A 243,793-nucleotide genomic window follows, 5' to 3' on the forward strand; every position below is an offset into this window, starting at 1 on the left:
TTTCTGAGCCTCAGTTTCCTCACCTGTAAAAAGAGATCTTAAAAAAATCTCTGTATGGATCATTTTATATTTATCTACCTACCTACCTGCCTACCTATTTAAAGAGAGAGAAACAAGCACATATAGTAGGCACCCAAAATTATATGCTTGTGATTTTTTTTTTTTTTGCCTGAATTAATATAATAGCTTCCTAACTGGGCCCCTGATTGCAGTGACCCATGGATAAAATCCATTGCTTGCTCTGCCACCAGTGCTCTCTATAAAATACAATTATAATCCCACCTACAACTTTTCTTTTAATGCCAATGCCTCTCAAATAAAATCACATTTTGTTTGGGTTTTTGACTTAGCCTAGAAGGCAGTTCACACCTCGGCCCTGGTTGCCCTCTGCTTGCTCCTCCCCTGAGACATGCCCTCGTTTCCAATATAGAAATGTGTGCAGTCCCCCAAATGAGACACGCCTGACCCCACAGCCTAGACTTGCACATGCTGGTCTAGCTGCTTCTAACCTTCCCCACGTCCACCTCCATCCTGGCCCCCATTGCTTGCTACATCCACTAACCCTTCATTGTGTAAGACACAACTCACCATCACCAACTCTGAGAGGCCTCCCAGACACCTCCAGGCTGATTTAGGGGGCCTCCTCGGTATGCCACTAGTTCCCAGCACGCAGCTTTACCCAAGCACTTATCACATGCTATTTTCACAATGACCGAACCTGGCTGCCCTCCTCACTGGACACTAGGTCCTTATCCTATTTGATATTGTGTCCTTCATGCCTATCACTGGCCCTACAATGTAATAGGTAGGTCGTTTTTATTGGATAAATGAATAAATGAATGAATAAATGACTCATCTCCCCCCAACACTCTATGTGTATGTATATATATAGAGAGAGAAATACACATATATAGATAGTATGCTGATCACAGACCAAGTTAGCTCTGACTCATTCTTATATTTCGTCTAACATGTCGGTTACTCTTACACTAAATAGGTTCTCAATAAACATTTGGTTGCTTAAGGAGCAGCAAGGAGGACAGTGTGCTGCGAGCATAGTGAGCAGAGGGGCGAATAGGTGCCTTAGATCATGGTAGGGAGTTTGAGCTTTGTTGCAAGTTTAATTGGACACTCTCAGGGAGATTTCAATAATGAGCATGATCACGTTTATGTTCAAAAAGAAGCCAGACACACAAATAAGTTCATTAACTACCCCCCCAAACCCCATCAATGAGGGACATGACTCCCAGGGGAATGAATCTCCCTGGTGATGTGGGATATGACTCCCAGGAATGAGCCTGTCCCTGGCAGTGAGGGATTGAAAATGTCTACTTGACCAAAAGGGGGAAAAAGAAAGGTAATAAGCTGAGGTCACAGCGGCTGAGAGATCCCAAATAGAGTTGAGAGGCTATCCTGGAGGTTTCTGTTATGCAAGCTCCAGCTAGACATCCCGAAGGGCCACAGTACACCATGCCCTTCCCAAAAATAGTCCCCCAATACCCAAGTCCTTACCTGAGATTCTATACAAGATGCACTTACTAAGTTTTCTCTCTCAGAAACTTAAATCCACTCAAGTGTTCCTATGCCAGACAAGTCCTAAAACCCAGAGGCAACAGCCTCTTTAAGAACAACAATCAGATGTGGCCCCCTTCCCCATACTGTTGCCACCCCTTTTCCATATGAACAAGTTAGGGTGCTCACTGCCTAGACATCCCTGAAGATGGAGAAAGAGATTAAGTGAGAGGAAGGGGTAGCAACAAACAAGATAAGAATTAACAAGGTCTATGAATACTGAAACTTTATATATTTTTTTAGATGCTGGGGTGTTGGAATAGCTGGAAGGAGGTAGATGACATGGTATAACTGTACCCTATAACATCCTCTGAAATTTGCTCTATAGCTACTAGTTGAATTGTGCTTTGAAAGTCTTCACCTTTCTGTATATACCCTACATTGCATAGTAAGGAAAGAACTGAAATTGTGGAACTGCAACCCATAACAATTTTTGAAATTACCTATGTAACTGCTTGTTGAGCTGTACATTGAAAGTTAACACCTTTCTGTATGTATGTTATATTTTACAATGATGGAAATAGCTGAAGTTGTGGAACTGTGACCCATGACATTCTTTTAAATTTGTTCTCTACTTGTTATTTTGCACTTTGAAAGTTATCACTGTTATGTATATATGTTCAAGTTCACAATTAAAAAAATTTTTTTTTAAAGCCAGACACAAAGGACACAGATTGTATGGTTTCATTTATATGATATACTGATTGTGCTCAGAAGTCTACCCAGGGAACTTTGCTCCCCAGCTGGCCTCGAAAGCCACGTTTGTCTCCATGTTTTTGGATTCCTCATTGATGAAAATTATTGTTACACAGGCTAAAAGAATAGGACCTGTTATAGCAAACTTGGAGAAGGTAAATACAGCCTTTCCACTTCACTGGCAGGGAGACAGATTGGGAATAGCTCTGCAGCGGGACCCTGGAGGTTTCAGTTCTTCCCCTGGTTTGAGCATTTATCACTGGAATGACCTTGGGAAGGTAATTAAATTCTCTAGATTTCTGTTGTTACATTTCTAAAATATGGAAGGTCTAGCAGGCAGCTTCTATGGTCCTTTGCATAGAACATTTGTGTTCTAATTCATCTTCACTTTCTGAAGACAATCTAGTTCAGTCTTGGAATACAATCTATTCACTAACGCTATAGATCCTAGGAATTTTAATAAAATTAATGTCATTGAGGTTTGCTGTTAAAAAAAAAAACCGAGGGAAGTACATGGACACCATCCACATATTAAAAAGAAGTGGTACCCAGAAATGTTGCTATATTAGGTTATTTTCTTGGGGTAGAGTAGGAACATGTTGGACTCCCTTGTTATGGTTTGTTTGAAATGTTTTTTTTACTGTATGTTTTTATTTTTATTTTTATTTTTTGTATAGTTGATTTAAAAAAAAGAGAATAAAAAAATGAGAAAAATATGCAGAGCCCCCTTGAGGAGCTGGTGGAGAATTCAGGGGTGTTGGGCTCCCCCACCTCAATGGTTGCTGAAGTGCTCACAGACATAGAGGACTGGTGGTTTGATGGGCTGAGCCCTCTACCACAGGACTTGGCCTTGGGAAGACGGTTGCTGCAAAGGAGAGGCTAGGCCTCCCTATAATTGTGCCTAAGAGCCTCCTCCCGAATGCCTCTTTGTTGCTCAGATGTGGCCTCTCTCTCTAGCTAACCCAACTTGGCAGGTGAAATCACTGCCCTCCCCCCTACATGGGATCAGACACCCAGGGGAGTGAATCTCCCTGGCAACGTGGAATATGACTCCCGGGGAGGAATGTAGACCCGGCATCGTGGGACGGAGAACATCTTCTTGACCAAAAGGGGGATGTGAAAGGAAATGAAATAAGCTTCAGTGGCAGAGAGATTCCAAAAGGAGCCGAGAGATCACTCTGGTGGGCACTCTTACGCATAATATAGACAACCCTTTTTAGGTTCTAATGAATTGGAATAGCTAGCAGTAAATACCTGAAACTATCAACTACAACTCAGAACCCATGAATCTTGAAGATGATTGTATAAAAATGTAGCTTATGAGGGGTGACAATGTGATTGGGAAAGCCATATGGACCACACTCCCCTTTGTCTCATTTATGGATGGATGAGTAGAAAAATGGGGGAAGAAAAAAAAATAAAAAGGCACCCAGTGTTCTTTTTTATTTTAATGGTTCTTTTTCACTTTAATTTTTATTCTTATTATTCGTGTGTATGTGGTAATGAAAATGTCAAAAATTAATTTTGGTGATGAATGCACAACTATATAATGGTACTGTAAACAACTGAATGTACGCTTTGTTTTGTATGACTGCATGGTATGTGAATATATCTCAATAAATATGAATTAAAAAAAAAGAAGTGGTACCACACCATTGCAAGATGTTAATGACAGAGGGCTATTTGGTAACTCTGTATTTGATGCATGATTGTTCTGTAAACAACTTCTCTAACAAAAACAAAAAAAGGAATGTGGTAGATTTACACATCCTGACATGGAAGATGTCTGTGAGTGTTGTTAAGTTAAAAAAAAAAAAAAAGTTGCAGACAATATGTACAGCGTGATCTCATTTTTGCTAAAAAAAATAATGTGTGTAAATGCATGTAAGTGCCCAAACCTGTTCCTCACTCAGTGTTTCCCATCTCAGTAAATGGCACCACAATGCACGAAGCAAAAACACAAGTCCATCATGCTTGGTTCTTTCCTTTCCTTCACACCTAGCCTCTCTCTCTTTATAGGAGATGGGCGGGGAATCACATGAATCTTGCCCTCAGGAAGTTTTAGGATCTGGAGAAACAAAGACAGTACACAAACAGGATTCAAGGATAAAGTGAAATAAATATAGTAGAGGTGGAGAGCCGTGGTGCCTGGGGTGGTCAGAGAGGAAGCAAAAAGGCAGTTGATTGGACTTGAGGAATGGGGAGTAATTTAGATGATGGCAGGTAGTAGAGAGGATGGGCAGAGGCAGGAGAGGCTACTGTGGAGGCAGCTGGTCTCATGTGCCCATCCAGGGCCTGATGTATGGAGATGGTTGGTAAATGCTGGGAAATGGGGTGGGTGGGTAGATGTATAGATGAATGGATGGGTGGGTGGATGGATGGGTGGATGGGTGAGTGGGTGGATGGATGGGTGGATGGATGGATGGATGGATGGATGGATGGATGGTTGGGTGGATGGATGGGTGGGTGGATGGATGGGTGGATGGATGGATGGGTGGGTGGACAGATGGGTGGATGGGTGGGTGGGTGAATGGACGGGTGGATGGCTGGGTGGATGGATGGATGCATGCATACATGAATGAATGAAATGGTATTTGTTCTTTTAGGATGCAGCAGGAAGTTCATGGGACATTTAAAGTACACAAGATCATGGAGAGTCATGAGCCCTGGAGGGAGAACCAAGACTTTGGGCTATGAGATAGTCATAAGCAAAGGAAGGACATGAGACTGACATCTTTGCAGGCATTAGATTGGTGTTGGTTTGCCCTGTGGTTTGGACCAGAGGTGAGCCTGGGGGCAGGAAGATCAGAGGAGAGGCTATTTCAGAAATTCCTGGTTTGGGGTGAGAAGGGCCTTGAGTGGGTGGTGGCCACATAATAAAAGCAGGAGACAGATGGGTGTGTCCAGTGTCGTCCCAAATGCCTGCACCCCACTGGTGTGTCTGTGAGAGCCATACTCCACCTTCACCTTGAGAACAATGAGTCCTCTAGAAACTGGAGAGGCCACGATTCCCAAAGCCGTGGAAGATGAGCTCATAAGGCTTGGGACACCAAAGATTCCAGACAACTCATTCTGATTCAAGGCCCACTCAACTTGGCCCCACCCTGGCTCTCCAGCTTAGTCCTCTCTCCTCTCCAATATGAGCAGGTTACACTACAACTGAGATTCTTACTGGTTCACAGAGTCATAAACTCACTCCCACAGGTCTTGGATTTTGGATTTTGGTGTCGTCCTCCTGCATTATACTACTCACAACTACTAGGATACCTCCTTCCTTTTCCCTACCTCTGGAAACCCTACCCAGCTCTCAAGGCCTGGTTTATGTGCTGCCTCCTCCATGCAGTCCTCCCTGACTACTGCAGCTCACATGGCACTCTTTCACAGCTGAACCCCAATTACACAGATTAGCTACACCACAAAGCATGGCATGATACTAAATACCATATCATGCCCATGTTTGGATGTTTGGAACTTCATATGACACACAAACTCCCTCATAAGACCCCTAAGCTCCTTGAGGTTATGAATTTGAGTTTCCTTGTGTATTTGTTACACTGCCTAACCCAGCACATATTAGATGCTCAACAAATTTGTCCTGAGACAACCGCCAACACCCCAAAGTTCCTTGTAGTACTTTTCTCCTTGGCCCAGCAAATGGGGTTAGCTGGCAAAAAGGGCAGAGATAGAGTATAAGCATATAACATCCACTCTCAATTGGTAGAATGGCCCCTGAAGTCCCAACCCCACAAGCTCTCCCCTTACCCTCTTATTACAGCTCATAGAAAAGGATTAGCTCCACACCGGGCGATTCATCCTAGACCTTCAGAAGGAACTTCGTTTTTGGGAACTGAAAGTTGATGTAGCTTCTTGTGCACGATGTAGATAAGGGTTGAGGGGACCAGGCTGTTGAGAGTCTGCATCCAAGGAGGTGATTAGCTTGTCCCCGGAGGCAGGTGGGATCAAGAGCCGGGATAAGTATCAGGCACGGACCGAGGGCAGCTGGCGCCAGGGAGCCTTTGAGGAGAAAGGCAGCTGTTCAGATGCTCATTGTGAGAAAAGAGCAAAGGAAACTTGACTTGGCAGATGCAAAGAAGAGAAGCCAGGAGCAATGTAGCTACGGCACTCTTCAGAATAGGTAGTTATTGGGGCCGTGGGGGGTGATGGCCATCGTCCCCTTAATATGAAGATGTTTGATTTTGGACACCAAAATATGCCTAAATGGACAAAAATCACAGGCAGGGAGGATTAGCTCCAGGGAACATGGGAGTAGCAAGATTCCCTCTTGGAGTTAGGAGGCTGAGCCAAGACTTTCTGCACCCCCACTCCAACCCCAGGATGCCAAGATAATGACTTGAAGCCTGCTTTCTACACCAAAGTTTTCTGACTCGGGTGGTACTTACATCCTCTGCCATGTCAAAGCTTCAGTCTGTTAAATAAAAATGAAACTTCCACCTGCATGGGGAGTTTCCAGGGATGGGCCCCCTTCTGAGACATGGTGGAAACTTTTTTAAAGACACAAACTGACAGAGATGGGACTTTCTAAGGGAGTGGAGCAGTCCTAACAGTTGCAAGTTTTGTAGCATTTAGGGATTAGCTGGTTTCTGTCTGGCAAGGCCAAAAAAAAACGGACCCTCCCCCCCCCCAAAAAAAGGACAAGTGTGCTATACTAACCAATATATATCTGCTCCCCACTTTATAAGACCCCCCTATATAAATCGGAAATATAATGTCACCCAATCAAAACGTTTCCTCACTTGCTTCTGCATTTACCTTATATATGCAACACTTTTTACCTCCTCAAGGGAGCTCTTGTTTTACTTCCTAGATGGGATGCAGTTCTAATCATAAATCACTCAATAAAACCATAAAATCCTAAACTTTGCATAAAAAAGTTTTTCTTTTATCAAGTCCCATATGAAATAAGGGACAATTATTTTTAAAATGACCTCAACTAACAGATGCCTGGAAGCTTGCTCAACTAGAACTTCCACCTGTCTTCTGTAGAAAATTAAGGGCGCCATAGCTTGCATAGCCCTTTTGATTTACATGTCAGAATAAAACTGATATGTCAGCTGGTAGGAATGTAAAATGGTGCAGCTGCTATGGAAAACAGTTTGGTGGTTCTTCAAAAAGTTAAGCACAGTATTACCATATGACCCAGCAATTTCATTCCTAGGTATATCCCCAAAGGAATTAAAACTATGGACTCAATCAGATACTTCTACACCAATGTTTATAGCAGCATTATTCACAAAAGCCAAAAGGTGGAAACAGCCCAAGTGCCCATCAACAGATGAATGGATAAACAAAATGTATATCCATACGAAAGAATATTATTCAGCCTTCAAAAGGAATGAAGTTCTGATACATGCCACAATATGGATGAACCTAGAAAACATTCTGTTGAGTGAAGAGAAGGTAGGCAAAAAAGGTCTCAGATTGTATGATTCCACTTATATGAAATATCCAGAATAGGTAAATCCCTTGAAACAGAACACAGATTGGTGGTTGCCAGGGACTGGGGGGGGAAATGATGAATGGGGAGAAACTGCTTAAAGGATCCAGGGCTTCCTTTTGGAGTGATGAAATGTTTTGGAACTAGATAGAAGTGACATTTGCACAACATTGTGAGTGTACTAAATGCCATTGAATTGTTGACTTTAAAAAGAACCAGTCCGTCTCCAAATGCCAACCCCCGGCTTCCCCACACTGTAGCATGGCTGTGGGTCTTTCAGCTGGCTTACTCACTCGTTTCAGAATGCAGACTCCCGTTTTCACCAAGTGTATGGCTGCTGTGGTTCTAGCAGACCTTGTCCAGCTGGTGTATTGCTGAAACCAGTATTCTGGGTTACCTTCTGGTTTTTATCTAGTATTTTTCACAAAGGTGTTATTTTGCCCTGTCTCACCTAGCCGCCATCTTAGGTTCTCTTGAATTGTTGACTTCAAAATTGTTAATTTTGTGTTATGCGAATTTCATCTCAATTAAAAAAGTCTTTTACAAAAACTGATGTGTCTGCTAGGGGTGTAAATCTCCCGGGCAACCCAGGAAATGACTCCCGACAATGAATCTGGCCCTGACATCATGGGATTGAGAACACCTTCTTGACCAAAGGGAGGAAACAAAATGAAGCAAAATAAAGTTTCTGTGGCTGAAAGATTTCAAATAGAGTCAAGAGGTCACTCTGGTGGACATTCTTATGCACTATATAGATAACACTTTTTAGATTTTAGTGTATTGGAATAGCTGGAAGTAAACACCTAAACTATCAAACTCCAACCCAGTAGCCTGGACTCTTGAAGACAATTGTATAGCAATGTAGCTTACAAGGGGTGCCACTGTGATTCTGAAAACCATGTGGATCACACTCCCTTTATCCTATGTATGGATGGATGAGTAGAAAAATGGGGACAAACAATAAATGAAAAATAGGGTGGGGAGGGATGATTTGGGTGTTCTTTTTTACTTTTATTTTTTATTCTTATTTTTATTCTTTCCAGTATAAGGAAAATGTTCAAAAATTTATTGTGGTGCTGAATGCACAGCTATAGGATGGTACTGTGAACAGTTGATTGTACACCATAGATGATTGTATGGTATATGAATATATCTCAATAAAACCAAATTAAAAAAAAAAACTGATGTGTCAGTTTCCTATTCTGGGGCACTAGGAATTCTGTTCTCTTAAGAGAAAACTACAAGTCACCCTCCCTTCTAATATGGACTTCGCTTTAAACCCTCCTCCTAGGATGTTTGGGGATTCACCCACTGCACCAAATCGGTGCCAACCCTCCAAGCCCTCTCCACACCATCCAGGGCACAGGCTCCCGAGTGCTGCGACATTTAGGACAGCTCTCCAGAGATCATGTAGACATAGTGCTTGGTACATGGCGTCCCAAGCAAGTTGGTCGAAAAACAGAAAATCCCAATTCCCTATCAGAAGGAGAAAGGAGCATGAGGAGGTGATTGTGAGGCAGGAAAAAATACATCCATGGAATACTAATGAAGCACTGAGTTTAATTCTCAAACAGGGACAACTTAAAAAGAGAAAACCTATGGTCCTTATTTATTCAAATCTCTTCGAATATCTCTACTATTTCATTTGGATGATTTCAAACCTTCCATTGGATCTGGAATTGACTTTCAAGAATATCCATTATTTAAGGGTGAGCTGCCTGCAACTCCTCTAATATTTCAACCTCCTAAATGAAAATGGGCCTCCTGAAAAGCACAAATAAAAGTGTAACTAATACACCATACTGGTTAAAAATTAAAAGGGGCCTTAAAATAGATATATGTTTCTATATAAGTGAAATTTTGGGGGATTTGAAATGATGGCTTGTTTCTTGGTTTTGCTTTATTTTGGTTGTTTTTTTCTGTTTAAATTGTACCGGGTAGATAAGCCACACAGCTGACTCTAAATAGTAATTGCTAAGAGACGGCTCTTGCAGGGAAGTAGATTCAATTAGCATCACATCTGTAATTACACAACATATTATATACTTCACACATGTAATTATTTATTTTATGGCATCATGCCATCCTATAGATAAACAGAGACTTTGAGAAAATTTACTAGCTTTTTTGGGAGTGTCCCCATGAGGGTATAATTTTCATTCTAACCAATAACTAAGATGGATATAATCCTGTAAGTGTAGTGCCAAACAGCTGGGATACAACAAGATCAGAAATTGCTCATGAACATTTTCCTTCTAAAGTAAAATTGCAGAAACATTTATCACACTCACATGTCTGAGGAACTGTGATGGTGCTGGAAATACAAATATAAATGATAAAGAGATTTTGTAGTCAAGGAACTCACAATCAAGCAAGGGAGACAGATACAAAAATAAATAATTAAAGCAGTCTGATAAAGACTCAAGACATAAATAGATAATTAAAACAGTCTGATAAGGGCACAAATGGTAGGACAAAAAGAAGTGATTAGTGGTGGAAAATAGCCAAGGGAAAGATTCATGGGTTAGGTAAAGATTAAGGTAAATTTTGAAGAATGAATTGGAACTTTCAAGGGATACAAAAGTCGGGAAGACTTTCCAGGAAGAATGCACAGCTTATGCAAAGGTCCAAAGGCAAGAAGAGTAGTGGGTTTGGGACAACCCCTTGCAGATCCATGTTGCTGTGAATTAGTGGAATTAATGAAGTGAATTAGTGGAGGTGAGACTGGGAATATAGGACCCAAAGGCAGATTCGGACCCGGGATATCTGTATGTTGTGCTCCTCAATGTGTCATCATGGAAGCCACTGCACAGTGAGTTCAGCTTCGTCCTAAAACACGCAACATAAATTGGTTATTGGGTTGTAAAATATGATTGAGGTCATATGAGCCACATCAGGAGATATCTAACCAAGAATCTTAAAACTCATACTCTCCAGAAAAACAGGAGTATCAAAATCAAGAGCAACCCCCACATCCCCAAGTCAATTAAAAAAAAATTATTCAATTGTTTGCAAGCAAGGCCAGCAGAACAAGGACGATCCGAAGTGGGTCCCCTTGGAGCGGTTCCCAGATGGGCAGCGGGTGACCCCAGCACCCTGCCGGTGGTGTCCTGGTATCCCTGGTCCAGAGTGAGAAGGCATGAAATAAGGGGTACAGCAAGGTAAAATGTGATTGTGAGGGATAGCGGTCTGCAGAACTGATGGAGATTTTTTTGTTGTTGACAATTTTTAATCTTTTAATAAATTGTTTATTTGTAAATCAATAAATATGAATACTAAGCCTAAAATTTTAGACGTTTAGAATGAGAATCCATTTGCACAGATGAGTTTTGTAAACAGCATAATCAATGCATACATATGCTCTGAATGTTCACTAAATTATCTTATACTAACTCTCCTTAGAAAGGATATATTTTGCTTAGTTCTAGTTGAAATATCATAAATGCCAAATTAATTAGCTTTACTGTATTTGAGAATAGCTCTGGCTCAAGTATTGATACCTTCAGCCATTTGTTTCCTACTTATATATGTATACATAGGTAAGTTGTGTGTGCATGTTGTTTTTCTGAAGTCTGTCTATAACAATCTACTGCTAGTAACAGACACACAAAGTTGCTGTGTAAAATTATCCCTCGGTTTTATTCTAAACTCATAGTTCAGTTGATTTTATGGTTCTCAACTGTCATACCTAGGAGAAAAACACTGGGACCTTAAATCAAAACTCAATTCCACTTGTTTAAGGTTCGGTTAGCCATACGATTTTGCTCTGAAGTCTTGTATGTGAATATAAATCAACAAGTTAATCTACACAGTTTGAGAGATGTTTTAGACTCCTATGATCCTGCCATTCTTTTTTTTTTTTTTTTTTTTTTTTTTTTTGAGGCCCGGTCACTTTTATTATCAAAACAATGTCAATAACTGCACTTTCAATTGAAAAGACTAGAAAGAATTTGACATTGCTGTTTTTAAGGTAAGGCTTGGGAGCTGTGGAAGTGGATCACCTCTAAGACTGACTTTCACAGGTTATAGAGAAAAAGATCATGACTAGTCCATTGGAATCTGCTTTTGCTACATTCCATTCACAATCCCAAACAGAAATTATATTTCAATCCAAGACCAGATGTTTGGCCCATTATTCCAGCTACTCTTTTGTTAGGAAGGTTTATCCTGCTACAAAGAAAACAAGACTTCATGTAGCATTGCTTATAAAATCCTGTATGTGAGAAACTTTCATTTTCTTGGGTATTGGCAGTGCTAGGACTTGGTAAGTTGTCAGGAAACTTTGAAGGGCTTTCCGGCATAAGTGCTTCAGTGACAATACGACCCTAGGAGCTGTCCAGAACTGGACGTGCGACCCTGACATTCTTGAAGGATACCGGTCTGCAGAGCTGATGGAGTTTTTGAGACAATGGAGTCAACCTCCTGCAAAGGGAAGGGTGTCCCCATTCTGTAAGGAAGCTGCTGCTGGCCGTTCTCCTTCCACACATGGTGCTTCTCTTCCCTCTAGGCTCTCTTCTCTTCTCTTCTAATGTCTTCCAGCTTCATAATGTTTCAGCTACTTGAGCCCTAGGAGTGGCAGCTCCACACAAAGCTGCCCGGTGTTCATCATGGGCCATGTGGGGGGCTCTACTTTTCATTCCCTATTCCCACTCCCCTCCTTCCCTAAAAAAAGGATTAGAAATTCCCTGGAATCAAGACATGGCCAAGTTCAATTGTACAGTCAACAATTGACATTCCTCTTGTAAAGTAAATAATATTTTATTATGCTATCACAGCATCTAATTGAGGAAGTGGATGAGGAGTGAAGATAATATTAACGGAGTGCTCGAGATACACATTATCTCCTTTAACCCTCTCAGCACGCCTTTGAAGAAGGCATACTTAAGCCCATTTTACAGATTTGGATATAATCACAAACTCTACATTATTGGAAACTAGCCATTATTCTCACCCAGTCCAGTTTTGAGCTCAGTTGTCTGGAGAAGTGTCTACACAGGAGCAGTGGATAAATGATGGATGGGGCAGGCTGGGTCTTTGTCCTGGATTAAGAGGACAAAGTTTTATCTAATTTTGTCTGCCCTCTTGCCCCTAGCCAGTCATCAGGTCTTATTTCACCAATAGGAACCTATATTGATGGAGAACAGGATGTTCTGTGCACTATATTAGACTCTAGAGGGGGAAAGTCAAAACTTTATATGCATTTATATATACCCTAATTTTTTCACGCAGGAGATTTGAAGTGATTTAACACAAAAATACATTGAATAACATGGCTAAGTAAAAATAAAAATAAAACAATCAAACCTTGGATAACATAAATAAAATAAAAAGTTAAGAAAAGAAGCAGGACAGAAAAAAAAACATACATATACAAACTAGAAGAACTTATATAGTTGCTGCAATTTAGCTTCAAGTCCTACTTTTTGCCTACTAGCAGACAAACTGAAAAGGAAAAAGTGGTCATTATATAGTTCTAATTGTTAGAAAAATAAACTGTTCCTCAGGGGAAGTTTAGCTTTTCTCAGAACTTAGTTCTAAAATATATGCCTCATGCAGTTTCATATTAGCTTCCACCCTCCCCCAACTAGCAATAAAGTGGACAATATCCTGATCATACATGCCTGTAGCAAAAGCAGTAAGGTAAAACTCTCCAATAAAGGTTAATACCATGGTTTTCAAGCTGGAATGCGTGTTTGTATCAGTTAGCTATTGCTGTGTAACAACCGAGAATTTAGAGGCTTAAAACATTCACCATTTTATTTCCTCATGATTCTAAGGACCAGTAAATTAGACTGGCCAAGAGTGCCCAGGCCTCAATCCCAGAGATTCTGATTTCATTGACCTGGGCAGTGGTTAAATAGCTCCCCAGAACTGACAGCTTGACATGCTGAGCCCTTTGTCTTGGGGCTTGCCCTTATGAAGCTTGTTACTGCAACAGAGAGGCTAAATCTGCTTATAATTGTGCCTAAGAGTCTCCCCCTGAGTGCCTCTTTGTTGCTCAGATGTGGCCCTCTCTGTCTCTCTAACTAAGCCACCTTGGCAGGTGATCTCACTGCCCTCCCCCCTATGTGGGATCTGACACCCAGGGGTGTAAATCTCCCTGGCAACAAAGGATATGACTCCCGGGAATGAATCTGGACCCGGCATCATGGGATTGAGAACATCTTTTTACCAAAAAGGGGATGCAAAATGAAACAAAATAAAGCTTCAGTGGCTGAGAGATTTCAAATGGAGTTGAGAGGTCACTCTGGTGGACATTCTTATACACTATATAGACAACCCTTTTTAGGTTTTAATGTATTGGAATAGCTAGAAGTAAATACCTGAAACTACCAAATTCCAACCCAGTAGCCTTGACTCTTGAAGACAATTGTATAATAATGTAGATTACAAGGGGTGACAGTGTGATTGTGAAAACCTTGTGGATCGCACTCCCTTTATCCAGTGTATGGATGGATGAGTAGAAAATTGAGGACAAAAAATAAATGAAAAATAGGGTAGGATGGGGGGGGTGATTTGGGTGTTCTTTTTTATTTTTATTTTTTATTCTTATTCTGATTCTTTGTGGTATAAGGAAAATGTTCAAAAACTTATTGAGGTGATGAATGCACAACTATATGATGGTACGGTGAACAGTTGATTGTGCACCATGGATGACTGTATGGTATGTGAATATATCTTAATAAAACTGAATTAAAAAAAGAAAAAACTCCCCAGACAATTTGTATGCATTGTCAAGACCAAGACCAAGTACCGCTGGCCTAGTGCATAACTCTAAACAACAACTCAGTGAAGGCAATTATTTCCAAGTGAAGAAAAGGTAAAAAGGGCATTAGGAAATAGGAGCCAAAAGATACTGAAAAAGAAGAACAAAGCTGGAAAACTCACACTCTCCAATTGCAAATTTTACTTCAAAGCCACAGTCATCAAAATAGTGTGGTACTAGAATAACGAAGATCAATGGAACAGAACTGAGAGTCCATAAATAAACCTTCACATTTATGGCCAACTGATTTTCCACAGGCACACTGTGTTAGGGTTCTCCAGGGAAAGAGAACTGACAGGAGATTATATATATATAATATACATATACATACATACACACAAATGCATATATACATGTATGTATTTATATATATGTAGATATCAAATGATTTTTTTAACAGGAATTGGCTCCTGCAACCGTGGGGATTAGCAGGTCCAAATTCCATAGGGCAGGCTGCAAGTTGGAAACTCCAATGAAGGTGAGGTTAAATTCCCCAGGAGAAGGTGGCTGGCTGAAAAGAGGCAGAATTCTTCTTTCTGACTTCTGAAATTCTCAGTTCTAGTTTGAAGATCTCCACCTGATTAGATGAGGAACTCCCCTCATTGCTGAAGGCCATCTCCTTTGTCCATGGTAGAAACAAATAGCTATAGATGCAATCAACTGACAACAGACGCTAACCCGTCTACAGAAATCCCTCACAGTAACAATCAGGTCAAAGCTTGTCTGACCAAACAACTGAACACCATATCTAGCCAAGCTGACAGATGAAATTATCATCTCAACTGCCAAGACCATTCAATGGGGAAAAAATAATCTTCCCAACAAATGATGCTGGGATAACTGGATATCCATGTGGGAAAGAATGAAGTTACATCCCTACCTTACACCACAGACAAAAAGTAACTCAAAATGGATCATAGACCTAAACGTAAGAGCTAAAACTGTAAAACTGTTAGGAAAAAACATAGGAGCAAATCTGCAAAACCTTGGTTAGGTTATGGCTTCTTAGATACAACACAAACCACAGATGACAAAAGAAAAAATAGAAAAATTGTATTTCATCCAAATTTAAAAACTTCTATATTTCAAAGGACTCTATCAAGAAAGTTAACAGACAACCCACAGAAAGAGGGAAAATGTTTTCAAATTATATATCTGATAAGGGTCTAGTATCCAGAATACATAGACAACTCTACAACAAAACAATAAAAAGGCAAAGTGCCCAAATAAATAATGAGCGAAGGATCTGAATAGCATCTGAATGAATTTTTCCAAAGAAGATATACCAATGGCAGTGAATATCATTAATCGTTAGGGAACTGTAAATCCAAACCACAGTGACATTCCACTTCACACTACTAAAACAGCTATAATTAAAAAAAAAAAAAGACAATAACACGTGTTGGCTAAGATGTAGAGCTATTAGAACCATCATACATTGCTGGTGGGAATGTAAAATCATGCAGACACTTTGGAAAACAGTTCAGTGGTTTCTCAAAAAGTTAAATATGGAATTACCATACCACCCAACAATTACACTTTAGTATATACCCAAGAGAAACAAAAACATATGTCCACATAAAAACTTGTACACAAATGTTGATAGCAGCATTATTTACAGTAGCCAAAAAGTGGAATCAACTGGTGAATGGATAAACAAAATGTGGTAAACCTATACAATGGAACATTATTCAGCAGTAAAAAGAAATGATGTACTGATACATGGTACAACATGGATGAACCTTGAAAACAGTATGCTAGGTGAAAAAAGCCGAATGCAAAAGGCCACATATTGTATGATTCTATTTATATGAACTATTCAGAATAGGCAAGTCTATGGCAGCAGAAAGTAGATTAGTGATTGCCTAGGGATGGGGGAGGTGGGGAGTAACTGCTAATGGGTACAGGCTTTTAGGGGAAACAAAGATGTTCTAAAATTAGATTGTAGCAATGGTTGTACAACTCTGTGAATATATTAAAAACCACCGAATATTACACTTTGGGTCAAATGCATGGTATGTGAATTCTATCTCAATAAAGCTGTTAAAAAAAGAAATATGAGCCATGATCCCTGCCACAGGCAGTTTGGAACCTATCCACCCCTGAGTACTTTCGATGAGATAATATCTGTGAAATCACACAATATATTGCCTAGCACATAGCTGGTGTTTCAGCTACTAATTTAATTATCCACTTTGCAATAAAGAACAGCAAGCAATAAAAGACTACAAGTGATTAATTTCTAAACTGTGTGATGTCAAACGGTATATGCTTTAGGGCTTTGGATGGGGGGAGGGCCACCAAGGGCTAGCTTTGGAAGGGAAGCTTTGGGGAAGGAAGCAGATCCTGAGTGATGCTTTGAAAGACAGGTGGGATTTTCTATGCAAAGAGAAAGAGAAGCCAGCGCAGGTGACGGGAACAAGGTGATCAAAGACATAGGCCAGAATGGGTGGGAAACACAATTTCAACCCAGTAGATTAGCACAGCACAGTGTCTGACAGGTCCTGAGCGTGAATAGTAGCCCCAGCTAGGCTGAGTGGTAGCACGTGAACATCCACCTGGCAGATTTTTTAGCCACATGCAGCTGTTGTTGTTCTTGGGAATTTTAATGTGTGTGAGAATCACTTGTGGATCTTGTTGAAATGCAGATTCTGACTCAGCAGGTTTGGGGTGGGGCCAGGGAGTGGACATTTCTAAACAAGCTCCCGATGTTTCTGATTTGTACTTTACTAGCTTTGCTTGAGGGTGCAAAGGGCTGGAGCTAGGACCACTGTGCAAAAGTGACATAAGAGGAAGAACTTGCTAAGTAACCCAAGATGGAAGACTTGGCCATCTGCAGAACTTCTGAGCTCCCCACCACCGAAACATTCAAACAGTGACTGATCAGATTTCCTTATTTTATTGCATAGCTCAGGGATTGCAAATTCAAATGTCTTCAGGGATTTAGGATGTAACATTAATGAGTGAAGGGGTCTGGGGGTAAGTAAAATATGGCATGGGGCGGGGATTGTGGTGGCTAGACCCGGCTTTCCCAGTCTATAGGAGACGGATGCTCATCAGATCCAGCCGATTGTTCCGTTTAGGAATGTAGGCCTAGTGTTTCCACATCCTCTAGATTTTTCATAGGAAGCTGAACATCTAAATTTCATTGTGAAATCTTCTAGTTTTTGAATACGGCTTCAAATTTTATAAGATACGTGCTGGCCAAACAAAGCATGTCTAAAATCCACCAGTTTGCAAATGAAGACACAAAGCTGACCCTGATCATAAGATCCCTTTCCTCCCCAGCCATGGGCAAGAGCAGTGGGGGGATAGGGGGGATGGGGGAGATACAGGGTGCACCCACGTTAGCCTCAGGCTTTTGGATTCCCTCCTCTTTTCCTGCCTTGCTCATCTGGACAGATAAAATTAACTTCTGTTACATTTCTACCACCTTATTCACAAAAAAATCACTTCCTGATTAGTGTTTCCTAAATTCCTTCCATTCTCTTTCTTCTCTCTCTCCATGCCAGTATATAGAATTCCATGTGGCCTGGCGATCCTACTACTAAGTATAGTAAACACTTTTAATGAATATGTATAGAAACAAATTTAAAAGAAAAAACATAGAACCATACAACACAATGAACCCTATTGTAAACAATGGACTACAGTTAACAGTAGAATTATAAACATACTCTTTCATGAATTATAACAAATGTACCTCACTAATGCAAGGTGTTAATAATAGGGTGGAACTCTGTATTTTATATATTTTATGCATGATATTTTTGTAAACCTACGACTTCTGTAACTAAAAATTATTAATAATAAAAAATCAATTGCATTGCTATACACTTTTAATGAATATATATAGAAACAAATTTAAAATATAGTATTATTTAAACTCTCTCCAAACAAAATGAAATGCTTACATATAAACCTAACAAAGCAAGTCCAGGATTTGTATGCCAAGTGTTGCAAAATACTGATGAAAGAAATCAAACAAAACCTACATAAATGGAGAGACACACCATTTTCATAGACTAAAACATTCAGCATAGTAAAGATGTCAAATCTCCATAAGTTAACTTATAAACTTAGTGCAATTACTATCAAAATCATAGCAAGGTACTCAGCTGACACATACAAGCTTATTCTCAAGTTTCTATGGAAAAATACAGGCCCTAGAATAGCTAGAACAATCTCAAAAATGAATACAGTGGGAGGAATCACTCCATCTGATGTAAGGCTTACTACAGAGTAATCAAAACAGCATTGTACTGGTGAAGGGATAGCACATGGATCAATGGAACAGAAAAGAGAACCCAGAAATAGAGCACACAAATATCTCAACTGATTTGCTGATTTGTGACAAAAGTGCAAAAGCAATGCAATGGGGGAAAGACTGCCTTTACAGCAAATGGTGCCGTAGCAAATGGATATCTATAGACCAAAAAAAAAAAAAAAAAAAAAAACCAAAAAAGAGCCTGACCAAAATTCAACCTTATACAAATATTGACTCAAAATGGATCATGGCCTTCAATGTAAAAGGCAAAACTATAATTTTTTTTTAGAAAAAAATATTGGTGAAAATCTTTAGGACCTAGGGGTAGGCAAAGAGCTTTTGAACTTGACACTAATAGCACAATCCATAAAAGGAAAAGAGTTTTGGTTTTCATAACTGGGGGAGAGGGGAAAGTAAGTGTTCTTGGCATCTAGTGGGCAGAGGCCAGGAATGCTGCTATACATCCTATATTGCACAGGACAGCTACTACAAAAAGAATTAACCAGCCCAGAATGCCAATAGTGCAGAGGTTGAGAAATCCTGGCCTAGGGCAATCACGAAAAAAAATAAATCAAAAATATAGTTTTAAAAAATCAACATGGGAGTTGAAACTGTACACTAAAAATAATCAACACAAAAGAGAGTAGGAAAGTGTCCTCCCCCCTACGTCGGACCTGACTCCTGGGGATGAGCCTGGACCCAGCATCGTGGGATTGAGAAAGTCTTCTTGACCAAAAAGGGGGAAGAGAAATGACACAAAATAAAGTTTCAGTGGCTGAGAGATTCCAAATAGAGTTGAGAGGTCACTCTAGAGGGCATTCTTATATGCTACATAGAACTGCAACCCAATAGCCTTGATTTTTAAAGAAGAATGTATAACTGAATAGCTTACATGGTGTAACTGTGTGATTGTGAAAACCCTATGGCTCACACTCCCTTTATCCAGTGTATGGACTGATGAGTAGAAAAATGGGGACAAAAACTAAGTGAAAAATAGGGTGGGATGGGGGGGGATGGAATGTTTTGGGTATTCTTTTCTTACTTTTATTTTTATTTATTTTTTTGGAGTAAGGAAAATGTTCAAAAATTGATACTGGTGATGAATGTACAACTATATGATGGTACTTGAATCAGTGATTGTACATTGTGGATGATTGTAGGGTATGTGAATATATCTCAATAAAACTGTATTAAAAATGTATGGGATGCAGTTAATGCAGTGCTTAGAGGGAAAGTTGTAGCTTGAATTGCTTCTATTTGAAAGGCAGAAAGAACAGTGCAACAGAATAGAGTGTCCAGAAATAAGTCACATTTTTGATCAATTGATTTTCAACAAAGATGCCAAGATGAAAATAAAAGAGCACAGACACTTAAAATATACACAGAAATTAACTCATAGACTTAAATGTGAGAGCTAAAACTATAGAACAAATAATTATTGTATATTTACACTAATGCCAAAAATCTACAAAATAATACCCAACTAAATGATCCTTTTGTTTTGCCCTTTGCATATGCCTTGAATGGCCTTGACTGTTAATTACGACCCCTTTACCTTTACATGGTATTTTTCTCACCATGACTAGGTTTATCAGGCTCTGAGTCCCTTGGAAGAAACTTTGCATCACGTTACCCTGATGGACATTTTAATTGGAAAGAGAGGCAGTGGAATTTTTAAGTTGGCCCCAGAGGGTACTGAAAAATCCTAGATGGGTTCTGAATTCAGCCTTTGTTTTATAGAAGAATATTTTGTTTTCCTTCTAGAGAATTTAATTGAAAGCTATACCAATGCTTTCTCAAAGTTAGCTGTGATCATTCACCCTAATTTAATTTGGAGACATCACAAAGAAAGCAAGACCTTCCCAGAGGCTTTCACTGTTGGCTCTCTTTGACTTTTAAGGGCTGAGAGTCTACAAAATCCTAGGTCAGCAGCTGTGTTTTTTGGGCTTTACCCTACCAGGGTGCCCAGGTGTGGGTCTACCTGGACGACCTGGTGCATCGCTGATCAGGACTAAACAAAATGTGTCCAAGGCAAGTCACCTTTCATTGAATCTTCTCAAGGCTTCAGTAGACCCAGAAACAAATGGCTTGGGCTCACTCTCAAGGGAGAAACTGTGAGCTTATTCATCTCTTCTGGATTCCTTCCAGCTTCTGGGTAGGTTTTCTTTCTCACAATTCAGGAATGGGTGTGGAAAGCAGGCCAACTTCTCTTCCCTACCAGTGGCTGCATATTTCACTGAATTGCCAGCACAAGCCCCAACTTGCAGGATGAATATTTTTCTTTTTCTGTTTAGAGATTTGGTACAAAGAAAAGCAGACACACTTCCTATGGGCTTAATAAAAGGGAATTGTATTTAAAAACAAGACTATATAACTGAAACATGATTATATAACTGAAACACAATTATATATATCTAAAACACGATCTCCATCTATCTCCCGACCCATAAATTGAATTTAAGAATAGCCAAGCATGTCTTTTAAGAGATTAACTTCCCTCCTAACAAATGAATTCAACTTATAAACTCTATTTCAGTTAGTAGTGGTCCTTAATTTATTTTAGAAGCATACTCTTATCAGAGAGGTATCAAGTCTTTTTCTTTTCTGGGATAACAATGTCATCAATTAAGAATTATAACTCTCAATATTGATTTGCCCTGGTGTTTCACTTTTTACCTGAGAATTTCAATACTTCACAAAATTACACATTATATAATAGAATAAAAGTAGATCATAACTATGCTGGGCAGGGTTCTCCAGAGAAATAGAACTGACAGGATATATATAATAAATATTAAGAGATTTATTATGGGAACTGGCTCACCAGACAGTGGGGATTGGCAAGTCAAAATTCCCTGGGGCAGGCTGCCATTTGGAAACTGAGGAAGGTGAACTTGAATTCCCTGGGAGAAACTGGCTGCTTGAAGTAGAGGCAGGAATTCTTCTTTCCAATGTCTGAAATTCTCAGTTTTGTCCTTAGGATCTGCAACTGATTGGATGAGAAGACTCCCCTCTATGCTGAGGGCAATTTCCTTTGTTGATTGTAGATGCAATTAACTGACTGTAGATGCAAATCCCTCTATGAAATACCTTCACAGTCTTTTGCTTGGCCAAACAACTGGATACCATAATCTAGGCATAGTGGTACATGAAATTAACCATCAATAACTGTGCAAGCCTGGGCAAGTTTTTTTTCCCTTTCTAGAGGAAATGTTGGCAGGGGTTGGCACACAATTAATAATAGGGTTTCTTTCAGATCTAATATTCCTTGAATTTATGATAGATTAACGAAAATGCTTAGGACTTTCCCTAGTTTGAGACAAGATTAGTTAAGCATGGCTCAGGATTTCTAGTTCCACATCATTATTTTTGAATATTTTTCCTACATATACTCAATCTTCCACCATTGTTTTTTCTTTAAATAAAGCAATTTCTTGTCATTACGCCTCTTCCTTTTTTTTTTTTTTTTTTTGAGGGGGGGTTGTTTGTTTTTTTTAATTTTATTTTGAAATACATTCAAACTTACAAGAACAGTTGCAAAAACAATACAAAACCCATACACAGAACTCCATCATACCCTGACCCCCTCCCCAGATACCCTGATCCACCAACTTTAACATCCTGTCACACCACCATTTCTTTCTTTCCCTCCCTCCCTCCCTCCCTATCATTCATCCATCATCTATTGCTCTGTCTTCTGAACATATGAGAGCAAACTGCACACATCCTTGAACAAGCAATGTAATTCACATATACATTTCCCATGAACAAGAACATTCTTTTATGCAATCCCATTAAGCGCAGCTAAGAAGTTCAAGAAATTCAACATTGATACAAAGCTTACATTCTGTATTTCCTTTTTTTCGTTTGTTTCTTATGTCTCAACTGTGTCCTTTTGAGCCTCCTCTCCTCCATCCTTATGCCTCTTTCTTTAACATTTAAAAAATAACATCTTCCCTTTTTCTGATTATAAAATTAGTACTTGATATTAAAAACAATTTTAATATGAAAATTTATTAAAAAGAAAATGAAATCACCCTTAATCACTCCACCAAGGGGTAATCATGGTTAACATTTTGGTGTATTGCCCCTGAGTATTTTTAATGGATGATCACTTTTTTTCCCCCCAAAAAGCTACATAGTAAATAAATCCAAAACAATTTTCCCACTATTAATCTATATCCATTTGGGATAAGTTTCCACTTAAATTTGGTCTTGAGTGTGCCCCAACATTCCCACCACTCCTGGGCCTTCTGACCCCTGCCTTGTGCTCTCTCTCCCTATCCACTGTGACCCCAAGCCCCTCTTCCCCCGCTCCACTCACACAGGACTCCACTTTTGGGTTTTTACACTTTGCCTTTGCTTTCTGTTTGACCTCTTGGACCTTGGGAATGTGAATTATAAAGGCAAAACTTCACATAACTAGTTTTTTCTCTGTATCCAGTAAAACAAAAATCAAGTGAGACTTTATTAAAATCTACATTTTAAAATTGATTTTGAGGCTTTGGAAATTAATCTAGAGTTTTGCTCTGCTTTCAAGTGGAAGTATTTCAAAAGACATGGGAGGTTTGAGAGCAGGTCCTTGGCCTGATTTATATTTGCATCCCCAGTACATGGCCCATAGCAAGTGCTCAAGTGTTCATTGAATGCTTAAATAACGTTTACAGTCCTCTTACTTCCTGGGCCTCACCAGCCTGGAGGAATATAATCAAGGTTTGAGGTTAATAATCACAACGGATAATGTGGTCCATGGTTGTGCATCCTTTACCAGCCAGAATCTCTGTTCTTCAATCCCTTAAACCATTCTGTTCCTCTAGCCAGCTCTCATTCTTCTTGACTACTAGTGCTCTCCTTTGATAGTTGATCAAGGCCATTGATAATGCCCTTTGGTCCCCTTCTGATGGATTTAATCTGCCTTTGTGCTTCTACCTACCCTTCCCTGGTTGACTTGGACTTTATTCCACCATCAGAGATAGCATTGGCCTCTTCCCTTTCATTGACACCTAGTCCCTCCTCTTCACCCTCTACGCAGTCTTGCATCTACCCCATCTCTCTACTGAAATCATTCTATGATGACTTCTCTGTGACTTTTCTTTAAATTTTTTAAAATTTTAAAATTTCTTGCTTTATTAGAGAAGTGGTGGGCTTACAGAACAATGATGCATAAGATGCAAGATTCCTGTATACTACCTGTTCCGCTTTGCTAATGCTGCCGGAATGCAAAATACCAGAAATGGACTAGCTTTTACAAAGGGGGTTTATTTGATCACACAGTTATAGTCTTAAGGCCATAAAGTGTCCATCAACAAAGGGTACCTTCACTGGAGAAAGGCCATTGGCATCCAGAAAACCTCTGTTAGCTGGGAAGTCATGTGGCTGGCATCTGCTTGCTCCCAGGTTGTGTCTCAAAATGGTGTTCTCCAAAATGTCTGCATCAGCTTCCAATGGCCATCGTCAAAATGTCTGTCTCAGCTACAGCTCCTCTCTCAGCTCCTGTGTGTTCTTTTAAGTGTCCCTCTTGGCTGTAGCAAGCTCGCTCCTTCTATCTGAGCTTTTATAGAGCTCCAGTGAATTAATCAAGGCCCACACTGAATGGGCAGGGCCACACCTCCATGGAAATACTGAACCAATAAGTTCCAACCCAATCCACACTAATACATCTGCCCCCACAAGATTGCATTAAAGAATACGGCTTTTACTGGGGGACATAATATATACAAACCGGCACATCACCCTATTATCAACACCTTACATTGTGTGGAATATTTGTTACAATTAACGACAGCGCATTTTGATAATTGTACTATTAACTATCGTTCATCGTTTAACTTAGGGTTCAGAGTGTTGTGTGGTTCCATGGATTTTTTAAAAAATAATTTTTATTCTGTTACCATATATATAATCTAATGTTTCCCTTTTAACCACATTCAGATATATATTTCAGTGCTGGTAATTACGTTCACAATGTTGTGCTACCATCACCACCATCTATTACCAAAACATTTCCATCATTCCAAACAGGAACCCATTCATTTTAAACCTTAACCATCCATTCCCTAGTCCCACCTCATCCACTGATAACCTATAATCTAAATTCTGACTCTATGAGCTTCTTATTCTAATTATTTCCTATCAGTGAGATCATACAGTATTTGTCCTTTTGTGTCTGGCTTGTTGCACTCAACATAATGTCTTCAAGGTTCATCCATGCTGTCTCAAGTATCAGAACTTCATTCCTTTGTACAACTCAATAATTTGCCATTGTGTGTATATACCATATTTTATTTATCCATTTATCAGTTGACGGGCACTTGGGTTGCTTCCATCTTTTGGCAATTTTGAATAATGCCACTGTGAACATTGGTGTGCAAATGTCTGTTTGGGTCCCTGCTTTCAATTCTTTTGGGTATATACCTAGAAGTGGATTGCCAGGTCATATGGTAATTCTATACTTAGCTTTCTGAAGAACCACCAAATTGTCTTCCAGAGCAGCTGCACCATTTTACATTGCCATCAGCAATGAATGAGTGTTCCTATTCCTCCACATCCTCTCCCACACTTGTTATTTTCAATTTTTTAATAGCAGCCACACTAGTGGGTGTGAAATGTTATCTCATTGTGGTTTTTGATTTGCATTTCCCTGAAGGCCAGTGTTCTGGTTTGCTAATGCTGCCATTATGCAAAATACCAGAAATGGATTAGCTTTTATAAAGGAGGTTTATCTGATTACAAAGTTGTAGCCCAAAGGCCATGAAAATGTCCAAATTAAGGCATCAACACAAGAATACTTTCACCAAGGCAAGGCCAACGGTGTCCAGAAAACCTCTGTTAGCTGGGAAGGCACGTGGCTGGCGTCTGCCTGCTCCCAGGTTGCATTTCAAAATAGTGTTCTCCAAAATGTCAGCGTCAGCTTTCAACAGTGTTCTAGTTTGCTAATGTTGTCCCTTATGCAAAATACCAGAAATGGATCAGCTTTTATAAAGGGGGTTTACTTGGTTACAAAGTTACAGTGTTAAGGCCATAAAGTGTCCAAGGTAAGTCATCAAAAATTTGGTACTTTCACTGGAGGATGGCCAATGGCTTCTGGAAAACCTCTGTTAGCTGGGAAGTCACGTGGCTGGCATCTGTTCCTGAGTTCTGGTTTCAAAATGGCTTTCTCTCAGGATATTCCTCTCTCGGCTCCTGTGCGTTCTTCAAAGTGTCCCTCTTGGCTGTAGCAAGCGCGCTCCCTTCTGTCTGAGCTTATACAGTGCTCTAGTAAACTAATCAAGGCCCATGCTGGATGGGTGCGGCCACACCTCCATGGGAATTAACCAATCAGAGTTATCACCTATAGTTGGGTAGGGTGCATCTCCATGGAAACACTCAAAGAATTACAATCTAATCAACAATAATACATCTGCCCCCACAAGATGGTATCAAAGAATATGGCTTTTTATGGGTATCAAAGAAAATGTATTTATTTAATACATTCAAACCGGCACAAAGGTCCATCTTCAAAATGTCTCTCTAAGCTGCAGCCAACATCAGGGGTCCACAACTCTAAGCACCTCTGAGCTAATCCAGCTAGTTTCTGGGTCTGTGCCAGCATTGTTAAAGGACTCCAGTGATTAAATCAAGACCCATGCTGGATGGGCAGGGCCACGCCTCCATGGAAATAATTCAATCAGGTTATCACCTACAGTTGGGTGGGTCACATCTCCATGGAAGCAATCCAAATATTCCAACCTAATCAACACTAATATGTCTGCCCTCACAAGGCTGCATCAAAGAACAGGCATTTTGGAGGACATAATACATCCAAACCGGCATAGCTAGTGATGTTGAGCACCATTTCATGTGCTTTCGGGCCATTCATATATCTTCTTCGGAGAGATGTCTGTTCAATTCTTTTACCCATTTTTCAATTGAGTTGATTGTCTTTTTTGTTAAGTTGAAGGATTCCTTAATATGTTCTGGATATTAAACCTGTATTGGATATGTGGTTTCCAAATATTTGTAGTTTTACTTTCATGATAAAGTCTTTTGAGGCACAAAAGTTTTTAATTTCAGTGAGGTCCCATTTATCCATTTTTTTGTTGTTGTTTGTGCTTTGGGTGTAAAGTCTAAGAAACTATTGCTCAACACAAGTTCCTGAAGATGTTTCCCTATGTTTTCTTCTAGGAGTTAGATAGTTCTAGCTCTTATACTTAGGTCTTTGATCCATTTCTATTACCATTTTTCAATCTTTGTCTTACCTAATTTCCCTAAGGCATTTGGCACACTCAATCTGTCTTTGGAGAACATTATCCCTTTCTCTGAGTTTTCCTCGTACCTCTGGCTGATCCTTCCCAGCCTCTTCCACAGAGACCTCCTCCTCTGCCCTGGAAGTCCCCACGTTTTCAGCCTCAGCTCTCTTGTTTTTTCACCCTTTATACTTACCTATCTGCTCTCACATGCTCCTACATCCTACATGCCAATGACTCCTGCTCCAACTGTGAATGGACTATCCAACCGCCTGCTGCCTATTGCCCCTTCAATGTCTCTCAAAATCAACATGTCCAAAGGTGACTTCAATTTTCCTTGAAATGCATCAAAAATAAGATAGATGGATGCTTAAAGGGATAAAGATGTGATAAAGCGGAATGTTAATGGTGGAATCTAAGTGGTGGGCCTATGGGTATTCTTTGTACAATTCTTTCAATTTTTCTAAGTGTTTAAATATTCTCATAACAATATGAGGGGGAAAAAAATCAACATGGCCAAAATGGAACTTGTTTCTTCCTTCCCAAACCTGCCTTCCCTTATTGTTTCAGGGTACCCAAGTCAAAAACCTGGGGGTATCCTTGTCTCTGTACCCTCCTGCTAAGCCCAGATCTAGTGATTTACCAGGTCCTGTTTATTCTTTTTACTATTTTTCCAAATTATCCTCCAGAATGTGATTTTTTCCAAGATGTTTTTCTGGTCTTCTGCACAATAACTTCCTGGTCTTCTTGGAGAAATAAAGTCCAGCCACCTTCATGAGGTTTACAAGGCCCTTTGTGATTGTATCCCTGATCCCTTGCTAGCCTCATTTCTGAATCATCCCTGTGGTCCAGACACACTGAACTCTTTTTAATTAATTTAGAAAGCACTGATCTCTCTCATCTCTTGGTAGGTGCATCTACTATTCCATCTCCTGCTACTTCTTAAGTTTTAGCTTAGATCGCACTTTTAGAAAAATCCTTCAAGAAGTCTTTCTGAGACTCCAAGCCTTCTGAAATATGCTCCTGGCATATGTGCTTCCAAAATCCCTTGTATATCTTAGTACTTATACACTAGTTATGGTTGCCTTTGAAGTTACCTGGTTGTGTAAAGAGAGTGTAAGCACCAGGAGGGCAGGCACCATGTTTATCTTGTTTACCTCTGTATGCCCACCACCTGCAACATTGCAATGCTTAGCACATAGTAGGTGCTCAGCAAAAATGTTGACTGAATGACTGAATGGACAAATGAATATTGGTACCTTTGTTGCCAATGTCATTTCCATCTTTTGCCAGGAGGAAACAGTTTCCAAACAATTTCCACATTCCTCTCCCATTCATTTCCCACATTTGGATCAGAATGATCATTCTAAAGAGGAAATCTAATCATATCATGCCAGGTTTAAAACCAAGATGGCGGTGCATTTCCCACAAGATAAAGAGCAGACTTTCAGCATGGCTTTAAGGTGCTTCTTCATTTCTCTCCTGCTCACCCTCCCTCCCCAGACAAAGCACCAAATCCAGCCCCTCTGAACTACTTTTGGTTCCTCCTAGAAGGCGAGCTCTCTTGGCGCTGGGCCTTTGCACGTACTAATCCTGCCTGGAATCAATCACTTCCCTTTCCCCTTGATCTCCAGGGCCCCTCCTACCAGTCACTTTTTCCAGGAAGCCTCTTCTGAGGCTGGCAGTTCCCTGGCAAGTAGAATCAGGGGCCTTTCTCTGGCTCCCATTGCCCCTATCCAGCCTTCAATCAGCCCCCTCGGTGGGCACCCACCACGCAGATGCAAAGCCTGTGGTCTCCATCCCGTGTCCTCCCTGCCTGACACAGAGGCCCGAGTGAGGAGAATCACAGACGAGCAGTGACATATATTGTAGGCCAGACATTCAGGAAGAGCAATTTCCAAAGGGATTTGAGGATAATTGTCACCTCCCGGTGATGAGAACCCTGTGTTTCTATCTCAGAGAAATGCGTTCCAGCGAATGCGCAGTGGGGAGGGCGTAATAGGTGGGAAGGGTGGGATCTGGAAAGAAGGAGGGAGTATTTAAGGGAAGGGATCCCAGCCAGGAGCGGAGGCGAATAATTAACTCCCTCCACCTTCTGCTGCTTCGGATTGCCATTCTGTAGTCACCCCGAGCCAGGACAGGCTTTGGGTGGATGGATACGGGGACCCCTCCAGTTCGCATCGCAGAAGGGACGCAAGCGCCTCTTGCTTTCCTCGGCCCTGGGTGAAATCACCCGCTCCGCTCGGCTGGGAGGGACGGGGCTCATAGATCTGCCAACCACAACTGGCTTGCTCTGACTCATCCAAAAAGGACGCCGATTTACCTCCTGCGTCCCCCTCGTTCCCTCCGTATAAGCACTCGGAAGACGGGCTGAGGTGTAAGTGGACGCCCTGCGTTCTGGAGCAGCCTGGCCTCAGTGACGCTCTGTGCCCCGCCAAGCCCTGCGGCCGAGGAACTCATCGACTGGGGGCCACGGGGCTATTTCAAAGTCGGGAGACCAAGGCACAACGGGGAGCAAACAAGCCAATGGTCCAACTCAACCTCAGAGCCTTCATGGCCCTGTTGACCCCCTCCTCCTCCACCTTCTTGCACCTGTTTACAGAATCCAGCTCCTATGTCCATTGGATGGGGAAAATGGGACGATTTTGTAAAAGTCCAGTTACTTCATTTGGGAGAGACTGGAGAATCTATGTCTGAGTGGCTTTTAGAAAAGCTTTTCTTCCTTACTAAGCCTCTCCCTGGAGTGTTTTTCCTTTCTAAAGACTTTATTTCACTAGATGTGCCAAATGACCACAATATGATAAGCCCAAGTCAACAGTGGTCCTGAAAACCTTAAAGAATATCCAAATCCCTATCTGGGACTCTATAAAAGTTTCACTTGCTAAATTTATTCTTCAAAGACTTATGACACTGGAACAGAGAGATGACAACAGAAGGGTACACGGGAAAAATCTACACATTGTGTACTAGGGACTATAATTGATAGAAGTACCATACTCCATAAAAGTTTCACTCATTAAGTTTATTCATCAGAAAATTAAATCCTTCAAAGGGCCCCCATGCCAACTAAGTCCCAAAACCCAGAGGCAATAGCCTCTTCAAGAACATCAACTAGACGTTGTCCCCTTTGCTCATAAAGTTGACACCCCTTTTCAACATGAATAAGTTAGGGTGGTCACTGCCTAGACATCCCTGAAGATCGGGAAGGTGATTAAACTAGAGGAAGGGGTAGCAACAGACAAGATGGAATTTAACAAAGGATTAAGAACACTGAATCTTTATACAATTTTCTTTTTCTTAGTTGCTAGGGTACTAGAATAGCTAGAAGGAAAGAATTGAAATGGTGGAACTGTAACACATAGCATCCTTTGAAATTTGTCCTATAGCTACTTGTTAAATTGTAATTTGAAAGCTATACCTTTTTGTATGTTTGTTATATTTCACAATAAGGAAATAACTGAAACTATGGTACTATAACTCATAACAACTTTGGAAATTTCCTATATAGCTACTTGTTAAATTATACTTTGAAAGATATTACTTTTTTGTATATATGTTATATTTCATAATAAGGAAATCACTGAAACTGTGGAATTGTAGCCTATGACTTTTTTTGAAATTTGCTCTCTTACTGCTTGGTAAATTGCACTAGGAAAGTTATCACTTCTATGTTATATATGTTATATTCGACAATTTTAAAAATATGATTATTAAAAAAAAGATGATTATTTCAGATCTTGCCGGCATCTTTTTAGAAGACAGTGGCCTCAGGTTATACGAGTCAGTGTTTCCCAAACTTTAATTTTCATAAAAATCACCTGGGGAATCTTGAAAATGCAGGTCTGGGGTGGGGGGTGGGGGGCTGAGAATCTGCATTTCTAACAGGCTCCCTGCTGAGTCCCAAACTGCTGCTCCTCAAGCCACTCTTTGAGTAAGAAGGAGCCAGACAGGCCAAGCCAGCAGTAGTCAATTTCCCTCTTGAAAAATAATACCTGGAGCCTATCCTTTCCTTCCCTCACCACCAGCAATCTGGGAGCTTAATTATTATGAATCTAATTGGCAAACCACACCAGCACTACACAGAAAAGGCAAGAAAAGTTGTGGTTGTTTAACAGCCTATACAAAGCAAGGAAACTGTATTAGCTCTGCTTATACTTAACCTAGTTAATAGACATGCTCCTTTAACGAGTAATACCAGGTAGAATTGTTTGCTAAGCAACATTCCAAAGCAATCCACTGAAAAAAATAAAGAATAGAATTAAGAGAAGGTCATTTGGAGTGAAAAGAAAAATTACCTTCCAAACCAACCATCCACTATAGATCTGAGGTAGTCCAGGGACATAGGAGATTTCAACACAGACATTTATTAGTGTCTGACATGACCTTTCACCTCCTGCATGGTTGTCTCAGCAACGCTGATAAGTGGCTGCTGCTTCTCAGCTCTGGAATGTCAGGGTCATCAGACTCATTTTTTTAAGCCTTCCAGCCTGTCATCCAATCGACTAAGAGGCAGATGAGGCTTTGCGGCTCAATTTCTACATAATAAAGTCTATTGCAAAGTCTGGGTATCTTCCCAGGAGCAGGAGACAATCCTTGCGGGAATAGTTTTGGGGGGCTCCTCTGGCCCAAATGTCAACTGCGTGGCCAACAGGATAGGGACAGAGTTTGCATCTGTTGCATGTCACTGCCCACCAGCACCAACTCTGAGGCATCTGAGGGGGGAGGTTGGTGGAAACAAGCTCTAAGTGAATCCACCAAGCTTTCACCCCGGGAGGTGGGGGGGGAGGGGAGGAGGAGGAGGAGTATGGAGTAAGAGATGGGGGAGGGGGAAGGAGCAGCTCTCCCCCCACCCGGCTTAAAGCTACACAGCAGACCTTCACTCTCGTCGCAAATTCCTATCGACTTCACAACACACAAGGAGAAAGCACCATTTCTTCTTCTTTCTTTAATATTGGAAAAATTTCAAATGTACAGAAAAATGCAGGTGATGATATTGCAAAAATATATATATATATATATACACACACCAGCTTTATCCAGCCTGAACATTTTGCCATATTTGCCTCAGATATTTTTTTAAAAGAAGCAAACCCATACAGATATAGCTGAAGTTCTTTGTGTAATCCTCCCTGGTTCTCTTTTCTTCTTTCCTCTTACTTTGCTATTTGTCATTCCCATGCAAATTTTACATTCTGACCCCATAAACGCCTATTCATAAAAATATGTTATTATTTTGCATGTCTTTATAAAAATGGTGTCATACTGTATGCATCCTCTGGTAAACGATTTTTTTCACTCACATTATGCTTTTGAGATGTATCCATGTTGATAAACGTAATGCTAGCTCACTCCTTTCCATTCGCTGTATAGCATACCATTATATGGATAAAAACAATTTACTTATCCATTCTAAAAGTTCATGGGCATTTAGGTTGCTTACAGTTTTTCACTTGTACAAATAAAGTTGCCACAAACATATTAGTAAAATGTCTTCCTATGCACATGTACCAGGTTCTTTGCCTAGAAATGGAATTGTTGGGACACAGAAGAGGTGTATCTTTAACTTTACTAGATACTGCCAATTGCTCTTCCAGTGTGTGTGACCCTCCACTTCCACCAGCAGTGGGGGAAGCTCCTGTCTCTCCACATCTTCACCAACACTTAGAAGTCAGACTTTTTTTACTTTCTGGCAATCTGGGGAGAAGAAAACGGTATCTTTTAATGTAACAGCCTTATTGAGATATAATTCACATACCACACAATTCTCCTATTTTACAGTGGTCATTTCAATGGCTTTTAGTATATTCATGAAGTTGTGCATCCATCACCACAATCAATTTTAGAATCTTTTCAACACCCCAAAAAGAAATCCTGCTCTGCTTAGCTGCCACCTCCCAAACCCCCCATATTTCCTGGCCTTAGACAACCACTAATCTACTTCCTGTCTCTACAGATTTGCCTGCTCCAGGTGTTTCATATAAATGGAATCATCCGATATGTGGTTAGTATCCCATTTTAATTTGAACTCCCCTAACTACTAAAAGTCTGACAAATTTTGCACATGCTTATTGGTCATCTGGAGTCCCTCTTTTATCTATAAATCACCAAGTCACATTCTTATACCCATTATTAAAAAGGATTGCTTCTTTGCAAGAGTTTATTCTGTGAATTGATGCTTTTTTAGGTTATACACGTTGCAGACCTGTGCCTGGATCCCCAATGTTCCTGCACTCTCCAGTCCTTCCAATCCAGGAGAGTCCATCTGCTACAAAGATGGGAAATGCTTTCTTTTTTTCCCACAGCCCTTTTCTCTTCCTATTCTAAAGATAATAAACCCGGAACCATTTTGCTTACATTCCAAAGGTCCATAAAGACCCAGGGACCTTCCTCTCGTCTCCAGGGTGCGGTTGTTTATTTTGGAGGACACAGGTCTCCCTCTCCATCTCCAAAGTGCAAGGGACAGCCAGGTGCCACCAGCATCCACAGGTCCCTGAGATTCTTGACCTTGGAGTCCTTCACCTGCGGTGGCAATCCCGGCATGTGCAGGGGGCACCTGGCTCCCATGGGGGCGGAAAGGGGCACAGGGAATGGCAATAAGACTGAATGAGAGTAAATAACTGGTCTGTTCTCTGATCCAGAAACCTCTGTTTCCCCTCAGGATAAATACTTAAATGTAAAATGTAAAAATTTAGATATCTTCTGCTAGTCTGTGACTTCTTTTATACTGCCTTTTTTTTTTTTTAATCATTTTATTGAGATATATTCACATACCACGCAGTCATACAAAACAAATCGTACTTTCGATTGTTTACAGTACCATTACATAGTTGTACATTCATCACCTAAATCAATCCCTGACACCTTCATTAGCACACACACAAAAATAACAAGAATAATAATTAGAGTGAAAAAGAGCAATTGAAGTAAAAAAGAACACTGGGTACCTTTGTCTGTTTGTTTCCTTCCCCTATTTTTCTACTCATCCATCCATAAACTAGACAAAGTGGAGTGTGGTCCTTATGGCTTTCCCAATCCCCTTGTCACCCCTCATAAGCTACATTTTTATACATCTGTCTTCGAGATTCATGGGTTCTGGGTTGTAGTTTGATAGTTTCAGGTATCCACCACCAGCTACCCCAATTCTTTAGAACCTAAAAAGGGTTGTCTAAAGTGTGCGTAAGAGTGCCCACCAGAGTGACCTCTCGGCTCGTTTTGGAATCTCTCTGCCACTGAAGCTTATTTCATTTCCTTTCACATCCCCCTTTTGGTCAAGAAGATGTTCTCCTTCCCACGATGCCAGGTCTACCTTCCTGGGAGTCATATTCCACGTTGCCAGGGAGATTCACTCCCCTGGGTGTCTGATCCCACGTAGGGGGGAGGGCATATACTGCCTTTTGATGAAAAAAAAAATTTGACACTTTCATCTGTGATCTATGCTTTTTATGTCCTGATAAACATCTTTTGTGGTTTTTTTAATTTGTCAGTCTTACTGTGATGACCTGCTTAGAGTCAGGTTCCCACTGCCCTGTAAATTGTAATGCTGAGGCTACTTTCCCCCGTCTCGGGCTCTGGACCAAACCTGCCCGAGTCAGGGCAAACCCGAACTCATGTCCTGGGTCCCACCCAAACCTCATGTCCTGGGTCTAGTAACCAGGCTCCTCTGTCACTCTTTTTGGCGCCCCATGCTGGGTTGGTCACTCCATCAACATTCTGGTTCCTTATGGCCGAGTCCTGTCTTGCTCGCACTGGCTCTCCTAATGAATGAAGTCTCATCCCCGAATTCGATCCCAAGGTCGGGGACCTTGCTGTGCCTTGTGCCTGGGCCCCCACCCCCAACCCAGTTCATCCTATTGCCTGTGTCCTACTCGCCCACCATGACGTCCTCCAGCCACTTGTTCCAGGGATCTTTGCTCTCCCCCTTACCCAGGTCAGCGAGTCTTTGAAGGCCTGAGTCTTGGAGTCACTGCCTCGTCCCCAGCACTGTTCAGATTACAACCAGAGGTGCCTAGCTCTTCATGCAAGCAAGCTAATCATTATTCATTCTACTTTTTTTTTTAAACCTCCTACTATGTGCCAAGCACTGTTTGGATACAAATGGACAAGACCCATGGCTTCATGGGTCTAGGAGCAGACAATAAATAAGTAAAGTTATAAACAAATGAAGCATGAGGCTCTAAGGTTAAAACCAGAGTGTTATGCTAGAGAGTAACTTGGCGATGATGCTACTGCTTCTGCAGTGGTTGGGCAAGACCTCTCTGAGGAGGAGATACTTGATCTGAGACGAGACCTAAGGGACCCATATTAATTTGCCAGGCAGAGGCTTCTGCAACTGCAAAACCTTTAGAGGCCAGCAAGGGTCAACCATTTGCTGCCCTGCATGGAGAGACACTTGTAGGATTCCATGCCTGGGACCGTAACTGGAGAAAAAGCACAAGGGAAAAGCTCCAGGAAAATGCACTCAGCTGTGTTAAAGAAACTTCCAGTGAGGGATCCTCAGGGAATCCCCCAAAATCTCATGAAAGCCTTTCAAGGGACAGAATCAGCTATAAATAATTGCTAAGCCCATGCAGCTCTGATGCTAACTTAAGGTAAGACTATTCAAGGAAGACTTCTCTTGTCCCTGTTGCACCCTTACCTTTCCTGCCCACTATCTCCTCCCCTGCCCTGCTTTGATCCTGGAGGGGTCAGAAACTATGGGCTTACAAGCTATAGGGAGATGGTTGAACCTCCAGGTGGAGAAGTAGTGAAGATGTCAACCCTTCTCTCTTTCCCACTAGTGGCCCCAGCCTAAAGCAAGTCAGAGCTGGGAAGAGGGGAGACAAAGCTTTCATTTGAAATGAGGTTCAGATGTTTTGAGTATTGACTGTTACACAAAACTGGACATTTCAATTATAAAACAGGACCACACATGTCATAAGACTTCCTCTAAATTTCATCAAAGAAGTGGGGAAGAAAGAGCCCAAAGAACAGGTTTGTACAGGCTGGGAAGAGGTGGGAGAGTAGAATAGATTTGTTTCTGTGCCAATAGCAGTGGTCAGTGTAGCATGAGAGCGACAAGCCAGCATGCCTTGATGGACTGCAGAGCTCCATTATATGTTTGCAAAACTGACTGCTGCCCCCTACGCCAAATCCAAAAGGGAATAATGGGGAGGAGGAAAAGTTTAGGAAAATACTTCTACTCCCAACTAATCAATTATATGGCATTCTTCAAAGAGGATACAGAAATGGCTACAAAGCACATGAAAAGGTGCTCAACGTCACTAGCTATTAGGGAGATGCAAATCAAAGCCACAATGAGATACCATGTCATTACCACTAGAATGGCTACTATTAAAAAATAACAGAAAACTGCAAGTGTTGGAGAGGATGTGGAGAAACAGGAACACTCATTCATTGCTGGTGGGATTGTGAAATGGTGTAGCCACTGTGGAAAACAGTTTGGCAGTTCCTCAGAAAGCTAAGTATAGAATTACCACATATCCTGGCAATCCCACTACTATGGATATACCCAAAAGAATTGAAAGCAGGGATTCAAACAGATCCATGCACACCAGTGTCCAGAGTGGCATTATTCATGACTGCCAAAAGATGGGAGCAGCCAAAGTGTCCATCAACTTATGAATGGATAAACAAAATGTTTTTTATACATACAATGGAATATTACTCAGTCTTAAAAGGAATGAAGTTCTGATTCATGTGACAAAATGGATGAACCTTGATAACATCATGTTAAGTGAAATAAGCCAGACAAAAAAGGAAAATGTTGTGTTATCTCACTAATGCAAGTTACCAGGGGCTGGGTTGAGTGTAGGGACTGGGGAGTAATGCTTAAATTATACAGAATTGCTATCGGGGTTGATTGTAAAATTTTGGTAATGAATGGTGGTGATGGTGGCACAACATTGTGAAATACAATTAACAACACTGAATTATATATATGTGAATGTGGTTAAAAGGGGAAATTTTAAATCACATATATGTTACTAGAGTAAAAATTAAAAGAAAAATTGTAGAACTGTACAACACAATGAACCCTATTATAAACGAGGGACTATAGTTAATAGTACAATTATTTAAATATTCTTTCGTGAATTATAACAAATGTATCTCACTAATTTACAGTGTTAATAATAGGATGGTATATGGGAACTCTGTATTTTATATATTTTATGCATGATATTTCTGTAAACCTGCAACTTTTATAGCAAAATATATATATAGTGAAAGTTTGGTGATTTTTTAATAGTATGATGCTGGTTCTTGAATAGACAGAAAACAGAACACAAAGTAAAATTCACAAAAAAGATCCAATAACCACTGGATCTTTTAATAGATTGTAAAGGTGAGATTTCATAGTGATGGAGAAAAGCTGTAATATTCAACAGATGGTGTTGGGAAAACTGGAGACCTAGCTGGAAAAAAATAAAGTTGGATCACACCAAAATGAGTATCTCATGGATTGAAGATTTGAATTTAAATACTAAAACCATCAATGCACCATCTAATAACAAGAAGAAAACATGAGATAAACATTTTATTATCTTGAAATAGTTTCTAAGCATGACTTCTAGAAACCACAGAAGAAAAGATAAATTAATTCAACTTCATTTTTTTTTAAATGACATTTTTGTATAGTACAACAATAAACTATATACCTGGAAAAAATATTTCTGTCATACCACAGATGAAGATGTAGATAAGAGCTCCTGGGAATGATTAAGAAATAAAGATTAATAAAAAAATTGGCAAAGACAGCTCATAGAAAAGGTACTTTACATATGAAAAATGTGTCAACCTCTCTCATAATAAGAAAAACTTAAGTTAAACCTTACAGTGATACCTTTATTCACCATTTAGTTTGGCAAGATCAAAAAGTTTAGTAGCTTAGCAAAATGAACAATAGTAGAAAATCTGCCACACCACCTGGAAGTTGAAAATAATGCAATCATCACATTTTGCAGACATCTCTAGGGAAGGCTTCTTTGTAAATTTTCTGTCAAATACTGCTTAGGATTGGAGTTTAACAAAAAAATCCCAAAGGAAAGTGACAAGTTGTAGCACAGGTAGTCATAGAAACAGTGCAGGCTGTTAGAGCAACTATAAAGATGCTCAGTGCTAAAACACAACGAGCTCAAAATGGATTTTGAATTGGAGTCACACGGTGACTAAGATCCTGGCCATGTAAAGGATGACTGCAAACCAAGTTCACCTATAGTTACTCGCTTGATTCACCTCGATAGGGAGACAGGGTAAACAGCTAGTCAAGCAGTGGTTTTGGTAAAGATTTTTTAATTTTAATGAAAAGATTACTACAAGCCACTTATAACTGTAGTTCAGGATTTGTCAAAAATAGGATTTTATTTCATGCAGAGAAGGAATGATGAAGACTTCTGAGAGTGTTTGCAGTGACATTGATAACATTTTCTGAGAATTGTGGATGGAAAAATTAACACATTAAGATTTTCAGGACTTGGTTTTTAGATAAATGGCATGACTTTTCTCACTCATTTCACTCGATCTTGACTTCCTTATTCAGGAATGTTTTGCTTCATAGGAGTTCGAGGCATTTTACCTGATAAGAGATTATAACTGTCAGTTTCTAATGTTGGATCTTTGGTTTTCTTTATGTCACTTGAGTTTCTTCTGTATTGATCAGGTACTCCAACAGCAAATAAAAATAAATTGGTGGGAAACAACTTTACATGTTGATAGGAAATGAAATATAATTTCCTATACTAATTTAGGTAACACGTGAATTAAAAATTGTTTTGCATCAGCTTGTTAATGGGACTGTAAGAACTTCCTCATCTTTATATCACCTAGATATCTTGTAGACATGTTCAGTATGTATATATGGAATTGAATTGATTTCCATTTAAATGTTAAGCAGAAAAGACTCCTAATTTAATTCTCCTTCTTATTTTTGATAATCAGATATTTCACACATATTTTTGGTTGATGTTGTAAGAATATTAATTCTCCTTCTTATTTTTGATAATCAGATATTTCACACATATTTTTGGTTGATGTTGTAAGAATATTATGATCTGGCAATGAAATTAAATGTTGTATTCCTCCATGTTTATATTCTCCCATGGATATCAATTTTGATCAATTTATTTTTTATTTTGTATCCCATAAAAGTGTAATAGTCATGACACCATGAGAATTATGTAATAATAAAGATCTTGAGATTATGTGTCATATAATAAGAAAATACAAGGTCATGATGATTGTTAAAAAAAAAAAGTTTAGTAATAATATGTTGACAAGGATGTGGGGACAGATACATTCATATATTGTTGTTGGAAGTGTAAATTGATGCCCAGATCTGTAGAGGAATATTTGAAGTACTTATAAAAATTACAAATGCACGTACCCCTTGACCTTAGCAACTCCACTTCTTAAGAACTTCATCTACAGGTATCCTCATATGTGTGTGAAATCACATATGAAGGAGATTATTCATTAAAGCTTTGTTTATAATAGCAAAAGATTGGTGTGGTGGTTTGATGCTGTTATGTACCCCAGAAAAGGCCGTGTTCTTTAAATCCATTCTTGTGAGTGTAGACCTATTGCTGGTGGGACCTTTTGATTAGGTTATTTCAGTTTTTGGTCTGACCCAGGACAGGTCTTGATCCTCTTGCTGGAGTCTTTTATAAGAGGATAAAACACATACTGAAGCTAAGAGGTGAAATTAAGATAAGCTTACAAAACAAGCCCCACAGAAATTGAGAGGGAGCCAGTGAAGCCAGAAGCTGAAAGCAATGAAACCCAGGAGAGAAGGACCAGCAAACACCAGCCATGTGCTTTCCCATGTGACAGCAGCCTGTCTTCAGAGAAGGTATCATCCTGTTGATGTCTTGAGTTTGGACATTTTCACAGTCTAAGCACTGTAACTTTTAAGTTAATAAATCCCCATTGTAAAAACCAACCCATTTCTGGTATATTGCATTCTGACAGCTTTAACAAACCAAAACAATTGGAAAGAACCAAAAGGCCATAGTAGACTAAACACAGGACATGTGTAATATTGTGCAGATGTTTAGAAGAATGACTCAGATTGCTGTGTGATGATAGGGGAAAGATTTCAACCTGATATGTTGTCTGGGAATCAAGCAAGTTGCCAAATAGTGAGAATGTCATTATTTGTTGAAAAGATGGAAGGGCCACAAATATAATTATCTATTTGCTTTATATACACAAAATCTATAAAAGTCATATAAGAAACTGATAATATTGCTTACTTTTGGAGAGGGGAACTGGGTAGCTGGGGTTGGAGGAAAGTGAGAGACTTTTTGCTTTGTATCCTTTATACCTTTTGGATTTGAACCATGAGAGGGTAATACTATTTCCAGAAAAAAAAAAATAGTTCAAATAAAACCAAATCAAAGCAAAATGAGTAGGCCCAAAGATGAGATGTGAAGTCATGGAAATGCAAATTTATTTCTTTTTTCTTTTTTTTATTGAGATATAATTCATATACCATAAAATTCACCTTCTTGAAAATATAAAATTCGGTGATTTTTAGTATATTCACAAGGTTGTGCAACCATCACCACTATTTAATTCTAGAACACTTTCGTCACCCCAAACAGAAAAAAACACTGACCTATCAGCAATCACTCCTCATTTTCTCCTTTTCCCAGTTCCTGGCAACTACTAATCTATATTCTGTGTCTGTGGATCTGCCTTTATAGAAAGTCTCTATTCTGGATCTTTCATACAAATAGAATCATACAATATGTGGTCTTTAGTGTCTGACTTCTCTCACTTGGCATAAACTCTTCAAGTTTCATCCACCTTTTCACATGTATCAGAACTCCATTCCTTTTTATGACTGAATAATATTCCATTCATGGTTGGTGGACATTTGGGTTGTTTCCACTTTTTGGCTATTATGAACAGTGCTGAGGAAATGCAAATATTTGATCCTCGCTGATTCAGAGATAAACAAGAATTGGGGCAGCACATGTTGTCATGTGATGGATATTTTCTGCATAGATGTTTAAAGCACATTTTAAATGCATTTATAAGAATATGTGAAATTTTGGTCCACCTAGGAAAAAGTCAAAATTTCACATAAGTCTTTCCCTTTTCGTGCACTTGTCACTGACGCTCCTTCTTTCTTCCCCAGCATCCCTTCTCCATTTGCTCCAACAGTGAGGTGCCCTTCCCCTTTCCCCACATACAGCTAGCCTTCCCCTTTCCACACACATTGCCATCCTCTCCCTTCCCTCCCGCATAACACGTTTCTGCTTTTTATGCTCTTCCTTTCATTACCCCTCTTTGTACCAAGAAAAACCACTGCCATTGCCAGATTAATTCATCCTGGAAAAACCTGCAAAGCTGGCAAACCTGAACTGTATTTGAACAGTCATTTTTCCATTAGTTCCTTTGCCTGCAAGGCCAAGAGATTTGTTAAAACCTGCCCTGCTCCTCTCTGTTAAATGTGAAGCTTTGCTATTTTCCAAGCCCAGATTTATTGGTCTCCAAGAGACTCTCCTAATATAGATTAGGATCAGCAGCCACTGGACAATGTTTAGGTCCAGATAAGATCTGCAGACACAGAAGGGAGGTCTCTGGCTTGCTCTTTCTCTCTGTGTCTCTCAGGTACACACACACAAACACACATGCCCTCCAAAGAAACTGCCTCAGCTGAAAGTCAGAAAAAAAAAAAAAAAATGAAATCATTAAAATAAAAGATAAGAGCTCTGACTCTCCAGCACCCATCTACTTCCAGACCCCTGAGTAGAGTACCCCCAAATATGGAGAACAGGCTTTATTTATTTATTTGCCAGCCCTAGGAGTTAAGGAGCAGACTTTCCTGTCAATTCTTGCTCAAACTCTGAGGGCATTCTGTTCGAGCTGGAAGGAAGCTTGTTTGGATTTTTTAATTATAAAAATCATTTTGTCATAGCCATCGCTAAGGAGACTGATGCTCTTTAATGGACTCTCTCTCGTTCTGTACTTTTTAAACTCCGTCTTTTCCTTACATTTCCACTTTGGGAGTGGCCGGTCATCTGTCACCTGAGCTACTGTACCAGCACCTCATTGCTGTCTCTCCCCCCGACCTCTTGCCCCTGTCCCACCCATTCTGCACACTGACCCCAGGTTGATCTTCTATAAACATGTCCATGTCAGTCCCTGCTCTACAAACTACTCCATGTCTCCATGATATCAAAGGACAAAGCCCCGATTCTTAGCCTGGCTTATGGACCTATAAGATGGGCCACAATTCAAACCCCATCCACCTTCCCACTGTTCTCCCACACACACCCTCCTGACAGGTGACTCACTTTCTCCCGGATGCCCCAAGCGCAATCCAAGCCTCACGCTTCTGCTCATGCTCTACTCTCTACTCTCCGCCTCAAATGCTCTTTATTTTTTTACTCAGTAAATATTTATCAAGTCCTACTATGTGCCAAGAGACAGGAATCCATAGTCCTAGTGAGGGAGGTGGGAGATGAAGCAAGTGGGAGAAGGGGTGTGGCGGAGAACTTGAGCTACACTTCCTGAGGGCTTGATGACACCTGATTAGGTAGGTATAATCATCCCCATTTTAGACATAAGGACACTGACAGCCAGCAAATGACAGAGGCCGATGCACCACACTCCCAGGTCCTCCTCCCCCACAAAACCTTCCAAACGGCCGCAGACCTCTGCATTCTCGTAGCAACAGTGGAGCCCGACCTTGGTCTTTGCAGTGTTTTTCAACCTTATGTGCGAGTTGCATCTAGTCTTCCCAGCTAGATATGCTCCCGTGGGCAGGACACGGTTTCATACATACTATTTTGTTCAGAGTAGGCAGTCAATAAATACCTGCGGAATGAATAAATGAATGGATGCACTCAGAGCAACTGGTGATCTGTCCAAAAAAAAAAGTCTCTACAAAACAGAGGTAATTGTGCTTTCCTACCTCACAGGGCTGTTGAATAGGGTAATTCATCTGTGTCCACAACGAGATTTGATATCTTCTGAAGAAAAGCACTAACTCTTCCAGGCTGAAAATGGGAAGGCTTATAAAATACATTTTACCTGGTAATAGGGGCCTCATGGATTGCCTTCCTGTAACGTATGCAAAATGTCTCACTTAAGCTCAAATTAAAATACAAATGATGGAGAGCATAGAATGAGGGAGAAAAACTTATTTATCCTCTTTACATGTCTATTTTTTTTTTTTTTTTTTTTTTTTTGCTGTGTCTACAATGATTTCTGAGCGTGGGGCGTATGCTGTTTAAGGCATAGACAAAGAAATACACAGCTCGGAGTTGGTCTCTTCCTGAAGGGTGGGGCCACCCAGCTTCCCCAACGAGATCTCCAAGACTCCAAAGCTCTGGGGGAGATTCACACTCAGCAATTAAGGCTGTCGGAGCTACACCCATGCCCGGAGCAGCCTGCAGCTTTTGTCTCTGGGAGTAGATGCTGTGGAGTGCTGACGAAATGGGCAGGGAGATTAAAAATAATTGAGGGAGAGCCACAGCTTTGCTGGCCTCGCCTTTCCCTGGGGGGACTCAGCTGACAGCTCCCAGGAGGCCCCAGTGGGAATGGGAGGTGGCCTTCGGGGGAGGCGTTTGGTGCCATTGGCCACGCCCTTCTTTTTTTTTCTTCAATTCATTTTATTGAGATATATTCACATACCACGCAGTCATACAGAACAAATTGTACATTCGATTGTTCACAGTACCATTACATAGTTGTGCATTCATCACCTAAATCAATCCCTGACACCTTCATTAGCACACAAAAATAACAAGAATAATAATTAAAGTGAAAAAGAGCAATTAAAGTTAAAAAGAACACTGGGTGCCTTTGTTTGTTTGTTTGTTTTCTTCCCCTATTTTTCTACTCATCCATCCATAAACTAGACAAAGTGGAGTGTGGTCCTTATGGCTTTCCCAATCCCATTGTCACCCCTCATAAGCTACATTTTTATACAACTGTCTTCGAGATTCATGGGTTCTGGGTTGTAGTTTGATAGTTTCAGGTATCCACCACCAGCTACCCCAATTCTTTAGAACCTAAAAAGGGTTGTCTAAAGTGTGCATAAGAGTGCCCACCAGAGTGACCGCTTGGCTCCTTTTGGAATCTCTCTGCCACTGAAGCTTATTTCATTTCCTTTCACATCCTCCTTTTGGTCAAGATGTTCTCCATCCCACGATGCCGGGTCTACATTCCTCCCCGGGAGTCATATTCCACGTTGCCAGGGAGATTCACTCCCCTGGGTGTCTGATCCCACGTAGGGGGGAGGCACACCCTTCTTTAAGGTTGTCCTCCTTCTTCTGCTTGGGGGTGACACTGCTTTTCATTTTCCTTTTTCCAGCTTTCCTGACTCCTCCACCTTCTCCCACCTCCATGCTCACTGCCCTACATGCCTTAAATGTTGGAAGCAATTTTCTCTTTCCTTCTCTACTCTTCACCATTTGTCTAGGTGATCTAATGCCCATGGTGTCAAGCATTCCCCTTCCCCCAAGTGGTGTGGAATAAAAGAACAACAAAACGAGTAGAAGCAAAGATTATTTCTTCAGGGAGACTGGCCATTGGCAGAGACTTAAAGGCAGGCAGAGGAGTGGGAAAGTTTTATGGTGGAAAAAAGGGAAAAGTTCTAGTGTGTCCTGACTGAAGGCTGTTAGCATGGGGAGGCTGCAGGTGGGTTAACTAGAAGTGGAGTGCCTTATGGGATTGGTTAGGGGAGCATATTTGGCTTTCTCCAGTTCGTCCTAAATTGGAAGCAGGGAAGAAAATCAGAGAAACTGGCCACGACTTATCAATTCCTGGATAGTCAGGGTTGATTGTCACAGGGATTGTGGTTTGGCTTCCTGTACTGATCGCTACAGGTAGGAGGCCCGAGTTCTATTTTTATATGTCGCCATTGTCCATTTGTATATTCAATCCCTCAGGGGTGGCTCCCAAATCTTCACATCCATTTATGCACTTGCCCTTGAAGAACTCAAATTCATTATGCTTCCGTGTTATCTCGTAATCTGCCCTCTCCTGAGCTCCCATTGTGATGGATTGTGCCAGTGTCTATCCTGTCACCATCCAAGCCAGAAACGTGGGAATCGTCTTAGACTTCTGCATCCCCCTTACTCCCTACAGCTGGCAGTCAGTGTGTGCTCTCGCCTCCATCCTTTCCAGCCCTACAACCATTGTCTTAGTGCATGGTTCCATTTTCTCTCATCCTCCTCCAGCAGCTTCCCTGTGTCCAATCTCTTTCCCAATCCAACTTCCCCATTTTGGCCAAAGGGGTATTGCTATAATGCTAATCTGATTGTGTTTGCTCCCTACTTAAATTCTTTCATTGGACTTTCACTGCCTAAAGCAGTGGTTTACAAACCTGGTTATACACATGGGGAGCTTTTCAAAAATCAAGATTCTGAGGACCCAAGAACTGTTGAATCTGGGGGCTCTTGTGGTTAGCCCTGCCATAGTTCCATCATAACCACACCAGGCCGTGGGGTCCCACGGGGTGGGGGGCAGGAGCAGTCAGCTCCCCATGGAGATAATAAGGGGTGGCTAAGTCTGTAGAGATTTTAAAACAAGAAGAAAACCATTAAACTCTCTCTGCTTTTTATTACCACCATGTGCTGGCAGGTCTAGACAATGTCAGTGATAAAATCCTACTAGTCCCTCTGCCTACCAAGTAACTCTCCTCTTGTGAATATTTTTCAATGTCATAAGTGAGGATCAGTAGGCTCTTTAAAGCTTTATCAATTAGAGAGAGATTCCAGAAAAAGCTACCAATGATTTAATACTACCTTCTCTTTCTCTCCTTTACTTACCATTGTTGGGCCGTTTGATCAGGTTCTTTTCTTGAAAGAATACAGAGATTAAAAAAATTAGACATCATCTAAATATAATACTTTCGATTTCCTTTCACTTAAGAGCACACACCAATGGAATAAAAGTTTTCTAGGCTGTTTCCTCAGTGTTTGTATATCCTAAAGTATAGTAAACAATTTTGTTAGAATATGCAATGCAGTGCTGGGTAAAGATAGGTGCTAATCACATACATCCAATTTTACCCCCTTCTGAAACTCTTAAAACACCCCCCCCCACACACACACACACAGGGACAGGGAGAATGTGGAAGGAGAGAGAGAGAAAAAAAACCTTAGAAGGTGGAAAACAGATGGAGCAGTGGTAATTGGCTTAGCAGACCTGAAAAAGCTGAATGCTAAATAGATAGGGAAAGCTGAAAACAACTTAAGTTACATCAGAGAATCTTCAAAAGACTCGGGAAATGGCAACACCAGGCATCTCCGGAATTAGGGATAAAGGAGGTATGACTTTCACCCTGGGGAGGACTAGGGTGAAAGCTGTTCAAGAAGCAGTTAAATCCACAGATCTCTCCTGACTCCACACTGTGGGGGGACTACCCTTCCCTCAGGAGAAGACTGGAGATTTATTCTCAGGGAGGGGTAACAGAGAGGTTCTCTGGTCTGGGGGACACCAGGCAAAGCTGGGGGTCAGGAAACTCTACTGAAACAGGAGGATGGTGTGCATGTTTACAAACTGAATACTTAGACAGGAAAACCTCTCTTTGCACTGGGCTCCCAGACACTGGCAGCCAGGCTTAACCTCCTCTGTGTGTGTGTGTGTGCAGTCTAACCAGCCCAAAAGAAAGGCATAAAGATACTGACTTAAAGGGTCCCCCTCAAACAGCCTGCCCAGATCAACCTACAATGAAGCCCTCCATCAACAAGTCCCATCCACACTCTCAGAAGTTCCAATCAGGTGCTTGGTGCCTTATACGTGAGCAGGTGAACAAGGGGTTGACAGACATTTGAGGAAAGCCTCTAGCATAAAAGATTGAGGTCAACACAAACAAAAAAAAGGGGGGGTGGGCAAATTGGACAAATAGGAAAACTTCAGGAAAAGATAAATTCCAGAGCCCCATCTTGCATTGATATCCCTCAAGGTATAGAGAGAAAACACAAATATTGAGGACTGACAATTTGGTGGGCCGAGCCCTCGATCTTGGGACTTGCCTTTGTGAAGCTTGTTAATGCAAAGCAGAAGCTAAGCCTTCTTGTAACTGTGCCTAGGAGTCTCCCCCTGAGTTCCTCTTTGTTGCTCAGATGTGGCCTCTCTCTCTAAGCCCACATGGCAGGTGAACTCACTGCCCTCCATCCTACGTGGAACATGACTCCCAGGGGAGTAAATCTCCCTGGCAACATGGGATATGACTCCTGGAGATAAGCCTGGACCCAGTACTGTGGGATTGAGAAAGTCTCCTGAGAAAAAGGGGGAAGAGAAATGAAACAAAATAAAGTTTCAGTGGCTGAGAGATTTCAAATGGAGTCAACAGGTCACTCTGGAGGGCATTCTTATGCACTATATAGAAATCCCTTTTTAGTTTTTGGTGTATTGGAATAGCTAGAAGGAAATACCTGAACTGTCAAACTGAACCCAGCAGCCTTGATTCTCGAAGACAATTGCATAACTATGTAGCTTTACATGGTGTGCTCGTGTGATTGTGAAAACCTTGTGGCTCACACTCCCTTTATCTGTGTTATAGACAGATGAGTAGAAAAATGGGAAAAAAAACTGAATGAAAAATAGGGTGAGATGGGGGGGATGGAATGCTTTGGGTGTTCTCTGGTGGGATGGGGGATTTTTATTCTTATTTTTATTCTTTCTGGAGTAATGAAAATGTTCAAAAATTGATTGGGGTGATGAAAGTACAACAATATGATGGTACTGTGAACAGTTGATTGTGCACCGTGGATGACTCTACAGTAAGTGAATATATCTCAATAAAACCGAATTACAAAAAAAAAAAAAAAAAAAGAAACAGAGAGGAAAGAATGTACTCATGAAAGAAGAACAGGATGGTTTAAAAAAAGTAGCATGCAGAGAACAACAACAACAAAAAAGAGCTATTGAAAATTACAAAAATAGCAGGAATGAAAAATTCAAGATAAAACTGAAAGTCTTCCAGAGCAAAAAGACAAAGAGATCAAAGAGATGAGAAGAAAGTCAGGGAAGTGGAGATTCAATGTAGGAGAGAAGCAAATGGAATCCCCCATATGAGGTGGGGGAGATCCAGGATGTCAGCTGCACCAGCCGATAGGCAGCCAGCCCATCAAGTTCTCATGAAGATGAACTTGATAGGCTCTCTTCTGGAAACAAACATATTGAGAGGGGATTCAGACAATCAGCAGAGGGTTTGGAGTCTAAATAGTCATAACCATACAGAAAAGTAAGCAAATTTTTAAAAAATGTATTCATTTTTGGGAAACTAATATCCAAGTGGAAAAGAAGAAGGAATTGGGTTATACTCCAAGACTCTGCACTGAAGGGCAGGTGAAGTCACATGAGCATAAATACTGAAAACTGGTAAAAATTATAACTGTACTGGGAGGATGTATACATATTTGGATGGAGGCTAGAGAAGGAACAACAGCTAAATCCTCATCTCTCATAGAAGAAGGAAAATAACAAATGCCTTATGCTGAAAAATAAACAGCAATACGAGCAAGTTACATAGAGACGCAGAGCTAAAAAAAACCCATAATTTCTACTTGGAAGGTGAAATGGTGGTGTGGATGGAAGAAAAGGTCTAGAACCTTTTTTTAACTTGATGATTTAGTTGACTTTTATAAGTAAGTACATACACAAGTTCAACAAAAAGTAAAACAAAGAAATATGGGATTTATTTGCAAGAAGAAAAAAATGTTTCTCCTAAACCAAAGAAATGTGAGATCCCCAGCTAACGCTACTTCAGGCTAATATTAAAATGAATAATATTCCTCACTTTTATTTATTTATTTATTTTTTTAATCATCATTTTATTGAGATACATTCACATACCACGCAGTCATACAAAACAAATTGTACTTTCGATTGTTTACAGTACCATTACATAGTTGTACATTCATCACCTAAATCAATCCCTGACACCTTCATTAGCACACACACAAAAATAACAAGAATAATAATTAGAGTGAAAAAGAGCAATTGAAGTAAAAAAGAACACTAGGTACCTTTGTCTGTTTGTTTGCTTCCCCTACTTTTCTACACATCGATCCATAAACTAGACAAAGTGGAGTTTGGTCCTTATGGCATTCCCAATCCCACTGTCACCCCTCATAAGCTACATTTTTATACAACTGTCTTCGAGATTCATGGGTTCTGGGTTGTAGTTTAATAGTTTCAGGTATCCACCACCAGCTACCCCAATTCTTTAGAACCTAAAAAAGGTTGTCTAAAGTGTGCGTAAGAGTGCCCACCAGAGTGATCTCTCGGCTCATTTTGGAATCTCTCTGCCACTGAAGCTTATTTCATTTCCTTTCACATCCCCCTTTTGGTCAAGAAGATGTTCTCCATCCCACGATGCCGGGTCTACATTCCTCCCCGGGAGTCATATTCCACGTTGCCAGGGAGATTCACTTCCCTGGGTGTCTGATCCCACGTAGGGGGGAGGGCAGTGATTTCACCTTTCAAGTTGGCTTAGCCAGAGAGAGAGGGCCACATCTGAGCAACAAAGAGGCATTCAGGAGGAGACTCTTAGGCACAAATACAGGGAGGCCTAGCCTCTCCTTTGCAGCAACCGTCTTCCCAAGGGTAAAACTTATGGTAGAGGGCTCAACCCATCAAACCACCAGTCCCCTATGTCTGTGGTCATGTTAGCAACCATGGAGGTGGGGTAGGCGAATACCCCTGCATTCTCCACAGGCTCCTCAAGGGGGCACTACATCGTTTTTTTTTTTTTTTTTTTTTTTTCCTTTTTTGTCTTTTTTCTTTTTTTTTTTTTTAACTTTCCCTTCTTTTTTCAAATCAACTGTATGAAAAAAAAGTTAAAAAGAAAACAAACATACAATAAAAGAACATTTCAAAGAGACCATAGCAAGGGAGTAAGAAAAAGACAACTAACCTAAGATAACTGCTTAACTTCCAACATGTTCCTACTTTACCCCAAGAAAGTTACATACTATAGCAACATTTCAGTGAACTTGTTCCTACTACATCCATCAGAAATTAACAGACCATAGTCATTTCTGGGCATCCCCAGAACGTTAAATAGCTTATCTGTTCTTCTTGGATTATTGTTCCCCCTTCCTTAATTGCTCTCTACTGCTAGTTCCCCTACATTCTACATTATAAACCATTTGTTTTACATTTTTCAAAGTTCACATTAGTGGTAGCATATAATATTTCTCTTTTTGTGCCTGGCTTATTTCGCTCAGCATTATGTCTTCAAGGTTCATCCATGTTGTCATATGTTTCACCAGATCGTTCCTTCTTACTGCCGCGTAGTATTCCATCGTGTGTATATACCACATTTTATTTGTCCACTCATCTGTTGATGGACATTTGGGTTGTTTCCATCTCTTGGCAATTGTGAATAATGCTGCTATGAACATTGGCGTGCAGATATCTGTTCGTGTCACTGCTTTCCGATCTTCCGGGTATATCCCGAGAAGTGCAATCGCTGGATCGAATGGTAGCTCTATCTCTAGTTTTCTAAGGAACTGCCAGACTGACTTCCAGAGTGGCTGAACCATTATACAGTCCCACCAACAATGAATAAGAGTTCCAATTTCTCCACATCCCCTCCAGCATTTGTAGTTTCCTGTTTGTTTAATGGCAGCCATTCTAACCGGTGTTAGATGGTATCTCATTGTGGTCTTAATTTGCATCTCTCTAATAGCTAGTGAAGCTGAACATTTTTTCATGTGTTTCTTGGCCATTTGTATTTCCTCTTCAGAGAACTGTCTTTCATATCTTTTGCCCATTTTATAATTGGGCTGTCTGTACTATTGTCATTGAGTTGTAGGATTTCTTTGTATATGCAAGATATCAGTCTTTTGTCAGATACATGGTTTCCAAAAATTTTTTCCCATTGAGTTGGCTGCCTCTTTACCTTTTTGAGAAATTCCTTTGAGGTGCAGAAACTTCTAAGCTTGAGGAGTTCCCATTTATCTATTTTCTCTTTTGTTGCTTGTGCTTTGGGTGTAAAGTCTAGGAAGTGGCCTCCTAATACAAGGTCTTGAAGATGTTTTCCTACATTATCTTCTAGGAGTTTAATGGTACTTTCTTTATATTGAGATCTTTGGTCCATTTTGAGTTAATTTTTGTGTAGGGGGTGAGGTAGGGGTCCTCTTTCATTCTTTTGGATATGGATATCCAACTCTCCCAGCCCCATTTGTTGAAAAGACCATTATGGCTCAGTTCGGTGACTTTGGGGGCCTTATCAAAGATCAGTCGGCCATAGATCTGAGGGTCTATCTCTGAATTCTCAATTCGATTCCATTGATCTATATGTCTATCTTTGTGCCAGTACCATGCTGTTTTGGCAACTGTGGCTTTATAATAAGCTTCAAAGTCAGGGAGTGTAAGTCCTCCCACTTCGTTTTTCTTTTTTAAAGTGTCTTTAGCAATTCGAGGCATCTTCCCTTTCCAAATAAATTTGATAACTAGCTTTTCCAAGTCTGCAAAGTAGGTTGTTGGAATTTTGATTGGGATTGCATTGAATCTGTAGATGAGTTTGGGTAGAATTGACATCTTAATGACATTTAGCCTTCCTATCCATGAACATGGAATATTTTTCCATCTTTTAAGGTCCCCTTCTATTTCTTTTAGTAGAGTTATGTAGTTTTCTTTGTATAGGTCTTTTACATCTTTGGTTAAGTTTATTCCTAGGTACTTGATTTTTTTAGTTGCTATTGAAAATGGTATCTTTTTCTTGAGTGTCTCTTCAGTTTGTTCATTTCTAGCATATAGAAACATTACTGACTTATGTGCATTAATCTTGTATCCCGCTACTTTGCTAAATTTGTTTATTAGCTCTAGTAGGTGTATCGTTGATTTCTCAGGGTTTTCTAGATATAAGATCATATCATCTGCAAACAATGACAGTTTTACTTCTTCTTTTCCAATTTGGATGCCTTTTATTTCTTTGTCTTGCCGGATTGCCCTGGCTAGCACTTCCAGCACAATGTTGAATAACAGTGGTGACAGCGGGCATCCTTGTCTTGTTCCTGATCTTAGAGGGAAGGCTTTCAGTCTCTCACCATTGAGTACTATGCTGGCTGTGGGTTTTTCATATATGCTCTTTATCATGTTGAGGAAGTTTCCTTCAATTCCTACCTTTTGAAGTGTTTTTATCAAAAACGGATGTTGGATTTTGTCAAATGCTTTTTCAGCATCTATTGAGATGATCAATTGATTTTTCCCTTTCGAGTTTTTAATGTGTTGTAATACATTGATTGTTTTTCTTATGTTGAACCATCCTTGCATGCCTGGAATGAACCCCACTTGGTCATGGTGTATGATTTTTTTAATGTGTCTTTGGATTCGATTTGCAAGTATTTTGTGGAGGATTTTTGCATCTATATTCATTAGGGAGATTGGCCGGTAGTTTTCCTTTTTTGTAGCATCTTTGCCTGGTTTTGGTATTAGATTGATGTTAGCTTCATAAAATGAATTAGGTAGTGTTCCATTTTTTTCAATGTTTTGAAAGAGTTTGAGTAAGATTGGTGTCAGTTCTTTCTGGAAAGTTTGGTAGAATTCCCCTGTGAAGCCATCTGGCCCTGGGCATTTATTTGTGGGAAGATTTTTGATGACTGATTGGATCTCTTTGCTTGTGATGGGTTGGTTGAGGTCTTCTATTTCTTCTCTGGTCAGTCTAGGTTGTTCATATGTTTCCAGGAAATTGTCCATTTCTTCTACATTATCCAGTTTGTTGCCATACAGTTGTTCATAATATCCTCTTATAATTTTTTAATTTCTTCAGGATCTGCAGTTATGTCACCTTTTTCATTCATTATTTTGTTTATATGGGTCTTCTCTCTTTTTGATTTTGTCAGTCTAGCTAGGGGCTTGTCAATCTTGTTGATCTTCTCAAAGAACCAACTTTTGGTGATATTTATCCTTTCTATTGTTTTTTTGTTCTCTATGTCATTTATTTCTGCTTTAATCCTTGTTATTTCTTTTCTTGTACTTGGTTTAGGATTGGTTTGCTGTTCATTTTCTAGCTTCTTCAGTTGATCCATTAGTTCTTTGATTTTGGCTCTTTCTTCCTTTTTAATATATGCGTTTAGTGCTATAAATTTCCCCCTTAGCACTGCTTTTGCTGCATCCCATAGGTTTTGGTATGTTGTGTTCTCATTTTCATTCGTCTCTATATATTTAGCAATTTCTCTTGCTATTTCTTCTTTAACCCACTGATTGTTTAGGAGTGTGTTGTTTAACCTCCAGGTATTTGTGAATTTTCTAAGTCTCTGATGGTTATTGACTTCTAATTGTATTCCATTGTGGTCAGAGAATGTGCTTTGAATAATTTCAATCTTTTTAAATTTATTGAGGCTTGTTTTATGTCCCAGCATATGATCTATTCTGGAGAAAGTTCCGTGAGCACTAGAAAAGTATGTGTATCCTGTTGATTTGGGATGTAATGTCCTGTAGATGTCTGTTAAATCTAATTCATTTATCAGATTGTTTAGGTTTTCAATTTCCTTATTGGTCTTCTGTCTGGTTGATCTATCTATAGGAGAGAGTGATGTGTTGAAGTCTCCCACAATTATTGTGGAAACATCAATTGCTTCCTTTAGTTTTGCCAATGTTTCTCTCATGTATTTTGTGGCACCTTGATTGGGTGCATAGACATTTACGATTGTTATTTCTTCTTGCTGAATTGCCCCTTTTATTAGTATGTAGTGGCCTTCTTTGTCTCTCAAAACATCCCTGCATTTGAAGTCTATTTTATCTGAGATTAATATTGCTACACCTGCTTTCTTTTGGCTGTAGCTTGCATGAAATATTTTTTTCCATCCTTTCACTTTCAGTTTCTTTGTGTCCCTGTGTCTAAGATGAGTCTCTTGTATGCAACATATTGATGGTTCATTTTTTTTTGATCCATTCTGCGAATCTATATCTTTTAATTGGGTAGTTTAATCCATTTACATTCAACGTTAAAACCGTGAAGGCATTTCTTGAATCGGCCATCTTATCCTTTGGATTATGTTTGCCATATTTTTCCCTCTCTCTATTAATATCCTTTATTGTACCCATACCGAATCTCTTTAGTACTGAACCTTTCTCCAAGTCTCTCTGTCCTGTCTTTGTTTCTCTGTCTGTAGGGCTCCCTTTAGTATCTCCAGTAGGGCAGGTCTCTTGTTAGCAAATTCTCTCAGCATTTCTTTGTCTGTGAAAAATTTAAGCTCTCCCTCAAATTTGAAGGAGAGCTTTGCTGGGTAAAGTATTCTTGGCTGGAAATTCCTCTCACTCAGAATTTTAAATATATCGTGCCACTGCCTTCTCGCCTCCATGGTGGCTGCTGAGTAGTCACTACTTAGTCTTATGCTGTTTCCTTTGTATGTGGTGAATTGCTTTTCTCTTGCTGCTTTCAGAACTTGCTCCTTCTCTTCTATGTTTGACAGTGTGATCAGTATATGTCTCGGAGTGGGTTTTTTTGGATTTATTCTATTTGGAGTTCGCTGAGCATTTATGATTTGTGTATTTATGTTGTTTAGAAGATTTGGGAAGTTTTCCCCAACAATTTCTTTGAATACTCTTCCTAGACCTTTACCCTTTTCTTCCCCTTCTGGGACACCAATGAGTCTTATATTCGGACGTTTCATATTATCTATCATATCCCTGAGGTCCATTTCGAGTTTTTCAATTTTTTTCCCCATTCTTTCTTTTATGTTTTCATTTTTCCATTCTGTCATCTTCCAGGTCACTGATTCGTTGTTCAACTTCCTCTAGTCTTGTACTATGAGTGTCCAGAATCTTTTTAATTTGGTCAACAGTTTCTTTAATTTCCATAAGATCATCCATTTTTTTATTTAGTCTTGCAATGTCTTCTTTATGCTCTTCTAGGGTCTTCTTGATTTCCTTCATATCCCGTACTAGGGTCTCATTGTTCATCTTTAGTTCTTTGAGTAGCTGCTCTAGGTGTGTCTCTTCTGGTCTTTTGATTTGGGTGCTTGGGCTTGGGTTATCCATATCGTCTGGTTTTTTCATATGCTTTATAATTTTCTGTTGTTTTTGGCCTCGTGGCATTTGCTGACCTTGATAGGGTTCTTTTAGGGTTTGTAGACCAGTTGAAGTCCTTATCTCTAATTTATCAGATCTACAGCTTTGTGGAGTACACTTTCTCTAACTAACCAGCAGGTGGCGTCCACGAGCCACCTGTTCTCCACAAGCCAGATCTCCCCTGCTTAGCCTTTTTGGTGAGTGGGGGAGTGAGTCTTGTGGGGCCCAATTGGTGTCCCAAGCTTGCGTGTGTAGTTGGTGTTGCCTGCCCTGTATGTGGGGCGTGTTTCTGGGCAGTCGGGGAGGGGGGGTGGCCCTAACAATCAAATCTCCCTGATGATCCTAGAGTTTTAAAGCTACTGCAATAGTCTAATCCTTCAGTTCAGTCCTGCCACAGTTTGTCTCTGCCACTGACCCACAAGTCTTTGGTATTGGCGTATGGCTCCTGAGACTTGCAAGTGGGCCCCTCTTCCAGGCTGTGCACCCCGGGTCCTCTGTTGAGGGATGACTGTGCTATGTCGCAGGTGGGTGCCGTCCCCCCAGGGCAGTTCTGGGCTGCTGGGCTGTGTTGGGAGGCTCCCAGTCTGCTCAAATGATGGCTGAATGGGGCTCTGTTAATTCACACTGCTCCCCCTTCCCAGCTCTGGGACATTCAGCTGAGGTTGCAGGGAAGGCTAATGTCCACGCCCAGTTTTGTGGTGTGTGCCTGTTATTTGAAGCACTTCCGTCACACTGGGTTGTCTGGGGCAGCTCTGGGCTATGGGGCTGGCGATGGGCAGGAGTGTTTCCTGTCCACCAGGATGGTGGCTGTGAGCGGACACCCCCCTTTTCTTGGGAAGTTGTGTTGTTTAGTGAATTTTCTCAGCCACTGGATTATTGCCTTTTGTCTCAGAGCTCTCTTAGTTCTGCTCTTGACTTGACGTGCCCAAATTTCAATTCTTTGAAGCTTTCTGTATTGAGCTTCTTAGAGTAATTGTTTTAGAAAAAGCAAAAAGGATTTAAAAAAAAAAAAAAAACGGCCCTCCTCAGAGATCTAATGGGTTATTGAAATGCTAATAGACAAAGCAACCAGGGCCATTAAGGAAAAGTGCCCAGGGCAGAGAGATCAGCCTTGCTTCGGGATTTGCATATGCGCCTCAAGGCCTGATCTCCGCCCTTCCCCTTTCTGTGTTCACCAGAACTCCAAAAATCCTCTGCTTTTATTTTGGAGTTTTTCGTGTTGTTTTTTTTCTATGCCTGTCTCCTCTCTGCTGGGCTGGCTGCTCTCAGAGTCTCTGGTGTCTGGCCTCAGTCTATCTATGGTTGGAGTTTGAATCAGTAGAATGAGTTTCCGGTAAGAGCAGCCACTGCAATTCTCCCTTCTCCTTCCTGGAGCTGACAGCCCCTCCTCCCCCGGGACTGAGCCTGGCAGGGAGGGGCGCGGGTCCCCTGGCCACAAAAACTTACAGATTTCGCTGATCTCAGTAGTTCCACGTTTTCATGAGTGTTGTATGAAGTATGCCCAAAGACAGATTGCTCTGTGGTGTCCAGTCCACGCAGTTCCTGGCTTTTTACCTACTTTCCTGGAGGAGTAACTAAAACATACAGCTCACCAGTCTGCCATCTTGCCCCGCCTCTCCTATTCCTCACTTTTAACAGGTGGAATTACCCAATTTCTGTAAGAGGTTCATGACACACTTTTGAAAGCACAATAATAATGTGACATATTCATAGAAATGTAAGTTATATAAAGGAAGCATACTCTCTACCAATGTTTTTTCTAGAACTAAAAATCACCTTAGAAAAGATGGGTTTTCCATTTTTCAATTGAGACATAAAATTAAAATGGTCCTCAGAAGTTCTCAACTTTGTAAAAAAACTTCTCCCCTACACCCCCCAAATCTTCTTGTCCTGATCAAGGTAAAAATACATTTTCAGAATCAAAGAAGTAGAAGGGCCAGCCTCTGTGATTTATGAGAAACTTCCAGACGGATTTGGGGCATATCTATCAGTTTTGATCAGGCTGTTTTTGTAGAACCCCATGGTGAGTTTTTCAGACAAACAGCATATGGAACTAATGCTTTTTTTTTTTTTTTTTTCCCTTTAGATGAAGAGATTTTGCTTAAGATTTATGTGGCACAAACTGGGATTTGGATTTATTGCCTCCGCTCCTCACTCCTCACCACTCTTCTAAGTTCAGAGATCTGGCCAAAATCTCCCTTACTCAGCCATGTTCCACTGCTTCCTGTTTCTTTATACTTTAGTCTCTCTCCTCTGAATGGCCGGCTTTCCTCCTTCCGGTCCCCGACCCCATCCATTCTGCTTCCCACCCCCACATCCCACAGACACACATCTTGTACCTCAAGGCCATTTCTCAGAGATGTTGCTTCCAGTCCAAGATCGAAAAGCCCTGTAGAACAGTCACCTTCATTCTCCCCCAATCCACAGTCTGACTCCAGAATTGTAAGATCCCCAGATGCTCTCATACGGTGCTGGTTTGGGGGTTCATTTCCCTTCTTCCATCCAGATTTGGTAAATCTCTATTTAAAAAAATTTTTTTAATTGTGGTAACATAAATGCAACATAACATTTCCTATTTTAACCACTTTCAGTGGTGCTGATGACATTGACAATGTTGTGCTACCATCACCACCGTCCATTTCCAAAATTTTCCATCACTCCAAACAAACTCTGTGCCCATTAAGCAATAACTCCCTGTTTCCCACCTCCACCCTGCCCCTGGTACCCTGTCATCTACTTGCTGTCTCTATGAATTTGCATGTACTAATCAATTCATATCAGTGAAATCACAAAATATTTGTCATTTTTTGTCTGACTATAGCTCATTCAACATGATGTCTTCAAGGTCCATCCATGTTGTAGCATGGAGCAGAACTTCATTCCCTTTTATGGCTGAATAATATCCCACTGTATACTAGAAATTGTATACTTGAAAGTAGTAAAGATGGGAAATTTGATGTTGCATATGTTTTACCACAATAAAAAAATTTTAAAGCAGAAAACCTAGACAGCCCCAAGAAATGGAGGCAGGGCAGCAAAATCACGTTTGCACCTGCTTGGAGGTTTCTTAGCAAGGCTGAGCCAAGTGTTACCAACACTACCCAAAGCTTCTCCTTCACAAAGCTAACAAGTCACTCTGGATTTTGGTCTAGGCAAGTGTGCTGGTTTGGATAAATTATGTACCCCCTAAATGCCATGTTCCTCAATGCAATCTTGTGGGGTCAGAGTATTAGTGTTGATTAGGTTGGAAACTTTGGATGAGGTTGTTTCCATGGATATGTGACCCACCCAACTGTGGGTAATAGCTTTGATTAGATTATTTCCATGGAGGTGTGGCCCTGCCCATTCAGCACGGTCTTGATTTAATCACTGGAGCCCTATATAAGAGTCTACAGACAGAAGAAGCTTGCAGCTGCAGCCAAGAGAGACATTTTGAAGATAGCCATTGAAAGTAGACTTTTGCTACTCCAGAGTTTGCCTGGGAAAAACTAAGAGAATACCCTCAGATGCCTAGAGAGAACCATCCCGGGAGAAAGCCATTTTGAAACACAACCTGGGAGCAAAGGAAGAAGATGGCAGCCACGTGCCTTCCCAGGCAACAGAGGTGTTCTGGATGCCATTGGCCATTCTTCTGTGAAGGTACCCTATTGTTGACGCCTTAGCTTGGACACTTCATGGCCTTAAGACTGTAACTTTGTAACCAAATAACCCCCCTTTAAAAAGTCAATCCATTTCTGGTATTTTGCATAACAGCAATATTAGCAAACCAGTAAAACAATATATCAGGTCAACTTAGCACCATGGTTTAAAAGTCTAGTTTTTGACATCCATACATTTTAGGTCATGGCTTCAAAAATCTGGAACAACAAACCTACCAAGAACAGGGTACACTTGATCCATCTTACTGTTTTCCTTCTCAGTAGTCTAAAAGAACAGAAATATTTTCTTCATTAAACCATTGGCATAGGTCTCTATGAAGACTAAATTGAAAGGGACAAGTATCCTAGCATTATCACAATGTTTGAGATAATGACTTCCTTGCTTCTCTTTTCTATTTTGCCACCTTATACTGAAAAACATGGTAGAGTTTTACATGATTTTGAACTTCATATGAACAGAATCATCACCTGATGATCAGTCTATATATATTTCCTAGTGCCTTGTTTCTTTGGCTCATTCTTACACAGGTGAGATTCACCCGCTTTATTGCAGGAACATCTCTTTGCTCATTTTCATTTGCAGAGTATTTCATTATATGAATAACCCACAATTTATTTCTCCCTTCTACTGCTGATGGGCACTTAAGTTGTGTCCATTCTTGGGCTATTACAAGCAATGCAGCTATGAGCATTCTTGTACAATTATCCCTTCCACATTGTGACTTTCCCCATCACAGTTTTGAAATATTGCAGGTCAGGATAGGAAATTAAATGGGAATTTTGGGGGAGTTTTGCAGAAGCCACAGATGATACATGAAAGCCAGCAGAGGAAACACAAAGGCTTGAAATGTGAAGGATTGTTATTTTTAAAAAGGCATTCTGATAGACTCTGGCATCATACAAGAAAGGTCTAAGTCCTTACATGCTATGCTAAAGGAAAGTGAAGCTGAAGGGTCTATCCCTATGGATTTTCAGGCCAGCAAAAGTTGGTTGGAAAATTTTTAAAAAACGTTTAGCCAATACAATGTAAAAGTAATGGAGGAGGCAGCTTCTGCCAATCAAGAGGCAGCTAGGGAGTTTCCTGAAACCCTGAAACAAAATTTTACATGGATTTTCCAGATCATGGAGCTTCCAAACCCCTAATGCTGTGATGCGGAAGGGATAACTGTGTATGATTCCTGGTGCCAGGTGCACAGTTTCCTCCAGGTGGCGCTGTCCAGTAGAATTTTCTGCAATGATGGGAACGCTCCGCTTCTGTTGTGAACCATTCAATAACCACCAACCACATGTGGCTATTGGCCATGTGAAATTTGGCCAATGGAGAAACTTTTTATTCTACTTAGTTTTACTTCATTCGGATTTTAATAGGTGCATGTGACTAGAGGCTACCATATCGGATGGCACAAGTCGGAGGGATGCACAAAATAGTGGGATTGGTGAGTCATAGAGACATAGTTTTGATAGCTAGATCAGTAGAAAAAATACTCAATTTTAAAAAAGTTTATTAAGATCACTTCACTCAGGTAAGAATGTGTGGGCCATAAAGTCCTGCAACCTCATCATGGAGTATATACTTGGAAGATCTGAGAGCAGGGACAGGAATGGACACTGGCACAATGGTGTTTATGGTGGCAGTATTCATGATTTCCAATGGTTGGAGGTGGCCAAAGGGTGAACTGTGGTGCATGCATACTATAGAATATTGAGTGGCTGCAAGAAGGAATGAAGCTGTGAGGCATGCAACTAGATGAATGGATCTTGAGGACAGCATTTTGAGTTAAATGCACCAGAAACGAAAAGACAAACATTATAACACCTCACTAATATGGACTAACTACAATGTGTAAACTCTGAGAATTGAATCTTAGAGCACAGCTTATCAGGCAAACGCTTAGTGTAACGGTCCCTAGATTGTAAGCTCTTACAGCAGTCACATCTATTCCTGAGTTGTAATGGTTATCTCCAAATTCTGAGATGCTGAGCTTTTTGTGTATAACCTGATTGGTCTCTGGAACTTTAGGTATTGGTTTGACACCTGAAACTCAGAGTTAGAGTTTGGCAGCTATGAATGTCGGTATCAGCACATATAGTAACTGTTTAAAAAGCTGAAAAAGAGTTCATACTTCAATTAGAGATATGACTGAAGCAGATCTGGTTAGAACTTAAGGCAAATCAGGCCAAAGGGTAAAGAATGTTATTGAGTATGTTTTAAAACTTCAACTTCTGTGTGAGACCAAAGGAAGAGATGTTTATTTGGTGCAGGATCTATATTTTCTGCAGCACACTAAATAATTAAACTTGTACAGTCAGTTTATTCAAACACCATAATTACATGGAACTTTGAATAGGAAGTAGGTAGGTTTATACAGGTTAGTGTGAAATAGCAATCCATCCCAAAGTAATTTGGGCAGAGAATAAAAATACATTTGCAGGGCTCCCCTGAGGAAATGGGGTAAAATGTGGAAATGTTTGGACTTCCTCATCTGGGTTATTACTGATATTCTCACAAATATTGAGCACTAAAAATTTAGTGGGATGAGCCCTCCATCTTGGGCCTTGCCCTTACAAAGCTTGTTACTGCAAAGGAGAAGCTAAGCCTACTTATAATTGTGCCCAAGAGTCTCCCCCAGAGAACCTCTTTGTTGCTCAGATGTGGCCCTCTCTCTCTAAGCCCACTCAGCAGGTGAACTCACTGCCCTCTTCCCTACGTGGGACATGACTCTGAGGGGTGGAAATCTCCCTGGTAATGTGGGACATGACTCCCAGGGAGGAGACTGGACCTGGCATCATGGGATTGAGAAAATCTTTTTGACCAAAAGGGAGAAGTGAAATGAAACAAAATAAAGTTTCAGTGGCTGAGAAATTTCAAATGGAGTCGAGAGGTCACTCTGGAGGGCATTCTTAAGTGCTATATAGATAGCTCTTTTTAGTTTTTAGTGTATTGGAATAGCTAGAAGGAAATACCTGTAACTGTGGAAATACAACCCAATAACCTTGATTCTTGAAGAAGATTGCATAACTATGTAGTGTACATGGTGTGACTGTGTGATTATGAAAACCTTGTGGCTCACACTCCCTTTATCCAGGGTATGGACAGATGAGTAGAAAAACAGGAGAAAAAAACTAAATGAAAAATAGGGTGGGATGGGGGGTTGGAATGCTTTGGGTTTTTTTTACTTTTATTTTTATTTATTTATTTATTTATTTATTTATTGAAGTAAGGCAAATGTTCAAAAATTGTGGTGATGAATGCACAACTATATGATGGTACTGTGAACAGCTGATTGCACACTGTGGATGATTGTATGTTATGTGAATATATCTCAATAAAACTGAATTTAAAATAAAAAACTCATATATATATATATATATATATATATATATATATATATATATATAATCACTCAAGGAGCCTTGAGTTATCCTAAGCATAAATAGTCCTTGTTTAAATAACTTGCTGTTGCTCTAATCTCAACAACAACAAAAAACTGCTCTCTGTTCCCAGAAACTCTCCCAGGAACCTTGCAGGAGGATGCAAGGGATATCACTGTATGGTCTGATATCTAGTGCCTTCTACTCCTTGAAAAACAAGCCTGAATGAGGGGAGGACTTCAAGATAATAGGAGATGTTGACCAAACAGCTTTTTCTCTTCTATTTTTTTTCCCCTTCTGCTTTCTTCTGGATCCTGGCCATTTCTTTGTCTGTTTGGGATTATAAAGGCCCAAATCACTCTTCTCATTCTGAACTAGTCTTGGAAAGTTTTTTCTTCTTTTCCTTCAGTTCCTCATTAACGCATCTTCAATAAACTTACCTTCTCACCAAAGCAAAGAGACTTGTTTCCCTGTTTGATGTGGTATCAGGCGGACCTACTTTTTAGGACTGTATTTTCTGACAGCAACAGTTTCCCAGCTGCTAAAATAAATACCATGCAATGGGCTAGCTTAACAGGAATTTATTGGCTCATGGGTTCAGAGGCTAAAGTCCAAAATTAAGGCATCAGGAAGGCAAATAGTCTCTCCCTGAAGACCGTGGCATTCTGGGGCTGGCTGCCAGCCATCTTTGGAGTTCCTTGGCTTTTCCATCACATGGCAAAGCACATGGCAGCATCTTCTCCTTTCTTTTCCAGGTTCTGTTGACTTCCAGCTTCTGGCTGCTCCCCATGGCTTATTCCCTTCCATGTCCAATTCCCTCTGCTTATAAGGATTTCAGTTGTATTGGATCAAGCCCATCTGCCTTCAGTTTGGGCACAGCTTAACTAATAACATCTTCAAAGCTCCTATTTACAAATGGGATCACACCCTCAGAACCAGGGTTGGGACCTGACCATGCCTTTTCTGGGGGTCATGATTCAATCCCCTCACTTGATAATGCCAAACTGCTTTCCAAAATCCTTGGCCCGCACTATTCATGTGCTTATATGCATAAGAAACTTTGTAACTTTGCCAAGCACTGACTTCTTAGGAGAAACCAGATTGGAGTCCTCAGGAAATTCAAGCAATATGCTAATTTTAGTTTATGAATATCATGTTTTAGTAACATTTACTAACTCCCTTAGCAGGTTACAAGTAAGTAGCCGTAACCATATTTAACTATAAAAATCACTGAGAACCAAAGACAGGATTAAGTCTTTTGGATCAGAAAGATGTTTGAGAGTGATCTGAGAATCAGTGACATAGTAGAAGGAAAATAAACATTGGGATCCAAAAGTCCTAACTTGGAAATCTAACACAGCCTCTTGGCAGTCATGTGACTAACAAGTCATGTAACGTCCGAGGCCTAGTTTATACTTTAATTCTACAAATATTCACAGGTATCTTGTTGGATGCTTGAGGTACAAAGACAAGGCATGTCTCGTGTATCTCATTGAGTGTTTGACAGTATAGCCATAGGAATAAACAGACAATTTCAGTAATGGGAATAAAAATATCTGTCTTAGTTTCCCAGGGCTGTTGTAACAAAGAAATTGGGTGGCTGAGAACAAGAAGAATTTATTGTCCCAGGGTTCTGGAGGATAGAAGTCTGAGAACCATAACGGAGCTTGCCTTTTCCTAGCTTCTGGTGGTTTACCAGCAATCTTTGGGCTTCATTGTCAGCCTCAGCTGTCACATGCCCTTCTCCCCGGTGTCTCCTGCTGTGTCCAATTCTCTCCTTCTATAAGGACACCTGTGTTACGAGCACATCCCAATCCAATATGACTTCATTTTACCTAATAAGACTCTATTTCCAAATAAGGTCACATTCACAGCTCAAGGGGGATAGGACCTGAACCTGTCTCTTAGGGGGATACCATTCAACCCCTAACACTGTTCCACAGGATTCTTTGAGAATGACTTAAATGGTGAAGTTCTTCGCACGTAAAACGTGCTCAAAATTTTATTTCATGTTGATCCATCTTTATCACCTCACAGCCACGTTATTCCCAGGGCTTCTTAACTGGTCTCCATGCCATCTGTCAGTCTCTCTCCTTTCCAATCTATTCCACGCAACGCTGAAAAGAAAATGTCCCTTCCATTACATCACCCACCCCTTACTCTGGGTACTTACTGCTGTGTGTCCTCGTGCAAGGTACATAACCTCTCTGATCCATTGTTTCAGGGTTTTTCAAGAATTCAATTTTATGAGAACATTACTAGAGCAAAAATCGATTCTATTAAAGTCCAGGCTGCTAAGCCCAGGACACCAAGATGGACCACGACAGAAGGTGCCTGGATGTGCCGACCTTCCTCAGCCAGGTTAGCGGAGGCGATCTGAAAGAGGGGAGGGCAGAGGCTGAGGCCAGACCCCCGAACCTGGGAGCTGGCTGAGGTTCCTCAAGCTCTACAGCGCGCCCCAGCCCTGGGGACCACCGTGGCTGGGAGAGCGAGCCTCTGGGTCAGCTTGCACTTGCTACGAGCCGCGGGGTTCCCAGGGAACCTGCGCCCACCCCCGCTCGCAGACAGAAGCCTGGGGCAGCCCGTTCCTTATCCTTTATTGTCTGGAGACACGTTTTCCTTTGCACAGAGGCAGGGGTGGGAGTGGGGAAGGGTGGGGTGGGAAGGGGAGAGCTGGCTCAAGGCTACCGGGGCTCAGCCCGCCCTGCTCCAGCCCCGCCCCTACCCAGATGCCACCAGCAACACCCAAAGTGTCCCCTCATGTCCCAATTCTGATCCCTCTCCCCCTCCTCAAAAACACACGGTTCTGGAAAACACTTATGGGTTTGCTGGAATCCCCCGCCGGCTGGCACACTGCCCACTTACAGGGGCAAGGGCCTGGGTGGGGTTGGTGGGACAACCAGAGAAATCCCACCCAGGGCGCATGGGGCCATCCCCCGGCTTTGAAGTTAGCAGCAGCTGAAATGTCAAGCCCCAAATACAACCAGTCAGCAATCTTTCCTGAACTTGCCTTCTGGTAGGGGCTTGTTCTTTGTTACAAAAATATTTTCCCATCATTAAGCTCTCTGAGGGACTTTTTCCCCTCCCCAGGACTGACTGCCTTCTCTGCAGTCAAGAGAGCTGGCCTTTCATCTTTGGGACACCTTTGGAAACTTGGCCTCACAGTGGAGAGCCGTCCCTGTAGCGTGTGCTCTTTATTCCCATCCCCAGCCTCCAGGGAAAGGAGCAAGTAAGACCACCGTGGGCCAACCCAGGGGGACTCAGAACCTCTCCCCAAGAGCATCTAGAAAGATGCTGGGGGAGCAAAGCCAGCTTGGCCCATGACATCTCCCCTTCTTTTGGGAGGAAGAAACTTTCTTCCTGGGTTCATACAGCCTAAAAGTACCATGTGGTGTACTCTTGGCTAAACTGCAAAAGATGCAGGGAAGCTATTGCAGGAGGGAAGGGAAAACCCTAACCAGAACTGGGCTTGCCAGACAAAGGAAGGGCAGCCAGCTCGTTAAATTATACTAAACTGGACAACTAGAAGCTCCACGAACCTAAGACAAACACAAGAAGACAAAACAGAAAGAACCCCCAAACAAAAATCCTCCTGGTATGACTCCAGAATCTTAATTAGATCTTGGCCCACACGCCCAGGGGAACCCTGGAGTCCCCAGGTGGGGCACAGTCTAGGGCTCGGCCACTTTCCCAGGCTCTGCCCCCTGCCCTGCCCTTTGGCATAAAGCACGCTTGCTCCACCTAACTGGGGAGGCTGCTTCTTTAACTCCGAGGTGTGGGCAGCCAAGTACCTGTCCAGCTCTGCCTATCCCACCAGCTGCACACTGAGCTGCCAGGCCCCAAATAGGGAGTGGTTTCCTAACCAGAGAAGGCTCTGGAAGCTAACCAACTCCTCCTACTGCTGTGAGCCAGGGCAGGGCCGGCCCAAGAAGAACTGTGAAGTCAGCAAGTTTGGCTTTTGGGCCTCTCCACCCTTTCCTTTCTGCAGCTCTCTCAGATTCCCATCTTATCCCTTTGGGCACTCCTTTGTCCTCCACCAGATCAAGATTTCCTCAACAGGGATTGACCATTTACCATTTAGTGTGAATTTATATCCAACTGAAACAAAACTCCTCGTAAAAACATATCTGCAGTGTTGGTGGCGAAGGTCATTTTCGTAATGACCCTCTCCACTACTTCCCCAAGGGCTGTGATTTAAAGACCTCCTTTTTCTAGAGTCCTCTGTTTTAAGTTCCAAATGATCCTCTGTGAAAATATATATATATATATATTTATTTATTTTGGAAGAGAGTAATGGAAAGAAAGTGATGCCAGAAGTAAACTCCTATTAGAATCTTAGGATTTTTAGGTGAAACCAATGTTTGAGTACTTTCTAAGAGCCAAGTTTTGAACTTTTGCTGACATCATATTGGACTTTTATAATATCCTCCTTTCAGATGAAGGAACAAATTCAGAAACTTATTTGCCAGAGTTCAGTTACTGGAAATGGAATTTGGGCCCAGGCTGTCCAATTTGCAAATTCAGTGCTTAGAAATGGAAGAGGATGGAGAAATCACCTGTGGAACCTCCTCATTATGGAGATGAGGAAACAAAGGTTAGGAAATGTCAGGTGATACCTCCAAACTTACTCATCCTTTGCCTCAGAACTCAGGAAATCTTCCAGGCAACAACTAGAGTAGCCTATAGATTTTTGCTCTAGTAATCTTCTCCCTTCCTCTAAATGGCTTTGATCTTTTTATCGAGAGTACTGAATATGCTGTTTACTGAGAAACACTTAAAAATTCTTAATTGGCAGAGTCTATTTATTCATATGATAAATAAAACAAAAAGGAGTTAGCAGATCTTGGACTAGAATTCAGATTTTCTTCATTCAAATTGGAGATGTTTTCAATTGTAGCAGATGGCCTCCTACTAACACCTGCATAAATATTAATTAAACTGTAAATGAAATGGGTATCCTATACATAATCTCGATGCAAGGTTAGAACTTAAAATATGCTTCCCTGACATGTTCAATGTTGTCCAAGTCTAAGATACAATCCTCTAAACCCAACCTTCTTTTATATGGAACGGCACCTATTAGAAGCCACCTGAAATAATAACCTCTACTTATTCTTTTACAAACATTTATTGCATGCTAAATGACTTATCTGCATTATATCTCATTTAATCCTAACTGCGAGATCATAAAATAGATAGTATTATCCTCCAATTTACAAACAAACAAACCAAAAAAACCCTGTCCCATTATACTGACTAGTGACTAGTGCCAAACCTTAAATACAATTATGATAGTCTTGGTCCCCCACGGGGTTCAGGAAACCACAGGTTAAACATGGGCACACCTTTTGGAGCATCAAATTTACTTGATGGTAATTTAAAACTCCAAAAAAAATTTTTTTTTCAACAAGAATTTTGAAGTGGAATGAAAAATTCACATGGATTTTTTTTTTTTTTTTTTAAGCTAAAACAAACCATTTGGAAGAAATGTCATGGCTGGAGGTGGACTGGAAGGTCACTTAGGCCTTGCAGTTTTGCCCTAGGGAGGACCTTTACTCTTCAGAGTAAACAAGCAAACTAACCGAATAGTCTTATTGGGGAAAATTCCAAGTATTTAGGACCCCCTTTCTTTGATTTCTTCTTAAGAAAGCCCCATTTTCCCTCATATATTTGATATACTGTCTGTATTTAAACCAAATGGAATGGCAATATTACCTTTTTGTTGCATTTCATCTTCAGGAATAATACACAAAAATTACGACATAAAAGAAATCTTAGAGAAGATTGGCTTAGACGGATTTCGGGGAACAGTTTGCTCCTTTTGTCCTTTGTATGTTGTTCTATTCCATGCAAGAGACACAAAGAGAACGAAAGGAAGAAAGGAGGGGAGCAAAGGCATAAAATTCTTGTAGGCATTCCCTCGAATAATGCTTTTCTAACTCCCACAGGACCACGTACTCTCTAACAGCCCCATTCAAGATAAAGCCAATGCCAGCCACAAATGCAAGCCACGTATGTAATTTAAAATTGTCTACAACCCACAGGAAAGTAAAACTAGGAGAAATTAATTGGAATATTTTACTTGACTCAATCTATGCAAAATATTATTTTAACATGTAATCAATATTTTAAAAATTAGAGATAATTTACATTCTTTGTTTTTTCATACCATCTTCAAAATTCAGTGTGTACTTTACACTTACAATGCACTAGCCACATTTCAAGTGCTCAAATGTCACATGAGGCAAGTGGCCACCATATTGAACAGTGAAGCTCTAGAATAATCAGAAACTTTATCTATGGGTCCAACATCTTTTTTTGATAGATAAGGAAACCCGAGTCCGAGAAAGATGAAGTGAGTCTCACAGCAAGTTAATGCAATGGCAGACCCCGGTTCATGTTCCTTTAGAAGTCTATATACTTTTCTGTTATTCTTTTTTTGAAGTATGTTTACTATTTTAAAGTAAAACAGTAACTCCCAATTATATGACCTACAGCTTCTGGAAAACGTTACTGAGGAGCTCCTCAGAAATTCACCCGGGTGAGTTATTTTAATTATTGTTTAAGAAGAACTTGTCTATTCCTGACATGCTGTGCAGTCTTAACACTTGTGGTAATCAACAGCCCACCCACCATTTATGCTGCTTGCAGGACATGTTTATAATTAGAACTCAAGAATGCATCTCCTTCTAGAGGAGCAAAAATTATTGCAAGGATTCCCATCAAAAACAAAATAGCAGACCCTTTTAAGAGATTATTATTCTAACCTGGTCCCTTGGAGTTTGGGAATCTGAATGGTCTATCCTTAATCATTGATTGAATACTGTTTTGTTAACTTTTTATTTTGGAATAATTTTAAACTTATAGGACAGTTACAATAATAATACAAACCCCATACAGAGAACTCCAACATACCCCTATCCCCCAGATACCCAGATGCACCAATTTTAACGTTTTGCCACATTTGCCATATCATTCTATCTATCCACCCATCAGTCTAACAATCCATCTATTTATCTAGCCCTCTATCCATCTATCAATCCATTTGATGAACACTTGAGTGTAGGTGATATATATCATGCTCCTTGAACACTTAATACTGCCATGTACATTTCCTAAGAATAAGAATATTCACTTATGTATCTACCTTAAGTGCAGTACTCAAGTTTAAGAAATTTATGTTGAAATAAAGCTTACAGTCTCTATTCCAAATTTTCTCTATGTCCCAATAATGTCCTTTTGAGTCTTCTCTATTTGTTAGATCCCATCCAGAATCATTGTCATTGTCATTGTCCCTTTAGTTTTTTTTTTTTTAAGTAGTGGGAACAGATACATAACATAAACTATCCCATCTCAATCATTCCCAAGCATACCATTCAGTGGGATTAATCACATTCAGAATGTTGTAGTACACTCACCACCTTCCATTACTAAAACTTTTTCATCTCCCCAAAGAGAAACCCTACACCCATTTTGCATTATCCCTCATACCCCCTGCTCCCTGCCCCTGGCAACCTGTACTCTAATTTCTGTCCCAATGAGCTGGCATGTTCTCTGATATTTTCTTTGTAGTTACTATGGGGTTTAAATTTAACATCCTAAATATGTGATAATTTTGCTTGCTTTGATACCAACTTAAATTTGGTAGTATATACAAACTACTTGATCCCCCACCTTTAGTTCTTGTCAAAAATTGCAAACCAACTGATTTCCCAAATTATGAGTCCCAAACCACTGATTTCTCATTACATTTTATGTATTTTCCTTTTAGATCCTGTAGGATGTAAAAAGTGAGTTACAAACCAAAAATTCAACAGTATTTACCTATGTCTTCAACCTTACCAGAGATCTTTATTTCTTCAGGCAGCTTTGATCTATTGTTGATTGCCCTTTCCTTTCAACCTGCAGAACTCTCTTTAGCATCTTTTTGGAGGGCTGGTCTAATGGTGACAAACTCCCTCAGCTTTTGTTTATTTGGGAATGTCTTAATCTCTTCATGTCTGAAAGAAAGTTTTGATGGATATGGAATTCATGGCAGGCGTTTTTTTGCTTTCAGCACCTTAAACATGTCATTCCACTGCCCTTGTGTCTCTGTGGCATGATAAGAAATTGGCACTTAATCTTATTCAGAATCCCTTGTGTACTACATGTTGCTTCTCTCTTGCAGCTTTCAGAATTCTCTCCTTGTTTTTGGCATATGACAGTTTGATTACAATATGCTGTGTTGTGGGTCTGTTTGGGTTTATTCTGTTTGGTGTTCATTGAGCATCTTGGATGTGTATATTCATGTATTTTACTAAATTTGGGAAGCGTTCAGCCATTATTTCTTTGTCTTATTTTCTCTTCCCCTATCTACCTTCTCCTTGTGGAACTCCTACAATGCATATATTAGTACACTTGATGGTGCTCCACAGGTCCCTCAGGCTCTCACCTTTACTCTTTCTTCCTTCTGATCCTCAGACTAAACAATTCCAATTGTCCTAGCTCCCAGTTCTCTGGTTCTTTCTTCTGCCAGCTCTAACCTGCTGTTGAATCCCTCTAGGGAATTTTTTATTTCTACTACTGTTGTTTTCAGCTCTGGTTAATTTCTTTTCATAATTTCCATATCTCTATTGATAGTCTCTTTGTGTTCATCTATTGTTTTTCCTGATTCCCTTTAGTTCTTTGTCCACATTTTCCTTTAGCTCTTTGAGCATACTTAGGACATTTTTTTTTTTTTTTAAACATCTTTGTTTGGAATGTCTCAGGGGTTTCTAATGCCTCAATCATCTCCTTTGTCTGGGGCATTATTTCCCATTTCTTTGTATGTTTGGTAATCTTTTATTGAAAGCTGGACATTTTGATATTTAATGTTATTGCTGGAATTTAGACTCTGAGGCCTCTGCTCCTTAAGCTTGTATCCAGCTAGTCTTATAACAGAACTTTCTTTGAATGTCAGGAGCTAACAACAAAAATGAAACGCTTTTCTGTCTTTGCAGATTGACCTATGCAGGAGTTCTCCTTCAGGGCTTACCCAAACAATGAGTTTAGAAAACAGCTCCAAGCCAAAGTGTAGGGGGCCTCCCTGATCCTTTCAGTGCCTTCCTTCCTCCCATCTTGGGCACTGCACTGTGTATGCTACAGACAGCAATCCCTTGACCTGGGCAGCCACTTGACTTGTTCCCCCTCAGTGTTCTCAATGAGTTCTGGGACAAGCTAGGCAAGTTCTGAGACAGCGAGTCCTTCTGGCTACAACAGACAGGCTGGGCCAGAGATACATGCTCCCAGTATGTGCATGAGTTTTACTCTGCTTCTTCTAGACCAGCTCCACACCAAGCCAGGGAGGGGTTGGAGAGGGCCGGTCTTGGAGTCATGAAGTCCTACCACTTTTAAGCAGGCTTTTCTCAATTTGACATGCACCCTGTTAATGAAGTCCTTTGTTTTCTGGAGTTTTGAGAAAGAGGTTTCTGCCAGTTGTTGCTGGTTGTTCGTATCTTCTGTGGGGTGACGGAGCCTTGAAGTGTCTCACTCTACCATCTTGGTTGGGGTGGGGCTCTAATCTGATGCATTGGTTAGAGCAACAGAATTTTAAAGAAGAAACTTTATGACTATCTGGTCCAATTCCCTCAATTCACAGATGAGGAATTTCCCCCCCAAAAGAAAGCGGGCTTACCCAGTCCCACAGCTGTATAGCAGCAATAACCAAGGGTGGGATCTGGGGCTACAGTTGGTTCCCCCATGCCCCTTGTGTGAGCCTTGTCAAGGTTTATATGAGGAGGCAGGAGGAAATAATCTCCCATCATTATTGCCAAATATTGGTATCATTCAATGAAAAACTATATGGGCCAGCAGAGCAAATACCTACTAACAATCACACTGATCCCCTAGGGCTGGAGTATTATTTTAAGGATCATGATGGTGTTGCACTGTAGAAACTTGTTGGCTTCTCAAGCAGAGGTTTTACTTAAACTCAGGGCCATCTCTTGAAATCATCAATATATATTGAAATTTTTCAGTCCTTAACATTTGGAAAGAGATGAAGCCTTAAGCCTTGGTTTTGAAATGCCTCCCATGTTCTCATACTGATTGTGGGGATTTGGGATTCAATAAGTCATGAGTTAATCCACTTTTTAAGCACTTTAGATAATGTTCAGTCAAATGGTCTCACCTGGTCACTAAGTTATATTACTCAATCTTAACCTAGTTTAAAATGTATCTGTTCTGATTTCTCTCAGGTATGCAAAGGTAGTTCATCATAAAAAATTTAATGTAATATACCACATTCACAGAAAGAAGGGAAAAAAAACCACATGATCAACTCAACTGAATCAAAAAAAGGCATCTGACAAATTCTAGCACTCCTTCTCAATAAAAACACTTAGAAAACTAGGAATAGAAGGGAACTTTCCTAACAAAGGCATATATGAAAAACACACAGCCTACAACATACTCAGTGGTGAAAGACTGAAAGCTCTCCCCCTAAGATCAGGAAAAAGACAAGGATGCCTGCTATTGCCACTGTTATTCAACATTATACTGGAAGTTCTAGCCAGAACAATTGGGCAAGAAAAAGAAATAAAAGGCATTGAAATTGGAAAAGAAGTAAAACTTTCCCAATTTGCATATGGCATGATCCTTATAGAGAAAATACTGAAAAATCTACAAAAAAAAAACACTAGAACTAATAAACAAATTCAGCAAAGTGGCAGGGTGCAAGATCAAATGCCAAAATCAGTAGTTTCTAAACAGTAGTAATAAACAATTTGAGGGGGAAATCAAGAAAAAAAATTCCATCTACAATAGCAACCAAAAGATTCAAATATCTAGGAATAAACTTAACCAAGGATTTAAAGGACTTGTACACAGAAAAACTGCAAAGCATTGCTGAAAGAAATCAAAGACCTAAATAAATGGAAGGACATTCCATGTTCACGGCTTGGAAGACTGTTCTAGTTTGCTAATGCTTCTGGAATGCAAAACACCAGAAATGGATTGGCTTTTATAAAAGTGGGTTTATTTGGTTACACAGTTACCATCTTAAGGCCATAAAGTGTCCAAGGTAATGGCATCAAGAATCCAGTACCTTCACTGGAGGATGGCCAATGGCATCCGGAAAACTTCTGTTAGCTGGGAAGGCATGTGGCTGGTATCTGCTCCAGAGTTCTGGTTTCAAAATGACTTTCTCCTGGGACATTCCTCTCTAGGCTTCAGCTTCTCCCCAAAATGTCACTCTCAGTTGCTCTTGGGGCGTTTTTCCTCTCTTAGCTTCTCTGGAGCAAAAGTCTGATTTCAACGGGTATCTCCAAAATGTTTCTGTAAGCTTCAGCTCCTCTCAGCTTACGTGAATTCTTCATCCTTCTTGGCTGTAGCAAGCTCACTCCTGTCTGAGCTTATATCATGCTCCAGTGAACTAATCAAGGCCATGTTGAATGGGTGGGGCCATGCCTCCATGGAATTTATCCAATTTGAGTTATCACCTACAGTTGGGTGGGTCACATCTCCATGGAAACACTCAAAGACTGACAATCTAATCAACACATAGCATCTTCCCCCACAAGATTACATCAAAGAACATGGCATTTTGGGGGACATAATACATCCAAACCAGAACAAAGACTAAACATAGTTAAGATGGTCAACTCCACCCAACATGATTTACAGATTCAACACAACCCCGATAAAAATTCCAAAAGATTTCTTTAGCAGCAATGGAAAGGCCAATAATCAAATTTATGTGGAAGGGTAAGGAGCCCCATATAGCCAAAACCATTTGAAAAGCAAGAACAAAGTTGGAGTACTCATACATTCAGATTTTAATACTTATTACAAAGCCATAGTATACAAAAGAGTGTGGTATGGGCACAAGGACAGACATAGAGACCATTGGAATTGAATTGAGATTTCCAAAATAGCCTTTCACATCTATGGCCAACTGATTTTTGACAAGAGTGCCAGCTCCATTCAATGGAGAATACTCTCAACGAACAGTGCTGGGGAAACCGGATGCACATAAGAAAAAGATGAAAGTGGACCCCTACTTCATACCATATACAAAAATTAAATCAAAATGGATCAAAGACCTAACCATAAGAACCAAAACTACAAAACTCCCAGAAGAAAACACAGGGAAGCATCTTCAGGTTCTTGTATTAGGCAATAGTTTCTTAGACTTTACGCCAAAAGAAGCACAAGCAACAAAAGAAAGAAAAAAAAAAAAAAGATGAAAAAGATAAATGGAAATTCATCAAAATGAAAAACTTTTGTGTTATCAATGGATTTCCTCATGAAAGTAAAAAGACAACCTACAGAAAGGGAGAAAGTTTTTGGAAACCACACATCCGATAAGCACTTAATTTCCAGAATAAAGAAATCCTGATTCAACAATAAAAAGATAAGCTACTCAACTGAAAAATGGGCAAAAGACATGAATAGACATGTCTCTAATGAAGGTATACAAATGGCCAATAAGCACATGAAAAGACGCTCAACATCATTAGCTATAAGGGAAATGTAAATCAAAACCATGAGATACCATTTCACACCCACTGGAACGGCTACTATTTAAAAATTGGAGAATAACAAGTGTTGGAGAGCATGTGGAGAAATGGGAACCCTTGTTCATTGTTGGTGGGAATGGAAAGTGGTGCAGCTGCTGAAGAAAACACTTTGGCAATTCCTTAGAAAGTTAAGTACAGAGTTACCATTATGACCCAGCACAAACCCAATTCTATGTACATACCTAAAAGATCTGAAGGCAGGGTCTTGAACAGATATTTGCACACTAATGTTCCTAGCAGCATTACTCACAACTGCCAAAAGTTGGAAGGAACCCAAGAGTCCATCAACAGTTGAATGGGTAAGAAAAATGTGGTATATACATACAATGGAATTTTCTTCAGCCATAAAAAGGAATTAAGTGCTGATACATGTGACATGAACCTTGAAGACATCATGTTGAGTGAAATAAGCCAGACACGAAAGGACAAATATTGTATGACCTCACTTACATGAAATAAGAGTATGCAGACTCCCTTGGGAAGACTGTTGCTGCAAAGGAGAGGCTAGGCCTCCCTATAACTGTGCCTAAGAGTCTCCTCCTGAATGCCTCATTGTTGCTCAGATGTGGCCCTCTCTCTCTAGCTAAGCCAACTTGGCAGGTGAAATCACTGCCCTCCCCTCTATATGGGATCAGACACCCAGGGGAGTGAATCTCCCTGGCAATGTGGAATATGACTCCCAGGGAGGAAGGTAGACCTGGCATCATGGGAAGGAGAACATCTTCTTGACCAAAAGGGGGATGTGAATGGAAATGAAATAAACTTCAGTGGCAGAGAGATTCCAAAAGGAGCCGAGAGGTCACTCTGGTGGGCACTCTTACGCACAATTTAGACAACCCTTTTTAGGTTCTAATGAATTGGGGTAGCTGGTGGTAGATACCTGAAACTATCAAACTACAACCCAGAGCCCAGGAATCTTGAAGACAATTGTATAAAAATGTAGCTCATGAGGGGTGACAATGGGATTGGAAAAGCCATAAGGACCACACTCCCCTTTGTCTAGTTTATGGATGGATGTGTAGAAAAATAGGGGAAGGAAAGAAACAAACAGACAAAGGCACCCAGTGTTTTTTACTTTAATTGCTCTTTTTCACTTTATTATTTTTGTTATTTGTGTGTGTGTGGTAATGAAGGTGTCAGGGACTGATTTTGGTGATGAATGTACAACTATGTAATGGTACTGTGAACAATCGAATGTACAATTTGTTTTGTATGACTGCGTGGTATGTGACTATATCTCAATAAAATGAATATTTAAAAAAAAGAGTATGCAGACTCACAGTCAGAAATAAGAATACAGGCTCTCAGGGGCTGGGGTGAGGGTAGGGATCAATGCTCAATTGGTATAGTCTCTATTTGGAGTGACAGAAAAGTTTTGGTAATGGTTGGTGGTAATGGTAGCACAATACTGTGAATCTAATTAACATCACTTAATTGTATATTTGAATGTGGTTAATTTTAGGTTGTATATATGTTACCAGAATAAAAATTTATATTAAAAAATAACACACAGAACTGTACAACATAGTGAACCAAAAGGTAAACTATGGACTATAGTTAATAGTATAATAGTATATTTCAACAATTGTTACTTAGGTACCACACTAATGCAAATTGTTAATAGGGAAAATGTGTGTGTTTGTGTGTGTGGGTGGGCATATGGGAGTTCTGTACTTTCTGCATGAGTTTTCTATACACCTATAACTTCTCTAATTAAACATTTTTTTAATGCATCTGTTCCACTGGCTTGAGTGCTGGATGAATGTAAAGGGGCTGATGACAAAACTGACTTGGGTGCAGGGGGCATCCCTTTGCCTGACAGCCATTATGCAGGCTGAACATTGCAGAAGGGGTGGGACCACAGGGTGCAAGAAATCCACATCAACTAATTTTCAGTTGTATGCATACATGGGGGGTGTAGCCAATTGATGTAATAGACTCGTTGATGTTTAAGAGAAACAGCACACTATTCATTCAAGTGTTTATTGAGCACCTACTTTGTTTCAGGCACCATTGTAGGTGCTGGGATACAAAATAAAGACAAAACCCCTGCTCTTCCGGAGCTTACATTCTAGTAAGAGGTTAGGGGGTGAGGGAAAACACATAGGTATGAGTAAAGTCAGTATACACGTAGATTGCTAGAAGAGTAAGGGCAGAAAGGTGTGTGGGGGGTGGTGGGGAAGGGGGCAGACCGCAATGTCACATAAAAGTGGTCAGGAGAGGTCTCACCGAGAAGGTGACATATTTTAAAACAAGCACCAGATTTGGCAAACTGAAAGTTCTACTGGCATTTGTTCATAAATGCCAATTCTCTAACTGCATCTACTAGTAGAATCTGAATTTCAGCACCAAAGGGCATTTCAAGGGACACTGAGCCAGGCCAGCCCCAGCAGACACTACCATGCTGCCTCGACCCATCTCTTTGGTCCACAAGAAGTCAGACACTCAAATAATCTGGTCCTGTGTGTGAGAAGTCCTGCTTTAAATGCTTACTTTACCTTAGCTCATGTTTTCAAAACCTTTTCTTGTAGAAATTTTTATACACGGAAATAGAAAGAATAGCATAATGTACCCATTACTCAGCTTTAACAATTATCAACATTCTGCTATCCTCGTTTCACCTACCACCACTACTTTCCTTTAAGGATAGGGATGGAATATTTTAAAGCAATTCCAGGCATTCTATTTCACCCACAAAAACTTCAGGCCATCCTCTGAGAGAACCAAGTTTTAAAAAATATTAATGATACCAGTATCACATCCCATAAAATTAACATCTCCTTAATATCATCTAATATTTATTCCATTTAAAATTTTCTACATTTGTCTAAAAGAAACCCATCTTTTTACAATTAGCTTGATCTAGTTAAGATCCAAATGAAGCCCACTGCATCAGGAGATATGTCTCTTGCTTGGAACTCTTTTAAAACTTTCCTCATTGCCTCCCTGCCCCCCTTTCCTTATTCTGGAATTTCCCTTATTCTGGGTTTGGCTGATTGTATCCCCCTGGTATCGCTGAGATTGTTCCTGTGTCCTGCTTTTTCTGTAAACTACTGGTTACATCTAGAGGCTACATAGCTTCAATACTCCTGGGGAAAGACAAGACACTTTATGGTTCTGTGTATTCCCTTTTGTGTCACATCAGAACACACAAGTGTCTGGCTTTCCTGCTCGTAAAGCCTGACTGGTAGATTTCTGACCAGCCTAATCCATCCACTAGACACGTCCCTATCAGCTCTATGAGGTGGGTACTGCTTTAAGCTCCACAGCTATTACAGCATTTTCCTACTTAAAGGCACCAGGATCTGAGAAACCAGTGGGGCCAGCACCTGGGGGCAAGTTGAAGAGGAGACCGGCTACTTCCATCTCTCTGATTCCTGAAACCCTTCCATGGTACCCTCTAGAATTCATGGTCAGACACTAGCAAAAAAAACAAAACCCTTATATCCTCAACTCCTCCTCTGAAGGTTCTTTTCCTTACTCCACCTAATTCTGGCTCTCCTCTGAGGACACTGCTTTGCCCCACCTCATCTTCTTCATTTTCTTCATTAACACCATCAGATACCACTCACTTCCCTTCTTTGTGCTATCCGCAGCTCCCTGAACTTGCTTCCCCTCACTCCCTTTAAGCACGTGTCTCACCGACACTCTAAAACCATGCCTGTCATAATTCTTGCTGATTCAGACATCCATGCAGAGGACCCTTCCGAAAACTTGGCTTCGGTTCCTTGACTCCCTAGCAGCCTTCAATGCTTGTCTGCTACCCTACTGCAGCCATTCACACCAACACTCTGCTCTAGACATTGCCCGCAAGTGCAAACATCCATAACTGCTAAAGAGCCCATTCTCTGACCTCCTCCCTCTCCGGCTCACTCACTCTAGCATTCTGACTCCAACAATTCTTTGGCCCCAAAGAACCACTTTTTCACTGCCAAATTATATGACCCCATAACAGCTGTGTCCCAAATTCACAAAAGCCAAAAATTCAACTGAAAAAGAGTTCAACAGCCTTTAAGTGAAACTATTAAGTAGCGCCAGTACAAGACATGGAAACCTAACTCAAGATCTGAGATAGCTCTGCTCCTACATTAGAAGACATCCTTACCATTTGGAAAAAACATTAGACAGTGTGGCAGTGCGGCCTCTCGGGCTCTAAGGGGCCTAGCTCCCCTTCAAGACCTTGATCTGCAGGCAATCAAGGCAGAGTGATGTTGGAGAACTCAGACAATGAAGGAAGAAGCAGAAAACCAAAGTCAAAAGTTCTTCAAACACAAGTCCAGATTCTCTTGAATCCAAATCCAGAAGCTTCCACAACACCAACAACTGGGAATAAGATCTCTGGAGAACGACGACAGGAAGCAGTCATCTTTTTTGGAATCTGCTTAAATGATTTGAGACCTGAAATTATGATTTCATCCCCAGGGCATTTATAAAAGCTTTTTATGTCCAAGGCAAAACAACCCCAAAGAATGTGGAAGTTAACACCTAAAATCAGGAAGTTGGGTTTGTGATACGTTAATCCAAGATACAGAATTTGGAGAGCTCTCGCTTATTTATTAGCCATCCCCAGTGGTTGAAAACCTTCACCATTCCATGTGGTCACAAAAAAATCTTCATGGGAAACTATACCTGAGGAGTAGAATTTGTTCAAGCTGCTGAACCTGGCAACACTTTCACCATCAAAAGATAAATCATAGAAATCAAACTAAAGCTCTCAATGTCCAAGATCTTCATTTACTATGTGCATAAAGGAAAAATTAGAGAAACTGTCAAGCTTTGAAAATGAAAGATTTTTTAGAAATGTCATTATTCAGAGCCCATGACATCTGATATCCTTAAAATGAATTTCACCAGCTTCTAGACTAATTTTATTTGGCTGCTTCTTTCATTTTCTGAGTCATAAGCTTAAAGAAATCACAACCACAAAACAGGACAGCCCCACAGCCAAGAAGCATCAATCTATTTGCATGGAATTAAATAGAGTAATCTTGAGAAGTGGAGAGCTTCTCAATCTCTTAGTACCAAACTATAAAAATTTTCATCTTTGAGTTCATTTTCCTCAAGTTCATCTTAAGCTCATCCTTATCAAGTTACAGATAATGCTGAAGATAATTTGATGTCAGTCAAGAACCTGGGATTAATATTTGATCATATCTAGGCAAACAGCTGCCAGAGTTCCTTTCTCGTCAAACACTGTGTTCAAATGGTGGCTCCCTGGGCTCCTCCTCAGGCTCATGGAAGTTCTGTTCCTAAACTGCTTTATCAAAGGAAGCAAGAGAACCACCCCCCAGCATAGCAAATAAACTATGATTTGTGCCTAAAAAAAAAGTATCCAGATTTCTCACAATAAACGTCTAGAAACAACTGCATTATTTGGAGGGGTTAGAAAATCAACAAAATACGGAAGTCAGATACATCTATAAAAGTATGTCTCTGGCTTTGGGCCAAGAAAACTTCCCTCTCCAAATGGAAAATAACTGTCCAGCCAATACTAATAATCCCTCACCACTAATATCTGCCAAGCAAGCAAAGTTCAACTGCAATCAAAAGCAGTGAGTCGCCCTGGGACTCCACCTGAGAAGAGACCACATCTTCTGGGGCTTCTGGATGAAAAAGGTAGAGACAAGGGAAAGAGGAATTCAGAAAAGTTTGGCAAGAAAACAACCCGAGGTTGTCCTCAGCCACAGCCTCCCAGCCCACGATCCACGCAGGGAAACAGTCAGATCAGCAAGAGTAGTAGCAGAAGAATGCCCCTCAGACAAGAACCATTCTACAGCCCCATCCCTTGACGTTTTACAGGCTACTTTCTCTCAACAGCAATGTGTAAGAGAATGAATTGTCCCTAAGTCCTGCTGACTTTTACATGTTTTTGTTCTCTGGCAATTGCATTGGATTCACCAAGAGAGCTCTGAGAAGCTTTAAGCCATAAGACCAAAACAAATACAAGAATTTAGATCCTGAAGATAAAACCCCCAAAACTGTATAGGATTACAAACTGTGCTTTTGCTTTTTGTTTTGTTGTGCTACTGCAAGATATTTTGAATGGGCCTACTTTTGTGTTTCATTGAAATTATATTTTGCATTTTTAACTTCTGTAAAGTCAGAGAAGGAGGTTATTACAAATGTAATAAAATTTAACATAATTTTAAAAGTCCAGTTGATTCCCCCCATTATCCCAATAACTCTCAAACTGACAGGTGCAAGCTTCAGTTTAAGTGGAAAGTCAGGGCTTACTTATAGAAATCATTTCTGAATGCAATGGCTAAAATAACCAGTTCCAGTATAAAGTATAGGGTAAAAAAATAAATGGATAATTTCTTTCAACAATGTGTTTTGTCACAAAAGAAGCTTTCTTTTATCTCACCCCCCATCCCCAAACCTGTTCCATCCACATTCCTTCCCAATCAAAAAATGGTAACTCTATCCCTTCGGTTGCTCAGGACATAGACCTTGAAGTCATCCATCCCTCTTTCTGTCATACGTCTCATATATCCCCTTAACATATCCAGTCATTCATTCTATCTTTGGGCTGTATCCAGAATCCCACCACTTCTCTCTGCCTCCACTGCTACCATCCTAGACCAAGCCATCATCATCTCTCACTTGGATTACTACAATAAACATCCCTCTGGTCTTCCACCCTTGCTCCCTTGCCAATTCTCTAAAGAGGCCAGAGAGATCCTTTTAAAACAGAAGTCAGCTCATATTCCTGGGCTCAGACCCTCCAACAGCTCCCCATCTCACTGACAGACCTAACAGATCCTAGGCTACCAGAACTCAACAACTATTTCCTCCCTTAATTATCATGCTCCAGGCCCTGATTCTGGAACATGGCAAATACTTCTCTGCCTCCGGGCCTTTGCACTTGCTGTTTACTCTGCCTGGAATGCTCTTTCCCTCCTGCTATGCACGTGGCTCACCTCCTTCAAGCTTTTGCTCAAACATCACCTTCTCAGTGTGGCCTTCCTGAGAATCCTTTTTAAATCTGCAAGCCCCCACCTCTCCAGGCACTCTTCTCTGCATTATTTCTCTCCATAGAATTTATGGCCTGTCGATACAATGTTTACTTATTTTGTTCAATGCCTATTAAGATGCAAACCACCTGAAGGCAGTAATTTTTGTTGTTTACTGCTGTATCCCCAGCACCTAAAACACTCAAATATTAGAGAAAGGAATGAACATGTCAAATGGTTCTAAAAAACCATACTGAAATGGGAAATAGCTTATGAACTGGGAAGTCCTAGCTCAAAAGAATATTACAGACGAAGAGTAAGTGTATTACAAATGATCATCAATGATAAATTTTCAGCAAAAGATTACATCAATAGCCAATGGAAGTCTCTTGTAAGCGAAACTCCCTTTCATATAAACTACAGTCTTATAATCAATTGATTTCAGGTGGGTCTTGGGCATGTACAAACCAAACCAAACCAATTTTCCCAAGTGTGTCCAAAGTGCCTTTTACATTTAAATAAAGGTTATGGATATTCACTACATTTAAATATATATGATGCAAGACAAAAAATATAAAAATAAAAATGTACAAAGTTCTTCTTTAAAACAGTATCTTGAATAAACCCCTCCTTAACACAAGACAGAGCCAGAGACTGGACCCAGTCAATAGAGCTTAAAGCTTTTTACGTAATTACATGAAAATACTTAAAATCAAGTCTTCAAAAGACACTGTCACAACAACAAGTTGGTTAAAATCAGTAACTGGTCCTCCAGGTGCAACTCAAAGTTCGGGTAAGGAAAGTAAGTGATGGAAAATGACTATACATAGTACAGTTCTTATTTATTTGCCTTTTTTCATCTTGGCTGTCTTCTCCTTTCTTTTTTTCACATGTTTAGGAATTTTGCCTTTTCTTTTCTCTCTCTGGGCTTCCTTGACCATCTTTTTCCTTTCCTGTAAAAGCACAAATTTCATTTACAAAGAATTCACATATTTTATTACAATTAAATACAAATATATTCATTAAAGGATTAAAAGGGAGTATAATACAAAAAAAAATGAAAATAAGTATGGCTTGGTGATAGAATTTGGGGTGAAAATAGTCTTTAACAGAAATTTGGAGACAACCAAAAATAAATACCCTGTAGTATGTTATTAAATGGCTTACAACTATTCTTTATTAGTTCTACATTCTAACTGAATTAAAGGCCGGAAAGAAACAATATATTTCCAGTAGCTACAGAAAATGTATTAGTGAGCTGCGTTTGTCCCTCAGAAGTCTCAGGACCCACACTGTATAAGGATTAAAGGGTAAAACTAAGATGAAAGGATAATAGTTACACAGTAGTTAGGTCATCTGCTGAATTGAATTGGCAGAGTCCCTTACTTCTACGGCTAGGGGTTGCACAGATACAGGTTGCTTTTTTTTTTTATTCCAGAACACTTGGCTATAAATCTTCACTGAAATGGCTCTTTAGTATGTCACCATGGTCAACTCCGGTATCATTCTGAATTCATGTGACTGATATCCATTTCTAATCAATGTACTGAATTTAATGTGTTCTCTCTCTATGCAGGGTTCAAAGAGCTCCTAACAGAAGCCCAATCTCTAGATAATTACCAAAAAGTAGGTTCACATTTGCCAGCTGAAACTAAGATTGGGGGCACTTACAATGTTTACAGCCATCATAATCTAGCTAGACACCTAAGCAAAAGGGAATTAAGAATGGCATACTACCACGTGGAAGAAAAAGGAATTTAAGTTTTCAGCTAACCTTTTTATCAATTACAGGGTCAGGGGTGTGTGTCCCAGAGCAGGCATGGTCTCCTTGCCCTTCCAAGTCTGTGTCAGAGCTTCCATCACCTTCTGAATCAGAAATCTTTTCCTTCATCTGATTTTCAAGGAGTGCAGGGATCTTGAAAATAGTACAGAATCATGTTATTCTAAAACAGTTATCTTCAGATTTTTGTCTTGCATACATACTTCAAAAAATAACATCCCTGTACTGAACCATCAAAACAATAGAATCTGCATTTATAAAAATGGAGATAGCATGACCTCATCAACATTGTGATGTAAGACATCCCCTAGAAAAGTCTCCCCCCAGAATAAGCTATAAAAGGACATATCCCACTTGCTTAGAGCCTTGGAGGATAAGAGAAAGTGCAGAAGGACTCCATGAAAACTGAATCAAAGAAAAACAAAAATAATTTACAGAAGCAGGTAGGAAATTTCCACCCTGGACCTGCTGGTCCCTGCCTCCTCACCTGTTCCCACATGTCTCATGGAGGCGGTGTAGCCCGAGTCCCTTCTGCTATGGCCACAGACTATAAAGCCACTCACAGCAGCAAGATAGAATCCTATGCATACCCAGGAATAGGGACCCAACCTCTAGGTTGAGACCACAGTAGATCTGTTGAAAGAGGTGTGCTTACTAAACCCAGTTTCTGTTGACTGGACCAACTAAATGCAAAACAGACATTTCTGGAATGATCTACCTTTTCTGGATTGAACACCATCTGCCTCCCCAGGGCAGGATGCCTAGCAGGGAAGAAACCGGAGGCAGAAAAACCTCACAGGAAAAAGAAAGGGGTGTTTTAACTGAACTGCTGTAAGACAGGAGGTTCCCAGAACCGAAAATTGTAAGGAAAAGGGAGCACTGAGTGAAGGGGAGAATTTAAACAAATCCTAGGAGCTGGGAAGAAAATTCTTCACAAAAACAAACAGAACAGATAAAGATTCCCAGACAAGGAAGAGAAGAAAGGAAGTTCTCTCTTGCAGGTGAAACAATTGCACAAAAAGTACAATCTTAAAAATTGTACCACACATTCAAGGCAAGAATCAAATGAAGAGGAGCTGACAACATCTGAACAGTAAAATACAGGCTACTGTAAGATCCTGAATTAGTTGGAACAAGTGTCAAAGAAGAGCCTTAACACAAAGCAAATTAACAATAAAACCCTAGACAAGAGGGAGAAGCTGACCTTCAGAGATAACTCATCAAGATAATCAGATACTCAGACATCAGCAAAAAATTACAAGCCATACTAAAAAACAGGAAGATATGGCTCAGTCAAGGAAAAAATGAAAACTTCAGAGACACAGAATTTGGAACAACTAATCAAAGAAGTTCAAATAAATCTAAATCAAAAAAAAGGAAACGAAGGAAAGTATGCATAAAGAGCTAAAGAATATTAAGAAGACAATGTGTGTGCATAAAGAAGAATTTGAAAGTTTAAAAAGAAACATATTATAGTGACTCAAAGAATCAGCTATCTAGAATAAATTTAACCAAGGATATAAAGGACCTGTATTCAGAAAACTATAAAACACTGCTAAAAGAAATCAAAGGAGACCTAAATAAATGGAAGAACATTCCATGTTCATGGACTGGAAGATTAAACATAGTTAAGATGTCAATTCTACCCAGACTGACTTATAGATTCAACACAATCCCAACCAAAATTCCAACAGCAGACTTTGAAGAAACAGAAAAAATAGAAAAGCCAATAATCAAATTTATTTGGAAGGGCAGGGGGCACAAAATAGACAAAAAGCAAAACAAACAAACAAAAAACAACAAGAAAAAGAATGACACTGGAGGACTCACACTGCCTGACTTTAAAGCATATTACGAAGTGGTCAAAACAGCATGGTCCTGGCATAAAGACAGATATGTTCATCAATAGAACTGAATTGAAAATTCAGAAATAGACCCGCACACCTATGGTCAATTGATTTTCAACATGGCAGCCGAGTCCACTCAATTGGGACAGAACAGTCTCTTCAACAAACGGTGCTGGGAGAACTGGATATCCATATCCAAAAGAATGAAAAAGAATCCCTATATCTCATACTCCACACAAAAATTAACTCAAAATGGATTGAAGACCTAAACTGTAAGAGACAAGACCATAAAACTTCTAGAAGAAAAGGTAAGGAAGCACTGTCAAGATATTGTGGTAGGCAGTGGTTTCTTAGATCTTATACTCAAAGCACAAGCAACGAAAGAAAAAAATAGATAAATGGGACCTCATTAAAATTAAAAACTTTTGTGGCTCAAAGGAATATATCATGAAAGTAAAACAAAAACACTTCACAATGGGAGAAATTATTTGGAAACAACATATACAATAAGGATTTAATATCCAGAATATATTTAAAAAAAAATCCTAGAACTCAACAATAAAAGACAAACAACCCAATTAAAAAATGGGCAAAAGACACTTTTCCAAAGGGAAATACAAATGGGTAAAAAGCACATGAAATGATGTTCCACATCACTAGCTATTAGGAAAATGCAAATCAAAACTACAAGATATCATTTCACACCCACTAGAATGGTTACTGTTAAAAAAAAAAACAAAAAAAAAAAACAGAAAACTACAATTGTTGGAAACGATGTAGAGAAATAGAACACTTATTCATTTCTGGTGGGAATATAAAATGGTACAGCCACTGTGGAAAACAGTTTGGTGGTTCCTGAGAAAGCTAAGTACAGAAATGCCATATGAACCAGCAATCCCACTACTAGGTATATACTCAGAAGAACTGAAAGCAAGGATGCGAACAGACATTTGTACTGCATTATTCACAACTGTCAAAAGATGGAAGCAATCCAAGTGTCCATCAACTGATGAATAGATAAACAAACTGTGTTATATACATACAGTAAAAAGGAATGAAGCCTTGAAGCACATGACAATTTGGATGAACCTTGAAAACATTATGTTGAGTGAAATAAGTCAAACGCAAAAGGACAAATATGGTATGATCTCACTAAAATGAATTATAATACGTAAAGCTCATAGATGTAAAATCTAGAACATGGGTTACCAGGAGACAGAATGAGGGTAGGGAATGAGGAGCAGAGTTTTAACTAGGTTGAATTTAAATGTCTGGAAGTGGCTAGAGGTGATGGTAGCACATTATGGTGAGTGTAATTAGCAGCACTAAATTATGGGTGTAATTGTGGTTGAAAGGGGAAGTTTAGGGTTGTGTGTATCGCTAGAAGGAAAGCTAGAGGATAAAACATGGGACTGTATGACATAGTGAACCCTATGGTAGATGATGACTGTGATCAGCAGTACAAATATAATAATGTTCTTTCATGAACCAGAACAAATATACATTACTATCACAAAAAGTTAATGATAGAGTGGTATATGGGGAAAAAATGTACCTATTACAAACTATGGACTATAGTTAGCAGTAATATTTTAACATTCCTTCATCAACAGTAACAAATGCCACGCCAATGCTAACGGTTAATAATGGAGGGGGATAAGGCGTATGGGATTTTTTTTTTTTTTTTTGAGTAATGAAAATGTTCTAAAATTGATTGTGGTGGTGAAAGCACAACTAAGAGATGTTACTGTGAATCACTGATTGTACACTTTGGATGGATTATATAGTGTGTGAATATACCTCAATAAAACTGCTTAAAAATAAAGCATAACAGAAACTAAGGGAATGACAGGCACAATAATGGAGATTAAAAATACACTAGAGGTATACAACAGTAGAATTGAACAGGTAGAAGAAACAATCAGTGAACTACAAGACAGGGCAATCGAAATCATACATTCAGAAGAACAGATAGAGAAAAGAATAGAAAGAATTGAGCAGTGTCTCGGGGATTTGAGTGACAGCATGATATGTGCAAACATATGCTTCATGAGTGTCCCAGAAGAAAAGGCAAAAGGGGGCAGAAAGAACATTTGAGGAAATAACGGCTTCAAATTTCCCAACACTTATGAAATTCAAAACCAACTGCCCTGTAATACCTGTTACATACATCTCAGAAATGCAGAATACTGGAATTCCCACAATTCAATTCTTCCCACAGAAAAGGCACAGTAGTACATTTTCAAAAAGCAAACTGTGATCCTTCACTTAAGCCTTTAAGAATAAAAGAAGTAAGAACTGCCTTTATTTTTCACTGTTCCTCCTTCTTCTATAATGTAAAAACAAGACTGTTTCAAGGACAAAGAGCAGGACAGGAATTAGGCCTGGAAGGCTGCTGCCCTCAGGAGGCTGCTCCTCGCCAATGGCAGCTGCTGAGAGCACACTGCGTCCTGCTTTACAGGCAGGTTGTCACAACATCAAGACACATGTGGCTATCATTTGTAACTTCACAAATGAAGGCCAGGACAACAAACAGAATAAATGCCTCTCTACAACAAAAGAACAATTCAGAGACAGAATGAAAATAAAAGAATAAACTTCCATATTTTCCTCTTGTGACTAGGAAGAATTAGTCCGAAAAAAGGAGAGGAATGGCTGTTTGGTGGCCTTTCTGAAAATGCTCAGAAATTTTGAAAGCATTTATATTTAATAATAATATGAAATGCTCGTTAATTTAATTCTAATACTTTCCATTAAGAAAGTTGTATACCCTTTATAAGGGTTTCCGCAAAAATGAACAGTTACACATGTTCCTCATACCTTCTGAACTCCTGACAGATCTTTCTTCAGTCCTGTCACAGTCTGGTATAGAATCTTGTAAACAGAAGAGAAAAAAAGCAAGAATCGACACAAGATTAGACAGTGAATACACACCTTATAATATTAAGGACACTGTGAGCTAAATTTTCTGTGACTATAAAAGGGTACCTAAAATTGATCTCTTAGTAACATGAAGGGTCTTATGGGTGTACTTGTGCCTGCCAATTATAAGAGGGGCCGGCAAACCATGGCTCGCAGGTCAAATCCAACCCGCCACCTGGTTCGTATAACCCATGATCTAAATGTGGTTTCTACAAATGAACATTCACAGTCAATCTGATGATAAGGAACATTAACTTTGACCCTCAATTAAGTGAAAAGTTACCCTCCCCAAATAATTTTTTTTTATCAATAGACTTGTATTCTCAAAAAAACCCACATTCATTATTAAAATATTTTTAGTTTCATCAATAAATTTTTGTGGAAATTTGTTTCCTCTTGTCATATGAGGACTTATATAACAGCCTCAATTTTGCTTCCTGGCCAGCAAAGCCTAAAATACTTACTATCTGACCCTTTATAACAGGAAAAAAAAAAACTGCCAGCCTCTGTCTAGACTTCTACACAAATCTTCCCTTCTCTGTAATTATAGTGTTAGACTCGAATAGTTCACTCCCTCTCAAATACCAATGAATTCACTTCATATCCATAGTGAATTCATTGGAACTTGCCATCTCACTAGATCAGAAGCCGAAGTTCAAGACATCAGCAGGTTTGGAATGGTCTCATTCTCTCGTAAACTTGCTAGCTAGGAAAAAACCAAGCTACTCACCTGGTCTTGTTGGGCATTCATGGCCATGTCCTCTTCCTTCAGTTTCATCATTATATCTATATCCCTCTCATAATTTTTTACTTCATTCAAAGTTCTAGGGATATATGCTCGCTTAAACACCTAACCAGGATCCAGAGGAAGAGCAGAGTTTAGCATGCTGTTCATATACTTCTCAGATTTACTTAGCCCCCTCACCCCCACCTAGTCATGTGGAAATCTGTTGTCATCATCCTCAACATTGATCCTCAGCCAAGTTTTCTACACTATAGTGTCACATCTGCTGGGTGGTGTGCCTAAAGTAATTGGTTATTAACAATAAAGCACCCAATTTTGCACAAAATTTATTGTGAAGAAAAAAAATTACAGCTGATTCAAGGTTATCCTTAGAGCGACATGTCTCCCTTCTACCCCCACTCCCATCTGCATTCCAGAAAGCTTTTCTAAGCAGGAGAAAGAGGGATGGTGTGCCGGTTTGGATGAATTATGTCCTTCAAAACACCATGTTCTTTGAAGCAATCTTATAGGGGCAGACATATTTAGTGTTGATTAGGTTGGAATTTTTGGATTAGGTTGTTTCCAAGGAGCTGTGACCTACCCAACTGTGGGTAATACCTTTGATTAGATTATTTCCATGAAGGTGTGGCCCCGCCCATTCAGTGTGGATCTTAATTAAATCATTGGAGCCCTATAAGTGCTCAGACAGAAGGAGCTCACTGATGCAACTTAGAGAGACATTTTGAAGACAGCAGTTGAAAGCTCAGCCAGATATTCTAGAGAATGCCATTTTGAAATGCAACCTGGGAGCAAGCAGATGCCAGCCATGTGCCTTCCCAGCTAACAGAGGTTTTCTAGATACCAATGGCCTTTTCTCCAGTATAGGTACCCTATTGTTGATGCCTTACCTTGGACACTTTATGGCCTTAAGACTGTAAATTTGTAACCAAATAAACCCTCTTTATAAAAGCCAATCCCTTTCTGGTGTTTTACAAAATGGCAGCATTATCAAATCAGAACAGATGGCCTTACAGTAGCAAGCAGTCCCTGGTTATACCTTACACAGGAACATGTTCTTACATGGGAACAGCATCTTACAGTGCTACAGTGAAGAAGGGTGAGAACTGCTGAGGGATGTGGGGTGCCTCATAGTCAGCCCACTACATTAACAGCTGTGAGAACTTTTTAAAATATTTTTTTAAAAAGCCTACTATGGATCCTTTACAAAAAATACACTAGGGCTCCCTAGACTAAAATTATTTTATTTTCACCAAAGAATAAACATTAGAAATCTACAATGTTACTGGAGTCAACATTTAAATCATTCAAAAATCTGCATTGGCAAACTGAAAACAAGCCTATTCCTTCTCGAATTAATAGGCCATTTAAAATTTTTCTCTACCTAGGATCATGAGAGGAATGATGGAATGGGTTGGAAATTATAAAACTTGGCTCAGTTAATTTAGTTAGCATATCAAGCCTCAAGGAAATATTATCATTTAAAAAACACTGGCTACCAGCCTTAAAAAGGAATAAAGTTCTGATATATGCAATATGGATGAACCTTGAAGACATTGTGTTGAGTGAAATAAGACATACACAAAAGGACAAATATTGTAGGATCTCACTAATATGAAATAATTAGAATAAGCAAACTCATAGAGTCAGAACCCGGAATAAAGGATACTAGGGGCTGGGTTGGTGGTAGAGAATGGGGAGCTGTACAGTTTCTATTTGGGTTGACTGTAAAGTTTTGGTAATGGATGGTAGTGATGGTAGCACAACATTGTGAATGTAATTAATGCCACTGAATTATGTATGTGAATGTGGTTAAAAGGGGAAATATCAGGTTGTATAACGTTACTGGAAAAAGAATTAAAAACAACAACAACAACAACCACACATAAGACTATACAACACAGTGACCCCTACTTTAAACCACAGTTGGATTATAATTAATAATACAATTGTTAACTTTGGACTAATTGTATGATTATACTTAATAGCACAATTATAAAAATGTTCTTTCATGAATTGTAACAAAAATACACACTAATGCAAGGTGTTAATAATAGGGTGGTAAATGGGAACTCTGTATTTTACGTATTTTATGCATGACTTCTCTTAAACCTACAACTCTAATTTAAAAAATAATAGCCTGGGATGGGGAGAGCCTGGGATAGATGGGAAAAAAACAAAAACAAAAACAAACCAACTCCTTATCTATGAAAATCAAGTTCATTTACTAGGCAATATTAAAAAAAAAACTCAAAATACAAGTGTGTGACTATAGACCATAAATCTCACCTCTTCATCCACATGATCTTGGCTGGACCTTTCTTCCTCAGTCCTTTGAGATGTTATTACCATGGCCTTTAAAAGAAAACAAAATTTCTTTTCCTGTCTGTTCAACCTATAGGTACCTGCCAGTTTTAGCATAAATCTGTCCTGCTCTTTTTCGGTTCCAGCTCTTTACACTTTTAGAAGAGAGAGCTTAGTGACCTCTAGTGGTGCAGGGGAGCATGCCACCACAGACCTCACCAACAAGGCTGCCATCAACTCCAAAGCAACCCAACAAATCTAACTCCTCTCCTCTGGCCCAGGGGGGGAACCCAACCCCACCCCCCACAAAGGAACACCACTTTAACTAATTTTTAAATGATTAGCAAAAATATTTACTAAAGGAAAACTGAAACCAAAAGAATGGAAGAACCATTCCTTAATTCCATGGTAGTCAATGAAGAGAATCAAACAGTAGGCTGACTGTCCATTGCTATCTGGCTGCTGCTATACCCACAAAAAAGGAAACTCTGAGCAAGACTCAAACTAAGAGGGTAACAAAGATGCCCCAAGGTCCTTTTGGTTTGCAGTTACTATAGATCTCTACGGATGATCTGTTCTCTATTTGCATCAGAATATGTAGAACAAAGGAAAGAAAGGGGTAGTAGGGCTTTTTCTTTTTAAGTTTAAACACTAAAATCAGCACTAAGTTAAACAGTATATGAATGGAAATGATGTGTTATTTATTTATTCAAGTAACACATTTGGTTACGTCTATATGCCAGGTACTGACTAGGCACTGGCAATAGAGGAATCAACAAAACTCCTGTCCTTTAAGAGTTCAGGGTCGAGCACAGAGTGATGCAATTAAAAAGAACCTGGCATAAGAATTATGCTATGACTATTCCTGTTCAAGAGTTCTTTAATATGGAAATGTACCTATGGAAACAATTCTTTCTACTTGATTTCCCCTTCAGAAAGCTTTGTGGGCTGAGCTATACAGTTCATCAGGCAGAGCGATGAGCAAAGGTGGAAGGGAGAAGGTGTCCAGGGGAAGGGAGAACATGAAACAGAACAAAGCCTGGAAGAAGCCCATGTAGGACACTGAAGCTATGTGTCCACAAGTCTATGCCCTAGGAAACAAGGGCAATGGACTGAGGACCAAAAGGCTAACAGGTGCCTTAATAAACACTCATAAATTTGGACAGTTGAAGTAATCTTGCCAGATGATTCAAATTGGGAAACCTGGCTCTACCATCAGCTGTTCACAGTATTTCTGATTCCTCATCCGTGAAATCAGAAGGAAACAGTCTCAGGAAACTTAAAATAAAAGAAAATGCATGCTGAGCCACTTGAGTTCCTCAGAAAGTGCCAGTAAATGCAATTACTGCTCTTTGCCACTCTTTCTACTCTAGCCCCAGCTCACCTTTGAGAGGTAAGCATCCATGTTCTCCTGGGTAATGGATGGATCTGTGACAAATTCAAAGAGTTCCCTCACGGTCATCACAGCAACCTTGTGCTTCATGAAAAAACCTGTCAGCAAGAAAAATGGTAATGATATCTTTACGAGGAACAAGGTGATTAATCCAACTACTTCAGGGAGAAATAAAAATATACTGTCCTCCAGCAAATGGATGCTATACCTGTGTACCTACCAACTTAGTGCCAAGATTTTATACTGACAGCTGAACTAAGGGCAGAGCCAACATACACAAGCTGTTAGACATTCCAGTTTCCACTCACCGTTGACATTGGCACAGTCTTTTCTCAAGAATTCCAAGGCATGTGGGTGGTCGTGCTCCACGGACTGAGAAACATCAATGATGTACACATTCCCATTATGGTACCTTGTGGATCAGAGATGCGGGAACTTTGGTAAAATGATATACTGCCACTTTCCTCCATTTTTGGCAAAAAATAGTCTATTCTTAAAAACAAGGGAAATAATTCATAAAATGATCAAGGTGCATAAGGAGAAGAGGTCACCCTGATGAATAAGAGATCAAAATTTAACTGGCAGTGAAGTTAGCCAGAAACAAAAGGACAGATTCTGTATGGTCTCACTAATATGAACAGACATTAATGAACAAACTTTGGGAGTCAAAAGCTGACAACACAGGCGACCAGGAGATAGAAAGAGGGCAGAGATCAGCCATTTGATGCTGAAGGACTACAGAATGTTTAGGATTGACTGCATAGATCCAGAAATAGATAGCATAATACTGTGTGATGGTAGCACGGTATTGTAAGTACACTGAACAAAGATGTCTGTGAGTAAAGCTGAAAGAGGTGGGATAGGAGAATGTATGACAGCAGAGGTAAAGATAGATGATAAAGACTGGGACTGTATAACGTGGCAAAAACTGGAGTGGCCAATGACTGTTACTAAATATACAAATTTAAAAATGTTTTTGCATGTGGGAAAGCAAATGAATGTCAACCATGTAGAAATTTGAAAAGGGGATGGTATTCAGGAAAAAACATAATCAAAGCAAACTGGAGTCTATGGTCAACAGTGACATTGTAATATACCTCCATTAAATGTAACAAAGGCAATATGCCAACGCTAAATGTATATGAGAGGGGGATACAGGGGAGTAATATGGGATTCTTGGTAGTGGTGTTATTTGCTGTCCTTAGTAGTATATTATATTGTATGACATGTTATTTTTCTTTTTATCATTTTTTCTTATTGCTAAAAAAAAAAAAATTTTTTCTTGTAGTAATCAGTATGTTCAAGTGCTGATTGTGGTGATAAATGTACAACTTTATGATGATACCATGAACAACTGATTGTACACTGTGGATAAATGTATGGTGTGTGAATATAACTATAAAATTGTAGGAAAATATATATACAGGACTAAAAGTGTTGGAGAAAACATGGTGAGAGGGATGATGCCTCACCAATATGGACTAACTACAATGTGTAAACTCAGAATTGAATCTTAGAACATAGCCTAACGTAGACACAATAATTGTAAGAGTCCCTAGATTGTAAGCTCTTATAGCAGTTAACTCTATCGCTAAATTGTAAGGCCTATCTCTAAACTTTGAGATGCTGATCCCCTAGCGTATAACCTGATTGGTCTCTGGAACAATGCATATCTCTGAGACACCTGAAACTCAGAGCTAGAACTCAGCAGATATGAATGTCAGTATTAGTGCATACAGCCACTGTCAAAAAAAAAAAAAAGCTGAAAAAAAGCCCAAACTTCAATTAGTGATATGAATGAAGCAGGTCTGGTTAAACGATAAAGGTTGAAACTGATCGTGTTTTAAAACTTCAACTTTCATGTGAGACCAAGGGAATAGATATCTATTTGGTACAGGATCTAAATTTTCTAAACAGTACAACTCTACAGTTGATTTGTTCAGACACCACAATTGCATGGAACTTTGAATAGGAAGTGAGATACGGTAGGTTAGTATAGGCTGGAGTGAAATAGTGACACATCCCAGAGTAATTTGGGCAGACAATAAAAAATATATTTACAGCCTCCCCCTCCCCAGCCCCGAGGATATGGGGGAAGGTGCGGATGTGTTGGACATCCTCACCTGGACTGGTGTTGATGTTGTCACGAGCATCGGGACTGGCGGTTTGATGTGCTGAGCCCTCAAGCATGGGACTTACCCTTATGAGGCTCATTACCACAAAGGAGAGTCTAAAGTTGTATGTAATGGTGCTTAAGAGTCTCTCCCTGAGTACCTCTTTGTTGCTCAGATGTGGCACTCTCTCTCTCTAACTGAGCCATCTCGACAGGTGAACTCGCTGCCCTCCCCCCTACGTGGGACCCAACCCCCAGGGGTGTAAATCTCCCTGGCAACGCAGAGTATGACTCCCGGGGATGAATGTGGACCTGGCATCGTGGGACTGAGAGTATCTTCTTGACCAAAAGGAGGATGCAAAATGAGACGAAATAGTTTCAGTGGCTGAGAGACTCCAAATGGAATCGAGATGTCACTCTGGTGGACATTCTTATGCACTATATAGATAACACCTCTTAGGCTTTAATGTATTGGAATAGCTAGAAGTAAACACCTGAAGCTACCAAACTCCAACCCAGCAGTCTGGACGCCTGAAGACAATTATATAATAATGTAGATTACAAGGGGTGACAGTGTGATTGTGAAGACCTTGTGGATCACACCCCCTTTAGCTAGTGTATGGATGAGTGGAGGAATGGGGATAAAAACTAAAGGACAAATGGAGTGGGATGGGGGGATGATTTGGGTGTTCTTTTTTCACTTTTATTTTTTATTCTTGTTCTGGTTCTTTCTGATGTAAGGAAAATGTTCAGAGATAGGTTGTGGTGATGAACGCATAACTATGTTATCATACTGTGGACAGTGGATTGTATATCATGGATGATTGTTTGGTGTGTGAATGTATTTCAATAAAACTGAATTTAAAAAAAAAATTTAATTGGCAAAGTTCCTTAATTCTGTTCATGAACAAAGCGGTCAATTCTGAGATGACAGTCACTGAGGGCAGCGATCACAGCTTACCAGGTGGAAGCCAAGGTCAAAACTTTAAATTAATATGATTTTGTGGACTGGGATTTTGTTTGTCGATTTAAAAGACAAGAATTGACTTCTGGGAGGTCCTTACTGGATAAGATGCACTTACAGCATGTTAAATTCACTGAGATCTGCATGGACAAGTCTGGCATCCTGGTACATTCTCCTCATGTACTGAATGACCTGCAGATACAGCTCCCGAGCCTTGGACTCTGATAACTGGACGTTTTTCAAGAGTGGTGCAGGCCTTGAATTAAAGTAAAAATAACTAAGATAAATTGACCCACAAGTTTTGTCTTTACCAGATTGTTACGTGCACTTCTCTTCTGTTTAAGTTGTCATGTGAACTGTCCCCACCTCAACCTGTCTCACTACAGGTAGTCTACTCCAAAAAGGTGTCAGCAAACAGGCACTTTCCCAGCTTACTGAATAAACCATCCCTCAAAAAACAGGGTTAGCATTATGTCTCTTCTGAAGCATTTTAGACTTAAAATGGTAGAGTAAATTGAGAATACTTATGCACAAACAAAATGGGAAATCAAAAGAATATTCCAGGATGAAAGGAGCTATTTAAATGGGAAATAATTTTTTGAATAATTCAAAGCACCTTAAAAATACAGCTCTGAACATGCAATTATTAGGTCTTGCACATACTTACATGTCATCTTTCCCAATGAAGCCCATGATAAGAACATGACTTCTCAGCATTATAGGTTCTGGGCATGGTATCGCTGCTGTGTTTAGCCTGTGATATTTTAACAGATAAAAGGACAACTGAAAAGACGAAAAAGCATCTAAAACAAATTATAGCAGCTAAGTACCCAAAATTAATACTGCTGTCAGCAAATAGCATCACGGTCTCTCAAATGTATTATCATATTTTATAACTCTAAGACATCAGAGATTTTAAAGGGCACCATCATGGACCATCGAGAACAACAAAACACTGGCAATTAAACTACTACATCCTATAGCCCGTAACACCCAAACTGATTTCAGAGACGTTAAACTGTGACAAAATGTGCATCTTAGAATTGATGAAATACAGCAGATAGGTCTGCAATTATCTTCTACATTGATCAGCCTGAAAAATACTAGTTAGACTCACATTTAACTAATAGCTAATTAAACACAAAAAGATTTCAGAAGGACTTTCAAAACATATAATTCTTGATTAATCCTAAAGTATCCATTATCTATCATTTGTGTACAGCATATACAAAGATAAAAGATACTGGAAAGAAAACAACTTCAAAAATTTGAGAAAACTTAATCTCAGGTAAGAGGCCTTTCCCTGATACAAAGTTGTTAGTGGGAACAAAGAATATATAAATGTATCCACAACTGGCTGAGATCAGAAAAGGAAACTATGATAAACAAAGAGTGGAAAAATAACAAAAGTTGTTTAAAACCCCAACACCTATTTAAAAATGGTACAGCAGCATCACCACCTGATTTGTGTCAACTGCCTGCTTGAAACCCTGTAGCAGTTCTTTTTTATGCTCAGTACAAATTCCAAACATCTGAGGATGGCTTACATGGCTCTCCATTGTCAAATGATCTCGGCTCATTGCATAAATGTGAATCATGGAAGATTCTCCTGCATGGGGTTTTCAGAATGGAGATGACAAAGAAGGCCCTATTTGTCCAGAAGGCTGTTTCTTTGGCTTATCCTAGCACATCTAATGGAACCGAATAGCCTATTGAGTCCTTGCACTTGGGGAGCACAGGCTGGGAGCTACTGACTGCTAAGGGCTAAAGGCGATGCAAAGGTCAGTCACCTGATTAAGTTCCTCATTTCCTTTTCTGCCCAAGTTTTCACCATTTTTCTGGGGTTTCCTTTACAATAGCCATGACGGAATCTTGAAAAAGAAAAATGTTTATTTCAACCTTTCCATTATTGTTTTAATTTTTTTAGGCAAAAGAAATTAAACTGACCAGGGGAAAATAAAATCTGAGCTCACCTGAATTCCCCACTTACATATTTATCCCGATCTTTGAATACCAAAATAGAAGTTTTGTAAATTTTGATTGCTCTGTTCTCTCCAGTTGTTGTGCTAGCATGGTATACATTAGCCTATTTTAAGTAAAAAAGAAAATTAAGTTTGTGATAACTACAAACAGTATTTGTTTTTTCAACCTATTAGATGCTATCCTCAAAGTCAGAGTGAAGTTGCTACTGCAGCTACTTTTACTGATCACACACTGTTATGCAGTATGCTAATAAGGACCAGTTATTTAATCCTTACAACTCAATCCATGGGTACTACTAATGTCCAGAATGTACTGAAATGAAAACTGAGGCACAATGGATGTATTACATGACTTACCCAAAATCAACATGCTGGAAAATAAATGTCAGGATTCAAACCCAGCGCTGTTCTGACCTCTAAGCCCCAAATTAAGCATTATGTTATACTGCCTCCATGCAAATATAATATAGCGTTAATGTGTGGCTCATAAATCAGTATCATCTAAATGTGACCTCTTCTCTGAAACTTAAAGCAACAGGTCTTAGTTGGCTGTTTACTGCAACTACTCAAGTTACCGTAAGATTATAAACTCCTTAAAAAGAAAAGATTTCCTCTCAATGCCTCACAGTGCTGGGCATTTAGTGGACAAAAAGCTCAAATTGTCCCAAGGTTCTATGATTGTTTCATTTTCCTACCCTGCCTCAGTTTTCTTAAAAAAAAAAAAAAAAAAAAAGTATTTTACAGGCTTTCCCTGTTCCTGGGTTTAATGGCCCTAAAATAACATGCATAAGAACACCATCATCTTTTGAAAATGTGAATTAAAATATGAAGCATCAAACTCAAAGGTATATTAAATACAGCACCAATTTTCACATACAGTAAAATTCAATTTAAATGTATGAGAAATGGTTTTACCTTTTTTAGTATCTGAAAACATTCTTGTAACTACTGATTTATAAACTGAATTTTACTGAGAAGCACTTCCCATAGAATTAGTCACTAATTAAAAAACACTGCATCTGTGCTTCTCCATGTCCAGATATAAAGAAAAAATGAGAAAGGCATTCAGGATCTCATGGAAATGAGACAATAAATCTTCCCCACCCCCATTAGTAACTTTTTGATTAGGATTCAGGCTTGTAAAAAACTGACGAGCTAGGCTTACTGTTGAGTACAGCCGGTTAGAACTGACACAACATAGTAATAATGATAGTGAAAACTACAGTTATGTGCACAACTTTCTACAGAGCCACAAATATTAAAAAAGTCATTTTCAGAAACACTGTATTAAACCACCCTGAACTGATGAGAGCTTATAATGCTTTTCTTCTTAAAGGCACAATTTATTGACTAAGTGTCTTAATTTCATTTGGTATCTGGAATAAGAAAGCTAACATGGATGCATTCAGCCATCCCCCAAAAAAGCTTACTTCTTTTCCTGTACTGATGCAGCCATTTATCTCTGATATGATTCCTCTAGTCAACATCTTGAATAAAATCATTCGTGTTCTGGGATCCAACACCTAAAAAGAAATGGGAAAAAAAAAAAGGCAGAAAGACGGAACCAAATTATTTCTCATCAAAGCATCTGACAATAAACTGAAAAGTATAAGGGTAGTACACTCTCAAGGATGACTAAATGAGAATCACTATTATGTTTTTGATAAATAAATTTTTACTTATTAATAAATAATGATTTTTTAAATAAATAAATTAGATGAAGGTCAAAGTACCCAGAGGGACAACAAACCAACAAACTCAGTCAGTCATAGATATCAAAGGCTTAAGCCCAAGGAAGGCAGAAACTGACTCTGGACCAATGTCAGCAAATAAAGCTACAATGCAAGCCACATAAATAATTTTAGATTTTCAAGTCACATTTTAAACAGAACAAGTGAAATAAATTTTAATATATTTTATTTAACTCATTGTATCATAAACACTGTTATTTCAAAACGTAATTCTAAGACACTTCACTTTCTGTTCTTCGTATTGAGTCTTCAAAACCCAGCGTATAGATCACGCTAACAGCAGATCTCAATTGTGACTGGCTACATTTCCAGTGCTCACAGGCCCATGCGTCCAGGGGTTCCCATACCGGACGGGCAGCTCTAAACCAGGGGCAGCACACTACAGCCCATGGGCCAAATCCAGAATGGTTTCTATTATTTTTAAAGGGCTGTATTTTTTTAAAAAAAGAGGCAGAAGATTACCCTATAGACTGTATGTGGCCTGAAAAGAGAGTGACAAAGTGTCTACTGGCCAAAACTTTTTGGTCTATCCTCCAACAAGGTGGTGGTGATCACCCCAGAGATGTAAAGTTAATAGAAACCAAACAACCCTGGAAAACTATAGGAATAAAACCAAACACAACCATTGCAACTAGAGAAGAATTGAAGTGTCTGACAAGACAAAAAGCTGGTTGGGTACAGAAAAGAGAAGCAGAGAACTGTGCTTCTGCCAGATTGGTAGTTATACAATTTAGGGGCATAGGAAAAAAGCAACAGACCAAATGGCTTAAAATAAAATAGTTTAATATGATAATCAAATTTATAGATAAGTATATATTTTAAAAGACAGCTTAAGACTCAGGATATGCACTCTATCCTTCAAAATTAAACTTTAAACAGAAAAGGAAAGGAAGGATTTCCTGCTTAAATTATTTTAGGGTCTTTGAGAATTATCTCAGGGTCTTTGAGAATTAAGGCTACTTACTACCACTTCTCTTTGGCCTACAACATACTTGGTTTTTAATCACAAAAAAGATATCACACAAAATAAATAAGAGGACAAAGAAGACACAGACTCCACATGCTGCTCCTACCTGACTGAAGGTGGAATTCTTCACCTGCACAAACCATTAGGTGCTACTCCCTTGGGGATGGAGGTAGCTGTTAGAAAGGGTGCCTGTGCCTTAAACCCAAGGATCTGCATGTCAAAGACACTACTGTTCCAAAATGTGTGTGTGTGCATATGCGTCTGGGTGGGGAAGAGGGGCGGCAGGGCAGCAGGGGCAATGCTCCAACCCTTTTCCTTCTTCACACCATGACCTAACATCCCATCACCGCCCTCTATATATGGGCCAAATAGGGGCCAATTTCCCCACATTCCTGAATAGAAAGAACAAGCATAACTTCTAAGAAAAGAAAAGGGTTCCTAATTGGAAATTTAAGGCACCACTCCCCCCACCCCCACCCTGCTTCTCTTCCCTCCATACTTTGTGGCAGACACCCAACCTATCTTCTGGGAAAGCTCACAAAATTCCCGTAGAACTTGCTTAGGACAAGAGATAAGATTCCTAGTCTGCTGACCTCTTCTGCTTCTCCTGAGAAGGGGAAGGCACCACATGGTGGTGTCACAGAGTCACAAAGGACCATGACTTTAATGAGAAATTTATCTATAAAAAGTCATTAAGCGATAAACCTGCTTATAATTGTGCCTAAGTGTCTCCCCTTGAGTGCCTCTTTGTTGCTCAGATGTGGCCCTCTCTCTCTCTCTAACTAAGCCAACATGGCAGGTGAACTCACTGCCCTCCCCTCTACGTGGGACCTGACTCCCAGGGGTATAAATCTCCCTGGCAATGCAGGACATGACTCCCAGGGATGAATCTGGACCCGACGTCGGGGGATTGAGAACATCTTCTTGACCAAAGGGGGGATGTGAAATGAAACGAAATAAAGTTTCAGTGGCTGAGAGATTTCAAATGGAGTCGAGAGGTAGCTCTGGCAGACATTTTTACGCACTATATAATAACACTTTTTAGGTTTTAATGTATCCGAATACCTAGAAGTAAATACCTGAAACTACCAAACTCCAACCCAGTGGCTTTGACTCTTGAAGATGATTGTACAGCAATGTAGATTACAAGGGGTGACAGTGTGATTGTGAAAATCTTGTGGATTGTACTCCCTTTATTCAGTGTATGGATGGATGAGTAGAAAAATGGGGACAAAAACTAAATGAAAAATAGGGAGGCATGGGGGAAAGATTTGGGTGTTCTTTTTTATTTTTATTTTTTATTCTTACTCTGATTCTTTCTGGTATAAGGCAAATGTTCAAAAATAGATTGGGATAATGAAAACACAACTATATGATGGTACTGTGAACAACTGATTGTAAACCATGGATGATTGTATGGTATTTGAATATATCTCAATAAAACTGAATTTTAAAAAAAAGTCATTAAACGAAACTATAAAAAGGAGTAATTTTAGCTAACACAGCATGAAGCAAGAAGGATGAAAAGAAAACTATATTCAGAAAAAAATAAATGCTAATTTAAAATTAGAGCTTCCAATACATTTCAAATGTACCTGTTCTACAGTTGCTCTGTCTGCCTTATCTTTGATGCGATACCTAAAATACAAAAATGTATAGCTGACATTTTCAAAATTCAGTGAGAGAAGTCAAAATAAAAAGCTTTTAAATGTACATCATTGCATGAACATTCCTAAATAGGTAATTTCCTTAACGACAGATTTCATGATCTCTTTGAAGTTTCATTACCAGTGAGACTACCTTCACTTCCCCTTAATAAACAACTCAACTCCCTAAGGGAAAAAGTAGCATATTTTTGGTAAGGAAAAAATATTTCTACACAGCACCCACGAGATATTTTAGAACCAGTAAATAAAAGAGCAGCAGGTGAAGTGAACTACGCTAGGGAAAAGAAAACACTGAGTCTGCTTCTACTGTCCTGCAAATCTTTGATGAGTCTATCAGTACAGAATTAAAGTCATTTATAAAGCTTGTCTACATAGACACAAGCTTTTACTGTTTCACAATGGTAACTGAGTTCTGCAGATTCTGATTAGCTCCAGCTCACTCACAGGCATGCTAGCCTAAATGAGTAAAGATCCACAAAGATTCAGACACTTCAGAGAAATAAGTTATGACATTTCTCCAAAAGTTAGCAGCTCTTGGACATAGCAATATATCAGAAGAAAACTGGTTTTTAAGTTCCATTCTAACACTGCTGGTTGTATGGTCTGAAGTGTCATTTTCTATAATACACTATTAATGCTTTAGAATTATTAGCACGTAAGAGAAGTTAACCAGACCTTAAACAACTGGCTTTGAGAAATCACCAAAGTGTAACTCAAACAATTCTCAGATCATTATTTAGCTTTTAGTCTTCCTTTGAATTTTTAAAAAATGCTTTGCGGAAGGGAACACTTCTCAACAAATCCTAAAAAAGGAAGCATTTTTACGTGCTAACATTTTAGTTTAAACTGAAATCTACAAACACCGTTATCATCATGAGAGCAAATCAATGAATATCACAAGATTATAGTTTTACCATTTATTTCGTAAGAAGGCTTTAATATTGTCAATTTATAAAGGCATAAGTTACCCTCATTTAAGCTAAAAAAAAAATTTTTTTGCATAAAATAAACATCTTCTGCAAAAGATTTGACTAAATGCTACTTAATTTGCCTAAAATTATTCCCTGTAAGCTGCATTTTAGTCAAAATATTACTTACATATCTGCTTCCTTTTGTCTAGACTTTTCAGCGACTTTATTTATGACAGAATCAGTAACATTAAGCTTATCTAAAAATAACAAAAAAACAGTGTAAAGAATATGTGAAACAAAAAGACAATAAAAAAGACTATTAACATATTAACAATAGGATACATCACCTTCTTGCTTTTTTTATATTTTCTAAACTCTATTATAAATAGGATACATTTTAATAGTTTTGTTTTTTTTTTTAAGTTTTGAAGGTAAGCACCAATTTGTTTTCTTAATAACAGGTATTGTTACTTCCATCACAACAGCTGAAACTTCTGAGCCATAGAAATCTAGATGCAGAAATCCCTGAAAAATACTTTACCTGCATACATTAAATTACATAAATTGTTAAAAATTTGTACAACCAACAGATGATGTATCTGCCTAAATTCCAGGTTTAATTCTAAAAAATACAGTTTCTTTACAAATTATAGGTCCTTGATAGGCAGTGGAGACCCTAAAATACCATATTCATCAATCTGTATTTGTTGACAGTTTATATGAGAGACACTGTGCTGGATTTGTAACAAGGCATCTATATCTATAAGGAGAAAGACGACCCTGCATTCTTCAAGGTCTGGGTGTTCAAATTAGCATTCTCTTTCCCTGCAGGTGCTAATTCAACAGCTCATTTTAAGATTTAACTCTGAACTAAAAAGTTGAATGAAACAAAATAACTACAAAAACACTACTATTTTCAACATCCTACAAGATGATCCTACTACCAAATTTAATACAAAACAGACAATAGCTTAAATGGATGTCTGTAACTTCTTGCTCCTATAACAGACAAGAAAACAGAACTAAAGTATCAGCTAAAGTCTTTCCCTAAAGCCATTTAAAAAAAAATTCATTTTTATTGTGAAATTTAACATATATAAATGACAGTGATAACTTTCAAAGTACAATTTAACAAGTAGTTAGAGAGCAAATTGCAAAGAATGTTCATGGGTTACAGTTTCACAGTTTCAGTTCTTTCCTTATTGTGAAATATAAGACATATACAGAAAGGTGATAACTTGCAATGTACAATGTAATGAGTAGCTACAGAGCAAATTTCAAAGGTTACAGATTACAGTTCCACCTTTTCAGTTTTTTTTTCCTAGCAATTCTAATACCCTAGCATCTAAAAAAAAATTATTATATAAAGATTCAGTATCTGTAATCCTTTGTTAAATCCTATCTTGTCTATTTCTAACCCTTCCTCTCATTTAATCATTTTCTCGATTTTCAGGGGTTATGTAGGCAGAGACCACCATAACTTGATCATATTGAAAAGGGGTGTCAACATTAGGCGGAAGGGAGCTGCATCTGACTGTTGTTCTTAAAGAGGCTATTGCCTCTGGGTTTTAGGATTTGTTCTGGCATAGGAACATGCCGTTGGATTTAAGTTTCTGAGAGATAAACTTAGTGAAACTTTTATAGAATCTCAGATAGGGACCTAGCTATTTTGGGACTACTGTTGGTAAGGGCATGGCATACTGTGGCCATCTGGGATATCTAGCTGAAGCTTGCATAAGAGAAATCTCCAGGATAGCCTCTCAACTATTTGAAATTTCAGCCACTGTAACCTTATTTTTTACCTTTCTTTTCCCCCTTTTGATCAAGAAGGCATTTTTAATACCTCGATAACAGGGCCAGACTCATTCCTGGAAGTTGTCCCATGTCGTCAGGGAGATTCACTCCTCTGGGAGTCAAGCCCCACGGGGGGAGAAGTTAATGCAATTATTTGCCAATCTGGGCTTTGAGAGACAGGCCACATCTGAGTAAAAAAAGAGGTTCTCTGGAGGTGCTCTTAGGCATAATTATAGGAAGGCTTAGCCTCCCTTTTACAGCCATAAGTTTCACAAGAGCAAGCCCCGGTGTTGAGGTAAATCCATTTTTTTAATCATTAAAAGCTTTTATTTTTCTCTAAGAGTTATTAGCCAGCAACACTTAAATATACTCATTTCTTGATACAATAATAAAATGTTGAAACATTTTGTGGTTTCTAAAAAATGTTCCATAGCTCAGTGAAGTAATATATTCTATATACTCACCAAGATTAATTTTATTCTCAAACTTCCGTAAGACCTTGTCTGCTGGAGTAGACATTTTGGCTGAACTGCAATTGGAAGTCTGTCGATTTGCCTAGAAGAAATGAGTTCCAGAGTTGAGGGCATTAGATATAAATAAAAACCTAAAGTTTATGATCACAAATTTTTTCCCTTGGTTCATATTTAGCTCTTAAAGTATCAATGTGAGAAATAACCTAAGAAAAGATAAGACTCAATCAAATTTGCACAAAAAAAAAATTGAAATAGGGGTAAGTTGAAGTTATTAGCTAGAAAATAAGTCTGCACACCCTAGGGTTTTTTAACTGCAATGTATCCCTCCCTATAATAAATAATAAATTAAAATTAAATGCAGTTTTCTAATTTGACTGGTTTATAGATTTAAAACTTGAGAATGTTCATTGACCCCCAAAGTGTATAATCAAGAGCTAAGACCAACATTAGATTGATTCTAAGAACTTCCTTTGGGCTGAGCATCTCAAGAAAGGGAAAGAGTAAGTTTGAGGCTTCAGCCCTTAGACTGATGCTATGCATGTAAAGAGGCAGCAAAAACAAAGACAACATCTAGAACCCAAAAATAAAAGAAGAAAGTATAGATAAAAAGGACTGCTAACAATGACTAATTCAATCTTGTTATCTTAGCATAGAATTTTGAGGCTGAGATTTTTATTTGTATAAAATTAAAAAAAATCTATTAAATTTAACTTTCAAAGTAAGCTTTTATTAAAATAATGTGTTTATGGTAGAAAACTAAGGCAAAAAATTTTTTTCAATCACCTATAGTCTTGGTACCCAAAGACTATAGTTAACATTTCAGCAATATACTTCCAGTCTTTTTTCCCCCAGGCTTTTTCTAAAGGGATTATATGCACACCATGTCAAAACTGCCCGAAGTCTTACTAATAAATGAATGGTGAGGTTACCAAAACAAGACCAGAAGTATGTAAAATTTCTTTGGTTATTTAAAAAATTTATGTACTCTAGTCCATGATATAGCTCTGTCTTAACATCATATGAATATTGTTTGGGCTTTTTTCCCTTCATCTTTCAAAAACCTTTTATGTTCCAGGAAGATGCCCATGGCAATCTTATGGCTCCGCATATAATGGACCCATTCAGTACTTTCAGTTTCATATGCAGGCATGAAGTATAGTTTGGTAACTTGTTTTTTTTGCACATGGTAGAAGGTAGATCATGAACATATTTTCTCCATGTCATTAACATTAGTCTTCCCTTGCAATATTTCTTATGGCCATATAATATCTCATTGTGTGAATGATCTGTCCAATAGCAAATTTAACCAATTTGCCATCGTGGGGACCTTAGGTTGTTTCCAATGTTTCTCTACCATAAACAATACTAATACTGCATGATCACTCTTGTAAATAAGTCTTGGTACACCCACTAGAAGAACTGCTGAGTGAAAGGATTTGTATACTTTTATTGCTTTTATCATATACTGCCAATTTAACTGTACCTATTCACTTGACCATCAATTATATATTTTGTGTCACTGTTTCATAGGTGAAAACATGGTTTGGCTACACATTTAATTTGCATTTTTTTACTTGAACTTTTCCTCCATGTTTCTTAACCATTTGTAGTAAACTGCCTATCTGTGTCCTTTCCTATGAAGATTTTTAAGCTCATAAATTTATTACACCTTAAATAACTCCTTTAAAATTAACCGATTATGGAAAGAATCTATACCCGTAAAATGATCAGAAATACAGAAAAGACAAAGAATGATTACCAATAAAGGCTGGGACCACAGAACAATATAAACCGGGAAATTTTTTCAGTTATTCTGTTTCATGAGGACTCAATGAAAATCCTTTTAAAAAAGGCAGAAGCAGACAACCTAAAGACATATAGGATCATTTATAGAATACCTGTGGGTTACTTCTTCCATTTGAGGGAGACCCTTTTGTGAGTTTTCCAACTCTGTCATCCCAATCCCAATCATCATCATCATCATAGTCCTCCTCCTCTTCCTCTTCTATCTCATCTTCACCTGCCTTCTCATTCACATTATTCTGAAGGTCTTCAAAGAGAATGCCATCCTCTGTTTTCATTTTTCTCACGTCTCTGTTTTCACTAGAAATAACAATGTTCTGACATCTTTACACATATTCTCATCGGACTCACAACTCACATATGCATTTAGTTACCATAAAACAGACTATATTGTATACAGATAAATGTAAAAGGTTCCCTTACAGCACATCTCCTAATAAACTCAATCTTAAATAGCAAATTCTCCAGTTTTTCAGAGTTCTGTTGCAGTAGCTTGCTTATTCTCCATGCCCAAGTCCTAGCAGGGAGTAAGTACATCAAGTGTTAAAACCCTTTCTGCCTTAATGAAAGATTTGTATCATTATTGTCTCTGCTGAACTGCCTCTGATTAGTCCTGAATCATCTGACCAGGAAAATCATTCACAGATGGTTTTAACAGAAGTTTTCAACTTGGGAATAAATCTCAGGCAGATTTTCCTTGAACTCAATTCCACCATGTAAAAAAGGGGCTGTGTTAGGATTTAATATAGTACACAGAGAACCCCAAATCACCCTTGCTTATAAAGGGAAGAAATGGTGAATGCAGGGGACAAGCTCAGGGAATAAAATAATAGAAGTAGGGATTGTCAAACTGAGAAACTAGTCTTTTTTTTTTGCTATACGTGAACTTTCAGGTTTAGTAGAGTAGTTTAGGATATGCTGCAGCATCCCTGGTCTCTACCCCCACTTCCGTAAGTTGTGACAACAAAAAATGTCTCCAGAGGTTGTCAAAAGTCCCTTGGGGGGGGGGGGTGAAACTGCTCCCACTGGAGTAGCACTGGTTTATCCTCACCATACCCCATGGTGGATAGTAAACCAGTGCACTCTCCTTACCATTAACTGTTCACTCCATTCTGTATGGATCAGCTTCTTCAAGCTGATCTATAAACATAAACCGGGAACGCCCTTCCCATTTCTCTGGCTAAACCCTCATCTTTCCAGTGTCATTTGACTCCCACTTGCTAAGGTAAGTCTTCCCTGATTGTCACCTATTTCTCCTTTGTAGTGTTTACCTAATTCTAATACAAATTATTTGCCTAATTATTTAATATGTTTCCCCTGCTAGAGCATAAGCTCTGTGTCATCCAGGATGAAGCTGTTTTTGTTTACCAATGTTTCCCTGTGACCTAACACCAGATCTGGCACATAGAAAGTGGTCAACATGTGTTTATTGAAAACTCCCCAATTGATAGAAAGACTTACAAACTTTTAATGAACCCATATGAATCCTTACTGCAATCTAAGTAAAAACCATTTTCTTGGAACTCCAAAATAATTGTTTCATTTTGCTTTTAAAGAAGAGTTACCCTTCATTCTTTTTCCTCATACCCCACATCCAATCTACTGCCCAACTCTGTCATTTCTACCTACGAAACTGATCCCTATGATCCTAAGTTACTTATAGCTCTAGTAACCATCATCTATGAACTAGATAACTATTATTTTCAACTGATCTCTCTACTTCCACTCTTACCCTCCATCACCACCAACTACAGGGCAGACAATTCTTTCTAGTCATAAATTAAATAACATAATTCCCCTGCTAAAAGCCCTCCTATGGCTTTCTATGAGATATCAAATAATATCTAAACTCCTTACCATCACTTGTAAGGATCCACACGAATGTGGCCCCTCCTCACCCCTTTATCATTGCCTACCAATCTTCTCAACTACCTTCCCTGTGCTTTAGGTACACTGGCCTCTAGCTCTTCCCTTCACAGCCAGGAAGGACCCCACCTTTGGGCCTTTGTATTTTCTGTCTCCTCTGCCTGAACTGCTATACCCTCAGCTCTTCCCGTGGTTAGTATCTCCTTGTCTTCTAGAACTGGACTAGAATCATCACCCTATTTTACTTTTTCGTACTTATTTGCTTTTTTGTATTCAATTGTCTGCCCCTCACCCCAGATACAAGGTAAAATTCCATGCCAGTAAGAACTTGGTTTGCCTTGGTCATCATTTCCTCCAGCGTGGAGTATAGGCCATGGCGCACAGAAGATGATGAATGTAGGTAAAGCAAAAAAAACCTCTGTTTCCAATCCTTATCCTCACTTCTACCTCCCAAGGAACTTACATACTAACAAGAAACCCTGGACCCCCCGTGGCCACCTGGCTATCACTGACCCTGCCGTAAACTGGGACGAAAGACCCCAGCTGAGAGGAAGAAAGCAGCAACAGACTTTTAAGAAAGACCCTGAGACATGAATTACCAGTCTCCCCCAGCCCACTAGTAAATGTGAACTCCCACAAGGGGGGCGAGGAGGAGGAAAGAGCAGAATCCGGATAATATCGGTGTCCTCAACGGCTGTCACCTGTCGGAGGAATCCGCGTCGTCGAACTGCCCAGGGACCACCCGGCTCATCAGCAGCCGCCGGTAGTCCATGACGCAAGCGCGGCAGGCCCCCACCGTAGGGCCGCACGGGGAGGGCGAACGGCACAGAGACGGTTTACCGACAGCCGGTGCAACGGCGTCCCCACAGGTCACTAACTCTCCAACCGCTCAGAAGCCCCCACGCCAACTGCCCTGAGCCACGTGCCGGGAACAAGCGGGACAAAACGCCGGGACACCCTGGTCCGCCCAGACCGGAAACCCGCTCCGACAGGAAGCCGGGCCCCGACAAGAAGCTCCGCCCACCCAGGAACTCTTACGCGGAAGTCCCGCCCCTGCGCCGGGGTGGGCGAGTGGGAGTCGCTCTGGAGAGTGCGCAAAAGGAGATTCCTAGTGCCGGCCATTCCTTCGTAGTTCTGCTCCTTACTTTGTGTTTCCTCGTGCAGAAGGATTCGGCAGAGTCCACAGGCTATTTAGCCTGGGGGATGGTCACAATCGCTTAACTTCAGATCGCCGGGCACAGAGACATCTAAGCCCTCTAGGGCTGCAAGGGGCGTCAGAATTCCGTGGGCGCCTGTCCCGGCTTAGATTGGCTGGGTTCGGGCCGACGTCACAACGCGGTGGTTCCAACATGCTTGGATCCCAACTGCGAGTTGTTAAAAGCCATCTGTGGGAAAGGATGAAAAGCGTTCTCTCTCCCACGAAACACGGTGCAGAGGGAGGAAGCACGAAATCCCTGTTGTAGATCCAAGAAACTCTACGGAGCCTGGAAGTGAGCACACTTTGCGGCTTAAAAAGTTTGGTGCATTGCTTTGAGGTGTAAATGAGACAAGTGCCTTAAGAAGTTAAAGCTGTCGTGTGACTGAAAAGAAATTAAAAACAAAACCTTAGAATTTTTGCCGGTAACTCTAGTGACACCTCTTTTAAAGCCTGTTTTAAAAGAACTTTAGAATGTCTCTGGAATATCTAGTCAAATTTTTAACAAATATTTTTGAAATGTAACATAAGAAAACTGGTAAGGACAGAAATGAACATGGAAAATTTATAACTAACTGTAAAATGTGGCAGATTCTGCAGTGCCACATGAGAGGGTGAATTAAGTTGTAAAAGTGCAGTTAGAAGTTCTGATTAACAACAGCAAAAAATAAAACAAGGCCTTTGCCTTTTTTTTGCATTTGGACAATAAAACAAGGATTTTCCAGGTCCCTTTCCCCACGACCTAGGCAACGTTATATGTTTACAAGACCGGGAAAAGGTGGGCATGAAGTTAGCCTTTTTCCCAATTCTGACTTGCTTGCTTGGCTTATTGGCTTTTATACTTTACCAAATAGTGCTATAGGTTTTATAACAATTAACCCTTAGCAAATCAAGTAACTCATCTAGGCAAGTGGGTAGTGCCTGTAGCTTGAGAGGGTTTAATAGAAATAAATAATTGGAATGCAAGATGTAGTCTATTTACTGTGTGGACAACAGGGATCTGTTTTAAGTGGTATTGAAAAACCACAAATGGACTTCTCATAAGATGCTTATAATCTATAAATACAGACACTAATGTACTTGAAACAGTGGTGAAGACTCAAACAGTAAACAAATAGGTGCTGAATTGAGAGGTATCGAGACTGAAGATATCCTAGGAATTCAAAGAAATAGATGAATGAAACTAGGTTAGTTGGGAAGTTTTCAGGAGAGAAAGGCACATGCCAGTGCAATACCAAAGTGGTTAGGAACATGATCTATTTGCAGGGAAATGAACCTGACCTGACTAGAGCATGGGAGTACTGGGTAGGAAATGTAGGCCCAAGTTATGGAGGGCCTCAATGAGCAGAAGACTCTGGTCTCAGTTTGGTTGGACATTCTTTCCATTCCAATCTCCAGGCACACGTGAGGAGATCACCAGGGCATGGGCCAGTGGTATACCATAAAGAATGGAAAGAAAACATGGGCTGTGAAGAAGTATTTAAAGGAGAAACTGACAAGACTTGTTAACTGAGTAGCCTGTTTGCTGAAGCAGATGCCAAATTTTCAAACCCAAGTACCTAAGAAAATAGGTGTGTTGTAAGAAAGTGAGGAGGGAAAACTGATTGCAGTGTTGGATTTCACTTGAGAATGAGGTATTTGAATAGTGTGATGGTTAGGTTCATGTGTCAACTTGGCCAGGTGATGGTACCCAGCTGTCTGGTCAAGCAAGCACTGGCCTGACTGTTGCTGTGAGGATATCTGTGGCTGGTTAATAAACCAACAGGATGGTTTATTAAATCAGCAGTCAATGGGCTGCAGCTGTGACTGATGACATCGACGAAGGGCTTGTCTTCCACAATGAGAGAATGCTATTGGCTGGATTTAATCCAATCAGTTGAAGACTTTTAAGTGAGACAGATGGAGGACCTTCACTTCTTCAGCTGACCAGCGAAATGTTTCCTGAGGAGTTCATCGAAGTTGCCAGTTCATTTCCTGAGGAGTTCATCGAACATCTTCACTGGAGTTGCCAGTTTGCTGCCTGCCCTACAGAACTTGGACTCATGGATACCCACAGTTGCATGAGACACTTTATAAATCTTATATTCATAGATATTCCTCATTGATCCTGTTTCCCTAGAGAACCCTAATTAATGCAACTTGGTACCAGGAGTGGGGGTGGTTCTTGAGAAACAGAATCTTAAAATGAGCTTTTACACTTTATTTTCTATTCTGATTAGATCAAAGGAACTAATGACTCCATTTCCAATAATCAAGAGGGCACTGACAGTACATGGCATGAGTTGGCAAAGGAGATACACAAAATAGCACCATTTGACTCTCCTAATCATACTCTTGTATGAAGCAAGGCTCTGGGTGACAGTGTTTTTGACACCTTCACATAGTTTTACAGAATTAAGAGGTATAATGATGTTGGCTGGCTGCTCTTAGATATGTTGGATAAAGTTATAAGAGAAAGGGAAGAGCTAAAGGCTTCAAATTTAAAACTTAAATGCCATATGACAGATGTAAAGGTTTCTGTATGTGCCCTGAAAGAAAATCTTATTTCCTGTGGCCTCAGACTTGAGATTTCTGAAAACCAGATGCAGACTCTTATTGTGCGAGTAGCAGATTTACAACGTAAACTAAAATCTCATCCTCTCAGGGTGTCTGCTGTTAAAGTAAAGGCATTGATTGGAAAAGAATGGGATCCTAAAATTTGGGATGGGGACATACGGATTGATAATAATGGCAGTGAGGACATTGGAACCCTGGATTCTGCTGGGTCATTATTAGATTTACCTGTAGAGGGCTGTCCTGAGGAAACAGCTTCCCCACCTCCAGTCTGCCCTAAGGAGCTTGCCATCCAACCTCCACCTAGAGATTAACTTTTCAGTGCCTGCTGATCCTGTAATCACCTCCCCTGAGGAAGCAGCCGTCACTCCTCTGGAGAGATAAATCCTGTTTTAATAGATGAAAATGCTACAGAATGTCCTGAGGTAAATGGCTTGAGGGATAATTCTAATTCTTTTCATAACCCACCCCCACCGCCAGTCTTTGCTTCAAGACCTATAACTAAAGTCCTAACAGTCCCTGAAGGGTGAGGTACAAAGTATGACCCATGAGGAAGTACGCTATACTCCAAAAGAACTGCATGAGTTTTCCAACTTACACAGACAGAAACCAGGGGAATATGTGTAGGAATGGATATTAACGGTGTGAGATAATGGTGGAAGGAATATACGGTTGGATCAGGCTGAATTTACTGATATGGGCCCACTAAGCAGAGTTTCTGCATTCAGTTTTGTAGCTCAAGGGGTTAGAAAGGGCATTAACAGTTTGGGTGGTTGGCTGAAACATGGATCAAAAGGTGGCCGGCATTACTGGAGGTTGAAATGCCAGAACTGCCCTGGTATAATGTAGGGGAGGGGATTCAAAGGCTTAGAGAGAGTGGAATGTTAGAATGGATTTATCATGGAAGACCTGCTCACACACCCCTGGAATGTCCAGAGGACACACCTTTTACCAGGACTGTGAGGAATAAATTTGTAAGACTAGCTCCATCATCCCTGAAGAGGTCTGTAGTTGCCCTTCTCTGTAGGTCAGCTATTACTGTAGGAACTGCTGTCACTGAGCTGGAATCCTTAAACACAATGGGGATAATTGGATCCTGAGTTGGCAGAAGTCAAGTGACTGCAGTTAATTGCCACAGACAAGGTGGGTGTGGCTACCATAATGGTAAACAGGCTCAAAGTAGCAATCAAAATAATCTGACTCGCAGAGACTTACGGCATTGGCTAGTAGATCATGGAGTACCAAGTAGTAAAATAGATGGGCAATCGACTAGATTCTTGTTTGAACTATATAAGCCGAAGAAGTCTAGGTCAAGTGAACAAAAGTCTCCCTTGAATTACAAAAACAGAGAGTCACGGCCCCTTAATCAATTCCCAGAGTTGAGATAGTTTACAGATCCAGAGCACCTTGAATGAGGGGAAGGCCAGGTACCCTTGGGGAAGGACCCTGTTTCACTGCCAAAAATTTATACTGTCAATCTTCCTCCCAGCCTTCTCCAGGGAGACCTATGACCTTTTACCAGGGTAAGTGTGCATTGGGGAAAAGGAAATGATCAGGTATTTCGTGGATTATTAGACACTGGTTCAGAAGTGACATTAATTCCAGCAGACCCAAAACATCACTCTGGTCCACCAATCAGAGTTGGGGCTTATGGGGGTCAGGTGATCGATGAAGTCTTAGCTCAGGTCCATCTCACAGTGGGTCCAGTGGGTCCCGGACCCATTCGGTGGTTATTTCCCCAGTGCCAAAATGCATAATTGGAATCGACATACTCAGCAACTGGCAGAATCCTCACATTGGTTCCCTGACTTGTGGATTGAGGGCTATTATGATGGGAAAGGCCAAGTAGAAGCCACTAGAACTGCCCCTGCCTAGCAAAATAGTAAACCAGAAGCAATACCAGATTCCTAGAGGGATTGCAGAGATTAATGCCACTCTTAAGGACTTGAAGGATGAAGGGTGGTGATTCTCATCATATCCCCATTCAGTTCTTTTTGGCCTGTCCAGAAAACAGATGGGTCTTGGAGGATGACAGTGGATTATCGTAAGCTTAACCACATGGTGATTCCAAATGCAGCTCCTGTTCCAGATGTGGTATCATTGCTTGAGCAAATCAGCATATCCCCTGGTACCTGGTATGCAGCTATTGATCTGGCAAATGTTTTTTCTCAATTGCTGTCAGTAAGGACCACCAGAAACAGTTTGCATTCAGCTGGCAAGGCCAGCAGTTTACATTCACTGTGCTACCTCAGGGTTATATCAGCTCTCCAGCTCTATGTCATAATATTGTCCGCAGGGATCTTGATCGTTTCTCCCTCCCACAAGACATCACACTGGTCCACTATATTGATGATATGTTGATTGGATCTAGTGAGCAAGAAGTAGCAACTACTCTAGATTTGTTGGTAAGGTATTTGTGTGGCAGAGGATGGGAGATAAATCCAACAAAAATACAGGGGCCTTCCACCTCAGTAAAATTTCTAGATGTCCAGCAGTGTGGGGCCTGTCAAGATATCCCTTCTAGGTGAAGGATAAGCTATTGCATCTGGACCCTCCTACAACCAAAAAAGAGGCACAATGCTTAGTTGGCCTCTTTGGATTTTGGAGACAATGTTTTCCTCATTTGGGGTGCTACTCCCGCCCATTTACCAAGTGACCAGAAAAGCTCCTAGTTTTGAGTGGGGACCGGAATAAGATGAGGCTCTTTGACAGGTCCAGGCTACTGTGTGAGCTGCTCTGCCACTTGGACCATATGATCCAGCTGACCCAAGGTGCTGGAAGTGTCAGTGGCAAATAGAGATGCTGTTTGGAGCCTTTGGCAAGCTCATATAGGAGAATCACAATGCAGGTCCTTAGGATTTTGGAGTAAAGCTTTACCATCCTCTGTAGATAACTACTCTCCATTTGAGAAATAGCTGTTGGCCTGCTACTGGGCCTTAGGGGCCTTAGTAGAGACAGAATGCTTGACCATGGACCATCAAGTTACCATGAGACCTGAGTTACCTATCATGAGCTGGGTGTTGTCTGACCTGCCAAGTCATAAAGTTGGGCTTGCACAGCAGCACTCCATCATAAAATGGAAATGGTATATACGAGATAGAGCTCAAGTGGTCCTGAAGGCACAAGTAAGTTACATGAGGAAGTAACCCAAATGCCCATGGCCTCCACTCCTGCTACATTACCTTTTCTTTCCCAGCCCATATCCATGGCATCGTGGGGAGTTCCTTACAATCAGTTGACTGAGGAAGAGAAAACTCGGGCCTGGTTTACAGATGGTTCTACATGATATGCAGGCACCACCCGAAAGTGGACAGCTGCAGCACTGCAGCCCCTTTCTGGGATGTCCCTGAAGGACAGTGGTGAGGGGAAATCCTCCCAGTGGGCAGAACTTCGAGCAGTGCACCTGGTTGTTCACTTTGCTTGGAAGGAGAACTGGCCAGAGGTGCATCTGTATACTGATTCATGGGCTGTTGCTAATGGTTTGGCTGGATGGTCAGGGACTTGGAACATGATAGGAAGATTGGTGACAAAGAAGTCTGGGGAAGGGGTATGTGGATAGACCTTTCTGAGTGGGCAAAAAGCATGAACATATTTGTGTCCCATGTGAATGCTCACCAGAGGGTGACTTCAGCCGAAGAAGATTTTAATAACCAAGTGGATAAAATGACCCATTTGGTGGATACCAATCAGCCTCTTTCCCCAGCAACTCCTGTCATTGCCCAATGCGCTCATGAACAAAGTGTCATGGTGGTAGGGATGGAGGTTATGCATGGGCTCAGCAACATGGACTTCCACTCACCAAGGCTGACCTGGCCACAGCCACTGCTGAGTGCTCAATCTGCCAGCAGCAGAGACCCACACTCAGTCCCCAATATGGCACCATTCTCCGAGGTGATCAGCCTGCTACCTGGTGGCAAATTGATTACATTGGACCACTTCCATCATGGAAGGGGCAGCAGTTTGTTCTTACTGGAATAGACACATACTCCAGACATGGGTTTGCCTTTCCTGCACGACATGCTTCTGCCAAAACTACCATCCGTGGACTTACAGAATGCCTTATCCACCATCATGGTATTCCACACAGCATTGCTTCTGACCAAGGAACCCACTTCACAGCAAATGAATTGAGGGAATGGGCACATGCTCAGGGAATTCTCTGGTCTTACCATATTCCCCATCACCCAGAGGCAGCAGGGTTGACAGAATGGTGGAATGTCTTGTTGAAGACTCAGTTACAGCACCAACTAGGTGGCAATACCTTGCAGGGCTGGGGCAGTGTTCTCCAGGAGGCTGTGTATGCTCTGAATCAGCGTCCACTCTATGGTGCTGTTTCTCCCATAGCCAGGATTCATGGGTCCAGGAATCAAGGGGTGGGAAAAAGGGTGGCACCACTATCACTCCTAGTGATCCACTAGGAAAATTTTGCTTCCTGTCCCCGCAAGCTTAAGCTCTGCTGGTCTACAAGTCTTTGTTCCAAAAGGAGGATGCTTCCACCAGGAAACACAACAATAATCCCATTGAACTGGAAGTTAAGACTGCCACCTGGCCACTTTGGGCTTCGTATGCCTCTGAATCAACAGGCAAGGAAGGGGATTACTGTACTGGCTGGGGTGATTGATCCTGACTATCAAGGGGAAATAGCACTGCAACTACACAATGGAAGTAAAGAAGAGTTTTCCTGGAATACAGGAGATCCCCTAGGGCATCTTTTAGTACTTCCATGCCCTGTGATTAAAGTCAATGGAAAACTGAAGCAGCCCAATCTAGGCAGGATTACCAATGGCCAAGAAACTTCAGGAATGAAGGTTTGGGTCACCCCACCAGGCAAAGAACCACAGCCAGCTGAAGTGGTTGCTGAGGGTAATGGGAACATGGAATGGGTAGTAGAGGAAGGTAGTGATAAATATGAAGTATGGCCATGTGACCAGTTACAGAAATGAGGACTATGATTGCATGAATATTTCCTCCTTGTTTTGTTATGAGTATGTTTGTATTTGTCTGTAAAGTAAATATCTTTGTTTTCTTCTCTGTCTTATACCCTTATCATATGGCATAAGCTGTATTGTTCATTTTGCTGTATTTAAGCTAAAGGAAGTCAATTTTAAGAGTTAATGTCACTCAAGTTCTTGCACCCTATTCTGGACAGATTTAGTGTGTTTCCAGTTGTATGCTGCACAGCAGAGTATTGTTAGGCAAAATATATGTCTGTTATTGTTCTTTACTTAGAGATAAAGTATGTTTTAGGTGATGTGTATAATTGTCAAGTTTACAAGGGGTGGACTGTGATGGTTAGGTTCATGTGTCAACTTGGCCAGGTGATGGTACCCAGCTGTCTGGTCAAGCAAGCACTGGCCTGACTGTTGCTGTGAGGATGTTTGTGACTGGTTAATAAACCAACAGGCTGGTTTATTAAATCATCAGTCAATTGGCTGCAGCTGTGACTGATGATGTCAATGAATAGCATGTCTTCCAGAGTGAGAGAATGCCATTGGCTGGATTTAATCCAATCAATCAGTTGAAGACTTTTAAGCAAGACAGATAAAGGACTTTCACTTCTTCTTTGGCTGACCAGTGAAGTGTTTCATGAGGAGTTCGTCGGAGTTGCCAGTTCGTTTCCTGATCGAACACGTTTGTCGAAGTTGCCAGTTGCTTCCTGAGTAGTTTGTCGAAGTTGCCAGTTCATTTCCTGAGGAGTTCATCGAACATCTTCACTGGAGTTGCCAGTTTGCTGCCTGCCCTATGGAATTTGGACTCGTGCATACCCACAGTTGCTTGAGCCACTTTTATAAATCTTATATTCGTAGATATCTCTCATTGATTCTGTTTCCCTAGAAAACCCTAACTAATAAAAATAGAAGTATCAAGTAAATAGAAATATAGTGTCTTATGGAAGCTAACAGCTCTCTGATAATATTCTGTAAAGAGCCTTTGCTTAAGTAACTGAGAGATCCCTTTTCCTTTGGGTTCCCAAGCCTTTTAGGGAATTACTGGATAGTAGCTACGCATATTGACTTGTTTTTACCTAAATCAGTATTTACCACCAAAGTAACCATGGTACACTCAAACTAAAAATTTTTATTTGTATAATAACTCAAAAAATGACATTTAAAAATTTATGACAGTGAACTTTGCAATTTTCTTACTGTGAAGAAGGATGGGAAAATAGCTTTTTGTTTACATACACTAATAGGCATTAAAATTATGTTTTGCTCTTTTAAGAGGCCTTCCATCATTCAACATTTGGGAACAAGGACTATCAAACATTTTGGCCATTACCTTCAGATGCTGTCCCTTCAGATGTGGATACTTCCATGAAAAATTAGAAAGCATGTCAGAAGCAGATGCCATGAATAGCAGCAATATTTCTCCAGACTTAACTCATTCAGATTCTCCCTTCTGTATGGAAACCAGCAGTACCGCTTCAGACTTGCCTCAGGTGTGCCTTGCTCCTAAATTCTTAGGGGGGGTGGGGGGTTGCAGATGTATTCACCATTCACATTGACTTCCACAGGAAAGTTTCCTCAAAAATAGGAGGAACAATGAAAATGTCTCCAGTGGGGGCACAGAGGGGGAAAAGAAAGGTAGAATTCTTCAGGCAGTGTTAAGAGCCTTTCTAGCCCCCTCATGAAGTCCCAGGAGGGCAGGCAAGGGGACATGTCCACAACAACTAAGTCACAGAGGCAGGATGAAAGCCTGAGGGGCCTGATGCCTGGTTCTGCACATCTTCCACTATGTCAGTATGCACATGCTTCACAGGCCAGGCTTACTAATGTTGACAGCACTCTGCGTTTAAATGACTTCATCCCTATCTTTATGAAAATTGCCAGTGCCCGTTCTCACAAAATAAATGATTTTAATGTCCCAAGGTCTTCTTGCATGTTGTCCTAAGTGTTTGGAATGTAAGGAAATGATAGGAATGTGTTAGGGCATGCCATATGACATTGTCTTTTTATGGGTTGAAAATACACAAATACTGACAGTTTCATATCATTCAACCTATAAATTGGCATAACCTTTCTAGAGAGCTGTTTAGTGATAGATCAAGAGTTTAATTGTGCTTTTAAAAAATTTATTTAGCAATTCTACCTCCAGGAAGTATAGAAATGAGGATGTTTGCAGAACTATCCATAATAACTAAACATTAACATTGGAAACAACCTGAATTTTCATCAGTAATGGGCTAAATTGTACAGATGTCCAGTGGGCATGTAGCCTTAAGTATGATAATACAGATACGTATTTGTTCACATGGAAAAATGATCACATCGGTTCTCACTGATAGTGGGTTTTTGAGTTTATGTTGTTTTGTTTTTTACAATGTTCAGGATTCTTTTTATAAATATAAAAAACTATTCTCATTTTGATAAAAAATGTGGCCATAACATTACAGTGTTAAGAAGGCTCCAAAGATAATATTTAATGCATATTTTTCTTTATAATAAATGTATTGACCAAAGAAATAAAAATGAATATTTTAGTTAAAATCAGTTAAATCATGGAAAAGTAGAGTTAGAAGTGATCTCTGAAGTTCTCTGAATAGAGGAGTCCAAGAAGTGTGTGCAAAATATAACATCAATGGAGGTAAATAGTGCTATTTTATTTTTAAGCATATTATTTTAGATGCATTTTTATCTAATAGGAGGCATATTTTGATGAGCAACAAGTCTAAATAAGATTATCATAAAATATAACTCAATTTTTATTACTTTCAAGTACATTTAATAAGTGGAACAATGCTAAAAATGCATTATCAAACAGTAGTTTGTAGCCAGCTGACTAATCAAGTGGTAATATTTTTTAAAGCAACATTTAGGCCCACATACTTGCTACACTATTAATGATTAAACCCTTTCATCTTAGGTAATATTAAAGTAACCTTGAGAACCACCTCAACATGAATTTTTGTAAATTCCCATTTAATAGAGTCATATTTCACTTTATTACTGGAACTTGTTTTATATAGTCTCGATGTTAAAAGACAAAAATAACAACTACCATAATGTTGTTTAGACTACATTTAACAAACATCAAAAAATTATCATTAAGGGGTATATATGCTATTATATAGCCCTATGTTTGTAGTAACATGATTTGACATACTGGAAAACCAAAATATTAAAATAGCTTCAGGAGACTTGTTTAATTGCCCTTTAATATGTTATTTAATAGGTTAATATAGTTTTACCAAAGGGAAAGATACTAGAAAATACATTCTTCCCATGCAACAAAAAATTTGAACAGAAAAATGACATGGCAATGTACATAAAACTTCAGAAGTTTATGATAATTTTTGTTTGAAGAATTAATATTAATACCTTGTTTTATTATTAATACAGAATGAAATAAAGAATGTAAAAGGGGAAAATAAGTCTCAATTCACACTTTCTGAAGATATTTATGATACACTAGACAATTTGATAGGTGGTGAGTATCTCTTTGTTGACACCATGTCAAACAGTAAAACTAAGAATTGTTGTGTCTTCTTGTAATATCAGAGACAATCATAGCCAGGTATTGTGCTAAGTACTTTATATATACTATCTCATTTAATCCACAAACAATCCTGTGAAATAAGGGCTGTTTTTATCTCCATTCTACCCATGAAGAAAATGAAGCACACAGAGTAGCTTACCCACAGTCATGCAGCTTTAAATGAATGATCTGGGATTCCATTCCCAGTCTCTAACACCGGATTTTTTTTACTATACGGGTATCTTAAAAGATGTGTATTGATATAACCAAAAATCTCTTGTTCTAATCTTAAACTGACAGCTGAAAGCTATTTAGGAGTTAGTCATATAATGAAACTCATTGATCATGTTTATTAAAGCAACCCAAATACTGTATATAAATATCCCTTTGTTTTTATTAAATATAAATAATACTAAAAATATTTGATAAGGCTTATTAAAATCATGGAATTCAATACACATTGGTATAAGAAATATAAGTGGCATAAGGATAAGAATGAGCATTATTTGTAAATAATATGATTGTCTACATAGAGAATCCACTAGGAATCTACAGACAAGTAGAACTAGTAAGAAAGTTTAGAAGAATGCTGGATACAAGATCAGTATAAAAAATGAAGAGCATTCCAATGCATCAGCAAGAACCAATTAGAGAAAGTAATTTTATAAAAGATACTATTATCAGTAGCAACACACTTAAAAAGAAATGTAACAAAAGTGTGTAAGATTTCTATGGGAAAAAAATGTTTACATTACCAGAGAACATAAAAAGTAAAGTTTTCATGTTCAGCTTTGTAAAGATGCCATTTTCCTCAAATCGGTGAATTAATGAAATTTTCTTTATCCTAAGTTGATCCTAACATTTCCATTGGGAAGTAAAAAAGTTTAAAAAAATCTTGAAAAAACAAGATGTGAAGATATTCTACTCAACGACAGAGTTTGTGTAGAAGTATGGTAGTTATAACAATGTGGCAGAGAAAGGGTAAACAAATATGCTGGTGGAATAGAATACAAAATCCAAAAATAGACCCACACATATAAGAACACATGGCATTTGAGAGAGGTGACATTATAAGTCAGTAGGGGGAAGAATGGGTTATTCATTAAATTGGGCTGGGACTTTTGACTCTTGCAATGAAGGAAACAATTAGAACCTTACCCCACATCAAATACAAAAATAAATTCCACGTGGGTTAAATCCCTAAATGTCAACTGTGAAGCTTTCATTTCTAAGAGAAAATTTAGAAAATCCCTTTATGACAACAGGGAAGGGAAAGATTTATTAAGACATAAAAGTACAAATCATAAAGGAAAAGTTTGATAAATTTGACTGCACTAAAATAAAAAATCTTCAATATGACCAAAGTATAATCAACAAAGTAAAAACAAGCCACAAACTGAGAAGATGTATGCAATGCACATAATTGAAAATGAATTGGTATCCAAAATAAAGAATTCCAAATCAATAAGGAAAAGACAAATAAACTAGTAGAGAAATGGGCAAAGTATATAACAGCCAGACCTCAGAAAAGGAAATCTGCAAGACCATTAAGCACATGAAAGGATGTACATAAAAAATCCCACAATAAAATATCTTTTCATAGTTACTGGTATGACATGTGCTGGAGGGATGTAAAGCAAAGGAACTCTCCCACTACTGATAGCAGTATAAGTTGGTACAACGTCTTTGGAGACTAATTTTACAGTATCTTGTAAAGTTGAAGATATATGTTTTTATAATCCAGCAATTCCACCTCTAGATATATACCCAAGACCTAGAACATTAGTGTACAAGGAAGCATGCATACGGATGTTTACTGAGTGTTTTTCTTTTAATAGCAAAAATTAGAAACAACCTAAATATTCAACAAAAAGGGAATAAAGTATAGTCCTTCAGTAGAATGAATTAGATCTATGTTATCTACAAAGCTAAGTTCAAAAGCAAAATTTTAAGTGAAATAAGTATTCTCTATATATTCACATGGAAAAAAGAGAGTATGATGCTATTTATTTAAAAATTTAAAAGACATAAAACTACTATATATCTACAGTTTGCCCAGGGTGCTGCAGTGCACTCACAGGATGTTCTGGGATATTTTTAAATTGGAGGGAAACAGGATATTGGACATCTCTCGGATCCCCACAAACCACTAGTGTTATGTAGTTCACTATTTCAATATTAAACCATGCTACATGCCTTTCTCTGACATCTTATTTTTGCAAAGCTGGTTTTCAGGTAGTTGCTGTGATATAAAGCAAGCACCATGTGGAAATCAATGTGCACCAGGAAATGAGGGTGGTGTCCAATCTGATCCAAAGATTTGAGGTGTTATACTGTGTCCAACAATAGTCTATGTGTATTTTCAAATAGCCACTATGTTGTAAGAACAAATACTTGTTGTTTGAGCTTAACTTCTTAATGAACGAAACTATTAGGAATTTCTTTTAGCCTAGGAGTGATGTAAAAAATCTGTGAGACATTAAGGATGTCATGAAATGAGAAAGTCTAGGAACTTGATATATATTATTTATGGTACCAATATGAGTAGCCAAAGTAGAAAAATGTTGACTTCAGTATAAGGGTTATCTCTGGGAACAGTGTTTCTGTTCTGTCTGAAGGAGACATTGGTAGAAGGGAGGGGTTATTAATTTATTTTGTAATATTTTGTTTCTTTCCATTTTGCCTTATTTGCTTCTGATTTTTTTAAATGTGATAAATCTGGGCAATTTGTAGTGGTCTGGAATCCCAGCTGTATTGCTTACCAGCTCTGTGACCTTATGTCTCAGTTTCCTTATCTGTAAAACAGGGATTATAAGTGCTGACCTCATAGGATTGTTGTGAGATTAAATGAGTTTATACCTGTTCACTATTATATTCTCTGTACTGTCATATACTTTTGAAACATTTTGTAATTAAAACATTTTATAACTACAGTACGAAAGGATTTTGAAGATATCTTGGAACTTATAATGATATTTGACCTAAATGACATACAACAAGCTTCTTTTTGTAACAGTCATTTGGGGACTTCTTTCCCCATGTAAAAAATTGTTTTGTTTTGTTTTGCTAGGGAAAAAAAAAATCATGCCATAATCTATACAAGTTTGAAATAATACATCATTCTTGAAAGGCTACAAGAGTTTATTTCTTAAATGTAAATATAGCTGTTACCATGTAAAGTTATGATCAACTAATTCTTGTTTCCTTTCTCTTTCTAATGAGATTTTAACGGTGAAAATTACTCACAGAATGTACTAATTCAGCCGATTGACGCTAGCATTTCTCCTTCAAGACAATTCCAACCCATTTGCAAATTTCACTGGTCAGAGGCTTTTAATGATGAAACAACAGCTTTTCAAAATGCTCTGGAAGTTTTATCTTACACAGAGAAGCCAGAATTGCAAAGTCACGTGTCTAATTATGCAAACGACAACAATATAAAAAAAGATTCATTTAAGGAAGAAAATCCGGTGGAAATTAGCATTTTCACAAGTAAAGACCTGCTTACTAAGGAGTCTGCGAGTCAGACCTCTAGAAGCCCGTCTCTGATAGACTGCATTGAAGAGACAGTGACACTCAGGGAAAAGGCACTGGCTCAAAGCACAGCCATGGGGTCTGCCCCCAATCCTACTCAATCTGAAAGCATCATGTATATGGACAGTGTCTACAGTGACGTTGAGGAACCATTTTATAAAGAGAACAGCTTTAACTTGCTCGATCTGAGAGCAAACAAAGCAGAGGAGGTAAGATTTCTGATTGTCAGTGAAGCCTGTAGAGTGTTAAAGGATGTGTTTTTTAAAAATGCATGTGTATGAGCTGAATAGTGATAAAGCATGCATGTCATCAGCACAAGTGACATTGCTTCTCTGGGGCAAATGCATTCTGAGGTCTTAACCAATTTAGAACCTTTTTTTCTAATAAAATATAGTTTGTACTTGGGCACTAGCTCTACCAAATGATAACTTTTTTTTTTTTTTTTTGGTCATTTGAGGATCAGCACTCTTACTCATCCTTTTATGTCCCCTTTAGCATCTACATTACCCTAGAATATAATGAGCTTTTATATTTATTGAATCGACTAGCTGGAATTCATAGAGTTTTCAGAAAGGGAAAGGTTGAGAAGAGGAAGGAGCACAGAGCTATTAATTATTTGACAAGAAAAGCCTAAGATTTTCCTATCATGCTGGGTTCTATTGACAAGCAAAAAATATTTTTCTATCAAAGTGAAAAAAAATCTATTAATTTTTCTTTTGATTTATTGATGCTAGGCACACATGTAGCAGCCTATCAGTACTGAAGATGCCAATGGTATAAATTGTATGTTCTCTGAACAGAAAGAATTTTAAGAATTGATGTGGGCAAATAGACATAATACAAGAACAGCATAAATAGTACCTCTTCATTGTGAGTTTCATGAGAAAAGCTATGGCCATTGTGTTCCTTTTATAAATATGAATATTTGTGTTCATTTATTTGGAAGTAGATGGGAGAATTTAGAAGAGAATTTTAATGATTTTCCCATGTTGATTACTAAAAACAACATTTCTCAAATCTGTTTGATTGGGGTTTCTTAGGATTGCCCCTTCCTCTTTTCATTGCACTGACTCATTCATTTAGTCAGTCAGTAAGTACTTTCAGGCATCTGCTTTGGGCCAGGCCCTGTGCTATGTATTGGTTATATAAAGGTTAAAAACAAACAAACAAACAAAAAAGTGTGTTTCTTGTCCTCATGAAGATAACATTCAAATAGAGAAAATAGACATTAATTGAGTAATCATACAAATAAATGTATTTTTGCAACTGTGGATAAGTGCTGTGACTAAAAGTTACATATAGGATGGGAGTCTACCATAGGAATATGTTACTGGTCAGGAAGTTTGGGGAAGGCTTCCCTGAAGATGTGGTAATTGAGCTGAGCCCTAAAGGATGAGTAGGACTTAATTAGTAACAGCAGGTGGGAGGACATTGCATGCAGAAGCAACAACCTGTGCGGAAGCCTGGCGACTGCAGGGAGCACAGTCCCTACGCTTCCTGAAAGAAATGCAGTGTCTCTGGGTTGACAGAGGAAGAGGGTCATGGTAGATGAAGCTGGAGAGAGAGCACATGGGACAGGTATCAAGTTCAGATATCAGAGTCTTGCAGGCCTCAATAAGAATAATTGTCTTTATCCCAAAGAAATGAAAAACCATTATAATACAGGGGCCCAATATCTCTAAATTCTAGAAAGTTACATAGCACACCTCTACAGATATCTTTTACTGGGTTTTAATGTCATATTCCTTTCAGCATTTTCTTACCACAGTGTGCTACCCTTTTTAAAAACTCCCCAAATCAGTATTGTTGGAATAAAGTCAATATGAGGCATATTCCTGTGGCATTCTAATGTTTGTAGGATTTAGTAGCATAGTGAAATAATGATTTAAATGAGAAAATTTAAGAGACTTGCAGGGACTATGGAGCAATTGATAAATTTATTTTCATTCATTTGAAGTCAAAGCAAGCTGCATCTGAAGTTGCATTTGGAAAGGTTTGTGATCACAGAAAATGGTGAGAATTTCAAAGTTTGATTTTTCTTTTGTAAAAGTACATGTGATTCTTATCTTTTATCATATACCTACTGTTTGTGCTGTGCTGTGCTATGTTAGGTGGTTTACATTGGGCAGTTAATACTTAGAAAACTTCTGCAAGTATTATTTTGTTTTATAGCTGGGGAAACTAAACTGGGGATCTAGGATTCAAGGCCAGCACTCTGATCCCAAAACTCCTCATCTTTCTACTCTTAAACACTTATTTTATTTTCTATAATTTTCAGATTGCAGTTTCTTCAAAAGAAATTCAGAAATCTGGGGAGATTCCCGAGATGTCCGATAGCCTTCAAAAGGAAGTCAAAATGGAGGGCGTGGAGAGTCCAGGGCTTTTCTCAACTTGGTCTCCTGCAGACATTTCCTGGAGCGGTGGAGCATCACGGGAGAGCTTCAGGACCTCCGACACAGAGCAAAGCTTCAAAAACTTACAACCTCTAGAAGACAGCATGGCTTTAAATGAAGTCCTATGGAAATTAAAATGTACTAACAAAGAGCAGCAAACTCGAATCAAAGACCTACAGTGTAGTAACATGTATTTAGAGAAGAAGGTTAAAGAACTACAGGCAAAGATTACCAAACAGCAAGGGTTCGTCAACATTATAAATAAGCTAAAGGAGAAATTCAAAGAATTAATCGAAGACAAATACGAAGTAATCCTAGAGAAGAGAGGTACTGACATGACACTGAAAAATTTGCAAGAGACTTTATCTAATACCCAACAACATCTTCAAGACTCTAGGAAAGAAAAGGAAGCCTTGCAGCTAGAGCTTAAGAATGTCAAGGTGAATTACATTCGCCTACAGGAAAGATACGTGACTGAAATACAGCAAAAAAATCAATCTGCAAATCAGTGCATAGAGATGGAAAAAACCTTAAGCAAGAAAGAAGCAGAGGTAGAGAAGCTGCAGCAACACAAAGGAGAACTGGAAAAGGCTACCGCCTCTGCTTTGGACTTGTTGAAAAGGGAAAAAGAGATGCAAGGACAAGAGCTACTGTCTTTACGGGAGGAATTCCGGAAACGTGAAAAGGAAAACCTGGAAGAAAGACAGAAACTGAAATCTAGTCTTGGGAAATTGGTCATGCAAGTTAAAAATTTGCAAGTCATATCTGAAAATGAAAGGGCTAAGAATACAAAACCTCAGCAGCAGATCAACGAAGTGAAAAATGAACATGCCAAATTTCAGCAGCAGGATGCAAGGATTGAAGAGCAAAAGTATGTCCCTAAATTTGAGATAGCTCAGTCAAAGGAGCAACTAGAAGAAGAAATTGAGCCAGATATTACAAAGGTATTGATACAAATTCAGAATCTCTAATGCAAAATTTCAGAAGTTTCTAACAGTATTGTCAGGAATATTTAGGCCCCTGTAAGCTATATAATTTGTGTTGATTATTCTAAAAGTGAATATGACTGCATGTTTTTGCATCTTTAACATTTTAGTCCTATGAAGACACAATTTCCTCTATTTGAGTTGTCTTATCAAATTGGCTTTATAGTTCTTTCTTTGTGCCAGGATTTCAAGTAATATCAAATGGCATGGCACTTACATATATAACATTTGTTTGCAGAAGGAATTACTAGGAAAAAAGAAGTGATAGAATGGAAAATGCACCACAGATTTGGAGAAGTTTCTTATCGTGGGTACTTACATTAAATAACAGCCACTTCCGACCTCTTGTGATTATTTTGGTAGAGATGAAGAGATGACAATAAACCTGAGAATTTTTTAGGTACCCACGACCAGTCATCTGAAGCAACTCCTAGGGTTACAAGTGAGAAAGGGTTTTCGAAGTATGGATCTCAATCTTTTTCATACCATTTCTGCCTATTTAACAAAACTAAACAATGCAATTGCATTTTTGGTTTACAAGATAAAATGAATCTATTATTTCATATATTAGTTTTGTGAAATTATAAAGCATCTAAAAACTGCATTAGAAACTCGTATAGTATTTTTGCAGCAGGTGTAATGTTTTATTATCTGCATTTAGTTCACATGGTTTTCATGGCAGCCAAGAACCTGGAAGAACGTCCTAGAAGTAATAATTTTCACAAGCTGAAGCAAGTCTACTCTCTTTCAGTTTTGTAGGCCTGCCTTAAAATATGTGTAGTAAAATCATATTAAATCTGATTACTTAGAAGACCAATCTGAACTAGAAAAAGGTAGGACTGTTTTGTTATAATAACTGAAACTGAACTAATATGTTGCCTTGAAGATGTTCTAAGTAGACCTACTTTCAGGAATCTATAATCACTATAAGTGCTGTTTGTAAGTATGTAATTCTATTCTTCTTAAGGATCCCTAGGAAAATACTGTTCTCTTATGTTTAAAAAATTCTATGATTTTTTCTCCAGACAGAAGGACTACCTGAGCCAGTTGTTCTCAAACTTGAACCTGCATCAGATCACCTGTAGGACTTGTTAAATAGATTGGTGGGCCTCACCTCCAGTTTCTGTTTCTGAAGGTCTGGGGTGGGGCCTGAGAATTCCTAACAAGTTCCCAGGTGACGCTGATGCTACTGTTCTGGGACCACACTTTGAGAACACTTAAGCAAAGATAACCTTAAGTTTAGCTTCTAACCAAATCATGACATGTTTTAAATTTGTGAGCTCTGAATGAATTAGTTTAACTGAACAAAAATTTAGCACTACATACAATTTTTCCCTTGAGCTTTCTTTTAAGAAATTCAGCAGAGTTCTTTGTTTTATCTTAACAGATAATTCCTTTTATAGCCCTTAAATCATGCTTACACTGCTTTTAGTTTTGTTTTTCATTAACTCTAGTTCACTGTTTCTCAAAATGTGGTCAGTGGGTGTTTGCCAGGTCGTAACTATGTTCATGATAATATTAAGACATTATTTGCCATTTTTGCTCTCCTTAGACAAGGGTACGGTAGAGTTTTCCTGAAGCTGCATGACTTGATGATGTAATTGCTCTCATGGCTAATGGCATGTGTGAAGCAAATATAGAAATCAAGCTGTCTTCTATGAAGCCAGCATTAAAAGTATTTGCAAAGATATTAAACAGTGCCTACCACTCTTCACTAATTTTGTCTTAGAAAATATGGTAATTTTTAATTAAAAGTTATGTTAACATAATGGGTTTATTAAATGACTTAGCAAACAAATATTTTAAAATATTTGTTGTAATTTCTAATACAATAAGTATTGATAAATATAATCCACATAAACAAAAGCTTTTGGAGGTCCTCACTAGTTTTTAAGAATATAAAGAGGTCCTGAGATCAAAAAATTTGAGAATCACAGCTCAAGGTTTTCAAGGGTTTGGTTTTTGATTCAGCAGTATATTTATTTATTTATTTATTTTTTTCGTACTTTCGATTGTTTACAGTACCATTACATAGTGGTACATTCATCATCCAAATCAATCCCTGACACCTTCATTAGCACACACACAAAAATAACAAGAATAATAATTAGAGTGAAAAAGAGCAATTGAAGTAAAAAAGAACACTGGGCACCTTTGTCTGTTTGTTTCCTTCCCCTATTTTTCTACTCATCCATCCATAAACTAGACAAAGTGGAGTGTGGTCCTTATGGCTTTCCCAATCCCATTGTCACCCCTCATAAGCTACATTTTTATACAACTGTCTTCGAGATTCATGGGTTCTGGGTTGTAGTTTAATAGTTTCAGATATCCACCACCAGCTACCCCAATTCTTTAGAACCTAAAAAAGGTTGTCTAAAGTGTGCGTAAGAGTGCCCACCAGAGTGATCTCTCGGCTCGTTTTGGAGTCTCTCTGCCAGTGAAGCTTATTTCATTTCCTTTTACATCCCCCTTTTGGTCAAGAAGATGTTCTCCGTCCCACGATGCCAGGTCTACCTTCCTCCCTGGGAGTCCTATTCCACGTTGCCAGGGAGATTCACTTCCCTGGGTGTCTGATCCCACGTAGGGGGGAGGGCAGTGATTTCACCTTTCAAGTTGGCTTAGCTAGAGAGAAAGAGCCACATCTGAGCAACAAAGAGGCATTCGGGAGGAGGCTCTTAGGCACAACCATAGGGAGGCCTAGCCTCTCCTTTGCAGCAACTGTCTTCCCAAGGGTAAAACCTGTGGTAGAGTTCAACCCATCAAACTACCAGTCCCCTATGTCTGTGGTCATGTTAGCAACCATGGAGGTGGGGTAGGCGAATACCCCTGCATTCTCCACAGGCTCCTCAAGGGGCACTACATCTTTTTTTTTTCCTTGTTTTTCTTTCTTTCTTTTTTTTTTTTTTAACTTTCCCTTCTTTTTTAAATCAACTGTATGAAAAAAAGTTAAAAAGAAAACAAACATACAATAAAAGAACATTTCAAAGAGACCATAACAAGGGAGTAAGAAAAAGACAACTAACCTAAGATAACTGCTTAACTTCCAACATGTTCCTACTTTACCCCAAGAAAGTTACCTAATATAGCAACATTTCTGTGAACTTGCTCCTACTATACCCATCAGAAATTAACAGACCATAGTCATTCCTGGGCATCCCCAGAACGTTAAATAGCTTATCTGTTCTTCTTGGATTATTGTTCCCCCTTCCTTAATTGCTCTCTATTGCTAGTTCCCCTATATTCTACATTATAAACCATTTGTTTTACATTTTTCAAAGTTCACATTAGTGGTAGCATATAATATTTCTCTTTTTGTGCCTGGCTTATTTCGCTCAGCATTATGTCTTCAAGGTTTATCCATGTTGTCATATGTTTCACGAGATCGTTCCTTCTTAATGCCGCGTAGTGTTCCATCGTGTGTATATACCACATTTTATTTATCCACTCATCTGTTGAAGGACATTTGGGTTGTTTCCATCTCTTGGCAATTGTGAATAATGCTGCTATGAACATTGGCGTGCAGATATCTGTTCGTGTCACTGCTTTCCGATCTTCCGGGTATATACCGAGAAGTGCAATCGCTGGATCGAATGGTAACTCTATATCTAGTTTTCTAAGGAACTGCCAGACTGACTTCCAGAGTGGCTGAACCATTATACAGGCCCACCAACAATGAATAAGAGTTCCAATTTCTCCACATCCCCTCCAGCATTTGTAGTTTCCTGTTTGTGTAATGGCAGCCATTCTAACCGGTGTTAGATGGTATCTCATTGTGGTCTTAATTTGCATCTCTCTAATAGCTAGTGAAGCTGAACATTTTTTCATGTGTTTCTTGGCCATTTGTATTTCCTCTTCAGAGAACTGTCTTTTCATATCTTTTGCCCATTTTATAATTGGGCTGTCTGTACTATTGTCATTGAGTTGTAGGATTTCTTTATATATGCAAGATATCAGTCTTTTGTCAGATACACGGTTTCCAAAAAATTTTTTCCCATTGAGTTGGCTGCCTCTTTACCTTTTTGAGAAATTCCCTTGAGGTGCAGAAACTTCTAAGCTTGAGGAGTTCCGATTTATCTATTTTCTCTTTTGTTGCTTGTGCTTTGGGTGTAAAGTCTAGGAAGTGGCCGCCTAATACAAGGTCTTGAAGATGTTTTCCTACATTATCTTCTAGGAGTTTTATGGTACTTTCTTTTATATTGAGATCTTTGGTCCATTTTGAGTTAATTTTTGTGTAGGGGGTGAGGTAGGGGTCCTCTTTCATTCTTTTGGATATGGATATCCAACTCTCCCAGCCCCATTTGTTGAAAAGACCATTATGACTCAGTTCAGTGACTTTGGGGGCCTTATCAAAGATCAGTCGGCCATAAATCTGAGGGTCTATCTCCGAATTCTCAATTCGATTCCATTGATCTATATGTCTGTCTTTGTGCCAGTACCATGCTGTTTTGGCAACTGTGGCTTTATAATAAGCTTCAAAGTCAGGGAGTGTAAGTCCTCCCACTTCGTTTTTCTTTTTTAGAGTGTCTTTAGCAATTCGAGGCATCTTCCCTTTCCAAATAAATTTGATAACTATCTTTTCCAAGTCTGCAAAGTAGGTTGTTGGAATTTTGATTGGGATTGCATTGAATCTGTAGATGAGTTTGGGTAGAATTGACATCTTAATGACATTTAGTCTTCCTATCCATGAACATGGAATATTTTTCCATCTTTTAAGGTCCCCTTCTATTTCTTTTAGTAGAGTTATGTAGTTTTCTTTGTATAGGTCTTTTACATCTTTGGTTAAGTTTATTCCTAGGTACTTGATTTTTTTAGTTGCTATTGAAAATGGTATCTTTTTCTTGAGTGTCTCTTCAGTTTGTTCATTTCTAGCATATAGAAACATTACTGACTTATGTGCATTAATCTTGTATCCCGCTACTTTGCTAAATTTGTTTATTAGCTCTAGTAGCTGTATCGTCGATTTCTCAGGGTTTTCTAGATATAAGATCATATCATCTGCAAACAATGACAGTTTTACTTCTTCTTTTCCAATTTGGATGCCTTTTATTTCTTTGTCTTGCCAGATTGCCCTGGCTAGCACTTCCAGCACAATGTTGAATAACAGTGGTGACAGCGGGCATCCTTGTCTTGTTCCTGATCTTAGAGGGAAGGCTTTCAGTCTCTCACCATTGAGTACTATGCTGGCTGTGGGTTTTTCATATATGCTCTTTATCATGTTGAGGAAGTTTCCTTCAATTCCTACCTTTTGAAGTGTTTTTATCAAAAATGGATGTTGGATTTTGTCAAATGCTTTTTCAGCATCTATTGAAATGATCAATTGATTTTTCCCTTTTGACTTGTTAATGTGTTGTAATACATTGATTGATTTTCTTATGTTGAACCATCCTTGCATGCCTGGAATGAACCCCACTTGGTCATGGTGTATGATTTTTTTAATGTGTCTTTGGATTCGATTTGCAAGTATTTTGTTGAGGATTTGCATCTATATTCATTAGGGAGATTGGCCGGTAGTTTTCCTTTTTTGTAGCATCTTTGCCTGGTTTTGGTATTAGATTGATGTTAGCTTCATAAAATGAGTTAGGTAGTGTTCCATTTTCTTCAATGTTTTGAAAGAGTTTGAGTAAGATTGGTGTCAGTTCTTTCTGGAAAGTTTGGTAGAATTCCCCTGTGAAGCCATCTGGCCCTGGGCATTTATTTGTGGGAAGATTTTTGATGACTGATTGGATCTCTTTGCTTGTGATGGGTTGGTTGAGGTCATCTGTTTCTTCTCTGGTCAGTCTAGGTTGTTCATATGTTTCCAGGAAATTGTCCATTTCCTCTACATTATCCAGTTTGTTGCCATACAGTTGTTCATAGTATCCTCTTATAATTTTTTTAATTTCTTCAGTATCTGCAGTTATGTCACCTTTTTCATTCATTATTTTGTTTATATGGGTCTTCTCTCTTTTTGATTTTGTCAGTCTAGCTAGGGGCTTGTCAATCTTGTTGATCTTCTCAAAGAACCAACTTTTGGTGATATTTATCCTCTCTATTGTTTTTTTGTTCTCTATGTCATTTATTTCTGCTTTAATCCTTGTTATTTCTTTTCTTGTACTTGGTTTAGGATTGGTTTGCTGTTCATTTTCTAGCTTCTTCAGTTGATCCATCAGTTCTTTGATTTTGGCTCGCTCTTTCTTTTTAATATATGCGTTTAGTGCTATAAATTTCCCCCTTAGCACTGCTTTTGCTGCATCCCATAGGTTTTGGTATGTTGTGTTCTCATTTTCATTCGTCTCTATATATTTAGCAATTTCTCTTGCTATTTCTTCTTTAACCCACTGATTGTTTAGGAGTGTGTTGTTTAACCTCCAGGTATTTGTGAATTTTCTAAGTCTCTGATGGTTATTGACTTCTAATTGTATTCCATTGTGGTCAGAGAATGTGCTTTGAATAATTTCAATCTTTTTAAATTTATTGAGGCTTGTTTTATGTCCCAGCATATGATCTATTCTGGAGAAAGTTCCGTGAGCACTAGAAAAGTATGTGTATCCTGGTGATTTGGGATGTAATGTCCTGTATATGTCTGTTAAATCTAATTCATTTATCAGATTGTTTAGGTTTTCAATTTCCTTATTGGTCTTCTGTCTGGTTGATCTATCTATAGGAGAGAGTGATGTGTTGAAGTCTCCCACAATTATTGTGGAAACATCAATTGCTTCCTTTAGTTTTGCCAGTGTTTCTCTCATGTATTTTGTGGCACCTTGATTGGGTGCATAGACATTTACGATTGTTATTTCTTCTTGCTGAATTGCCCCTTTTATTAGTATGTAGTGGCCTTCTTTGTCTCTCAAAACATCCCTGCATTTGAAGTCTATTTTATCTGAGATTAATATTGCTACACCTGCTTTCTTTTGGCTGTAGCTTGCATGAAATATTTTTTTCCATCCTTTCACTTTCAGTTTCTTTGTGTCCCTGTGTCTAAGATGAGTCTCTTGTATGCAACATATTGATGGTTCATTTTTTTTGATCCATTCTGTGAATCTATATCTTTTAATTGGGGAGTTTAATCCATTTACATTCAACGTTATAACCGTGAAGGCATTTCTTGAATCAGCCATCTTATCCTTTGGTTTATGTTTGTCATATTTTTCCCCTCTGTCTATTAATATCCTTTATTGTACCCATACTGAATCTCTTTAGTACTGAACCTTTCTCCAAGTCTCTCTGTCCTTTCTTTGTTTCTCTGTCATATTTTTCCCCTCTGTCTATTAATATCCTTTATTGTACCCATACCGAATCTCTTTAGTACTGAACCTTTCTCCAAGTCTCTCTGTCCTTTCTTTGTTTCTCTGTCTGTAGGGCTCCCTTTAGTATCTCCAGTAGGGGAGGTCTCTTGTTAGCAAATTCTCTCAGCATTTGTTTGTCTGTGAAAAATTTAAGCTCTCCCTCAAATTTGAAGGAGAGCTTTGCTGGATAAAGTATTCTTGGCTGGAAATTTTTCTCACTCAGAATTTTAAATATATCGTGCCACTGCCTTCTTGCCTCCATGGTGGCTGCTGAGTAGTCACTACTTAGTCTTATGCTGTTTCCTTTGTATGTGGTGAATTGCTTTTCTCTTGCTGCTTTCAGGACTTGCTCCTTCTCTTCTGTGTTTGACAGTGTGATCAGTATATGTCTCGGAGTGGGTTTATTTGGATTTATTCTATTTGGGGTTCGCTGAGCATTTATGATTTGTGTATTTATGTTGTTTAGAAGATTTGGGAAGTTTTCCCCAACAATTTCTTTGAATACTCTTCCTAGACCTTTACCCTTTTCTTCCCCTTCTGGGACACCAATGAGTCTTATATTTGGACGTTTCATATTATCTATCATATCCCTGAGGTCCATTTCGATTTTTTCAATTTTTTTCCCCATTCTTTCTTTTATACTTTCATTTTCCATTCTGTCATCTTCGAGGTCACTGATTCGTTGTTCAACTTCCTCTAGTCTTGTACTATGAGTGTCCAGAATCTTTTTAATTTGGTCAACAGTTTCTTTAATTTCCTTAAGATCATCCATTTTTTTATTTAGTCTTGCAATGTCTTCTTTTTGCTCTTCTAGGGTCTTCTTGATTTCCTTTGTCTCCCGTACTATGGTCTCATTGTTCATCTTCAGTTCTTTGAGTAGCTGCTCTAGGTGGTGTGTCTCTTCTGGTCTTTTGATTTGGGTGCTTGGGCTTGGGTTATCCATATCGTCTGGTTTTTTCATATGCTTTATAATTTTCTGTTGTTTTTGGCCTCGTGGCATTTGCTGAACTTGATAGGGTTCTTTCAGGATTTGTAGACCAATTGAAGTCCTTATCTCTAATTTATCAGATCTACAGCTTCGTGGAGTACACTTTCTCTAACTAACCAGCAGGTGGAGTCCACGAGCCACCTGTTCTCCACAAGCCAGTTCTCCCCTGCTTAGCCTTTTTGGTGAGTGGGGGAGTGAGTCTTGTGGGGTCCAATTGGTGTACCAAGCTTGCGTGTGTAGTTGGTGTTGCCTGCCCTGTATATGGGGCGTGTTTCTGGGCAGTCAGGGAGGGGGGTTGGCTCTAACAATCAAATCTCCCTGGTGAGCCTAGAGTTTTAAAGCTGCTGCAATAGTCTAATCCTTCAGTTCAGTCCTGCCACAGTTTGTCTCTGCCACTGACCCACAAGTCCTTCGTATTGGCGTATGGCTCCTGAGACTTGCAAGTGGGCCCCTCTTCCAGGCCGTGCACCCCGGGTCCTCTGTTGAGGGATGACTGTGCTATGTCACAGGTGAGTGCCCCTGTACCCCAGGGCAGTTCTGGGCTGCTGGGCTGTGTAGGGAGGCTCCCAGTCTGCTGAAATGATGGCTGAATGGGGCTTTGTTAATTCACACTGCTCTACCTTCCCAACTCTGGGACAATCAGCTGAGGTTGCAGGGAAGGCTAATGTCCACGCCCAGTTTTGTGGTGTGTGCCTGTTATTTGAAGCACTTCCATCACACTGGGTTGTCTGGGGCTGTTCTGGGCTATCAGGCTGGCGATGGGCACGGGTGTTTCCTGTCCACCAGGATGATGGCTGTGAGCGGACACCCCCCTTTTCTTGGGAAGTTGTGGTGTTTAGTGAATTTTCTCAGCCACTGGATTATTGCGTTTTGTCTCAGAGCTCTCCTAGTTCTGCTCTTGACTTGACCTGCCCAAATTGCAAGTCTTTGAAGCTTTCTGTATTGGGCTTGTTAGAGTAATTGTTTTAGAAAAAGAAAAAAGGATTTAAAAAAAAAAAAAAAAAAAGGGCCCTCCTCAGAGATCTAATGGGTTATTGAAATGCTAAGAGACAAAGCAACCAGGGCCATTAAGGAAAGGTCCACAGGGCAGAGAGATCAGCTTTTCTTCGGGATTTGCATATGCGCCTCAGGGCCTGAGCTCGGGCCTGAGCTCTGCCCTTCCCCTTTCTATGTTCACCAGAACTCCAAAAATCCTCCGCTTTTATTTTGGAGTTTTTCGTGTTGTTTTGTTTCTATGCCTGTCTCCTCCCTGCTGTTCTGGCTGCTCTCAGATTCTCTGGTGTCTGGTCTCCGTCTATCTATGGTTGGAGTTTGGATCAGCAGAATGTTTCCGATAAGGGCTGCCACTGCAGTTCTCCCTTCTCCTTCCGGAGCTGACAGCCCCTCCTCCCACGGGACTGAGCCTGGGAGAGAGGGGCGCGGGTCCCCTGGCCGCAAAAACTTACAGATTTCTGTCCCGGCCGGCGGGACGTTCAACGAAAGCTCCAAATCCTGTGAGGGAGGAATGGTATGGGACAAGAGACACGAGGAATGACAGCAAGACAGGTTTCTGATCAAGCTGCAAAACTTTATTGAAGAGGCAGGGTATATATACCCTAAGGTAGAGGGAGTGGCTAGTACGAACGGGTGGCGGCCTAGGATTGGCTGCTGCTGTTGCTAGGGCGGGTGGCAGATGTAAGGCTAGCACAGGATTGGTGGCTACTGTTGCTGGGATAGAAGGCAGGTAGTAAAGCTAGCACTCTAGATGTGAATCTTAGGCGCAAACGGCTATCACGTCCATAGAAGGCTGAGGGCAACTTAAGCCGCTATTGCATCAGCCCTAGCGGTCATGTTGCATATCTCCGGCATCGCTGAGGGTGGATTTTATACATGCTACCTTAATCGTCCCCAACATCTCCTCCCTTTGTTTTTCAAAAGGATGGAGGAAGAATGCTGATCGAGCACTCTTTTGGCATTAACCTGCTGGGGGAAATAGAGGCCTCATTCCCCAAGTTGTTTGTGGCTCTGTTTTTCTGGGGAGGGGAGTTTTTGGCAGAGCAAAACCCCTATGCAAATGAGGCATATTTCTCAAGGAGCTCGAAAATGGCCTTTAGTTGCTTTGGCCCTCCTTTGCAGTGCTTTGCCTCGCACCCAGCGGTACCAATCATAGCATACGCTAGAAGCATACTTTCGAGTTATATGCTGCTCCTGTAGGAGGGGGTTTCTTACCCGTAAGGGTGGGTAGCAGTCAGATGATCTGGATCCAAACCCTGGTCAGCGAGGTGAAGCCGGTGATAATGCACTTGAATAGGCTTGCTTAGGGCAGAGTCAAGTTGATCCTTAACTAGCTGTATTATTCTTTTTATGGCCCAAGGAGCAAAAGATATTATAAGGATTATGGTTATTAAGGGGCCTAGTATAGGGAGGAGGTAGGGGAGGATTCCATTAAGCCCCCAGGAGATACCCCCTTGGGTTTCTCGCTCACGTTTGCGATTTTCAATTCCTTCCCTAAGTTTGGTCATAGAATCCTTAACTATGCCAGAATGGTCAGCGTAAAAGCAACATTCCTCACCCAGCGCAGCACAAAGCCCTCCTTGCTTAAGGAAAAGCAGATCTAAGCCTCTCCTGTTTTGGAGAACAACCTCCGATAGGGACGTAAGGGATTTTTCAAGATGGGTAATGGAGGTTTCAATGCGGGCTAAATCTTCATCTATAGCAGCTCTTAGGTGGGAGAAGCCTTGGTTTTGGAGAACGATAGAGGCAATTCCGGTGCCTAGGCCAGTAATACCTAAAAGAGAAGCAATAGTAACAACCGTAACAAGTTCTCTTTTCTTTCTTAGCATGGCTGGAGACTGCGCGACCAAGTGGTGATAAAGGTCTTCCTCTGTATGAAAGAGGACATGGGGTAACACAGCCACTAAGAGGCACATTTCCCCTGTTTCAGTTAGGGCTTTTGCTGATACGCAAGGAGTAAGCCCCGTAGAAGAGCACAGCCATTTTGCCCCTGTTGGGGGGATATAGAATTTACCAGGCGATGGAAAGGATGACTGTGCACAGACTGTTTTTAAGGAGGCACAAATATTACCAATACAATGCCCAGAGTGAAGAACGGATTGCATAGTGAGACCGATTTTTCTTGCATTCCAAGGGCATTGGGAAGGATTATCTTCATTAGAAGTATTAAATGTAACATTAAGAGCTATAGCATCATAATGAGGCTTGGCAGAGAAACACAGCCAACAACTACGAGTAAAATTAGGCTGGGAGGAGTTTAGAGAGAGAAAGGTGGCTTGGAGTAGTGGCCAAAGCGGGCTGTCAAATGATATGGACGGGCTTGAGGACGACAATATTGGGATGCTAATAAAAGGGGGGGTAGTGGGGTGAATTTTGGAAAGATTTTTACTGGGCGTGCTCGGGATAGGAGGGGTAGCTGGAGGCGCGAGCACTATATTTGGTCCAATGGCAGAAGGTTTTTGCTGTACTGCTTCCTTCTTTATTAGAATAAGGCTTCCTGGGTCGGTTGATGAAAATAAGTAGATTCTAAAGCCCCATGTCCGACCGTTTAACCAAGAGTTATCAGTGGGGAGTTGTACGGTGAGATTTAGTTTTTCACAGTTTGAGTCACCAAATGTAGATAAGGTGGTGCGTTTACCGAGTGTGCAGCCAAGGGGGGACCATTTTAAAGTTAGGTAGTGATCAGGGGCGGAAGGTTTCCAATTGGTAGCTAATGTTTCACACCCCCAGTATGCACAATAGTACTGGTTGGGAGTATTGCAATATTGTTTTCTGGGGTTGGAGGCCGGGCACATGTAATATTGGGCTTTGTTAAGGCATGGTGTGCCGTCTGAACATTTAATTAGATCACTGGCATAAACAAGGAAGGAGGGGCATCCTGCTGTAATTTGGGTTTGTATAACTGTGGAATCTTCCCATCGTGCCAAGGTCCATTTCCAAGGCTGATGGGGGTTGGAGTTGCCGAAGGTGGCATGCACACTTTGCAGGAGAAAATATAAGGCGGCAACTTTAAATGGCAGTAGGCATAACAAAGCCATACTAATAGAGGCTATAGGTTCTTCCGTGTTAAGGGAGACAAGCTAGTAGAGTGATACACCCTACAACGCACACATATGTTATAGCAAGCAGGAATCTTTCTAACAGATTCCAATCTTTTGGGGCAACAGTTGCTAATCCGGCTGCAAACAGCAAGGCCAAAAAACCAATTAATAAAAGCCAATAGTAATTCAAGTGGTAATTCATGTGATTAGTGATGGAATAAACCTGTAAGCAGGACTTCTTTCCACTTCCGGTTGTGTGCGGGCTGGTCGTCTCTGGATGGGTTATAGCAGGAGTTATTGATGCGCTGGAAGAGAAAAGAAAGACATTTTTCTCAGGGAGAGGCTTCTACCCTGGAAAGGTTATTATTAAGAGGAGGGGAAGGAAGTGTCTCAGGGGTTTGTTTCGGCAAGGAGGAATTAATGTGTTTTATCAGCCGTTCTGGAAGCCAGCGAGGACCTTCCCTCTTTTGATCATATATGCAAGCAGAGCCTCGTCCCCAAATAATCACGGGGTCAGGCCCATTCCATTCTGACGTTAAGGGGTCACGCCACATAACAGTGGCTTGTTGCGTTTGCGTTTTGGGATGCCAATGTCTGTCAGCTGCAGATTGTCCTTCATCATCCAGAGTTAGGAAGTTAAGAACAAAAAGAGCATGATGTAAAAGGTCTCGAGGTCGTTGTTTGGCGAGATTGAGAGTACTTTCGGCTAAACGGCACAGGGCATTTTTTAAGGTGCGATGTGCTCGTTCTACCATTCCTTGCCCCTGGGGGTTATACGGTATTCCCGTGATATGTTTAATTTGTAATTGTTGACAGAAGGTTTGAAAATTTTTTCCAGTATATCCAGGCCCATTGTCTGTTTTAATGATTTTAGGTTGGCCTAAAGTAGCGAAGCAATGTAGTAAATGAGAAATAACATGCTTCGAAGCTTCTCCTGTTTGCAAACTAGCTTGAGAAATGGCCAGGTTGCTTACAATTATAGCATGTTGGAGGCCTTGCTTGTGCCGCGAAATTTTTGTGCTGCGCTGCAAAATTTTGAAGAGCGGCGCCAATAGCTATTCCAAGGGTTTGAGTGGGCCCGATGCCAGAACAGAGCTTTATGTAATTATTAAGGCTAGTATTACGAAAGGGACGGATTGCTGCTTGGCAGGCAGCGTTAGCATTCTCATAGGCCAGGTGTTTAATAAAATCACTTTCGTTTTCGCTAGCCCCAAATAAGCGCTCAGCCATGTTTTGCAGGCGGCTAAGGAAATCAGTATACGGCTCATCAGGCCCCTGTCTTAATTTAGCAAGAGAGGCAGTGGCGGCGCCCTTTTGCGGAAGTTTTTTCCATGCTCTAAGCGCGGCCGTTTGTATTTGCGCTAAGAGACCTGGGGGGAATTGAGCCTGCTTATCACTTTGATGGTAGGGACTTTGACCTAAAAATTTATTTAAGGTCCAAGTTTTAGAAGTGGCCTTACAGGCATTGCGGGTGGCATATTTTTTACAATGCTCCTCATAATCAGATTTCCATAACAGGAAATCACCGCCAGACAAGGCAGCTCTGGCTAGCTGGAACCAATCATTAGGAATAAGTTCCTTTTCACTAAGGCTTTCCAGCAGGGCGAGCGTGAAGGGAGCGGTAGCGCCATAATCACTCACTGCCTTTTTTAATTTCTCTAGATATGTTAGACTAAGTTTTTTATATTTAGCAGTTGAGGTGGAACTAGCTTCCTCCTGCTCTCCTTCGCTAGAGTCGGGGGAATCTGATTTATTACTCTCCTCGCTATCGCTACCAGAATCGCCATTTTTGGAGCCCGCGACACCATGTTGAGAACCGGCAGCGCCATTTTGAGAGCCGGCGACGCCATTTTGAGAATCTCGAGTCTGACTACGCGTAACCGGAAAAGCATAGGCGCGGCGAGTACCATGGAGGCGCGATGAGCGGGCATTTTCTGGAAGCGAAAGGGCTGCAATGCTTTGAGTTGCCGACCGGAGGTCCGCGAGCAAATCGGCGGTATGCTGCCGCTCCTGTTTAAAAGTTTCTCTAAAAGTATCGGCGTGTAGCCGGAGATTTTCTGTGGCTTCTTCTAAAGCATGAAACTGAGATAAGGGCATGACTGGATAAAAATGAGAATATGGTTTGAGAAAATCGGGTGCGTAAGGGGGTGGCCGAAACGGAGGAAGGGAGTTGTTTTCTAAAGAGGGAGAAATTTTAACCTCCGGTCCCTCCAAAGTGGGAGAAATTTTAGCCTTTTGTTTGATTTCATACTGATCAGGTGACAAACTGACTTGACTGGTTGGGGTATTTGGCCTATCCCTGTTAGAATTTTCGTTTAAAGGATATTCAGGCATGTTAATAATTACTGAGCCGCATGCTGAGGCAGGGCGAGAGTGCTCTCTCAAAGCTTCCTCTCCTAATTTACAGAGGTTTTGAACGTCTGGAGCTGAAGAGTGGACTTTTAGAATTTCATTAATTAGGTTCCAATAAGAAAAGGCAGTAACCGGGACCTTTTCAGGACCAAAGGTTTGAAAATAATCTTTTAAACAATCTCCAACTCTTTGCCAGCACTGGTGATCTATAGTACCTTCTTGAGGGAACCAAGGGCAGGTTTGTAATAGGAAATTAAAAAAGCGCGTGAGATCTTTTTTCTTAACTCGTGTTCCTCGTGCCTTGAGTGATTGCTTAACTTGACTAACATATAATTCGTGTTGGGAAATTCCTTGTCCCATGATAAGGGTGGGGGGGCTTACCTTTTGTTGCTTTCTTTTCTTCTTCTTCTTTCCTTTCGCCGACACTGATCAACTGGTGAACGGATCTGTCTCGCGAGCGCGCTTCCCCGCGGTGATCCCTGGTGTGGTTTTCTTTCTTTCTTTGACTGCTGAACGGATCTGTCTCGCGACCGAGTTTATTCGCGGCGATCCCGGGTGCGGTGAGTGTGAGAGGCCTCTCTCCTTGAGTGCGGCGTTCCGTCTCTCACAGAACTCCGAGCCCCACGTTGGGCGCCAGTTTGTCCCGGCCGGCGGGACGTTCAACGAAAGCTCCAAATCCTGTGAGGGAGGAATGGTATGGGACAAGAGACACGAGGAATGACAGCAAGACAGGTTTCTGATCAAGCTGCAAAACTTTATTGAAGAGGCAGGGTATATATACCCTAAGGTAGAGGGAGTGGCTAGTACGAACGGGTGGCGGCCTAGGATTGGCTGCTGCTGTTGCTAGGGCGGGTGGCAGATGTAAGGCTAGCACAGGATTGGTGGCTACTGTTGCTGGGATAGAAGGCAGGTAGTAAAGCTAGCACTCTAGATGTGAATCTTAGGCGCAAACGGCTATCACTTCCATAGAAGGCTGAGGGCAACTTAAGCCGCTATTGCATCAGCCCCAGCTGTCATGTTGCATATCTCCGGCATCGCTGAGGGTGGATTTTATACATGCTACCTTAATCGTCCCCAACAGATTTCGCTGATCTCAGCAGTTCCACGTTTTCATGAGTGTTGTATGAAGTATGCCCAAAGTCAGATTGCTCTGTGGTGTCCAGTCCACGCAGTTCCTGGCTTTCTACCTACTTTCCTGGAGGAGTAACTAAAACATACAGCTCACCAGTCTGCCCTACAGTAATAACTTTCAGCAGTATATTTAAAAGGTAGTCCTGGTTCTTAGTCTTTATTGTGACAAATACAAATTGTGTACATGCAGGATCCCAAGGTGCTAAATTCTCATTTGTTCCTGAATTGCCCACCTTGTGAAGAAGAGAGCCAGAATCCCCCAGATGCACAAAAATCTTCTCAGCTGGCCTCCAAAATTCACAATCTGCTGGTTCTGATGGTGGGACTTCTCACATGCCAGGTAATTTTAAAAAATCATATTTTTTATTGGGAGGAAGAAATATTAGGGTTGGGCTAAACAAGACAGACAATAAAAGGTGACAGAATGAATTCTTGGCAGAAAAAAAGGAAAATAAAATACAGATCCCTAAACCATCCAACCAGCTCTGCTCCTTTCCTTAACACCTAATTCCACAAGCCTACAGAAATACAGAAAATAAGATAAGAAAAAAAGACATCAAGAGAAACTCTTCATTTAGTACTTTCCAAATGTTAGGAAAGCTCTCTCAGAGAATAAGTTCTTGTTCTCTGGGCCAGTCTACTCCTAGTGATTAATTATTGTTCACTCTTAATGAGCTGTTCATGCAGTCTAACTTATAACTTTGGCAGGAGATATGGAGTGGGGTGGGATGGGGTGAAGCGTGAATGTATGTACAATAGTAGAATAAAAAACTACAGTTTCAGATGAGTTCAAATCCTGGCTCTCAGCTGTGTGAACTTGGCCTAGTGACTTAATGTTTTTCCGTTTCAGTTGCTTCATCTTAAATAGGGGAAAGAATATTTGCTGCCCAGGGTGGTTATACTGCATCTTTAGTGAGAGAGCATATTAAGGGCACACTTCACTGGTTCCAGCTCTCTTTCTTCCTTTTTCCTCTCTATGATTGTACATTTCTTTGTTCTTAAGTGCACCCATCAGAGCTGAAATTTGAGGCACGAGTTTGTGAAGTTCCTGAACCAGCACAAACCCTATTTCTGTTTTGTTTTCGCTAAAATTTGTAGCATGCTCACATTTACTGAATGCTAGAAACAGGGCTTAGCATTTGATGCAGAGATCACAAAGTGGTGGCCCACAGGCTATATCTACCCAAAGTTTTGTTTTCAAATATTTGAATTTGAAAAATAGGTACAAACTCTCTTTGCTGCCAACTCTTTCCACCCCACCTTGCTCCTTCAAACATTTACTTACGCTCTATGTTAGCTTGGTTTTCTCACCTCACTGGTGGCTGCTGTTCTTTCTCAGGCAGCTGCTTCTCCAGCAGCCTTCTCAATGGTGCCCTCTGCTCTCAGCACTCTCCTTGGTAGATGTCATCTCAGCCCAGCCAAATCTCATTTGTTTGCTTATTCTGTATTTCCACCCCACCCCCACCTGCAACGGGAACACAAGATCAGACACTTGGATGTCCTGTTCCCTGTTGTATGTCCACTACCTGAAACTGGCCAGTGCATAACGGGCACTCAACAAATATCTGCCAACTGACCCATATGTCCTTGGAGGCTTTTGTAGTTCCTGCTTTTCATGGATTATCTCATTTAACCCTGGCATTATTCTTTATATTATTAAGCCTCTTTTTTTTTTTTTTTTTTGGTGGTGTTAAAAACAGAGAAAAATAACCCGAGGCTCAGGATGGTTGAGTTGCTTGCCAAAGTCTCCTATATGGTTAAATGGCAGAACTCAGATACAAACCCAGGCATGACTCCAGGTCATGCAGACTTTTTAAAATCTAGGTGAAATTCGCATAAGATAAAATTGACTATTTTAAAGTGAACAATTCAGTGGCATTTAGTAATTTAGTACTCTCACAATGTTTTGCAACCATCACCTCTGTCTAGTTCCAAAGCATTTTCATCACCCCAGAAGGAAACTCTTACCCATTAAGCAGTCACTCCCCATTCTTCCCTGCCACCCCCAGCCTCTGGCAACCACCAGTCTGCATTATCTTTCTGGATTTACCAATTCCTGTGTTTCATATAAATAGATATATATGACCTTTATGTCTAACTCTTATCATTTAGCATAATGCTTTTTTTTTTCACATGTACCCAACATTTATTTATTTATTTATTTTTTATTAAATTCAGTTTTATTGAGATACATTCACACACCATAGAATCATCCATGGTATACAATCCACTGTGCACAGTATGATAACATAGTTATGCGTCATCACCACAACCTATCTCTGAACATTTTCCTTACATCAGAAAGAACCAGAACAAGAATAAAAAATAAAAGTGAAAAAAGAACACCCAAATCATCCCCCATCCCACCCCATTTGTCCTTTAGTTTTTATCCCCATTTTTCTACTCATCCATACACTAGATAAAGGGGGTGTGATCCACAAGGTCTTCACAATCACACTGTCACCCCTTGTAATGTACATTATTATAGAATTGTCTTCAGGAGTCCAGACTGCTGGGTTGGAGTTTGGTAGTTTCAGGTATTTACTTCTAGCTATTCCAATACATTAAAACCTGAGAGGTGTTATCTATATAATGCATAAGAATTAGCATAATGCTTTTGCATGATTTCAATAATTTAAAAATGTATTGATACTTGTTTTATAGCCTAACCTTTGGTCTATGTTGGAGAATGTTCCAGGTGCACTTGAGAAGAATGTGTATTCTGCTATTGTCAGTGCATGCGCTCTTGACCCCTAGGTGATATTGGTACCAATATCTTAACTCTGGATTCCCTTTCTCGAGTTCCTAATTGTCAAATGTAACAATCTGTCTAAAATTTGAATCTGTAAACTGAACAGGCTAAGGGAGGGTGTAAAATGAAAGCATAAACATGCAGAGTTATAGGTAAGTATTAACATTCCAGCAATTATAATAATCTGGCCCAATAACAACTTATATACAAGTGTGAGTCCATATTTCCACACTAACCCTCTGTTAGATGTATTGTGATAAGTAATTGAAAAACTGAATTCAGTATTATTTTATCTCTTTTGGTTTGGTCACTTCTTTTGGAAGGGAGGTTTATTTCCATTTGTGATTTCTTCTTCCACTTTTTAATCTAATTTCCCTAACTTTTACCCTCAGGACAGTGACAATCTCGATGCTGAACATTTCAAAATGAGTGAGAAAGTTACTGATATAATGCTGAAGAGTTTCCATCTTAGAAAGAAAATTTTAGATAAAGAGGTACTGTATTTATTCGTCATTCTAAAAAATTGTTTTTCATTTTTAGTGAAAATAAAAAAATAGTCAAAGATGAAGCTAACGTGTGATAAAGGGCATATATGAAAAACCCACAATCAGCATATTACTTAATGGGGAGAGGCTGAAAGCCTTCCCTCTAAGATCAGGAATGAGACAAGGATGCCCACTGTTGCCACTATTATTCAACATTGTGTTAGAGTTCTAGCCAGAGTAGTTGGGCAAGACAAAGAAATAAAAGGCATCCAAATTGGAAAGGAAGAAGTAAAACTGTCATTATTTGCAGATGATATGATCTTATTTTTGGAAAACCTTGAGAAATGGATGACACAGCTACCTGAGCTAATAAACAAATTTAGCAAAGTGATGGGATACAAGATTAATGCACATAAGTCAGTAATGTTCCTAAACACTATAAATGACCTAACTGAAGAGACACTCAAGAAAAAGATTCCATTCTCAATAGAAACTTAAAAAATCAAGTACCTAGGAATAAACTTAACCAAGGATGTAAAAGACCTCTATACAGGAAATTACATAACTTTACTAAAAGAAATAGAAGGGGACCTAAAAAGATGGAAAAATATTCTGTTTTCATGGGTAGGAAGGCTAAATGTTGTTAAGATGTCAATCCTACCCAAACTCATCTACAGATTCAATGCAATTTCAATCAAAATTCCAACATTCTACTTTGCAGACTTGGAAAAGCTAGTTACCAAATTTATTTGAGGGGAAAAGGTGCCTTAAATTGCTAAAAACATAAAAAGAAAAATGAAGTGGGAGGACTCCCTGACTTTGAAGCTTACTATAAGGCCATAGCAGTCAAAACACCATGGTATTGGCACAAAGATAGACATATTGATCAATGGAATCGAATTGAGAATTCAGAAATAGACCTTCAGATCTATGGTTGACTGATCTTTGATAAGGCCCCCAAATCCACTGAACTGGGACATAACAGTCTCTTCAACAAATGGGGCTAGGAGAACTGGATATCCATATCCAAAAGAATGAAAGAGGACCCCTACCTCACACCCTACCCAAAAATTAACTCAAAGTGGATCAAAGACCTCAATATAAGAGACAGTACCATAAAACTCCTAGAAGATAGTGTAGAGAAACATCTTCAAAACTTAGTATTAGGAGGTAACTTCTTAGATCTTACACCTGAAGCACAAGCAAAAAAATAGAAAAAATAGATAAATGGGAACTCCTCAAAATTAAAACCTTCTGTACCTCAAAGGAATTTGTCAGAAAGGTGAAGAGAAGGCCAATTCAATGGGAAAAAAAAAATTTGGAAACCATGTATCTGATAAAATATATATCTTGCATATATAAAGAAATCCTACAACTCAATGACAACAGTACAAATAACCCAATTATAAAATGGGCAAAAGATATGAAAAGACATTTCTCTGAAGAGGAAATACAAATGGCTAAAAAGCACATGAAAAAATGTTCATCTTCACTAGCTATTAGGGAGATGCAAATCAAGCCCACAACGAGATATCATCTCACACCAATTAGAATGGCTGCCATTAAACAAACAGGAAACTACAAATGCTGGAGAGGATGTGGAGAAGTTGAAACTCTTATTCATTGCTGGTGGGACTGTTTAACGGTACAGCCACTTTGGAGGACGGTCTGGTGGTTCCTTAGAAAACTAGATATCGAGTTACCCTATGATCCAGCAATTCACTTTTTGGTATATACCCAGATCTGAAAGCAGTGACATGAACAGATATTTGCACACCAATGTTCATAGCGGCATTATTCTCAATTGCCAAGAGATGGAAACAATACAAATGTCCTTCAAAAGATGAGTGGATAAACAAAATGTGGTATATACACACGATGGAATACTATGCAGCAGTAAGAAGGAATGAGGTCTTGAAACATATGACAACATGGATAAACCTTGAAGACATAATGCTGAGTGAAATAAGCCAGACACAAAAGGAGAGATATTGTACGTTACCACTAATGTGAACTCTGTGAAAAATGTAAAATAAGTGTCTTATATTATAGAATATAGAGGACCTTGACATAGACAGCAACTAGTGAAGGGGGAACAATAATCTAATAAGAAGACATAAGATATTGAGGGTAATCTTAATGTTGTGGGAATGCTCAGGAATGACAATGGTTTGTTAATTTTCTTAGGGTATGGTAGGAACAGATTGGAAGCAATATAGTTATTTTAGGGTATTTGTTTTTCTTATTCCTTGTTTTTGTTTTGTTTGAAATGTTTTTTTTTAAACATTTAAAAAATAAAAAAAAGATAAAGGTAACAAGTAAAAGAAATTCCTCAAATTTGGCTTTTTAAAAAGATATTGTTTTTGAGGAACAGATTAGTTTTACTATGCCCCTCATTAAAAGATACATTGTTCAACAGCTGGCTTGTGTTATAAGCAATAAGTCTGTATTAGAAAACTTCACCCATCTACAAATATTGGTACAATTATTTTTCCACTTTTGCATAATATTCCTGAATCTTGAAAAATTATTTAATCTGACATTCCTATAGTGATCTCAAACTTCATCACATGGAATAATGGAAATATTTAAAACAAATCATCTCACTTCTCAGGTGGGAGAAGGGTAAGAAGACATTCCTGGACTTTCTTCAATTACTCTTTTCTTGGTGTGGTAGTACAGTGATTTAGGGATAAAATTAAGAGAGTTGGTAAGTTAAATAAGGTTGGTAGTTAAATAGGGTGTTAAATTGTGCCATTTTAAATCTGAGAGGGAAGTTACAACTTTATTTGGCGAAAGGAATAAAAACTCTTTCAAATCTGGACTCTTGATCATAACAAAGTCATTCCTCTGCTGTCAGGAAAATACGTTTCTGAGCTGAGGTGGATAGAAAATGTGGTGCAGGTGTTCTGGGGAAGCTCTTTGTTTCCTAAATAACCTATAGAGAAAAGAACCCAAGGAAGAAACACAGACTTGCAATGAAACTACCGGCTGCTTCTTCTGTAAACCAGACTTTAAAAATAAGCCCAGAGGAGGGTCAGAGTAGGATGTTACAAAAGTACAATTTCAGATATTTATGTGGTTTTGGCAATTTCTGTGTAGTTGCAGAAATACTGACAGCTTAAATGACGTATTGTCTTGTGATCTGATTCCATGAAGGCAAGTAGAGAGTATTTGGGGATATAAAGAATTCAAGATTGGCCATTAGCTATTACTTTGTTAGAGCTGGATGATAGTTACATGACATGGGGGGAGGGGTCATTATATTTTTGTCTCCATTAAAAAAAAATCGAAACATTTTCATAACAAAACGCAAAACAAATTCTATGTAGAATGCTTTACCTCATTGATGTTCAAAGAAATTTGAATATTGACTATTAAGGTTTATTACTATTTATTATCATGAAGAAACAAATGAACAAGAAAGAAATTATTATAAATGGCACCCAGACCAAATTAACTAGATTTTTTTCCTTTAAAGACGAATTTTACTATCTAGACTGTAATAATCGAATATAAACTCTCCAGAGAGCCGTGCCTGGCATCCCCAAAACCACCCCCGGGTTTGATGATCCTCTACGAGGACTCACAGGACTCAGCATATAGTTATATTCACGGCTATGATTCATTACAGCCAAAGGGTACCAGGCAAAATGAGCAAAGGGAAAAGGCAGACGGGCGAAGTCCGGAGGAAACCAGGCACAAAATTCCAAGAGTCCTCTCCCAGTGGAGTCACCAAGGACATGTTAATCCCTCCAGCAGCTAATTGTAACCACACTTGTGAAATGTTCTAATGAGGGAAACTCATTAGAGATTTAGTGCTCAGGGTTTTTATTGGGAGGTGGTCCCGTAGGCACCCTCTGTCTGGCATGTACCGCAATTTCAGACTCCCAGAAGGAAAGCCAGCGTACAGCATGAGCCACATCACTCATTAGGCACAGCGAGCCACTCTTACCAGGGAACGGTGGGAACCTTCCCAAAATCCAAGTTCCAAGATGCCAGCCCAGGGCCAACCTTGCAAGCAGGCCTTTCTAAGAAAGCAGCCTCAGGCCTCCTTGGGAACTCTTTTCTGCACACAAGGTCTAAAAACAGTATATATTTTTATCTTTTGGAGAACAGGGATTGGACTGTGCATGGCTTGGTGATTTTATTACAAATATTATAAGACATAGTTTTATTTTCTCTCCTCTAACATATAAAATTCTTTTTTTTCTTAGCTGTTGAAACATAAAGCCAGAATCACAACTTTTAGAGAGCTAATTGCTAATGAAAAAGCTTTCCAAGATCAGGTTGTTGAGGTGAGTTCAACATTTACTGTGTACTGTCTTTAACATACATCAAAGATGCCTTGCTCCTTGTCAGCAGTGTGTGAACTTTTAATTTTAATTTTACTACAAATCCACTTAAATACATACCCATAAAGATGAAGATTTTCCAAATTCTGTTTATTTTCTAAAATAAAATGATCACAGTTCCATGATTGGTCCTTATGCAGCAGAATTGAGGAGTAGTGGTAAGTTTTGTGGAGAAAATTGCCTGCTAATTATCTGTCATCATGAATTCCTTGATTTCTTTATCACTACTAGTAATAAACAGAAAAGTTTATTAAAACTAAGAAATAGCAAATATGACTTCTACCTTCTCTTCTCAAAGTCAAGGATAGCTCTGTTTCCTTATTAAAGTGTATTGGGAGTTGTTCCAGTTTGCTATTGCTGTCGTTTTGCAAAACACCAGAAATGGATTGGCTTTTATAAAGGGGATTTATTAAGTTACAAGTTTACAATTCTAAGGCCATTAAAGTGTCCAGACTAAGGTATCAACAAGAAGATACCTTCACTGGAAAAAGGCTGATGGTGTCCAGAAAACCTCTGTTAGCTGGGAAGGCATGTGGCTGGCATGTATTAATTCCAGGTTGTGTTCCACCTGCTCTCTCAGTTCTTGTGTGTTCTTGGTTCTTTCTCCCAGGATGTTTCTCACTAAGTGCCTGGAGGTCCTGTCTTAGCATATCCCTGGGGCAAACTTTGGCTTCATCTTTTAGCTAACGTCCTTCTGTCTGCATCTCCAAGCGTCTCTAAGTGTCAGCGTCAGCAAAAGTCGGCTTTCAACGGCGGTCTCCAAAATGTTTCAGCTGCAGCGCTGAGCTCCTTCTGTCTGAGCTCTTATAAGGCTCCAGTAAACTAATCAAGACCCATGCTAAATGGGTGGGGCCACACCTCCATGAAAATAATCTACTCAAAGGTATTACCCACAGTTAGATGGGTCACATCTCCGTGGAAACAACCTGATCCAAAGATTCCAACCTAGTCAACACTAATATGTCTGCCCCCATAAGATTGCATTGAAGAACATGGCATTTTGGGGGACATAATACATCCAAACCAGCACGGAGTCCTTCTTACCATTGTTGGGGGGTGGGGGAAGGAGAGAAGAGATTGTGTATCTCTGTGGCTATTTGTACTGTAAGAGGTCCTCCTTTCTAATATTGTAGCCAGTTGGCAGTCAAACCCATACACAATGTGCATTGAATATGGAGTGACCCCAAAGGGTACAAGAGGAAGCAAATGAAGCAAAGTCAACAGATACTCCATTGGTAAGTCCAGATTTCAATCAGAGATTCCCACTGACTAAAGCTCTGTCAACTGGAACAATCACTGTCAACTGGGACAATATGGATATGCACCCCACAGATCACCTAGATTTTTTAAAAAGAGCCACTCTATCCTTTGGAAACTATTTGTTAGCCACATTACTCAGTCAAAACAATAGCCTTATCAGATCTGACAAGATGATTTTAAAAATCCGCAGACAATTTGATACACGGATTTGCACTGTTTTTTAAAATTTTTTACTATTAGCAACACACAATCAGAAAAGTCTAGAGACCCCTGGTATGAAAAAGTGATCCCTGAAGAGCAAAAATTTGACAGTGAGTTTCCAAGGAGGTCCAGCCAGAGTCTAAGTATTTCAGTCTGCTTGGCTGGGGTGCCGCTACAGAGAAAGTGAATGAATCCAGCTACCACAGCTTGATGCTTTAAGATCATCCAATTCATTTCTTAGCCATAGCCTTGATTTTCAAGTAAACTGCTGGTTCTAATTTGGCTTCCCATATTGTTTTTCTTACCAGTAGAGAAGGCTCAATCCAGTGTCAATGCCTAATCTTTGCATAATTCGATATCAGTGTCTTGTGAGCTTGGTTAACATGGGTCCCTGACCAAGAGATTGCTCACCTGTGAGTGTTATGACAAAATGAGTTCCTGGATTTGCCAAGGTGATGCCCAGACCCTAGGGATCAGTGACCTTCAGTTTCCCCAAATGACATCTCCATCTTGGCACTCTTTCCTGGAAATGCCACAATAACCTAATTTCTTCCACTGAAGATCCTGAGAAGCTGTGCATATAGGAACCTGGGGCCTTATGGAAAACATTTTAAATTATCTGATACTGAAGGGGATGTTGGGATGAGCTGCCCAGGTTGCCCTCTTCAGGATGGAAACACTTATTAATATTACAGCCTCTGGGAGGGCAGTCCTCTCCAAGGATTCCCCCAGCTGAAGGCAGCTTGCCTTCAAGGACTGGTCGATGGGCAGGGGAATATAAAGGCCCAGAACCCTTGCCCCAATTAGACCAGCAGTACAGGACTCTCCTAACTCTAGAGTTCCCTGTAGGATGGCTGAGGCCTTTTGTTGACTGCATCTCAACCCCTCTGCCCATTCCTGCTACTTCTAATCCCCGACATGTGTTGACCTTTTGTAAATCCCTGGTAGAATTCCTGCACACAAAATCTCTATCTCATCTTGGGGAACCCAAGCTGTGACAGAGAACCCAAGCCAGGGATACTTTCTCTGGCTATCTAACGAAGTTTTTATGTCCAAGGTAGTCCAAAACTGTACTCAGGACAACCTAGTTAATTTTCAGGAAGTAGAATGTGAAGTGTGCTTTCTTGATAATCATCAATAACTTTTGGAAACCTTAGCCATTTGTAGGCTTAAACTCCTTCAAGGAAGCTATTTTTGTTTGGAGTGGAATTTGCTCAAACTGCTGAAATGATCTTGATGATATCCCTTCATGATCTAAAAGTACACCTCAAAGACTGAAAGTGGAACTTTGTTCAGAGTCTCCAGCTTTTGAATAGAGAAACCACAAATTGAAAAATGTCACTTTCTTTTGAAAGTGGAAACTGTTTAGTGGTAACATCAGTGCACTGAATTAAATAAAATTCTCACTAAAATCAAGGATCTTTTCAAACGATTCCTGATACCAAGGTTTTTTCAGCACCTTATAGTATATCTTCACTGAGTTGCAGAATGTTTTCGTTTCCTTGGCTGCGCAAGCAAATACCATGCAATGGGTTGGTTTAAGCAGTTTATTAGCTCACGGTTTTGTGGCCAAGAGAAAGTACAAATCAAGGCAATAGCAAAGCGATTATTTTCTTTCTGAAGACTGTTGTTTTGGGCTTGCTACCTGTGATCCCTGGTCCTTGGCCTCTCTGTCTCATGGCAATGCACATGGCACCCTCTCCAGGCCTATCCTTTCTCTTCCGGGTTCCACTGAATTTCAGTTTCTTGCTTCTGGTGGCTTTCTCTCTCTTTCTGTCTGAGTTTCATTCTCTCATAAAGGACTCCAGAAATAGGATTAAGACCCATTCTAGGCCATACCTTAACTGAAGTAACTTCATCAAAAGGTCCTACTTACAATGGGTTCATACTCACAGGAATGGATTAAGTTTAAGAACATGTTTTTTCTGGGGTACATACAGCTCCAAACCCCCACACAGATAAGCTGAAGAAAACTTGATGTTAGCCAAAAATGTTGGAATAATATTTGATTTGACTTAGGTAGACAGCCAGTTACCATCTCTTCATTTATAGAATATGCAACTCAATATCAAATGGTAGGACTTCTTATAATATGCTATGGGAAGAACTGAAATATGTCCTTGTAGCCACTTTGAGCTCCTGGTCAGCTGATGACAACTCTATTGCTTAACTTGTTTTGTCAGAGGAAGAGCAACAACTGTAGCAGTGTAGAAGTCACTGGTATTTTTTGCTTCAAAGAGGGATCCCAATTTCTTGTAATGAGTAAAAATTTTCAAACAGTTGTATAATTTAGAAGTATGGGAGACTATGTGTCTGTAATTGACAGCACTATTTTTGAAACTTCATCCTACCAAATATAAAGCAGTTATAAAATCAGTAACCCATTAACAACAAAATTTAATCACTGAGCAATGTAAGTTCAACAGATTGTCCAGGAGAACGGAGTTATTAGACCTGTAAGCTTGCCTGTACATAGTCTACTCCCTCCAAGTTTCTGGATGACAGAACTAACAAAAATAAGGAAAATAAAAATTCAAACAGTTTTGCAAAAAACCTATCACTAATGATGTTAGTAGAAGACTCTTCTCTTTTCTGGCCCTGACCTGCAAACCTAACCAAAACACACACACCCCCAAGTACACACTCACCACACAGCCTTTTATAAGCTACCTCCTCCTGGTTGTGTTATTAAGGAGAATGAATTGTATAAAGATGGGCTTGGGCTCATTTCCGAATTATATGGTTTGGTTGGGTCTTGTAATATGGTTTTGGATGATTTAAACACAATTGCATAATAGTTTTTTTTTGGCTCTTGGACTTTTTTGTGTATAGGCTTTCATTTTACAATCTCACTTCAGCTCATTTTAAAAATGTTTTGTGAAATGGTTGGATGAGTTTAGCACTAAATTACAGATTGGAGCAAGAAAACTTGACATTAAGGTTAAAATGGGAGATGAAGGGTTATTGTTTGGGATCATCTGAACCATGCGCTTGTTCCAGATGGCAAGACCTTTCAATGATGAGCTTGAATGCATTCTCTCTTAATTGTGCAATCTGACAACATGTAAAGCTGTCAATGGATGAGAACACATATATGGGAATACGTATAACACAGCTGTAATTAAGCCTTTGATCATGATATCAATATTAAAAGATTACAGATTATCACATATGTATTTATGCTTAAATTTCTATTTGTCAGTTTTTACATGAATCATAAAAGAGGATTCATTTAAGTTTCACAGAAAAGTCTTAGAAAAATTTCTAAATCTTGAAAATGATTTAGTCATGGAACATATAACTCATACTTTGGCATGCATTTGCCCAGATATTTTCCTAGAGAAAGATCTGGGCACAACCAGGTTCTTATTAATCTATTACTTTTGGAGGATTGTATTCTTAAGGAGTGGTAAAACATGACTCGAAAGTAAATCTCATTTACTGAATTTCAAATCCTTGTGTTGTCAATAGGATTAGTGTTGCCTTTTTGTTATTTTTTATAGTACTGTGCTTCAGGTGGAAATTTGTGGATTTCTTCCCTTAGATGCCTGGAAATATAGTATATTGCTGCTATAAAAATAAAAAAATCCATATAGATAATTTCCAAATTATAAATATGTATGAAGATCTTATTTGGCTATAACCTGTTAACCTTATCTATAAATTTGAGACTAATAATTCCTTCCACACCTGAGACAGAGACAGCCCAGATGATTTGTTGAAGTCCTTCTAGCTCTAACTTCTACACTTCTGTGATTCTAGCCACTGAAGATCTCTTTGATTTTTAGACAAAGTATTTATTGTCATATACTCCCAAGGAGTGTGAAAGTATTGAAAGTGAGTACAAATTTATTTAATCTCAGGTCACAGACTTGGACCCAGATGACACCAAGAATGTCAAAGATGTGCCTGTTATATTGGGAGCCAAATTGGATAAGTACCACAATCTAAACAAAGAGCTTGATTTCTTGGTAAGAAAGAATTCTTGTGGCTTTGCTATCGTTTTTATACACAACACCATTCTATTAACAAGTTTAAGAAGTCATCACCCTACATAACACTTGTTCATTAAAATGGCTTTGTGACCGTATTATTTGCCCAAAAAGAATGGAGTTGAAGTTTGCATTTTTAGTTGACATTTTAAATATTGTCCCACCTGATTTATGTTTAGACTGGTCAGATTTATTTCTTTCAAAATGCACAAATCAATAAATCTGTGCTATTTTTCACAGGGGATGCAGCATATTTATATTGTTCCATATGCAGCCCCCATTCTTACATCATATATAATTACAGGGTGCTTTGGGAAGTGACACTCATTGTTTATCTTATATGGCATCTAAAAATAAAAGCAGGCGTAACAGGAAAAATAGGTTAGAAGAAAATGAAAATATGATCTCAGTGTCTAGATAGTTACTGAGTAATTTAACAACCTAGTTTTATCTCACCATAGAGAAAAAGAGATTAAATAACATATTTGATTTTTTAATAACAGACAAGCCTATCATTCTAAATTATTAGAAAGCAGCATTCTGTACTAATTTCATCACATGCCCATTCACCTATAAAAGGAAAACAAAGTCTGAAGATGTGAGGGTTCAAAGGTTTTCTCTTTTCTAATTCACCTACTGCATTTGGTTGATTTGTCTTTTAAGTCTCAAGTGGGCAAAATGTGTATAATTGCCAATGTGAACAAACCAACAATAAAAAGATATTTGTGGGACAACAGCAGAAATTGTACACAGTCTGGGTTGTAGGCAATATGAAGAAATTATTGTTAATTTTAATAGATGTGATAGTGATGTGGTTATGTTCTTAAAAGCCCTTAACTGTGATACATATTGAAAAATATGAGTAAAATAACGTGATAACTAGGTTTGCTTTTAAATACTCCAGGAAAATTAAAAAGTGAGGGCAGGAAATGAGGAGAGATGAAATAATAATGGAAAAGTGTTGATTATTGTTGAAATTAACTGCTGGGGTCCATGAAAATTCACTATATTATTCTCTCTACCTATGTATTTGAAATTTTCCAAAATAAGAAACATTTTGTTTTTTTTTATTTTTAAGTGCAGAAAATTTGGTGGCTCCTACCTCCCCTGATGCACTGTCATGTGCTTCTCTTGAGGTCCTCCTGACCCCTTGCCATTGGCTTTTCTTCACCATTCCAATCCTGATGACTACTGCTTTCATGTTTTGACCTCCTCCTTCATGAGACAGGGCCCTTGACTCAAGCTTTGCCTTCGAACTGGCTCTTGCATCCTGGGTGTTTAACTGTCAAGTGCAAAATGTCTCCTGGTCTCAGAAACTTGACAAACACACTAAAGTCAGGAATTTGGTTGGAGGGAACAAGGAGAGGGTCCAGAACAGTACTAACGTTCAAGGTTCAAGTTGGGGTGGTTGCAATTGTCCCTCAAATTCCTCCCTAGATCCCATCTTCAGTGGGATAGAAACCTTTTCATAAAGTTGATACATTTTTATCAGTATTATAGAATAATTAAAGATTAAGAACTGAAATGGTACTCAAAGCAATTTACAGACTCAACACAATCCTGATCAAAATTCCAGCATCCTCTTTTGCAGAAATGGAAAAGCCAATCATCAAATTCATATGGAAGGGCAGAAGGCAGACCTCCATTAAGCAAAGTTAAATTCTGTGCTACACACTGTCGGTAAAGGCCAGTTAGGAAATTTGGAATTATGACCTAAAGAGAGCCAAACACTCCAGCCATCTGGCCAGGCTACTCATGCCTCAGGTCATAGAGGGCCTCGGTTCTGGTAGGCAGAGTAATGCCCGCACACCACACCCCAAAGATATCCACACCCTGATCCCAGAAAATGGCAAAAGAGACTTGGAATTCTTTAATAAAAGGAGGAATCTAGGCAATTATGCCAAAAGGGACTTTGCAGGTGGTTAAGGACCTTGATATGGGGAGATTATTCTAGATTACCAGGGTCAGCCCAATTTAATTGCACATGTCCTTAAAAGTAGAGAACCTTTCCCAGCCATGCCAGAGGGATATGGGACTTGGAAGACTGGTCAGAGGGAGGCAGCGTTGCTGACTTGGAAGACCGAGGAATGTGAGCAGACATTAGAAGCAGAAAAAGGCAAGGAAATGGATTCTTCCATAGAGCCTCTATAAAAAGGAATGAGATTTTTTTTCTCTGACCCCTCCCTTCGCGAACCGTTCTCTCCTCCCCTCTCCTGCCTCCCACCCACTGCATCTAGTTCGCTGCGCTCTGCCCTCAGGGTCATCCGTTCCCCAGATCATGCGCCCCCGTCGGTAGTGCGCCCCAGAGCTCCGGCTAACGGCACCCAGCACTGAGTGGCTGGATTCGCTCTGGGACCTGAAAGAAGAGAGCGCTGACTCGTCCAGGTCTTCCTCTAGAGAGAACCAGTTGCCTTCAAGGATGCAGGTATAGAATTCATCAAGGAGGAATGAGCTCAACTGCACTCTGAGCAGAAGGACTTTACTGGCATGTGATAATGGAGAATGACAGAAATCTCATCTTATTGGGAAAGTAGGTAGAAAGCCAGGAACTGCGTGGACTGGACACCACAGAGCAATCTGACTTTGGGCATACTTCATACAACACTCATGAAAACGTGGAACTGCTGAGATCAGCGAAATCTGTAGGTTTTTGCGGCCAGGGGACCCGCGCCCCTCCCTGCCAAGCTCAGTCCCGTGGGAGGAGGGGCTGTCAGCTCCGGGAAGGAGAAGGGAGAACTGCAGTGGCAGCCCTTATCGGAAACTCATTCTACTGATCCAAACTCCAACCATAGATAGACTGAGACCAGACACCAGAGAATCTGAGAGCAGCCAGCCCAGCAGAGAGGAGACAGACATAGAAAAAAACAGCACGAAAAACTCCAAAAGAAAAGCGGAGGATTTTTTGAGTTCTGGTGAACATAGAAAGGGGAAGGGCAGAGCTCAGGCCCTCAGGCTCATATGCAAATCCCGAAGAAAAGCTGATCTCTCTGCCCTATGGACCTTTCCTTAATGGCCCTAATTGCTTTGTCTCTTAGCATTTCAATAACGCATTAGATCTGTGAGGAGGGCCTTTTTTTTTTTTTTTTAATCCTTTTTTCTTTTTCTAAAACAATTACTCTAAGAAGCCCAATACAGAAAGCTTCAAAGACTTGCAATTTGGGCAGGTCAAGACAAAAGCAGAACTAAGAGAGCTCTGAGACAAAAGGCAATAATCCAGTGGCTGAGAAATTTCACTAAACACCACAAATTCCCAAGAAAAGGGGGGTGTCTGCTCACAGCCATCATCCTGGTGGACAGGAAACATTCCTGCCCATCGCCAGCCCCAAAGCCCAGAGCTGCCCCACACAACCCAGTGTGACAGAAGTGCTTCAAATAACAGGCACACTCCTCAAAACTGGGCGTGGACATTAGCCTTCCCTGCACCCTCAGCTGGTTGTCCCAGAGTTGGGAAGGTGGAGCAGTGTGAATTAACAAAGCCCCATTCAGCCATCATTTCAGCAGACTGGGAGCCTCCCTACACAGCCCAGCAGCCCAGAACTGCCCTGGGGGGACGGCACTCACCTGTGACATACCACAGTCATTCTTCAACAGAGGACCAGGGGGTGCATGACCTGGAAGAGGGACCCACTTGCGAGTCTCAGGAGCCAAACGCCAATACCAAGGACTTGTGGGTCAGTGGAAGAGACAAACTGTGGCAGGACTAAACTGAAGGATTAGACTATTGCAGCAGCTTTAAAACTCCAGGATCACCAGGGAGATTTGATTGTTAGAGCAACCCCCACTCCCTGACTGCCCAGAAACACGCCCCATATACAGGGCGGGCAACACCAACTACACACGCAAGCTTGGTACACCAATTGGACCCCACAAGACTCACTCCCCCACTCACCACAAAGGCAAAGCAGGGGAGAACTGGCTTGTGGAGAACAGGTGGCTCGTGGACGCCACCTGCTGGTTAGTTAGAGAAAGTGTACTCCACGAAGCTGTAGATCTGATAAATTAGAGATAAGGACTTCAATTGGTCTACACATCCTAAAAGAACCCTATCAAGTTCAGCAAATGCCAAGAGGCCAAAAATAACAGAAAATTATAAAGCATATGAAAAAAACAGACGATATGGATAACCCAAGCCCAAGCACCCAAATCAAAAGATCAGAAGAGACACAGCACCTAGAGCAGCTACTCAAAGAACTAAAAATGAACAATGAGACCATAGTACAGAATATAAAGGATATCAAGAAGACCCTAGAAGAGCATAAAGAAGACATTGCAAGACTAAATAAAAAAATGGATGATCTTATGGAAATTAAAGAAACTGTTGACCAAATTAAAAAGATTCTGGACACTCATAGTACAAGAGTAGAGGAAGTTGAACAATGAATCAGTGACCTGGAAGATGACAGAATGGAAAATGAAAGCATAAAAGAAAGAATGGGGGAAAAAATTGAAAAAATCGAAAAGGACCTCAGGGATATGATAGATAATATAAAACGTCCTAATATAAGAATCATTGGTGTTCCAGAAGGGGAAGAAAAGGGTAAAGGTCTAGGAAGAGTATTCAAAGAAATTGTTGGGGAAAACTTCCCAAATCTTCTAAACAACATAAATACACAAATCATAAATGCTCAGCGAACTCCAAATAGAATAAATCCAAATAAACCCACTCCGAGACATATTCTGATCACACTGTCAAACACGGAAGAGAAGGAGCAAGTTCTGAAAGCAGCAAGAGAAAAGCAATTCACCACATACAAAGGAAACAGCATAAGACTAAGTAGTGACTACTCAGCAGCCACCATGGAGGCGAGAAGGCAGTGGCATGATATATTTAAAATTCTGAGTGAGAAAAATTTCCAACCAAGAATACTTTATCCAGCAAAGCTCTCCTTCAAATTTGAGGGAGAGCTTAAGTTTTTCACAGACAAACAAATACTGAGAGAATTTGCTAACAAGAGACCTGCCCTACTGGAGATACTAAAGGGAGCCCTACAGACAGAGAAGCAAAGAAAGGACAGAGAGACTTGGAGAAAGGTTCAGTACTAAAGAGATTCAGTATGGGTACAATAAAGAATATTAATAGAGAGAGGGGAAAAATATATATGACAAACATAAACCAAAGGATAAAATGGCTGATTCAAGAAATGCCTTCACGGTTATAACATTGAATGTAAATGGATTAAACTCCCCAGTTAAAAGATATAGATTTGCAGAATGGATCAAAAAAATGAACCATCAATATGTTGCATACAAGAAACTCATCTTAGACACAGGGACACAAAGAAACTGAAAGTGAAAGGATGGAAAAAAATATTTCATGCAACCTACAGCCAAAAGAAAGCAGGTGTAGCAATATTAATCTCAGATAAAATAGACTTTAAATGCAGGGATGTTTTGAGAGACAAAGAAGGCCACTACATACTAATAAAAGGTGCAATTCAACAAGAAGAAATAACAATTGTAAATGTCTATGCACCCAATCAAAGTGCCACAAAATATATGAGAGAAACACTGGCAAAACTAAAGGAAGCAATTGATGTTTCCACAATAATTGTGGGAGACTTCAACACATCACTCTCTCCTATAGATAGGTCAACCAGACAGAGGACCAATAAGGAAATTGAAAACCTAAACAATCTGATAAATGAATTAGATTTAACAGACAGATACAGAACATTACATCCCAAATCACCAGGATACACATACTTTTCTAGTGCTCATGGAACTTTCTCCAGAATAGATCATATGCTGGGACATAAAACAAGCCTCAATAAATTTAAAAAGATTGAAATTATTCAAAGCACATTCTCTGACCACAATGGAATACAATTAGAAGTCAATAACCATCAGAGACTTAGAAAATTCACAACTACCTGGAGGTTAAACAACACACTCCTAAACAATCAGTGGGTTAAAGAAGAAATAGCAAGAGAAATTGCTAAATATATAGAGACGAATGAAAATGAGAACACAACATACCAAAACCTATGGGATGCAGCAAAAGCAGTGCTAAGGGGGAAATTTATAGCACTAAATGCATATATTAAAAAGGAAGAAAGAGCCAAAATCAAAGAACTAATGGATCAACTGAAGAAGCTAGAAAATGAACAGCAAACCAATCCTAAACCAAGTAGAAGAAAAGAAATAACAAGGATTAAAGCAGAAATAAATGACATAGAGAACAAAAAAACAGTAGAGAGGATAAATATCACCAAAAGTTGGTTCTTTGAGAAGATCAACAAGATTGACAAGCCCCTAGCTAGACTGACAAAATCAAAAAGAGAGAAGACCCATATAAACAAAATAATGAATGAAAAAGGTGACATAACTGCAGATCCTGAAGAAATTAAAAAAATTATAAGAGGATGCTATGAACAACTGTATGTCAACAAACTGGATAATGTAGAGGAAATGGACAATTTCCTGGAAACATATGAACAACCTAGACTGACCAGAGAAGAAACAGAAGACCTCAATCAACCCATCACAAGCAAAGAGATCCAATCAGTCATCATAAATCTTCCCACAAATAAATGCCCAGGGCCAGATGGCTTCACAGGGGAATTCTACCAAACTTTCCAGAAAGAACTGACATCAATCTTACTCAAACTCTTTCAAAACATTGAAGAAAATGGAACACTACCTAACTCATTCTATGAAGCTAACATCAATCTAATACCAAAACCAGGCAAAGATGCTACACAAAAGGAAAACTACCGGCCAATCTCCCTAATGAATATAGATGCAAAAATCCTCAACAAAATACTTGCAAATCGAATCCAAAGACACATTACAAAAATCATACACCATGACCAAGTGGGGTTCATTCCAGGCATGCAAGGATGGTTCAACATAAGAAAATCAATCAATGTATTACAATACATTAACAATTCAAAAGGGAAAAATCAAATGATCATCTCAATAGATGCTGAAAAAGCATTTGACAAAATCCAACATCCCTTTTTGATAAAAACACTTCAAAAGGTAGGAATTGAAGGAAACTTCCTCAACACGATAAAGAGCATATATGAAAAACCCACAGCCAGCATAGTACTCAATGGTGAGAGACTGAAAGCCTTCCCTCTAAGATCAGGAACAAGACAAGGATGCCCGCTGTCACCACTGTTATTCAACATTGTGCTGGAAGTGCTAGCCAGGGCAATCCGGCAAGACAAAGAAATAAAAGGCATCCAAATTGGAAAAGAAGAAGTAAAACTGTCATTGTTTGCAGATGATATGATCTTATATCTGGAAAACCCTGAGAAATCGACGATACAGCTACTACAGCTAATAAACAAATTTAGCAAAGTTGCGGGATACAAGATTAATGCGCATGAGTCAGTAATGTTTCTATCTGCTAGAAATGAACAAACTGAAGAGACACTCAAGAAAAAGATACCATTTTCAATAGCAGCTAAAAAAATCAAGCACCTAGGAATAAACTTAACCAAAGATGTAAAAGACCTATACAAAGAAAACTACGTAACTCTACTAAAAGAAATAGAAGGGGACCTTAAAAGATGGAAAAATATTCCATGGAAAAGAAAAAAAAAAAAAAAAGGAACGAAGCCCTGCTGACACTCAACTTGAGCCCAGTGAGACCTATGTCAGAACTGAAAGAGAATAAATTATAAGCCACTGAGTTTGTGGTAATTTTTATACCAGTGACAAAAAACGAATATGAGGTATGTTGACCTTATGTTTTTAGAGATTGTTTATAATTCATTGGGGCAAGTTAATGTATTATTAACTTGAAACTGTGTCCAAAAATCTACAATACAAAGGGGCCTGTAGATACCCAACCCATGAAATCTTCCCCTGGAGGACTTCACAACTGTGCAGTTCCAGCTGGACCAAGTGAACCTCATCCAGTCCCAGCAACCAGCTGAGTTCTCTGCCTCTCTGTGCCTGGCAGAGCTCCACGGTGGTCCATACAACCCCAGAGGGTGCAGCTTTCCAAGAGAACTTCCTCCTCTACTGTGGTCAAGTGGTGTCCCCGTGGGCGTAGCCAGATACAGGGGTTCTGCCTTGGAGGCGACTTGTTTGAGATGGTTGTTGAGACCCATCAGCATGTGGGCAGGTCTAGTCTGCATCTGCGCCATTCGCCCTTCCACATGTAGCCGGGCAGTATCAGGAGGGTGGCGCTGGGGAAGCAGGAAAGCAGGCATGGTGTACTGCTCCTAACCTTCACTCCCCAGAGTGGGCAGGTATCATGACACTTGATTTCTTATCTCCATTTCTGCAAGGCTATAGTGTGATTTCTAAAAATACTTAATAATTCATGCAACGGCGTAAAAAAATGAGTTAACAAACATCCAGTTTAAGAAATAAACATCATGAATATAGTTGAAACCCCTTTGTCTCCTCTCCATTTGCTTTCTCCCTCTCCTGCCCCTGCAAGTGCCATTGTCCTGAATTTGGTGTTTACTTTTACCATGCATTTAAAAAAAATTCCCTGCATATATACACATGTATCTTTAAACAATGGATGATATTGTTTTGCATGTATTTCTCTTTATAGAAATGCCATCATATTTTGTATATCCTTTTATTCCCTCAACCTTCTAATTGAGATTTCTCCTTGTTATAGGTATAGCTCTAATTTGCTCAGTTTCACTCCTGAATAGATTTTAAATATATGAATAAATTGTAGTTCATACTAGAAAATTTCGGACACATCCGGACTTTGTCTATATGTTTTTATAGAGTTGAAAATAATGTGCATAAATTCTTGAATTTTGTTTTTATGCCAAGCATTTTATGTAATTCTTAATGGATGCATAATATTTCATAAAGTGGATGTTAAACAACTGTTTTAACCATTCCTTTTCTTGGATATTCAGATTCTTTCCAATTTATCTACAGAGCTTTCTCCTGTGGGTTATTTTCTTAGAATAGATTATGGAAGTAGCATTACTGCCTTTAAAGATATAAACATACATGTGGACCTCTATATACATAATCAAATGAATTTTAGAAAGAGTTGAACTTTACCTTGCAAATATCAGTATGTCAGAGTTACTGTTTTATCAAAACTTCACCAGCCTGAAATGGTATTACTTAAATTTTTAAAAAACAATTTCCCTTTTAGATTTATACTTCTAGTAAGATACAACATTTTTCAGTATGTTGCTTTACTAATTGTATCTGTGGGACAATTTCACCTTCAGGTTTTAACACATGCCAAAATTAACAATTCTCATTTAGCAGATTTTAGCATGTGCATTTTAATTTTCAAAGAATTAGAATTGCATCTACTATATGCAGACTCCATACTGCTTCCCAAGCCAAGGTGTTCTAAATCCAAACACTCCATATTCATGGGCTGCTACCCATCTAAAGATGTTTTTGCATTTTCTTTAACTTAGCTTGTCCCAAAATCTGAATTCTCTTCTTACTTCACTTATTCATAGGGTCTGACTTGGTGGGGGGTAGGTGATGCAGGGGGAGTTTTTCCATGAGAACTGAGATCCTCACTAGAGGCAACGGAAGATGCCAAAACCCTTGTGAACAACCTAGAAGGGAAGCCTCAAGAATGATTGACCAGCTGGGTGTGTGTGTGTGTGTGTGTGTGTGTGTGTGTGTGTGTGTGTGTGTGTGTGTGTGTGTGTGCAGTAGCCCCAGACATAGTTATCCATGGAGCTAGAAATCTAGGGCCGGGTAGAACAGAGCCAAGTGGAGAAGGCTTGGGTCCATGAACTCTCTGGTGAATGGGAGGATCTAGGGCAGAAAAGTGCTTTTGAGCACTGTTCTCACCTGACATATCATCTATTTGTTTAGAGTGGGTTGCACCCCCTGCTGTATTGTTAAGTACATCTGAATTCAGTTTATTAACCCCCATTTCTCTTCCTTTATTCAACATCTGCTTTCTTTTTGGTGGAGACTTTTGAGTAGGTTCAGTTTTCCTAGCATCCAGCTCTGAAGCACAATAGCATCTCTGAGAGAGCAAGGAAAAGGGCACCACTTTAAGAAAAGATGACTTTCATTAATATTATTCAACTATGTTCAAGGAAATGTAATGTCTTTCTTTACAAAAGTAAAAGTTGCCACCACCCCACCCTTTAAATTTTTACATAAATGTTACTTTACATTTTAAAAAGTACTTTTTTGTTATGCTTTCATACAGATGTTTTAGACTTTTTCAGTGTCATGACTTCAATAGATTCTGTCTTCCAAAACTTTTCTATTAAGAAAAAAATTTAAATACCTAGAATATAAAGAACTCTTAAAACTTAATAATAATAAAACCAATTAATTGCCTGATTTAAAAAAAAAAAACAGGCAAAAGATCTTAACAGACACTTCACCAAGAAGCTATATGGACGGCAAATAAGCACATGAAAAGATGCTCAGCATCATTAAGTCATTAAGGAAATGCAAGGTAAAAACACAATGAGATACCTACACAGCCATTCGGATGTCTACAATTAAAGACTGATCATACCAAGTGTTGGAGAGGATGTGCAGCACCTGGAGTTCTCATACACTGCTAGTGGGAATATAAAACGGCACAACCACTTTGGAAAATATTTTGGTGATTTCTTAAAAAGTTAAACATACTCTTCCATTCTGCAGCTAGGTACTTCCCCAGGAGAAATGAAAGCATGTGTTCACACAGAGACTCTTACTTGAGGTTCATAGCCACTTCATTTGCAGTAGCCAAAAACTGAAAGCAATCCAAATGTTTGTCAGTAGGCGAGTGGATAGACAAATTCTAGTATATCCATACAATGAAATACTACTCAGTAATAAAAAAGGAGTGAACTATTCATATACATGCGACATGGACGAATCTCAAAATAATTATGCTGAGTGTAAAGAACCTGACAAAAAAAAGTAAATACTGTTTGATTCCATTACATAAAATTCTAGAAAATGCAAACTAATCTATAGTGACAACAGATCAGTGGTTGCCTGGGGCTTGCATGGGGGTTTGGAGTCCAGGAAGGGCAACAGGGAAGGATTACAAAGACTCAACAGGAAACTTTTGGGATGGGGAGGAAACTTTTGGTGATGGTTCCATGGGGGTGTTCATATGTCAAAACTTACCCAGTTGTACACTTTAAACATGTAGTTTATTGTATGTCAGTTATACCCTATAAAGCTGTTAAAATTTAAACTCTTCAGTAGAAATTTAAAAGTTTGGATTCCTTTTCATTGTAATCCAAAAAATTAACTTTTTTCAATATAAAGAATGTTTTAATGCAATATTTTTAAAAATCAAAATTAATGAAAACATCCATAATGAACAAAATATCAACATTTTAAACGGAGACAGGATCAGGATCACTCTTTTTTTTTTTTCTTTCCTTGGATTCTTTTTTTAAAATTCAATTTTATTGAGATATATTCACATACCATACAATCATCAAAGTGTACAATCAATTGTTCACAGTATCATCTTATAGTTGTTCATTCATCACCCCAATCTATTTTTTGAACATCAAAAAACTAACTTTTGCATAGCTATGCCTTTATCTGTAAAATAAATATGATTCTTTAAGAAATCGTTTGCTGTTCTTCAATTTGAAGTTAGCAAATTAAAAGTCACTCTAGGATTTAAAAGCGTTATTGCTTTGATCATGATAGTCATTTAAAATAAAATTCAAAATGCACTTGGAGTCTATAATGGAATACAGACAGTGAAAAGGAATTCCATGCTGCCTCAGTAGAAAGTCATAAGATGGAACTCCACCCTTCTGGATGTACTGAGGAGACACAATGGAATAGAATGGAAAAGTCCTACATGAATGGCTGATGAATACAGATTCTCATCTTTGTTCTTCCACTTCTTGTCCTTTCAAAAATCTTTCAAATTCTCTTCACCTCCGTTCCATCTGTTCATCTGAGATAATATCTGCACTAACTATCTTTAATAAGGCATATAAGTCAGAGAAGTAGGACAACTGACTTCATAGTCATTAATCTAGTTGCATAAGCAAGAAAAAGAAAGTTGCTATTTCTACAGCAAATTCGCTTCCCCATTATTTCCTCAAGGGTACTTCACCCCAGACACATAAGTATATTTAAAAAATTAGAGGATTGATGGGCTTTCTTAACATTGTTATTTAATGGGAAAATTTTCCGTCGTTTTTCTTCTGTAATTGCTTTGAAAATTAAGGTAAGTGCTAGGGGAACTTGCGAATACTGTTTCCTGATAATTAATCCTAGATGTCACCTTTAGAGATACCGTTTTAATGGTTTTCTTGCAAATTAAGATTTAACTATAGGTCAGAACGTGAAACACATTCAGCTGAACCTCTTTCAAAACCCAGTCATAGATGCAAGTAAGAATATTTATCAAACCTGAAAATGCATGATAAAGCATGACATCAGTGCCTTGCTTCAGATGGACTCAAATAGGTCTATACATTAGTTATCTGTGGAAAGGAGGTAATGAAGATTTGGACTTTGTATGCACTCGCAAATGTTTAATTATTTGCAAAGCTGTTTCCTGGTCTAAAATTGGAGAAAGCTTAAACATCATTGTGTCTTCTGCTCATCTGTTTCTAAATGCAATCTAACCAGGACCTGGTTCATTGCATCTCATAATTCACCTGCGGTACAACTCAGTTTATGAGACTATTTGAATAAAGGATAGCTTCCCGTACTCATTTGTTCTTTAGCTTCCATGTATGGCTTTCATGGCAATTTCCAAGTTGTATTTTTACTGATGTTTCCATAGATTGGAAAATTGGGGAACCTTCTAGAGTCAAAAGAAGAGCACTGCATCAAACTTATTGAAGAAAATGACAAGTGTAAAAGACATTTAGGCAACTTAATAAATAAGGTACGCATTTTCTTACAAATATATTTGTCTTTTAAAAACCATGCTAGATATTAAAGTAATAGAATTTTGGAGTTAAAAAGGATCTGAGGGATGGTGTAGTACACTTACAATGATCCCTTTTACTTCATAGTGACATTATAAAATGCCTCCGTTAGCCTTTTAGATGAAAGCTAGTAAAGAACATTGTGTGTGTCTATCCATTCTGCTGCAAGCAATTTAAAATCTTAGTATTGTTACCTAATTTTCAGGGTAATTGTAAATCTTGCAAGCTTATGTTTTTCAAACTGCATTAATTTTACACAAATAGGCTAATCCTTAGTTGCCAGATGTACCACTTCTTCTTAATATTAAAATAATATTTCTTAGGCATTACATTTTTGGGTGTGGAAAACCACTGTTGTATTATAGTTGACTCACTACAGTTTGTCCATGTTTGGGCACTTGAACATTTTCTGCATGAGTAGTCCCATTATAATTCTATGTTTATTCATATTCCTGGCCTCAAAATATAAGGAAGATATTTTGCTTATTGTACAGCTTTCATTGATGGGAGTCATAGAATTGAACTTCTATTTGTAGAGAGAGAGAAAAAAGCAAAAATAAACAAAATTAAAGAAAAGTTTTAGAATGTATCAGAGAATCACTTGTTTAGCTTATTTTTTCAAGGTTACATCATATGAAGAAATTATCGAGTGTGCTGACCAAAGGCTTGAGATATCCCACTCTCACATTGCATAGTAAGTTGAAACACTTCTTTAATTTTGTAAACATTTACTAATATCTTATTTTGCTTTCTGATTTGCTAAGTTCATTTTCTCAGACTCCTAGAAGAGAAAAAACCTATAGTTCTACAAATCAATACCATTTGCCATAATATAGCTAATCTGCTTAATGTCCATACTACTTGAACAGTTTACCAACCAAATTTTCCTCTTCCTTTTCCAGAGATCTCTTTGATTTCAAAAGAGAAATTAGTAGTGAAGAAATTAGTAAGAATCACCCCAAAATTTTAGCAGACACTATGGCGTCTAAGTGATATAATCATGCAATGCTTAGAATTTCTTCACCAAGTGTTTTTGAGGGATCACCAGATTAAACCCATATCCATACATATGTCAAGTACCAAACAAACTTTCTCATCAGAATGAGATTCAGCCTGAAACATTCCAAAATTGGTGTTCTTAAATTCTGAAAATTTTCTACCAATTTATTATCTTCATTTCCAGTATGCTTCTTCATCCATCCTTTCTCCAACCCTTTATACTGTACTATCACTAGAGTTTAAATAAAAAGTCTAATCTTACAAAGCAAGTACCCCTCCCTCCAAATATGAATTCTCTATAGACCAACTTACCACAAGATAATTGAAAGATAGTGTTAAGTATTCATAGTTAATTTTGTTTCTCACTATTTTTTTTTAAGCAGAAGGAATGGTTAAAAAATTTTCCCAGTTTTCAGACTGATGCAGGAAAGTTTTAAATTTGGAGAGGGAAGAGGATGTTGTTACACACTCGAGAGAAGTAAAATTAGGTTCCAAGAAACCTAACCAAGAAAATTCAGCCAATGCTTAATCATCATGGGCTCAGGAAATATCAAGACAAAAAATAAGCCAATATTTTAGAAACAACATCAAACCATGATTTTGGCCCTACTGCTTTGTCCCAGTTTTTCTTAAAATTCAAAAATTTATATTTCAGTTGAGCAGTTAATCTACTTTATGTTCAAAAAGAGATCTAGACACCTCTTTTCAACATGAACAAGTTAGGGTGGTCACTGCCTAGACATCCCCGAAGTTCAGGAAAGAAATTAAACTAGAGGAAGGGGTAGCAATAGCAAGATGGAATTTAACAAAGGATTATGAATACTGAATCGCTATATAATTTTCTTTTTCTTAGTTGCCTAGGGTATTAGAATAGCTAGAAGGAAAGAATTGAAGTGGTGGAACTGTAACCCATAACATCCTTTGAAATTTATTCTGCAGCTACTTGTTAAATTGTAATTTGGCAGTTATCACCTTTTTGTATATATGTTATATTTCACAATAAGGAAGTAACTAAAACTGTGGAACTGTAACCCATACCATTCTTTGAAATTTGCTGTCTAAGTACTTGTTAAATTGCACTTGGAAAGTTATCACTTCTATGTATATATGCTACATTCTACAATAAAAATATGATTTTTAAAAAAGAGATCTAGCATCTGAGCTCTATAAGTTTTATTAAAAGGGCTGTCAAAAAAAAAAAAAAAAAAAAAAAAAGGTGGGAGCTGTCAGAATGCTTTTTTTAAAATACCAGTGCTCGGGCTTCCAAATCAAATAAGGTAAAATCCCAGGTAGGTGCTTGGGCATCAGTATATTTCAAAAGCTGTCCAGGTGATTCTGATGTCTGGAAAGCACTGAGAACCAGCTAATATTGATATCATGTGAGTTGTGGTTTATTTCTTATCAAATATACTCTTTTATCCATGAAGAATAATGTTTTAATGAGAGTGAAAGGTGTATGCTCCTTCAAGAACTATCCAATAGACATATCATCAGAGTAATGTTTCTTTGAATTGGTACTGGTCTATTGTTTTTGTTGCAATTTAGCAGTGTTTGAGGTATTGCTCTTCAAATACATTTGCAGGCTGTACTGTAATTTCTCAATTCACATGCCTTGGATTTTTAGAAACAGCTGATTACTACAAAAGCCATTGATGATATTTGATTTTTTTCTAAAAGGCTGAAAGAAGGTGCAGTGCATTTTGTATGTGCATCCAGAGTGATTTTTCTAAAGTATAAATCTGATCATGCCATGTTGCCCCTTAAACACTTCAGTGAATTTCCTTAAGTTCTAGGTGAAGGTCAAACTGCTTTCCATGACCTGCAAGTTTCTTCATGATCTGATTTCTGCCTACTTCTCCATTATGATGGCAAGCCTTGCTTTCTGTCCTCCAACCGTACTGGAAATATTATTGTTTCTCAAATCCATCACATTCCTTTTTGACTCAGGGCTTTAGCAGATGTTGTTCCACCTGGAATGCCCAGGCACCCCTCTCCCCAGTTATCACCTACTATCCTTCAGATTTCTGCTTAAATGCCATTTCCTTAGAGGTGGATTCACTGTCTCTGCAATCTGAGTCACAATGCTACAGGGACTTTTTCCACAATGCTACAGGGAAATGCTACTTTTTACAGAAGAGTGCTACTTTTTCCACAATACTACAGAGACACATATGGTCATGCATCTCTCTCCCAAACCCTGCTTTCTCTGCAATATCTGTTGCCAGGCCAATTTCAGATGTAGAAACCCCTGCTCCATGCATTCCTGGTTCTGGAACATCAACCTCTGGAATTTGAGACTTGTCCTCCACCACCTTCCCCCACTAAAGTACTATTGGATTATAATCCCAAGTATGAAATAAATATCCATGAGTCAATACTGACATAAATAAATGATTAAATAAATAAATAAGTGGGGGAGAATAGACAACTATTGCATGCTGAAGAATTCCAAACAGCATAGATACTTCACTTTCAAGGAGGTGGAACAAAACTCCCCTTAAGCATGGGCTATACATCGTGACTTCCTTCCAAAGAGTAGGGTTTGGAAAGGGGGAGAAAAGGAGTAAATTTACAGTGGTAAAAGATCAACAGTGGTAAGTCGTATTGATGGTATGTTCCCTTGATATGATGTAATGAGAATGGCACTTTACCTCTTTGGTCTTCCTCCCCAGAACCCAGAACCCAGAACCCCAGTCTAACCTTGAAAAAAAAAATCAGAGAAATCCTAATTGAGAGACATTCTACTAAAAGCTTACCTGTACTCTGTTAATTTTGATGATTGTTTCATGGGTATATATGTATGTCAAAACATCAAATTGCACACTTTTTAAGTATGTGCAGATTATTTTATGAGGTATAATTATACCTCAATAAAGATTTTTTTTTTAACAAACAAACAAAAAACCCAAAAACCTGAGTGCTAAAGCAGACTCTGAGGGAGATCAGTCTGATTTCTGCATGCTACATGTTGGTCCAGTTAGCACTATCATATCACTCAGTGGTGCTGCTTTGCTTGCTTAGCTCTCAGCAAATGCTGCTAGTGCCCACAAAGGAGGACATTACTTCCTACACGATAAACACAGGGCTCTATTTACTTAGGCTTAGGTGTAGCTTTTTGTCCTCAGCTCTATAACTCTACCTTCAGGAGCACTATATAAAAATATATTCCACTGTGGCTTTGTTGGACACTTGGAAAAACTTTTCACTTTCTCTCTTTGGGTATTCATTCCCCTTCCCAAGAGTTAGGACCTTTCTTTTCAACTCTAGAAATACAGATTTTTTTCCATGCCATTTATCTGATAAAGCTCAATAGACAGAGGCTTTTGCTATACAAAGGGTCTAATATAGTCTTCTCTCCTTGGATTTTTTCCAACTCTTTACTCTTTGAAAACAAAAGCCTGATACCTCTGGAGAGAAAGGAGGAGGTTACAAAATGACAACCCACAAATTATTTCCCAGGGCAGATATATTTCCTAGGGCAAAGGTTTACCTGCTTTAAGTCCTACAATAGAGCCCCCTGGAGAGGGAGAAAGTCTGCACCAAAGATCTACAGATAGGGAGTAAAGGAGCATCAAATTCCTGTAAATGGAAGCTCCTAAGGCCATTAGCAAGCACAAGCCTAGGACAAGAAACAGGCTCAGAAAAGGCACGGATGACCCTGCATTTTGCATTCATCTCTAGTGACCTTCTTGATGGGAGGACTGAACTCTGAACACCAACAACAACCAACACAAAACCAAATTGCAAAGACTGTGTGTCACAGCCCAAGGGGGCTTTACCAGTCAGAAGACCAAAGAGAACGCCCAGCATTTGCTGAAACATGAACTTTATTTGTGGCTTACTCACAGGGAGGCAGAACTGAAACAGCTTTTCTTTCGCCGGGCAAGTACCGCTTTCGCAGGGAAAATCGGCTGTGTGATTCAGAGAACAGCAAGCTCTTTTATAAGGGTTTTAGACAAAAACATTCCTAAGGGTGGGGGGAGCATAGATGCAGGAACAGGTCACTCTGACCTGAGAGGTGGTGCAGGAAGGACTAGAATAACACTTGAACAATTACATTTTGCTCTTTTTGTGAGACTCAGAGTCTCTCACTTCCTGCCTGCTTCCCATAAAGTTACATTTGAAGGTCAATTTACCCTTTTTCTCCTTACTGGCTTATAAAGACAATAGGTTAAACGTTTAGCTGCCTAGGTCACGCAGACTGCTTTGCACCAAGGATCTGCAGGCCTGTTTTGCTCAGGCCATGGGTTGCCACACTGTGAAAGGTATTTCTTGCCTTAGTTTGTTTGGTTTTGTTAGCTCCTGGCACTCAAGGAAATCTCTGTCATACCACTAGCTGGATACAAACTCAAGGAACAAACACCTCAGGGATTAAGTCCCAGAGTTAACACTTTATAATATTAAAATGTACAGTGTGCAATAAGAGATTACAAGACAAAGAAAGAAACAGGAGATGTTGGGTCATCCAAAGGAAGAGGATAAAAATCCAGAAAGCATCAATGAAGAAGACCGGACTTTGGATATACCAAAGACTTTTAAAAAATAATCCTCACCATGACACAGACTTGCTAAAACAATCGAACCTGAATGTTGTCAAGCTTCCAGATCCAACTACCAATTTCACAGACAATGCAGGAAATAGAGGAACGTGGGCTAAGCAATGCCATGGAGATTTAATTAGCAAAATCCAAATTCAGGATACTCTACAGAACAAAGGACCCCTTCTTCGAAAAAAAAAAAAATTGCAAGAAGAAAGAGAGAAACAGATGAAAAACATATAGATTTTAAGAGAATTAGGAGACATGTCAATCAATTGTATTATGTGGCCCTTCTGTGGCTCCTGATTCAAACAAAATGATGCAATCAAGGAAAGATTGAATTCTGATTGAATATTTGATGACATGGAAAAATCGTTAATTGTTTTTAGATATGATAATGACATTTGTGATTGTATTTACAATGGAGAGAACTTATTCTCTAGATAGAAAGGAAAATGTTAACTAATGAAAAATTATATAATGCCTCCTGTTTGCTTCTAAATAATTTTGGGTCACAGGTTGATGGTTGAGGGTATAGATGAAAGAAGATTGACCCAGGCCCAGAACAGATCACTGTAGAAGCTGGGTGATGGGCACTTGGGGATTTATTATGCTATCCAGTAGAGTGCTGGATCTGGCTCCTACTGGCTCAAGAGTCAACAGTGCACATCTCTTTCGAATTCTGGGTTCCGTGACTTCACAATAGTAGCTTGAAATGAGCTATGGTAGAAGTATTTACACCATGGAAATGGGCAAACATTACAGAGCAGAGCTTTTTGTTTCTCAGAGAGCTGGCTATTAAAATTTTACCAGCCTATTATTTGCTATTCCCTTAACTCTTGCGTATGTTTTACATTTTCCATAATAAAATAATTTTTAAAAAATGAACAAAAATGATCTTCAATATGCTCAAGGAGAAGGAAACTATGGTGGAAAAACCCAAAGGATATCAGGAAAACAAAGAATGAACAATATGAGAATCTGAATAAAGAGATAAAAATTTTAAAAAGAAGCCAAACAGAACTACTGGGGTTGAAGACCAAAATAACTGAAATGAAAAATTCCCTAGAGGGTTTCAACAGCAGATTGGAGCTGGCAGAAGAAAGAATCAGTGAATTCAAAGACAACACAGTTGAAATGAATCAAGCTAAGAAACAGAAAGAAAAAAGAATTAGAAAAAGTGAAACTAGTCTAAGAGGTCTATGGGACTCCGTCAAACATACCAATATGCCCATTATGGGAGACCCAGAAGGAGAAGAAAGAGAGAAAAGTTCAAAGCAATATTCAAAGAAATAATGACAGAAAACTTCCCAATCTTAGCAAAAAAATGTGAATATGCACATCCAAGAAGCCCAGCGATAAACAGGATAAACTTCCAAGAGAAATACGCTCAGACACAAAGTAGTCAAACTGTTGAATGCAAAGGACAGGGAGAGAGTTCTGAAAGCTGCAAGAGGACAGCAACATGTTTGTGCAAGAGAGTCCCAATTAAGATTGTGTCAATTTCTCAACAGAAACCATGCAGGCAAGAAGGCAGTGGGTTGAAATACTTTAAGTGCTGAGAAACAAATTCCAACCAAGAATTTTCTATCTAGTGAGACTGTTTTTCAAAAATGAGGGAGAGATTAAGACATTCCTAGATAAACGAAAGCGGAAGGAGCTTGTCACCACTAGACCCACCCCTACAAACAATGCAGAAGGGAGTTCTTCACACTGAGAGGAAAGGACTCTAGATAGTGGAGTGAAGCAACAGAAAGAAAGAAAGACCCCTGTAAAGGTAAACATAGGGGTAATTATAAATGCCAGTAGCATTGTATTTTTTGGTATGTAACTTTACTTTTAAATTCTTACCGTTTCAAAAATGCAAATGCATAAATAGTAATGATATGTCTATGGTTTGGGAAATACAATGTATACAGATATAATTTGTAACAAGTACAGCCAAAAGGTGGGGGAACAGATGACATAAGAAAAGGGTAGGTGTATGCTCTTGAGATTAAGTTGGTATAAAATCAAAGGTGATTGTTGTAGATTTAGGATGTTAAATTTTAGCCCATGGTAACCACAAAGAAAATATATGAAAAATATATCCAGAAAGAAATAAGGGATTCAAAAGTGTACAATATAAAAAGTCAAATAAATACGAAAGTAGTCATTAACAGAAGAATTGAGAGACAAAAAGATACAAGATTTGCAAAGACCATGTAGCAAAATGGCAGAAGAAACTCCTGCATTAACAGTAGTTATTTTAAATGTAAATAGATTAAACTGTCCAGTCAAAGACAGAGAATGGCAGAATGGGTAAAACAGCATGACCCAAATTTATGTTGCTTACAAGAAACTCACCTTAACTTCCAAGATATAAGCAGATAAAAGTGAAAGAATGGAAAGATATATACAATGTAATGAGCAATTGATTTTTGACAAGTAAGGCTCACAACTGAGAAAGAATAGTCTCTTCAACAAATGGTGCTAGGAAAACTGGATATCCATATGCAATATGATGAAGGTGAATCCTTACCTCATATCATATACAAAAATGAACTCAAAATGGATCAAAGACCTAATTATAAAAGAGGACTATAAAACTCATAAAAAAAATGTAGGGAAGTATCTTCAGGACCTTGTGTTAGGTGATAGTTTCTTAGACTTTACACCAAAAGCATGAGCAACAAAAGAAAAAATACATCGAAGGAACCTCACCAAAATTAAAAACTTTTGTGAATCATTGTGAAAGTAAAAAGGCAACTTAAAGAATGGGAGAAAATATTTGGAAACCACGTGTCCCATAAGCATTTAATTTCCAGAATATACAATGTAATCCTACAACTCAGCCACAAAGAAGACAAACAACTCAATTAAAAAATGGGCAAAAGGGTTGAATAGGCATATCTCCGAAGAAGATATATGAATGGCCAAAAAGCACACGAAAAGATGCTCAACTTCATTAGCCATTAAGGAATGCAGATCCAACCCATATTGTGACACCATTTTACACCCACCAGAATGGCTACTCTTAAAAAAAATAACAATTGTGGAGAGGATTTGGAGAAATAGGAACACTTCTTCATTGTGAGTGGGAATGTAAAGTGGTGCAGCTGCTGTGGAAAAGAGTTTGACCATTTCTCAGAAATTAAGTATAGAATTAATGTGTCATCCTGCAATCCTACTTCTACATACACCCGCAAAATTTCAAAGCACAGACTTTAACAGATATTTTCACACCAGTGTTTATAGCAGAATTATTCACAATTGCCAAAAGATGGAAGTAACCAAAGTGTCCATTAACAGATGAACAGTTAAGCAAAATGTGGTATATATACACAATGGAATATTATTCAGTCCTAAAGGCAATGAAGTTATAATATATGTGACAACATGGATGAACCTTGATGACATCATGTTGAGTGAAATAAGCCAGACACACAAGGACAAACTGTATGATCTCCCTTTTATGCTTTATTTTGCTTGGAAATGTTTTTTTTTATTTGATAAAGTAATTTTTAAAAACTATGTAATAATTAGAATAAGCAGATTCATAGAGTCAGAAACTAGAATACAGGTTATCAGGGGCCAAGATGGGGTAGGGAATGGAATTAATAGTTAACTGGTGCAGAGTTTCTGTTTAGGTTGATGGAAATGTTTTGGTAATGGATGGCGGTGATAGTAGAACAACATTGTGAATTTAATTAACGGCACTGAATTATGTATCTTAATGTGGCTAAAGGGGATGTGTTCTAGTTTGCTAATGCTGCCGGAATGCAAAACACCAGAGATGGATTGGGTTTTATAAAAGGGGGTTTATTTGGTTACACAGAGTGTAAAGGCCATGAAGTGTCCAAGGTAACACATCAGCAATCGGGTACCTTCACTGGAGGATGGCCAATGGCGTCCAGAAAACCTCTGTTAGCTGGGAAGGCCCGTGGCTGGCGTCTGCTCCAAGTTCTGGTTTCAAAATGGCTTTCTCCCAGGATATTCCTCTCTAGACCTCAGCTCCTCTCTAAAAATGTTACTTTCAGTTGCTCTTGGGTGTTTGTCCTCTCTTAGCTTCTCTGGAGCAGGAGTCTGCTTTCAACGGCCGTCTTCAAACTGTCTCTCATCTGCAGCTCCTGTGCTTTCTTCAAAGTGTCCCTCTTGGCTGTAGCTCCTCTTCAAAATGTCACTCACAGCTGCACTGAGTTCCTTCTGTTTGCCAGCTCATTTATATGGCTCCACTGATCAAGGCCCACCTGAATGGGTGTAGCCACACCTCCATGGAAATATCTCATCAGAGTTATCACCTACAGTTGTGTGGGGCACATTTCCATGCAAACAACCTAATCCAAATGTTCCAACTTAATCCCCACTAATATGTCTGCCCCACAAGATTGCATCAAAGAATATGGCTTTTTCTGGGGGACATAATACATTCAAACTGGCACAGGACGTTTTAGGTGGTACATATGTTGCTAGAATATGAATTAAAAAATATATAGGATTTTAAAAAACAGACAGTGAACCCTAGTGTAAGCTATGGGTATAGTTAATGTACAATTATAATACTATCCTCTCATCAGTTGTGACAAAGGTACCACACTAATGTAAGATGTTAAAAATGGAAGCAGGTGTATTGGAACTCTGTATTGTCTGCATGATCTTTTTGTAAACCTACAACTTTGCTAATAAAAACAAATTTAAAAAAGAAAATAAGATCTGGCATGATTTGGCAAGCAACTTCTTCCTTTTGGCAGGGAATAGGTATATGCTCCCTGGTTTGTCTGAATCAGCTCACATACCTGCCTGACCCTCCCATGGGCATTTGCCATCGTGACTCCTGCAGTAGAACTTCATGGACTCGAAGGGACTGTTCACCCTGTGTGACAGGCTGAATAATGGCCCCCAAACACATCCAGGACCTAAACGCCTTGAACCTGCAAGTGTCACCTTATCTGTGATTGAATAAGGAGGTGTGATTAAATAACGATTTTGAGATGAGGAGATTATCTGGATTTTCTAGGTGGGCCCTAAATGCAACCACAAGTGTCCCTATAAGAGGGGGAGGCAGAGAGAGCTCTGATGGCAGAAGACAAGGGTGATATGACAGTGGAAGCAGGGCGGAGAAAAGGTGATATGATGCAGGGCAAAGAGCCAAGGAATAAGGACAGCCTCCAGAAGCTGGAAAAGGTGAGGAAATGGGATCTCCTCTAGAGCCTCCAGAAGGAACACAACCCTGCTGGCATCTTGACTTTAGTCCAGTGAAACTTACTGTTTAAACGAATAGAAAAAATCTAAATGTCATTTTATGTTTGTTTACATCTACTTACCTTCTTCACCAGTGACACCTATAATGGGAAATACAGATCAAATAATTTGAGTTACTAAGAAAGAATCCCAAGATCTTATATGGTGAGAAAGATGGATGATGTATAGGTAGCTAGAATAGCATTTGAATTTATCCTAATCTTCCAATGACTCTAACAAAGTATCAAACTAGAAAAATACATTTTAGACATGAAACTTAATTGTTTCTTTTTTCAGTTTGGAGGAGAGAAATAAACATTTGGAAGACTTAGTTAGGAGGCCCAGAGAGAGAACTAGAAGACAGAGGTAAGTTTTTCTTTTTCTAAATAATAACGTTTTTAATATAATAATAATAAAAAATTTTTACAAAATGTCATTCCTTCTCTCAATTTAGGATAAATTAGATGAGTTAGTTATATGAAAATTCTTGGTATTTTTGCCTGACATAAAATAGTTGCTTGATAAATGTTCTTTGTAGAATCTGAATTGGAGAGTCGGGGACCCTGTTGTTCTAGTTTGCTAATGCTGCTAGAATGCAAAACACCAGAAATGGACTGGCTTTTATAAAAGGGGGTTTATTTGGTTACACAGTTACAGTCTTTATTTATTTATTTATTTATTTAATTCATTTTTATTGAGATATATTCACATACTATGCAGTCATCCAAAGCGTACATTCAATTGTTCACAGTACCATTATATAGTTGTACGTTGATCACCAAAATTAATTTTTGACATTTTCATTACCACACACACAAAAATAATAGTAAAAATAAAAGTAAAAAAGAACAATTAAAGTAAAAAAGAACACTGGGTGACTCCCCCACCTCCCCCCATTTTTCTACTCATCCATCCATACACTGGACAAAGGGGAATGTGGTCCATGTGGCTTTCCCAATCACATTGTCACCCCTCATAAGCTACATTTTTATACAATCATCTTCAAGATTCATGGGTTCTGGGTTCACAGTTACAGTCTTAAGTCCATAAAGTGTCCAAGGTAACACATTAACAATCAGCAATCAGGTACCTTCACTGGAGGATGGCCAATGGCGTCCAGAAAACCTCTGTTAGCTGGGAAGGCATGTGGCTGGCATCTGCTCCGGAGTTCATTTTCAAAATGACTTTCTCCCAGGACGTTCCTCTCTAGGCTTCAGCTTCTCTCCAAAATGTCACTCTCAGTTGCTCTTGGGGCATTTGTCCTCTCTTAGCTTCTCCAGAGCAAAAGTCTGCTTTCAACGGCCATCTTCAAAATGTCTCTCATCTGCAGATGCTCTCTCAGCTTCTGTGCATTCTTCAAAGTGTCCCTCTTGGCTGTAACAAGTTTGCTCTTTCGGTCTGGGTTTATAATGCTCCGGTAAACTAATCAAGGCCCATGGTGAATGGGTGAGGCCACAAATCCATGGAAACTGTCCAATTAGAGTCATCACCCACAGTTGGGTGGGGCGCATTTCCATGGAAACAACCTAATCCAAATATTACAACTTAATCCCCACTAATATGTCTGCCCCCACAAGATTGCATCAAAGAACATGACTTTTCTGCGGGACACAATATATACAAACCGGTACACCCGTCCTCATGGAACTTAGAATTACCTCTAAGGAAGATACATGAAAATCATGAGCTAAGATTTTGTCTACACAGTCTGCACATATGCACAATATATTTTATGATGAGGTTCTTTTTAGAAGATTTTAGTATTTGATGCTACAAGGTGTATGCACAAACCCTATGGGATTGATTTAAGAACTTAATAGGCATTCCTTAACATTCTTTCCAAAACATTACATAGAGAACCTATGTTGGCTAGGAAAGACAGGACAAAAAAACACCTCCATGAAAAATACTAGATAGAGGCCAGAAAGTGACCCCGAACACCAGTTCCAGAGATGCACCAACTGGACAAGGTCTACTAAATCCACAGGGACCATGCACTTGGTGAAACTGGGAGTCTGTGTTCTGAAATGAGTGAGTGAGCCTGCTGAATGTCCGGCAGCCACGCTGCGGTGTGGGGAAACCGTGGGTTGGTGTTTGGAGGCGGACTAGTTCTTTTTTTAAAAAAAAACAAAAGTGGCTGCCCATACAGCAGCGAGAATCACACAGTAAAGCACGGCAGGAAAGGGCTGTGTGAACGCCTCAATATCTGGCATGGAAGATAGCCTTTCACACACCCACTGCTAGTTGTCTCAGAGCGAGGAGGGCAGAGGTGAGCCAAAAGGGGGAAAAAAACATGCCCTTCGCAGCCATCTTCCCAATGGGCTGGGAACGCTCCTGCCTGGTACTGGAGCCACAGCCCAGAGCTGCGCCAAGGGACCCAGTGTGACAGGTAGTGTTTCTGGCAACACCACGCACATGCCACAGTATTGAGCATGGACAGTAGCCTTTCGCGCACCCACAGCTAATTGTCCTGGAGCTGGGAAGGGGGAGCTGTGTGAAAAGGGGGAAATTAACATGCCCCATTCAGCCATCTTTACAGCAGGCTGGAAATGCCCCTGGCACGGCACGGCAGCCCAGGGCTTCCCTTGGGGGACAGCACGCTCTTGTGACATAGCACAGCCTTCCCTCAGCAGAGGCCCTAGAAGGGCACAGCTGGGAAGAGGAACCCACCTGGAAATCCCAGGGACCTTAAGCCAATACCAAGGACTTGTGGGTCAGCAGCAGAGACAATCTGTGGCAAGACTGAAATGAAGGTTTAGACTCTTGCAACAGCCTTAAATCTCCAGGAACACCTGGGAGGTTTGATTATTAAAGCTGCCCTGCCTCCCTAACGGCTCAGACACACACCCCACATTCAGGGTGGACAGCACCAACAACACTCCCAAACTTGATGCACCAATTGGACCCCACAAGAACCAGACCCCCACACACCACAAAGACAAAGTTGGGGAGAACTGACTTGGGAATAGGTGACTCGTGGACACCATCTGCTGGTTAGTTAGAGAAAGTGTATGCCACCAAGCTGTAGATCTGACAAATTAGAGATTAGCCTTTGAAATAATTCTATATATCCTAAAAGAAGCCTGTCAAGTAAAGCAAATGCCAAGAGGCCAAAAACAACAGAAAATTTTTAAAGCATATGAAAAAACCAGACGATATGGAGAACCCAAACCCAAACACCCAAATCGAAAGATCAGAGGAGACACAGTACTTGGAGCAATTAAGCAAAGAACTAAAGACAAACAACAAGAGCAAGGCACAGGATATAAAGGACATGAAGAAGACCCTAGAAGAGCATAAAGAAGAAATTGCAAGAGTAAATAAAAAAATACATGATCTTATGGAAATAAAAGAAACTGTTGACCAAATTGAAAAGATTCTGGATACTCATAGTACAAGACTAGAGGAAGCTCAACAAGGACTCAGTGACCTCAAGAACCACAGAATGGAAAATGAAAGAACAAAAGAAAGATGGGGAAAAAAATTGAAAACATCTAAATGGATCTCAGGGATATGATAGATAAAATAAAACGTCCAAATATAAGACTCATTGGTGTCCCAGAAGGGGAAGAGAAGGGTAAACGTCTAGGAAGAGTATTCAAAGAAATTGTTGGGGAAAACTTCCCAAACCTTCTACACAATATAAATACAGAAAGCATAAATGCCCAGTGAACTCCAAATAGAATAAATCCAAATAAACCCACTCTAAGACATATTCTGATCAGACTGTCAAATACTGAAGAGAAGGAGCAAGTTCTGAAAGCAGCAAGAGAAAATCAACTCACCACATACAAAGGAAACAACATAAGACTAAGTAGTGACTACTCAGTAGCCACCATGGATGCAAGAAGGCAGTGGCATGACATATTTAAAATTCTGAGAGAGAAAAATTTGCAAGCAAGAATACTTTATCCAGCAAAACGCTCCTTCAAATTTGAGGGAGAGCTTAAATTTTTCACAGACAAACAAATGCTGAGAGATTATGCTAATGAAAGACCTGCCCTACTTCAGATACTAAAAGGAGCCCTACCAACAGAGAAACAAAGAAAGGAGAGAGAGATATAGAGAAATTTAACAGACATATATAGAACATTACATTCCAAATCACCAGGATACACATTCTTCTCTAATGATCATGGAACTTTCTCCAGAATAGATCATAAGCTGGGACATAAAACAAGCCTCAATAAATTTAAAAAAATTGAAATTATTCAAAGCACATTCTCTGACCACAGTGGAATACAAATAGAAGTCAATAACCATCAGAGACAGAAAATTCACAAACACCTGGAAGTTAAAAATGAGGGGGAGATGAAAACATTCCTGGATAATCAAAAGCTGAGGGACTTCATCACCAGTAGATCAGTCCTATAAGAAATGCTGAAGGGAACTATGCAGGCTGAAAGGAAGGGACACTAAACAATTGACTGAAACCCATGAAGAAATAAAGATTTCCAGTAAAGATTACATGGTAAATATAAATACCAATACTACTGTATTTTTGATTTGTAACTCCACTATTTACTTCCTACAGGATCTAAAATACATAAAGTGTAATGATAAATCAGTGGTTTTGGACTCAATGTAAAATATGTAATTGTTGACAAGAACTACATAAAGGTGGGGGAATGGAGGAGTATAGGAACATAGTTTATGTGTCCTATTGAAGTTAAGTTGGTATCAAAGAAAACAAGATTGTTACAGACTTAAGGTGTTAAATTTAAGCCCCATGATAAACACAAAGAAAGTGTCAGATAATATGATCATAGAGATGCAAAGTAGAGTATGGGGTACGAGAAGTGGGGGAAGGGGCAATGGGAAGTTAATAAGAAATGAGTGTGGGGTTTTTGTTTGGGGTGATGGGAAATTTCTTGTAATGGATGGTGGGAAGGTGATGGCATTGCAACATTGTGAATGTGATTAATCCCACTAAATGGAATGCTTGGGAGGGGTTGGAATGGGAAGATTTATGCTGTATATATGTTTCCACAATTGAAAAAAAAAGACAGTCTAAATAGATAATGACAATTAAATGCCATAGATGATCCTGGATGAGATCTAAGAATAGAGGAGAAAAGGCTCAAAAGGACACAACTGGGACATAAGAAAAAATGAAATATAGAATGTAAGCTTTATATCAATGTTAAATTTCTTGAACTTCTTAACTACACTTAATGTGATTACATAAATGAATATTCTTGTTCAGAGGAAATGTGTATGTGAATTATATTATTTGTTCAAGGATGTGTGCAACTTGCTCTCACATGTTCAGAAGACAGAGCAATAGATGATGGATGATAGACAGGGAGGGAGGGAAAGAAAGAAATGGTAAAGTGACAAAATATTAAAGTTGGTAGATCGGGGTATCAGTGGAGGGGGTTGGGGTATGCTGGAGTTCTGTATATGAGGTTTGTATTATTTTTGCAAGTGTTACTGTAAGTTTGAATTTATTTCAAAATAAAAATTAAAAAAAAACAAAAAACATTACACAAACTTCCATTCCATAACATTCTTATCCATACATGTCCATTGTATACAAAAACATTCCAATACATAAAATTCTTTTCCATAACATTTCATTCCATTCAGGAACATTCCAATCCATAGCATCCCTTCCATTCCAAAACATTTTCATCCATAACCTTCCATTCCATAACATTCCACTCCATATCATTTCATTAAACCCCTTACATTCCATGCTGTAACATTCCATTCCATAACATTTCTTTCAATTCCATGGCATTCCATGACATTGTATAACATTCTATTCTATTCCATAATATTCCATTACATTCCATTCCATACTATGACATTCCATGTCAAAAATTTCAACTCCATAATATTCCATTCAGTATCCAGAATGCAATATCATTGCATTCTGTTCCAAAATATTCTTCTCCTTAACATTCCATTACAAATCATTCCCTTCCATAACAATCCATTCCATAACATAACATTCCACTCCATATCATTCTCTTCGATATCATTCCATCCAATTCCATAGCATTAAATAGCAGAATATTCCAATCCATAACATTCCATTCCATAATATAATACTCCATTCAAATACATTCCACAACATCACTTTCCATAATTTTCCATTCCATTTCATAATATTCCATTCCATAATATTCCATTCCTCAACATTCTCTATCTTAACATTCCAGTCCATAATATATCATTCTATCCCAAAACATTCTATTCCATATAATTCAATTCCATAATATTCCATTCCATAACATTGTATTCAATGACATTCAATTCCATAACAATCCATTCCATCCCATAACGATCCATACCATTTCATAACATTGCATTCCATTCCCTACCATTCCATTCCATTCCATTCCATAATGTCCATTATTAAACATTCCTTTCCTTAAATTTCCAATCAATATCATTCTATTCCATAACAATCCTTCAATCCTTTCCATTTCATTTCATTCCAATCCAAATCATTCATTCAATTCCATTAAAAAAAAAAACTTAATAGGATACTGTGCTGGTTTGGATGTATTTTGTCCCCCAAAACACAATGTTCTTTAATGCAATTTTGTGGGGGCACACATTTGTGATGAGGTTGGAATCTTTTATTAGGTTGTTTCCATGGAGACGTGACCCACCTAACTGTGGGCAATACCTTTGATTAGATTATTTCCATGGAGGTGTGGCCCCACCCATTCAGTCTGGGTCTTAATTAGTTTACTGGAGCCCTACAAAAGCTCAGACAGAAGGAGCTCAGTGTTGTAGCTTAGAGACATTTTGAAGATGGCTGTTGAAAGCAGACTTGCTGATGCTTTGGAGATACTAGCCCAGAGTTTGCCCCGAGAAGCTAAGCCTAGATATATTTTGGAGAACGACATTTTGAAACGCAACCTAGGAGCAAGCAGATGCCAGCCAAGTGCCTTCGCAACTAACAGAGGTGTTCCAGATGCCATCTGTGTTCTTCAGTGACGGTACCTGTTCTAGTTTGCTAATGATGCTGGAATGCAAAACACCAGAAATGGATCGGCTTTTATAAAGGGGGTTTATTTGGTTACACAGTTACAGTCTTAAGGCCATGAAGTGTCCAAGGTAAGTCATCAACAATCGGGTACCTTCACTGGAGGATGGCCTATGGTGTCCGGGAAACCTCTGTTAGCTGGGAAGGCATGTGGCTGGTGTCTGCTCCAAGTTCAGGTTTCCAAATAGCTTTCTCCCAGGATGTTCCTCTCTAGGCCATAGCTCCTCTTCAAACTGTCACTCTCAGTTCCTCTTGGGGCATTTGTTCTCTTAGCTTCTCTGGAGTGAAAGTCTGCTTTCAACGGCCGTCTTCAAACTGTCTCTCATCTGTAGCTTCTGTGCATTCTTCAAAGTGTCCCTCTTGGCTGTAGCAAGCTTGCTCCTTTTGTCTGAGCTTGTATAGTGCTCCAGTAATTTAATTCAGACCCACCCTGAATGGGCGGGCCAACACCTCCATGGAATTATCCAACCAAAGTCATCACCCACAGTTGGGTGGGGTGCACCTCATGGAAACACTCAAAGAATTACAATCTAATCAACACTGATACATCTGCCCACACAAGAGTACATCAAAGATAATGGCATTTTGGGGGACAGAATACATTCAGACTGGCACAGTACCCTACCATTGATGCCTTTGGACATTTTCATGGCCATAAGACTGTAAGTTTGTAACCAAATAAACCCCCTTTATAAAAGCCAATCCATTTCTGGTATTTTGCGTAATGGCAGTGTTAGCAAACCGGAACAAATATTAGCGCAGTTCTTCTTACCTCAATTCTTGAGGTGCTAATAAAACAGTTATCAGTTCCTAAAGCAAGAGCGAGTTCCCCACATGCAGAATTTATGAAGGAAATTTCAAAGAACCTGTTCCACGACTCTTACATCCCTTGCCCAGATCCAAGATAAGTGTGGAGGGTGGGGAAGATTGGAGAGAAGATTTTGTTGAATTTGTCATGTGTGAGTGGCCATTACCCCCAAATAATTCTACCTCTTTTGCCTAAAGCCTTGTAAGGGGTTTTCCCGGGAATCACTTGGAGAGATTTGATGTGTGTTTCAGAAAAGTTGGGAAACACAGAGGATTAGTGACTCATTCATGCCTGAGAAAATCAAGAAAACAAGTTGTGGCAGAGGCACAGCAGACATACTGCGTTGGGGTGGCCTATTCTTCCTGAGCTTGTCAGGACAAAGTATACATGAGATTATTTTTTGAGAACCATGCAGGGGGGAGTTGAATTATCTTGGGCTCTGTCCAAGTCTGCCTAGAGGACTGGAGGGATACCAGCAGAAAGGAGCCGGAGGAGAAGAGCAGATTTTGAAGACTGATGAAGGAGGGTCAAGTGACGAATGACCACCCAGAAGAGAGATGTATCAGCCTGGGTCAGGGAATTGCAGGAGAGAGGCTTCTGGCAATGGTGAGCTCCAAGCGGACAGAAGGAATCAGCTTTAGTTGTTTGACAAGTTGTGGCAGTTTGAAGCTCTATGTGCCCCAGAAAAGGCCATGTTCTTTTAATCCATTTCTGTGGGTGTAGACCAACTGTAGATGGGACCTTTTGATTAGGTTATCTCAATTGAGATATGATCCACCTCATTCAAGGTGGGTCTAAATCCTCTTACTGGAGTCCTTTATAAGGGGATAAAGGACACACAGAAAACACCCAGGGAACTTACAGAAAAAGCCACAGATGGAGAAGCCGGAAGCTGAAGCAACGAAACTTGGGAGGGAAGGACCAGCAGATGTCGCCATGTGCCTTGCCATCGGACAGAGGAGCCCAGGCTCACTGGTAACCAGTAACAGAGAAGGTATCATCCTGTTGATGCCTTAATTGGGACATTTTCACTGTAAATTTGTAAGCTAATAAATCCCCATTGTTAAAAGCCAGTCCATGTCTGGTATACTGCATGCATATTGTCTGCTTTATCAAACCAAAGCACAAGTCCAGAGACTCCAAAGCCACCCATGCCCTACTTCTTCCTCCTCCTGCAAATGGAAATGGAGGCAGCAAAGAGAAAACAGAAACCAACCTCCCATGACAGGTGGTATCTACCTACTGCAGGTCTTATCTGAGAGAGGAAGAGACATCTCCCTTTCTAATGAAGATGAGCAGATTGATTAATATTTAGAACTGGACATTCTACTTACTGATTTGAAACTATATGGGCTTCACAGTGAGGACTGACTGTTACCTAAGAAGGAACAAAAAAATCACTAGGCCTGCTGCATATTCATCCAAAGGTGAAGGAAATGCTTCTGTAAGTGAAAAAAGCTTCAAGTATAGCAGTGGGGGACAAAAATAAAAGTTGCATTTTGGTTATGTCCTAAGTCATGTTTGCTCAGCATCCCATTTGCAAATACAACTTTGTTTTGAAAATCAAAACCTCTTAGGAGATTTATACTAGTATTTTGCAAAGTGGATAGGTTAATTCTGAGTTTTGTCTAATATAAAAGATTATAATCTGATGCCTGGCATATCATAGATGCTCAGTAAATGCTAACTGAAACAATATGAATCTTTTCTGGGTTGCTGAGAATTGTGGAATATTTTTTCTTAGGATTATTTTAAAATAAGAAATTTTACATAGAATTTACATGTTTTACCAGGTCAGATATTTGTTTACTTATACTTGGTCCATTTTCACAAAGGATTTGAGGCCCATTTGTACCGCTTTAGACTGGCCTTGAAGCAAGGGTGTTAGGTTGGGGCAAAAGAGTTCTCCAGGCTCTTTCCAGCTTATAAACACATTTGTTAGAAAACTAGAGAGAGCTGCTGCAGACTTCCTCTCCCACTATTCCTAAAGCATCCAGTTTACCTCTGTAAATTCAGCATGTGAACAGGCTTCAGACAACCTCTGCGCCATCTCACAACGGCACTTCTGCTGCTTTGGCCAGTTGTCCTCAGTAGTGGAAATGGTCTAGATGTCTTATTTTTGCCTCTAATTCTTCAGCGCTCTCAAGGAAATCCATTAGGTCTTCACATCATAGCCAGAACCTTATCCTAAGTAAATCTATGTGAATTTGAAACTGCAGTGAGACTGTAGCTCAATATTTTTATTTAATGGCAGGAAGAATGATCTATATATCATATACTGAGAAGTTTTACTTTATCTTTTAGTACTTATACTTGTATCCTAGATGACATTTCTTCCTTGAAATTGAGGGGAAAATATGTTAAATAACGGTGTACTCATTCATTCTGTTTACTCTTTTATCCTTTACCTCTACCTCCCCAATTTCTGTTTTTTAAAATTTGTTTCTTTGTTTCCTACAGACCAAGAAGATTAGAAAATCATCCAAAGTCCCTGACTGTGGTAGGTCATACTCATGATCATTATAATGTTATATTTCCATGTAAGTTGACAATAACGCCAGATTAAATATGAGTTCCTGTGTCACATTTCAGTGATGTTCAGCTTATTTTTCAGCATATTTCCTGCAGGATATGGACCTCTTCTGCTTTCCATCATAATTTGTCCTGTTTTTGGAAGCCCGACCCTCTAAATCTTCTTGGTTTGGTCTCTAACTCCATCCTTCCTGCTACTGTTTCATTTCAAGCCCACAGCATTTTTTCATCTGGTCATTTGCAATCATCTCCTAATTGGTGTTTCCACCTCCAATTTTGCTTCCGTCCATTCCATCCTCCACAGAGTAAAAGAGTGATCTTTCAAAAGCATAACATATGTCCCCTACCTAAAGCCTTTGAGTGGTTCCCAATTGCATTTGGGATGAAATCCCAGTTCCTTGGCATGGCATATAAACCCTCTATTAATATCTCTTGCCTTCCAGTCCAATTTTATCACTCACTGCTTTCCTCTTTCCGTTGTACACATCAACTGTGCCTGCCCACTTGCAGTTTCCTAAACATGCCATGTTATTTTTATGCCTTTCTGTTGTTGCTCATTGCAGATTCCCCTGCCTGGAATGCTCTTCCCTAACTCCTTTTCTCCCCCTTACTTGAGCTTCCATGCCACAAACACCTGCCAGCTCAAGTTTTATCTGCTCCGCAAAGCCCTTCCTGCTCCATCTCCTGGATGGAACTGACTTGCCTCCTCCTATGTGCTCTGTTCCAGTTTCCTAATGCTGCCAGAATGCAAAACACCAGATGGATTGGCTTTTATAAAAGTGGGTTTATTTGGTTACACAGTTTTAGTCGTAAGGCCATAAAGTGTCCAAGGTAATGCATCGATAATCGGGTACCTTCACTGGAGGATGGCCAATGGCATCCAGAAAACGTGGGAAGGCACGTGGCTGGCGTCTGCTTGTCCTTTGCTCCCGGGTTGCATTTCAAAATGGCGTTCTCCAAAAATGTCTGCATCAGCTTCCAATGGCCATCTTCAAAATGTCTGTCTCAGCTCCAACTAGCTATGAGCCCCTGTCTGTCTGAGCTTTTACAGAGCTCCAGTGAACGAATCAAGGCCCATGCTGAATGGACAGGGCCACACCTCCAAGGAAATACTGAACCAATAGGTTCCAACCTAATCCACACTAATACGTCTGTCCCCACATGCATCAAAGAACATGGCTTTTTCTGGGGGACATAATATATACAAACTGTACCTTTTGATATAATAGCACTTTTGACCCATCATTACAGATCTCTGCTTGCATGTCCCTTTACTTGACTAGAATTCTTTTAGTGCAAGAATGGTCTTATATTCATTTTGGTGTCCCCAAGCACCTATCCTGCAGTAGGTACCAAATAGGAATGAATGTCAGTTAGACCTGGGACCCAGCACCACTGCTACTGCTGAAGTAATTCCTAATAGAAGATACAGCTGCTGCTGTCCCTGTCCATGGCCTATTTGTGACATTACTTTGGGGAAGAAGGGTACAGTTGAAACGGCTCTGCCACCTGTCTGCATGTCTCTCTACGCTCCCATTGAGATCCAGCCTTTCTAAAAGTTGAGTTCTGAGGGCTCCTTAATTACCACACTGGGCTGCTGAGTCACTTGATAAATGATTCATGTTATTTGCTTCATTCTGCCAGCTGGTAACCAAACCAGGAAAGACGGAACACAGCAAACCTCCCTCCTTGTAGTGTTCCTTAGTTGGAGAAAAGTTGAAACAAAAATGTTAACTAAATGTAGAATTTATATTATCCATGAAGTTCATCTATCTGTAGGCTTTTCCTGTACTCCCTTTCCTTATGTAATCAAGAACTAGCTGTTCAAGAGCTCTGTCACTTAATGCCTATCTTTCCAAAACATAAGAAACTTTTTTTCCTTTCATTTTTAGATACCAGATATTTTATAAGGAAATAGAAAGTTCTGAAGATTAAATACTAATCATTCTTGTCAACTACTCCAGGAACAGTCATTATCAAGTATTCTATTAAGTATAAATCATACTAATCCATACAAATGATGTTTTAAAATCCATGTAGATGGTGAAGTTTTACCTTCCAAGAAATGTGATTACTTTTTCCCTAATTTCTTTCCATGAAGAGACAAATTCTATTTTAACATAAGCAGATGAATACAGTGGCTTCTTTTCCAAATATGTATCTGCTTTCATTTTCACAGAATACCAATCCAATATCATCAGGCCTTTAATCATACACAAAAATAATTACAAATTTCACTAAGTGTTTTTCTTCTCCCTCTGCAGGACATCTTTTTTCTTTCCAAGTGGGCAGGCCCTTCCTACTACCAATCAAATTTTAAAAGACACTAACTCTGAAATCCTTTGAAATGAAAACCCAGATGAAAGGAGAATACTGGAGGGGATGGGGCTTTTGAGACCTAACCCTTATAATTCCTGTTTTAACATAGTTTGGAGGAATTAGTTCTGAATTTAAACAAAGGAGACAGCTGATTTTGTGAGAGTAACCAGAAAAATAAATGTTCATATCATACCTATTGTCTTTTTGGCAAACCCCAGAGACAGGCTGAAGGTGTAACTACTGAATCAAAATATCCCTTGGGTGGAAGGGAAGAAATTATTTTATCTAACTGAAGTTAGTTTTGCATTTAAATTAGTCAGGTAGGTACAAGAGTATGTATCTGGCTCCAAAGGAAGTGCTGAATAAGTAGAAGCTATTGTTTTTTTTGTTGTTGAGGAATTCTGTAAGACAGGTCATGCATGAATTTTGAATCAGAAAATGTTAATTTCTCTAATTCAAAAAGTTGGAATACAATATAAATTAAGACAATTTAAACTATGAAAAATGCACAGCAAGCTGCAGCTGTAACAGTGTTTCACTTCAGAAAATTTAAGCATTGAGGACTTAAAATTTTAAAAAGAGACATATTGTTATTGTTAATTTCATGGGATCCTCTAGGGAAAATTAAAATATGACAGGAGAAAGACAAATATCAATATAAAGAGATCTAACACCATGTCTGGAATATGTACAGAAATGTGATAAAACAGTTGGATGGAAGCGTTAACCCAGGTTCTGTCTACAAACATGACTGTGTGCATAAATGCTATATTTAATATGTGTATTAATAGCATAGATATTTATGATCTTTAACCTGCAAGTTGTCTCAAATTAATGTGCCTCCCTTGGGGTGTGGCTCAAGGATGTAGAGTCTAAGCCAGTCCTTCTTTCAATAAAAGTTTAGCAGCCAGTGACTGCGTTTTGGGAGTCGGTGACTTCGCTTTGGTGGTGTTGGCCGAGGCGGCGAAGGTGGCAGCGGCGGCGACAGCTCTGAGGTTTGCATCTTATCTCGGGGTGTGTCGGCCGCTGCTCCTCAGGCTTGGAATGTTAATCAAGCTGCCACTCCTGCTGAAGATCTGGAAGGTGATCAGTGATGGGAGGAAGGAAGTGTTCACTAACTTCTCTAACGCTGGAGCAGCAACTGCCAACTTGAAGCTGGAGGTCTATTTTTTTTTCTTCTGAGGCTTGAAAATACCAGGAGAAATGCTGTGGGATCGGGCTCTGAGTGCTTTTCAGAGGAAGCCTGACACTACAGCTTTGGCATGGTATTGTGGATAGGTGGAACTATGTCCAAGAAGCTCTGGCTATCCAGATGTCTTCAGAAGAGTGTCTTGGTCATCCTGAAGAAACTTCCCTTTCTGGAAATGGAGGTTACGTGACTTACTCTTGAAACTGGATTTGAAGTAACTGTAAACCCCAAATCTTCATTTTCATCACAGATCTGGTTGAGTGTAAACCTCAGAACTGTAAGGGCTGGCCTGGGCTGTTTGTTTGAAAATATTCTAATCAAGTAAAAGCTATTTTTCCTAAAAGTTCTTTTTTTCTATATAAAGTTGAAATTAAGTTTTGTACTCATTAGGATTAACATTCCCTGACTCCACCCCTGATGGAAATTTGTGGATGAAGATTTAATACTTGGCTCTGAAGTTACCAATTATACAATATTCTATTTTGCATCTGAAAGTTTGTATTTAACTTTTTCCTTCATTAAAATCCTTACAGATGTGAAAAAAAAAGTTTAGTGAGTTTCAATAAACTATGTGTCAAGCTCTGTGTTAGATGCCAAGGATGCACAGAAAAATAAGGTGAGGATCATCAAGAAGTATGTAATCTATAGGGGAAGGTAGCGAAGTAAACTGTCCTTAAAACAGTATATGGCTCTAACTGTCCACAGTGCTGTAGGATCAGAGATGAAATGGCCCTGGGCTCCGTGAGAAAACTTCAGGGAAGATTTTTTTTTTTTAATTAAATTCAGTTTTATTGAAATACATTTACACACCATACAATCATCCATGGTACACAATCCACTGTCCACAGTATGATAACATAGTTATGCGTTCATCACCACAATCTATCTCTGAACATTATCCTTACATCAGAAAGAACCACAACAAGAATAAAAAATAAAAGTGAAAAAAGAACACCCAAATCATCCCCCCATCCCACCCCATTTGTCCTTTAGTTTTTATCCCCATTCCTCCACTCATCCATACACTAGATAAAGGGGGTGTGATCCACAAGGTCTTCACAATCACACTGTCACCCCTTGGAATCTACATTATTATATAATTGTCTTCAGGCGTCCAGACTGCTGGGTTGGAGTTTGGTAGTTTCAGGTATTTACTTCTAGCTATTCCAATACATTAAAACCTAAGAGGTGTTATCTATATAGTGCATAAGAATGTCCACCAGAGTGACCTCTCGACTCCATTTGAAATCCCTCAGCCACTGAAACTATTTCGTCTCATTTTGCATCCCCTTTTGGTCAAGAAGATACTCTCAGTCCCACGATGCCGGGTCCACATTCATCCCCGGGAGTCATATTCTGCATTGCCAGGGAGATTTACACCCTTGGGAGTCAGGTCCCATGTAGGGGGGAGGGCAGCGAGTTCACCTGTCGAGATGGCTCAGTTAGAGAGAGAGAGGGCCACATCTGAGCAACAAAGAGGTACTCAGGGGGAGACTCTCCTTTGTGGTAATGAGCTTTATAAGGGCGAGTCCCATGCTCGAGGGCTCAGCACATCAAACCACCAGTCCCAATGTTTGTGACAACATCAATACCAGTCCAGGTGAGGATGTCCAACACATCCGCACCTTCCCCCAGATCCTCAGGGCTGGGGAGGGGAGGCTGTAAATATATTTTTTATTATCTGCCCAAATTACTCTGGGATGTGTCACTATTTCACTCCAGCCTATACTAACCTACCGTATCTCACTTCCTATTCAAAGTTCCATGCAATTGTGGTGTTTGAACAAATCGACTGTAGAGTTGTACCATTTAGAAAATTTAGATCCTGTACCAAATAGATATCTATTCCCTTGGTCTCATATGGAAGTTGAAGTTTTAAAACACAATCAGTTTCAACCTTTACCCTTTGGCCTGGCTTGCCCTGGTCTTAACCAGACCTGCTTCATTCATATCACTAATTGAAGTCTGGGCTCTTTTTCGGCTTTTTTTTTTTTTTTTTTTGACAGTGGCTGTATGCACTAATACTGTGACATTCATATCTGCCGAGCTCTAGCTCTGAGTTTCAGGTGTCTCAGAGATATGCATTGTTCCAGAGACCAATCAGGTTATACGCTAGGGGATCAGCATCTCAAAGTTTAGAGATAGGAATTACAATTCAGGGATAGAGTTAACTGCTGTAAGAGCTTACAATCTAGGGACTATTACAATTATTTTGTCCACGTTAGGCTATGTTCTAAGATTCAATTCTGAGTTTACACATTGTAGTTAGTCCATATTGGTGAGGCATCATCCCTCTCACCATGTTTTCTCCAACACTTTTAGTCCTATATATATATTTTCCTACAATTTCATAGAGTTATATTCACATACCATACATTTATCCACAGTGTACAATCAGTTGTTCATGGTATCATCATAAAGTTGTACATTTATCACCACAATCAGCACTTGAACATACTGATTACTACAAGAAAAATTGTTTTTTTTTTTAGCAATAAGAAAAAAATGATAAAAAGAAACATAACATGTCATACAATACAATATACCAGTAAGGACAGCAAATAACACCGCTACCAAGAATCCCATATTCCTCCCCTATATCCCCCTCTCATATACATTTAGCATTGGCATATTACCTTTGTTACATTTAATGGAGGTATATTACAATGTTACTGTTGACCATAGACTCCAGTTTGCTTTGATTATGTTTTTTCCTGAATACCATCCCCTTTTCAAATTTCTACATGGTTGACATTCATTTGCTTTCCCACATGCAAAAACATTTTTATATTTGTATATTTAGTAACAGTCATTGGGCACTCCAGTTTTTGCCACGTTATACAGTCCCAGTCTTTATCTTCTATCTTTATCTCTGGTGTCATACATCCTCCTATCCCACCTCTTTCAGCTTTACTCACAGACATCTTTGTTCAGTGTACTTACAATACCATGCTACCATCACACAGTATTATGCTATCTATTTCTGGATCTATGCAATCAATCCTAAACATTGTGTAGTCCTTCAGCATGAAATGGCTGATCTCTGCCCTCTTTCTATCTCCTGGTCACCTGTGTTGTCCGCTTTTAACTCCTAAAGTTTGTTCATTAATGTCTGTTCATATTAGTGAGACCATACAGAATCTGTCCTTTTGTTTCTGGCTAACTTCACTCAACATAATGTCCTCAAGGTTCATCCACATTATTGCATGGTCCATGTCTTTGTTCTGTCTTACAGCTGCATAATATTCCATCATGTGTATATACCACAGTTTGTTTATCCACTCGTCCTTTGATGGACATTTGGGCTGTCCATCTCTTGGCAATTGTGAATAATGCTGCAATAAACATTGGTTTACAAATGTCTGTTTGTGTCTTAAGTTCCAGTTCCTCTGAGTATATACCCAGCAATGGAATAGCTGGGTCATATGGCAAATCTATATTTAGCTTCCTGAGGAACCTCCATACTGTCTTCCAGAGTGGTTGCACCATTCTGCATTCCCACCAACAATGAATAAGTGTGCCTCTTTCTCCACATCCTCTCCAGCACTTGTCATTTTCTGTTTTTTGGATAATGGCCATTCTGGTAGGTGTGAGATGATATCTCATTGTGGTTTTGATTTGCATTTCCTTAATAGCCAGTGAAGTTGAGCATTTTTTCATATGCTTTTGAGCCATTTGTATTTCCTCTTCAGAAAAATGTCTGTTCATGTCTTTTGCCCATTTTTTAATTGGATTGTTTGTCTTTCTGTTATTGAGATGCAGGATTCCTTTATATATTCGAGATATTAAACCCTTATCTGATATGTGGTTTCCAAATATCATCTCCCATTGTGTAGGTTGCCTTTTTACTTTTCTGACAAAGTCCTTTGATGTACAAAAGTGTTTAATTTTGAGGAGATCCCATTTGTCTATTTGTTCTTTGGTTGCTCGTGCCTTGGGTGTGAGGTCTAAGAAACCACCTCCTATCACAAGATCTTTAAGATATTGCCCTACATTTTCTTCTAAGAGTTTTATGGTCTTGGTGCTAATGTTTAGGTCTTTGATCCACTTTGAGTTAATTTTGGTATAAGGTGTGAGATAGACATTCTCTTTCATTCTTTTGGAAATGGATATCCAGTTCTCCAAACACCATTTATTGAACAGGCTGCTCTTTCCCAGTTGCTTCTGCTTCACTGCCTTATCAAAGATCAGTTGTCCGTAGATGCGAGGGTCTGCTTCTGAACACTTAATTCGATTCCATTGATCAGTATATCTGTCCTTATGCCAGTACCATGCTGTTTTGAGCACTGTAGCTTTGTAATATGCTTCAAAGTCAGGTAGTGTGAGACCTCCCACTTCATTCCTCTTTCTCAAGATATTTTTGGCTATTTGGGGCACTTTACCCTTCCAAATAAATTTAGTTATTGGTTTTTCTATTTCTGTAAAGTAAGTTGTTGGGATTTGAATTGGTATTGCATTGAATCTGTAAATCAGTTTAGGTAAAATTGCCATTTAACTATATTTAGTCTTCCAATCCATGAACATGGTATGTTCTTCCACTTTTTCAGGTCTTGTTCAATTTCTTTTAGCAGTTTCTTATAGTTTTCTATGTAAAGGTCTTTTGTGTCCTTGGTTAAGTTTATTCCTAAATACTTGATTCTTTTGGTTGCTACTGTAAATGGGATTTTTTTCTTGATTTCCTCCTCTTGTTGCACATTACTTGTGTATAGGAACACTACAGATTTTTGTGAGTTGATCTTGTAGCCTGCTACTTTGCTGTATTCATTGACTAGTTCTAGTAGCTTTGCTGTAGATTCTTCTGGATTTCCTACATATAGAATCATGTCGTCTGCAAATAGTGAAAGTTTTACTTCTTCCTCTGCAATTTGGATGCCTTTTATTTCTTTTTCTTGCCTAATTGCTCTAGCTAGAACTTCCAGCACAATGTTGAATAACAGTGGTGATAGTGGGCATCCCTGTCTTGTTCCTGATTTCAGGGAAGATTTTACAGAAATAATGACATCTGAACCAAATCTCCGTACATGATGAGGTGTTCCTGAGATAGATAAAAGAGAAGAACACTAGTGCATTGAAAGCATAGAAGCTTGGGATACCCTGTTAGGTTCTCTGAACTGTAAGTGAGGTCTAAAACCCAAGCTTGTGTGAAGAAAGGCAAGAGATGAAGTTGGTCATGAAGAACATTGTATGTCAAGGTGAAGAATTTGAACTTTGTCCTGACAAGAAGTCCCAAACAATTTTAAGTGAGGCTTCTTGGGGTCAGATTTGCATTTTGGAAAGATTCCCCTAACAGTGCTATAAAGGGTGGGTTGATGGTGGGTGAGGCCAGAATCAGGAGCACCAATTAAGATACTGTTAAAGTACCCTGGCAAAATAAACTGAGGCCAGGGACTAAAACAGGGTGGAAATGAAGAGGAAGAGATGGCTGCAAAATGACTTCAAAGGGAAAATGAGAAGGATCTGGCCATTGGTCAGCTATGGGAATGAGGAAGAGAGTGGAGTCTAGGATGTCACACAGGCTTCTGGGTGGATACTGGTAACCTTAACTGAAGTAGGGAACATAAGAGGGACAGCTGGTTTGTGGGGATAGCTATGATGAGTTTGAGGTTGCTGTGAAACACCCATGTGGAGATATTTAATAAGTGGTTAGATATCTGCTGAGAAGATTTCAGCAGTGGGGAGGAAGACTGAAGATAAAGGAGAAAACAGGGATAATTGATGAAATGCTGTCTCAGAGAAGAGAAGAGGGACTGGACTCTTCTCAGCAGAGGAACAAGGACACCTCTCCCTCCGAGAGAGGAAGTAAGGAAATAAGGACAGGAGCATTCAGATACCATTCTAAGCTGTGAAGCGGTAAATTGAGAAGCTCATGGCTGAAAGCTTCAATCCACTCTTGCAGTAGGCTTGAGGAGAGAGCTGAAGGTTTGAAACAGCCTTAGGATATTACGAGGAGGTCCAATTCCCTCTCCACCTCACTCTTTCTTTTCCAAGGTCAAACTTTGTTCCCTTGACTCTGACCCATTGCATCTCCTTGAGGACTTGCTCCATTAATCATCTTTACTCTCTCACACCTTCACTTTATAACTTTTTACTAAATTCTTACCCTAGCCGAAAAACATCCTTCCTTCAACCCTCTTATTTCCTAAAGCTATGATGTTTCCTCTCTTCTCCCTCCAACCTTCTGAAGGATTGTTATTTATTGTTTACAGAGCACTTTTGCTCATTATCTGAAGTAGGCTATCTGAACTCATAGTATTTCTGATAAATATTTTCCCAGTTGCCAGTCTTCACAACTGTCATTTTTAAAAGGCTGTATAATATTTCATGGATTACATGTGTCATAATTTATTTAATTATGTTTTAGGGGCAGGTTTTCAGATCCTCACTCCTTAGCCCCAAATCCATTACCTTCCATACTTTGGCCACCCCTACTTATGTGCCCTGGCCCTGATGGTCCATGTCGTCGTTCTAGAAAACCCTTCCCTACCCCAAACTTCTGCCCTCCCCGCCTCAAATACTCATTTCCTCCTCCTATTGATAATGTTTGTAGCCTTCAAGGCCTAATTTCAATGTCACTCTCATCCTCATCTGAAAATAATACTCCTCTCCTCTACTCAATCTGTGACCTTCTAGTATTAGCATACTCTTCCCTAAATTCTAGCACCTGGGAGACAGTGTGCTACAACAAAAAGAACCCTTGACATGGAATCATAAGATGCAGGTTTGAGTTCTGGTCCACCTGAGGACTGAGTTCATAGTCATCTATTGTAGGAGCAATTATAGGGCTGTGTTAATAGTAATTTAAGATATAAATATTTCATACATTATGTCCATCTTTAAAAGGTAACATTTGCCTACATAATGAAACTCTTTTTTTTTATTAAATTCAGTTTTATTGAAATACATTCACACACCATACAATCATCCATGATATACAATCCACTGTCCACAGTATGATAACATAGTTATGCGTTCATCACCACAATCTGTCTCTGAACATTTTCCTTACATCAGAAAGAACCAGAACAAGAATAAAAAATAAAAGTGAAAAAAGAACACCCAAATCATGCCCCCATCCCACCCCATTTGTCCTTTAGTTTTTATCCCCATTCCTCCACTCATCCATACACTAGATAAAGGGGGTGTGATCCACAAGGTCTTCACAATCACACTGTCACCCCTTGTAATCTACATTATTATATAATTGTCTTCAGGAGTCCAGACTGCTGGGTTGGAGTTTGGTAGTTTCAGGTATTTACTTCTAGCTATTCCAATACTTTAAAGCCTAAGAGGTGTTATGTATATAGTGCATAAGAATGTCCACCAGAGTGACCTCTCGACTCCATTTGGAATCTCTCAGCCACTGAAACTATTTCATCTCATTTTGCATCCCCCTTTTGGTCAAGAAGATACTCTCAGTCCCACGATGCCGGGTCCACATTCCATAATGGAACTCTTGATGTGACATATATAATTCAAATCCAGCAGATCCCATCTATAAAAGTTACAGAGAACTTTGGGAATTAGTGTAAATTCATGATTGTACGTCAGGGGTAACCAAGAGAATGAAGGAAGTTGTGAAACTGGACATTAGCAAGGCCAAACTTTCATAAAGAACAACTAGAATGTATTTTTTCTAAAATGCTGGTGAGCATGATATGGTGAAAATTAAATAACACTGTAATGCAGTTGGGAAGTTTTCTTTGGCAAGAGGCAAAGAAGATGTTTTGAGAAGAGAAATTTCAAGATTTCACATCACAACTGGAGCATTCCTCCATTTCAGTTTTGATGAGAGGATTTGAACATCTCTAGTCAAAGGGTTTTGTTAATTGAAAGAATAGGTATAAAAACTATATTATGTAAGTGCATGGGGAGTTATGAGAACTAATAAATATATCTTTTTTAATATACTGTGGTTGGCATGTTCAGGTCCCAACCCTGGTCCTGTAGAAATGAACCTATTTGTAAATAGGACCTTTGAAGATGTTATTATTTAAGGTGCTCAAACTGAATGAGGGTGGAACTTAATCCAATATGGCTGAAGTCCTTATAAGCAAAGGAAATTGGACACAGAAGCAGCAGCCGTGGGGAGTAGCAGGAAGTTAGAACAGAACCCACAGGAATAGGAGAAGATGCCACCATGTGCACTACCATGTGATGGAAAAGCCAAGGACCAACGATCACCAGCAGTCAGCTCCAGAACATCACAGTCATTGGGGAGAAACTGTCACCTGGCTGATACCTCAATTTTGGACTTTCCCTAACTTCAAAACTATAAGCCAATAAACTCCTGTTGTTTAAGCCAACTCATTGTATGGTATTTGTTTTAGCAGCTAGTAAACTAAGACATATACTCTTACCTTTTAAAAAATAGCTTCATTAAGGTATAATTTGCATACCATAAAATTCACTTATTGTCAATGTACAGTTAATTCAGTGCTTTTAAGTAAATTTCCAGAGTCATGCAAAAATCGCCACAATCTGCTTTTACAGTGTTTCTATCACTGTTCTTTCCCCCTCCTCCCAAATTTCCTTGAGCCTTTTGCAGTCAATCACCAATTCCACCTTCAGCTTCACCAGGGATTCTAGTTAGTTCTGTTTCCTGGGGAACTTGCAAGAAAAGGGTCAGTAGGACAAGCTGTAATCACCTGCTGCGTTTGACCTTGAGGCATCAGGGCTCCTACTTGGTTAAGTTTTGGTATTCCACTGACATCTGCCATGGTCTATCCAGCTTTTGTAGAGGTCAGACTGGCAAGTTAAATTGAGGTTTGCCAGAGACCACCCTCCCTGATCTCTTAGTCTTTGAGGGTGGCACATATCTCTGCCATTCCCCTGGGGAGGGAGGGGTGGTGGGCAACTTCAAAGGCTTCCACTTGGCCTTTCCTATTTTAATAGTTCTCACCCCACATGCAAAGATGTTTCAACTACCAAGTAGGTCCATTCCATGTATTCTCTTGGGGGCCAGATAATGGTGGGTCTAATGACTCAAATTTCCTGCTGTTAGGTGGACCTAAGCTGGGACTCCATTTATTACTGGCTCCAATATATAAAAAGGGGACACACTGGCACTTTGGGTCTGGGTATAATGTCACTTTAAATCTGCATCTAAATTGGATATTCTCCATTTCTCAATGCTTCATTCCAGTGAGTAAATAGCCCATAGGTTCCTTTGAAGAAAGATGGGGCATTTACTACTGTATAGTGCTTGTTCAGGTGTTTCAGGGTTCTTCATTGAGGAACATGGCTTCTGCTTCAGTTATTGCGTTCTGGAATTGAGAACTGGCTCAGGGCCAGCTGAGCAAGAGATCATAACTTTTTATTGAGGTAACCACCCTCAGCCTTCTGAGCTCTGATTTCTTTAATTATATAAATTAAGTAGTACCCTCTTGGGTGCCCATTGGTCTTGCCTCTAGGAATGTGTTTTTTTCACCATTGTCATAGCTCTCTGTAAGTTGCTCCCCCACCCATTCCCCATCACCTCACCCCTATTCTGACCTGGCTGCTCATTGTGGTAACTGCGCCCACTGTTTCTGCCAGTTAAGTGGTGGAACCTGGTCTCCATTATCATCCTTTCATGGTCACTGCTCTCAACCCAGTTCCTTGGCTGCCCCTCAGTCTTATCCTTGGCAGACAGAGGACAGCCCACCACTGGTTTTCCCCGTGATGCTGGGGCCCTCTGCCAGAGCACTCATTGCTTTGGTAAAATGTTCCCCAGCCTTCTCACTCAATGCAAGTGGTGGGTTTTCCAACCTTAGATAGTATATCCATTCTAGCAGACCTACATTTAGAGATCAGGCATGGGAGAATGGGGGCCACTGAGGTGGAAGGAAAACCAGGAGAGTATGGTTGCCATTGAGCCTAGAGAAACAAGTGTTCAAGAGTGGAGGGTGGCGGGTGGTTTCAAACGAGGACCCTTGGATTTAGCAAAAATGAAGATGTTTTTGTGGAGTGAAAATAAAAGCTGGGATGCAATAGGTGGAGAATCAAAAGGTAAGATAAGAGGTTTTCCTGTGTCGGGGAGCAGAGAACTGTGGCTCTTGCTGAAGGGGAATGCAGGGGCTGAGGGAGAGTTTCCTTTTTGATATTGGCAATATTACAGTCTATTTGTATGTTGATAGAGGTCGCAGAGGTCAGAGCAAGAGAACATCAGAAAAATATTTGGGAGGGCCTAAGTAACATTAGTAGATTGAATTCTTAGTTCTGTAAGTTAAAGATTGGAACCAACTCAAATGGGGGAGCACTTGGTGAAAACTGCCTATTATAGGTAGAGTGTGGAGCACAGTAATGCAGAATCTAGGGGCTGAGAGCAGGTTGAGTATGTCACACCCCTGATCCATAGGCTACTGCTTTTTATACTAATTGGACCATCACACAGGTCTCTGTTTTCTGTTTTTCCCTAAATTCATAACATCACTAATATCCAGAGTGGACCTTTAGTAGCTAGTTGTCCAAAATTTGAATTCCAAATAAAATCTGTTAGTAATCATTTAGCAACGTAACCCAAGTGGAAGCCCCAGTTTAAGCCTAAATGGAATTATCATCACAGGTTCAGGTTATGTCTAAACATGTCCAGGAACCTCTTTAACACAAGGAATGGAGGACCCCCATCCCCAGGAAATCAGTGCTCTGAAGGAAAAGAGTCAGTGAGACAGCCTTGATCCAACGATAGCTCCTTAAGAATGGAGAGGAAAGGTGATTTTGAATACCACATGATGTCCATAAGAGATTATTTTCTGTTCCATTCCCCATAGGCTGCTTTCTGGTGCTAGGAGACAGCCACAAATTAAATAGAAGGATGTCTTTGACAAAAGTCCTGTCAGACTTCAGGAGCTCAAGGCAGCTCTGATTTGAAGCTCATGAAACAAAGTGCCTCCAAGTTGAGGAAGGAGATTCTTTCCATGTCAGTGGAGAACTCAGGGAGTTCAGCCACATCAGAGCAGGGTCAGCAGCCCTGGAGGCTTTGGCAGCAGTGCCTAGAAGTGGGGACAGCAGCCAGAATGGGTGGACACCTCTCAGGGAGCCCCTCACCTAGGCATGGGGGCAGCAGCAGCATGGTGGGCTGGCGCAGTGGGGTGGCGCACTATCCGGTGCTCACTTGCACAGTCAGAAGTAGCCAGTGGCAGCAGTAGCCCCAGGATGACTTTCCAGGGTCCCAGGGCAGTGGAGGCCTCAAAAGAGGCAATATAGGCAAGGAACAGCGGGTGCCCTAGGCCTCTTGAGGGAGCATGGAGCTGGAGCCAGACGGCCAAAGTCGTAGGTTAGTCACCTCTGGGTCTCAGTTTTCTTGTCAGTAAATAATATCTAGCTCACAGAGAACTTTATAAGATGGATTAAATGAGTTAATCTACATGAAAGCAGAGTTCCAAGAAACAGTGACGAGAGAGCACACAATAAGGGATAACTTATCAAATTCTTCATCATCTAGATGACATGTCACCTTGGGCCAGTCCCACACTGCCTGGCATTTAACCGCACGAAATGAAAGATAACTGGCAGCTCCCCCAACAAAATCCTGAAGAGATGAGAAGCAAAGTAAACGGAATTGGTCATTGCCGTTCTCGTTATATATTTACTGAAACCTTTCTATATGCCAGGCCCAGTTCTAAGTGATTACATGTATTGAGTCGTTTAGTCCTCACAACATGTAACCCATGAATGTCACAGAAGTCAACTGTGATTCCTTAACTAAGGGGGAGAGAGCAAGCAGATAGGGGACGAAAGGTTTTTCCACTGTACATTTTTTTTGCTTTTTTATGCAGTTTATGTAACCTATATCACTATTATTTAAAATTATACAAAGATTTATTGAGCCAAGCACCGAGCAACGCGCGAGCATCGTCACTCAAATACGCCGCTAATTAACTGGGAAAGAGCAGCGGGTGGAGAGAAGGGCTGAAAGGGCGCGACCCCGGTGAGCGCCAAGCTTAACCACTGGGGTTCTGGCTCTCGCGGGAATCCCCAACCCCGACCATGTGACCCAGGGCGCCTTCCCCTCCGAGCCGCCGAGCCACGTTGGCGGCGTTCCTCGGTCAGATCAGGGGGCGTGGCGGAAGCCCGTGCGTGGTGCGTGCCCCGCCCCTCCCGTCCGGGGCCCGGATGAACAGTAACGCCATTACCTCTGAGCCTCGGAGAGCCGTCGCCGACAGGCGCTGGACAGCCGAGCGGCCGCATCATGAGACTCCTCCCCCGCCTGCTCCTGCTTGTCTTACTTGTGTTCCCTGCCACCCTCCTGCTCAGAGGAGGCCCTGGAGGTGAGGCGAGGGGAGTGGGTAGCGGGGTCGGCCGGGAGCAAGGAGACGCCAGCGACTGCAAGTTTGAAGTTGAAGGCGGCCTGGGCCCCCGGGATCCGGCATCCACTTAGGAGAGCTCCTGTGTCCCCGTCCGCAGGCGCAGCGGGAGCTGGCGGCCCCTGGGCGTGAGGAGGGGCGCGGGGCGGCTGGTGGGTGACTTTGGGCCGCCCTTGGCGCGGCGCCCACCCCCAATCACTTTGGGCTGACGTGTCTTTAGCTTCCACGCCCGAGTCCTCTTTCATTCATTTTCCTAAATCTCGTTCTCTATTTTCCTGAACTGCTACAGCACCTTTTTTTCTGGCGATCTGGATCCTGGTCTATCTGCACCAACCCCTCACCCTCCTTCGAGTGTTGTGTTCGTTTTTTCGATAGGTTTATTTATATAGGCTTATTCTTTGCAGCAGTTAACATGGTGTGAAAATAACTCTTAGCATGTAAATCTGGACGTCCTTGGTTTCTTACCCTAGTTCTGTCATGAACGTCTATTTATTCATGTGTAAAATGAAAGAATTCGTCTGATTAAACGATCTCTAGAATTCCTTTCCGTTCTGTAAGTTTAAGCAAGCTGAGTGGCAAAAGTGAATGAAGGTGACAGGTATCCTAGAGTTGTTTTGCAAAGAAAAGTGAAGTTACTGGTTTCTGTTTAGTGGATAGAAAACTAAGTGGGATAATTCACCAAAATTGTTAATGAGTATATTTGCAGATTTGAAGAAAAATTGTATTCCTTTAGGAGTTAACTGCTGGTTTGTTCTTTTGGCTTTTTAAAGAAAATGTGACTGCTGTTAGTCTATATTCAGGTTTAAAAAAATTTTTATTTTTAAAGAGATAACAGCCCCAGTATCTAAACCTAACTTAATATTTTTTAAACACATCTTTTGTGAGGAATGGTCTTTTCTTTCAAAAGATGTTTTAAATTTTTCCATTTCAGAATTGTTAGGCTTTACAGGACAAAAATTGTTGGTAAACTTGAAAATAAAATCGTTTGCTAGCCACTGAAATATAGAGTGAAAAATCACATATGTATGTGTGTATATAAATATACTTTCAAAAGTCTTCAAAATTTAACGAAGTACAACTTTAAATTACTTATTTTTCTTATTGGTCTTTAAAATGGATTTTTCTTATTGGTCTTTGAAAACGACTTGTAAATTATGAATGCACTACTTTAGTCTTTGTTCAGCAAGCAGTAGACCCTGTTTTTCAGTTCATAATGTGTGGTTCAGTGTTCTTTAATATTTTGCAGAAATCTTGATAGGAGCTCATGGAAGTGAGAAAGACTTAAAATGCATGGTCCTTAATATATGCAGTTTATTCTGGGTATTGCAGCATATGTACATGCTTCCTTTTCCACATGTTTTTTCTTCCCTCTGCTGAATTGCCACATCATCATTCTTTCGGAGAAGTATTGGAAGAGTCATTAGAACTTTGCAATTTTTTGAGGATCTTGCCTGAAATCGGTTTAATGTCACTTACTTTGAATACATTTGAGTATAAAATTATTATTTATAATTTCTTGACATTACAGATTATACTTATTAAACTTTTAATTTGTGATATTAAGTGGGGGGGGGGTTAAAAAGTATCTTAAAACAAGTTTGAAGCCATATGCAAAAATAAATGCATTCTTTCTCTGCTATCAACTGAAGTTACCAGTACAGTTTTTACTTAAACAGACATGTTTTCTGCAGCTAGTTTTTGCCATGAATAGCTATATAGATATTTGTTTCTTGGAATTACATGCTATCAAATTCTAAGAATTTTAGCTGTAGTCAGCTCTCATAACCGTGTTTTTTCCCTGAATATTGAGAATGCTATTTTCTTTAAACATAGGTATTTTGTTTTGTTTTATATGGTTAATGATAGGAATTAAATATCAGAGTTTCTTACTTTGGGAACAAATTTATTTTCCTTAATTTGATTAACAAAATTGTGTGAGGTTCTTCTTTATTGTTTTCTTTGGGCTTCAGGGCATCTTTACTTTCTGCTGTTCATTTTTCATCAGGTTGGGTGCACTTTCAAATTAGAGTGTTTCCTGTTAAAACTATCATGTACAGTTTAGACTACTAAATAAATAAATCATATAAATACTCTTAGGTGCATTGTAGTCTGGCATCATTCAAGTAAGTAACTAGGAGATTAAGCTACTCCAAGGGGAAAGTTTTGTTGCCTATACCTGGTGTTGAAAAACATTAGATTTCCACAGTAAAACTTAACTGCTTATGTTTTATTGTTAGGCTCATTAGCAGTGGCTCAGGATCTTACAGAGGATGAGGAAACGGTGGAAGATTCAATAATTGAAGATGAAGATGATGAAGCTGAGGTAGAAGAAGATGAACCCACAGATTTGGTTAGTGTTCTACCCTACATAATCTAGAATTATATAATGCATCAAGAATTTATCCTTTTTATAAAAAAACTTTGGTATTAAAATTCTTGCTTTTAAAGGTTTTACTGTAATCAAAGTGAATTGAAGTTTGGAGAACAGGAGCCAGGTCATTGAGGATGGAGCATAAATATTTTCTTAAAAGGGGAAGGAGACATGAAACAAATCAAATCACAGGGACATGAGTCTATGAGAGTAATTGTATCATGGGAATAGCACTGGACCATGAGCTGAGAAATTTGGGATACTTGCTCTTTAGCTTTCTGACCTTGGGAAATTTATCTCTGAGCTCAGTTTCCTCTTTCATGCATTCTTTCATTCAATAAACAAGTATTCATAGAGCTCCTACTATGTGCCAGGTACAGTACTGGATATTGGAGTGAATAAAACATATTTGCTCTCATGGAGTTTACATTCTTGAAGGTGGGTGTGTATGTGTTTTGGTGGCAGGGAGTGAGGGATACACAATAAACAACATATAAATTATGTTATCTGTCAAGAAAGGAGTTAGAGAAGAGCTCTTAGAATTCTTCCAGCTCTGAAGTTTTTACTATAAAATTATACAGTGACAGTAAGGATATTGGTTTGGAACTAGGTTCATTGCAGAGTGCTTATAATGCTAATCTCATTTTTTCTCTTGGACTACACAGGTTTTTTTTTTCTTTCTCTTTTTATTATGTCCCACTTGAACCTGAAACCTTCACTGATTCTTGATTTTGTTATTTCCCTCAAGATTAAACCACCAGTCCCCTCTTCTCCTGTTAGGTGTCAATATCAAAATACTTAGCATAGTATATAGATTTCTGTTCCTCTTGGACTTACCCTCATTTTCATGGAGTATGCCTTCCAGCTAAGCTCTTCTGCTTGCTATTTTGTTAATGTCACTTTTGAAGTACCATTTTGATGCATCTGCACATAGAATACACCTACTTTTTTTTTTTTCTTTCTTAATTTCCCCTTCTTTAGGAAACTTATTACTTATGTCGTACTTATTATTTATGTAGCAGACCTTTCATGTGTATTTTACTCATATTTTTAGTGTTTTTATTAAAGCGCTACTTCTTCAAGCCAGTTCATTAAATGTATAACTTTTAAGTAGATCAATATATTCCTCCATTGGTGCAGGTAATAAAGAATAGACTACTCTAAAGGTGAAAGTGTCACTTGTAAGATTAGGTTAGTATTCGAAGGGAATCCATCTGGAATTTAGGAATCAAATGATATTTGGGGGAATATGAGGAATTGACAGAAATGTAGTTATGAATTGTATTATATTGTTACAACCCGTTTTCTGAAATTACTTTGGCTCTCTAGCAGTGGAATGTGCAAAACAGTGGAGGAAGAGAGTAGAGAAGATAACTTAGGTCTTTGATGTGCTTATAATGCAAAAGCAACTGGCCAGAACTTTTCTGTACCTTAATCATCCCCCTTGCCTTGAGAACAGTTAAAGGAAAAAGAACAGCTCTGAATGTCCACTTCCGACTCTGGCCAATTAATACAAAATTGTTAGCACCCTTTACTTTGTTGCTTTTCTCAAATCACAATATGGTTAGGGCATAATAAAACAGGAAAGCAGGGAAAGTGTTTCTTTCCTTTGGACTAGAATGTACCATATCCACTGTTTTACCAACAGTGGTAGGCTTGTGTGGGACAGTGTTGTCTAAGAAAGATAAGGCCCTCAGGGGCAAAGCTGCTACAAATTCTCCTCTGGAACTGAAAGAACTAAATTTCTCCAGTTACTATTCCCTATGATTTATAGTATGACTTATTCACAGCTGGCAAGGCAGCAAGGAATTAGGGGATATGGATGGATCCTTTGCCCCTGGGCAAAAGGCATGGCAAGGAATTGAGTAGAAAGTTTTTCTCCCACTCCTGTCTTCTAGCTACTTAGGCCATCTCCCTATAGACAGCCAGTGTTACAGTTTCTTTCCTTTCTTTCTGGAGATAGTCTGTAATAGCTGAAACTTTTTAGAGCCTTACCATATAGTAGGCAAAAAGCTTATATATATTATGATATGCTGATTAGCTAGGATATAAATGTGTTGCTACCTTTCCTTAACCTTTACTTTCCAGTTCTCCACAACTGGTTCTAAATACAGTTACACTTTTAAACAAATTTTTGATGGCAACAAATGCCTTCTCAAATGTATGAGCTGAGTATAGAGAATTTTTAAAGCATTAGGCAGTCTTTGTCCTTTTGAAGCCTGTCTATTGAGGAAAAGAGTATTTTATGTAAAAAGAAAATTAAATGCCAGTAAACAATTAAGCATCTCAATTTATTAAGGGTGTGGACTCTTCAAATATATGAATATCTCTGTAATTTTTACCTCCGTGAAGCCTGCATGAATGCTGCTGCACTCAGGTTTAAATATAAACTTTGTTCACATTTTAAAATTGTATTGAGGTATAACTTATGTACTATAAAATTCACCCACAATTTAAGTGTATAATTCAGTGATTTTTGGTAAATTTACCTAGTTATGCTACTCTAATGCAGTTTTCAAACATTTCCATCACACCAGTAAGATCCCTGGTCATACTTTTCTTTTAGCCATTGGAATCCATACTGTGTGACTAATTCTCACAGGAAAATTCTTTTAGTCAGGTTGGAAATCTTTGTAGACTGCTAACAAGGTGCTCTGGAAGAAGGGTTGGCAAGATGTGGTGTGCAGGCCAAATCTGGCCATGCTCATTCTTTTACATATTGTCTTTTGCGCTTTTGACGCTACAGTGGCCGAATTGAGTAGTTGCAATAGAGACCATGTGGAAGGCCAAAAATATTTACTGTCTGGCCCCTTACAGAAAAAGTTTGCCAATCCCTGCTCTACATCCTTGGAGCCCAGAGTGTAGTCCATCTACCAGCAGCATCAGCATTTTCCAGGTGCTTATTAGAAATACAGAATTTCAAACTTCACCTTAGACCTGAATCAGATCTGCAAGATACCTGAGGGGTTCTCATGCACATTACTGTTGGAGGTGCACTGCTCTCGAAGCTTTACTGGATGAGGTAGAGTGAAATTCATACCACTGCTAATTCCAACAAAGCCTGGCAGATTTTTTTTTCCAAATCTGGTAAAGTTTTTATTTTTAAATGATGTCATGTCTTTCTCCATAGTAATCTCTTTTTAATGCTGTTTTTCTTAGGCAGAAGATAAAGAGGAAGAGGATGTATCTGGTGAACCTGAAGCATCACCAAGTGCAGATACAACTATACTCTTTGTAAAAGGAGAAGGTAATATAGAAATATTAACTCAGAAATAGGATTTTAAGATGACAAACTCAATATTAGGGGGAGAATTGGTAATGCGTAAAATGCATACTCATTTTTTTTACATAACAAATATAACACAGATAGGTGTTTTGAAATAACTGTCTTACATGTATTTTTTTTTTTACATTTTATTTTGAAATAAATGCAAAGTTATAGGAACAGTTGCAAAAACAATACTAACCCCATACGCAGAACTCCAGCATTCCCTGACCCCCCCATACCCTGATCCACTAACTTTAACATGTCACACCTCTATTTCTTTCCCTCCTTCCCTCCCTCCCTCTCTCCCTATCATCCATCATCTCTTGCTCTGTCTTCTGAGCATATGAGAGCTAGCTGCACACATCCTTGAACAAACACTATAATTCACATGTACAATTCCCATGAACAAGAACATTCTTTTATGCAATCCCATTAAGCGCAGCTAAGAAGTACAAGAGATTCAACAATGATACAAAGCTTACATTCTATATTTCCTTTTCCTTATGTCTCAGCTGTGTCCCTTTGAGCCTCCTGTCCTCCATCCTCAGATGCCATCCAGGGTCATCCTTGGCATTCAGTTATCATCTATTTAGACTGTCTTTTTTTTTTTTTTTTTAATTCCTCAATTGTGGAAACATATATAAAGCCTAAATCTTCCCATTCCACCCCCTCCCTAGCATTCCATTAGTGGGATTAATCACATTTAGAATGTTGTAATGCTATCTCTTTCCCACCATCCATTACTAGAAATTTCCCTTCACCTCAAAAAGCAACCCTACACTCATTTCTTAACTCCCCATTGCTCCTTCCCCCATTTCTCTTAACCCATACTCTATTATTCATCTCTATGGTCATATTCTCTGATAATTTCTTTGTGTTTACTGTGGGGCTTAAAATTAAACTCTTAAATCCATAACAATCTTGTTTTTCTTTGATACCAACTTAATTTCAATAGGACACATAAACTATGTACCTATACTCCTCCATTCCCCCACCTTTATATAGTTCTTTGAAAAATTACGTTTTACTTTGAGTTCAAAACCACTGATTTGCCATTAGAGTTTGTGTATTTTATATCATGTAGGAAGTAAATAGTGGAGTTACAATTCAAAAATTATTGACTTCTATTTGTATTCCATTGTGGTCAGAGATTGTGCTTTGAATATGTTCAATTGTGGTTTTTTTTTTTTTTTATTGAGGCTTGTTTTATGTCCCAGCATATGGTCTATTCTAGAGAAAGATCAGTGATCACTAGAGAAAAAATGAGTGTCCTGGTGATTTGGGATGTAAGGTTTTATATATGTCTGTTAAAATTCTCTATATCTCTTTCTCCTTCCTTTGTTTCTCTGTCGGTAGGGCTCTGTTTAGTATCTGAAGTAGGGAAGGTCTTTTATTGGCAAACTCTCTCAGCATTTGTTTGTGAAAAATTTAAGCTCTCCCTCAAATTTGAAGGAGAGTTTTGCTGGATAATGTATTCTTGGTTGGAAATTTTTCTCAGAGTTTTAAGTATGTCATGCCACTGCCTTTTCGCCTCCATGGTGGCCGCTTAGTAGTCACAACTTAGTCTTATGTTGTTTCCTTTGTATGTGGTGAATTGCTTTTCTCTTGCTGCTTTCAGAACTTGCTCCTTCTCTTCAGTATTTGACAGTCTGATCAGAATATGTCTTGGTGTGGATTTATTTGGATTTATTTTGTTTGGAGTTCACTGGGCATTTATGCTTTGTGTATTTATATTGTGTACAAGGTTGGGGAAGTTTTGCCCAACAATTTCTTTGAATACTCTTTCTAGACCTTTACCCTTCTCTTCCCCTTCTGGGACACCAATGAGTCTTAAATTTGTACGTTTTATTTTATCTATTGTATCCCTGAGATCCTTTTCGATTTTTTTTATTTTTTTCTCCATTCTTTCTTTTGTTCTTTCATTTTCTGTTCTTTGGACCTCTAGGACACTGAGTCGTTGTTCAGCTTCCTCTAATCTTGTATTATGAGTATCCAGAGTCTTTAATTTGGCCAACAATTTCTTTTATTTCCATAAGATCTTCTATTTTTTTATTTAATCTTGCAATTTCTTCTTTATGCTCTTCTAGGGTCTTCTTTATGTCCCTTTTATCCTGTTCCGTGGTCTTCTTCATGTCTTTTATATCCTGTGCCATGTTTTTGTTCCTCGATTGTCATTGTTTGATTAATTGTGCTAATACTGTGTCTCTTTTGATATTTTGATTTGGATGTTTGGGATCAGGTTCTCCGTATCGTCTGGTTTTATCATATGCATTAAGATTTTTCTGTTGTTTTTGGCCTCTTGGCATTTGCTTTGCTTAATAGGGTTCTTTCAAATTGTAAAAAAAAAAAAAAAAAAAAAATACCAATCTAATTTTTCAGAAATACAAGTTGGTGGTGTACACTTTCTCCAACTAACCAGCAGATGCATCTGCAAGTCACCTATACCCCTCAAGTCAGTTCTTCCCAACTCTGTCTCTGTGGGGAAATGATTTTTGTGGGGTTCAGCTGGTGAACTCAGTTTGGGTTTGTTGTTGGAGCTGTCCACCCTGAACGTGGTGTGTGTGTCTGGGTGGTCAGGGAGGCAGGGCCGCTTTAATATTCAAACGTCCCAGGTGTTCCCGGAGATTCAAGGCTGTTGCAAGAGTCTAAGCCTTCATTTCAGTTTTGCCACAGATTTTCTCTGTTGCTGACCCACAAACCACCGGCATTGACGTAGTGTCCCTGGGTTTTCCGAGCGGGCCCCCCTTCTCAGCTGTGATCCTCCAGGACCTCTGCTGAGGGAAGACTGTGCTACATCACTAGTGCGTGTCGTCCGTCCCTCAAGGGAAGCCCCGGGCCGCTGGGCCGTGCAGGGGCGCTCTTTGCCTGATGCAAAGATTAGCCTATAATTCTTGACTGGTGTAAGTTCTGAATGAAAGGCAGGTAGTAGAGCTGGGCCCCACCCCTTTCCTCTTAGAGAAGATAAATGCCCTAGGGGGAGGTTATTAGCGTTTCAGTGGTCTCTCTCTGCCTGTGCCACACCCCTTCTGGGTCACAGAACTGGGAATTGAAAATGGCCGATTCTTTCTCCACTGAGTCAAAAAAGGAACAGAGGTAGTCCGAGGCGACCCTCCGGCTCTCCAAGGTCAGTCGTCACCCAAAGCCTCTGTCTACTTGTTGGGGATTCGTACCTCATAGTGAGCAGTTCATACTCGCTAATGAAAAAACCAGTTGGAGCTCAGCTGAGCTATATTCGCTCACTGGGAGAAAGCTTCTCTCTGGCACTATAAGGCTTTGTAGCTCAGGCTGTGGGGAAGGGGTCTCCCGATTTGGATCCGCAGTTCTTACAGATTTTATGCTGTGACCTCGGGCATTCCTCCCAATTCAGGTTGGTGTATGATGAGTGGACGGTCATGTCTGTCCCCCTGCAGTTATTCCGGATTATTTACTAGTTGTTTCTGGTTTTTTTTTAGTTGTTCCAGGGGGACTACTTAGCTTCCACTCCTCTCTATGCCACCATCTTAGATCTGTCTCTCTTATGTGTATTAATACTCTTAACGGTAAGGTGGAATTCCTGGCATTTAAACTAAGGGAAAAATAGAGAGTACCCAGTGTAACTAGAAATTAGGTGTCCTTTTCAAAGAGATCGTTTTTAATTTTTTTCCATACTGCCCACAGCAGAGTAACTGCCATATTTTGGGTATTAAACATTAGCAAATATTAAATGTTTATGAATAGGCTTTGGTTAGAGCCTAGGATTCATGAAAAGAAAATAAAAATAGTGGCTTATGTTTATTGAGAGCTCTGTGCCAGGTACTGTTCTCAATTCTTTGTATGTATTATTTTATTTAATCCTAACAGCAATGCTATGAGAATAATTACCTTTGTTGTTCTCATTTTATAGATTAGGAAACTGAGGTTTAGAGAGGTCAAGAAACTTGTCTGGGCTTACCTCGTGAGTAACTAGATTGTGGAGACAGGTTTCAGACCCGGATCTGGGGGACACTTGCCTCCATAGAGTTTAGTGTAATTATTGGAAACTTCATATTTGAGGTGATTAATTTTGTCTTCTCCGGTTTCCTGTTTTATTCCCTTGTACTTTCCAACTTTATTACCTATAAAAAGTATACTTTGATTAAAAGAATTTTTTTCTGTTCATTTTTTTAGCTGTCTGCTTGGGTCTTGTCTTCATATTTACTTTTTGACTAATTGCTTAAAGTGTACAGTGATCACCTGATTACTTTTATATGATACAACAGATACTACACTTTTCAGATAGGTTCAGTGAACTTCTTGAACTTTCTTTTTCTGTCTTTCTTTTCCCCCTTATCTGTGTACAGATCACAGATGCTGAATTGGAGGTGAAGGTGACTTCGAAACATAAGTCCCCATTGTGTGATAAATCTTACTGGCAGAAGTACACAGCTCCTTCTTGGACCACATCATTTGGGTGTGATCTGGTCTGAAATTGAGAAGTTTAGTTCAACTGTTAAGTTGGAATGCCAGAGTATGGAGAAAAGGGTTTCATCTTGATCATCAGCTTGAACCAGTTACTAGTTAGTAGACACCTGGAATGCTCTATTGAAAAGGCTTCTGAAACCAGTCCACACTCAGCATGAAATACTGCCAGAATCTGTTAAGAATGCCTACTTTTTGTTTTGTAGCCTTCGAATGTTTGCTAATTTTCTTGTCTCTATTTTGTTTCCTAGATTTTCCAGCAAATAACATTGTGAAGTTCCTGGTAGGCTTTACAAACAAGGGTACAGAAGACTTTATTGTTGAATCCCTGGATGCCTCATTCCGTTATCCTCAGGACTACCAGTTTTATATCCAGAATTTCACAGCTCTTCCTCTGAACACCGTAGTGCCACCCCAGAGACAGGCAACTTTTGAGTACTCCTTCATTCCTGCAGAGCCCATGGGAGGGCGACCTTTCGGTCTAGTCATCAATCTGAACTACAAAGATTTGAATGTAAGGCCCTATAAACCTTTTTTAAAAGTTAGAGTGAGGTGGGGAAACTTGACATTGTTTAATAAGTATTCTTGTATTTATTCATTCAAATGCTTGTTTTATGGTTGAAACTGATTGGGACCAGGGAGGGAAAGATAAATTGCATGTCTCTGTCTTCAGGTCTGTAATCTACTGTGGGAGATGGACTTAAACAGGTATCACAGCGTGGTAGGCGAAGTTCGCTAGAGCTATGTGTAAGGTGTTGTGGTGTGAATGTGGAAGTGACTGGAGCTGAGTCTTAAAAGGAAAAGAGCAGGAAGGCACATAAAGGAGTCTGCTACTTTTTCAGATGTTAATACATGTCAGGTGATTTATCTTGTGCCATCTTTGTTGTTGGCATTTTGCCCTTTTTATTGTCTCTTTTTTAAACTTTAGTGACTTACTGAAACTGTTTTCCGTCATTTCTTATGCAGAGTTAAAATATAACCAGATATTAAGTTAGTTTTAGCTACAAGATTTATTGTTTAGCTTTAATTTATGGGAGTCAAATGGCCTAATATGAGCTCTGATGTCATTCTAATGATTTTTGATGTGCATTTGATATATCCAATGAATGAAAGAAACCCACTAGAGTTTTACTATTGGGAATTGCTCTGTAGTGCTAACTAATCATGTCTTCCTTCAAATGAGCATGCAAACCATTCACTTTTGAAAAAAATTTTCAGAGAAGGAAATTTCTTCCTCTTGAAAGTTTAAGCTCTTCATCGCCCTGATATCAACATGTTTTCCTTATGTCTGAGTTAAATTTCTCTTGCTGCAATTAAGGTTTTTTTAGTAGAGGAGGGTTTTTCATCCTTATTTTCAAAATAATATATTTTGAATGTATTATTTTACATCTTCAACTTTATAGTTAAGTAGCTTGAAGAATTCTCTAAATACATCTTGTTTTCATGTAGAATTAAACTTGATCCAACAGGCATATGTATAGTTTCAGTTCCATTTTGAATGTTATTTTCAACAATGTATTCTGATTCTTGGACTTGTTTAAGTAGAGGAATGCAAATTGAAGGATCTTGAAGTAAAACTTAGTTTAACAGTGGCAGTTTTGAAAAAGTGCTACCTTGTGTGAAGCATCAAACACTGAGAACATCTGTGATTCTGATGTATTTGAAAACAGAAAGTGTGTTGAACTGACAAAATTGTTTGGCTAATTAAAAAAGACCCAAACACAAATATTTTTCATAGATATTTGAAAATTGCCAACTCATTTATTATGAAGAAAGTTAATTTCCAGGCCACTGTCTCTTTAGAACATGAATTGGAGTTTTGTTCAGGTCTAGTTCTTGGAACAATCTGCTACTGTAGCTACTACTGTACATTTTCATGTTTCTTCCTTGTTTTTGGAGGATTGAAAGCAACAGGAGCTAGGGTTCCTACTCTGAGAATGTTCTATTGACTTTTAAGTTTCTTTCTGCTTTTTTTAGTCTCATTTTTACTCTACTTGTCTGGTTCCTTCTACCACCAATTCCTCCCTCTCCTCCAAGTCCTCTGAAAAGATAGTAGAGAATTGGCAAAGTTGATGACATTTTTATTTTGTAGGAGTCAGTAACATGATAATGTTGTAGCCCTAACGTTAAGTAGCACTGTTATGTATTTGCTGAGTCTTAACTAACCTTCTCAGTGATAAGAAAACTAAAGTACTATCTGTTATGGTAATGGTTTTAAGAAATCTTGTAAGCTTTTATTCTTTCAATGCATTTCACATTTTTGCAATTTTTTTTTTTAAACAGGGTAATGTATTCCAAGATGCTGTCTTCAATCAAACAGTTACAATTATTGAAAGAGAGGATGGGTTAGATGGAGAAACGTAAGTGAAAATTGCAATATTAAGTAGATCTTGATCTTGTTAGGTAAGACTAGAAAGCTTGTTCCTATCAACGTATTTTTTTAAATAGTAAATTTGTATGGACTATAGGCTTGGTGAATCGTGACTCTTAGTCTGTACTCTAGATGATTCTTACAACTGTTAATGCTAAATTAGGAAAGACAGTTAAAACTGACAACAATTAGGGAAAAAGAATAGTTGACTTTCTGTCTTTCACCTCTTCTGAATTCTTTTCCACCCTATGCTCTCCAAATGATCACCAGAGTAAGCTAAGTTGCACACCTCTAAATTGCTATTGAAAACATAAATTAGAAAATTTTATCCTGAAAAAAAGGTATATTATGAGTGATGAATCATCGCTTACCATATACTTACATGTAATTCATCTGAAGTAATTTTTAAGCCAGATTGTGCAAAATAATCTAATACTTGAGGGAAACAAAATGTAATGCAATTATTTTAAACTGTGAGCCTTGAATGTAGCATGATTTATGAAGTTTTTTTTTTTTTTTCCATTTTAGATCATGGAATTTGTTTTTAATTTACTAGTTGCTCTTAAAGTGAAGGAAATGTATTATGCTTACCACCTGGATCTAAGATGAATTAAAAATAGTTTAGTTCCACATGTTATTTGGGAGCTGATGTGTTGGAATTATAGTTGTAAATACTCATGGCATTTTCTGTGACATAAGCCTGTTCATATTTTCTCCTTTTATATCAGAATTTTTATGTATATGTTCCTTGCCGGTCTTGGGCTACTCATTGTTGTTGGCCTTCATCAACTCCTAGAATCTAGAAAGGTAATTATAGATGAACACCTCTTATAAGCCATGCTTCCAAAGTTGTTACAGTACTAAGTTAAGCAATAATCTAGTTCTTGTGGCTTCTTACTCCTACTCTGAATGTGTATACTTACAGGTTTGTTGTACCTTTTTAAAATAAAACCTGACGATGAGTAGTTTTACGTAAACTCATTCTTATGTAGATAATTAGTTTTTTAAATTTTAGGTGGGGGCCGAAGAATGAGTTCAGACACTTTTTAGCAGTTCTGCTACAAATACTCTAGGGAGATTTTGAGGTTGTTAGCTTACATGAGGGTCTTGTATTCGTTGTATTTGTATCACCTGTTTAAGTATTTAGCCCACAATGCTGAAATTGCATATGTGCCACATTGCAGTAATTATCCTCTGTTTTTTAAATGCAGAAATAAATTTATTCTTTAAGATTTGATTCCTAAAGAAAAATAAAATTGAATAAATAGAAATTCTCATTTGGTTCGCTAATTGAATAATAATATAGGAAGATTTAAATAGTTGTGAAGATTTATTCTGTCCTTTATAGTTGGTGCTATGCATGGTTTTCCCCTCTAATTAAAATATTTTAGTGGGAGTATGTTTTAAAACTAGAAAAGAAGATATGTCTCTACTAAGATAACTAAATTAAGTAGGTAGGTAGGTTTTTCTGTTAATTGTAGTAAATAAACAATATAATGGAAATCCTTTAAAATACTTTTTTATGTTTTCTTAGCGCAAAAGACCCATACAGAAAGTAGAAATGGGTACATCAAGCCAGAATGATGTTGATATGAGTTGGATTCCTCAGGAAACTTTGAATCAGATCAGTAAGTACTTTTATAAACTTTGCTAAGAAGTTTGTCTCTTAAATTGGAATTAAATATCTTAGACTTAGCAAAAAATGCCTGATGAATGCCATTTAAAATTCATCTCTTCCCTTTCTTTTGTAGAATCTAGTATAATGACTAATGAAGACTTCAAAGGTTTATTCTTATGTAGTATTTTTTATAATTTAATTTAGAACTAGTTCCAAAACTGCAGTTTATTTACAAATGTGTGAATTCTCCATACACCTAATCTTTTTCCTGTCTCTTTTTTTCCTGTTGCTTCAGTGCAGAGTAGAAGAGGTGAGACAACTATTGTTTTTTAATGACTTGTGCAACACACAAATGCTTTACAGCAAGTTTACTGAATTGATGGAATGGTTTTCTAGCATTATATTTATTGGAAAAATTAGTGCAGTTTGAAAGAATAAACCTAAAATAATACCTGATAGGTAGTAGGTATTTTCAGTTTTATTATGTTTGCAATTAGTTAAAATATTAATCTTTATGAAGGAATCTCGAATTTTTTTTTCTCCAATGGTAGAAGGACTAAAAAAATATTTATTATAAAAGCTGTATAAGCCCATTGTAAAAAATGAAATGGGACAGAAGTAAAAAACTAAGATTGTTCCTGGCTCCACTAGTTCCACTTTCTGTAAATAACTGATATTATATATACATTGTTTTGAGTATTTTCTTTAAATATATAAGCACATATGTCAGTCATTTTTGTGAGTGATTTGCACAAATGGGGTAATACTGGACTTAATATTCTACAACTTGAATTTTTCGTGCTTTGGATATCTTTTTATGTTAGTTACACATCTGTTAACTGTATTATTTGAATAGCTATAGCTACATAGTATTCCTTCATGTAGTAGTGTCATTAATAGATAATTGTGTAATTGAAAGATGTCTAAGTTCCAGTTTTTCACTATTACAAATATGCTGTTATGAACATTTTTAGGATAAGTTCTTGAAAGTGGAATAGTTGGGTCTAAAGTTATGTGCATTTTAATTTTTATGGAAAATGTTATATTTCCCATTCAAAAGGTAATGTCTGTTCATGTTCCCAACAATATACAATATTGCCTGTTTCTCCTGTATCCTCACTGATCATTCTCAACTATTAAGTGTTATAAAACACTTTAATCTGTCTATGATATGTGGAAAGTGGTGCCTCATTTTAATTTACATTTCTTTAAGAATGAGGTTGGGCTTTATTACACATATTTATTGGCTATTTAGTATTGTTTTCCTGTAATTTGGCTTTTCAAAGCCCTTTCCCACTTTAAAAATTGTTTTCCTTATTCCTTTCTGTGAGCTCTTACTATTGAAACATGATTGCAATTTATAGGTGCTTTATTAAAAGTGGGTACAAAGTAATGATGGCATATGATGGATCTTGCCCCTCTAGGACGGTATAGAAATCACTCGCAGGAGGAATTGACATTTGACCCAAATCTTTGAAGTATGGGTGATAACGGAGTCTTCAAGGTTTTATGGGCTATGCTGAGGTCTTCTGACTTCTTTTCTGTGTAAAAGGTCGCTATTAGACACTAAATCAGAGAAGTAACAAATCTGTTTTAAAAAGAGCTATGATGATAGCCTTGTAGAGGGTGGGTGGCAAGCAGAAGCTACTGGAAATGGGTACTGGTTAAATGGATTCAGTAAAATCCTTGAAGAATCATTAGAGCCTAAGCTAAGTTAATATTAATGGAAATAAAAAGGTTTTAGTATGGAGCAGACAGGACTTTGGCTGACTGGATGTCTTAATGAGGGAGGAATGAAAAGAGTACCCTGAGTTTGGCAGCTGGGTGGAAGATGATACCATTATTGTCTTTTCAGAAGAGTTAGATGGAAGATGATACCAATTGGGAATATTGGAAGAGGAACACACATGGGAGAGGGAAGATGGATTTGGATTAGATATGCTGAGCCTGTGGGGCAGCGAGATAAAGATGCCCAGTGAGCATTTGAAAGGGCACTTTTAAAGCACAAAGTGAGGCAAGATTTGGAAGACACTGGAACATAAGTGTAGGTGGTTGCTTGAAGTCACGGGGAATGAATAATCTTTCTCTATGAGGACAAATACCCTTATCATCCTGACACTCAGGATAACAGAAATAGAATTCTATACTAAGCTGTAATACTGTATGTTAAAAGAAGTATAGAAGATTACTGCATTTTCAGGAATTTATGTATTTTTTTGAGGAAATAAGGCTTATACATGAAATAGTTGGATAATAAGAGGTACTGGATTTGATTCTGTGCCTAACTTACAAGTTAGGCATGTTGAAGAAAAGAATTTAACATAGGTTGAGTCTCTTCTGTGTACTGGGCATTCACTCTGCAAAGTAAGTTGCTGTCTCTGTTTACTGATGAGCACATTGCTCCTCAGAGAAAGTAACTTGCCAGGATTCACAACTAGATTTGTCTCATTCTAAAGTCAGTGTACCTTCCAGTACATCATGCCAGAGAGTCAAGACTTTTAATACTCAAAAAGTGGCTACAGTTAAAAGATGAACCGTTTTTTTTTAACAATACTTACTTGTCTTGTTCATGATGTGATTGTCAGCCCTAAGTTTACTTTAGGACCCTGGGTACTGATCTTAACCACCAAAGACCTTTTGTTATTCCTTCTCTCTTTTTTCCCTTTTAAATGAATCCCTTGTTCTGAAAAAAAAACTTCACAGAACAAGAGCAGAACCTCTGAGCAGCACCAGCTAATCAGAATTATCCAATAAATTTTTATCAATTTCAAGAAACTTCTGATGAATTGTCTCTATCAGATTTATAATTGAGAGGCATGTGCTTTGTTCATTGTTTTTGAAAATTTGCAGGTATTCCTGCAAGACATACAACACATTCACACATACACACACGTCTCCCTCCTTGTTGCTACTACCGTCAGCACACCTTGGAAGACGGAATCCTAGGTGGAGTCTCCTCGTAGAAAGAGGAGTTCTGAGAACGTTTCAGAAGAGTTAGGCCCTTTTTTTTTTTAAACAAATATCATTTATTTGTTTAACTTGCTTTTTTAATGCTAGGATATTTTACTCCTAAAATATTTACTGCTCCTAAAATATTTCAGTTTGCAGAGAAATAAGAACATTTTTTAATGTTTAGTTTTGTATGGTTGTATATTTTTTCTCTTATATTTGATTCACAGCAGTGGTTCTCAGACTAGCATTCATCAGCATGGAGTACTTGTTACAACACAGATTGTTGGCCTTGCCCCCAGAGTTTCTGCTTCTGTGGGTTTGGGGTGGGGCCTGATAATTTGAATTCTAACAAATTCCCAAGTGATGGTGGTATTGTTGGGCCAGGGGCCATACTTTGAGAGCCACATTGCAGGTGGGTTAAGAAGAAATAGGCATTGTCTTTCAAATGTAGGACATGTAATTTGCAATTTGGGGACAGAATGGAGAAAAACAGAAATTTTGTAGATCATGGAGTAGGGGGTGTGCTTGAAAGCAAAGGATCCCTTGACCTTTGAGGAATTAGATGGTTTGATGACTAGTATGTTTAAGAGGCTAATATTTAATTTGGCAAGAGTTTTCTCACGTCTGTCTTATCAGAATGTAAAGGTAGGTGGAATGGTGTGAAGGATTTCATCTGAGCCTATTACTAAGCAGTTTTCTCCTGTTATGTTTCGCATTTGGCATTAGGGTACATCAAATTAGGGAAGTTGAAAGTAGACATATATAATTGGAAGTCTTTAACTCTTAAGTGACGGGTTAGCTGATTTTGATAGAAAGTTATGGGATCTTTTAGTATTACTAGCGTTTTAAATGTATGCATAGGGAAATCTTAAGCAGAAATTGTAAAAATGAAATCTTTATGTAATTTGACTTTGTTGTTAACTCAGGGATCGGTTAGAAAACTTGTGACTTAAATCTCATAAATATAAAAATCCTTAGGTTGGGCAGGAAATTAGACTGATTATGCAGTCTAAGGAAGGGAGTGGAGGTCAGTTTAAGTTCTGATAAAATTTTGCCTTTGTCTCTTCTAAAAATGAAAAAAAGTTGCAGAGTTACCATTTTACTATAATTAGGTGAAAAAAACTTGAATATCTTTTAAATCAGCAGTGCAGGAATTTTCAGTCTGCCCCACTTACTTAACCTCATTGGGGAAGGAGGTATTTTATTTAGCTTATATTTTTTTCATATAGTTTTAAGCTTCTCTCTTGAAAGCTAAAATACTGACTTTGAATAATTTGCTGGATTTTGGGGGCAGTATGGTTGAGGGGGCCAAAAAGCATCATGATAACACGTCAGTTATTGTTCTTTACAGAAATAAAAATTGTTCCTTGCTGCTTTTTAGGTTTTTGAGGTATTTTGAGGTATTTGGAGCCTTTCCCAAAAGCTAAATGACTCCAGAATGCTCTCATAGTCTGTTTCTCATTTGTCTACTTCTTCACTTTGATGTGCTAGACAGCTGGGTGCTGGAGGTTTTTAGAGCCATTGTTACGGTCAGCTGAATGGGCTGCCTTAGCAGGGGAGTAGAATTTGAGTGTGTTGAGGCAGGAATTGCAGGTCCTCAGAGGCCCCTTTTCGTGTCTTTCCACGTTTACAGCCCTGTTGCAGGTGATTAATAGTGTTGAAAGTCAGTAATCACCACTTCATGTATACATATTTACAGTTGATGTTCATATAGAATTTATTAGATTCTGAAGTATTTTGAATTCTCAAAGATCAGATTGTATTGAGCGTTACTACTTAGTTTCAAAAAGTATTTGGAAATTGGTCAGCTGCTCAAGGGCAGTGATTCCTAGCCTCATAAGTAGTCTTTTTGTAATCAGAGAAATGTCTCTACACTCAAAATTTTGAGCTCAGTTTTAGACAAGTTCAAGAGTCCCCTAAAGCCTATCATTACTAACCTATTTAATATAGTACAGGGTTCAGTTTTCCTGTGATGTGTAGATTCAATCCAGTATTTCAGAGGCATCTCTTAAGCAGACTGTTCTTTTAAGCAGAATTTTTATTCTCTAAATATACTTGATAAGCATTTACAATTTATATTTCAAATAATGGGTATAGTGATCTAGTAACTTTGGAAAATAAAAACAGATATTTTAGGCAGATGTTTTATTCTCTTTCATACCATTATTTGTGAAATGCTTACAAATGAACCCCATACTTGGGTGAAAACATCTTTTTTTAGCCCTTCACTTTTTAATTCAATTTTATTGAGATATGTTCACCTACCATGCAGTCATACAAAGCGTACATTCAGTTGTTCACAGTATCATTATATAGTTGTGCGTTCATCACCAAAATTAATTTTTGAACATTTTCATTACCACACACACAAAAATAAGAAGAATAAAAATTAAAGTGAAAAAGAACAATTCAAGTAAAAAAGAAGACTGGGTGCCTTTTTTTGTTTGTTTCTTTGTTTGTTTTGCCCCCATTTTTCTGCTCATCCATCCATACACTAGACAAAGGGGACTGTGGTCCATATGGCATTCCCAATCACATTGTCACCCCTCATAAGCTGCATTTTTATACAAGCGTCTTCAAATTCAAGGATTCTGGTTTGTAGTTTGATAGTTTCAGGTATTTACTGCTAGCTCTTCCAATTCATTAGAACCTAAAAAGGGTTGTCTATATTGTGCATAAGAGTGCCCACCAGAGTGACCTCTCGGCTCCTTTTGGAATCTCTCTGCCACTGAAGCTTATTTCATTTCCTTTCACATCCCCCTTTTGGTCAAGAAGATGTTCTCCATCCCACGATGCCAGGTCTAGATTCCTTCCCAGGAGTTCCACGTGGCCAGAGAGGTTTACTCCCCTGGGTGTCAGATCCAATGTAGGGGGGAGGGCAGTGATTTCACCTTTCAGGTCGGCTTAGCTAGAGAGAGAGGGCCACATCTGAGCAACAAAGAGGCACCCAGGAGGAGACTCTTAGGCACAACTATAGACAGGCCTAGCCTCTCCTTTGCAGCAACAGTCCTCCCAAGGGCAAGTCCCGTGGTAGAGTAGCCCTTCACTTTTTAAAGAAACTTACTGATGGTTTCTCTTAGTGGATGGAAATAGAAGCTAGTCACCTTACCACCAATTTATGTTCTGTTAAATAGACCCCCAATAAGGCTGACATGGGAGAAAGAGGAAAAAAGTCAAAAGATAATGCTTATGTATGTAGGATGGTTTTAGTATTGAAATACTATCTAATTTTTTTTATCCTTATTCTAGTAAATTTATGAAATTTCTCAAATATAAGCAACTGCCTGACTGCATTTGTAAATATTAAATCTTTAATTTGTAACCAACAAATATTTTGAGCTGCAAATTTCATACATTTTAAACTATTTCTAAAGGTGCTCACTTAAGCATGTATAAACATGTTAAATTGTAGCATTCAAGTTTTTGCATGGTGTCTTCAACGTTACACATCTTTTTCCACCCTGATGGCAAAAATATTTCCTTTTAATTGAGGTTGCCTTTGGGGGTGGGGGGGGCTGCCTTTTGAAGGATTATTTTAAAAGTTAGTTTTTTAATCTATAACTAGATAAGAAGCATTAATGATTAGAGGGTATTCTTGCTGTTTGATTGATTGTTTTAACTTAGTGGTAAAGTTGAAAGAAAATACTTTTTAAATGTCTTTGGAATCCAGCATACTTAATAACAGTTAGGTAAGCTTAAAATTTTATCTTTTTTTCCAGATAAAGCTTCACCAAGAAGGTTGCCCCGGAAACGGGCACAGAAGAGATCAGTGGGATCTGATGAGTAAATGTTCCTTTGTGCAACAATTCAGTCTTTACTTAACCTGCCCTTTGTTTTTCGGCCTGGTGGGAATTAGCACAGAGAAGCCATATCACCATAGAAGGCAACTCCTGTTTATGTGTGGACTGAGCAATCAGAGTCTGTGGCGATAATATTGCTGAAAATGCACTGCATTCGTTTTTCTGAAGTAACGAATTTGGTTTTTTATAAACCAAACTTAAAATCTATGTGTGTGCGTGTGTATGTATGTGAGCAGCTGGTTTTACCAGAATCATTGTTGAACTAACTGAAGTGTGCCTTTAGAATACTAAATATAGTGTAATTGTCTCTTCCTTATTGACATTTTTAAATATTTTCCCCCCAAAATTCAACGAATATTTTCCCAGTGGGTGTCTTGCCTTGGCTGTTTTAAAGGAAACAATTTGGCTCTTTCTTAGAATAATTCAGATCCCCATTGACAACGCAGATTAGCATTCTCTTGTTATTGTTGCATTGCTGTTTTACAGCTAGTAGTCTAAAGGCACAAGCAGGAGTAGCAGCTTGTTAGCAATAGCGTTGTTTTGATATTTTGCTGCTCTTTGCTATAAAGCGCACATTCAGGAAACTTCCCAGATGGGTTCAAGGAATCTTGGGACCTCTCTAACAACAAAATTGTGAAATGTGAAAATTTCGCTGACTTTGATACGTAAAATCCCACCCCAGCCCTTTTTAAATGAAAAGTAAAAATAATACACTTGCGCCAACTGAGTTATTCCCAGGGGCTAGCCCTGGAATGATTTTAGATATACTCAGTGATTTTTTTCAAAGAGAATTTCTTTCTTTAATAGAAGCATCCTTGCTTTAAAAAAAAAAAAAATGGCCTTGGTCTACAGACTTAGCAGGTCAAATTATAGGTGCAGAGATATGTTCCACCTAATTCTAATATATGTGTAAAAGAAACGAGTTTGGGTATTTTTTTAGTCAATTGTTTTTATGTAATCTTTTGAGGATTTGGGTTGACATGGTCCCTTTTAATTAATTTGGAAAATTTCAAAAATTTAAGCACTTAAGATTCTCAGAACCAAAACTAAATAGGACTTCATAAAATCCTTTTAGAGAATTACTCTTGCTCTAGCTAGTAAATCAAAGTTTGACATTATTGTCAAACTGAATAAAGAGTAAAGCTAAATAGTTACATAGACAGGTAAGAATCTCTTCCTCCATCTTTAAGCCCTGTTCTAGTGCATAATGTAAACTAATGGTAAATGAAATTTTAGTGGCTGTTTAATATTGTACCTGTCTTCATTCTCTTCCTCTTCATTGTAATCCTCTCCCATACCCAGGCCCACAGGAGGAAAAAAAAAAAAAAAAAAAAGAATAATCTTTCCAAGCTGTTTAAGTATTTAAGCATCTGAGCCAGAGCCATTGACAATAGAAGTTTTACTGTAGTTGTTAATCAGTTTGCAAGAAGGGGCTAAGCTGTCAAATTACCTATATTGGCATTGCTGGAGTATAAATTTTCTTTACTTGTAATATGAAGTGTTTGAGTTTTTAATTGGGCTGTATAATCAGTAGTTTTTGTTTTGTGTTTTTAAAAAAAGCTCTGTGAGCTCTAAGAAACTGTGCATAGTCTGTTGTTTAATATAGTATAGGAACTCCTCAATATTCTCTAGGAATATATTCCAAAACATTTTGTGAATATCCAAATTTGTGAAACTACTAGAACATAGTAATGTGATGAGGTATAATTATTAAATTTAAATGGCCTCTAGAGAGCTTTATTGAATACCCGGTCATTACAGGCAATGGCAGAGCCACACTGAGTGTGCCCTCTTGCTCCACAGTATTGGACTTCTACTTCTGAGGAGACATTAAGGCCTCAGAAACATGTGATTTATTGGTTGTCATGTTTTTTTTTAGCATAGATTGGGAACAATTGAAAACTCTTAAATCCTCAGATGCTGGGGGTCAACTATAGCATCAGTAAATATATAGCAGAAACTAACTCCATAATGAATGGAATTCAGTTCCACACATGGTTTGTTCAAGCACATGTAATAAGTAGCCTATTTTTTTTAATGTCTTTTAAAATGTAAATATTTGGATGAAATCTTTGTTTTGATATATTCATTTGCTATACCAACCATGGTTTCAGAATTTGCCTTTTGAACAGCTTGCTTTCATAATCTGTAAAATGAATTTAAGGATTTTTTTGTATCATACTGTCAACGAGACATGTGAGAATAATGTGTTCATAAAGCATGGATCCATCTTGGTTGTATAGCTTCATCATTGATTTGCTGGTCTTGTAGTAAGTGACTTTTAAGACTGTTTTCTGCTCTCTAAAGTGTTGTCTGAGGAGGGAGGAAAGAGAAATGGGACCTTGGAAGCTCTGAGGAAACAGAGTAAAGTAGAAATCAGAAGGAAAGGAATATTGACTTGATTTTTTTTTTAATCTTCATTGACTTGATTTTGATATGATTTTAAGTAATGCTAAGAAAAGTCATTTTTGATATGAGGAAAAGGAAAATTTAGACCTTAAAAAAATTAAATAAAATATTTCAGAGCCATTGCCTTAAAGATATGTCCACAAGAAGTCAGCCTAGGATTGTATTTTGGCTCTGTTGGGGGGAAGTACGTGGTAATAATTTGACATTGAAGCCTTCATTTAATGGCTTGTGTTATTTTGGAGGTTCAGCAGAGAAATGTTATAATATGCGAGGCGCTCATACAGCATTAATCTCCAGCAGTACTATGATGTCCATATCCCCAGTGTAGAGGAAAATTCACTTGGTTACTACATTTGAATAAGGAAGTAATTTTTTAACCTTGGACTCCAGTGACAGTACACATCATCTCCAAGATTTTGAAAGACTCCACCTTTGATTTTTCAGTCTTCATTTTAGTACCAAAATTACATGTTATCTTAAATTTTAAAACACCTCCAGATACACTTGAAGTAATTTGCCACAATTTTGGACGGTATCATGTACATCTGTGGAACTAAAATCAGTAAATTTGCTCTAATTTTATTAAATCCTACTTTATTTGAATTACCTATCTCCAGTGAGTGAAGAGCAACCCAGCATTTAAAAAAGACCTTTGTTCCTTGTGAAGTGGAAGAACATTATCCTGACAGGTTATTGGGAGGGAAGAAGAAAACTTAAGAACTGACTTACAAACTCCTGAATAATGATTTCTCTGTGAACTTTATTGGTTAGTATTTGTATGATGTTTTCACCCTTTGTCATTTACACGAAAGCCTGGGCTTTCACAGTACTTAGTTATATCATCTGAAATTCTGGGGTTGGTTTTTCTATTTTGGATTTTAGAATTATTTGGCAATACAGCTCTTAGCCACTCTCTTATGGCATTTGGAAGGGAGTTCATTCATTGACTATCAGCTGTCTTTTCTGATGGGCCTTTTCCATTTGTTATCTCATTAACCTTACAGCGACCCAGTGAAGGAAGGTGATGTTCTCATTTTATAGATGGCAAAAACATCTTACTCAAAGGTACATATCAAATATGGATTCAGGGCTGTCTTATTCTAAAATGCACATGTTCTTTCCCATGCACCATGCTTAAGATGGAAATTTTATAAAACTAAGCTTTTCCAGAATCCAGCTACCAGAAAGTTCAGCCATGATACTAAATATACTATATATAAATATAAATACCAGTCACCTCAGAGTTTTCTGTGCTATTATAGTTTTTGTTACTATTTGTGGTAGTATATATAATTATTTGAAATTTAGCATTTTTTATATGACTGCATTCTCCACAACTAATGACTTAATGACACAGACCTCTTAAAATGTCCCCCTGATTAACAGAATCATGGTCTTTAAACACATTTTTTTCAAAATAGATGGAATTGATTGATTGGATTTTGAGTTGTAGAGGGTTAAAACATCTTCATGTTAGAGATGAAAAAGCCTGAGGTATCTGCTCATGGGTTATCCAACCAGATGTTGGTAAAACTGGGGTTACAGGTTAAGTCTTCTGTCTAGTCCTTTTTTCTATTCAAGTACGGATTTTCCCCCAATAGGCACAATGGGACATTAAAAAGAAAATCCAGTATGTCTAAAAAACACAAAGTCCATAAATCACCGCCAAAGCTGACATGACTGGGTGCTTTCTTTGTTCCCTGCTGTCCCTTCTGCAGAATTCTGTCAGTACCTGTGACATTCCCTCACCTTGTTGACATGCCTGACTTCCTCTGCTAGCCTGTGCGCTCTGCATGGTGTCTTTTATCCCCAACTTAGAGTACATGATTGTAACATGGAAACCTATATAAATGTTTAAAGAAAGAACAAGAAAATGTGGGTCAGTTTTCATTGGCCATCATCCCAGGTGATTTGGTATGGTTCAGAAATATTCCTGATGATTATCCAACATCATTGGCATTCTGCCCAGTCTAGCCCATCATTTTGTGAGGTTGTACAAAGAGGTGGGATGGATGGCATGCTAGCCAGGGAGGTTAGGAGACCTCTGGGTCTTTGTAATTTGGGCCCTGGCCACTAACTAAGTAATGGTGACCTTAAGGATGCAATTAATTGTCAGTCTTGGTGTGTTCTTTTGTAAATTGAGAGAGAATCCAAGTGTCAGCCCTAAATATTGTCTGAGTCTGTTACCTAGAATCCCTTCCTTGATAAACAGTGTAATTAAGCGATTCTTCCTTTCAAATACAGTTGTTTACTTAGCAAAAGAAAACAAAAGGGAACTGAGTTATAGATAGCATGGACTCTGGTGTCAGACTGCCCAGGTTCAAATCCCAGCTCCTCTTAGTTAGAGGCAGGTTAGGTAACCTCGGTGTGCTTTAGTTTTGGTAACTGCTTCGTGGAGTTGTTCTGAGTTCATGTGTGGAAAGTGCCGAGAACCTTGTCAGGCATGCAGGAAACTACATAAGCGGTCGCTGTTTTTGTAAAGCACCATATTGTAACACCATCTTGAGAAACAAAGAAGTGGATGTGTGTATGGTATTTTTTGGACATCCCTGTGAAGTAGTTAAATTCTTCTGAATATACAAGCAGGTAGTATGCTTTTTCAACTAAAGAAGAAAAGTTATAAGATGGGCATGTGATGTAGATAGCACTATGGATTTAGTAATGAAATTTGACCAGAGGAATAAGGCTGGCAAGGGAAGTCTCTGGTTTTTTGTTTTTATAAACCTGTTAGAACCTATATATCCAATTGAGAATTGTCTTTTTCAGACCCCTTGAAGAAGCTGCATGTTTTCCAGTGATGGTGGTGTGGTTCAAAATATTTTTGAAACTCATGTCTCAGAATTTCGGCTTCAAACCATGAGCCCCCATTGCAACCCTCCCTCTCCCCCCCAAGAAGACTGATTTCTGTATTGTCAACTTTTTTTAAGAAATCTTACTAGTCTGATCATTCACCTTTTTCATATTCATCAAAATCAGTGCTTGAGTCTTAAAGGCATTTTAGAAAAGGAGTTTGAGAAATATTTTAGTCAAGAGTAATGTTCAGATTTAACAGATGTACATCAAGCATCTTCTGCTCTCACATACTTGCTTAATCCCCATAACTACCCTAGGTAACCCTGGCATTAATGATGAAACAGCCTGAGGGAGCCCAGGGTCACTTGACTCTTCCAGTTTGGTCAAATGCTATGTCCAGCTTTGTTGGAATAAGGTCACATGAATACTTGGACAAGGAGCGCTTCACATTAATGTACAAAATGTATTTACCTGTGTTCTAGATGCAACGTTTAGCGTTTGTGTGGTATTCTGTATTCTGAGATGTGTTTTGTTTTTATCCTATCAAAATCTAAAATGAAGCTATGTTTAATAGTGTCAACAGTGGTTCTAAGACTAAGACCCCTTTGCATCTTCCATACTGGAAGATTTGAAGCAGTTGTTGCTGAGTATGTGTGAGAATAGGATTTTGTCCCCTTGAATTCTGTTGAGCAGTTTGTGATTGGAGTTGTATGTATTTTGAGGTCTTGTGTTTAATATCTCATCCTGTTCATAATCATTGATCCTTTCGATTATGTATTTTTTTATTGGACCCTACATCTGATGGGTCTCCGTTAAGTGAAAAATAAGAGAGCAGACTGTGTTCTGCTCTTCATGAAACAGTGTACTTCAGCATTCAGTCTGCAGAAAAAGCTATAAATGGCAGTTTGAAGAGGTTTTATTTTGACTTTTTCCTCAGTTGAATTCCACTGAAAAACATCTCCAGTTTATAAGGAAGCCCCCTGCCTAGAAGTACTCTCATTTCAGAGCCATCAGTAAGATTCTGTGACCATTGTCACAACAGTAGCTTTTCACTTACTGGCTGATGGCCAGTAGATCTGGTTTCAAGTCATGCCCCTGTACACATTCATCCTTGGTCACTTCTCTGCAGTGAGAACTTCCTGTGCTGACTGTGGGCCACAGGGAACTTGGAGCTGGTCTTTGTGATTGAACGTTTATTCATTATCATAGGTTCTATCCCTTCCAGATTCTTGAGAAGCTTTTGTCTCCAGATGTGCACCTCCTTTGCACCATCCTCCCCATCTCTGGCTTCTTTCCTTTTGTGCCCACCTATACAAAACCTTTCTGTCTTGAATCTTTTGATGCTGTTGCCTCTCTAGCTACATTCCTATTTGACTTTTCTTTTCTTTCTTTCTTTGTCAAAATATCTCCTGTGCTATTGGTTTTGTTTTTCTTGTTTGTTTGTTTTGTGTTTCAGAAGCTTTCAATCTTCTAAATTTCCTTCGGTTTACCTTCTGTCACCAAAAGCTTGCTCTCTCAAGACCTCATGGCTTCCTATTGCAGAACGATCTTCAGTCTTGATTCTGAGCTTTGGCATATGCAGTAATCTATTTGACCTCTAAAATCCCCCAGCCCACAGCTGCTGTGCCCTGCCCTTATCTCCTTTCTTTTGATTATCTTGACTCAAATTCTTTAACTCACTGCACCTCACTCTGCACGAGCCTTTAGAGAGCTTGGCGGTTCTCATGGCTTCATCGGTTAACTGTGTTTATTACCTCAGTCTTAATGTTTTAGACCTAAATTCTTAGTGCCATTCTGCCTGTGATTCATTTTCACTTGAATGTTCTCTAAGTCTCCATAAACCTCCACAATCTAACTTCTTGTTACTGTTCAGTAACATGACTTCCCCATTTATCCAAACTGAAATTGTGACTTCTCATAGAGTATCTTGCTCATAAGGGTTTAATAAATGCTTACTAATTTTAGCTCTACTATATCTAAAACTAGATTCCGGTTCTCTCCACTCTTCTCCACTTCAAAATATAACAACTTTGAATCCATTCAGTGAAACAGTGATCCAGGGCTGAATCTAGTGTGGACAAAAATAACCTCTGGTTCAAAAATATTTCTTTCTGTTTCCCAATTCACTGCAGAGAGAGTTGAGTTTGCTGTTTTAATTCTAGAGCTTACAAACTGTAAATATAATTTCAGGCAGTGTATTTTCATCAAATTCGTTTATGGCAAAACTTTCTTCTGCGGTGTAAGATTTTTATCTGGTAACTATGAGAATGTTATTTGACTGTCTTTTGAAGCTGACTCTTTTTGATGAAAGTGGGAGTAATGAATCCATGAGTCCTTATGCAGTTTTGAAATATGTTCCTGCTCTGTGAATATCTGAGATCACACTTTTTTCAGTTTTCTTTCTTGCTTATTTCCATCAGTCCATCCTTCCGCTTAAACTGGACTAGGACATTTGCTGTCCTGTCAGATGAGTCTTTTTATTTACATATGCCTTAATTAAAGCTGATCTTGAAAGAACTCATGTGCAGTATAAAATGTTTCCTAAAGTGCCGATGCAATGTTACTGCTAGGTCAGGAAGATAAGAAGCACAAAGTGAATCTAGAATATTAACAAAAAAAAAGAAGAAAGGAAAACAAAAACCATGATTTTGATCTTAATTTCCCCCTGGAGTTGTAAAGAACTTCAAATATTTTCTACATATATGTGCCAGTTTGAGTGTATTGTGTCCCCCAAATGCCATTATCTTTGTAGTCTTGTGTGGGGCAGAAGTTTTGGTGATGGTTGGATTTGCTTGGAATGTGCCCCACCCAGCTGTGGGCAATGATTCTGATGAGATGTTCCCATGGAGGCGTGGCCCCGCCCATTCAGGGTGGGCCCTTGATCGGTGGAGCTACATAAATGAGCTGACTCAGGGGGAGGAAGAGAGTGCAGCTGGGAGTGATGTTTTGAAGAGGAGCAAGCTTGCTAGAGAGGAACGTCCTGGGAGAAAGCCGTTTTGAGGCCGGAGCTTTGGAGCAGATGCCAGCTGCCTTCCTAGCTAACAGAGGTTTTCCGGAGGCCATTGGCCATCCTCCGGTGAGGGTACCCGATTGCTGATGTGTTGCCTTGGACGCTTTGTGGCCTTAAGACTGTAACTGTGTAGCGAAATAAATCCCCGTTTTATAAAAGCCAATCCATCTCTGGTGTTTTGCATTCTGCAGCATTAGCAAACTAGGACAATATAAATTCTAGACATTTCAAATCACCATGTAATTTTTAAAATACAGATGATTTAGGACAAGTTCTACATGTCTTTGGTTGTCACCCAGTTTCCTTTTCAAAGAATGGTCAGACACACACACAAACACACACAAACACTGAGGGTTTTGGTTTCCGGTAAGTGTATGAACTGTGCATAATGCAACAGTGTAAACATTTTTAGGCAAGCAGACTTGGGTCTTTGATTTAACATCCTCAGTCTGTGTCCCAGTGAGTCAGTGGTAGCTTAGGATTTCCTTCTCTTCAAGATTTTATCTGGAGCTGTAGAACTATGTTCTTGTATCCTTATAGAGCAAGTAATTTTTATTAGAGGCTGCAAACTTTGGAGATGTATTCTTTCTAACTATGCAATGTATTCAGTCTTTTCTACAGAAAAGGGAAAAATCGCTTTGAAGAATAAAAAAAATATTAGGACAGGGATAACCAGCGCTTAAATTTCTTCCCTACAAAGTTTGAAACGCTCAGTATTAAATAAATTTCAGATCAATCCGAAGGCGCAAAGGGAACATACCAAAGTGCTAAAGCAGTTTTTGTGTTAGGATGGTGGAGTTTTTTTTTTCCTTTTCAGAAATGTTTAAATGTGCTTATGTCACTTTTGTTACAGAAGAAATAAATGCAAATGTGACGTTTAGCTGAGTCTCCTGCATAATAACCACTGGGACTGTGAATGGTTTTTCTGTAGCCCCAAAAGGAAACGAGCCCATTTCTAAGAGTTGGATGTATTGTTACTTGACATATTCAATAAAAATCAAGCTAGCTTATTAAAAATATTTTTCCTTTAAAGGAACCCAGTTGAGAAACCACCTCCATCTACTGTTGTCTGTGCCAGGCACTGTGCTCAGTGCCTTAGATGCCCTTTGCCTTTGGGTCCTCGTCCACACAGCCACCTTGGTACTTCTTGCCCTTTGTCCCACCGCCGTCCCCTTCCTGTGCTTCCCTCCTGTCCCCTGTCCTGATCCCCTAGGCTGCCATGCTTGTTCCAACATCAGAGCATCTGCAGTAAGTCCCTCTAGCCAGTTGTCAGTCCCCACATCTTTCCCTGGCTGTTACTGGAGCCTTCCCTCACCCACCTGCCTCATCTAAGGCACCCACCCAAGCGTGCTGCTTCCCACCACCCAGCTATGCTTCCTCTCCCCTTACCACTATCTGAAATGACCTTGTTCCATTACCTGTCACCCCACCTCACCCTCCCTTTAAAATGTGACCTTTGTGGCAGCAAGGATCTTGTCTGGTTGAAGTCACCATATCACCAAGTCTTTAAGCAGTATGTGGTGCATGGTAGGTGTTTAATAAATATGAATTATTTAATTATAACCACACAATGAAGTAGGTACATCCCTATTTTGCAAATGAAGAAACTCAAAGCAGAGGTTAAATAACTTGATAAAAAAAATGTCACTCTGCTTTTTTTAAAAAAAAATTCAATTCAGTTTTATTGAGATATGTTCACATACCATACAGTCATCTATGGTGTACAGTCACCTGTTCACAGTACCATCGTATATGCCTTCATCACCCCAATCTATTTTTGACCCCTTTCCTTACACCAGAAAGAATCAGAATAAGAAATAAAAGTAAAAAAGAACACCCAAATCATCCCCCCCATCCCACCCTATTTTTCATTCAGTATTTGTCCCCATTCTTGTACTCATCCATCCATACACTGGATAAAGGGAGTAAAGTCCCTCTGCTCTTAAGTGGCAGAGCTGAGATTGGGGCTGTGCTGTCTGCAGGGCACGGCTGTGCCACCTCCCTCATATCGCAGCTATGCTCCCTGTGGGCTTTCTGATCTCCAGCCCCCTCAAGAATCCAGAGTGAAATTGTTGCCTAAACTCATGTTTTGGATTCACATATACACAAATCTCAGGTTGGGTATCTTCCAAGATGATGTGACAGCCTGCAGTGCCTTGAGGATTCTGTAGAAATGAAAGGGGTTAAAGGGGTTGAAATTGCATCTTGGTTGTAAATTGCAGCCAGACCAGGAAGCATTTACCAAAACAATCAGAAACGAAAGAAACTGGCAACCAAATGCACAGGGGTTGCTAGCATGTGGTGCATGCAGAATTGAGTCCTGTAAAAGGAAGGAAAACAACAGGGAGATCACAGGTGTAGCTTCAGAATGAAAAGTGAGTCCCTGAATTTTAACTTTAAATCTTTTCTCCTTAAATATAAGCTTTACCAAATTATTACAAACTGAAACACCTAAATAAGCTATCCCAGGCTGCCCACTGGCCATGAGGAAAGGGACCAAAGAAAATTATTTGTAGAAGCTGCTTTCAAAGTAGTGTTTCAAATCAGGAGACTAGCTGTGTCATTAAAAAAATTTTTAAGTTATTACTAAATTCATAATGTTAAATCTGTAGGAGTATCCTCTGCCAGATTTCTCCAGTTATACAAAATCCTGACTCCTCGTTACCTGTCTGCATCGGTGCGTTTTGCTGCCCTCTGCTGCCCCGTGGGTGGTGCAGCAGGGACTGAACAACCCATTCGTGCTGCCCCCATCTTGGGGTTGCCAGAAAGTTGGGGGGAAACAAGGATGTGTTCAGAGTTGTTCTCTTCTAAAGCAGACTACCTACTCTAACCAAAGCCATCCAGCCAGCCTATGCACGCTTTCGCCCCTCCCACCCACCCCCAGATTAAAATTAAAATCAAATTAAGGTGAAAAATACTGCTTTCACAAGATGTCAGTGAAATGATCGCCAACTGTTAAGTTCTTGTAATGGTTTATGTCGGTAGAAAGAATGAAAGAAAATACCCCTGTGGGTCACTTGGAGAGCTAGCCACCCACACTTAGAATGAGCTCTTTAGATTGATCTTGGCTTCCAAAAGAAAATGTAGTCTCAGGAAAATCACAGCCAACCACTCTTCTCCATTGCCTCTATGACATCCATCCAGGTACAGCCATACCTCGAGGATTTTGCAGGTTCAGTCCCAGGCCACCACAATAAAGCAAGTCACATGGATAAAAGTTACGTTTACACTATACTGTAGACTATTAAGTGTGCAATAACATGTCTAAAAAAACAAGGAACATGCCTTAATTAAAATGTGACAGACAAGAAGTGAGCACTTGTCTGTTGGAAAAATGGTGCCAATGGAGTTGGCCAATGCTGGGTCACCACAATCCTTCATTTTGTAAAAAAATGCAGTGTTTGACAAGCGCAATAAAAAGAGGTATGCCTGTATTCACGCAAACTTACTTTGGATAAGGGAATCAAGTACTCATTGGACATCGGTGTAGCATAATGATTAATAGCTGCTGGAGTTGGCCCTAGTTTGAATCAAGACTCTCTTAATAGATGGATAACTTTGGACAAGTCGCCTAAGTTTTCCCAGCCTGTTTCCTTATCCATAAAATAGGGATAATAGTAACAAGTTATTCATTCAATGACTATGTATAAAGCCCTCATGTGTCAAGCATTTTGTTGTATTTTTAAGATATTGCAGGTTAAAAAAAGTTGACCCCAATGCCTGGCCCTAGCGAGCAGCCACCTAATTTTCACTACTAGAAATGTTTATTTTCCTTACTACATAAGCAGTGATCATTTGTCAGCCAACTAAAAAAGCATCAGCAGCAATTTTTTTTTTAGATATGAAATTTTTTTTTAAAAGGGGTGGTCCTCACCCCCCCCCCCTTAGGGGAACTTCATATAATATTAAATTTGGAAAGAATCTCCAGCTTTGTTCAATGCAGGACTCATTTCATTACCCCCTACATGGACACTCCACCTGACCTGGCGGCCCATCCCATCCTTGGACCGCTCATTAGACAGTTCTTTTCTTGACCCCAAATCACCATCCTTTTGGTCTTTGTCCTAGTTCTGCTCTACAGATCTTAGGGGAAAAAAAAAATCTATTTTCCCACCCTTGTGACTGCCCTTTATATATCTGAAGAGAGCTATCACTTCTTCCCTTGTCAAAAATTATTTATCCAGGCTAAGATAAAAGATGAAAACCACTTCAACCTACATGAGTCTTTTTTTTCCCCTAAAATATCCCTATAGAGTTTTTTTTTCCTCCCCTCTAAGGAAAAACTGCCTTTATTGAGATGATGGGTACTGTCTGGACATTTAAAGCCTTACACAGGTTATTTAATTATACAACTTAATGGGGGCAAAAATGATTGAGATGAAAGATTAAAATAATTGCCATCAGTCCTCTTCTTCCAAAATGCATTACTTCAGTGCTGATTTCTTGCTCTCAGGCAGCCTCCTCAAACTGAGTTGCCCCAAGATAGAGGGGGCTTGCTTAAAGGGCAGAGTTCAGGGTGCCACTCCGAGAGTCTGACAGTGGCTCTGGGGCGTGGCCCAGGAATCTGCATTGAGTAAGTACCACAGGTGCTCCCCCAGCTTTACTGCAGAACATTACCGGGGAGACCTGGGGTCACCACGTGGCTGGAAAACAGTGAGCCACTTTGCACTACTCACACCCTTATGGCCGGACAACATGTGCCCTGGATCTCAGTAGTCTCCTTTTCCTCATCTAGAAATGGGGCTCCGGCCCTTGCCCCTTCCTCCTATTTCCTCCCGATACTGTTCAATGTCTGGGGCATGGGTAGTGGTGGGATGGCTGATCACTTCCTCTGATCCCAGCTCTTATACCCATGTTAACTCATTTAATTCTCAGGGCAGCCTACCCTATTATGGGTTCTGTCACCATTTAATAGGGAGGAAACTGAGGCATAGAAAGATAAAGCACGTTGCCCATACATCACTGACTTAGAAGAGAGAGAGGCAGAATTTGGACCCAGCAGCCTGCCTCCAGGGTCACGCACATCCGCTCTGCTGTAACTCCAGGACCTCTCCTTGGAGTGCCAGACCCGCCTACGCCAACACCCATAGGACTCCCTCACCTAGGGGTCCCAAAGACACCTCAAGCACAACATGTGCAACCGCACATCGATGGGTTTCCATCTCTAAGCCACTCTCCCTTTGGTATTTTCCATCCCAGTTGGTGCCATCCTCCTTCCTCTTCACGATGTCTTAAATCTAGCTCTCCTCCACCCCTGACACCACTGTACTGCCACTCGACCACATTGGAATGCATGGCCCACTCTTCGCTCAGTTCCTGGCATGTGAGAAAACACTCCACAAGTGCCAGCTTGCACCAGGTAGCCACGGTGGCTGCTGGTGCAAGTACTGCACCAGCTTTCGACCCTGTCTCCTGGATGCCAGTCCAGGCCCCTGCAGAGCTGTCACCCACAGGCTGCTGCTGTGGGAGTCAAGGCTAGTCAGAGCCCATTGCTCTCTTCATAGCCTGCAGGAGAAAGACCAAAATCTCTCTACCTTTTGCCTCTGCCTGATTCTCAAACCTGATCTCTCCCAACTCTCAACTCCAGCTAAACTGGTTCCCTGCATAGACCTTGTACCTTGGCACAGGCTGCCCTGGCACCCTAGTTGGACTTCCCGACACCCCTACCCCTGCCCCCAGCTGCTTGAGGGCCCAGTTTGGGGGCAACTTCTTATTTGGGTATAATTTCAAACTTAAAGTTGCAAAAATAATACAAAGAAATTCCCTATAACCTCTCCCTCCGATCTTTAGTTGTTAATATTTTGAGCTACTTGAGCTCTTTTTTCTGAGTTATTTGAGAGTAAATTGCAGACCTCATGTCCCTCTGCCCCTAAACACATCAGTGTTTATTTCCTAAGAACAAACACACTCTCCTACAGAACCAAATTACAGCCGTCAACATCGTGAGATTTAGGATTGAGACAGAGTTTTCTAATCCACAGACCATGGTCAAAGTTTACTTGTGGTCTCCGAAATGTCCTTTTTTTAGCTACTTTTTTCCCTCTGGGTCCAGGAACCAATCCAGGAGCACACACTGCATTTAGTAGTCACGTCTTCGTCTCCTTTTACCCAAAACAGTCCCTCGGTGTTTGTCATGACATGGGCATTTTTGAGGAGCACAGGCTGATTGTTTTGCAGGATGTCCTCCAAGTAGAGTCCATGTGCCATTTCCTCATGTTTGCATTCAGAAGTGATAGAGTGCCCTTCTCAGTATGTCGTCACGTGAGGCACATGGCTTGCCATGTTATTGGTGATGTTAACGTCGATGACTTGGTAAGGATGGGGCCTCGGTGACTTTTCACAGCCTCAGTTTTCATGGCACCAACCCCCTTCTCCTCCAACCCCCAGCATCCACAGATTAGGTCAGGTGTCTTTCGTCCCACCCTCGCCTCGGGTTGTGCGTCCCTCTAGAATCATGAGTGTGTGCCTCTCTCGCCCACTCACACCAGGTTCCATGAGAGCAATGACTATCTCTTGCTCACCAGGGTCGCCCCAGCTGCTAGTCCAGGGCCTGACACATAATATTAATGTAATAAGTATTTATTAACACTTAATAGATATTAGTTGCCTGAATGAGAGAATGAGTGAGAATATTTGGAAGCTGATTCCGTTACAAACCGCAAATACTTCCAGATCTTTCTAGCTGAGTCTTTGCCTTTGGTTTTTCTTTGCTTTGTGCATGCAGCATGGCTGTTCATGGGTTTCTTTTGATGTCGGATTCTCGCTGAAAGCACAGACATCTGACTAAATCCCTTAAAGAGGCACAGCATTTGTCCTTTTGTGGAAACAGAATGGGCCAATTTTAGAAACACTGAACTCCAAACCTAGATTTTTTTTCCACCCATTTGTTTCTTGGCAGGAAGGGCAGAGGTGAGGGGAGATTCTCTGGGTCTTTCATAGTAGGAAATATGTGGAATCAAGAGTAGCATAGAGAGTGCTTTTTAAGAAGAGGGGCCCTCAGCCCCGCTGCCTCTGAGTACCCCAGTTGGGGCCTGATTTAAGGGACATCCCGACTCCTCTCAGGAGAACAATCTCTCCCTTTGTTTTTTTCAGACACAGGAGGAGGGAGACACACTGAGGTGGTTTTGAGATCTCCTGCAGCTCTGTCATCTTCTGGTCTCCAGGTGCAAGAGCTGTGCCCTCCAGCCCAAGCTGCTACAGGAAAACACCCTGGACACGTGGTCCCCGGGGGCTCAGCCATCTTTTCTGCACCGTTTGGCTCTTTGTGAGACTTAGATGAGCACCATACCCCTCAACTGGCTCCCCCAGCAGATGACTCTGTAAAGTCACTGCTGGGAATGGTTGTGGAACCAGGGCTTTCTGGCTTATGAATAACTGCTGTTGTGCATTGTTCCTGGGTGGAGATTTCCCAGGAAATCAGGTCTACTCTGCCAGCCAGTAGGATGGTGGCTGTGGGTACCTGCCAGAAAGTACTAGCTGGACCGTGTGACCCAGGCTGTAAGGATCATTCAGCTCCTCTTGCTCTTTCCCATCACATAGGTTGTGATTGGGGTCAGGAGACAAATGGCCCAGTACGACGTAAGCTAGCTACCCGCTATAACGTGATGGTTGCCACACTCATCTTAGCAGCTTCCAGTTCCATCTTAGAGAAATGTTCAAAGATGAGTGTCTTTGGGGGCTGGGCAGGGAGGGACCCCCCAAAAGGGTTGGGCAACTGAAACAATCAGTGGGAACTCAGGTGGACGCAGAGCTTTGTTGCCCTAGCTGAATAATGTTTCTTGGAAATACAAGCTATCATGCCTTAGAAATGAGTGGGTTCCTTCCACACTGGACTCTCCTGAGGCCGGGTTTCTGTGTGTTGGTGCTCAAAATGGGCTCCCCCGGGCTCTTTTCTTGTGCTGCCATGACTTGAAATGAAATAAATTGAATTGAAAGGTCTACAAACAAGTCTGAATCTCTTGCTGAGTGCCAGGCCCTGGGAATTCAGAGATAAATGAGAGAGCAATATTGTAGATTTGCAGCAAGAACAAATTTGAGGGTGGTGGGGTGGGAATGGGGAGGAAAGATGAGAGAGATTTCAAGAGGAGTTGATCTTGGATCTGAGTCTTTAAGGATGGAGTGGCATTTTAGAGAGAAGAAGGTAAAGGCTAGTAGGACATTATAGAGTTGGGAAGTAGCAGGAGTGAAGGTACCTTGTGCTTGAGGAACAGAGAGGAGGTGAAAGTGGATCATCATTACCCAAATCGATAGATGGTAAAGTTATACACACATTCGCGTAGAATATTTCACATAGAAATATTGTGCATCAACAAATGTAGTCTATGAGC

General features: G+C 39.4%; 3 protein-coding genes across 6 annotated transcripts; 2 read left to right on the forward strand and 1 right to left on the reverse strand.

Annotated features, from left to right (window-relative positions):
* Positions 1–76,501: 76,501 nt before the first annotated feature.
* RIOK1 (RIO kinase 1) lies at positions 76,502–109,742 on the reverse strand. 2 transcript variants are annotated; one of them, XM_037843775.1, is made up of 17 exons: positions 109,466–109,742; positions 106,994–107,198; positions 105,087–105,177; positions 103,016–103,085; positions 101,846–101,888; positions 98,963–99,055; positions 97,524–97,636; positions 97,341–97,421; positions 96,218–96,304; positions 95,669–95,806; positions 92,782–92,885; positions 92,465–92,571; positions 91,066–91,131; positions 88,765–88,884; positions 87,933–87,986; positions 83,260–83,400; positions 76,502–82,438 (listed from the first exon to the last, which is right to left on the reverse strand). In XM_037843775.1, the coding sequence occupies exons 1-17, from the start codon at positions 109,534–109,536 to the stop codon at positions 82,328–82,330; spliced, it is 1,695 nt and encodes a 564-aa protein (XP_037699703.1). In that variant the 5' UTR covers positions 109,537–109,742; the 3' UTR covers positions 76,502–82,327. The 2 variants fall into 2 exon arrangements, with proteins under 2 accessions (XP_037699703.1, XP_037699704.1); XM_037843776.1 differs by having other exon boundaries at positions 109,364–109,742.
* Positions 109,743–124,620: 14,878 nt separating this feature from the next.
* CAGE1 (cancer antigen 1) lies at positions 124,621–206,257 on the forward strand. The gene is made up of 10 exons (XM_037844753.1): positions 124,621–124,730; positions 126,800–127,858; positions 143,861–144,010; positions 146,815–146,916; positions 151,125–151,205; positions 169,398–169,502; positions 170,169–170,239; positions 180,600–180,668; positions 190,574–190,613; positions 206,132–206,257. The coding sequence occupies exons 1-10, from the start codon at positions 124,635–124,637 to the stop codon at positions 206,255–206,257; spliced, it is 1,899 nt and encodes a 632-aa protein (XP_037700681.1). The 5' UTR covers positions 124,621–124,634.
* Positions 206,246–243,410, forward strand: SSR1 (signal sequence receptor subunit 1). 3 transcript variants are annotated; one of them, XM_037842792.1, is made up of 10 exons: positions 206,246–206,401; positions 208,675–208,787; positions 211,968–212,055; positions 216,765–217,027; positions 218,797–218,873; positions 219,613–219,691; positions 220,419–220,512; positions 220,798–220,812; positions 227,174–227,237; positions 242,559–243,410. In XM_037842792.1, the coding sequence occupies exons 1-10, from the start codon at positions 206,323–206,325 to the stop codon at positions 242,581–242,583; spliced, it is 897 nt and encodes a 298-aa protein (XP_037698720.1). In that variant the 5' UTR covers positions 206,246–206,322; the 3' UTR covers positions 242,584–243,410. The 3 variants fall into 3 exon arrangements, with proteins under 3 accessions (XP_037698720.1, XP_037698721.1, XP_037698722.1); XM_037842793.1 differs by lacking the exon at positions 220,798–220,812; XM_037842794.1 differs by lacking the exons at positions 220,798–220,812; positions 242,559–243,410 and having other exon boundaries at positions 227,174–228,635.
* The last annotated feature ends 383 nt before the right edge of the window (positions 243,411–243,793 follow it).

This window comes from Choloepus didactylus, chromosome 7 (assembly GCF_015220235.1).
Source record: "Choloepus didactylus isolate mChoDid1 chromosome 7, mChoDid1.pri, whole genome shotgun sequence".
Classification (NCBI taxonomy): Eukaryota; Metazoa; Chordata; class Mammalia; order Pilosa; family Megalonychidae; genus Choloepus; species Choloepus didactylus.

Bases quoted from the DNA above. Each gene is read 5' to 3' on its own strand.
- RIOK1 (XM_037843775.1), bottom strand. From the start codon at position 109,536: ATGGACTACCGGCGGCTGCTGATGAGCCGGGTGGTCCCTGGGCAGTTC. The intron at 92,886-95,668 runs GTAAGTGCATCT...CTGATCCACAAG, and splicing joins CTCAGTGAATTTAACATGCT to GTACCATAATGGGAATGTGT. The intron at 91,132-92,464 runs GTGAGCTGGGGC...TTTCTTTTAAAG, and splicing joins TGGATGCTTACCTCTCAAAG to GCCATGGTAATAACATCTCA.
- CAGE1 (XM_037844753.1), top strand. From the start codon at position 124,635: ATGTATATGGACAGTGTCTACAGTGACGTTGAGGAACCATTTTATAAA. The intron at 170,240-180,599 runs GTAAGTTGAAAC...TTCTTTTTTCAG, and splicing joins TCCCACTCTCACATTGCATA to TTTGGAGGAGAGAAATAAAC. The intron at 180,669-190,573 runs GTAAGTTTTTCT...TGTTTCCTACAG, and splicing joins GAGAGAACTAGAAGACAGAG to ACCAAGAAGATTAGAAAATC.
- SSR1 (XM_037842792.1), top strand. From the start codon at position 206,323: ATGAGACTCCTCCCCCGCCTGCTCCTGCTTGTCTTACTTGTGTTCCCT. The intron at 212,056-216,764 runs GTAATATAGAAA...TTTGTTTCCTAG, and splicing joins ACTCTTTGTAAAAGGAGAAG to ATTTTCCAGCAAATAACATT. The intron at 227,238-242,558 runs GTAAATGTTCCT...TGTTTTTTTCAG, and splicing joins AGATCAGTGGGATCTGATGA to ACACAGGAGGAGGGAGACAC.